General features: G+C 41.0%; 4 protein-coding genes and 3 non-coding genes across 15 annotated transcripts; 5 read left to right on the top strand and 2 right to left on the bottom strand.

Annotated features, from left to right (window-relative positions):
- The first annotated feature begins 18401 nt into the window (after positions 1–18401).
- DHTKD1 (dehydrogenase E1 and transketolase domain containing 1) lies at positions 18402–69249 on the top strand. Its single transcript, XM_077897232.1, has 17 exons — positions 18402–18645; positions 32385–32540; positions 37758–37969; positions 38754–38948; positions 40981–41250; positions 44615–44786; positions 45798–45996; positions 48612–48924; positions 50349–50433; positions 50965–51104; positions 54807–54957; positions 56009–56115; positions 57408–57572; positions 64100–64182; positions 64532–64701; positions 66541–66626; positions 67867–69249. Exons 1-17 carry the CDS (start codon positions 18489–18491, stop codon positions 67966–67968), a joined length of 2763 nt encoding a protein of 920 aa, XP_077753358.1. The 5' UTR covers positions 18402–18488; the 3' UTR covers positions 67969–69249.
- LOC144314989 (U6 spliceosomal RNA) lies at positions 33707–33813 on the top strand. Its single transcript, XR_013380813.1, has one exon. It is a non-coding gene; the product is annotated as a U6 spliceosomal RNA (small nuclear RNA).
- A 7170-nt stretch (positions 69250–76419) lies between the features above and the next one.
- Positions 76420–102520, top strand: SEC61A2 (SEC61 translocon subunit alpha 2). 3 transcript variants are annotated; one of them, XM_077897222.1, is made up of 12 exons: positions 76420–76555; positions 78687–78754; positions 79969–80034; positions 84946–85024; positions 89200–89331; positions 89456–89565; positions 94547–94700; positions 95667–95827; positions 96133–96330; positions 98142–98333; positions 99010–99086; positions 101415–102520. In XM_077897222.1, exons 1-12 carry the CDS (start codon positions 76549–76551, stop codon positions 101599–101601), a joined length of 1431 nt encoding a protein of 476 aa, XP_077753348.1. In that variant the 5' UTR covers positions 76420–76548; the 3' UTR covers positions 101602–102520. The 3 variants fall into 3 exon arrangements, with proteins under 3 accessions (XP_077753348.1, XP_077753346.1, XP_077753349.1); XM_077897220.1 differs by lacking the exon at positions 76420–76555 and adding an exon at positions 77141–77192; XM_077897223.1 differs by lacking the exons at positions 76420–76555; positions 96133–96330 and adding an exon at positions 77141–77192.
- Positions 102521–104770: 2250 nt separating this feature from the next.
- NUDT5 (nudix hydrolase 5) lies at positions 104771–129694 on the bottom strand. Of its 5 annotated transcripts, none has more exons than XM_077897229.1 (10): positions 129656–129694; positions 117979–118082; positions 116504–116571; positions 112113–112162; positions 110815–110922; positions 109479–109574; positions 108746–108847; positions 107238–107246; positions 107050–107103; positions 104771–105012 (listed from the first exon to the last, which is right to left on the bottom strand). In XM_077897229.1, the coding sequence occupies exons 2-10, from the start codon at positions 118039–118041 to the stop codon at positions 104903–104905; spliced, it is 660 nt and encodes a 219-aa protein (XP_077753355.1). In that variant the 5' UTR covers positions 118042–118082; positions 129656–129694; the 3' UTR covers positions 104771–104902. The 5 variants fall into 5 exon arrangements, with proteins under 5 accessions (XP_077753355.1, XP_077753353.1, XP_077753354.1 ...); XM_077897227.1 differs by lacking the exon at positions 129656–129694 and adding an exon at positions 129456–129637; XM_077897228.1 differs by lacking the exon at positions 129656–129694 and adding an exon at positions 128989–129157.
- An 84-nt stretch (positions 129695–129778) lies between these two features.
- CDC123 (cell division cycle 123) lies at positions 129779–184985 on the top strand. Of its 3 annotated transcripts, XM_077897224.1 has the most exons (13): positions 129782–130036; positions 134503–134574; positions 147613–147670; positions 147934–147966; positions 154212–154307; positions 156336–156442; positions 168109–168157; positions 171402–171477; positions 173512–173634; positions 174093–174121; positions 180821–180949; positions 184044–184181; positions 184746–184985. In XM_077897224.1, exons 1-13 carry the CDS (start codon positions 129963–129965, stop codon positions 184770–184772), a joined length of 1011 nt encoding a protein of 336 aa, XP_077753350.1. In that variant the 5' UTR covers positions 129782–129962; the 3' UTR covers positions 184773–184985. The 3 variants fall into 3 exon arrangements, with proteins under 3 accessions (XP_077753351.1, XP_077753350.1, XP_077753352.1); XM_077897225.1 differs by lacking the exon at positions 134503–134574 and having other exon boundaries at positions 129779–130036; XM_077897226.1 differs by lacking the exons at positions 129782–130036; positions 134503–134574 and adding an exon at positions 137018–137099.
- LOC144315031 (U6atac minor spliceosomal RNA) lies at positions 138161–138287 on the bottom strand. The gene has a single exon (XR_013380847.1). It is a non-coding gene; the product is annotated as a U6atac minor spliceosomal RNA (small nuclear RNA).
- Positions 142625–142697, top strand: TRNAK-CUU (transfer RNA lysine (anticodon CUU)). Its single transcript has one exon. It is a non-coding gene; the product is annotated as a tRNA-Lys (tRNA).
- Positions 184986–209071: the final 24086 nt, after the last annotated feature.

Here is a 209071-nt window from a genome sequence, read left to right as displayed (position 1 = left end):
GAAAATGCATCCCATTGTTTTCTTTCTAAAGTAAGGTATCAAAAGCCACCAAAGCCTGCTAATGTGGGACTATATTGCAATCTCTAACTGGAAGAAGCACATTTCTCTGAAGAAGCCATTGGTTTTTGCATTCTGATCAAACTTCACTATTTTCTGTAACTACATTATATTTAAGCTTTTAAGTATTTATCTAGATATTTCATTATTTGACAAAATTCTAAAAAAAAATGCCTTTTCCTTTTTGCCTGTTTCAGTTGACAGAATTATACCATATGAAAAGAGGAAAAAACTCACAGACATGTATATTTAGATAATACTGTTTTCTGTTTAAAACCCAGTTACAATGCTGCTTTGCATTAGGAAGCAAAGGCAAGAGAAAGAGATTACAATCTCAGGGCAAGATAAACCCTAATTTAAAAAAAACAGGGCTTATGTGGCATGAACTCCCTGGTGCCCTGCTGAATATGTACTGCACCTTGAACTAGTCCACCTCAGTCTTTTAGAAGCTGACATCTAGTTTAACTAATTTAAGCTAGTTTTGTCTCTTTTAGATTTGTATTTTTTTGTATTTTTAATGAGAGATCTAGAGGAAGTATACTCATGGGAATGATCCAATAGGGAGGGAAATATTAATGATGGAGGAAAGAGGGGAAAAAAGGTAACAAAGGAACAAAATCCTTGTGAAGAAATGGAATCCAAAGTACAAGCAGGAAGAGTGCTTTCGAAGGACAACCTGGTTTCTCAGTCAGTTAAGCATCCAACTCTTGTTTCAGCTCAGGTCCTGATCTCAGGGTTGTGAGATCAAGCCCGTGTGTTGGGTTTTGCGCTGAGTCTGCTTGAGATTATCTCCCTCTCCCCCTACCCCTTCTCTTCCTGTCTCTCTAGTAAATAAATAAATCTGGGGGGCGGGTGGATAAAGAGTGCCTTTGATAGAAGCAGTGGCACTTCCGCAAGATATTTTTTTTAATTTATTTTTTATTGGTGTTCAATTTACCAACATACAGAATAACCCCAGTGCCCGTCACCCATTCACTCCCACCCCCCGCCCTCCTCCCCTTCCAACACCCCTAGTTCGTTTCCCAGAGTTAGCAGTCTTTACGTTCTGTCTCCCTTTCTGATATTTCCCACACATTTCTTCTCCCTTCCCTTATATTCCCTTTCACTATTATTTATATTCCCCAAATGAATGAGAACATATAATGTTTGTCCTTCTCCGACTGACTTACTTCACTCAGCACTTCCGCAAGATATTAAGAGAGAACACAAAAAAGATGAGTACACGGACAGATAGGCTTGTAGACTTGGAGATCCTCCTTGATCATTCCTATTTTCTCAATGAAATTGGCGGCAAGTTCATTAGCTAAGAGTGGGATGAGGGAAAAATTGGGGGGAGGTTTGAGAAGAGAAAGGGAAAATAGGAAAGAGACACTTTGAAGAGCGTGAAAGCAATGGAAATGCATACTAAGGATTGCTGCTGACACACTGGTTGATGTTTCTGATGATGAATTTAAAGCCATGCAGCCCACATATGCCAATTTCTCCAAAAGAGATGAACAGTTTTAGCCAGGGTTGTGGCTTTTCTTTTCCCCCATAAGAGTGATGGCAGAGAAAGTGAACAGTAAAGGTATTGCAAGAGGATGATCATCCTAAAGGATTGTCGAATCTCGGTGGGTATGAGGGAAATGAAGGGGAACAAGGTGTATGTGTGAATGTGGATGGGGTTAACAGACTGACAGGGGCAGAGGTTGCCAAGAAAATGGTGATGAAAGAGCCGTTTAATAACAAAAATTCAATTGAGTAAATTTGAGGATCTAATTGGCTTTATTAAATGATTCATGAATTGGGCAGCATCTCATCTAGCCAATAGAAAAAAAGCTCCATCCAGCTGTAGAAAAGGGACAATTTTTAAAGGCAAACAGGGGAATAAAGGAAATTATTAGCAAAGAATGCACTGGTTTAGGTAAGGTCACCCTCCCCAGGGGAACGGAAGGGGTCTATCAGTGTATTTTCTAGGGCTGACCAGGAAATTCCATGTTGACTGGTTAAAGGTTACCTTCCTGTGGGGATGAAAACTGCAATTACGTTAGGTATTAAGTCTCAGTTTGCTGACGAGGGGCCTGTAACGTATGTAACTCCATTTGGAGCCTGTGCTTTTCTTCTTAACAAAGCTAAAAATTTTAGTGAATTAAAGGGAACAGATGAGGACATCAGAATGTGGTTCTGGAGAGCTGCAATAACTAGGACTATGGACGGAAGGAGTGAGTCCAGAGGAGCTGAGCTTTTCAAAGAGGATAAAAGAGAACTGGCTTAGAAGCCACAATGGAAAGCAAGGTGCATGCATCTCTGAAGTCAGACTACGTGAATTCAAATTCTAGTTCCAAGCAATTGGAGCTTGGGCTAATTCTTTTTTCTTTTTAGATTTTATTTATTTATTTGAGAGAGAGAGAGAGAGAGAGAGAGAGAGGAAGAGGGAGCATAAGTAGGGGGAAGGGCAGAGGGAGAAACAGGCATGCTGCTGAGCAGGAAGCCCAACAGGCTCCATCCCAACATCCTGAGATCATGACCTGGGCAGAAGGCAGGTGCTTCACCCACTGAGCCACCTGGGCGCTCTGGGCTAATTTTGTAAACAGTTTAGATCACAGCTTTTAATTTGTAAAAATCTTGATAATAGGGGCACCTGGGTGGCTCAGTCGGTTAAAATGACCACCTCTTGATTTTGGCTCAGGTTGTGATCTCTGGGTCCCGAGATGGAGCCCCACATTGGCTCCGTACATGGCATAGAGTCAGTTTGGGATTCTCTCTGTCCCTCTGCCCCTCCCCCAACTCGAGTACCCCCCACAAAACAAATAAATAAGATCTTTTAAAAAAATCTTATTAATAACAGCACCTTCCCCTAGGGTTTTGTGAATAGAAAACGAGGTAATCAAAATAAAAGCAACTTAGCACAGTGTTCACAGTGTATGTTCTATAAGTGTTAGCTATTACTAAATCATTTTAGAAATGGGAAACACAATCCTCTAAAAGGCTTTGCAGGTTGAGTAAATAGTGCTTCCACAGCCCTTAACTCTGGTGTAACGTTGCCTTAACTCTGGTGTGACACCAGTGCACCGGGAACTTTTCCCTCCAGGCACTGGAAATCTGTGCTAAGGAAATGAACTTAAAATGAAAATTAAAAAGGAAAAAAATCAAATCACCACGACGTACATGTTAAATATTTTACAATTTTATTTTTAAGTTATACCCCAATAAAACTGAGCAGGGGGCAGGAAAGGGGAAAAAGGATAAGATTTCTCAGCTATTATAACCAAAAAAGGCAGAGGTCTGTAAGCACCATTTTTTTTTTTTTTTTGCAGATTTTATTTATTTATTCATGAGAGACACAGAGAGAGAGGAGGAGACACAGGCAGAGGGAGAAGCAGGCTTCCTACAGGGAGTGCAATATGGGATTCAACCCCAGGACCCCGGGATCACACCCTGAGCCAAAGGCAGCCACTTAACCGCTGAGCCACCGAGGCATCTCTGTAAGCATTATTTCTAATTCTGGTTTCACTTCAGTTTGTCCAACAGAATAATCAATCTTAAAATTTGGGTAGGTGGGGGGAACTAATGATAAGTGGTGAGAAAGCTAACCCTGTATCATCTAATTATTTTAATTCCCTATTTCTAAGTCTTTGCTGTGGGACGGTCTTGGTGAAATATTCCATGTATACTTCAAACTTAAAATGTCCAAAATTGAACTTCATGTTGGTCTCCAACTCTGTCTACTTTTTAAATTTTTATTCTTTCAGTTAATGGTGCTAAAGGAGGTCAGGATATGCCACCCCAAAATGTGACACTTCAGCATAATGATTATTTTGAGCTGAAGGCAATTAAGAATCAACAAATGTAGGAAGAATTCTCTAGATCTCCCCTTATCTGCCTAAAAGCAGTGCATGAATTTCCCTTTGTGAGGGCATCTGCCCCCCACTAACCCCCATGTCAGGAAGAAGAGAGGGACGTATCGCTGGTGATAGAGAGTCAACACCCAGAAGGTTTGCATAAACAGATTGGACTTATCTCTCATCAGTTTCCCACATATTTCCAAGTCACTCCCCCACATTCACTTATCCCTGAAAACCCAAGTCCCTTCTGTGCCTTCTCTCCTGTTAATCTGCCTTGGTTAGTTTAGTGTACACACTTCCAAATGAAGAACGTAAGAGGGTAGAGGAAAAGTTTTTCCTCTCCAGTAGTTAGGTAGTTCTCACTCCTCATCCCTTATCCAAATGCAATTGATATGTTCCGGAAACATCTTGCCTGGGTCTTCATCCATATCCCTACCCGCACAGCCTTAGTTCACACCAACCGAACTCAAACCCATGCTACTGGCAACCATCTCTTAGTTCTCCTTCCTAATTGCTTCTACTCTTGCCCTCTACCAACCTTGGAGAGTATTAGATCATTTAACTTCCCTTAATGGCAATCATCCCCAAAGTTCCTTGATCATATAATCATATCAGTGGAGGAGGAGGTCATCCTCCCAGTCCACGTATATTTGCTTAGATACAAATTTCATATATATATATATATATATATATATATATATATATTTGTGTGTGTATATACATATATATAGTACACTCACCGAGACAGAAAATAATTTTTTAAAAAACCCAGAAGTTTTGGGACGCCTGAGTGGCTCAGTGGTTGAGCGTCTGCCTTTGGCTTGGGGCGTGATCCCGGGATCTGGGATTGAGTCCCACGTCAGGCTCCTTGGGGGAGAGCCTGCTTTTCCTTCTGCCTGTGTCTCTGCCTCTCTCTGTGTCTCTCATGAGGAAATAAAATCTTTAAAAAAAAAAACAGAAGTTTCAATATTTTTGCCTAAGTAAATCATTTTACATACATCTTTGCGCCAACCCACTTTGCAAGCCACTGACTTACAGGGTAAAATTCAGATCTTTAGCGGGAACCCTTAATAATGCATACTTTTCCCTATATGTCTAGTCTCACTTCCTGCTATTTCCCTCACAGGTTTAAGTTCTAGTTAAAATAGATAACCTCCATAGACTGGACTTCATCTTTCCTTAGTGTATATATTATGCTTCTGTCTAGAATGCCCTTTCTCTCATGAATGTTTCCTAACTAGGAGCTCAAGAATTATTTCCCTAGGGAAGCCATTCTTTATCATCACCACCCCACATATATCAAATTAGGTCTCTACCCCTTCCTGGGTCCCCATAGCAGCCTCTGAACATCTCTATTAAAACATTCCTTGAATTATATTGAAATAATATGTTCATATTTCTTTTCTCATTAAAACTATGAGCTCTTTGAAGCTATAATTTATACCTTATTAGTCTTTGTGCCCTGGGGCCATAGAAGACACTTATTAATATTATGATAGAACGGGCAGCCTCGGTGGCTCAGCGGTTTAGCACCACCTTCGGTCCAGGGCGTGATCCTGGAGACCCGGCATTGAGTCCCACATTGGGCTCCCTACATGGAGCCTGCTTCTCCCTCTGCCTGAGTCTCTGCCTCTCTCTCTTGGTGTGTGTGTCTCTCATGAATAAATAAATAAAATCTTTTAAAAAATATTTTGATAGAAGGATCATTAAGTGAATGAATATGAAGGGGATTACAACATTCTACTGCAAAATATGCCACATTGGTAATATGGATTATTTTGGGTTGAAGGCCATTGAGAATTAACATATGCACAAAGAAACCTTAGGTATTCCATTATCTGACTGAAAGTATGAACTTCTAAGAAATGAAGACTTCCATTGATCCTCTCTCTGAGAGATTTGTGACCATAAAGATGGAAAGTTGATACCAAGATGAGTCCGGACAAACAAACCTTACTAAAGCAAGCCTTATGTTCCATTAGTTTACACATACATTTACTTTCCACAACTTATTGCCCTTAGAAGTCCAAACTCCCCTTGTCCAGCCACTTTTCCTTAATTCATCACCCTTTGTATGTAAGCTTCTGAATATACTTCTTTGTGATTTCGTTTCTTTTCTGCATAGCCTCCTTGAATGTAAAGTTAAAAACATGCATTAAAGTTGTATACCATTTCTCCCTTTAATCTGTCCGTTGTCAGTTTAATTCACAGACCTAAGATACAAGACAGAAGAGGGTAGGGGAAATGTTTTTCCTCTTCTACAAATGCTGTCATGGAAGAGGGAGAAAAATCTGGGTACTGACGCAGGAATGTAGGATTAAAATAGAGTGAAAAAAAAACCACAATATTTTAGAGGAAACAATCATAGACTGGAGTTTCATTTTTTGATAACAAGCAATATACCAACAGCAGCCCAAATATAGGCCTCCATACCCCTTTTCATGATTTGCATTAAAGCTAACTCAAATTTTTAACACTGAGTGATTCAGCAGGTAAATGGAAAGAAATAAACAGATGCCTCTTAGTGTGCCTCCACCCAATGATCCTATTTGGTTATTTTCCTTGTTTTTAGAGATGAGGAAGCCAGGGTTTAGTGTAGTTAAATAACGTGGCCAGGATGGCAGAGCTACTAAATAGAATCTCCTTTCTTGTCTGGATTTTCTGATTCCAAAGTTCAAGCTCTTATGCAATATTTCATCCTGTTCTAGGATGTTTTCCTCACTATATATATATGAGTTCCACGCATGTAATAGTATAGATATCCTCTTTTACACAATTACAGAGAATATAGAGTAAGAAATGATATGATTTTATAATCTAGTTCTAACAAGACCAGCCAATAGTTATAATATAACAAGAATGTCTGCCTAGGTCAGACCTGTGTGTTGCTAAATCTATGCCCATGATAGTACAAAGGGAAGGGGAAGGGCTGGAAATCAATCACCCAGTGTCTGGTCTTGGAGCCTGGCTACTGTTCATGTGACACAGTGAAACTAGGGCATGTCACTTGTAACCTGTGACTCAGATGCTTTATTTTAAAAATCAGTAGATCAGACATTTTGATCCCTAACTTCATTATTTTAATTTAATTTTGGCAACACCTCTTGTCACTGCTTCCAAGTGTTTAAGAATCCAAGTGAAAAGTGGTTGCCTTCATAACCCAGGATGATATTGTTATAATGAAAAATATAGCTGGGGAAAAAAGTTATCACCCAAAGAGTCTGACATCACATCACTTCTTGTGTCAGCTGCTAAGGGTACGGTAAAAGAATGGGTTTAATTTCCAATTTATTTTTCTTTGGGAAGATTCTGTACTGAAGACATATTATGTCTGCATTATACTTACTTAAGTTTTCACCATAAACGCTACAGAAGTAGCCATTCTACTGTGTTTTGCCCCCTTTCTTCCATCTTTGTGAAAGATTCATCTAAACAATTTGGAATAAATTTTTCATACCCAACATTCAATATCAGTTTAATAATAATGACAATAAGCTAGGGGCACCTAGTTGGCTCAGTCAGTTAGGGTCCACTTGATCTTGGCTCAGATCATGATCTCAGGATTCTGGGATGGAGCTCACATCCAGCTCCATACTGGGCATGGAGCCTGCTTAAGAATCTCTCTCCCAGGGCACCTGGTGGCTCGGTGGTTGAGCATCTGCCTTTGGCTCAGGTCATGGTCCTGGGGTCCTAGGATTGAGTCCTGCATCAGGCTCCCCACAGGGAGACTGCTTCTCTCTTTCCCTCTCTCTGTGTGTCTCTCATGAATAAGTGCATATGTTCACTCTCTCTCTCTCAAAATAATAGTGATGATGATGATGATGATAGTAAGCTAATAGTTACAATTATCATCTTGTGGTACTTACTGTTTTTCAAGTTCTATACCACTATTCTTTTTTTTTTTTTTTTTTTCATTTTAAAACAGTGCAACCATGATGATACAGCTAACATTACTTAACTGTGTGTCAGGCATTGTTCTAAACATTCTACATGCGCTAATTATTTAATCCTCACAATAATCCAGTGTGATAGGTACTACTAAGATCATTTTATGGGGATCCCTGGGTGGCTCAGCGGGCATTCCTGGGTGGCTCAGAGGTTTAGCGCCTGCCTTTGGCCCAGGGCATGATCCTGGAGTCCCGGGATCAAGTCCCACATCGGGCTCCCTGCATGGAGCCTGCTTCTCTCTCTGCCTGTGTCTCTGCCTCTCTCTCTCTCTCTCTTTGTCTGTTATGAATGAATTAAAAAAATCATTTTATTAATGGGAAAAATGAGGGATAGAGACGTTAGGGAACTTGCCCACATTTCCAGCTGGTCAGTGACAGAGCCAAGATTAGGAGTCAGGCAGTTTAGATGAAGTTACTTAGCCATGAGCCTATGCTAGCTTTCTCTAAAATAGGCATAATTGTCTCCATTTCGCAGATAGAAAGTAAGATGTGTTCCACCATAAGATGTGACCAATATTAGCCATGCAGTCACACAGTTAACAATGGGCAAAGCTAAAATTTGAACCTAGATATGCCCCTTCAAAAGCCCAGTTTCCTCAAAATTCTCTAGCTGTATCTTGTTTCCTTTGCTGGCAACTTCTCAACCAACCTTTAAGCTTTTGAGGTCCTCAAAATTCTAAAGCTAGGCCTTCTCATTCATACCCAGGTTTTCAATAACATTTGTGCATTGAAAACTATCAAATGCATTTTTCCAGTCCCTACTTTTCTTCTGAACTCTGACAGGTGCATCCAAACTGCCTAGTTAACAGTTCTACTTAGTATCACAGATAAAACTCAAATGTTCCAAGTGAACTTTGCCAAGTTTGTTCCCCTTCCACTCTTCTTCATCTCAGTCAATGGCATCAACATCAACTCAGTTGCTCCCGAAGCAAAGCAAAGAAGGGGACAGGGGATGAGTCACTTACCTTGCAGACATTTTCTGAAGGAGCCACATTTATAAATAGCTTTTAAAAACAGCATGTTGACATGATAGTTGTTATGGCTCTGATGAAATGATGTAAGAGGAAGGAAAGTTAAAGTAGGATCATAGTACAAGTAGAGAATATGGTTTTTAAGAAGGGTGCTTTAAAAATACATTCCCTCCAGGGCTTCTGGGTGGCTCAGTTGGTTAAGCAGCTGCCTTCAGCTCAGGTCATGATCTCAGGGTCCTGGGATCAAGCCTGCATCTGGCTCCCTGCTCAGTGAGGATTCTGCTTCTCCCTCTCCCTTTGCTCTTCCCCCCACTCATGCTCTCTCTCTCCAATAAATACATAAAAATCTATATATTATATATAAATCTTAACTAAGCAGTAGAAGAGGATAAGGAGCTTGTTAGAACTTGACATTGCCCTTGAGTTATCCATCCTTGATACCTCTTTTGTTTGCCTAACTCCTGTTTCATTTTCAAGGTTTCACTTTACATAACCCTCCAGCCTAGATAACATTCCCCTCAGTTATGTGGTTTTATAGCATCCTATACCCATCCTTCATGATTCGTTTATAATTACAATTAATTATTTTTATGATTATTTGAGATTGTAAACTCCTGAGTGTAGGCTTTATGTCTGACTTCTTCACTTCTATATTCCAAAGCACCCAGCATAATGCTGACATATAGTAGGTACTCAACAAGTATTACTTCAGTAAGTAAATGCCTATTACTTTCCATCAGATGACTATATGCCAGATTGATCTTCAATAAAGTAAAACGATTTCATGCTTCTACTGTGTTAGGTAGGAGATGGGAGTTATTGAGTTATAGGATGTTAGAATTGGACTTCTCATTCTTAGAGGCCATCAGCTTTTACAGAGCACTGAATATATAAGCAAACAGTTAAAAAAATCATATCCCCACTCAAACATTTTATCTTTTGGGCGATGAGATAAGCAAAGAAAAAAAAAAGTTCAACTGAAGACACCACCTCTAGGTGTTACAGGAATTCAGGAGAGTAACAGGTCAGCTTGGGTCTATCAGCAGTTTCACAGAACACAGTTTGGAGAGCTGAGCTGGAAGTCTCAATGGTGACATATGGACTTTCTGCAAGACTGAGTATAGAAGTGAAAATCAGAAGTTGAAAAAAGGGGGTGCCTGGATTGTACAGTCAGTTAAGCAACCAACTCTTGGCTTCAGCTTAGGTTGTAATCTCAGGGTTGTGAGATTGAGCCTCACATCTGGCTCCATGCTCGGTGTGGAGTCTGCTTGAGAATGTCTCTCCTCTTCCTTCTGCCCCTACCCCCACTAATGCATGCTTGCTCTCTCAAATAAATAAATCTTTAAAAACAAAACAAAGAAGAAATTGTAAAAGGAAAATAACTGAAAAAAAAACATTCATGATAGAAACAGAAGAGATAGAGGACTAATAAGACAGAGGGTCATGGCATCCAGTGGAAGAGTTACATGAGAGAATACATGGGTGACAGGCCAAAATGATGAGCAGAGGGCACCGTTCAATTATACATCTCTAAAAATGATTATATGGTCACAAGGCTGTGGAAGATGGCCTCTAAGATAGCTGTGGAAGATGGCTTCAAGGATGCCAGCATCTTGGTCTTCATACCCTTGTGTAATCCCCTCTTCTTGACAATAGGCTAGGTTTAGTGACTAACTTCTAGTGAGTATAATAAAGCACAAGTGATGGTGTGTTAGTACCAGTGTTAGTTACAAAAATCTTGGAGCTTTCTCTCTCTCCCTCTCTCCCTGAGGACAGCCAGCTGCCATGTTGTGAACTACCCCTTGGAAAGGCCCACACAGCAAAGAATTGAAGGAGGCTTCTGGCCAACAGCCAGTGAGGAACTCAATCCTGCCAACAGCAATGTGGCTGAAATGAAAGTTGATTCTCCCACAGGTGAGCCTTCAGATGAGATCACGATCTCAACCAGCAGTCCAACTGCAACTTTCTGAGAGGCCTTGAGCCCCAGGTACTGAGCTAAGCTTTGCCTGGATTATTGACCTATAAAAACTGTGAGATAATATGCTTGTTGTTTCAAACTACCACATTGTCGAGTAATTTGTCATACAGCAATAGGCAACTAAAATGGTGATAATCAAAATTATCGTTATTATTTTTGAAGATTTTATTTTTAAGGGATCTCTACATTCAACACAGGGCTCAGTCTCACAAACCTAAGACCAAGAGTCACATACTCCACCAACTGAGCCAGCTGGGTGCCCTAATCAAAATTATTTTTAATTTTATATGTTACATATACATTCTTATATAAGTATGTTTTATTTTTTTAAAGATTTTATTTATTTATCCATGAGAGAGAGAGGCAGAGACACAGGCAGAGGGAGAAGCAGGCTCCATGCAGGGAGCCTGACATGGGACTCGATCCAGGGTCTCCAGGATCATGCCCTGGGCTGAAGACCACGCTAAACTGTTGAGCCACCCGGGCTGCCCTATAGGTATGTTTTATAAGTTAGATATATTTCACAATGTAGAGGGGAAAGTCTTGAGAACAAAAAGATGATCTTTGGTATTAGCTAGAGGAAAGAAAAGATATTAAGAAGTAGTTGCTTTTTAAGGAATTTCTATTAATCAGGGAAGAAATGAGATTAAGTAACAGCAATAGAGAAAAGGTGTTATTTTTTAGCGTAAAGGATTCATTTGAATAAATTTTACTTTAAAAAAATTTTTTCACTTTTTGCTCGTCACTTTCTTGGGTCAGAATAGTTAGTCATGTATACCTTACTCTTAACATCTCTAATAAAAGTGGGCAGGGGTAAGGAAAGAAAATGAAATTAGTTACCTTTGGCAATATGAATTTTGAATTATATATGAAAAAGAATAGGGATCCCTGGGTGGCACAGCGGTTTGGCGCCTGCCTTTGGCCCAGGGCGCGATCCTGGAGACCCGGGATCGAATCCCACGTCAAGCTCCCCGTGCATGGAGCCTGCTTCTCCTTCTGCCTGTGTCTCTGCCTCTCTCTCTCTCTCTCTCTCTGTGTGTGTGTGACTATCATAAATAAATAAAAGATAAAACTTTAAAAAAAAAGAAAAAGAATAATGCATGTGTCCCATTATTATGATAATTTGCAAATTCCTTTTAATAAAAAGTTGCTACGGCAAGAAATCAGTCTACCTTCAAAAGTATAAGTTCTAGATTGCTCAATACTTCAAATAATAGGACAAAGAACCCAAGAAAAGACCTTTCTTCAAAAATAAAATAGGTCCAGGGCACCTGGGTGGCTTAGTTGGTTAAGTGTCCGACTCTTAATTTTGGCACAGATCATGATCTCAGGGGTGTGAGATGGAGCCCTTCATTGGGTTCAGCACTGGTCGTGGAACCTGCTTGATATTCTCTCTCTTCCTTGCCTTCTTCTCCTCCCCCATGCATTCTCTCTCTCTCTCTCTCAAGTAAAATAAAATAAAATAAAATAAAATAGGCCTGTTTCTAGCCTGGTGAATTCACCATTCCCATATTTGATTAACATTCTATTGATAAGACAAAATAAGCTGTGTAAAGGAATGAAAACCTTATCCCTCTATCCTCCTAGACTTTTAGCCTGGGGTCCTGCAAATCAGACTGACAAAAGACACATTAACAAGAGAAAAACAAAATTTATCAGCACATGTACTGCCTGCATGCACACATAGGAAAAATTCAGTGATGAGTGGTTAAAGGAGTGGTTGGAACTTGGGCTTATATAGCATCTAAACAAAAGAACAATGAATTTGTAGGGAAAAAATGAGACAGAAGAAACAGGGTTTAGGTTTGCAGGGAGGGCAAACTGTGGGAAGGTAAATATACAGAGGGACTAATGGAAGATAAGGTTGGTTTCAGTGAGTTTGTTATATGGATTCCTCTGGTGCCTTCTCTGGGCTGATTAGAGTCTATAATTGTCTCCAGTGATTAATAATCATCCTTCCCTTCTTGTATTTGTTTCTGTTCAATCGTCCTCAACTTAAAATGATCCTTCTGCCAGAGTGGCATATTTTGGGGTAGCTTTCCCTGAACCCCTACAGTTGATACCTAGAATATTCCTATTATTATAATCAGTCATCGATAACTGTCTTGTACCCTGACACACAGACTTATCAGGACTCATGCAGTCGAGATCATCACATCCCAGGAATCATGCTGAGGGCCACAACCATGATTAAGACCTTCTAATAACAATATAATAATATTAATAATAATATTAAGAAGAATAGCTAATATATATTGAGTATTTACATTATGTCAGGCATTGTTCTAAAGCATTTTATAGGTAGTTACACCAACCTTTTTAGGTAGGTACTATTATAGTTTCCATTTTATGGATAGGAAAACTAAGACTTAGAATTTTTTTAAATTTTTATTTATTTATGATAGGCACACAGTGAGAGAGAGAGAGAAGCAGAGACATAGGCAGAGGGAGAAGCAGGCTCCATGCACTGGGAGCCCGACGTGGGACTCAGTCCCGGGTCTCCAGGATCGTGCCCTGGGCCAAAGGCAGGCACCAAACCCCTGCGCCACCCAGGGATCCCCAGACTTAGAATATTTAAGTATCTTGGCCACAGGTGGAAAGTGGTAGCATCAGAATTCAACATAGGCAGTCAGGTTCTGCATATCCACACATTCACTGAACAAATGTTTCTGGGATATCTGTTTTGTGCCAGGCACTCTCCTAAGCACTTAAGACACATCACTGATCTATAATGATCTTTGTCCTTACAGAGCTTACATATTAGTTAAGGGAGATAGACAAAAAAATGATAAACAGGTATGTTAGGAAATGATATATATAATGATAAAAATAAGAATGGTAGAGTAAGGGGGAGCAGAGGTATGAGGGGTGAGGAGGTTAGTTGCAATTTTAAGAAGGACATCAGGGCAGACCTTTCTAATTTTCAGTTGTAATTTAAAAAATATTTTATAAATGTTTAAAATTTAAAATATTTTATTTAATTTTTTCCCAATGTGGGCAATAGTTACATAAAAATATATATTTTTTTATTTTAAAGATTTTATTTTTAAAATCTCTGCACCCAAGGTGGGGCTCAAACTCACAACCCTGAGATCAAGAGTTGCATGTTCTACCAACTAAATCAGCCAGGTGTCTTTAAAGTTTTAAATATTTTTAAATGAGGGGCACCTGAGTGGCCCAGTGGTTAAGCGTCTGCCTTTGGCTCAGGTTATGATCCTGGGGTCCTAGGATCAAGCCTGGCATTGGGCTCCCTGCTGCTTCTCCCTCTCTCTGCCTGATGCTCCCCTTGCTTGTGCGCTCTCTCTCTCTCTCTGTCTGTCAAATACATAAATAAATTCTTAAAAAACATTTTTAAATGGTGAAAAATACAAAGAATCATAAACCAAATACCCATGTTCGCATCACCCATGATTTATACTAATACTAACATTTTGGCAAATACTAACATTTTGAAATACTAACAGAGAGTAACATTTTGCAATATTTGTATTAGACTTTTCAGAAGAGTTATAGCACTGTAAATCATAAAAGTTCCTTCCCCACCTGTCCTATCCCTTTCCATGCCCTCTCACTTTACTGAAATTGATATGCATCCTACCTAACTATATATTTATACTTTTACCATATACATACAGATTAATTAAAAACACATAGATTAATTTGGTATATTTTATTTTTTAAAGATTTTATTTATTTATTCAAGAGAGACCTGAGGAGACGGAGAGACATAGGCAGAGGGAGAAGCAGGCTCTCTGCGGGGAGCCTGATGCGGGACTGGATCCCAGAACCCCAGGACCATGACCTGAGCTGAAGGCAGATGCTCAACCACTGAGCCACCCAGGTGCCCCTAATTTGGTATATTTTAAAAATTTGTGTGAATACTATTCCTATCATTTTTTTCCTCTCAACTTTATATTCTTGGAACAATTTATGTTCTATGTGCACATCTAGTTCATTCTTTTTTTGATTTCTATATAGCATTCCATTGTATAAATAAGTAAGGCCTTCATTTTCCCCTTCTGCTGGAGTGGCCCAATACATATTCTTTCACTTTTTATATTAGGCTTTAGAATCAAAAACATTTTGAACTTGAATTGACTTTAAAGGACAATGTAGACCATGAGGAAATAGAGGGGCTGTGTCCTCCCAAGGTCACATAGCCAATCAATAGAAAAAATGGAATTGGAACCCCGGGATCACGCCCTGAACTGAAGGCAGATGCTCAACCACTGAGCCACCCAGGTGTCCCTATAAACTGCAGTTTTAAAACAGCATCAGTAATACAGTAATGATTACAAGAGTTCTTTTTCCAGTATGCTAAGTATTTTTTTTAATTGAATGCTCTTATTTTCATTCAGATACTAGCACTGTGAATCAGATGCTAATTTTTGGAAATAAGTCTTACTCGATGTGGAAGAAGTATGGCAAGGCAAGGAAAGACCTGAGGCCAGACGACCATTTAGCAAGCTACTGTGGTCCTCCTGGAGAGAAGTGCTGATGGTTCGGACTAGGCGATAATGATGGAGAGTGGACAGATTTGAGAACTATTTCTGATATACTGTACCCACGGTCCAGAAATGGTATCTGTGTCATCTTTATTCCCAGCTGCTGCCTATATTTTTGCACATCTCCCTGCTGATTTGAATCCATGCATTAGGGATATGTCACACTTCCTTCCCTTCCTCAGCATCATCTGCCAACTTCCTAGTTGTTCCTCTTTATTCACGAGAGTCTTCAACACATGACTAAGAGTCTTCCTCTACTTCAACTCCTGCCATTTCCAAGGTAATATAAATGTTCCTATGGCATCTCATCTAAAAATTTGACCTTCTCACCTCTGATGACATTCTCTGTCGTTCTACTTTAGTCAAGCAACCTTCCTTATCATTATCAACTAAAAAAAAAATTTGCATTACTTCCACAATCATCACATGAAACACACCATTTTCTTTCTTTCTTTCTTTCTTTCTTTCTTTCTTTCTTTCTTTCTTTCTTTTTCTTTCTTTTAGTGCAAAAAGGTGTTTTTTATTAAGGCACAGGGACAGGACCTGTGGTGGAAAGAGCTGCTCCAAACACTGCATTTTCTTACTATGACCACCTGTTCTAGCTCAGATTCTCAGGCACCCCTAGTCTTACCTATTCTCTAATCTCATTGGAACTGCCAACTCATTGGCACTTTCCTTCTTTTATCAGTCCATTCTTATATTTCCAGCCTTTTTTTCCAGCATAAGAGTCCATGTTTGTTGTTGTTGTTGTTGTTGTTCGTTTTTAATTTCAATCATTCTCTAACTAGTATCTTAAATGTCTTTGTCTCTCAGCCTTTCTATCATGTCTGCCTGGTAAATTATAGCCTTAAATGGATCCAATCATCATCCTTCTCATCTTCTCTGTACCAAGCAGCTGAGCACCAATGAAGAAAAACACAAAAAAGTAGAAAATGATATCTCTTTTTATTCACAGTCACCAACCTCAACTGGGTGGTCCCCAAAACTTTAGGACAATCTTTCACATTTACGACTTCCCTCAATGACAGTTTCCTACTGTCCCCACCTTTCTTTCTTTCTTTCTTTCTTTCTTTCTTTCTTTCTTTCTTTAATTACTTCTTAGAACTTTATTTTTCATTTTTTTTGAAAATTTTATTTATTTATTCATGAGAGACACAGAGCACAAGAGAGAGAGGCAGAGACACAGGCAGAGGGAGAAGCAGGCTCCATGCAGGGAGCCAGACATGGGACTCGATCCCCAGTCTCCAGTTTCACACCCTGGACCGAAGGCAGTGCTAAACTGCTGAACCCTCCGGGCTGCCCTGTCTCCACCCTTCTAAGCTCTGACTCACCTCCTCACTCCCCAGCATCTTCTCAGATAATTCTTTGGGGGAAATTATAGCCTCATACATTACATAGAGAAATTCCCTCAGAATTCCACCACTAAATCTATAATTATGATTGCTTTTGGACCAATCTTCTCTTCTTTCCACCTGAATCAATGCAAGACATGTCTCTTCTCCTTTCTAGCAACCTCTGTGCTTGGATCCTGTCCCCTCCCACCTCTGCATGGATCTCTTTCTATTGGATTATCTCTCCCTTCTGTATTTTTGATTTAGTACTTTGTAACTAAAATTGTAACTTTTGTAGTCCATCTTTCAAACATGCTCTGGACTCTTCTGTGTTAAAAGCATAAAGAAAAAAATCATAATCACCATAACCAGCTTCATCCCTAAAGATTCTGTTCTAGTGTCCTTTCCACTTGTAGAAGCTCCCCGGGTATACCTGTTTGTACTAGATACTGATTTTCTTTTCATTTTAAAAAGATTTTATTTATTTATGCATGAGAGACAGAGAGGCAAAGACATAAGCATAGGGAGAAGCAGGCTTCCTTTGGGGAGCCCGATGCAGGACTCCATCCCAGGACCCTGGATCATGACCTGAGCCAAAGCTGGATGCTCAACCACTGAGCCACCCAGGTGCCCCTAGATACTGATTTTCTCTGATTGCAAGGCACCTGCATTTGCCTCTGTCCAAGTATCTCTTATACTGTGTGTTGAGTTCAGTCTGCAACTGGACTGGGAACTGATTAAGGGCAAACACTGTATACCTTACTGATCCTTGGGACGTAGGAAAGTGCACAGTGGGCACAACGGTTCTGTAAGTGAGGTGGAGAGATCTCTTGGGCTCATATGTGTAATGTTCTTAGGAGTATGGGGCAGACTGGCATGATGGATGACAGATAGGGAAGGATTCAGACCCCTTCCATTCCCCACCACATTGGCAAAGTTAAAGGGTGAGTCGTGGAATAAAATAGTCTGGGAAGTTCTGTCGACATTGGCCAACGGAGACTCTCATTATCTCCACACTGCGTGATACCTTCAATGTTCAATTCTTTTCACTTTTATTTTATCCCTTTCTTATGAGCTCCTCCTCTCCTATTTTCTACTTTCTTCCTCAATGTTTCCCCTCTCCCAATGTTTCTTTTTCCTCCTCTCCTCCTCCTCCTCCTCCTCCTTCTTCTTCTTCTTCTAGATTTTATTTATTAATTCATGAGGGACACACAGAGAGAGGCAGAGACACAGGCAGAGGGAGAAGCAGGCTCCATGCAGGGAGCCGGACGCGGAACTCGATTCCAGGACCCCGGGGTCACGACCTGAGCCAAAGGCAGATGCTCAACCGCTGAGTTACCCAGGCCCTCCTCCACCCTCAATTTTTCTTAAGAAAAAAAAAAAAAAAGGAGCAATATTGATTTTTCTGGATCCTTCACACGACCTTTCTTGCGTCCCTTGGTCTCAGTCCCTCTACTTTTTTTTGCACCCTGTCGTTGATTTTCCCCTTCGTGTCTGTGGTGGTGCTCCGGGGCTTGCAGCAGGAGGGTGGAGGGTGAGTACTCCTGGCGGGATTCCCTGAAATAGACGGAGATAACGAGTTTCGTGCGGGAAAGCAGAGCTCGCTCGGCTGCACACTCCCGGCTGGCTCAGCCTCCAGAACCGCAGGAGTCCCGCGGGTCCCGGGACGTGGCTCCGCCCCTCCGGCCGCTGGCCTGGATTGGCTGCCAGGGCCCGGCCCCTGACCAATCAGACGCGGGGGCGTTGTCCCGGGGGCGGGGCCCCGCTTCCCGCCTCCAGCGCTGCGCCTGCGCGGGTTCCAGGCGCCCAGGAGAGCCCCCGCTGGCTCGCGGCGGCTGCTGCCTCTCGTCTTCCCACCGCGGGTGCAGGCGGGACATGGCCGCGGCCACAGTGACAGCTGCAAGACGAGGCTTCTGCCGAGCCCCTCCGCTGCTCCTCCGGCGCGGATACCAGACGGAGAAGGGAGTCTATGGCTACCGGCCGAGGAAGCCCGAGAGCCAGGAGCCCCGGGGCGGCCTGGCGCGCCCTCCAGGTCGGGGATGGAGCGGGGCCGTGGGTGCAGGGGCTGGGGCGGGGGGGGCGGGGTCCTCCCAGCTAGGCCCGAGGTGGGGTGCTCCTGTGGGAGCGGAGAGGTCGGGCCTGGGGGTCTGCAGGGTGCGCTCAGGCGGGTGGGGGCGGGGCTGGGGGGCGAGGGCGGGTCGAGGTCGGGGTCGGGGTCCTGGTCTGACCCGCCTCGGAACTGGGGAGCCCAGGGCTCGAGGCCTCGGCGTTGGTGCCGCGCCTGGGCGATCTTCCCCTCGTTCCTGTGCGGACTGGTTTTGCGAGGTCTCGTCTTTTCTTTCCCCGTTGGATGTGAACTTGTGGGAACTTAGTTTTTTGCGAAGGCGGGGCTGCGGGGGAGGGGGAAGAAAAGAGTTCTCAGATCTCCCAGCTCCTGGGGTTTCCTCAAGGACGCATTTCCAGGGCCGTGTCGAGCAGACTGTAGGGCGACGGTGAAGAGGGCAGTTGGCTGGTGGTCTTGGACCACAGCATGGTGTGAATTATTTGTCTCCCTGACCTAAACTAGCCTCTTAACTTTGATTTCAGAGTTTTAAACTCCTTTCTGCATTTAGGACTGTATTACTGGTGGTCTTAATGGATTAGGAGACATGAACATAAGTGTTTGAGACTTTCTCTTTGCATGCTCATGTGCAAGAGACCTATTTTGAGTATTTGGTTTATGCTGCAAAGTTGTCTAAATTTTCTTTAAAAAAAAAACATTTATTTGAGAAAGTGAGAGACAGAGCACTGCTGGCACGGGGGAGTGAGGGGAGGAGCTGAGGGAAAGAATCTTCCAGCAGACTCCTCCTGATCTTGAGCCCGCCCCTCTGGCTCCCTGATCCTTGAGATGATGACTGAGCCACCCAGGCACCCCAAGTTGTCAATATTTAATCCTTACAGAATAGAAGATGAATACAGATTGATTATTAGAGGAAGACCATTTGGCATCTCCAGTCTAGGTATGAGATTAACAATGAAGATCCTCTTCATCATATAAGTACCCAAACTTTGAATCTTATATTACCCACTGGAACCTCAATATTTTGCTCTTGTCCTCAGGGGACATTTATAGCAGACCCGATTTCTGTCTCTTGGATGTAATGGGCCTTCTTTAGGGAACGCATTTTGGCCAACTGGATTGTTGTTAATCCCTTGAAGGTAGGACTCTTGGTGTCTTATTTCACTTTGCAAATCGAGTGTCAAGAATTTTACATGTCAATTATTCTTAGACTTAAGTGTGTATTCAAATCACTTTGAATTGATTTTTAAAATGTCAGCTTCGGGATCCCTGGGTGGCGCAGCGGTTTGGCGCCTGCCTTTGGCCCAGGGCTTGATCCTGGAGACCCGGGATCGAATCCCACGTCGGCTCCCGGTGCATGGGGCCTGCTTCTCCCTCTGCCTGTGTCTCTGCCTCTCTCTCATTCTCTCTGTGTGTGACTATCATAAATAAAAAAAAAAAAAAATGTCAGCTTCGGGGCACTTGGGTGGCTCAGTTAGTTGAGCACCTGATTCTTGATTTTTGGCTCAGGCCAAGATCTCTGGGTGAAGAGATCCAGCCTGAGGGCCCTGAGCTCAGAGAGGAGTCTACTGGAGATTCTCTCTCTCCTTCTCCCCCTCCCTACTGCTCTCTCAAATAAATAAATAAACAAACAAACAAATAAATAAATTGTTTAAAATGCCAATTCCCAGGCCTCCCCTTATCTTACTATTCTAATTCAGTGGTCTGAGATCAGGTTCAAAAATATAGATTTTTATTTAGGCACCCCAGGTGATTCTCTAGCAGAAAATACATAGCCATCGATGGCCAAATGCTGTTATAAGTCATAAGGGATGTATGTATAGGACATGTTTGACAATCTCTTCTTCATTTAAAATCATATTAGTGTGTGCTCAGTGTACAATTATTGTGATTTTGTTTAAGATTTTCCCTCACAATTGAGTCTCTATTTGATTTTTTTTTTTTAAGATTTTATTTTTAAGTAATCTCTACAGGCAATGTGGGCCTTGTTCCATCAAGTGAGCTGGCTAGACCCCCCCTGATTCATTTTTTTAAAAAAATTTATTGATTGAGAGAGAGCACAAGCAGAGAGGTGGGGAGACAGGCATAGGGAGAGGGAGAAGCAGACTCTCCACTGAGCAGGGAGTCTGACTTGGGGCTCGATTCTAGGACCCCAGGTTCATGACCTGAGCCAAAGGCAGACACTAAACTGAGCCCACCCAGGCATCCCTATTTGATTCTTTTTTTTTTTTTAATTTTTATTTATTTATGATAGTCAGAGAGAGAGAGAGAGAGAGAGAGGCAGAGACACAGGCAGAGGGAGAAGCAGGCTCCGTGCACTGGGAGCCCGACGTGGGATTCGATCCCGGGTCTCCAGGATCGCGCCCTGGGCCAAAGGCAGGCACCAAACCGCTGTGCCACCCAGGGATCCCCCTATTTGATTCTTGATAACAACCTGACAGCTGAAAACTAAGCCTTGCTTTGGAAAAACCTGAGCCAGTGGTTTCTAACTGAAAGACTGTATCCAAATCATCTTGGGAACTTTGAGCTGGTGTGGTGTGAAACATATTTCTGGGGTTGATTTTATATATAATCCCTTCCCTCCCCATCACTAGTAATGAATTTGCTCGATTGTAAGGTGCTTGATGATATTTGAAAGTTCATTACTGAGTCAGAACTGCAGGCCAAGGGTGGCCTCATGTGGTATTTGGAGGCAAGAATGAAATCAATGCCTGAAAACAATTGCTTGTTGCAGTCATAGGGTCTAGCTTAGGGAATTTTGTTGTTAAGGGCAATAATTTTGTTTATATTCTTATTTTTTAACTACTTTGAATAAAACTGAAGGGCAAGTGGGCCACTCTGTAACTTTCTTCAAAATTACCATTGCATGCAAGATCTGTGACAGGTTTTTCTTCTCTTCTGTTTCAGAATTTACTTCATTATTTTGTAGTGACTCTGTTTGTAGATCATGATCTCCTACTAGGCTGGGTAGGAGAAAGGGGGAAGGAGAGTTGGGTCTGTCACTTCCAGTAGCATCTCTCTGGCCAGAACTTGGTCACTATATATCTTCAAAAGAGACTGGCAAGCATAATTATTATTCAGGGTGGCCAGGTACCAGCTAAAAATTATGTGAGGAAAATGCTGGAAAATAATTCATAATCACTGCACTCTACCCCTCCGGCCACTCAAATAACCTAAGCTTCCCATACATAGAATGTATTCATGTCTCTTCTCTTCCATTCATTCTTGAAACCAGCTCAGAGTCTATTATCTCCGGAGAATGTACAGTCCTCTCTGTAGGGCTGTCTGTGTCTTCTCATGATCGGGAATGTTATAAACTGCCATGCGTCCCCTATTGACACATTCAGTATACAAAGAAAACTCACATGTGGAAAAAGAAAGAATGAGAAACTGCAAGCAGTCACTGTTCAAACAAGTTATCAAATCCTGTTGGAGAGGAATGATAAAAGCTTCTTGATGTGGCTCCCTAGTAAGGTCACTACATTCCCTTGGCTCTGCCTTCTGCGTCCTCATCCATTGTCTTCTGGGGCCATTCTGATGTGGGCGTGGGGGAGTATGCCCTCCTTGGGGGCTGCACACCTTCCACAATCTACTTTATTTTGGTATAGTTGGGAGCCTGAGAGTTACTTTAAGGGTACTCAGTTGCAGGGCTTTTTTTTTTGACTGGAACTAGGATTTGTTTGGCAGTACAATTTTATTTTTTCTTCTTTTTAAGGTTTATTTGTTTATTTGAGAGATAGGGGTAGGGGGGAAGGGGCAGAGGAAAAGGGAGAGAGAACCTGAGCAGACTCTTCGCTGAGTGCAGAGCCAGATGTGGCTCGACCCCGGGACCCTGAGACCATGACCTGAGCCAAAATCAAAAGCTGGATGCTTAACCCTACTGAGCCACCCATGCACCCCAGTAGTACAATTTTCTTATGACAATCATAGGTTTGCAGTCTTTTTGCTTGTGGTCATTCTATGAGCAAATTGCCTTTAGTCAAAGATCTCATCTAGACCTACTTTTAAAGCCTTGAAACCTCTGGTCTTTTACTTACTGCTTCTGTGCTCTACCCACTCTAAACTTAATGGTGCTTACCTGAGACCCTCTAGAATAATAGTGGGAAGGCAACACCCTTCATTGGACCTTGAAGGCTCAGCTGGCTCCCATTGTCTAATAGTGAATGCTTTCTAGAAGGTACTGGAAGAAGAGTTTGTGTGTTCTCTTACCTCCTGCAAAGACAGCCTCTTCCAGACCACCTTTTTCTAAGTGCTTCTAGTTTCCCAAATTTGCCAGGACCTGCCTTCTAGGTCCAGAGGCCTCCCATTAGCAGAGCTAAATTTCCCTTTATCTTTTTTTGCTCAGTCTAGCTTGACCTCATCTTTCTCCCAGGGCTTTCCTGAAAGTGACAAGGAACAGTGATCACCCACTACTAAGCCATAGCCCCGTGGACATAAAGTCTGCCTGCAGGATATCACAGGTGATACTTTCACCGCGTGTTTTGTCAGATAGCATCACACAGTGCTCATTAGCTTTCTTGTCTGAAATGTCTGGTTCTTGACACCTGCTGCCTGACTGCTAAGCCAATGTCACAGGCATTTTAGGCTCTGTTAGGTAGCAATCCACTGGGTACCAAATTATGTATTAGATAGGATAAGTTCAGGGACTGTGTCAGAGATCTGGAGTAACAGTGACTTAATTAAGTAAGATGAGTAAAGGTCTGAGCTGGGATGGCAGCTCTGCTCTGCAAAGTCATTAGGGATTCAGGATCCCTCTGTGTTGTTTCTTCACCATCCTGTGGGTGTTGCTCTCTACTCTGGTCCAGGATGGGTCACCACTGCATCCACAGTCTCCATCCACATCCTCCAAAAGGGGGAAGGAAAAGAGAACACCTCTCCCTTTAAGGGCAAGACTCAGAAGTTGCATACATCACTGCTGCTATCTTCTCACTCATCAGAACTTAGTCACATGGCCAACTGGCTGTCTAGAAGGCCGGGACATAGGTCTTTATTCTGGGTGGCCATATATTCAACTATCTATTACTACGAAAAAGAAGGGAAAATGGATATTGGGAGTTGTAGGAGTCTCTGCTACAGACATATTGTAAAAATCTGGGGCAAGCAACCCACCTTCAACTTTTTCATCTTATACTAATTTTCAAATTTGGAGCACTGTGTTACTCAAAGCCTTGCTTTCTTTCTATTTTCACTACTGGGATCCTAGTCTCGGCTTTTAATTCTGGTCTGCTGCTGCTGCAAAAAAAAATAATCATAATAATTCAAATGTTTTAACCAAGATCCACGGATCCCTATGGAAAAGTTTCAGAGGGTCTGTGGACCTTGAGCAACTCTGTGTCTATTTTTAGGAAAAGAGCATGTAACTTTTACTGAATTCTCAAAAAAAGAGATCCATGACTTTGAAAAGATAAAACTGCTAGCCTCACTGGTATTAAGATTTGTAGCCTAGTTCCTGTCTGGCTTAGACCAATCTTTCTGAAACATTGGTTTCATTGAGTCGTTTTCTTAACTCAGATGTCCAAAGGCTCCACTTTGCCTCTCAGAATAAAATGCAGATTCTCTAGCTTGATAGTCAATGCTCTTCATTTTTTGTGACCCATTCTGCTTTCTTTCTTACCTCTCTCCAACATAAATTCCCCCACATTTTAGGCTTTATCCTATATGCCTTTCCACTGCTTACCCATCTCCATACCTGTCTCCTCCATGACATCTTCCCAGACAATGCCTGCCTATCCTAATCTGAGCCACTTCAACTCTTAGTATGGGATGGACTAAGATGGACTTGGACTCTATTGAGGTTGTTTTTTTTTCCAAGATTTTATTTATTTATTCATAGAGAGAGAGAGAGGCAGAGACACAGGCAGAGGAAGAAGCAGGCTCCATGCAGGGAGCCCGATGTGGGACTCCTGGGTCTCCAGGATCATGCCCTGGGCCAAAGGCAGGCACCAAACATCTGAGCCACCCAGGGATCCCTCTATTGAGCTTTTTACGACTGAGTGCGGTTTTGTGTAGGGACCTATCATCTCACCTTGTAAAATTCTGCCTGGTAAAGATCTTGTCTTACATTCCTCCCAGCTCTACATTAAACGGAATACCTATTAAATGACTTATTCCCACCAGGAAATGGAAATATGATTCTGTACATGTAATTTGTTGTAACATTTAGTGCACTTGAACTTTGGGTACACCACCATCATACCAAGTATCAAGAAAGGAAGCACCATACACGTTGGGTAATATAATGTATTACTGTGTTTTAGAAAAAGTAATAATTTCTTTTTTACTGATGAACGCAGTGAAGACTTGCTGGGTTTTTTCTTAAATCCCATTGAAGTGTGTGCTTATGGTCAGTTCTATTAATTAGAACAGGAGTACGTGGTTTAATTAATGTCTGCCAGTTGTCCTGAAAGGTACCCTATTGGTTGAGAAGAACGATTGAGTTGATGTGATGGATCACGTCACCTTTTTGGTATTGGCAAAGTCAATCGAAGGACAAGCCCTACTGAAAATAGTTGCATGGCACCACCCACATCACAAGTGACAGTGCAGTGGGAAGACTTAACGATCAAAGTTATGGTGCCTCCCTCCTCCTCTTTGCCCTTCCTTCATCAGCCTTCTTTCTTCAAATATTTATCATGGCTGAAAATCAATGCTTGCATAGGACAACTGCATCATTTGCTAAGACTTCCATTGCACTTAGGGTTTAAGGAGATATTGAATTTGCTTCTAGTAACCTCTTAGATGGCAGTGGTTTCACTAGTTAAAATTTGACCTATGATGAGTGTTCTTTGTAGCTGGTGATTAGTAACAGCTTGTACTTTAACCTCTGTAAACCTCAATTCAGGTAAACTTGAATTTACTTATGAACAATCCCACTTTAAATGGAGGAGTGCTGATTCATGAGTATAAATTTAATTATGGAGGATTTGGATCACAAAAAAATGGCAGGATTTAGGGATCAGCAGAAGATGGGAGCCATAGGATTCCAAACAGCATTGAGTGGTTACTGACCTTGCACTGAGCTTTAATAGTTGAAGTTGTGGGTATATTGCATATTAGAAATAACAGGAGCCTTTACTGGAGTCATGGGAAAAGTAGTTGAAGAAAATCTTATTGCACAGAGATTTTTAAAAATTTACTTAATTCTGGAGTACAAATGCAGACCAAAAAAGGCTAATGGCATTAGCTTTTGTACTTTTTTTTTTTTGGTTGTCTCCGTGATTTCCAGTTCTCTCATCCCTTTTGCCATTCTGGGCTTCTGTTTTCAATTTTTTTAAAAAAGATTTTATTTATTCATTTGCATGTGAGAGTTAGTGAGAGATAGAGCACACAAGTGGGGGGAGGGGCAGAAGGGGAGGGAGTAGTAGGCTCCCCGCTGAGCAGGAAGCTGGATTTGGGGCCCAATCCCAGCACTCTGGGATCATGGCCTGAGCCAATGTCAGATGCTTAACCGACTGAGCCACCCAGACGCCCCTTCCCTTTTCAATCTTTCTTGTAGTATAATGGATAAATGACTGAGTTGAAGTCAAATATGCTTGAGTTCAAATTCCAACTTCTTCACTATCTGATCACATTTTGGAAGTCACATAACCCTCTTTGAGCCCCAATTAACTCTTCTGCAGATAAAGATACCTATTTCAGAGTTGTTGCAAGGGTTAGGTAAGATGATATGTGTGAGACACTGACTACAGGGTGTAGCAAAGGTTAGTGCTCACTATCATTTCATCTGTGACCCTTATCTATCTTGGCAGTGATTTAGAAAGGATTGGGAGAAAAACAGGATCAGAACAAAGTGGGGGTTTGTTTTGTTTTGCTTTTTAGTTTAGTTTTTAAATTTTTTTCAAGAAAAATATCTGGCGAAATAAATTTATTTTATAAGATAAGAAATTTATTTTATAAGCATATGAGGATATGCTTCTGCCTTTGGCTCAGGTTAGGATCCCAGGGATCAACCCCTGCACTGAGCTTCCTGCTCAGCGGAGAGTCTGCTTTGCCATTTCTCTCTGCTGCTCTCCCTACTTGCTTGCTCTCTCCCTGCCTTTATAAATAAATAAATAAATAAATAAATAAATAAATAAATAAATAAATAAACAAGCAAACAAACAAACAAATAAAATCTTTCTAAAAAACGATATTATTAGTTTGGGGTGGAAAGAGAGGATATGATATAAAATGAACTCAGTTTCACAGCCTACGTCTGTGTTGTACAGAATATGGTACTCTGGTACAGAGTCTTAGTGTTAATGTGGGTATCTACGATGTTCCTAAGCTGAAGCTGGGGTCAGCTGTCACATTTTAATGGGGTTCAGAGGGACTCCAGTTATAACATTCTCATTCTTCGAATTTTCATGACTTCATAGATACCCAACATTCTCATTCCCACTTGCTATAAGGATATGCTGCCTTGAATACAAGAGACTGTGGATACTATCTAGATACTTTTGGGAAGAGGCTATTATGACCAGATGATGAAAAAGAACTATACTGACTTTAAATATTTAGTTTATCTGTCTATGTACTTCATAATGGTTAATATGAACCCCTTCTTCCTGAAAATAAAACATTCCTCATTGCCCCCACTGTGCTTGTTTGAGAATAAAGCAATTGATGTAAATATCCCTACAGTAATTTTTTTTTTTTCATTCTCCCATTAGCTAAGGTTCTTTTGGTCACAAGCATCAGAAACCACTGTGGCTCTCTAAAGCAAAGAGGGAACTTTATTTGAAAGATACGAGGGAATCTCCCAGAACTGAAGGATATGTGCAGCACCCAAGACTGGGGTGGAGTGGAGGGGAAGAAGATCAGAACTAACTCTAGGAATATTGGTAAAAGCTGTGTGTGAGCTCACAGGGCACAGCTGTTAATGTACTTAGCTCCTATGCTACCCATAATGCGTGTCGGGGTCCTCGAGACCCCCCCTACATATAGAGATTCACCAGAAAGACTCATGGCACTCAGCCTATAGTTGTACTCATGGCTCAGGTTTATCACAGTGATGTAATAAGGATCTGGATCATAATGGAGAAAAGCACAGGAAAAGTCACCTCTGGAGGCACCTTTGTGCAGGCTTTTTCATGCTCTCTGTCCCATGAGGGGTGACACAGACTGCACTCCTCTTCTAGCAACACAAACACAGTAGTATATATACCCTGGAAGTCCATTAGCAACTTGGCCCCCAAGGTTTTTATTGGCAGATGTTCATGTAAGCATCCTCTGTGTGTGCCAAAATTCCAGACTTCCAGAAGAAAAGCAGGTGTTCAGTAGAAGCCACGTTGTTGGCACAAACAGGAGGCGTAGCAAACCATCCTTATCTCCCAAAACCAAGTCATAAATTCTGGAAAGATGAAATCGGACCCACCTTGATTCAGGTGTCTTTGGAATCTGTGAATTGGGAAGGAGGCAGAAGGGAATGTGGTAAACATGGTCTCAGGATCCTACTTTCTGGAATGAGAGGATGTGGCTCTCAGAAAGAGGGGCTCAAAGCAAGGAAGGAGCATCCACTGCAGCTCTTGTACTGTGTGTTTGAGGGCTCTGGAGAACTTTCATCAACGATGATTGTGTGACTCTCTTATGATATGCTGAATCTTAGGACTTGATTCAGTTCATAACAGATGTTTCTTGAGCATCTACTATGTGCCAGTCTCTTAAACCAGAAGCATGCTTTCGGTATTTTCCATTTTGTTTTGAAGAAGCATGTGTCTCTCTGCTGCTGTTTTCCCTATTTTCTCTGGCTTCTTAGAGATTGAAACATCAAATTAAATTCTTCTGAACTTCTATAGATAACCTAAGTGCTAAGTTGTTTGGATGGTATTATGCCTAACATAAACATATGCATTTTTCTTTTACAGTAATCCTTTGGTTTATTTTTACAGTGATAAAGTTATTTTTATGAGGAATATATGTATTCAGTTGCTGTGCTCTCATCCTCTTGTCTTTTCACTATTTGCCACAAAAGTAATACAGGTGAAGCACTTTCATCCAAAGCATTTGAAACTAGAACGTGTTAGTTTCATGTTAATTTCAAAAAGGTCATTAAAGCAAGGAGTAAGATAAAGGAATGAGAGATGCTTTAAATATTTTCACAAATATATTTATTTTTGTTTTCATATTTCCAAATCTTTAAAAATAAGAGCACTTATGGAAGCAATCTGAATGCAACATTTCTCCAGATTTTTTTTTTAAAGATTTATTTATTTATTCATTCAGAGAGAGCGAAGAGAGAGGCAGAGACACAGGCAGAGGGAGAAGCAGGCTCCATGCAGGAAGCCCGATGTGGGACTCGATCCTGGGTCTCCAGGATCACACCCCAGGCTGCAGGCGGCGCTAAACTGCTGCACCACCGGGGCTGCCCCCATTTCTCCAGATTTTTATGATTTCTCCTCCAACATTTTATTTTCTCCCATAGCAAAAGCCATAGGTACAAATATACCTGATTCTTACAAGCATGAAGTCCATGGGTGGGGACAGGTGTGCCAGGGGACATGGAGAAAACCTCTGAAATCAAAAGCTTTCAGAGCATAGTAGGTGGCAAGTCAGTTAAATGGATACAATTTAAAGAGTTCTATGCATGTTCACTGTGGAGAATTCAGTAAATATGATTAGCAAAAAACCAAAAATCAGGAATTTTAATATAGGATAATCCCTAAGTTTTAGTCCATTTCCTTTACACATATGAAATATATATACACACATACATATATAGGAATACTATAGATACTAATATTATGCTATATAGACTATGTAATGAAATATGTTTTATGTATTATACACATATACATTTTAACAAAGAGCAGGCTCCTGCTGTATATGCTGCATATAGTCTTTTTTCCTCCTCATACACTTAAGTTTCTCCTACAACATTGTTTTGCAATGGCTATTGGCAAAGGAAGATTAGTTGACAGCACTATGGCTTGTCTCTCGGAGGATTGGCGGTTTGCAGAATTAGAGGACTGATAGTAGGGGAAAGTCTATGAGGAACTTTTGGGGAGGGTGTGGTGATGAGTAGCTTCACCTCCTATTGTTCCCTGGGGGAAAGCAGGTTCCAGTTAGGTCAGGGGTATAAGGAGTGTTTAGGGAAGAGGGAGAGAATGCAGAGAGATTTGTTAATCATGGAGCAGAATTCCATGGAATTCCAATGGAAGGATCTGGGAGGCAGAAAGGGAAGGGATATGGAATTGGATCTTCAAGAAGAAACCAGAGGGGGGCTCCTGGATGGCTCAGTACATTAAGCGTCTGCCTTTGGTTCAGATTATGATCCCAGGGTTCTAGGATCGAGCCCTACATGGGTCAGGTCATGATCCCAGGGTCCTAGGATAGAGCCCCATGTAGGGCTCCCTACTCAGCAGGGAGTCTGCTTCTCCCTCTCCCTCTGCCCGTCTCCCTGCTCATGATCCCTCTCCCTCTCTCTCTCTCTCTAATAAATAAATAAAACCTTAAAAAAAAAAAAAAAAGAGGAGGAAGGAAGAAACCAGAACAATGGAAGGAGGGCCTGAGAGAAAACAGAGGGGCAGGATGGATATAGAGGTGCAAGGGGGGAGAGGCCCCCACTCTCTGGCTCTGCCAGAACAGCAGTGGACATGTATTCTTTGGAGTGAGCAGCATGCTTTTATGCCAACTCCTATGCCTTTGCTCTAAAGTAGCTTGAAAAGCCTGGTGAGCAGTTAAAAATGGGAGCAGTGATCTCTGTGAGCGGACATAGGTTCACTAAGAGAATGTTTTCAACAAGGCTACTAATCTGAGAATGGTGATGATAACCTTACATGTTTACTATTGGACTTGTCCCACTAGAGATGTGGTTTTGTACATGTTACTAGAAGCTGTGGAAAGTGTAGGAGATCACCCAGAGAGAAAATAGATTGAGAAAAAGGCTCTGAGCAGACGTGCAGAGCACTGTTTTAGAGATGAACTCCCCACAAAATTACTAAGGTTGAGTAGCCAGTGAGGTAGGAGGAAGGCCAGGATCTTGCAATGTCACAGAGCCCAGGGAAGAATATGGGATTTTTTGTTTTGTTTTTGGAGGGTGGAGGGAAGGAGAATGTGGTTTAATTGTGTTTTATTTATTTAAATTCAATTAATTTACATATAGTGTATATTTAGTTTCAGAAGTAGAGTTCGGTATTCATCAGTTGCATTAAGACACCCAGTGCCATTCCATCACAGGCCCTCCTTAATGCCCATCATTCAACAACCCCATCCCTCCACCTCCCTCCCCTCCAGCAACTCTGTTTGTTCCCTATAGTTAACAGTCTTTTATGATTTGTCTTCCTCTCTGATTTTGTCTTGTTTTATTTTGATCTCTTCCCCTTTGATCCTCTGTTTTGTTTCTTAAATTCCATGTATGAGTGAGATCATATAATTGTCGTTCCCTGTTGACTTCTTTCCCTTAGTATAATACACTCTAGCTGCATGCACGTCATTGCAATACTACTCAGCCATCGAAGAAAAGAAAAATGTGTTTTTAAGGAGTGGCCAGTGGGGACAATGCTTTAGATGTGGTCTATCTGGATTTTAGCCATACATCCAAAAATTTCCTACTTTGTAGCACAGCAATTGAGAACTTTAATAGGGTTCAGAATAGAACCCCTGTAGCAGTTTATATGATTACCCTCCAGCCTGAAATAAATTCATTTACTGGGATTGTTTGATTAGTTTACTAGACATAATATGGAACCTCCTGTCGTATTAGTGTAAACACATTCTTTACATATTCATTTCATCTCTATTTTTCCTGTGAGCCTGCAGCAAGCCATACATTTGGCAATCCTCTGACTACAAACCCAAGCACATATGTAGCTCACTTCATTGCAATAAATGTTCATGAATGATAATTAAATGTTTCAAAATATGCTAACAATTTTCCCTGGGTTCTAAGAATAAAAACAAACTGAAAAAAATGTTCAGAAAACATTTTTCATTTTCTTGTGTGCACTCAAGAGTGGATCTGCTCATCTTCAGGGATTTGCAGTCAGTCTGTAAGGCTGCCTTGATGAACTGAAGGTGAATTGAATGTAAGCATGAAGGAATTTTTTTTTCTTCAAAGTTTGGAAGACCTTTCATGTGGAAAAGGGGAAAAAAAGCAATTTTGGGCTCAATATAAAATCACCAATTGGATTCACTGAGAGATAATGCCTCTCCTTTAAGCAGAGATGGAGGAACTGCACATTTAGGCTTTATAAAGGAGATCTTTCTTTCTTTCTTTCTTTCTTTCTTTCTTTCTTTCTTTCTTTTTTTTTTATTTGCGCTATGTGTGTGACAAGATCATTTTTAAGATCTTTTTCTGGTCTAAGATTTCATGAGTCTGAAATAACTGTGACCTGGGGCCTTTAAGAAACGGGGAAGGAAATGTAACATTGATTTTGTAGTTCTACTTTTTTATGTAAAATATTTAAAAATCTCAAATAATAAGAGGACTATAATTATCCCTAATCTCAGCATTTTAACAATTCTTTTCGATTTGAGGTGTTTCCTTTTACTATCTATCAATGGACATAGTTGTTTTACAAATGTGCGCTCATAGTTCTGTTCCCTTTTTTTTTTTTTCCAGTGTGTTTTCCTGGATTCCGGTAGTCTTTAATCCTGAGATATGGTGGGTGGAAGCAATGCATTAAAAATGTTTTAGGTTACAAAGGCTTCTTAGAAAAACTGGTTTTGTGTGTGTGTGTGTGTGTGGGCATTTCCTAAATTGTTTGTATTATTTTCTTTTCCATTGGAATTAGTTGATCATGGCCTTGCCAGATTGGTGACAGTATACTGTGAACATGGTCATAAAGCTGCCAAAATCAACCCCCTCTTCAGTGGACAAGCCTTGCAGGAGGATGTGCCTGAAATCCAAGCTCTTCTGTCGACCGTGCAAGGACCCTTTAATACCTCAGGTAAAGCTGGTTGAGGGACGCCTGGCAGGCTCAGCGGTTGGGTGGCTGCCTTCGGCTGCCTTCAGCTCAGGTCGTGATCTTGGGATCTGGGATTGAGTCATGCATCTGGCTCCTGAGAAGAGCCTGCTTCTCCCTCTGCCTGTGTCTCTGCTTCTCTCTCTGTGTGTCTCTCATGAATAAATAAATAAATCTTTAAAAAAAAAAAAAAGCTGGTTGACACTAGACTGTCCATGTGACAGTTAGCTGCCAACATGAGGTAGAGCTCCTGTCTCTGTTCTTGAAGAATCCACATGTCCCCCTCACCACCCCTGGGGCTGAGGCTTCCAAGGGATATGAGCTGACAGTGAGGGGCACTTTCAAGCATTGTCTAAGAGGACCTGTCTTGAGGTTCTAGAATAGTCTTTCAGTAAGACCCATTTCTTCTGAGTTTGAAAACATATTCACCAAATAAGACATACAAGTAGCCAGCAGGTGTATGGAAAGGTATTCAGCATTGTTCATCATCAAGGAAATGTAAATCAAAACCACGGTGAGATATTATCACCTCACACCTGTTAGAATGGCTGTTATAAAAAAGACATGAGATGAGAAGTGTTGATGAAGATGTGGATGTGGAGAAAAGGGAGCCCTCATGCACTGCTGGTGGGAATGCAAGTAGGTATAGCTACTCTGGAAAACAATATAGAGGTTCCTCAAAAAATTAAAAATAGAAATACCGTATGATCCAATAATCCCACTTCTGAGTATTTATCCAAAGGAATTGAAATCAGGGTCTTGAAGAGTTACCTGTACTTTCATGTTTATTGTGGCATTATTACAATAACCAAAATACAGAAACAACCTAAATGTCCATCAGTGGATGAATGAATAAAGAAATGCAGTAAAGGGGCACCTGGCTGGCTCAGTTGGTAGAGCATACAACTCCTAATCTTGGGGTCATGAGTTCAAGCCCCACATTAGGCGTAGAGCCTACTTTAAAAAAAAGAAAGAGAATGCAGTATGTGCACAGAATGGAATATTATTCGGCCTTAGAGAAAAGGAAATCCTGCTATTTGTGACACCATGGATGAACCTTGGGGACATTATGCTAGGTGAAATAAAACCAGTTGCAGAAGGATGGATACTACAGGATCTCACTACATGAGGAATCTCAAGTAGTCCAACTTGTGCTAGCTTCAGCAGCACAGATATTAAAACTGGAATTATACAGAGGGGGTTAGAATGGCCCTTGCACAAGAATAACCTGCAAATTCATGAAGCATTCCATATTTAAGAAAAATAATGAAATAAAATAGTCAATTCTTAGAACCCATAGAATAATGGTGCCCAAGGTCTGGGTATAGGTGGAAAAGAGAAGCTGTGGGTTAAAGGTACAAAGTTTCAATTATGAAAGATAAATAAGTATGGAGATCTTCTATACAATGGGGCCTACAGTTAACAATACTGTATTTTATACTTAAAAATTGGGTAGAAAAGAGTTATTATGTTCAGTGCTCTTTCCACAAAATAAAACAGATTATTTGAAAAATGAATAAAAAATTACAAGCCCTGAAATTAAAAAGAAAAAAACAGTCAGACTCCCATTATGTGCCACTTTACATCTATCATGTCAATTCATTCTCATACCTACTTCCTAAAGAAGTTACTGCCATCTTTATTTTACAGATAGAACAGAAACTCAGAGAATCTAAGTAACTTGTAGCTAGAAAGTGGCAGAGGTACGGTGACAACCCACATCTGCTTCCATTCTGTAGCCTGCACCCTTTCTGCCTGTTTTCTTTCACACCCTGGGAACTTAAACGAAGTTGGTGCTGGATAACCAGTCAGGATCCTGGGTTCCTACCTCATGTCATATTTTATTTTATTTTTTTGTTATTTTATTTTATTATTATTATTTTTTAAGATTTTATTTATTTATTCATGAGAGACATACAGAGAGAGAGAGAGGCAGAGACACAGGTAGAGGGAGAAGCAGGCTCCATGTACCGGGAGCCTGATGTGGGACTCGATCCTAGGTCTCTAGGATCACACCCTGGGCCGAAGGCAGGCGCTAAACCGCTGAGCCACACAGGGATCCCTATTTTATTTTTTAAAATTAGATTATTTTATTTTATTTTATTTATTTATTTTAAGATTTTTATTTATTTATTCATGAGAGACACACACAGAGAGAGAGAGAGAGAGAGGCAGAGACACAGGCTGAAGGAGAAGCAGGCTCCATGTAGTCCCAACATGGAACTCTATCCCGGGACTCCAGGATCATGCCCTGGGCTGAAGGTGGTGCTAAACCGTTGAGCCACCCAGGCTGCCCTATTTTATTTATTTTCATATTTCTTTATGACTTTTAAAGATTTTATTTTTAAGCAATCTTGACACTCAATGTGCGCTTGAACTCACAACCCCGAGATTGAGAGTCACATGCTCTTATGACTGAGCCAGCCAGATGCCCCTTTTGTCGTTTTTTTTTTAAAGTTAATGTTGGCCAATGTCCAATTCTGGTATATGCATCAATTAATGTTCTAGTAATTTATTGCAGTGAAACGAACCACTCCAAAATATAGTGACTTTTAAGGGCACAATTTTATTATCTTGTGGTTCTAGGATTTGACTGGACTCAGCTAGGTAATTCTCAGTTGGGGTCTCTAAGACAAAATCTATGCCTCTATCATAATTTAAATGGCCCTTCAGGAATGGAAACACTTACCATTTTTATGTCATCCCTGTCTCTGTGTTGTGCCTTATTCTTGCTGAATCTGTGTACAGGTCCCTGATATAATTCTGTCAACTGATTCGTTCTTAACTTTGCATGGAATGTCCTTCTATCTCTACTTGATCAACCTATGACATTCCTGTTCATTTTTAGGATTCAATGAGCACTGACTGCTCTGTGAGGCAGAGCTACCCAGGGCTTGCTAAGGTAGAGTTCAGTATTCCCTCACCTATGCTCTCATGGTACTGTGAGTAATGCTCAACAACAGCACATCCACCAAAACAGATACAAAACTTAATATGATGTCAGAATAAGGACATCCTAAAAATATTCTCAAGTGTTCCATTCAGCATTAACCAGAAATATGAAGTTACTTATCAGAAAGTGCAACCTTGTTACTACTAGGAAAAACTACCTTTCTATATGACATAGTATAATTATTACTTGTTTATAAATTTTGCTCTGTAATGCTTAAATTTCATTTAGGAAAAAGACTTTATTTTCTTTTCTAAGTAAGGTCTAGGCACAACGTGGGGCTTGAACCCACAACCCTGAGATCAAGAGTTGCATAAAGCAGCATGCTCTACCAACTGAGCCAGCCAGGAGCCCTGGAAAAGACCATTTCTTTTCTTTTCTTTTCTTTTTTTTTTTGGAAAAGACCATTTCTTAGCCATGTTTATTCCCTCAGTGTCAATACAGCTTATGGTATATAGTAGATTCTCCAAACTTGCTTATTGGACAGACAAATCTATGTTTATCTCTAACCACGTATTTGTATATCTCTTCTTTTAGAAGCATAGGTCTGCATATTTGAAATACATGTAGTTTATAAGAATACCAGAAAATGTGAGAAACAAAGCTGCATGCTTCTCTGCATTATCACATTTAATGATTTTAATTTGTTGAAAATATTAATTGGGGTAAAGTACACATAACCTTTGCCACTTTAACCATTTTTTAAATTTTATTTTAAGTAATTTCTGTACCCAATATGGGGCTTGAACTCGCAACCCTGAGGTCAGGGGTCACATGCTTGACTGATGAGCAGCCAGGCACCCCACCACTTTAACCATTTTATTTATTTTTTGGCTTTGTTTTTTTTTTTTTTTTTTTTTTTTATTGGTGTTCAATTTACCAACATACAGAATAACCCCCAGTGCCTGTCACCCAATCACTCCCACCCCCCGCCCTCCTCCCCTTCTACCACCCCTAGTTCGTTTCCCAGAGTTAGCAGTCTTTACGTTATGTCTCCCTTTCTGATATTTCCCACACATTTCTTCTCCCTTCCCTTATATTCCCTTTCACTATTATTTATATTCCCCACATGAATGAGAACATATAATGTTTGTCCTTCTCTGACTGACTTACTTCACTCAGCATAATACCCTCCAGTAACCATTTTAAAGTATGTAATTCAGTGACACTTAGTACATCAACAATGTTGTGCAACCATCAAGTTAGTTCCAGAACATTTTTATCACCCCAAAAGGAAATCTTGTGCCTAGTAAGCAGTTACTCCCCATTTTGTCCTCTCTCCAGCCTCTGGCAACCACTAATGGTATTTTCCATTTCTATAGATTTGCCTATTCTTGACAATCTGTGTAAATAAAGTCACCATATGTGGCCTTTGGGGTCAGCTTTTTTCACCTAGCATAACGTTTCCAAGTTTCATCCAAATAGTAACATGAATTTGTACTTTATTCTTCCATGTGGCTGAATAATATTCCATTGTATGACTATTACATCAGGGGACATTGGGTTATTACCTATCTTATTTAATCTTAACAACCACCCCGTAAGTTGCTTTGACTGCCCTCATTTTATAGATTAAAATGCAAGGCAGAGAAGCTAAGCAACACACAAAGCAATTTCTATAACTTGAATGGTCAATCAGTATCAAAGAGCTAAAGTTTATTGTGAGAAACCATAAACAATAATAAGGTAAATGTTGGTTTGTTAAACCCAGGTTGTAGGTTGATGCAAATGACTGATAATTGATTTTGTGCTAAACTATTGATATATTAAAAACCTTCCCCTTTTTTGACCAGGGGTTGGGTAGATTTCCTTTTACCTTAAAATGTTGCTTTGCTATCAATATTAAGTCACATTAAGACTGTTCAACAGTAGACACTAATTTATTGGTATTAATACGACTTGAACATTTGGGAAGGTATTTCAGATAAAGGTAGAACATCTGATTTGTAGCTATAAAGCAGATAAATGTCAGGTTTCAATTTTTAGTTTGAAATTACAATAGAATCAAAATTTAGCATAAAGCAGCTTGGCTCTGTCCTTGTGGAGAAAGATTTATATTCCTTCTGCTATTCTGACTACTTCTAGGCCTCTGACTCTATTTTGAGTTTTGCCTTTATAAAAACCTAGCTAGCCATTGATAGTGACCTGAGTTATACAGAACTAAATGCTCTGACTTGAAATAATTATTTTGGTATGTTCTGTAATAAATTACATGGTTGTTTTTAAAAATGATCCTTTGACTCCATTTTTAGGATTGTTAAACATGGGGAAGGAGGAGGCCTCTCTTGAGGAAGTCTTAGCCTATCTTAACCAAATCTACTGTGGGCAAATTTCTATTGAAACCTCCCAACTTCAGAGCCAGGAGGAGAAAGACTGGTTTGCCAAGAGATTTGAAGAACTGAAAAAAGAGACCTTTACCACAGAAGAGCGAAAACATTTGTCAAAACTAATGCTGGAATCTCAGGTATAAAAGTACCAGCTAATGTCAATGGAATAGGATGACTCAATTTCTGCAAAGATACATAAATTTCAAACAGAGGGAATTAAGTCATTTACCTCCCCCATTTACCTCACTGCCTCAACACACCAGACAATATAACATACACCACGCTGTTCTCAGTAGAAACAAGTAGATCGCCAAACAACAGAGCTATTGGTTCTCTTCAGAGTCAAAATGTTTTTTATATATTCACCTATTGACTCTCTAAAAGATTGCAAAATCCTTAAAATCTTACTTCTCTTTTTATTACCTGGAATGATCAAAGAAAACTATGCATGACAGCACTTGGTACAAATTAATGGAATTGAATCTCTCAGGGCTGTGATCGAGATGACAAGAAAACGATTCCCAGTAGTTTGGATAGTTGGATGGTTTGTAGCCTTGATGAAACAGTACTGTGGAGCCCTCTTCTCAGACTCATGGGCTGGGACGGTCAGAATCTCAGGCCCAGCCCTTGTTCTAGACGAACACATTCTTTTTATTTTTTTTCTTAGAAGAACACATACTAAGAGGCTTCCTCTGCGGCTTAGTTATTCTACAACTCATGTTATTTTCTCTGCTTTCCTGCTGGTGTCCTTGCCAAGCTTTCCTGCCACGCCCTGTCCATCTCTGGAGTGTGTCGTGAAGGGGTACCACTATAACCACTTGGAGTAATGTGGGGTCTTCCTACAACACACATAAACGTTGTGTGTCTGACTTTGGCCGGCTGTCTTCCTGCAACACATGTGTCTGCCGTGCTGTTCCATAGGAGTTTGACCACTTTTTGGCCACCAAGTTTGCCACGGTGAAGCGGTATGGGGGCGAAGGAGCTGAAAGCATGATGGGCTTTTTCCATGAGTTGCTGAAAATGTCTGCCTACAGCGGGATAACGGATGTTATTATTGGCATGCCCCACAGAGGGAGACTTAATTTATTGACAGGCCTTCTGCAGTTCCCTCCAGAGGTAAGATACTTTCTCTGATGCACAGTTGACTGTGACACAATAGAACCGATGATAATAATTCCTTGTAGAAACGCGAGTAAACATCTGTACTGTTGGTCAAGAGGTAGCTTAATTAATGGATGGATAGATTTCGTGTTTGGGTTGCTTTTCTGTGTATTCTTATATGCATCCTTTCTTCTCTCAGGGAAGTCAAAGGTTAGTTTGGTTTCTTGCAGATGATATGAATGGATTACTTCTGCTCTTTGAAGCACACTTTCCTGATTTCATAAAAATTGTTCAAACAAACATTAAGATCTGTGCGATTATTTATAATTTTACCTTCCAAGAAGTCCATTCTACCTTCCATTTATGTGCAGGGTTTATACTTAACATATTGTACTAAAGCTACTAATGCATTTTTATCCTGGGAGACCACCCACGGGAATGGTTTTATAGATAATTGGATTTTGGTGTCCCTGCTCCATCCAACTCAAAAGCCTTGAGAGTCAAGGCTGCAGATTTTATGTCCGGGAACATCAGAGCGACTTGGAATTTAATCAGATCGTGGCTACTGTGTATGACTAAACCTCACTTCTGATCTTGGCCAGGAGATTAAAAGTAATTGTAAATGTTAAAGGGACTGTGAGAGGTAATGGAGTGAATAGAGCCTATGGAAGGAGGTGTTACCCATAAACCATTAGAAAATATAATACGACGTCGTGTCTCAGAGCCAAGCATTACCACTACTACTCGTACCTCAGTTTTTCTGATGCCAAGAAATTGATAATCAACCTTTCAAAGACAAATGCTTTCCAAAAGGCAGACTACGACAGAATAAAGCGATTGACAGGTGGAGGCATGTGCTTAAACACAGGCAGAAATCCCTGAACCACAAATTGCATTCCTAAATTATTGCAGACAAAAACATGACTCAAAGGTGCTGAATTATAAATGCTCATATTTGTGAGCAACGTGGATGTACCCACACTCTAATTATGTGTGCTTCTATAGGTCAGTAAGCAGCTTTTGGGTCATCCAAACCATTTGGATAAATGAGGATAGCATGCTATTTTTGGTAATCACCTTGGCTTAAGACCCGGCTTTGACCTAGCCAAGGACCTTGAACAATTTTGATAATTCCTCTTGCTTATGCATTTTTAAGATGGGTAGTAACATTATGTCTCGAAGTAGAGTATGAAAATGAAATGAAGTCCTTTGAGAATTGAACAGTAGAATTTTTTAGGTGAGACTTGAACTAATAGATGTGTGTCATCTTGTGTCTAAATGGGATTAAGTTCTATTCTATCATTTTCTTTTTAAAAAGATTTTATTGGGACTCCTGGGGGGTCAGTGGTTGAGAGTCTGCCTTTGGCTCGGAACATGGTCCTAGGATCAAGTCCTGCATCAGGCTCCCCTCAAGGAGCCTGCTTCTCCATCTGCTTATGTCTCTGTCTCTCTCTCTCTCTGTCTCTCATGAATAAATACAATCTTTAAAAAAAATGATTTTATGTGTTTAATTGAGAGAGAAAGAGAGCACGAGTGGTGGGGAGGGGCAGAAGAAGAAGAAGAAGTAGACTTCTCATTTAAGCAGGGAGCTTGATGTAGGGCTCAGTCCCAGGACCCTGGGATCATGACCTGAACCAAAGGCAGACACTTAACGAACTGAGACACTCAGGCACCCCTTTCCTGTTTACCTTTAACAAGATTCATAAAAAGTCCTTTTGGAGAATATATTCTAACAGGTATATTTAAGAAAAATTATTTTGCATGTAGCAAGGCAGAGGTAACTATCCTACATCGTACTACCTAGCTTACTATCTACATGTCTAACTAGTCATGTTGAGATCTTTTCAAAGTGTTGGTATTTCATTTGATGGTGAAGATCTCTAAAGTTTGAAGTTTGTACCTTTCTTTTTAAAGAATACATGGTGATAATAGTTATACAAACATAGGTGTCAAAGTTTTTTTAATTGTATGATTTAAATTAACCACCTCTTCTCTGGTCTCCATTGTGATAAAAAGACATTTTTTCTTGTATATTTATTCATAATAGCTGATGTTCCGTAAAATGAGAGGCCTAAGTGAATTTCCGGAAAATGTTTCAGCCACGGGAGATGTCCTATCTCACTTGACCTCCTCGGTTGACCTGGACTTTGGCGCACACCATCCCCTCCACGTGACCATGCTGCCTAACCCCTCACACCTGGAAGCCGTCAACCCTGTGGCTGTCGGGAAGACTCGTGGCAGGCAGCAGTCTAGACAGGATGGAGACTATTCTCCAGACAGTTCGGCTCAGCCTGGGGACAAAGTCATTTGCTTACAGGTACTTGTAGCTTCAGGAAGTAAAGCCAGAGGTTGGGGAGACCAGGAGGAAGGTAAGCCCAGGCTGGTAGTTCTTAAAGAAGGTGGTGGAAACTAGGAAACTACCTGGTATTCATGTATCTAACAAGTCTTGCTTGTTTCTTTTATAATAAAGATCTTGGGGCATCTGGGTGGCTCCATAGATTAAGTATCCAACTCTTGATCTCAGCTCAGGTCTTGACTTCAGGGTTGTGAGTTCAAGCCCCAAATTGGGCTCTATGCTGGGTGTGAGCCTACTTAAAAAAATAAAATAAATAAATAAATAAATAAATAAATAAATAAATAAATAAAAATAATAAAACAAAATAAAGGTCTTTGGCATTAACGCGTCAAGTACAAATTATTAGTGTGGCTCTTGCGTCCTTTACCTGCCCACCCCAGTCTTTTGTAACCCATCAGCCTAGGGGTTTGGGCTGTGGGTCACTTTGGTTTTCTATGAGTATTCATTTAAATATGAACTTTTAACTACTGGGCAGTAGTTAATTCTGAGTATCAGTAACTGAGTTGTTAAACCCCAGAGGAATAGGTAAATCTATAAGGCAGAAAAATATTTGGCTACCTACATGAATAAGAGCTGTATCTTATTCATGTTAATTTTTCATGCACCAGAAATATATAGTAGGTAAATAGCTGGTAGGCAGCATTGCATTTGTCTATAGAATGGTATTTTGAAATAGAAATGTTGTTAGCCAACATTGTCTTTACCTTTCACTTGACTTAATTCATGTTACTCTAAAATATTTCAGTCACTCGCATTTACCCAGTGCATTAAGCAGGTCTTAACATGGACTTCAGGAGTAAGAGGTGGACATGGCATTTTCTTTAAAGTGACGAGAAATTGAGTGCCCTCTTTTGTCTACTTTGTGTTACAAAATTATTTTGCCCTGCTGTGTCTGTACATGTCTTGCCTTGTTCAAGGACACAATTCTGATTTCTTGTGAAAACTCTAAATTTGGAGCCCATAAAAGTGTGGTGGGTGAGATTCTGGATGCTACTTTTTCTGCCTGTCTTCTTCTGTTTATCTGGGTCCTGAACCCTGTGAAAGTAGATTGTCATTTATACCGTGTTTGGCTAAGTAGCTTCCACCTCACCTAGCATTTGTGTGTTTATGGACCCTCACTCCTAAAAAGCTTTATGGGACATGGTGGAGTGGTTTCTCTTCCGATTTAAGAAGAAAGTAAAATTAGCAAATGGCACATGTGTGCTCTAGTGCCAAGAATCTAAAGACCATGATAAAATGATGCAAGTTATGAACAGATGTTATGTTCTTTTTTTGGAAAATTTTTGTTTGAGTATAGTTGACACCAGATGTTATGTTCTTTTTCCTTTTTAGAGAGGGAGTGTGTTGGGGGGGGGGGGGGGGCAAGGAGGGCCCGAGGCGGAAGAAGAGAGAGAAAATCTTAAGCAAGCTCCACACTCAGTGCTGGGCATGGAGCCTGGTACAGGGCTTGATCCCACAACCCTGAGATCATGACGTGAGCCAAAGTCAAGAGTCAGATGCTTAACCAACTGAGCCACCCAGGTGTCCCCCTCCCCAGTGTTATATTCTTATCAATGCCTCTACTGTAACATTTTTGTAAAGGAGCAGAAGAGGCACACATCCCTCCCTCTTCCTTGCTTTATTGAACTACTCTTACATCACTACCGCCTAGAAATCCCATCAGCAAGGAGGAGTGTTCAGATGCCAGGAGTCCCTGGACCCTGTGGCTAAGGGTTGGACTTTACAGTGTAGCATGGTGCAGAAAAGACAAAGACCATGGAACCAAGAAGGCTTGAGTTCAAATCCTGGCTTTGCTGCTTTCTGGCTTAGTGTACTTGGTTCTGTTGCCTAGATTCTCTGTATCTCATAGGTCAATGGGAGTACATTACATTCCTCATAGTGTTCTGAGAATTAAATGAGAGCGTGTACATAAGTTCCTTGATCCAGGAGGAAGACTTGGAGAGGTGGAGAAACAAGTAGGAAAAAACCCCAGAGGTATTATAGAAGCCCCAGCGACTAGTCCAAAGTGAAATATACACTGTTAGTGAGCCTGGGTTTTCTCATCTGTGAAAAGAACAGTTGTGACATCCTTATCTGGTTCCCCAACCTGGCTGTTGAGTGGATTAATGCTGTAGAGATAATGTAGGGGTAGGCTATTACTAGATATAGATACTCCAAAATGGGACTCATACCTATAGACTCCTAGCCAAGGGAAGGTGTGGACTGGAAATGTCACGCAAAGGAGTGCTTCCTTTTTTAGCCAAAACATTCTATTTACATAAAAATAACTATTTTAAAGATATTTTCAATGTCCTTTTAACAAATCTACTCAAAGTATTCCTTCTTCACTCATATTTAGGTCTTCTGTTATTGTTAGAGTCACAATGGTTATCTTGTTAGGGCTTCTCAGATCATTTTCTTCTTTAATCCAGCATTTTGACTGTTTATGATAATAGAGTTTTATCTAATTTACTTTTTACTGCAGTATATTTGACAACATTACATAAATTTAAGGTGTATAAGATTTTGTTGGTTTGACAGGTAATTGCCTTTTAGCCTGAAGTCAGTAGAACTCATACCTTCTTCTAAGATCTTCCAAGATCTACCATTCATTTATTATTTGCTTTTAACTTTCCTAAAAAAGATTTCCTCTTTTCTCTACCACTTTCTGTCTGTCAGGTTTTGTGATAATATTGTGATCTAACAGACTTCAAATGTTCTGGATGTTGTGTGGTAGTATTTTGTTGGTTCCTCAAAGCATCCTCTCACTTACCTGTGATAAATTTTCCTCCCTGCCTCCTCTCTTTGCTGTCACATCATTCTCTTTAATAAAGTTCACAGCGGTGGCCAGCACACCTAGTGGGGACCAGGCGATGCAAGCTGCACACAGACTTTTCAGGGGCAGGATGATTGAGGAAGAGAGAGGGTTCAAAGCTGTGCACTCTTCCTCATGTCTTGCAGGCTGTTTTCATGAAAATTGTACTGGAGCTGATTTTCCTTCTGTACCTCCAATAGCCCTTCCTTCTGCGGTGCTGCTGTGTGTTCTAGAATGTTGATGGGTATATCAGAAGTGATGGGTGTGAGTGACAATGTGGGGATAGGTAGAGTAAATAACCTGGTGGCCACAAGAGGAGAAAGGCTTTGAAACCTGCTTGAGGTCAACCTAATCATTCTAGAAAATCCTATACAGAACCAGCAGAATTTGGGGAGGGCAGGGGAGCAGGGAGAGAGAGCATGGTTGTTTTTTATTCCTGTTACTATTGGAAAACAATTTATTCCAAATTGGGAACATAAATTTCTACACCCCTTATGAGTTCATTTTCTCGTTTTCTCCTCCATGATTTAGGTTCACGGTGATGCTTCTTTCTGTGGTCAGGGGATTGTCCCCGAAACATTTACGCTGTCTAATCTCCCACATTTCAGAATTGGTGGGAGTGTCCATCTGATTGTCAATAACCAGCTGGGTTATACCACTCCTGCAGAAAGAGGAAGGTCTTCCTTATACTGCAGTGATATCGGTATGTAAAATAGGGAGGCAGCCCTAGATCAACATCTAGTTCACTCGGAAGAGTGAATCTTGCTGGTTATCCCATTTTAAATTTTGGATCAGCTATGGTCAGTAGTTACCAACAGTGTTATTAATATTCCTTTAAAAGTGTGAGTGTGATCTTTGAACCCAAGGAAATAAGACAAGAATGGAACTGAGAAGGTGTCATCTCAAATGGCCCAAGTACCCAGTTGAGTGATCTGGTGAAAACCAAAGATCAACACAGTTGGTACTATACCAGGGTACTTGTCTTTAGGAGATTCAGACCTGGGGTACCCAAGACCTTAGTCAAGAAGGATATGTTCAGTAAGTGAATTTGGCTAAGTGGTCTTGGTTAAAAAATCAGATGTGATGAAGCAAAGTTGACTTGTTTTACCTTGGAAATTGGCAGTTTTAAGACAAAGGCAGGGCTTTTTTACCCATTACCCAGTTCACAGAGTTACAAAAACTATTAGTTGGTAGGAATAGTTGTACCCAGACCCTGGCTTGGATGCCTTTTGGGCTCTCTATGTGAATTTTCTTTTAAAGTTCATTTATTTTTAAGCACACTCTATACCTGATGTGAGGCTCAGACTCATGACCCCAAGATCAGGAGTCACATGCTCCTCCAACTGAGCCAGCCAGAGGTCCCTATCTATTTGAAATTTTTGTGATTAGTTTGTTAGAGATACCAGAAGCACATTCTAGGACTTTTTTTGTTAACTCATGTATGCTTTACATCACTAATAGGTAGGAGCTATTATTCCAGTTTTATAGATAAGAAAACTGAGATTCCTAAGTTTACCAAGGTCACAGAGTAAGTCGCAGAGCTGGGACATGACCTCTTTCCTGTCACCTGGACTCCAAATTATGGGTTCTTAACAACCCAGCCAAACCACCTCTGAGTATGTGGGCTGCCTCCCCACACAGGCAATAGGACTTGGAGGTGGGCTAATGTCGCTTGGGGTTAGCTGGCTGGTTTCATCTGTCTTCTCTGCCTCAGGGAAGCTTGTGGGCTGCGCCATCATCCATGTCAATGGAGATAGCCCAGAGGAAGTGGTCCGTGCCACACAACTGGCTTTTGAATACCAGCGCCAGTTCCGGAAGGATGTGATTGTTGATTTGTTATGCTATAGGCAGTGGGGCCACAACGAGCTGGACGAGCCCTTCTTCACCAACCCAGTCATGTATAAAATCATCAGGTACAACTATAGACATTTGTTGAAGGTCCCCTTGCCCCCATAGTGCTCACATTATTTTTACTATTTTTATTAGACACTCTGAGGTAGGGTGACCAACTCCCTGGGTGGCCTAGCACACAGAACTTTCAGTGCTAAAACTGGAAGAGTCTTGACCAAACTGGTATGGTCATACTATGGGTCCTACGAGAGCTCCTCATATTCTTCAAACTCTACACGTTTGCTCAATGAATGAACGAAGGCCATTTACCAACCTCATTTGCAGATGGGAGACTAAGGTAGTAGGAGACTAAGCCCAAAACCCAAAGCTACTTGTTATGCCCTTGACAGGACCGAAAACCGGTCCTCCAGGACTTACTCGGTGCCTTGGCAAGAGGTAACATGATGGATTGTAAGGAATCTTGAGAAACATGCTGTCCAATATGAAAGCCACCACCATACATGGCTACTGAACACTTGAAATGTGGCCAGTCCTCCTGGAGATGGCCTGTAAGTGTAATATACACACCAGATTCCAAAGACTCCCTCTGACAAAAAGAATGTAAACTATCTCAATAGTTATTTTTAATGTTGATAAAGTATTGAAGTGACCATATTTTGCATATATTGAGTTGAATCAATGTTACTAAAATTAATTCCACCTGTTTTTTTTAAACCTTTACTCAGATGACCACTAAGAAAGTTTTTTTTTTTTTATAAATTTTTATTTATTATTTATGATCGTCAGAGAGAGAGAGAGAGAGGCAGAGACATAGGCAGAGGGAGAAGCAGGCTCCATGTACCGGGAGCCCGACGTGGGATTCGATCCCAGGTCTCCAGGATCGCGCCCTGGGCCAAAGGCAGGCGCCAAACCGCTGCGCCACCCAGGGACCCCAAGAAAGTTTTAACTACACATTGGCTCAGGCTACATTTCTATTGGACAGTGCTGGGGCAGAGGGTTAATGTGACAGAGAGGAATATATTACTTGGGAATTTCCTTTCTTGATACTAGAAAGTACAACAGAGCCCCTTCCCCACTTTATTTCCTCATAGATATAAATGGAAGCAGAAAAATAAATTGGGTGACATTTTACAGGTCTTTCTGGATACAGGTAGTGAACTGCTTTTGGAAGAATAAATCTGGGTTCTCTGTTTTTTGTTTTTTAAAGCTTTTACTTATTTATTCATGAGAGACACAGAGAGAGAAGCAGAAACACAGGAAAAAGGAGAAGTAGCCTCCCTGCGAGGAGCCCCGGCCTGTGGTACCCAATTCCCAACCCCGGAATCACAACCTGAGCCACAGGCAGACACTCAACCACTAAGCCACCCAGGCATCCCTGAGTTCTGTTTGAATTCAGCTGCTGAGTGGCCTGATGTGGCTCAGGGCCTCATTAAAAAAATAAATAAATATCTGGCTTACTTCTCACTCTTGTCAGGACTAAATACAATAAAGTATGTGAGCAAACTTTGTAGTTTAAAGTATTCCGTGAACGTAGAGTGGCCTTATTATTGTTATTAAACTGAGGTACTGATTATTATAGTAACTGGATTACTAAAGCCACCTGAAATAGATGTTGGTAACTTTGAGTTCAATACTTTTTGAAATAAAGGGGTGGGTAGACAATGTAGGTTAGTCTTATAAAGAATAACTGTCCAGAATGTGTCAATTTATAGGGAAACTCTACTAATTACTTCTGCCTTGATGTAGATGAAAGCTTAAAAAGATGAATTTGTTTTTTTGTTATTGTTTGCAAGAGGTTATTACTCACTATTGCCTTAAAAAAAAGTGAGGTAGGGGCACCTGGGTGGCTCAGTCAGTTAAATGTCTGCCTTCAGCTCAGGTCATAATCTTAGGGTCCTGGGATTGAGCCCCACATCGGGCCCCCTGCTCAGCGGGGAGTCTGTTTCTCCCTCTGCCTGCCCCATCTGCTTGTGAGGCTCTTGAATGAATGAATGAATGAATGAATAATTAAATAAATAAATAAATTCTTAAAACAAAAAGGTATTGGAGTGAGAATTCCATAACATGAAATGGATTGTGTTGAAGTGAACAATTCAGAGGCTTTTAGTACATTCACAATGTTGTGCAACCACTCCCTCTTTCTAGTTCCTGACATGTCCTGTGTGCCTTTTTTTAAGATTTATTTATTTATTGATTGATTGATTGATTGATTGATTGATTTTTAGAGGTATTATTTATTTATTCATGACAGAGAGAGAGAGAGAGAGAGAGAGGCAGAGACACAGACAGAGGGGAAAGCAGGCTCCATGCAGGGAGCCCGATGTGGGACTCGATTCCTGGTCTCCAGGATCATGCCCTGGGCTGAAGGCGGCGCTAAACCGCTGAGCCACCTGGGCTGCCCAATATTTTATTTATTTATTCATAAGAGACACAGACAGAGACATTGGCAGAGGGAGAAGCAGGCTCCGTGCAGGAACCCTGATGTGGGACTGGATCCCAGGACACCGGGATCATGACCTGAGCCAAGGGCAGATGCTCAACCACTGAGCCACCCGGGCACCCCCCACTTGCCTTGTTTATAGTGATGATGCTCTGTAATACCTTTGACAATGACTGTATCTGTCACTCTTTGATTTTTACAAATCAGATTGACTTTTCTCCCCTGTTTCTTGGCCAGAGCCCGAAAGAGCATCCCAGACACCTATGCAGAGCACCTGATTGCCAATGGACTCATGACCCCAGAAGAGGTGTCAGAAATCAAAGCCTCCTACTATGCAAAGTTAAATGATCATTTAACTCACATAGACCACTACAACCCCCCGGCCACCAACCTGCAGGCGCACTGGCAGGGCCTGGTCCAGCCACAAGCTTGCATCACCACGTGGAACACGGGTGTGCCCCTCGATCTCCTGCGGTTTATTGGCAGGAAGTCTGTGGAGGTGCCAGAGGAACTCCAGATGCACAGTCACCTTTTGAAGATGTACGTTCAGGTAGGGAGCATTAAAATTTCTGGCTATTGTTTGTCTTGCACAGCAAAGAAATTGGCCTTGATCTGTCTTTTCAGTTGGCTAATGATTTTGACAATCACTTATTGTATGTCACTAGGTTCTGGGAACTGATCCTAGGGGTGTTTTGGTACTGATAGTCATCTAACTTGGACTTGTCCACTTTTCCTCCATTCTTTCTTCTTCCCTTCATACACACATACATGTTTTGGTACTGATACTCCATTCAGATTTTGCCTATTTCTCATTTTCCTCCTTTTATTTATTCATACATGTTTAATGCATGACATTCACATGTACTACATGTATATCATCCAAAATACAGCTGTACTGGAATGCCTGTTTTGATTTTTCTGACCAGTGAGCAGAAAATGCTTTTTGGGGGGAGGGGTAGCATAAACAAAAATAAATAAAAATCAACACGCACATCTCCAAAGGCAACCATTTAGACCCTAATACACGTTGCAGTTTTACATATTGTCTCATGTTAAATATAATAGCTTTTTTTTTCTTTAAGATTTTATTTATTTATTTGAGAGAGAGAGACAGAGATAGCATGAGTGGAGAGGAGAGGGAGAAGCAGAGTCCCCACTGAGCAGGGAGCCCGACATGGGGCCTGATCTCAGGACCCTGTGATCATGACCCGAGCCAAAGGCAGATGCTCAACTGACTGAGCCACCCACGCGCCCCTCATATTAAATATATTGAAGTTTTGGTTTGCATGGGCCTCGGAAGTTTCCCAGAACATGGGACTCTCCATGCTGAAGACAGAGGAGCAAGAAGCTAAAGGCCTTTCTTAAGCTTGAACAAGGCACTGTCCTCTGGATGATCTTTACAACACTAGCTTCATTTTTAGGTTTTTATTATATATAAAGAGACTTTTAAAAAAATATTTATTTATTTGAGGTAGGGGGGAAGGGGTTGAGGGAGAGAATGTCCAAGCAAACTCCCGCTGAGCGGGGAGCCCGTTGCAGGGCTCGATCTCACAATGAATGAGATCATGACCTGAGCCAAATCTAAGAGTCAGATGCCTTACCAACTGAGCCACCCAGGCGCTCCAGGTACAGAGATCCTTAAAACAATCTATGCACTTACCATCCAGCTAAGGAACTAAAATATTAGTACAGTTCCCCTCGTGCCCTCCCTGGAGCCATTTCCTCCCCATGCACAGGTTAACCACTAACCGGAGTGCCTGCTTATTGTGCCTGTTTGAAAACCTACAACTGTGACCATCCTCTTACATTTCCTTCTGCACTTTCTCTTTTACTTAACATTACGATTTTGATACTTCCATTGTTGCATTACATTTTTTGTCCTCCGTGTGAAAAAGAGGGTAGACTCTTAAAAATGTCTTTTTTCTTTCTCATTCCATTTTTTTTTTCTTTTTTTTTTCATTCCATTTTTTGCAGTCCAGACTGGAGAAAGTGATGGATGGAACAAAGGTAGACTGGGCCACAGCAGAAGCTCTTGCCTTGGGCTCATTACTTGCTCAGGGTAAGAAGTTTCTGTTTAGCTGCACAGCTGGCAGGGGATGCTCTGTGTGACATTTGTTATATGTGACTCCCGTGGTTTTGAATTAGAACTATCTCCTGTCGTTTTCATTGACTAGAGAGGTTCTAAACTTTTCTTACTCGACAATGTTATTTTTATTTAATCTTAGTATAACTCATGTTGGTAACCTTCATCAGAGAAAGACTACAGAACATTTCTTGCTGGGAAACAAAGGGCTCTGTGAGGGATAAATTGGAAAGATATTTTCCTCTAAAAATTGTAGAGCAAATGATGTCTTTCTGTTCTTGTATAATCTCATCTTCCACAGACTTTTGAGTATAGGACAGGTATATTTTATTTTTTTACTTTAATTTTTATTTTTGGACAGGTATATTTTAATAAGGGAATGTCTTTGCTAAGGAAAATTCTCAGGATGAGCTGATGTATGGGAACTGAGGGTCATCATGCCTTGTTAATGCTTAGGTTATTCATTGGAATCTGGATTTTTCTTTTATCCTTATTTGTTTGCTTAAGGTTTTAATGTCCGTCTGAGTGGGCAGGATGTTGGCCGTGGAACTTTTAGTCAGAGGCATGCGATGGTGGTTTGCCAGAAGACCGATGACACCTTTATTCCCCTGAACCATATGGACCCTAATCAGAAGGGGTTTCTAGAGGTAGGATGTCTTTTTCATCTACTGTAAAACCTAGGTGCTGATAATTATACTTACAGGATTCTTTCTTTCTTTCTTTTTTTCTTTTTTTTAATTCATGAGAGACACACAGAGGGAGGCAGAGACATAGGCAGGGGGAGAAGCAGGCTCCCTGTGGGGAGCACGATGTAGGACTTGATCCCAGGACTCCAGGATCATGACCTGAGCCAAGGGCAGATGCTCAACCACTGAGCTACTCAGGTGCCCTATAGTTACAGGATTTAAAAAAAAACTAGAAACATATGTCAGCAACTTTGGATTCAAACTTATTTTTTTTCCAATTAGTTTTCAATTCCAGTATACTAACATGGTGTTATTAGTTTCAGGTGTACAAAAAAAATAGTGATTCAGCACTTCCATATCTAGATAATCATACTCTTAATCCTTTCACTTATTTCACTCATCCCCCATTCTCCCATCCACCCCTCCCCAACCACTCCTCAACCCCCATCCACTTATCCACCTGTCCCCCTCATCCTCCTATCCCCCCATCCACCTCCTCCCCATCCACCCATCCACCTCCGCTCTTGTAACAACCAGTTTGTTCTCGAAGAGTCTGGTTTTTTTTGTTTCTCTTTCTTTTCATTCGTTTCTTTTGTTTCTTAATTTTACACATGAGTGAAATCATATGGTATTTGTCTTTCTCTGACTGATTTATTTCACTTAGCCTTATACCCTCTAGATTGTACTCAGCCATAAAAAAGAATGAAATCTTGCTATTTGCAACAACATGGGTTCGATCCTTTTTGAAATAAAGGGTGCTGAGTGGGTGGAGAATGTAGGTCTATACACTTGGAATGCAAGCAATGCACTAGTTAGTGAGTAGACTAGAGCTATCTTACTCTAGCTACTTATCTGTAGTCATATAAATGTCAAACAGATGTTCATTTTCTCAATCCAAAATTGACATTATAATCTGTGTGTTGCTGAATTCATTAAAGTAAGCTGAGCAAGTGGACAATAAGCCAATATTTCTTGCCTGTTAAAAAAAAAAAAGCCCTGCTTTTTAAAAAAAAAAAAAAAAAAAAAAAAAAAAAGCCCTGCTTCAGTCAGTAGAGCATGAAGCTCTTGATCTTTGGGTCATGAGTTCAAGTGCCACAGCAGGCATAGAGCTTACTTTAAAAAAATGTCCAGCTTTCTCAAGATTACTTTATTTTTTAAGGTTTGGTGGGCTTGATGAATATATCTATTACCATGTGTTTCTATGTGCTAGTCCCTGAGCTATTCTATAGGGTCAAAGGCTAATGAGACCCTGGGTCTTTCATTTTTATGAAGACTGGGTCTTTTCATTTTTATCTCTCTGACAACTAGCATAATGCCGGGCATATAATGTTTATTAAGATAAATTATCCTTCAAGGTATGCTTAGTGTCATGTCATCTTTTTTCCTACTCTAGTCATTTGTTTGAGTATAATCTTGAGTTTACTGATATTCAATATTTTAAAAAATTCACTTGTCAAAAGCAAGATTCCAGGACAATTACTTAAAAGGACATGAAGCTCATCTTTACTTTAGTCTAAAATCTACCCCTGGATCAAGTCAGGTTGGTGATCTAGATATTGAAATCTTAAGGATCACCCCCTGGCCCCAGTGTCTTTTATTGAATTGTGACTTGTTATGTAGTATCAGTTCATTTTGAATATTACTATTTAGAAAGCCCCAAGTAAATGCCTTGCATCTGTTATGAAGATGCTGTCAAAGATTTCATTAATTTTCTGATGCCATGTCCTTTATATGAAGACCCTCGCAGGAACTCCTGCTTGCTTGTCGTACTGAGAGTGGTTGCAGTTCACTGAGGAGTAGCTTGTCTTTATCGTGTATGCTTCATGATTTCTGCAATTGTGCAGCATTCCCCTATCAGCAATGGCTCTCAGGAAGGGGCGGGGGCCATGGTACCCTTGGTAACTATAGGTCACTAGGTTGTCTTTCCCCTCTGTTGTATGTCTCAATCTTTATCTTTTTTCTCTCTGCTTACATTTACATGATCACATTGTATATCTGGTATGTTGTGAGCCATCTCAAAAGCATTTTGGAATAAATAAAAGCAATAAATTCAAGAAATGAAGGTAGATGTTATACAAGCGTGCAAAGTACATGAATGCACATGTGAAGGTCAGAGAGTCTACTTGGGAAGTCAGGAGAAGCTTGGGGAGGAAGCCAGATTTGAGCTGGGGCTAGAAGGACATGAGGAGTTGCCCAATCTGATGCATGTAGGGAGAACTATTCCAGGTGGGCACAATAGTACATACAAAACCTGTGAAGTAAGAGGATGGGAACTCCAAATAGCTTCATGTGACTGGAGGTTAAGCTGCAAAGTGGGTACAGGAGTAAGGAAGAGGAGACTGGCCAGACTCCTTGCATTATGAAAGACTTAGAATATTATGTAAGCTGGAAACCTTGGAGGAATTTTGAGCAGGTGATCAAGATTTGTATCAGAAAGAGCCCTCCTGACCGAGCTATGGAAGCTGAAGATGGATGAGAACTTTGGATAGTTTTTCTATCCCAGCTTTATTGAGGTAAGGGCAGTTTCTAAGGTTTCTCAATAGTCTAGGCAGGAAATTGTGGGAACCTGAATTAGGGCAATAGTGGTGCAGACAAAAAATGGGGCCAGATTTGAGAAGAACAGCTGTAAGACTTAGTGGTAGATGTAAGGAGTTAGAGAAGAAAGACTAATCTTGCTTATCTCCTGGCTTCCTGACTCAGACAATTGCTACATGATGACAGCATTCACCCAAATGTAAAGAGAAGGAATGGGTTTGGTAAGGAAAGATGATTCAGTTTTGGATGTTTGCCTTTGATGTGGCTGAATAACATAGAGGTTTCTGTCCATTAGAGAAAGGCAATTTAGGTATGTCTGGAGCTAATGAAGGAGTGTAGTCTAGAGGTACAGGTTCAGATATCATCAGGGTGTAGAAATGTTTGAACCACAGAGGTGGGATTATCTCCTTAGGAGAGAGCAGAACAAGAAGAGGGCTGAGGGGTCCTGGGAAAAGGTTTTTAAGGTGCTGGCAGAGGAAATTTCCCCCCCAAAAAAGCATCCAGAAAGGCAGGAGGAGAACTGGGAGTCACTGTGTCATGAACTGAAGGAGGGAGAAGTCAGATGTGAGGAAGAAGAACGTGGCCATTGGATTTAGCCACTGGAAGGTCAAGGGTTGACCTCATATAGAGCTGTTTTAGTGGAGGAGTAAGAACAGAAGCTAGATTGCACTAGCTTGAGGGGTAACAGAAACTGGAGTGGATTAGATAATTCTTCTAGAAGCTTGACCATGAAAGGAAGCTACAGCTGTAGAACACTGGTCAGGGGAAATTTCTTTTTTTAAGATTTTATTTACTTATTTGAGAGAGAGAGAGAGTATGAGAACATGAGCAAGGGGAGGATCAGAGGAAGAGGGAGAAGCAGACTCCCTGCCCAGCAGGGAGCCCAGCGTGGGGCTAGATCCCAGGACCCTGAGATCATGACCTGAGCCCAAGGCAGGTCATAAGGAAGGTCTGTGCTCATCTTCACAGAGAGCAGTAGATCTCCTTTCTCATAGAAATGTGGAGATGAATGGAAAGAACACTCCACTCTATGCCTCTCCTCCTTTTGAGAGGGTTTGTGATGCCTTACTCATTCATGCCCCATCTCTCCTTGCATGACAGTATTTCTGTTCTCTCCCTTTGTATTAGGTCAGCAACAGCCCATTGTCAGAAGAGGCTGTCCTGGGATTTGAATATGGGATGAGCATTGAAAGTCCCAAGTTACTGCCTCTCTGGGAGGCTCAGTTTGGTGATTTCTTCAATGGTGCTCAGATCATTTTTGACACGTTCATCTCTGGAGGTTGGTGTTGGCATATGCATGTGGAGTGGATGGACGGTCTCAGCGTCTTGGGGACAAGTACATAGAAAGGGGCCATAGTTGCTTTTGAGATGCTGGAGCACAGCACAGCCCCCCAGGAGAGTTTGGGGGCTGCCCTGCCATCCCCTGGGGCAGGCATGGCAGCTGGCAGATGGTTACAAAAGCTTCCAGGGGACGGGGGCCACTCAGTGACTGTGGGGGTCAGCACCTTCTCAGGGGACTGTGCTTGGCCGTAGGGAGCAGGGCATGGACCTGCCAGCTCCTGGGCAGTGGGACTTGCGGGAATGCGCCTGGGGCAGGTGAACGGACACCAAGCAGGCAGGGGTGACTCCGTGAGGATTTGTGGTCAGAGCGAGTGGCAGCCTTGAAAGTCCACTTCCCTCAACCCATGGATGTTTAAGTATCTGAAAGCTGGTAGTTGCGCGTCTTTATTGTTTTCAGTCATCATTTACAAGAGCAGAAGCTGCTTATTGTAAAATTTCAAGTATGTAAAGTACACGTGTGAGTCCCTCTCACCCCATTTTTTGGGGGTAAGCACTCTGGGATTTTGCGCCTTTCTGGCCTCCCTGTGGCTGTGTTTCTCTGTAACCTTGTAGTTGTAAGGAGGAGAAGTGCCTTGGGGAGACTGGCCTTTGACCCGTCCGGAGGCTGTCCCAAGTGTCACACCTGCAGTCTGCGGACAGTGGCCTGTTTTAAGTGGTGCTGTGAGGAAGGGCAGGCGCCACCTGTTCTCCGTAGGTGCTGTGTCTGGCATGGAATCAGAGTGGTACCTGCTGTCCTTGAAACCAGGACATTCACCTTATAATTTGTCTTCCGTCTGCTAAAGCCCTTTCAGTGAGCATGTCCTATGGGGTTTCAGCTGGTAGGGTGGATATTTTCCTCTGAAGCGTGTAACGCTGCCTGAAAGGGCATGGGATGGAAATGATGCCAGGGGATCAGACAGCAAACTAAACTTGTGCCACTGCTCAAATCACATCAGACCATTCTGCTCCTGCGTCAGAGGGTTCTTATTTCCCGTCGTGTGTTTTTCCAGGAGAGGCCAAGTGGCTGCTACAGAGCGGCATTGTTATTCTCCTTCCCCACGGGTATGATGGGGCTGGACCCGACCACTCCTCTTGCCGCATCGAGCGTTTCTTGCAGGTATGTCCAACACCTTCTGCATTCCAAGAAATCCTTTCCTGCTTCCTAGGTGCTTTGAAATAGAACTACCTCCTGTAGATACTTAACGCATGCCTTAAGCTCTAAGACCTTGGAGTATTTGAATGAAATAGATTTAATGCAAAGTCATTATTCCTTATCAATCTGATGCCTTGGATATCTTACTATCATGGCTTTATGACGATTAAAGTGGTTCTTGGATGGCAGAGGTCAGTGGTTCCCAAACCAGGCTGATCATCAGAATCACCTATGGAGATTTTTTGCAAAGACACACAGGGACCAATACGAGATCAGATTATTCCAAGTGGGGCCTAGAAATCTGTATTTTTATTTAAAAAATTGTTTTTGATTAATGATAGTATTTTATAAAACAATTAATGATTGAGACGCCTATGGGGCTCAGTGGTAGAGCATCTGGCTTGGGCTCAGGGCGAGATCCTGGGGTCCTGGGATTGAGTCCCACATCAGGCTCCCCAAAGGGGAGCCTATATCTCCACCTCTCTCTGCCTATGTCTCCACCCTCTCTGTCTCTCCCTCTGCCTATGTCTCCGCCTCTCTCTGTCTTTCATGAATAAAATAAATAAAATCTTTAAAATAAAATAAAATGATTCATGATCTTAAAAAAAAATTTGAATAAACACCCAGAAATAACCACTGTTATTGTTTGGTAAGGATCTTTACCTACGTCTTTTTATACCTATGGCTTCCTAATATTTTATTATGAAATATTTCAAACCTATGGAAAAGTCATAAAATTTTACATTGAATATTCATATGCCAACCCCTTAGATGCTACCATTAATATTTTATTATACTGTACTTGTTTTAATCACATCTACTCATCTATCATCCTTCTATCTATAAATCTTTATTATCTTCTGGTGCATTTTGAGTAAATGGAGACATTTATGTACATCACCCTAAGTACATGAATATCATTAGCTATTTTGGCATAAGTGCAGATAAAATATACAGCTAGGTGACAGATTAGTAGAAAGGTAGATAGAACAGTAGATAGATAGTTTATATTGATAGCTAATAATACAGGAAAATGACTTTATAAAAACTAGTTGACAGAAATAAATTGCAGGTAAGTTAAGGACTACACATGAAATACAAAACTACAGTTTGAGGAAGAACTATAAAAACAGGTGTGTGGAAGATAAGTTTGAGAGTCATCAGTATACAGACATGTTTCCCTTAGGACAGGGATTGATTGATTGATTGAATTAGGTGATCTGAACATTTGTTCCTTTCTTTTGTTTCTCTCTTAGATGTGTGACAGCAGAGAAGAAGGAGTAGATGGAGACACAGTAAACATGTTTGTGGTGAACCCAACTACCCCCTCACAATATTTCCACTTGCTCAGGAGACAGATGGTCCGGAACTTCCGAAAACCCCTCATTGTTGCTTCTCCAAAGATGTTACTCAGGTTTCCTGTAAGTAGGAAAAAAACTGGTTAGGAAGCCTTTCTCCTTTTATCATTTTGTAAAGATTTTATTTGAATTCAAGTTAACATATATGTATCATTAGTTTCAGGGTAGAATTTAGTGATTCATCAGTTGCATAGAACACCCAGGGCTCATTACATCAAGTGCCTTCATTAATGCCCATAACCCAGTTAACCCATCCCCCGGCCCACCTCCCCTCCAGTGACCCTCAGTTTGTTTCCTAGAGGTAAGAGTCTCTTATGGTTTGTCTCCCTCTCGGATTTCCTTTTATTTTTCCTTCCCTTCCCTGATGTTCATTGTTTTTCTTTTTCAATTCCACATATGAGTGAAATCATATGGTAATTGTCTTTCTCTGAATTATTTCACTTAGCATTATACTCTTTAATTCCATTCCCTTGCAAATGACAAGATTTCATTGTTTTTGATGGCTGAGTAATATTTTATATACACACACACACACACACACACACACACACTACATCTTTATCCATTTATCTGTCAGTGAACATCTGGGCTCTTTCCTTATTTTGGCTATTGTGGACATTGCTGCTATAAACATTGGGGTGCATGTGCCCCTTTGAATCACTATTTTTGTGTCCTTTTCATGAATACCTAGTAGTGCAATTGCTGGGTCATAGGGTAGCTCTATTTTTAACTTTTTGAGGAACCTCCACATTGTTTTCCACAGTGGCTGCACAAGTTTGCATTCCCACAAACAGTGTAAGAGGGTGCCCCTTTCTCCACATCCTCGCCAGTATCAATTATTTTCTGAGTGGTTAATTTTAGCCATTCTGACCCTTGTGAGGTGGTATCTCATTGTGGTTTTGATTTGTATCTCCCTGATGATGAGTGATGTTGAGCATTTTTTTCATGTGCCTATTAGTCTTCTGGATGACATTTCTTCTTGGAGAAATGTCCTTTTATGTCTTCTGCCCATTTCTTGACTGGATTTTTTGGTTTTCGGGTGTTCAGTTTGATGAGTTCTTTATAGATCTTGGATAATAACCTTTTGTTTGATACATCATTTGCAAATGTCTTCTCCCATTCCATAGGTTGCCTTTTAGTTTTATTGATTATTTCCTTCACTGTGCAGAAGATTTTTATCTTGATGAAGTCCCAATAATTCATTTTTGCTTTCGTTTTCCTTGCCTCTGGAGATAGATCTAAAAATAATTTGCTGTGGCTGAGGTCAGAGAGGTTGCTGCCTATGTTCTCCTCTAGGATTTTGATGAATTTTTGTCTCACATTTAACTCTTTCATCCATTTTGAATTTATTTTTGTGTATAGTATCAGAAACTGGTCCAGTTTCATTCTTTTGCATGTTGCTGTCCAATTTTCCCAACACCATTTGTTGAAGAGACTATCTTTTTTCCATTGGATATTCTTTCCTGCTCTGTTGAAGATTAGTTGACCATATAGTTGACGGTCCATTTCTGGGTTCTCTATTCTGTTCCATTGATCTATGTGTCTGTTTTTGTGCCAAACCATATTAGCTTGATAATTATAGCTTTGTAATAGAACTTGAAGTGTGAAACTGTGATGCCTCCAGCTTTGGTTTTCTTTTTCAACATTACTTTAGCTTTTGGGGATCTTTTCTGGTTCCACATAAATTTTAGAATTGTTTGTTCCAGCTCTGTGAAATTGCTGGTATTATTTTGATTTTGAATGAGTAGATTGCTTTGGGTGGTATAGGCTTTTTTAAAAAGATTTTATTAAAAAAATAAAATAAAAAAGATTTTATTTATTTATTTATTTATTTATTTATTTATTTATTTATGAGAGAGAGAGAGAGAGAATGAGCAGGGGGAGGGGCAGAGGGAGTAGACTTCCTACTGAGCAGGGAACCTGATGTAGGTTGGATCCCAGGACTCTGGCACCATGACCTGAGCTGAAGGCAGATGCTTAACTGACTGAGCCACCCAGCTTAACTGACTGAGCATCATGACCTGAGCTGAAGGCAGATGCAATTGCCTCGGTTAGTATAGACATTTTAATAGTATTTGTTCTTCCAATGTTTTTCCATTTCTTTGTGTCTTCCTTAGTTTCTTTCACAAGTGTTCTATGGTTTTCAGAGTACAAATCTTTTACTTCTTTGGTTAAGTTTATTCCTAGGTATCTTATGAGTTTTAGTGCAGTTTTAAATGGGATTGATTCCTTGATTTCTCTTTTTACTGCTTCATTATTGGTATATAGAAATGCAACAGACTTCTGTGCATTGATTTCATATCCTGAAATTTTGCTGAATTCCTGTATCAGTTCTACCAATTTTTGGTGGAGTCTTCTGGGTTTTCTCATAGATATCATGTCATCTGTGAAGAGATAAATTTGACTTCTTTTTTGCCAATTTGGATGCTTTTTATTTCTTTTTGTTGTCTGATTGCTGAGGCTAGGACTTCTAGTATTATGTTGAACTACAGTGGTGAGAGTGGACATCCCTGTCATGTTCCTGACCTTAGGGGAAATGCTCTCAGGTTTTCCCCATAAGGAGGATATTTGCCGTGGGTCTTTTGCATATAGCCTTTATGATGTTGAGGTATGTTCTCTCTATCCCTACTTTGTTGAGAGTTTTAATCAAGAAAGGATGCTGTATTTTGCCAAATGGTTTTTGGCATACAGCACCTATTGAGAGGATCATATGGTTCTTGTCTTTTCTTTTATTAATGTAGTGTATCACATTGATTCATGGATATTGAAACATCCCTGCAGCCCAGGAATAAATCCCACTTGGTTGTGATAAATAATCTTTTTAATGTGCTGTTAGATCTGATTAGCTAATACCTTGTTGGGAATTTTTGCATTCATGTTCATCAGAGATATTGGTCTGTAATTTCCTTTTGTCATTTTTATACACATTTTCCATAACTAGTTTTATTTATTTATTTAAATTTTTAGCTTTTTAAATTTTCATTTTGATTTGAGTTAGTTAACATACAGTATGTTATATTAGTTTCAGGTGTACAATATGATGATTCAATATTTCCATACATCACTTGCTGCTTCTCTCAAGTGCACTCTTTCATCTCCATCACTTATTTCACCCATCCCTCCACCACCACCCTTGTATCTAATTATATTTAAGCAGAAACATCTTTTTAGTTTTAGCTGGCCTCACTGCTTTCTCTCTTTTAAAAACATCTTTCTGGAATAACTGGGAATATAGGGAGCAGAAATGATTTTTTAGAAAAAGTTTTAAAGTGCAAATAGTATAAGCACCAATATCCTTCCTTCATCTGTGAGGAATACGTTCTAAGACTCTCATTGGATGCCTAAGGCCACAGATAGTACTGAACCCTACATATACTGTCTTCCTATGCATACATCACTATAATAAAGTTTAATTTATAAATTATGCACAGTAAGAGCTTAACAATAACTAATAAAAAATATAACAATCATAACAATATACTATAATAAAAGTTATGCAAATATAGTCTCTCTTTTAAAAATATCTTATTGTGCTCTACTTACCCTTCTTTAATGGAGTGAGATGATAAAATGCCAAGGTGATGAGATGAAGTAGGTGAATGACGTAGGCATTATGACAAAGGGTAAAGTTACTAGTCACCTTCTGACCATAAGTCAGGAGGAAGATCATCTACTTCTGGACGTAGGTTGACCATGCTTAACGCAAAATGTTGAAAGCAAAATCTCAGATAACCAGGTCTATGGTACTATATTGATAGTAGCAAGTTGAAAATTCCAAATATTGTGATGAGAAGCAGCGGTGAAAAAAAAAAAAAAAAAAAAAAAAAAGAAGCAGCGGTGGCATTCATTGGCTTTTAGTGAGTTTTTTTTTCCTGTTAAATGATTTATCACACAGAGATAGACTCCTGTTTCAAACATTATTAATGATATAGCTTATTGCTACACCGATAAAAGGGTACGTTTTTATCTTGGTTTACCTGAACTGAGTGTTAAGCTCGCGTTATGTTTTTTATTATATTTTTAACTTATTTTTACTTTTTTTTAGAGAGAGAGAGAGCATGTGTGTACAAGCGAGAGGGGGAGGGGTAGAGGGAAAGGGAGAGAGAATCCTATGCAGGCTCCACGCTCAGCACAGAGCCAGAAGTGGGGCGCCATCTCATGACCCTGAGATCGTGACCTGAGCCAAAATTAAGAGTCCAACTGAGCCACCCAGGCACCCCACAATATGTTTTTTAAATCACAAGAATATGCAGAGTTCAAGATAATAAATATTACAAAGCATCTATTTATACCATCTGTTAGAATCTTTTTTGCAGTTTTGTATGGGTCTTAAATAGGATTAGCACTCAAAAACCTTTTGCACTTATTTGGATGCTAATAAGGTGAAATAAGTCATTTAGGATGTGGCTCTTCAAGGCTACCTTGTTCTTCTCACAAAGGTTTGAGAGTGTATATTTGGAATTGAGGGATGTTGAGGAAACCAGTGAGTGAATTGCCCCCACTGGTGGCCAACACTTGCATGAGCCTAGCGTGGGTGCCTCCTTAAATTCTGCTGTGTACTTCCACTGTGTCTCCCTGGCCCCAGCCCTGGGAGTCAGTACTCAGGAAATGCACTTCCCATTCATTCACCCACAGCAGGGTTCATGCGTTTGATCTCATTCTCTAACTCAATGTTCCTTGAACAATCATGCATACTTTGAGATGGCTTCGTGAATCTAGCAGCATCACAGGGCATTCAGGAAAAACTAATGCAATCCTTTTAACACAGTCTTTCTGATGGGGCTCTTTTGACACAGATATTTTGAAACAGTAATGGTAAAGAGGCCAAGACATACTGTAAATTACTATAATTTATTTCTAAGAAATATACACATCTGCGATTCATGACCCAACTTTCATTGTACCCCTAAGGGTGTCACCTGCTCCCTCAGTCATTACTATAAAGGAATATAATCCAATAAATATAATATATGTATATTACTAAGTATTGAGTGAACAATTAGACATTTTATTGAGAATTTCTTTTGCTGTTTGTAATGAGAATAAGAGTTCACATTCTGGCCCCAAGAGTCCACTCCTCTCCCCATGTCTAATATATAACTTACCAAATAAGTGAAGCCTTGCTCTGGAACCTTAAAAATATCAACAGCTGGGGCACCTGGGTGGCTCAGTCGGTTAAGTGTCCGACTCTTGATTTTGGCTCAGGTCATGATCTAAGGGTCTTGAGATCAAGCCCTGCCATTTGGCCCCATGTGGACCATAGAGCCTGATTGAGATTCTCTCTCTCCCTCTTCCTCTGCCCCTCTGCTCTCTCTCTCTCTCTCAAAAAAGAAAAATGCAATAGCTAACCTATAGATTTTTCAAGTGAGAAGCTAGTCTTATTAAGTAGACAAATATCTTCATCAACCATAGAAGTCCTTTTATTAATTGAAAATAAGTAACTCCATCATTAAAGTTTGATTTCTTCCCCAATATTAGATTATTGGTACAAGTGATCTAGCTGAACAGAAGTCCACCCTTTCTTTCCACAGCGTATTCAGAGATGACTTGCCATGTGATAAACATGACTCAGGACTTTGCCTGTCAAGTGGTACCTAACCTCTACCCAAATTTCCCACCCAGCTCTGAACTCCAGTTCCTTTTTTTTTTTTTAAATTAGTGAGCTCTATGCCCCAATGTGGACTTGAGCTCATGACCCCAAGATCAAGAGTCACTTGCTCCATTAACTGAGCCAGCTAGGTGCCCCTCCAGCTCCTTTTGATTCCTACCCTAGGAAGTGAGAGCTGACCAAGGGCTCTGGTTCAGGATGGAGAAAGATTGCTTCTATCGTACATTATTTAGCAATAAGAATAAATAAAAAATAAGAATAAATAAATATATATGATATATAATAAAATAATATATATCTATTACACATAAATAGATATATATTTTCTCTAATATAAATTTTTATTTTGTTCTCTTAGTTAATATTAAGTTTTTAGGTTATATCACAGTATCCCACATCAACATGGCTGCCTATCAGTGGACCAGTCAAAATGTCATATTCCCATTCGGGACTAGATTATAGGGAAATGAATTAGAGTTGTCTACTCTAAGTTCTTTGCAACAAGTACTTATTTAAATCAAACTCATTAATAACATTTCTTTTCGTCACGGAAATATTCATGTATTGCTCCTGCTTGTTCTGACTCATTAGATTTTGCTTATAAATTATAGTCAGAATCCTAAAGATAGAAATCTCTGCCCTAGTTTAGTTGTTTTTGTTCACAAATGTCATTTCTTACTCCGACAAATGAAAGCATATTTTTATTGATACTAAAGTATGATCAAACTGAAATTTTGATTCTTAAAATTTTGTTGCAGCATCAGACAAAAAGCAATCTTATGAAATCTTGAAAGAATCATTTTGTTCCAAGATATACACCATTGGTATTTTTTGGAAAGACATTGTGTTTATGAGTACATATGTTTACTTATAGTCCTAGGAGAAAAGTTTGATGTTATTTCTTGGTAAAGATCCCTTATAAGAAAGGCATCTTCAGCTCCTTTCCTTCAGTTGATAGATTTGTGGCTTTTCTCCTCCTTAGGCAGCTGTGTCAACACTTCAAGAAATGGCACCAGGAACAACATTCAAGCCGGTCATTGGTGATTCATCTGTGGATCCCAAAAAGTAATCTGATGTGTATCTTTGTTTTCATACTCTGCAGTAGTATTCTAAATTACTGGCAAGACTAGTTCACATTAAGGAACCCAAAGTGACCCAAATCTCCTCTATCCTGATAGAAGTTCTTTGCATCCATGGGACAGGAGTTAGAGTACACATGGAAGGGTGAACTTTGGAGGGGTGTGTTGCTGAAGGAGGCTTGCCAGGGCGTAGCATGTCACTGATCTCAACTACAGAGCACCCCACCGCCCCGCTTCTGTAATGAAGCATTTTCATCTATGTAGTCTGTGCTTTCTTTTGATACAGTTCTTTCAGATATTTCTCCTTCACCCCTTGTCCCTTTTCTACCCAACAGCGTCAAGAGTCTGGTATTCTGCTGTGGCAAACATTTCTATGCCCTGCAGAAGCAAAGAGAATCCTTGGAGGCCAAGAAGCATGCCTTTGCCATCATCCGATTAGAGGAACTCTGCCCTTTCCCACTGGATTCATTACAGCAAGAGATGAGCAAATACAAACATGTGAAAGGTACAGCGTTGTTCTTGTTGGGGTTCTTTGGGTTTCAGATACCTGAAACCTATTCCAATGTCTCATATGAAAAGAGGTTCCAGGGGCAGTGAGAGTCATTAGGAAATTGAATCTTTTGGAATCTGGAAATATGAAAAAAAAAAATACTGCTAGAACCAATGTCTCTCTGTTTTTTCTGGTGTCTTTTTCAGTCCCCCATCCCCCTTCTCTCACTTAGGACATGTCATTTCTTGAGAAGTCATAGGTAATCAGTGCCATACTGTTGCTTAGGATAAATTGATGTAACTATAAAAGGCAAGCCTTTTCAACAAGTGGGCTGCAATAATTGGACATCTCTATGCCATGGGTACAGAAATTCACTCAAGATCTCAGACCTAAATGTAAAATGTACAGTTCTAAAACTTCAAGGAGAAAATCTTCATGACCTTTGGCTAGGCAAAAAGTTCTTAGATGTAACACTATGGAAGCATGTCCCATAACAGAGAAATTGGACTTCATCAAAATGAGAGTTTTCTGCACTGTTGAAAGGGACCACTGAGAAAATAAGCCACAGACTGGGGGGAAGTATTTGCAAATACATATCTAACAAAGATATGCAAATACATATTTGAACATCCAGAATGTTCAAAGAGTTCCCCGAACTCAGGAATAAAAATAATCAAAGTTTTCAAAATGTGCAAAAGAGGGCAGCCCCGGTGGCACAGTGGGGCAGCCCCGGTGGCACAGTGGTTTAGCGCCGCCTGCAGTCCAGGGTGTGATCCTGGGGACCCGGATCGAGTCCCACATCGGGCTCCTTACATGGAGTCTGCTTCTCCCTCTGCCTGTGTCTCTGCCTCTGTGTGTGTGTGTGTGTCTCTCATGAATAAATAAATAAAATCTTTAAAAAAAAATGTACAAAAGATTTGAGCCAAATAATGGGATGGCAAATAACTGTATGAAAAGATGCTCAACGTAATTAGGGAGCGATAAGGGAAATGCAAATGAAACCAAAATGAGATATGGCTACAGCACCTATTAGAATGGCTAAAATGAAAACAAAACAATAAGTTGGCAATATCAAGAACTGATGAGGAAGCAGAGCAACTGGAAGCCTCAGTCACTGCCGGAAGGAATGGAAAGTGGTACAGGCACTCTGGAAAACAGTCTGTCAGTTCCTTACAAGGTTACATACAGAGTTCCCACACAACCCAACAGTCCACTCCAAGGTATTTACCCAAGAGAAATGACAACGTGGACACAGAAAAATGTCTCCAGCAGCTTCATTCATGATTGCCCCAAACTAGAAACCACCAGGATGTCCCTCAACCTGTGGATGAATAAACAAGGATGTAAGGTATATCCTTACAACATCATGCCACCCAACCATAAAAGAGAGTGAACCATGGCTACCGGCAAAATCCCTTTGTGGATTAGATCAAAGGAGCCAGAACCAAAGGCCACATGTCATAGTTACATTTATCTGATGTTCTGGAAAAGGCAAAATTGTAGAGAGAGAGAAAAGGTCAAGGGTTGCCAGAGGTTGGGGCTGGCAGAGGAGTTGCCTTGAAAGGGCCAGGATGAGGGAATTTTGGGGGTTGATAGAATTATTCTGTATCATGAGTGAGGTGCTGGATATATGACTATACGTTTGTCAAAAAAAAAAAAAAAAAAGATAAGCAATAGCAGACCATATTGGAAAGGCATATATCTACTTGAAGAGAGCTGTAGGTGCATACATTCTATGTATATGCATGTGTATACAAATGGCTATAATCTCTCTCTCTCTCTCTCCGCATGTATATAGTGTGTGTGTATGGTAGATTTACCTGGAGTACTGAAGTGAACTTTCTTCTGTTACAGATTTTATTTGGAGTCAGGAGGAGCCTCAGAACATGGGCTCATGGTGCTTTGTTTCTCCAAGGTTTGAAAAGCAACTGGCCTGCAAGGTAGTAGCTTTCTCTCTTGTAGGGTTTTGCGTATGTGCATTATTTCTCCTGAAGGGCCAGACACTGAGTTTATCCTCTATTAGTAATCCAATTTTTTTTTTAAGATTATTTAATTAATTAATTTTTTTGTTTATTCATGAGAGACAGAGAGAGAGAGAGAGAGAGAGGCAGAGACCCAGGCAGAGGGAGAAGCAGGTTCCTTGAGGGGAGCTTGATGTGGGACTCAATCCCAGGACCCCAGGATCATGACCTGAGCCAAAGGCAGATGCTCAGCCACTGAGCCACCCAGGCATCCTGCAGTCTAATTCTTTTAAAGTTAAAGTAAAATGTAAAATCTAGGAATGCCTGGGTGGCTCAGTGGTTGAGTGCCTGCCTTCAGCCCAGGGCATGATCCTGGAGACCCAGGATCGAGTCCCACATCGGGCTCCCTGCATGGAGCCTGCTTCTCTCTCCGCCTTTGTCTCTGCCTCTCTCTCTCTTTCTCTCTCTGTGTCTCTCATGAATAAATAAAATCCTAAAAAGAAAAATAAAATGTAAAATCTAATTTAGCCTATTTTTTTCAGAATAAAATGCTGAATATTGATCAAGATATATATGTGTACGTGCTAGTGTCATATAAGAAAAAGTGATTGTACTTAAAAAAGTAAAGTCTCTTACCTGCCAGCCACCTTTCCTGCTAGTCTGTTCAGAAGTCTTGTCCTAAAGGTCACTCTCCAAGCCCCGGGGGGGCAGGGTGATGAGCAGGTTAGTCGGATAATATAGAGGAAGAGATGCCCACTGACGCTTGTTCCCAGCTCCACCACATAATTGACATCCATCAAAAGGCAAATTCCTCCTGATGATGCTCTAGGAAGGGAAGAACCATGAGAAAAGCAAATGTGCTTCCATTTATCTTCCTATTCTGGTTTAATTAGAACTCAGTTCACACATGTGTTACGACTTCGCTGGGCCCAGATCATTTTCATTTGTTCTAATTTAGGAAACTACCGCTAAAACCAATGAATAGTTACTGAAGAAAAGGACAAATTCAAGAGTTTATCTCCCCTTACGGTGAATTTAGTTTTTAGCTGTGAAAGATATCTCCAGTATATTCTAGGTAACTCATTATTTTTCCAGGAAAGGTGAGTTATGGTTAAACAAGCTAAGAGCAATGCATGCACTGCCTTGAGAGAATGAAGCAGGGCTCTGATCAGGTCAAAAGGTCATTTTGGTTTTTATTCCTTTTCTGCTCTAATCATAGCTTCGTCTTGTGAGCCGACCCCCTTTGCCAGCACCCGCTGTAGGAATTGGCACCCTTCATCTGCAGCAGCATGAAGATGTCCTCACCAAGACCTTTGCTTGATGGTGTCCTTTGAACCAAAATTACTTCATTTTAAGAAACAACCATGCAAAGAAAAGCCAGCTCCTCTACACCCTTCTTCCATTAGGTGACATGAAAAGTCTCTTCCTCTAAGACGTTGGGATTGATGAGGACAATTTAATCGGAACCTATGAACTAGCCAAGGGAATTATCCATCAACCCAAGAATCTGACAAGTCACCTTTATCCTTAAAGGTACAACAACAGTTAGATCTGAGTGAGTTGTAGAGTTAATGCATTATCCAGATTTTTTCAGACCACTTTTTCTCATTAACTATATATGCCCAGGAAAAATTCTTTAGCTTGAATTTACAGAATTTACATGCAGGTCACTTTGACGTCACTTCTCCATTTGCTTGATGCATGCCACTTTCATCAATTTTGCCATTCTTTATTCAAAGTCCTGTGACTGCCAATATTTTCATTTTATAGGATCTCTGGTGCTGCTTTGCATCCACTGCGAAAAATGTTTCACCAAACACCATAGCAAAGCTGTACTAGTCCTGATGTGTATTCTTCTTCAAGAAGGTTCTATCTTCTTCAAGATAGCTGTTTTTACCCTTGTCCTTAAGTATCAGTCCCATTAATTATGACTCTTCAATTTCACAATGAAATTGATTTGTGGTCTACTTTGTCATAGTATCACTTCCCCCCCCTAAATTGTTTGCAGTGATATCTTAATATTTTTAATTGACTTTCGGTATCTGATATGGGGATTTCAGCTCCTGTTAGTTTTGCCTCTAAAAGGTGTGATGAAATGATGTTCATTTGTGGTTTTTAAGGAACATTTTAATTTCAACATTGGAGACTTCCCAGCACCAGGTACTTGGAGATTTATGGAGATCACTAACCCACTGCATTAATTCTGAAACTTTGGAAGCACAATGAAACAGCAGCAAACTGTGTAGCTTTACATGACTTGGTGCTGCAGTGACTGTGCCATCTACCATTCGGGTGCCATGACGTTTTTTCTCAGAAATGATGGAGGAAGCCCTGGGGCACTGGAAGGGCCTCTCCACTTTTCCTGGCAACTGGTAATGTCTTTCAGAGTCAATGTGTAGGTCATTCTGGCCACAGGAGGAGGTTCATGATTCACATCTTAAATGTATGCATTAGTGTATTGATTTAATATTTCTGTAATATTCACAGCCCTCTTATTCCAATGCACCTTTAATGCTTCCTTCTTAAGTCAAGCTTTATAAATCATGTAACTTAGTACCATGCATGTAAATCCATATAATTACAAAGGTCTATTTAATGCAAATGGTTATTGGTGTTGTATACTGAACTTAGAAAAACAGGATTGGGATCCCTGGGTGGCGCAGCGGTTTGGCGCCTGCCTTTGGCCCAGGGCGCGATCCTGGAGATCCGGGATCGAATCCCACGTCAGGCTCCCGGTGCATGGAGCCTGCTTCTCCCTCTGCCTGTGTCTCTGCCTCTCTCTCTCTCACTGTGTGCCTATCATGAATAAATAAAAATTAAAAAAAAAAAAAAAAAAAAAAGAAAAACAGGAAAGCCCTGCCATTTTTTTTTCAGATGTCTTGGTTTCTTGAGTTAAAAATTTCAAAGTCTAAGCATAAAATGAGATGGAAAAGTAATTTGTTTTTCAAGTTTAAATTTCTCCAAATTTCTCTGGTATCTTATTATATCTTCTCCACCAGGAGCCATGAAATGTATCTTATTAAAAAAAAAGTGTCATCTGTATCTTAACCATCTTACTCTCAATCACTATTGCAACATGGGCCAACATTTTGAATTACCTTGTAGGAAGGAACTATTCGAAGAATTCTGAATCAAATATTCCCATAATAGAGTATGGGATAAAAGTATCATAGCAAAGTAAAATAAAAATATTTTACCATATTCCTCTGGGAAATTTGATAATGTGATATTTGTATCCTGTTCATATCTATTTATGCTAATTTTATATTCAATGAAGAATAGAGTTCGAATCGGTTATTCAGTGAAGAGAAATATTAACAAAAAAATGAAAAAAATGTTGATTTTGTCTAAAGTGACATATTCTTAATAAAATAAAATTATCTTCCTTAAGAGGCATTTTTGGGGGATCCCTGGGTGGCTTGGCGGTTTAGCGCCTGCCTTTGGCCCAGGGCGGGATCCTGGAGATGCGGTATCGAGTCCTGTGTGGGGCTCCTGGCATGGAGCCTGCTTCTCCCTCTGCCTGTGTCTCTGCCTCTCTTTCTCTCTCTATGTCTATCATGAATAAATAAATAAAATCTTTAAAAAAAGCCATTTTGTTCAGTTTTCTATATGTATACTATAAGGAAAATATTCTAAAATATGACTTCTTTTAGTCTGACTATATTACCTCTGAAGTTTTATTGTTTAAAAAAAAAATCCCTCAACTGACAATATAAGTTGTATCTGTTTTACAAACTTGAGGAAATGCAGTTTAAATAAATTAGAGGTTCTATAGGAATGAAGTCACAGGTAAGAATCAAGACTTTTGTCTTAAGCTTCCAAAAGCTTCACCTCCATTTCTCTTGGTTGTACTTGGATATTTGCTTTTCATCTTCAGCTTCTCATGAGTTTCAGGCTAAAACCAACACCTTTGGGGGAAATTTGGACAAAATGTTTTTGAATCCTCAAAACTTATCCTCAAAACTCAATACTTATAACCCACTATTATACAAATAAACCACTCATAAATTACTCAATAGGAGTAGTAACTCACTGTCATGTTTGTATTTAAATCTGACAAAGCGGTGTAAAGCAGACTTATTTCCCCAATGCCATTTGCAAAATCAGTTAATCTTAGAAAACTTTTAATAAAAGTGTGTTACTTTAGTATTGTTTCCTCATGTTTTCTTTGACTCACATGGAAAATCAGCTATAATTGGACAAAAGTAAGAAATGCCCCTATAAGAGTAGAATGGTATTTCCCCAATACTTTATTGGACACTTGCTGCATATATGGCATTGTTCTGGATATTAGAGGTACACGGTAGTGAAACAAATTGTTTGCCATTTGTCCTCAACGGACTAACAATCTATTTGAGATGACAAAGCATCTTACACATAGAGAGAGACATTCTTGTTGGATGTGCTAATTCAGTGAGGGAGGTCAAGGTAGAGTGACATTCCTGATAGATGGAGATGAATTGGCATATTATAGTTACACAGGGACAAGTCCCGGGCAGCCTTTAGTAGGAGAAACACTGAACAATGTTGGAAGGATAATTCACAGAAGTTATCCAAAGTGTCAGAGCTTTTTCCTAGCTTCTTACTTGAAACATGGAGCTGTCCTAGAAATGGAAAGTAAAGAGAAGTGCAGGCAACTCTTCTGTCAGACTTTCAATTTAGTGCATCTTTATTGAAAGGATATCATATCCATGAAAATAGCTCACAATCTAGGGCCAAAACTATATGTAAGTCAACCATTTGCAAGCCACCATAGATGATGCAAAAATTAAGTTTTTGCCATTTAGAAGTTTATAGATAGTAGGGGAGCTTAGACACGTATAAAAATGACTAATACAAAGCAGAGTGAGGTAAGAATGAAGTCAAAGGATGGGGGATTGTAACTATGACAAATTGTGTTTTCCCAAAGCAGCTGGTGCAGTATTTTGTTCCACCTGCATTTCCACAAGAGGCAAGACGTAGAGTCACCAAGAGGTAGAGTCTGTTTTCCCCATTTTTGAGATTGAGCAGGACTTCGTGGCTGCTTCTATAAACATGATGCACTGAATGTGATTCTTTTTTGTTTGTTTTTGTTTTTATTTATTTATTCCTGAGAGAAACAAAAAGAGAGGCAGAGGGAGAAGCGGGCTCCATGCAGGGAGCCTAACATGGGACTCGATCCTGGGTCTCCAGGATCATGCCCTGGGCTGAAGGCAGCACTAAACTGCTGAGCCACCGGGGCTGCCCTGAACATGATTCTTAATCACTAAAAAGGACATCCCTTGGCACCCAGCGGCCATGTTTTGAGGAAGCCCAGACAACATGAAGGAGCCCTCTGGTGGGGTGGGGGTCTTGAAGAAGACTTGTGGAGATGTTGGAGCTGAGAGCCAGCCACAAATGCTGGACTTGTGAGAGAGCCTTCTGATCATTCAAGTCCCCAGTCTTGGAGCTGTCCCAGATGACTCCAAGTGGAGCATGCCCAGCCTAACTTGCTCTATCTCTGTGTGTGTATTCAACAATAAGGCCCCACACCAGTTAAAATGATCAGCGCAGATTTTAATCAGTAGTATAGTACTGCAGTAGGAGAGAGTCCAGCGTGAACTGCACTCAACTTTGATTTGTACGGAGGTCACTGGAGTTTTTAAAGGGCGAATGACAGAACCCCCGTTGGGTGGTTGGGGCTCAGAGTCAGGCAAGCAAAAAATGTCAAAAAGCTGGAAGCAGGAGGGGTTGGTCCATGTGACAGCCATCTGGGTTTGTTAATTGGCAGTTTTGGAAGTTAGGCTCCTACCCTCCACGGAGGCAGGGGGACGGAAACCCTATCCTCAGGCATTGGAACAAATGGTAAATTCTTTGGGCAGTTTTGAGTTTTCGCAAGCAGGGTCATCTTAGGGATGGAGCTGTTAGATATCATGTTTAAGGGGCACCTGGGTGGCTCATTGCTTTTCGTGTCTGCATTTGGCCCAGGGCATGATCCTGGGGTCCTGGGATCTAGTCCTGCATCCGGCGCCCTGCAGAAAGCCTGCTTCTCCCTCTGCCTTTGTCTCTGCCTCTGTCTGTGTCTCTCACGAATAAATAATATCTTCTAAAAAAAAGAAACTATGTTTATAGTCCAAACTATGTTTATAGTCTGGTCTATAGTCCAGTTTATAGTCTTTACACTGTCTTAATAGGCCAATCAAAAGCTTAGTAGAGAAAGGGTCAGAGGAGCCTCGCTCAAGTTTGGTCAAGGAGAAAATCAACCTTTCTCTCCCTCATCATTTGTTTCCTTCTTGGACACAGATGAAAGCATTAGAACAGATTGTTGGATTTGGTGATTATGGATCATCAGTGACCTTTGAAATAGCTTGTTTCATTTTAAGTTAGAGCAGAAGTTACATTGCAGGGCTTGAAAATTGAGTTAGAATACATTTGAGGGCCTGTGTGTGCTAAGCTCGTCCGCTTTCACACCTGTAGGAGGTGGCTAGGATCCTTATTTTACTGATGTAGCTCAGAAAGGTTCATCGCCCAAAGCCACTAGGAAGGAGAGGAGGGATTAAAACGCAGGGCCGGCTGGTTTCTAAGACTGCCTCCCTTAGGGCACCCCATCCATAGACGGGGTAACGGGGGACCAGGTCCTGATGTCCTGTGCCCGGGAGAAGCTGGAAGGAGCTCCCGTGAGAGGTCGCAGGGAGTTCATGCGCTGTTAACTAGAGACAGAGCGTCACGGATTTTTGACAACTTCCAAGAAGGTGGGAGCAAAATAAAGAGGGCTGTTCGGGGCACACCGGGTCTCGGGGCTGCTCAGCCCCGTGTCTCAGGGATGCGATCCCGGCCCACGACCCTCGGGAGGCCCGGGCCCCGGACCAGGCGGTGGAGGAAGCCGCCACTGCTCGACTGGGAGCTCGGAGCTGAGCTCAGGCAGGAAGAGGCCCCGCAGCCACGGTCCAGCCCGGGCAAGCCAGCTCCACTGTGCTGCTGGAGCACGGACCCCCGAGCGGCGGCGGGGTGGAGCACAGGGGCGGGAGCACGGACCCCGAGCGGCGGCGGGGTGGAGCACAGGGGCGGGAGCACGGGCCCCGAGCGGCGGCGGGGTGGAGCACAGGGGCGGGAGCACGGGCCCCGAGCGGCGGCGGGGTGGAGCACAGGGGCGGGAGCACGGGCCCCGAGCCGCGGCGGGGTGGAGCACAGGGGCGGGAGCACGGACCCCGAGCGGCGGGGTGGAGCACAGGGGCGGGAGCACGGGCCCCGAGCCGCGGCGGGGTGGAGCACAGGGGCGGGAGCACGGGCCCCGAGCCGCGGCGGGGTGGAGCACAGGGTTGGGAGCACGGACCCCGAGGGGCGGCGGGGTGGAGCACAGGGGCGGGAGCACGGGCCCCGAGCCGCGGCGGGGTGGAGCACAGGGTTGGGAGCACGGGCCCCGAGCCGCGGCGGGGTGGAGCACAGGGGCGGGAGCACGGACCCCGAGCGGCGGGGTGGAGCACAGGGGCGGGAGCACGGGCCCCGAGCCGCGGCGGGGTGGAGCACAGGGTTGGGAGCACGGACCCCGAGCCGCGGCGGGGTGGAGCACAGGGGCGGGAGCACGGGCCCCGAGCGGCGGGGTGGAGCACAGGGTTGGGAGCACGGACCCCGAGCGGCGGCGGGGTGGAGCACAGGGGCGGGAGCACGGGCCCCGAGCCGCGGCGGGGTGGAGCACAGGGGCGGGAGCACGAACCCCGAGCGGCGGGGTGGAGCACAGGGTTGGGAGCACGGACCCCGAGCGGCGGCGGGGTGGAGCACAGGGGCGGGAGCACGAGCCCCGAGCGGCAGCGGGGTGGAGCACAGGGGCGGGAGCACGGGCCCCGAGCCGCGGCGGGGTGGAGCACAGGGTTGGGAGCACGGACCCCGAGCGGCGGCGGGGTGGAGCACAGGGGCGGGAGCACGGGCCCCGAGCCGCGGCGGGGTGGAGCACAGGGGCGGGAGCACGGACCCCGAGCGGCGGGGTGGAGCACAGGGTTGGGAGCACGGACCCCGAGCGGCGGCGGGGTGGAGCACAGGGGCGGGAGCACGGGCCCCGAGCCGCGGCGGGGTGGAGCACAGGGGCGGGAGCACGGGCCCCGAGGGGCGGCGGGGTGGAGCACAGGGTTGGGAGCACGGACCCCGAGCGGCGGCGGGGTGGAGCACAGGGGCGGGAGCACGGGCCCCGAGCCGCGGCGGGGTGGAGCACAGGGTTGGGAGCACGGGCCCCGAGCCGCGGCGGGGTGGAGCACAGGGGCGGGAGCACGGACCCCGAGCGGCGGGGTGGAGCACAGGGTTGGGAGCACGGACCCCGAGCGGCGGCGGGGTGGAGCACAGGGGCGGGAGCACGGGCCCCGAGCCGCGGCGGGGTGGAGCACAGGGGCGGGAGCACGGACCCCGAGCGGCGGCGGGGTGGAGCACAGGGTTGGGAGCACGGGCCCCGAGCCGCGGCGGGGTGGAGCACAGGGTTGGGAGCACGGGCCCCGAGCCGCGGCGGGGTGGAGCACAGGGTTGGGAGCACGGACCCCGAGCGGCGGGGTGGAGCACAGGGTTGGGAGCACGGACCCCGAGCGGCAGCGGGGTGGAGCACAGGGGCGGGAGCACGGACCCCGAGCGGCGGGGTGGAGCACAGGGTTGGGAGCACGGACCCCGAGCGGCAGCGGGGTGGAGCACAGGGGCGGGAGCACGGGCCCCGAGCGGCGGCGGGGTGGAGCACAGGGGCGGGAGCACAGGGGCGGGAGCACGGGCCCCGAGCCGCGGCGGGGTGGAGCACAGGGGCGGGAGCACGGACCCCGAGCGGCGGCGGGGTGGAGCACAGGGGCGGGAGCACGGGCCCCGAGCCGCGGCGGGGTGGAGCACAGGGGCGGGAGCACGGGCCCCGAGCGGCGGCGGGGTGGAGCACAGGGGCGGGAGCACAGGGGCGGGAGCACGGGCCCCGAGCCGCGGCGGGGTGGAGCACAGGGTTGGGAGCACGGGCCCCGAGCCGCGGCGGGGTGGAGCACAGGGGCGGGAGCACGGACCCCGAGCGGCGGGGTGGAGCACAGGGTTGGGAGCACGGACCCCGAGCGGCAGCGGGGTGGAGCACAGGGGCGGGAGCACGGACCCCGAGCGGCGGGGTGGAGCACAGGGTTGGGAGCACGGACCCCGAGCGGCAGCGGGGTGGAGCACAGGGGCGGGAGCACTGGCCCCGAGCGGCGGCGGGGTGGAGCACAGGGGCGGGAGCACAGGGGCGGGAGCACGGGCCCCGAGCCGCGGCGGGGTGGAGCACAGGGGCGGGAGCACGGACCCCGAGCGGCGGCGGGGTGGAGCACAGGGTTGGGAGCACGGGCCCCGAGCCGCGGCGGGGTGGAGCACAGGGGCGGGAGCACGGACCCCGAGCGGCAGCGGGGTGGAGCACAGGGGCGGGAGCACGGGCCCCGAGCCGCGGCGGGGTGGAGCACAGGGGCGGGAGCACGGGCCCCGAGCGGCGGCGGGGTGGAGCACAGGGTTGGGAGCACGGGCCCCGAGCCGCGGCGGGGTGGAGCACAGGGTTGGGAGCACGGACCCCCGAGCGGCGGCGGGGTGGAGCACAGGGGCGGGAGCACGGACCCCGAGCGGCGGCGGGGTGGAGCACAGGGTTGGGAGCACGGGCCCCGAGCGGCGGGGTGGAGCACAGGGGCGGGAGCACGACCCGGAGCGGCGGGGCTGGAGCGGCGGGGCTGGAGCGCGCCCGCGGGAGCGGCGGCGGTAGCCATGGCAACGCGCCGACGTCCGCCGCGCCGGGGGCCAACGGCCGGGGCCCGCGTCGGCGGGGGGCGGGGCCGGGGGCGGGCGCGCGGTCACGTGGCCCGGGGCGGGGCCTGCGCGGGGCCGGCCCGGAGCGCGTCGGGAGCGGGCGGCGAGACCCGAGCCGCGGGACGGGAGCTAAGGCCGCGCCGAGGCCGCCGAGCCCCTCCGGGCCGCCGCCATGGGCAGTGAGTAGCGGCGGCGCGGTCCCGCCGGGCTGCGGGCGGTGGGGCGGGCGCCGCCGGGTCCCCCGCCGAGGCTCCTCGGGCGCTGCGGCCTGGCCCGGGGCGGCGGCGGCGGGGCCGGGGCCGGGGCCGGGGCCGGGAGGCCGGGAGGCCGGGGGTCCCGGAGGCCGGGGTCGCTCCGCTGGGCGGCGAGGAGCGCGGCCCGGGACGGAAGGCCGCGGCGGTGGGGGCGGGGGCGAGACCGCTTCGCGCTTCCCCAGGAGCTTGTGAGCTCGTGTGTTCGCTCCCGCGTCGCCCTTCCTTGGCGCGTCCGTGGAGATGGTGCCCTCAGCGCTCTGACTTGTTGGATTTTTGTTTTTTTTAAAGTGATGCGCGGCATCATTTAGGGGAGGAAAGAAGTGCGATTGGCAGCGTCGCGTTTTCCCTAAAATGTTCATTTCAGTTCTTCTGTAGCGTTGGCTGAAAACCCACCGTGTGTAAGGTTGTCTGAGCCTCGGGGACGAGGCCTTGCATCCCGGGCGTCTTGGGGGGCCGGCTCCCCCACACCGCAGCATAGGCGTTCACCTGTGCACTGGCCTAGCCGAGGAGCTGTTTGTTGGATGCATGGGTTTGCGTTCATCCAACATCCCTACCTCCAAAAGTAGGTAGGATTTTGCACAACCTAACCTGCAAAACCTGAGCGGTGCAAACCTGAGCGGTGCACCCACTGGCCAACTAGTGGACGTTTAGAAAGGAAGGGGGGGGGGACCCCTGACCTTGAATTTGCAGTATAATCGGTGAAATTCTGCAGCACAAGAATAGACAAGCGGCCGACGAGAAGCACGGCTTGCACGTGAACTCTCCCAACACGGATGATCGCAAAACGCCACGAAATCCGGGAGGGTGGTCTGGATTGAGGTGGGATGCAAAAGGGGACGAGGAGTCCAGGAAGTTTCCTTGATGTGTGATTGACAATTTGTTTTGCATCAGAGAAGAATACTTCCGTGATTCAGGGTTACTTTCCAAATAGTCCAAAATGGTACTTGGACGATGAATATCTCTGCCCGTGGGGATTTCTCAATTCTTCTGTCAAACATCAGTGACTTATCATTTTGAGAAGTTTCTTGAGATTATATAGTCCGCTTTTGGCTAACTGTGCAAGTGTAATTAATTACTCAGGCCTATTTTATTTTATTTTATTTATTTATTTTTTACTCAGGTCAATTTTAAATCCATTTCGTGACGTTAGTATACAGGATCCAGGGTCTGTAGGGGAAGGTAACTCACAGCTGGTTGTGCCGCCTTGTGTGTCTGCACGTTACAGACGCTGGCAAAGGCAGAGGGAATATCATCTTCATTCTCCAGTTCTTTGGCAGGAGTTGACGTAAGCTATGCCAGAAGATAGTGTCTATCCTTAAAGAACCTTGGTTTATCTTACTTTTATGTCGAATGAGTTAATCTGGGAAAGCAGTACTTTCTCATGAAATGTAATGGTCACGTTCTGCTGGGCTGGATATTGTACATACACAAGTACTTTGAGATCATCATGTGGGAGAGCAACCAAGCAGCGAAATGTTGACTTAAATGATGTAGAGATTGTATAGTTAAAAAAAAAAAAAAAAAGCTATCTATGTGGAAGATGATTCTGTGATCTTTCTCAGGCATTTCAGCTATCTTTCAGCCTAAATTAAGCCAGTTCTGCAGTTTCGGCCCATTTCGTGTTGTACTTTCCTCCTGTATTTCTCTGGATATGTTTTATTTTCTTCTAGGGTGCGTTGTCATGTGGGTAATGTAGTAGCCTGCATTTGCTTTTTTTTTTTTTCCTAAGTAGTGATGCTCATTGAATTATTCCTTTTCTGTATATATAAAAGGGCTGGACACACGCATGGGGAAGCAAAATCATGGTAAAAGGATATTTGTATTTGCTTCTACTGACTAAACCCTTAAACCTTTTGGATTCTTTTGTCCCTTAAATTACCTTTTTTCCCTGATACAATATTTGAAATGGAGAGCACTAGGATTACTTTTGGAGGTAGGAACGGGATGAATTACCATTAAAAGTTAGAGAACATTTGTATTTGTTTCTATAAAAAGGTACATCTCTTTTTAAAGACTTTGTAACAGAGAAATTCTTTTATTTATTTATTTTTAACAGTCAAATTTTTAGAAGTTATCAAACCTTTCTGTGCAGTTCTACCAGAAATTCAGAAACCTGAAAGGAAAGTAAGTATAACATTTTGGTAATATAGAGGCTAGCTAAGTGATTTATTCTACTGACCTAGTAAGATTGATTTATTGTCCCCAACTCTTTTCTGGTGTATTTGGAGAAATATTACCTGCTCCTCCTTGCAAGAGGCACAAAGTAAGTAAAACTAGTATAGACCAGTTTAGATAGATTATCTTCTGGTTTTAAGAATGCCTGTTCTTTAAGTTGGGACATTTCCAAACCAAGCGTCTCTTTGGCCTGTGTGTTACATAAGAGACAATATTGCCCTGTCTCTGGTGACCCACCGCACTATGAATGACTCAGTGCGGTGACCCCCAGAGCCAGGTCACTTATGAGAAGTGCAACTGTTTGACAGAAATGAATTACAATTGTGCAAGTATATACCTCCCATTTCTTGATCATTCAATACAAAGAAAAATCACAATGCATTCATAAAAAAATGTGACTGAATCAAATTATTCTTCTGTCATTGTGCACTTTTGGAGCTCAGGTATTTAAATTCAGGAATATTGTTAATCCCAAACTAGCCAGTTCCTAGACAGTCCTCTTTTGTGCTTTTGATATCTCACAAAACTAAAAAAAAAAAAAAAAAAAAAAAAAAAAAAAGATATCTCACAAAACTAACAGGAATAGGTGCGTATAGGAAGAGATAAGTAAAACTTTTGTTAAACTTATTGTTTTATCTAGAAGTGTCTTTCTTCCTTTTTCTTTCTTTCTTTCTTTCTTTCTTTCTTTCTTTCTTTCTTTCTTTCTTTCTTTCTTTCTTTCTTTTTATTGCTTTTAGGTTTCAAAAATAGTTGTTCCAGTTACATGTTAGGCATCCCAAGAAGCTCTCACTTTCCATATCTCATGAAATATTCATATAATATTATTACGGGCAGTCCCAGCTCTGCACAATGTTATGTTAACTGAAATCCGCGCATATTGGATCCGTGTTTTGCTTTTTCATCCTTTTTGGTTTCAGTCAACATAGTATAGTGTGATGAGGCCTGCCTCTGTTTAATTTACTTAATACTTGGAAAAGTAAAGAAGGTTATGTTTGAAAAGTTGAGCTGTTTGCTTTAGCTGTTACTAACGAGGTGAGAATATCTTAGTGGTAAATAATAGAAGCATGTTGTGATGCAGAATGTTAGTTATGCTTTAATGTGGAATTTTGCTTTGTATTTGTTATTTCTTGGTTTTGATTGATCATCTTTATTTTGTTGTACAGATCCAGTTTAGAGAAAAGGTACTATGGACTGCCATAACTCTCTTCATTTTCTTAGTATGTTGTCAGGTATGTAACCAAAATATTAATTCAATGTTTATGCTGTTATGTGAGGGTTTTGATTGGTTACAATTTGAGAAATTTTATCTATTTATTTATTTAGATTTTATTTATTCATTTGAGAGAGAGAGAGTGCCCCTGAGAGAAAATGAGCTCGGTTGGGGGTGTGGGGGTAGAGGAGGGGAAGGGCAGAGCATGAGGGAGAAGCAGGCTCCCTCCTGAGCGGGGAGCCCAATACAGGGCTCAATCCTAGGGTGGGATCAAGACCTGAGCCAGAGGCAGATGCTTAACCGACCGGGCCACCCTCGTGCCCAAGAAATTTATTTTAGTTAAAATAATAAATATCCTGAATTATTTTGAGCATTGTTATTTTTAATCTGAGTTGATAGCAAAAATGATTATCTTGTCCTACTGTGAATTTTTTTTTTATTAGTGGGTTTGAACATTTTTTTCTTTTTTTTCTCTTAGTGTGCGATTAATGATCTTTAGCCACTTTTCTTGAGATACTTTTGGTATTGATTTCAGATAGATTTTTTATATGGAAAAATGTTAAACCTTTGACCTAGACATTGCAAATATATTTTCTGTTTCGTAGGCCTTTAATCATGTTGTAAATAGCATGTGTTAATTTTAAAATCCCAAAAAGTCACATTCTGGAATTCCAGTGATATACTGTATTTATAAATAGATAAAATTCAGTGATGCTTTTTATTAACATTTGCGAGATTAAGTTCACAAAATGAGGATAAAAAGTGACATATCCTTGTTACAGGATTGTTGTGAGGATTAAACTAGATGATTTGGATGCAAGTTTTTTGAGGATTCTGAAAAGCTATTGAAATACATGTAAGGAAGTATAAAAAATAATATTAGGAAGCAGTAGAGCAGATTAAGTCCATAGTCTGGGAAAAGCCAAATACTTTTTTTTTGAAGAGTGAGATGATTTGGTCATTAAGATATATTACTACTGTACTTGGTTTAAAATAGTTTTGGGTGGTCAGGGAGAGAGAATTTTTTTTTTAAGTACAGAAAAGTAGTGAGAAAAAAGAATAATCATCCATATTTTTACCACCTACTTTTGACATCTTAGAAATTCCCCTCCCCTCCATAAAAAACTCCAGCTTTATAAAGGTATAATTTATGTATCGTAAAATACACTTATTTTTTAAGTGTACATTTTGAAGGGTTTTGACAAATGTATACACCCACATACCTACTACCTCAGTGGATACAGAACATCTGTCACTCCAGAAAGTTCTGTGTAATGTCTTAGTCCCCACCTCACCCCCAGTGTCAGGCAAGCACTGATCTGCTTTCTGTTCCTATAATTTGATTTGTTTTTTTTAGAATTTCATCTAAGTGGAATCATACAGTATTATTCTGGCTTCATCATCAGCATTTTGAGATTCATCCATGTGTTTGGTAGAGCAGTAATTCATCCCTTTCTATTTCTGAGGAGTGTTCTATTGGATGACTCTACACAATTTGTTCATTTATTCACTTGTTGGACGTTTGAGTTGTTTGCAAATTTTGGTTTTGATAAAGTTGCTGCAAAAGTTCTTGGGCAAGATTTTCTGTGAATATTTGTTTCAATTTCTCATTGGTGAATACCTAGGCGTAGAATTGCTGGGGTGTATGATAATTACAGGTTCAGCTTTAGAAGATGTCAAACTTCTTTCTAAGTGGTTGTCCATTTTATATTTTCACCAGTCATGTATTGGAGTTCCCGTTACTCCCCATCCTGGCCTGCCCTTTGTATTACTGAGCATTTTAATATTAGTCATTCTAATGGGTGTGGTTTTAATTTGCATCACCTTGATAAATGACATTGACATTTTAATATGCATTTCCCTGGTAAATGATATTCAACAACATTTTCATGTACTTATAGGGCATTTGTTTATTTTCTGTGAAGTTTTTTCAAATCTTTTGCCCATTAAAAAATCATATTGTTACATTGAATCATAAGCTTTTTAAAAAAGGTTTTTATTTATTTATTTGAGAGAGAGAGAGAGCACTCATGGGGGGGGGACAGAGGGAGAGGGAGAAGCAGACTCCCCGCTGAGCAGAGGGCTTAACTTGGGGGCTCCATCCCAGGCCCCTGGGATCATGATCTGAGCTGAAGGCAGATGCCTAACCAACTGAGCCACCCAGGCACCCTGAATTATATGTATTTTAAAATATTTTCTGAATACAGGTCCTTTGTCAGATACATGTACTGTGAATATGTTTTCCTAGTCTGTGGCTTGCCTTTTCATTTCCTTAATGTCTTGTGAAGAGCAAAATTCTTTTCATTTTGAAGAAGTTCAATGTGTCTTTTCTTTGATGATTCATGGTTTTTGTTTCCTATCTAAGAAATTTTTGATTATTTTTTTATTTTTTATTTTTTTGATTATTTTAAAGTTGTGAAGATTTTCTCTCTGTCCTAAATATTTAGTCTCAGCTTGTATGTTTTGGTCTGTGGTCTATTCCAGGTTAATTTTTGTATATGGAGTAAGTAAGCCTGGGTTCATTTTTTTCTGTATGGTTAGCCAGTTGTTGAGAAGGCTCTCCTTTCTCATTGAATTACCTTGGGATCTTTGTTGAAAATCAATTAACCGTGTAAGCGTGGATATATTTTTGTACTCTGTTCTGTTCCATTGATGTATATTCCATGGTTATGGTTACACCGTTTGATTACCATAGGTTTGAATTAAGTCCTGTAATCAGGTCGTAAAAGTCCTCCCACTTTGTTTTTTCTTTTTGAAATGGTTTTTGGTTATTCTAGGTTCTTCATATTTCTGTATAGATTTTAGAATCAGCTTGTCAGTTTCTCTGAGAAGGCTTACCGGGATTATGATTTATATTGCTTTGAATTTATGGATGAATTTAGAGAAAATTAGCTTCTTGACAATATTGAATCTTCTAATCCAAGGATGAGTGAACATTGTTCTGTAAAGGGCTGGGTAGTAAATATGTTAAGCTTGGCTGTTAGAACCCTAGAACCATAGGAACTGTGTTGCTCAAAAAGTGGTATTTCTCATGACTGTTTCATGCAATAAATTAATGTATGCATTTTTGTTACTTTGGTTATTTTTTCCCCTGCAGTATAATTGCATAGTTGCCAAGCTGGTTTTTTTTTTATGTCTTTCTCCTGCTTAGGCAGTTCTCCCCAGTGCTGGTGATTTCTTTCCACTGAATCTCAGGCAGGTTTATTTTCCCCTCCCCACTGCAGGTAAAGGGTTTGGGGGGTCTCCTATCTCACCCAGTTTTCTTTAGCCCCAGGGAATGGTGGGAGGTGAGATAAGCTGTGACAAGTGCAGTAAATGCTCCCTGGGTGGTTCTCACCAGGTGACTGAGGAGGGCTCCATTCCACTCCTGACCTCAGATCCCTCCCTTATCCCCACCGCACCCTGGCCCTCTGTCACCCATCTGTTTCTTCCCAGCTGCCATTTCTACTCCCTTCCAATCAGAGGAGGCTGAAAGATAAGGGTATCTGTACAGCCTGCTCTCCTTCAGGTCGTGGGAATTGTCAGCATTCGACTGCCTTCCTGTGGTGATGGTGGGAGCAGCTCAGTGCTGGGCTCTCTGCTCCTCAGTTGTCTGCAGTTTTCTGGCCTCCGTGACCACCAGTGCTTCAAGTTCATGATCCTTTTTCTTTTTTGGTTGTTTTACTCATTGTTTTCCTTAGCTTTTTAAAATTAAATTTATTTTTTATTTTTTTAAATAGTCTCCATAGGAGCCTGGAACCCAGTGCTGGGCTTGAACTCACGACCCTGAGTTGATCTCAGGACCTGAGCTGAGATTGAGTCGGATGTTCAATCGACTGAGCCACCGTGGTGCCCTGTTTTTCCTTAGCTTTTTTCATTCTTGTTAGTGTCTGCAATTTTATGTGTTTTAAAAAGTGTGGTTTCTTACGCACTGGGGAGTTGTGCCCAACTACTGTTGTACGTAACCTGTAGCTGTGGATATTACTGAGAGGAATAAAACCAGACACTGAGTTTAATAATCCTGTTGACGACAGGAGAGGAAGGAATGCCGTTACTTAGGGTGGTTGGCTGACTTTTTCTTGTTCGTTGTTCCACACATCACTTAATTATGGAGGTAATGGCTATCTCTATCAGCTGCAATTAAGTAACGTAATTTGACTGATTGACCTCTCTCCCAGTTAGGGAATATTGTGATGTGGACTGTCCTGTTGTGTTAATTAGTTTTCATACATAACCTCCTTTCTCCTTGTCTCTCACATTAGCTGAAGAGTGTTAGCAGCGTTAGGGTACACATAAAATACCCATGCATCCTGCCTCACCAGGATTGTTGTAACAACCAAAAATGTCTTCGGGTATTGCCAGGTGGCTGCTGAGGGGTGGAATTGCCCCAGGTTGAGAACCACAGTATCATACTTAGTGTTAAACGTAAGCACTTCTTTATGCTGTTACAAGATTCTTTATAATTTTCAGTGGCTGCGTAATATTCCTCTATCATCCATCTATCTATCTATCTATCTATCTATCTATCTATCTATCTATCCTTCAGACTTATATTTGGAGTGTGGCTGTCATTGGTTGCCCTTAGCTTAGCAAAATTTTTCCTATGACTGGGTAGATATATCCTATTACTTACTGATAGGGGTATTTTTTTTAATTCTAAAAAAAAAAATGAAATCTACCATCTTAGCTATTTTTAAGCATAAATTTCAGTAGTGATATGTGTATTCATGCTATTGTGCAACAAATCATCCTGATAGGTGTGTTTACTAGTAGATTGCTATAGTGATTTCTATTATTTTAATTTTTGTTCAAAAACTTTCCTTTTAGGGTTACAGAACACGAGAAGTAGTGCTCTTTTTTTTTTTTTACAGTGTTGCAAATATTAAGTAATTGAAGTTTGAATTAAGTTAATTCAATGCATTTTAATAAACTGTTTTATGTAATATTATAGATACCACTATTTGGAATCATGTCATCAGATTCTGCAGATCCTTTCTATTGGATGAGAGTTATTCTTGCATCCAACAGAGGTATGTACTTTTTTTTTTTTTTTTTTGCCTCCATACTAGGCATTAGTACTGACATCAAATAGATGTGAAAATGTAGAAATAACTATTTTGATGTCTACAGGGGTGGGGAGCATATGGTAAAAGAAACTCGTTGCCTAGGAGAAGAGACCAACATGTAAATACTTACAAAACTCTGTATATATTGTAATAATAGAAATATGTACAGAGTATAGATGTACAACAGAAAATGGAGTGATAGCGCCGTCTGGAGCTTTGATCCTCCATCCCTTTATGGGTCATATTTTCTTTGAGACTCTATTAAATTTATTTGTACTCTCCCGAGAAAAAATTCAGATACACAGATTTTGCACAATACTTTTGGAGAGTCATGGACCCTTTGAAGTCTGTCCTTGGGTTTCCTGTGGGACTGAAAGACCCCAATCTGCAGTTCTGAGGGGACAGTACCAGAATAGCATTTGCATTGGAGTTCAGGTTGTGGACTGAAGGCAGAAGGCGGCCTGAGCTAAAAGCACTTGTGCGTGAGGCAGTGGCTAAAGAGATAGGAGGGCCTGGATCATGAGGGGTTTTGTTGGTAATTTTTAAAATACTGATTAATCATTAAAAAATGCACCAAAATTTGTATACAGTTTTATATAAACCTGAAAATACAAGTGTTGCATCTCAGGGGTAACTCCTGGGAAGAAGATAATAGTTTGGTGAATAACCAGACCTTTTCTCTGCATATACATTCATGTATATAAATTTATATTTAGAAAAAAAAATAATAAAAAAATAAAATAAAAATAAATTTATGTTTAGTTGACCCTTGAACAACCTGGGTTGAACTGTGTGGGTCCACTTATATGTGGACTTTAAAAAAAAAAAAACAGTGTAGTGCTATAAATGTATTTTCCTTAGGACATTTTTCATAACATTTCATTTTCTAGCTTACTTAATTACAAGAATATAGTATATAAAACTTACATAACATACAACCTGTGGTAATTGTCTATGTCATCGGTAAGGATTCCAGTCAACAGTACGCTATTAGTAAAGTTTTTGGCTTAGGGGAGTCCAAAGTTATACGTGGATTTTTTATTGCATAGGAGGTCAGTGTTTCTAACCTCTACATTGTTCCAGGGTCAACTGTGTGTTTTTTGTTTTTTGTTTTTAAACTAAAAAAATGAGATAAACTACGTGACTATTCTACTACTTAGTATGTTTACTTAATTTTTTGGATGAGTTATTTCATTTAACAGCCATACATGTTCCATTATATGGATATGCCATGCATTATTTAATCATTCACGTATTTTTTGAGTTCTTACTGTGGGGCAAGCGTTGTGCTAAGTGCTGAGATTAGAACAGTGATCAAGACCATGTCCCTGTTGCCTGGAGTTTATGTTATTCTATTTGAGGAAATAGCCTCCACACAAAGTACATTTAGGGCGAGGGGAGGGACATTGGAGCAGAAACCTGTAGGACATGAGAAAGAAGGCCATGTGAAGATCTGAGGGAGGAACATTCTACGGAATAGCCTGTGCCAAGGCCCCAAGATGTTTAATGTGTTCAGGGACTGATGAGGGGTCAGTATGGTTAGAAGGAAATAAGGAAAGGAGTAATGAGGTAGGACATGATGTTACAGATGAGTCCAAGAGCCAGATCATAAAAGGCTTAAAGACAAAGCAAAGAAAAAAAAAAAAAAAAAGACAAAGCAAGGAGTGTACTTCAAGTGTGATTCCAGGCCACTAGGGTCCTCTTATGTCACACATTTAGTTTTTTCCCCAATTTTGTATCATAATCAGTGCTACCCTGAATGCTTTCACTGTAATACTATCTACTATAATTTTTTAATAGAATTAATTTCTAGAAGCTTCACTTTGCAATATAATATTCACCTAAATTTTTGATAGATAATGCTAAATTATCTTTTAAAAGATTATTATTTTATACACTCACCAGCTGTATATGAGAATGACATTTTTCTTCCAACAGTGGATATTATTAGTCCTTTAGTCTTTGAAAATTGAACAGGTAAAAATTGGTATCTTATTTATTTTATAGTTCTTTATATACGGGCGAGCTTGAACATCATTTTATCCCTTTATTGGATATTTGAATTTTTTCTGAGTGGACCTGTTTTAAATAAGAGAAAATTACTGACTAATTTAAACACAAAAATGGAATTTATTAGAAAGATACCTGTTGGGCAGCCCAGGTGGCTCAGCGGTTTAGCGCCGCCTTCAGCCCAGGTGGTGATCCTGGAGTCCCGGGATTGAGTCCCATGTTGGGCTCCCTGCATGGAGCCTGCTTCTCCCTCTGTCTGTGTCTCTGCCTCCCTCTCTCTCTCTCTCTCTCTCTCTCTCTCTCTCTGTGTGTGTCTCTCATGAATGAATAAATAAAATCTTGGAAAAAAAAAAAAAGGAGAAAGAAAGAAGTATACCTGTTATGTTTTGGAATCTATAGAGGAGATAGGACAGCTAAGCCTGGGCTGGGAGAGAGATCCAGGCCAGCTTTAGATCAGCAGCAGGGATTTCCTTTTCTTTGAGATTTAGCTCCCAAAATTCCTGGGTTCTTTGGTTCTTAGCTCAAAATTCCAAATTACAGAATTTACACCAGGTTTGGTTAGAGTTTAAGGTCCCCTCCTGTACGGTCAGTATTTCCTGAGTGTCATTGGGAGCAGCCATACTGTGTTAGCTATTTTTCCTTTTTTTTTTTTTTTAATTTTAAAGATGTTATTTATTCATGAGACACAGATCAAGAGAGAGGCAGAGACACAGGCAGAGGGAGAAGCAGGCTCCATGCAGGGAGCCTGACGTGGGACTCGATCCCAGGACTGCAGGATCACGCCCTGGGTGGAAGGCAGGCGCTAAACCGCTGAGCCACCCCGGGATCCCAGCTCATTTTCCTTTTTAACATTTTTTCCTATTGATTTGTTCATTTTAAATTGAGTTGTAAGAACTCTTTCCAAATTGGAGATATGAACTCTGTCATTTGTGTTCAAGTAATTTTCTTTTAACTTTTATTAAAGCCACCTTAAAAAAAAAAAAAAAAAACTTGTGCAGTATTTTGCCACTTGGAATTCTCATAGTTGTAGCTAACCCTAGCATCTACCTTTTTCATTGTGGGTTCTAGGTTATTGTCATGCTTAGGAAGGCTTTTTCTTTTCCAAGATGATAGGCATGCTCACTCCTAGTATTTTTGTCATTTTGTTTCTTATGGTTAAATTTTCTATACATTGGGCCTTTATTTCTTTCTACTGATTGTTACCTGTTGAAGAAATATTTGAGAAGACATGAATCATCCTAGGATGGAATCTTTTCTCATATCAAGGGCACCTTTTCAACATTTATAAAAGCTGGGACTTAAGGTTGTGTTATGACAGAATGACCTGTGAGAACATTCTTGATTATATAGAATTACTTTGTTATACACGTTGCCTTGCACACTTGGCGTGTTTGGTTTTATTTTTCTCTATAAGTACCATATGTGTTTTCTCTAAAGAAAACCTTGAGAGGCAAAAAGAAGAAAATAGAAATTATCCATAATCTCAATGGGTAAAAATAACCATATTTTGACAGCCACACTAAAATATCAGGAAACTGTTTTTCCATTTAGTATTAAACTAACTGGCATCAAACTGTAATACTGTTTTCGTAATTTTTTATTTTGCTATGTCATGAACATTTTATATGCCACTAAATGTTCTATATTGATTTGGATGACTCTGTGTCATTTTAGATTTTAAATTAGAAGAGTCACAAATATTTTTTTTTTTTTTTTTTTTTTTTTTTGGAGAAGAGTCACAAATATTTTTAAACATCATTTTTTATTAACTTGATATTTAATTTTCAGGCTTGGTATGTAATTTCTTATTTTGCATTAAAATAAAATCCAATGTAAGTTTTAAAAAATCATGATTTGTGTAAAAATTTTGGATTTCTTTAACATTTTAAGTTTAGAGTTTACAGAAATTTACCTTTTTTGGGGATAGTAATTTTGATTCAATGAATTGTTGCAAAGTTGTGTTAATAAAGGAAATAAATGTGTTAATTAATAATGTTTAAAGAATGAAAATCTGCCTTTAAACATTTGAGAATGTGTTTCAGTAGACATTGTTAAGGATTGCAACACTTGTTAACTAATCTGCACTGGGTATAGTAAAGATTATTTACTTTTTTCCTTCTCTTTTACAGGAACTTTAATGGAATTGGGTATCTCCCCAATTGTAACATCTGGTTTGATTATGCAGTTGTTAGCAGGAGCCAAAATCATTGAAGTTGGAGATACACCCAAAGATAGAGCTCTATTCAATGGAGCCCAGAAACGTGAGCTATTAATACAATTAAAGAGTCTTTTCCAAATTTGAGAATTTTGTGGCAAAGATATTTTTCTAGTCTTTTTTTGTCTTTGGTTGTAAGTATGTACTCCTTTTCCCCCAATTTTTGTCAGTATTTGGTATGATCATTACCATTGGGCAAGCCATTGTGTATGTCATGACGGGCATGTATGGGGATCCTGCTGAAATGGGTGCTGGCATCTGTCTCCTTATCATTATTCAGGTAAGAAATCCAATTTTTCATCTGCAGATAAAACAGTTTGATCCCTTTTTTCTAACAATTCTTTAGGTGATATATTAATTTTCTTACTTTTGCATTATTTAATTATAAGATTTTGATTGTTGAAGTGACATGTATAAATTATGTTGATATAAAAGTTAAAATTTATAATAGCTTCATAGCTGCATGGTATAAAGAATTATAGATTAGCTGTACTTCATTGGTTCTGAGATGCACATTTTTTACTTTTTGATGTATCTAAAATCAGGATTTTTTTCTTTTTTTAAGATTTTTTATTTGTGGGTGAGAGAAAGCAGGAGCAGGGGGAGGGGCAAGAGGAGAGGGAGAAGCAGATTCCCTGCTGAGCAGGAGCCTGCCTCGGGGCTTGATCCCAGGACCCTGAGATCATAAGGGACTGACCACCCAGATGGCCCATAAGGGACTAAACCACCCAGATGGCCCCTGGATGTGTTTTCTTATAGCTGGTAGTGCTCTACAGTTGCTGTCAGCCAGGCAGCAATCATGATAGTAGTCTTCGTCTGCATATGTGTGTCAGCTGGTTAGAGCTATTCGGATGTTTGTTGCATCAATTGTTTATGGGAATTGTTAATGTAAAATGTTTTTGAGATTAGCTGCTATTTAAAATGTCTGCAGAAGTCTATGACTTGTTATGGAACAGTCACTCTGTGTACACAAAGGCAGAACAGCCTAGATGATAAAATCTGTGTTTCAGTCTAAAATAACTTTTCTTATAAGTAGAAAACAAAACAACTTTGTGAAAAGCTATTGTCACAGTTTAATTGACAGTATTTTTTTTTTTTTAGCGGTACACAAAATAATGGCATCACAAATAATATCTCACACCTAGTAAAATACATGAACCTATATACATATATATTCCATGGATTTTTAAATAGACCCTTTGGAATTGAACTTTTATTTTTTATTTTTTTTTTGGAATTGAACTTTTAAAGGCCAACATAGTTATCCTTTACTAGTATCTCAAAGTGTGTCAAGTTTAGAAGATACTTTTCTTTTTTTTTTTTCTTTTTTATTTATTTATTTATTTTTATTTTTTATTATTTATGATAGTCACACGGGGGGGGGAGAGAGAGAGAGAGAGAGAGAGAGAGAGGCAGAGACACAGAGACACAGGCAGAGGGAGAAGCAGGCTGAATGCACCGGGAGCCCGACGTGGGATTCGATCCCGGGTCTCCAGGATCGCGCCCTGGGCCAAAGGCAGGCGCCAAACCGCTGCGCCACCCAGGGATCCCCATTCTTTTTTTTTTTTTTTTTTAATTTTTGTTTATTTGTGATAGTCACACAGAGAGAGAGAGAGAGAGAGAGGCAGAGACATAGGCAGGGGGAGAAGCAGGCTCCATGCACCGGGAGCCCGACGTGGGATTCGATCCTGGGTCTCCAGGATTGCGCCCTGGGCCAAAGGCAGGCGCTAAACTGCTGCGCCACCCAGGGATCCCAGAAGATACTTTTCTAATGTACATTCCATAAAAATCATTTAGAGAAGTAATCCAAGAATAGATATATATACACACACACACATATATATACACACACACATATATATACACATATATATATACACATATATATATAAAATAGTCCTGGTTATTTTGGAAATGCCTATTCTTGCTCCCTCTGTGGAATTAGGATTCTTTTAGGAAGGTTTTTTTTTTTTTTTTTTTTTTTTAATGGTCACAGCATTAATTTCAGAAAAAATATTTTTAAGTAAAACTAAAATACCAACTTACTAATATATACATAGAGAGATAGGACCATTTCAGAGTGGTGTGATTGACCCTTCTTTTTTAATGAGAAACCTCATATAGGCAGCAAATCAAATCGTGAACAGAGTTATTATTCAGACCAAGGAGAATTAGGTTGTTCAAGTATTTATTGGTGTCATTAACAACAGGGAGAGCTCTTCTAACTAGATGGAAATATTTTCTTTTGACCACGTGAGAATTTTCATGGTAGGTTTCTGAGCCCTAGTGAGGTCCCAATTTGGGTATAAGGTAGAAGTCTTTAGAGTAACGTCGTTATTTCTCCATTTTAAAAAGCCTGATTGGCAAATTTATAATCTTTGAGAGTTAGAGGAAGAAGTGTTGCAGTGGCTCGGGAGAGAAAATCCTCTGAAAACTGACTTGGATCTTTCTGTGCTTAGGATCTCTCCATGTGCTTCTGGCATTGTTGAGACACTGACATATCGATTGTCTTATTTTGTTTCTTTATAGCCTTTGCTTTATGCAACCTGTAGTTCAGAATAACCCTGATCTTGAAGACACTCAGGATCGGTACCTAACTCTTAGAACATTATGCTCTAGTATGATTTTTCTAGTATTTTAGTAAGGATATTTTTGGATTCTTAAAGAACCTCATCTGATCAGTTCTGGGTTAAAGCATTGACTTCTGTGGAGTCATTACAAATTTGAATTGGAGATAAAATGGAGTTAAGGTATTTTAATTTTTTCCCCCAGGATAAGAAGTCTAAAAATAGTTGTATTCAGAAATGAAATAAGTGGGTGTATACTTTTTTTTTAACATATAAATTCTGTTAGACGAATACTTGTGGTTAATTTTTTCAGTGTTAATGTATAGAGAAATGTGTTTGATCATAGGTGGGTAGCATGTCTTTTAAGGCATTGCTAACATTGAAAATATGTGGATACACTGAAGAGAGATGATTGGATCAGTGTGTTTCGCCTAGAAACATAGATTTTGAAAACTGTTTGCATGCTGTTAGGTAAGGTATTTCTCACATTAATTATTCTTGTTTCATTCACGTGATCATGTCTTTCAACTAGTAAGATTTGAAATCTTAAATGATGGGTCTTGATTAAAATCCCAGAGTAGAAAATATGTGCTTGGCATATAGAAAAGGTAAGTATTGTTTTGTCAAACTGTGCGAATGCAAAGCAGAGTTGAAATGTAAAGAGTAATTTTTATGCCTAATTTAGAGATTTATATGTATGGTATATTCCACAAGAGCATCCAGTTAGCATTCAGTTTCCATCACTGTTGTAGTCAACGAGATGCTGTGACTTCCTGGTTTCTCACCCCCCCCCCCCGCCCCATCCTTAGAGGTGTAGTTCACATGCTTTTTAGTAGCTTTTATCTTATTCTTTTGATTATAGAGAACATTTCTCATTTTGGCTTCTTTGTAATTTCTTTCTCTAGTTAGAAAAAAAATGAGTTTGATTTCCACCAGACATACATGAATCACTCTGTGGTCTGATGGTCATTGGTCTGAACAGGGGGTTTGGAAAATCACAGGTGTTTCAGAATGACTTTATGACTCTAGACAGGTCATTTAATCAGAAGCCCCTGATCATACTTTTTGGCGCGCTAATAGTTTATGGACAGCTCTTATTCCATGCACAGGGTTGGTTTCTGATTGGGAGTATTTATTTACTTATTACATAATTGTGATCAATATAAAATCTCAGTAGTAAGTCCTAACTTCTGTTTTATCTTGTCAAAGTGTTAAACTTGGTTTTCAAACAGTAAAGGATTCATGAGCACTCTTAGAAGTTTGAAGAATTGTACTCTTTTTCCAATCCTTTGAAAATCAAATTAAGACTGTAAATAGACAATTTAGGCTCTGTACAACTACTGAAATGACAGTTAAGGAAAAAAAAAAAAAAACACCGTGGAAGGTAAGCATGCTTGAAATGGTGTACTGTAGTTTGTTTGCTCTCTTTTGTAATGGGGCATGTTGGGTAAACTGAGTAAGCAATGGGGTGGGAGTCTTCAGAGCTGGGAAGAATGGAAGTGGCATTTCCTCACTTTGGTAGGATGGGGTTCTTAAAATGGGGACAGGTGTGAGGTTGAAGGTATAGTAGCATCTTTTCTTTCCCTCTTGATTAGGTTACTGAAGTGACTAGAGGTCACTACTTGCAAGGCCAGGAGTTCTTTTTAATTGATGCATGCTTTTATAGAAATGTCTTCTCCAAGAAGAAAATTAAGAATTTTCAATTTCACATAAATTAAAGTCAGTATGCTTTCATTTTGTAAAAAGGGGTAAGGTTAAGGACCTGGCAAATCCTTGTCTTCAAATTTACATTCAGTCTTTGTCACTTTATGTACGGAGGGCACTTCTTACATTATAATCTCTGCTCCTATTAATTTGTGCTCTTTTTGGCTTATTCTCTATATATTACAGTTGACCCTTGAACAGCACAAGGATTGGGGTGCTGACCCCTCCCACCACAGTTGAAAACTGCATGTAACTTTTGACTCCCTCAAAACGTAACTAAGTCTGCTATTTACCTGAAGCCTTCCAATAATGTAAATAGTCGATTAACGGATATTTTGTATATTATATACTGTGTTTATACACTGTCATAAGCTAGAGAAAAGATGTTAAGAAAATTGTAAGGAAGAGAAAATACACTGATAGTACTGCAGTGTATCTATAAACAAAAAGTCTGGGTAGGTCAAACCTGTGTTGTTCAATGGTAACTGTATATGTAATATATAAAATATTACATATAATATCTTAAAAATAAATTTCACATACTTTTCGTTCAGTGGTAGCATATAATTGTGTCTTGTTATTATACCATACTTCATTTAGTCTTTCACTTATTTGGAACTACTTGGAACATTTTCAGTTTCTTGCTGTCCTAAATTCAACAAGTTTGAACATTTTTGTTTTCAGTGTGCTTTTTTCAATCGGTCTTGTTTAAACATTGTAAGGGAAACTATCCAGGTGGTTTATCAACATGCTGTAAAGGTTGAAATGTCTGCTTCCTAAAGTAACAATGTTTCCACCCCTCTGATCTCCAGAAGTGACTTCTCACTAAGGTGGGGTTAAAGAGGTGCTGAGAGTCATAACGGTGCTATTGCAACAATCAGGTTTTAATATGAAAAATGCCCATGCTTTTTGAAAGTAGTCAATGGTGTTCATCGTCCCCTTCCTTGAGTTTATTCTTGCTTCAGCTTACTTGCATTTCTTTCCCCACAGTTGTTTGTTGCTGGTTTGATTGTGCTGCTGTTAGATGAGCTGCTACAGAAGGGTTACGGCTTGGGGTCTGGTATTTCCCTCTTTATTGCCACCAACATCTGTGAAACCATTGTCTGGAAGGCCTTTAGTCCCACTACTATTAACACTGGCAGAGGTACATTGCACAGTGACTGCAACTGCACGAGTTTTGCTGGATGTGTGCTGGAAAGTAACCCATCACAGAGCAGGACAGGCCTGTAGGCATCCTGCTTGCTGTCCCAGGGGCCAACCGCTGCGGATTGCTCAAGAGTTCAGCAGCAGAGATTTGTGGAGTATGAAATATTACTTCACAAAGAATAACAGCTACATTTTAGCCTCTGCTTGTTGAAAATTTCAGTGGTTGCAAAACAGCTTTTTAAAATACCACTTGCTTAAGCCATTGCCGCAGAAGTCATTGATTTGTCCGATTTCCACATTCCCAGGGGAATAAAAAGGTAGTGGATTAAGATTTTTCGAATGAAAACACTATTATTTACTGTACCATCAGGGAGCATGAATACTTTTGCTGCTATTCTACTTGGCTTGGTAACGGCAACTAAATTTTGAAATACTTCATCTGTCTTTCCCCTTCCCCATCTCCATTTGTCTCAAATGCCATCCAAGATTCATAACGGTTAACGTCTAGAATGACCCCAGCCTTAAGAAAAGAGCAATGATGGTTTATTAGTTTTCTTAAAAACAAGCTCGATAGAGTAACGTGTATCTTTTGATTCTGACATCTTTATTCTGCTTTGCTGCTGCTTTACCCCCCTCCCTAAAAATACTCCTTTCCCTTCCCTACAGTAAAGGGGAGGCAAATCATTACAACCTAAATACTTGCTTAGGTTTATTCTACTTTGGCTGTTTTCATCAAGAATAGTGTCTTGAGAAAACTTGAGATTTGTGCAAAAAAAGATTCATTTGCTTCCATGATGTAAATATTTTTAGAAGCTCCGCACATGGTTGTATCGTAAAGTAAACATTGATGAGTGATTTTGACTCCGATTTTCTGCCATGTACTGGAGTTTCAAGGGTATTTGTTTGAGCTTTGAGACAATTTTGGGTAAAGAGTTTACAGTCAATTTCTCTCTTAATTTATCAGGTACCGAGTTTGAGGGTGCAGTCATAGCGCTCTTTCATTTACTGGCCACCAGGACAGACAAGGTCCGAGCTTTAAGGGAGGCCTTCTATCGTCAGAACTTACCCAATCTCATGAACCTCATTGCTACGGTTTTTGTGTTTGCCGTCGTTATATATTTTCAGGTACGTATACTTGCTTCACTGAAGTCAGAGGGATATGGATTTTTCTTTTGCTTTCAAAGAAAAGAATTCCATTTGAAATGTCCGTATTTAACCAGTGTTACGGAATCTAGTCAAGCAAATGATTCTATTCCTTAGACTCTAAGGTGTGAGATATTAGTGGTGATGGCACAGAACAGGAGTTCTGTGTGGAAGGAGAAATGCCAGTGTTGCTTCTCCCACTCCCCCTGTATTGTTCTGCTTGTCATCTGTGTTCATTACTTGAGATGTGCAGTTACCCTTACTTCCTCTTCATTTTCATTTTCTAGGGATTTCGTGTTGACTTGCCCATCAAGTCGGCCCGGTATCGAGGACAGTACAGTAGCTATCCCATCAAGCTCTTCTATACCTCGAACATTCCCATTATTCTCCAGTCGGCCTTAGTGTCAAACCTGTATGTTATTTCCCAGATGCTGTCTGTTCGATTTAGTGGCAACTTTTTAGTAAATTTACTAGGACAGTGGGCTGTGAGTATTTTGTTATTTATTCTAAGCATTCAAATTTACTGTAATTTGCATTTCGTGGTTGTATTTTTAACTGAAAGAGATGAGCCATAATGGAAGCCGTTGCTGTAACGTTTTCAGATTCACTTACCTGTAGCAGAGTTTATCATTCATTTAGAAAGATTGATAAATGTTGTAAAACTAAGGTGGGCCAGGTACTTTGTATTAATTTACTGTTGAGAGCATTTTCACATCTCATTTGAGGCCCTTAAGGTTAAAATCACAGTGGTTCTCATGAAAGTGGTTCCCTGTTTTGGTATCTTATTCAGCTGTTGTCTAGAATATTTTTTTTAAAGAAGCTCTTTGCTGATTATATGTGGGGTGCTGAGATCTCCTGCTTTGCCCCCATTTTTCATGGCTCGAGTGGCAATAAACTAGTTGTGATTAACTGGGCTAGAGATAGGCATGTGATTACTAGACTGGAGAGAGAAGAGAGTTACTAGAAATAGAATCCAGCACTTTCTGACTTCCCTTTATAGATCCTGTCATCATAGCTTCTTCCAGAGCAGTCCAGCCACGTTGTTACTGAAGTGTGAGTTCTTGTCGGATTGAATTTTACCTGGTTTAAGTTCTGTCATATGACCCAGGAGCTATTTTTCCTCCTTAAAACCATAAAATTAAAAGAGACTATGATCCTTTATTCTTTTATAGAGTACATAATTGTACAATTTGAATTTCACCAGCTATTTTTATAGTCCTTATTTCTGAAGTACAGTGTTTATTCTATGCATTTATCTTAATATGCTGCCTGTTTCATTGTAAGTTACATGACCTAACTTTCTTCTACTAAAGGTCTTTTTTTTTTTTTTAAGTTTAAGAGGATAAGACAGTAACTCTTGAGTGTTAGTTGAAGGAAATAGGATTCCCTTTATCCATAGTACTCTTTTTACAATCATGTAACGGAAACGTGACTACCTGTGATGAGGGAAGATGTGGTCCCTCCCCTTGTAAGCTAATAATCCATTAGTAATTATTACTGTAATAATTTCATAGCAATAAATGCATTTTGTGGTCTTGTATAGGTTGTGTTGTGATCTTAACTAAGTTCCTTTTTAATAAGAATTACTGGAAATTGAATTATCTATAAATAATGCTCTTGATTGGGGATTAGTGATTCTGGGGGCACAGTAAATAAATGATACTGAAATGTATATTCAGGAACCAGACACTTTAATTATTGCAGCCAGAAACTGCTGTTCTATCCCTCCCACCCCAAAACTTACACTGTTCCTAGTTCTGTTACTGTAAAAATTCTTGAATGTTTATCTGGATAAAAATCCTATTTTAAATATTAAAAAATTACTTCTTATACAAACCTATAAAGCTTAGGCAGTGAGTTGTTAGTCATTTGTCAGTATTTCAGTTGATTGTATTCTTCATAGAATTTTTTGAAGTTAAAGAATATGTTGTATACTCTTCTACAGTGCAGTTTGATTCTAAATGTAATCAGAGATTGACTGTAAATGTAATTATATTCCTGTCTTTAAGAAGAGAGGGAAGATTTTTTTGTAGGTGTATTTTAATGTTGGCTTTTAAAAAAATCACTCTTTTGTTAATACATTCACAATGTCCTTTATATAATACATGCTCACTATACAATTTTGGAGGAGTGAAGACATTAGACACAAAAGTCAGTCTTTCTAAGTTACATGGAATCGTTAGCTGTAGGTGCTTTGAGCTTAAAGATTTGTAATTTTTGAGGAGTTTGAAAAGTCATAAAAATGTATCTTGACCTCTTGGATTCACCATCTATCCTTTTTATTCTTGTTCTGTAGGATGTTAGTGGGGGAGGACCTGCTCGTTCTTACCCTGTGGGAGGCCTTTGTTACTATCTTTCTCCTCCTGAGTCCATGGGCGCCATATTTGAGGATCCTGTCCATGTGGTGGTTTATATCATCTTCATGTTGGGATCATGTGCATTCTTTTCTAAGACATGGATAGAGGTGTCTGGTTCCTCTGCTAAAGATGTAAGTATTTGTTATATTTGAAAATAAACGTTTTTAATTTCAAAATGGTAATTGAAACACTCTTACTTTTGTAATTTAAACTTTTAAGTCATACTTTTTTTTTGAAGATTTTATTTATTTATTCATGAGACACACAGAGAGAGAGGGAGAGAGAGAGGCAGAGACACAGGCAGAGGGAGAAGCAGGCTCCCTGCAGGGAGCTGGACATGGGACTCCATCCTGGGTCTCCAGGATCAGGCCCTGGGCTGAAGGCGGCGCTAAACCGCTGAGCCACCCGGGCTGCACTAAGTCATACATTCTTAATAATGATCCCTAGAGGGTTAAAAACTGGTTTCTGGAAGGTGGAAAAATTCTTAAGAGTTTTACAATGGTTTGTCACCCTCCAAGGCTGAACCCTACCCAACAAACTCTTACTCCTTAGTATTTAATTTCTGTTTAGGGAGGTGGTAGATTAAAAAAAAAAAAAGATTGAGAAACAATTGTTTAATGTGTGGGTACTAGGTGGTGTGCAGCCTTGAGCCTCAGGTGTAATGGAGAGGATAGGACAGTGCCTACCTACCTCAGGGCTCTCGTATTTTATTTAGTAGTGTGTGGGAAGTACTTCACACAGAACCTGGTAGGTAGTAAAGTGAAATATTTATAGTTTGATTTTAAAAGTTGCTTTTTCTCTTGGCAGGTAGCTAAGCAGCTTAAAGAACAGCAAATGGTAATGAGGGGCCACAGAGATACCTCCATGGTTCATGAGCTTAATAGGTAAGGTCATGAGATCTAATCTGTGTGAGTATGTGTGTGTATGTGTATAGTACAAATATATTTGGTTTTTCAACCTTTAATTTATTGTCAAATGTTATCCTATTTGAACATGAAGCATTTTTCTTCTGCTTCACATAGAAGAACTAAAATTTAACAAAATACTGAATTGTTCTCTAAAATTGTTCTCCATCAAAATTGACATCTAAATGATTTTTAAAATTGAAATTGTGTTCCCTTCACTGCTCAGCCCAGTATTAAAATATTCTTGAGTGGAGATCCTCGTTGTCTGGCTGCACATAAAATCACCTGGGAGCTTTCAAAAAGTACTGATACTCCACCTCTACAACTTGTGATTTATTTGGTCTTGGGTCAATCCTTCCATTAGTCTGTTTTTTGATAACCTCTCTACTGTGTTATAATTCATACCATGTAACTCACTCATTTGAAGTATATGGTTTAGTGTTCTTTAGTATATTCAGAATGTGTAATCATTACAATGTAATTTTAAAAACATCTTTGTCGCTGGAGCATCTGTTTGGCTCAGTCAAAAGAATGTGCAACTCTTGATCACAAGAGTGGGGTTGTGAGTTTGAGCCCCACGTTGGGTCTATAGATTATTAAAACAATAACAACAACTACAACAAAAAAAAAACCCTTAAAAACCAAAAAAAAAAAAAAAAAAAAAAACCTTAAAAAAGAAACCAAAAACATTTTCATCACCCGGAGAGAAACCTTGTAACTCTTGGTTACTCCCCATTCCTATCGCACCTTCCCATCCCTGAGCCTACTTCTTACTTTTGATCTCTACAGATTTGCCTCTTCTGGACATTTCATATAAACGGACTTGACATCTTTTGTAAATAGCTTTTTTCACTTAGCATGAAGTTTTCAGGGTTCATCCATTACTTATGAATAATACTCCATTAAATGGATGTACGACAGCTCATTTGTTTATCCATTGATCAGTTGGTGGAGATTTTGGTTGTTTCCAGTTTCTATGAGGAATGATGCTGTTAAGGACATACTTGTGCATATTTTGTGTGGACATATGTTTTCAGTCCTGCAGGAATAGTTGGGTGGTACAGTGATGCTGGTTTAATGTGTTGAGGAAGCTACCAGACTCTCCTCCAGAGTGGCTGCACCGGTCTGCGTCCCACGAGCAGTGTGGCTCGTCATTGCTGCGCGTCCTTGCACAGTTCCTGCTTTCTCATTACAGCCACTATGTGGGTATGAAGCGGGAGCTCACTGTGGTTTTGATTTGCTTTTCCCTGCTGAGTAATGACGTTGGGTACTTTTTCATGTGTTTTATTAGCTATTTGTGAATCTTCTTTGGAGAAGAATGCGCAACTCTTGATCTCAGGGTCGTGAGTTTGAGCCCCAGTCTTTTCAGATCTTTTGCTCATTTTTAATTGTGTTGTCTTTTGTAAGGTTCAAAAAACAAATATTTTGGATAGACCCCTTCTCAGGTTTATGATTTATATTTTGTTGCCATTCTATGGGTTGTCTTTTCACTTTCTTGGTCTCTTTTGATGCACAAGTTACTAATTTTGATGAAGTTCAGTTTCTCTTGGTTGCTTTGTGCTGCTTTTAGTGTTTATCTAAGAAACCATTGCCTCACCCGAGGTCATAAAGATTCATTCTTTTTTTCCATTAGGAGTCTCGGCTCTTACATTCAAGTCTGTGATCTGCTCGCAGCAGCATTTTTGTTTAGTGTGAGAGAAGGGTCCAGATATCTTTTTGTGCATGTGGATGTCCTGTTGTTCCAGAACCATTGCTTGAAAAGGCACTTGTATTTTTATGAAACTTTACTTATTTAGAACATAGATAGCAGAGTCGTAGAACGAACCTCCAGGTACCCAGCCTCATTCTGCTCTTCCCGTTCATCCATCATCTCCCCCCGGCTTTTTTTCCCTTCTTTTTTGGAGTATTTTAAATACAACCCCATTATTTTTAGCAGTGCTCCAGGTGATTCTAACATGCAGCCAAGACTGTGAAGAGGATCATCCACATCATATCACATATAAATTTGATACTTAGAAAGCATTTTGGAATTTACTCTTCATCTACAAGACTGAGCTACAGACGACCTATTTAAAATAGTAAATATTTTCATCTTCAACTTGTCGAGGATTCTTTTTTTTTTTTTTTTTTCCTTTTCCTGTCGAGGATTCTAACCTCCTGCTATTTAAAAAAAAAAAAAAAAAAAAAATTCTGTATGGCTTCTCCGGGCTGTTTACTGGCTTCTGGAAACCAGCGGCCTGTCTTGGCCTGGTCAGTCTGCCCCGCAGCCGTGTGCGCGCCCCGCCGACCGACGGCTCTGTGTTGCAGGTACATCCCCACGGCGGCAGCGTTCGGCGGCCTGTGCATCGGCGCCCTGTCCGTGTTGGCCGACTTCCTGGGGGCCATTGGCTCCGGCACTGGCATCCTGCTCGCCGTCACGATTATTTATCAGTATTTTGAAATTTTTGTCAAGGAACAGGCTGAAGTTGGTGGGATGGGTGCTTTGTTTTTCTAAATGTTCCAATATTTCTTCTTGTGTGTGTGAAAGGGAGAAGAATTTTGGCACATTGTTTTTGTCCAATAACGCGATTCCCCTTTTCTTCCCTCAGTTTCTTGTTTCCCAGTGCTCACCGTCCCATTTGTGCAATGGGCCCCGAGCTAAGCCTGTGTGCAGCATTAGTACCAGCTGCCTTAAAACTAAAGTTTACAGTATTCATTCACAAACGTACTTGTAGTGTCGCCCATGATGCTGGAAACCAGTGTTCCCGCCTTGCCCTGTTCAGCCGTGCCGGTGAGATGGTGACGTGGATCAGTTTTGCACACAACATTCAGAACACTCACTATTCCCCCCCACTTGTTTAAAAATAAATGTAGTTCAAATTGCCACTTTCCAGTATTTTTGAGCTTATTTAATGAGTTCTGGAACATTTCTATCTAATCTGTATTTTAGATATAATTAACTTTTTATACTTTTTTAACTCCTCGTATCCACGTTCCCACCCTCCCTCTCCGTCCACTCCCCTGACTGGTCCCCTCAGCTGCCACTCAGCCCACGTGGGCAACATCGAGCTTCAGTTCCAGCTGTTCAGGAACAACTGCTTGTGTGTGGTCCCGGCCCCCCCCCCCCCCCCCCCCCGCCCCATTTTCATTCCTTTCTTCCCAGTGACAGCAGTCCATGCTGTTTTACTGTATTGGCTATGCCTTTGAATTCCAACACATCGACACATCGCTGGAGAACACGCTTTCCAGATCTGATGGCCCAGTTTCTTTTTTTTTTTTAAATCCCTAAAGCAAAGATCTAATTCTCAAGCAATGTCTGTAGTTCAGTGGGGGCGAACAATGAGTAATTCATGCTAGCAATTTGTGTATGTTGTTGTACTTTACAGCAGCAACATGAGTGTCAATAGTAGAAAATAAACTTTTATTTAATAAAACTGTTTCAGTTTGTGTTGGAAAAATAAAATCGGATACTAAATGATTTCTAAGATTATAGGTTCATCTAATCATACAAAACCCATCCTGAGAGGTCTGTGGTCACAGGTCCAATGGAATTACAGTTTTCGGCTTGATCTTGAAATTGCTCAGGAACAGGGACCAACCTAAAAGCTGCTCAGTTATGCGATGGACACTGAAAAGAACAGGAAAACTGTCTCAGATAACATCCAGCCTCCATCTGAAACAGCAGAAAGTTTGTGCCCAGTGTCCACAGAAACCAAACTTAATCTTTGAAGTTCCTTTTCAGAAGTAAAAGTTTCCAGTGTTTCCTTTCTTAGCGCAGGAAGTACATCTTACTCAGGTCAGGATCACAACCCAACGATGACGACAGGTGGGCAGATGCGGTGGCGGCCGGCAGGACAGGACAGTGGTAACCGGCAGGACATCGCAGGGCCTCGGGCCACTGTTACCATAGACACATGGATCCAGTGGCATTAGGATATATGCATACATTTTTTTTACCCCAAGAGAAGGTAGAAACAAAGTTTCTTATAGGAAACCTTTCAACTTTTAAATGCTGATAAGTTAACAGGGCCAGCCCAGGGAAACCTCCAGACTGCCAGCTCTCAAACTGCCCAAGTACAGCCTTTGATGTTGAAAGGTTAATATAAGTGGCATTGGGGGTCCGTTCTACAATTGAGCGGTCACTTCTAATTTGCACTCTTAGGGGGAGAAAAGGGCAGAAAGGACAGGTAGGGGTTATGAAGACCTCCCCTGCACCAACATTTAAGAGTCGGTTCCTCAACTCCTGTGCGGAGCGGCTTTGGAAGAGCTAGTCTGGAGACTGTGCCTGAATCTGTATATTTCCCATCGCCTTCCGTGTGTCGACTGTGAAGGAGGGCAGTAACAAGGGAGATTAGAGAAGTCGGTCTTTGGAGAGCTCAGGGAGGAGGAGTAAGATCTCTGGAGAATCATGATGCCTATGATTAAAAACAGGATTTTTTTTTCTTTTCTAAAGGGTTAGGGGCACAGGGGAAGGCTACTATTAGAGCAAGTGGTTGGGTACCAATATTTGCAATATTTAAAGTAGACCTGATCTAGACAGTTCTCCAGTTCCAAACACAGCTTCCCCCTTTGTCTAGGAAGTCTAATAGATGTTGTATTTTTGCTCACAAAAACACCTGTGGATACAGAGATGAAAACAGTGATACACACTGAATACACAGTGACCCTGTAGACAAATGAACTGTAGTACAGCATTTCTGGCATTAGCATCCTGGTTTTACGTGGTTCGAAGAGCCTAAAGCCAGGGCTGGACAAAGGACTTTGGGCTGGCCACGGAGCATCACCCTGAGACTTCCGCTGAGTGCTCACCTGCAGGGTGATAGTTCTGGAGCTGCTGGAGACCACAGAAGTCAACACGGGCCGAGCTCAGCCAAAAGATGTGAAAATGGCCCAGGACACTGGGAGACCTTCTGGATGACCGGGCTTTAGGCATGGCAGGAAGTGGAAACAGTGCCCTCCTGTCCTCCACTCTAAGGTGGTTGTATTGGGTTTCTGGAACTTGCTGGCTACATTCATGGTTTAAAACCAAGACAGTGATGCCCCCCACCCGCAGCCATGTAAATGGATCTGGTATTAGGAACTTCAAGTACTTTCTCAGGTAAGGATAGGAAATGAAATTCTAAAGCATATACACCTGCTTGAGAGAAGGGCCCTGTATATTCATTGGCTTCTTAACCTCGTTACAGTGAACCGTTTTCCATTGCTGAAGCGTTTGTTAACCTTTAGTATGTAGGTGGGCAGGAGGACGTTGGCCAAATGTAAACATCTGCTTCTCATAGATGTTGTTCTATGTTGACTTTACACTCTGCTATGCAAGGATGTGTATTAATTCCATATAGAAGAGAATTAGGAACAACAGCAAAGTCCCTACATAGGTCTTTGAAAAAAATCTTTGTTTAAACATTAATATAGTAATAAGCAGTTATTTGCATTCCTAGTTGAAGTTTCAGCTGAGGCTGAGAGCAGCTGACCCAATTTGGAATTCAGGTCATTTTTCCTCTAGAAATACTTCTCTATCTGTTGGACTAGATTAGATAGGTAACAGCTGAGCTTTAAAAAAAAAAAAAAAAACTGGATTAAAAACTGGATATCTGCATTTATGTTCTTTCTCAATATTTGCCAGAATTTAGCACTTAAATGAAGACTACAGCCTACCTGTAATCACAATTCCATATCACCACATGTATTCTGCGTTGGCTTTTATTTAATGAAAAAAGCTAATTTCAAATCTACATTAAGCTAAGCTGAATACAAAGTCTTAGTGAAGGAGGCCTGGTGGTCTTGTTTATAAAAAACATGGCTACTGTCCTTTGGCCTTAAAACTTCAGGAAAGGCACTTCAAACGGCTTCGTGTTTGCATGCTTCAGTGCCAGAGCATAGGAGTAGACCCTGGCGTCCACTGTCAGATGTTCTTCAGCTACCAGAGCTGGAGGAAATAAAGAACACAAGTTAGATAATGAAGGGAGTCAGGGATCATACTACCCCCTGATCAGTCGTCAGTCTGGACGCTGGAGACAGAGTGGTGACTGAGACACCTTCTACCTTCAAGGGTCTTAACTCTAATAAGACAGAAGAAGAAAAGATACATAAGCAGGATTACGTTTCCAGCAAAAGAACAAGAAAGCGAGCAAAGATCACACACATCAGAGATGATGCTTGTGTTAAAACAGCACAGCTCTAAGCTCACAGATCAAGGGTTAACTTCATTTATAGCCCCTCTAGGTGATTCTTCAGTCCCTCACTGAGGGAGTTCCTGGGTCTCCTCCACTGCCGGGGAATACGTGCTTTCCATGCACATGTCACGTCGTGTGCCCGTCAGGACTGGAATTCTAGCAGCAGTGGGGTCTCGGAACCTTCCACTGTACAGCGAGCTTTAACAGGAACTGTTTTGCTCAGGGGGAGGTTATCAGACTGGGGCTCCTGTCACTTGTTTTCCTAGCCACTAATTTAGGGACACGCTCAGAGACATGACCCTGGAAGGCAGGGTGAGGTCCTCTGTACATGGCAGGTGCCTGTAAGTGTGGAAAGCTATTCCTCGTAGCAAACTAATCCCAAAATACCTTCTCAAATGGTACTTGCTAAAGAAATGGTTTATTATATTCTGATTCTAAAAGGGTTCAATTCCCCCTTCCTCTTTCTACGGATCTGCCCTTTACACCTTCCTCCTTCCCTCGCTGTCTTCCCCTCTTCTGAGGCTAGACGTTAAGCTCGATGGAAGCGAGAAGGAAGATCTTGGAGAGGATTACTTCTCTAATATAAAAACATAGTCAAGACCTACAGCATCTAACATTTAAGCCCCTTAGTGCTAACATCTCGTTTGACTCCTGCCTCCTCAGGGACAGGACCTCTTGCTCCTGTTTTAGGAGACGAGCTGGGAGAGGCCGTGGACGGTGTTCCAGTTGGTGACGGAAACGCGGCCCGCTGAGCCTCAGACCCAGGCAGACCTGACGCTTGGAGCCGTGCTGTCTGTTCTCGCAGCCACAGCTTTCTCTGGATAAACCACGGCTTGCTTCCGTGCGAGCACTTCTAACTCAGACCCCAAGGTGCTCTTTACCTTACGTGTAGGTTTTAAGACGGCAAAGTAGGAAGGGAACTTTCTGGGAATTCTGAAATCCCAGTCCTTTTTGCAAGCTCATACTTTTAAAGCAACACGGCATCGGAAATAGAACTGTTAAGCCACTGGTTCTTAGGGAAGGGGCGGAAGAGATGGCCCTCAATGCCTCAGGTCAAATAGTGCTTCAAGTTACTTTTCGAAGTAAAAATTGTAAAACATCCAGATTACAAAGATGATCTGTTCTTTTACAAGTGAGTGAATGGGGCCCTACCGGCCCCACCGAGGAGCTCCCTGCAGGGCTTCTCTCCATCCTTTCATTAAAGGACATTTGTCTGCACAATCTTATTTTTTACCAAATCCCTATGAGATGGGCTGGCCAGGAATTACATGACGTAATTACATGACCAGTGATTTACCAGGGGTCACACTGCCAGTTTGGTTCTTTATATCAGCATATTGCTCTTCATCTACCTTAGTCTTCGTAGAAGGAATATTGTTATATTCTCCTCTAATTTCTGCCCTGCGCGAAGCCATCCAGCAGGCTGGCATTGTTGAGCATCAGCTAGGAGATACCAACTTATTAGGTCTCTGCATTGCCACGGATTACAGATTTGAGGTAGAGAGCTTTTGGCAAATCTGCAGGAATGTGATGTTGACTATTCTATAGGGAAAAAACCTAACCTTACTGAACGCTTTCACTTGACATAGAATATTTTGCTCGTATTTTCAAACTCTGCTACCCAGAAAGGAAAATTATTGTTGGTTAACTGCAGTTGTACCACAGTCTCTAGGTGTCTGACATTAATAAGAATATAATGACAGAAATGGAATTCCAGTAAGTGCCCCACCGGATGGGGTTGGGGATGGGGAAAATCAAAGAAGTTGGGGAATAGTCTTAAGAATGCTTACCATCAAGTCTCTTCAGCAGGTCATTCTTTGGTAAGGAAATTACTTCGACAAATTCTAAACAAACAAAGTGCGAGTGAAAACAAAGCTGAAGAAGGAGAGGGCCTACCAGAACACCACAAAATGCCTGCTGCCATTTCCACTGCGCTGAGCCATACACATGGTCAGCCACTGCTAGCTGGGTAACGTACCTCCGTCTCCTGAAAACAAACAGAAGGAGGACACTGGAGCGCACTGCGGTCAAACACCAGGAGGCTTTTGTGCGAGACGTCCCAAAATGGGTATAAAACTTCCACAGAACCCTGGGTCTCCTAATTTAATCCGTGTGCATGGTGGTGAAAAGCATTCCAACAGCACAAAATTATTATTGTTCTCCAAATCAGATGTGTACTGGCAAAATTTAAAGACTGTTCTAGGATATGTACGTATGTATTTTTAAGCTGTTAAAATACACAGAAAATTCACCATTTTAACCACTTTTAAAGGTATAGTTCAGTGGCATTAAATACATTCACACTGCTCTGCAGTCCTGAGCCCTGTCCTTCTCTAGAACTTTTTCACAGAGAAAAGGCACCCAGTGAACAGTCCCCAGACATGCTGACCTCTCGTCTACTTTCTGTCTCTGTGACCATATGAGTTTTAGGTAGCAATATTTATGCTTAAAATTTTTTTCCCTTTTTCAAAAGTGAGCTGTATGCCCAGTGTGGGGCCCAAACTCATGACCCCAAGATCAAGAATCACGTGCTCTACTGACTGAGGCAGCCAGGCGCCCCTATTTATGCTTTTTGGTCTAAACACTTGGCATGACGCTTTCGGAATTCCTGCTGTCACAGCATGTGCCAGCAGGTCTCCTTAATGGCTGGTGTTCCATGTGCACATACACTGTGCTTTGTTTATCCATTCATCTGTGAACTGGGTGGTTCCCCCTTTTGGGTGCCGTGAGTGATGCTTTATAAATGCTGGTGTCAAGTGCCTGTTGGAGCCCTTGCTCTTTGGGTGTAAACCCACGAGTGGAACTGCAGGCTCGTGGTAATTCCGGTCAGCACTGAGGACTGCCAACTCTTGCACTGTGTATCATACACGTATCTGCAACGTGAACGCTGAGCATTTACAATCAGCTGTGAGGTGGCCTGGAATATTCAGGAGCACCCGAGGTGGTGAGAAGTGGCAGCGTGTGGCAGCACTACATGACTGGTGTGTGCGTGAGCACCACCTTCAGCGGGGTGGGAGGCCACCTGGGACGGCCAGAGGCATCAAAGCTCAAGTCCAAACTTGCGGAGAAATGTAATAGCAAGGAATTTCCGAAACGTTTCTCTAAGTACGGAACTCTGTGAAGAATAGTCAGCCGCTGTCCTCTAACAATTATTTCTGCCATTCTTACCATACACACGAAGTCCAAAATAGCGATTTTGAAGATTTTCACTATTTACTGCTCAGACCTGTGGCTCATGTTAAGTGGGAATAAACTCCACATAGCAAATAATGGAAATATTGCAATTTAACATTTTATAAAGAAAGCATAAAGATCAGTAGGTGCTGAAAGAAAAAGGCTAAAGGACCCAAGATTAGGAAAAGAGCCTGGAGTACTGATGAAGTATCTACAAGCCTGTTATTCTTCTGACCAGAGACTGAATCAGTAGCAAGTCGAACAATATTTAACCCAATAGAACCACGTTCCACGGAGCCACTGCACACTCACCTGGCTTTGGTTTAGGTCTCACATTTTCAGCATCATCTCCGTTAATAGTTACTGTCACGATGTGTGTGGTACAGTTTGTCAAGCCTGGATCCATACACACAGCTACGGAGAGAAGCAACAGATCATAGTGACACACACCAGTCACGTACCATTTGTTTCATTACTTCAATGTCTTTGGGAGAAAACTGGGCTCATAATTCATAGCGGACACAGAACCTGTGCAGGATAATGGATGGTTGGCCCGGTTTGCTCAGCACAGCTGTAGGACTGCAGAGCACAGGTGTAGACAGCACTCGTACTTTCCCCCTGAGGTCCTAAGTTTGGTAAGTCTGAGGGGTTAAGTCTCAGGGGTAAAGATAGTACTGCCATGCTGTCAACTCCTTTCACCACATGAAAAAGATTCCAGTGAGGAGCTTGGCATGTGGATGAGCTAAGAAAGCATAGAGCTCAGGATGTGGGAAACTCTGAAAGGTGACGAATTTCACATTTCTTATCCAGCTTTAGGGCCTTCTTGTTCACACTGGCTCTCCTGCAGATGGGAGGCTCACTCGTAGATGGTGACCACATCTACTTAGGATTTCCCTTCAGTCAATTAACCAAGACAAAAGCCATCTCTGCATCCTGAGCATAAAGAACAGCCCAACCCAACAGTCCTTTGCACACACAAGAATCTACCACTTGACCAATGTTCAAGAGCCTATCCCTGAGTGCACACCTGGGTAGCAGTACACACCTGGAGAGCACTCTGCGACATCACCTTTATAGCCAGTTTCTTCCTCAAGCTCCCGAAGAGCAGCTGCTTCTGGGCTCTCATTGTCATCGATGAGACCTAGAAGGCCAAGTCATTTGTGAGGTGGGCTAGGGAAACACTGGTTTTTGGAACCTCTCCTTCTTCTGATATAATTGCTGTTTAGCTACACGGGAAGAATCAGAGGACTGTGAAAAGTGGCTGGATGGGTAAAAGAGACTGAGGAACTTTTATAAGAAACAAAGGCCAAAGAATAAAATGCTACGCAGATTGAGTAGGTTCCATGAGCTGCCACCTGTTCCTCTTGTTTAGACCTCGACTGTTTCCATGAGCTGCTCAGCACTCGTGTTGTTCTGCAGCTCAGACAGTGCGGATTCCCGCAAGGATGAGTGGCTGGGCTGTGTCACTGGCATAGATTACAGACCTAGATATGTGACCTGGCCCACGAAGCCTGGCACACTTCAGTTTCTTCACCCAACAGTGTCACCTAATTTGCTTCCCCCCTCACAGAGCAATCCTGAGGCCTGGAGAGAAACACCAGCATGAGCATCACCTGCGAGGGGAAGGATGGGAGGCTGACAGGCTGCAGGCAGCTGCTGTGCTTGGGGAAGCAGTAACTAGAGAGGCCATGGGGGGGAAGACAGCAGAGCTTGGGTTATTTTACCTAAAAGGAAATAACACAAAGAAAAAGTAAAATAGAGGCTATTCTATTACTTTTTAAGTTATTAATTTCTCCAGTGAAATGTCTGGTAAATGAGAAGTTGGTATGGGTATCATGGGGCTGGACTTTGAAAGTACAAAACCTACACCACTAATGATAAGTAAATGAGATGTGATCTCTTCAGATGCGACCAACCCAGTTAAGTCCTATGATGACACAGAGCTCAAATTCAGGATAGCTCTACTTAATTGTGCAACTCAAGAGAATATTCTAGTGGAAATTAATACAGTTTCCTTGGCCTGTGTACATACAGGACAATCAAACTCATAGTGTTTGGAGTTAAGAGTCTGGCCTAGTTACTACTGTAAATTTCTTATCAGAGGCAGATTGCTAGTGACAGAAAATGAATTCAGCTGACAAATTAGCAAAAAGCAATTACTCAGAAAGAAGCTAGAAAGAATGCTGCTGAGCAGTGGCTTGGAAAGGTGGGCTGGGACAGGGACACCACCCCTGCCTCGCCTCTCAGGCTTAGTGTGTCACTAGAATGTGACCGGTGGTGCCTCACTGCAAATATGCTTTTGTTGTACTTAAAACTGGGGGAGGAGGGGCAGCCAAGGTGCTCAGTGTCCAAGTGCTGCAGTTCTTGGCACGGGAACTCACCTGCGGGGAACTCTAGGCAATAGCCTCCCATCGGTGGTCGGAACTGCTTCACCAGAACGATGCACTCGTAATGAAGTGTCCGCTGCAGCACCGGGATGACCGCCACACCTGTGACCAGGAAATAAAACCAAGGAAATCCCTAATTAAACGTCCGTGAACATTTAGCACAAGGTCAAGGACAAATTCCCGCTTCACGCTAACCACTGCAGACAAACGTCTCACCCTGCAGCAAGCCAGTCTGCTGATGAAGTGACCCTGCTCTACATGCACTCATGTTTCCTTTAAGGAGTGAATCAAGTCAGGACTGCAGTTTGTGGAATATGTAGCTAGACTGGATTTGATTGTCCTAGGATCAAGGACCTTTTCTCCCAAGAAACCTTTTACGTGGCCTTAAAACAGAGACAAAACCCCACTGCGTTCTGGAAAACACAAATTGCCTACGAGGAACTCTTGGCTAACCCCTCGCCCCTGACTTTCTTGGCAGGCAAGACAGCAGCTGTGGCCAGCTGTTTACTTCCAGTAAAAACAGACAACAAAATGAAAAGGAAGCATGAAAGGGAAAAACAAAGACCTACTGCCCAACTTCCCTTCGACCAGAGGTGATTTTCAATCTTTGTAGTCAAGCATTTATGCCTGGGAGGGACAGTGAGATGAATGAATAGAATAATCTTTGCCTAATTCCATGGTCCTCACCAATTTATAAAGCAACTGGTCCATCATAAAGTAGGGCCAAATATTTTTCCAAATTAAAGGCTCTCACCCAGGTCCTTTGAACAGAATACAAAGTATTTCTAGAAGTCATAGTTAGACACAGTATGTGGCTTCAAAATAAACTGACTTGTATTTGGCTATAAATATTAGTATACCTTATCCCCCAAAACACTGTCCTGAGCTGTGATAACAAGCCAGAAGTTATTTATCAAGAAAGCCTGATTGGGATGCCTGGGTGGTGCATGTGGCTAAACATCCAACTCTTGGTTTTGGCTCAGGTCATGATTTCAAGGTTGTGAGATCAAGCCCCAGGTCAGCAAAGAGTTTGCTTAAACTCACTCTCCCTCTGCCCCAGCCACCCTGTGCTCACGCGGGCTCTCTGATAAATCTTTAAATTAAAAAAGAAAAGAAAGCAAGCCTGATTTAGTCACATAGCACTGCAAAAAGGAAAACTAGGTTTAAAGATAAAAGGTCATAGTTGAAGAGAACTGCTCTGAGGTCTTGGTTAAAATAAAAAGAAGCCCGCCTCCTGCAATAATGCATGGTGATTTCCTTCATGAAGAGCTGTAATGAGTTTGCACTCCTACCATCAGCCGACTGTCCTTTCCTGGTTGTACGTTTCACAGTTTCCCAAGTTCTGTTCAGGCAGAGAAGAAAAAACAAAATCGTTAGTATTACAGGGGAGAATGTTCTTGGGTTTTCTGTCCACAGCCAGAACTTCGGATGCAAAGCAAGCAAGTGTACTATTGATAATGGTCAAGACCACAACCATACAAGTCTATAGGAAAAGCCAACCGTGCTTTCCTGTAGCTTCTGAAAATTTTTCCAAATAAAACATGCCATCCTTCATCTAACGCTGAGGAATATCTAAAGAGAAGGCCTGTAGTTTGCTTGAACTGCCTTTCAAATCACTCACTGGAAATATTTCAGTGTGGATCATAAGTCTACAGGTGAGCAGTTAAGCCATGAAGCTACTGAACAGTCAGTGCAGATTATGCCTCTATGAAAAGTCCAGCCTTTTTGTTAAAAACAAAAAATATTCAGCATAGCATGAACTACTGAGATGTTATTGATATGTGACCTAAAACAACAAGAAAGCAGGACCATTCCATTTATTAATTGAGGAATTATTAAATTTAGGCTAAGTGCTCTCTTTTGCATGTGTGAGATCTGTCTTACCTAAGGGGAAGATCATTCACAAAGGAAAAAGTTAGATAAGTAACAGCAAGTTCCTGCTCCCTTTTATATAGCTCCAGCCTGATTAGCTGTTTCTTTCTGGGAACATTGTCCTAAAATCCAGTTCTGAGTACAATTGTGTTTGAAGGGGAAGGGCATGTGAGGGAAATTCCCCTTCACTCTCTTATGCCTTAAACAGAAAGGCGGGGATCCCTGGGTGGCTCAACAGTTTAGCGCCTGCCTTTGGCCCAGGGCACAATTCTGGAGTCCCAGGATCGAGTCCTGTGTTGGGCTCCTGGCATGAAGCCTGCTTCTACCTCCTCCTGTGTCTCTGCCTCTCTCCCTCTCTCTGTCATAAATAAATAAATAAACAAATAAACAAATAAACAAATAAATAAATAAATAAATAAATAAATAAATCTTAAAAAAAAAAAAAAGGATCAGTGATAAGAGATGGGAGTGAAGAAGCAAATCAACTTTGGATCTAAGAGAAGCAGGACATCCAAGTGGTGCTGGGGACTAGCATAGAAAAGCATCAACATTGGTCTCCCCACAGAAGAGTGGGTATGAGGAGATGGGCTGCCCAGAAGCGTCCTCGGACTTTTGACCTCCTTGTCCTTAAGGGTCAGACTATGCCACATTTCTATGGAAAAAATCCAGGTATTTAATCTAGTTAAAAAACAAAACAAAACCTTTCTATAAACTGTAAATCTTTAAGCATTCCACCAAAATTCTAATGGCAAATGTGTCAAAATGAACCTATGAATGACCTCCTTGTCCTTAAGGGTCAGACTATGCTACATTTCTATGGAAAAAATCCAGGTATTTAATCTAGTTAAAAAACAAAACAAAACCTTTCTATAAACTGTAAATCTTTAAGCGTTCCACCAAAATTCTAATGGCAAATGTGTCAAAATGAACCTATGAAAACCAAAGACTATTATGATAACTCACAACTGCCCAACATTCCTGTTAGTAACAAGAAGCCAAACAACAAGCAATTCTGATCAGTAAATAATACAGATTGCAAGAGACAAAACACCTTTTGGCACAGCTCTCTCTGCTGCCTCTTAAGGTTAGTTGTAAAGACTGAAGAAAACAGTGCTGGGAGCAGCACTGAAGATGCCAACCCAAATACACTAGGAAAAGGGAAACAAAAAGAGTAGCATCATTATAGTGGTTAAGATGAAGGAAAATAATCAGTAATGAGCCATAAATCACGAGCAAGGACACATAAATGCATTTATAAGGAATCCTAGACCAGGAATGCCTGAGAGCTCCAATAATCTTCAAGCGACTCTGCAAGATGGACATTTGATTGAGCCAGAAAATCTTAATCTCTATCCGCCTGCCAGCTAACCCCATACCTACAAACTCCTTGAGTGTGTTCCTATTTGTAAAACTAGGTAATTAACAGTATGTTATTTCAAAAGCTTCTTATAGCTTTAAAATTCTGATTCTAGTTAAGCTCCTCCATTTTTTGAGTCCTTGTTCTAGGAAAGCCTGTTTTTCTATAACATACTCTAAGTCTAGTCAACAAACACGAGACACAGGAATGGCAACAAAGGATGACTGTGGCTCTGTCCTGAATGTCCATAAAGGCACATATTGCCGGCAATATTCACACAACTAAAATCAATTCCATATCTTTATCCATGAATAACATGTGGGACAAAGGATTTTCTAGCTGCTATTTCATCTTTACTGACATGCTTACGTACTGGGTAATGGATAAAACTAAGTTTATACATAAGGACCTATGGTAGGGAAGTACAGAGATTCACTCTTCAAAGCCTGACATTCTGGTATGAAATGTCAACATATTATGGAAGAGCGCCTTGAAGTCTCGGGGAAGACCTCCACGTGCAAGAACGGAGGTGAACATGCTATAAACGGTCACGTGAGTGCAGGGTATTTGGTAGGCTTAAGGGTGTACCCTTCAACTATTGAGACAGACACCCTGGAGGTGAGACCTGGTTGAGAGTATTTTGGGGGCAGGTGGGGGGGAAGCCTCCAGAGGATTCTGATGCACATCTCTGATTAAGAAATGCTGAAAGAGGAAGAGGAGTCAGGTAAAGAGATGAGTTGGTGTAAACCAACACCTACTCTTTAGCTCAATTAACGTTAAGAGTCATATCTGTGTTACAAACTTAAACAACTTCATTGGGAAAACAGCCAAACCATCTCACTACAAATTGAGTTCTAATCAGTCTACATTTTCACAAATACAAGTGTATTTGAGCATACTGTGTTCCTAAAGGCTCAGGCTGGCCACATTTCTGTAGCCACTAGTTATTGTCTATTTAGTTCTGTACATCAAACTCATGTCAAGTGTTCTACTGGACACTTTTACTGTTGGACTGTGGTGTGTTCTGCTTTCTTATTTTGAAGTTTTAATTTAATAGTGCAATGGATAGCCCATTGTTTCCCCCAGCTCTCCAACACTGGCCCTTATTAATATCTTTGCTAGTTTAGTAAATGTAATTAAAGTGGTTTCAGGGATACCTTGGTGGCTCAGTGATTGAGCCTTTGGCTCAGGGTGCGATTCCCAAGGTTTTGAGATCGAGTCCCACACTGGGCTCCCCTTAGGGAGCCTGCTTCTCCTTCTCCCTATGTCTCTACCTCTCTCTGTGTGTCTCTCATGAATAAATAAAATCTTAAAAAAAAAAATACAGTGGTTTCAGTTACTCGCAACTCTGTGTACTTTCACAGGGATGATAAGATGTATTTCCTCAAGAAGAAACTCTGTATCCTTTCCTGATTGCTTAGCAAAAGGAAAAGGTTTACCACACAACTGCCATTAATATTTTGCCCGTTTCCCTTCTAGCCTTTTCTTACATATTATTTGGAAAGAATTTAAAAGACATATATACAATATCCAATGATGTCATCAATTTAATCCCTTGTCTCATATTGCTAGATTGTCTTTAGGATCAGCTTTGTAGAGAACTACAGAGATTTTACCAAATGAATACACTAAAAAATGACTTCTCCATTTTTAAGTTGAAGAATACTTGATACACAATATTGTATCTGAGGTGTACAACACAGTGACTCAGTAATTGTACACATTACAAAATGGCCACCATAGTAAGTGTAGTCCCCATACAAAGTTGTTGCAATATCACTGTCTATATTCCCTCATACACTTTTATTATGTTACATTGTAACAACTGTTTCCCAATTTTAAAAATGGTTATGGTGCTTTCAATTTGTTTTTTGTCTTTTTAAATTTTGATGAACATTTTTTCATGCACAAATCTGACTCCAAACAGTCTCTGGAGTGGGATTACTTAGGTTGGAGAGTGTCATATCTTTATGGCAATTGGTTACTGTGAAATGTTTTGCAAAACGTTTTTCCCCCCCAATTCACATTTGCATAAGCAAGGTTTAAAGGATGTAAATTTTACCTCAAACCGGGCACTATTCTCTCCTTAGGACTTCTAATTTACAAATTTAAAACTGGTGTCACCAGAAGGAGGCAGCTGGGACTGTTAATTATTCTACTGCTTTATCAGCTTAAATGAGGCTTGGCCCAAAATTTCTGGTTCATACAAATCTCCTCAGGGAGAATGGTGTTAAGATCAATTCCTGATTTGTTGCTATAACAAATTGACAACGTAATTTTATCCAGAGATTATAAGCAATCCAAACATTCTGACAATGGGAAGACACTGGATTAGAGTTTTCATTTAAGATCAAGTTTACAATGAGGAAGCTATCAGAGTTTATGCCAAATGCTAAACAGTGACCCTGAGAATCCAAATACCAAGCATTTTACAAAATGGAAAAAACAATTTACCTTATTTTACCAGTAGGATCCATGTATGTTGTTTTTTCAAGCTTGACCCATTTTCCTTCTGAAATTAACTAAAAGGAGACATTAAGTTGGGAGACTTTCAAACTGAGGATTTTATTTAGAAGGTTTGTTTTCTTTCAGATTTTCTCTGCCTGGCCCTCCCAGTAATGACGTTTCCCTCCCAATAGTCTGTGTGCAGGTTTTCAGTTCAATGTAAGGAAAGGGTTTTGTTTTTTGTTTTTTTTTTTTTTTCTTGAAGGGTGGTTCTGCTGCTTTCTGCAGTTTTGGACGTGATACTGAGAAGTGAAAAGCGATGATAATTGAAAAACTCTTGAGGTGGTGGGTAGGAGGGTGGAGAGTGAGGAATGAGGATTTTTCTGGGACCTAGTGTTCTACCCTCCGAGCTGGGAGCTTGTCACACAGGTGTGTTTAGCAGGTAGAGACTCATGGAAAGACACCATGTCCAATGACTGCATTTCCAGGGACACATGGGTTTCCCACCCCATCTGAGACAAGTGGCCCAGGATCGTTCTGCCTAGACATTGAGTTTCAGTTACCAGAACTAACTTACCTATGTCACTATACTGAACTGACAGGAGAGTTTCACTGTGGACATAGAGCAGTAGCCTTTTTCTTACTATCCTATCTTTCACTTCTGGCCAGCAGCAACCTAAAAATTACCAGCAGATCTATTCACAGACCACATGGAAAGATTTTTAAATCGTAAATAACTGCAGGAAGGTGTCAAGATCAGAGTTCCAAGATGAAAAATTTAAAATTTATCCACTGCAATGGTTTCTGCAGAAAGAGACTTATTAAAAGCTAAACCAAATAACAATATAACTAACACATACATTAGTTCTGGAATTCTGACAACTAACAACTTAGATTCTTATTGTTCTTAAACATCTATATCAAGACGATAAATAGCTAAGATGTGATACTTAAGTATGTAATGTCTAAAATTCTAAAACTCAAGAATAGGACTTATTCTTCTACCCAGGGAAACTGAATAAAATTTGAGTATTTTTGAATTGCCAAAATCCACTTTAGAAACAGCCTCCATTTCATTAGCACATATAATTAAGAGCAATACTGTTCCTCCCACACAAGAGCAAAATGTCCTAAAAAAGGGAGCAGGAATAATGTTTAAAAATTGTCTTTACAGGACAGCCCAGGTGGCTCAGCGGTTTAGCGCTGCCTTCAGCCCGGGGCCTGATCCTAGAGACCCGGGATTGAGTCCCGCGTCGGGCTCCCTGCATGAAGCCTGCTTCTCCCTCTGCCTGTGTCTCTGCCTCTCTCTCTCTCTCTCTGTCATGAATAAATAAATAAAACCTTTAAAAAAAACCGGTCTTTATGAATTAAATACAAAAAAAAGAAAAGAATTAAACATAAGCATCTGAAACCACAGTTTATACATTTCATTTAAACTCAGCTCTCTGTGGGGAGAGGGAAGGGAACTGAAAAAGAACTTATACCTCCTCTGAGATAATAGACTGTTTGGTATTTTGAGAAGGATCCGCTGGTTCTCGGTTTTCCATTTTCAAACTAGTCTTTATAGTCTTCAAGCACGAAGTTCACGCTGTAAGATAATAAGATTTGTTTAGGCTACGTTTATTTTTCTGAATTAAACATTTGTCCAAAGGCCACTGGTCAAAGTACTTAAATGATGAAAAACTTATCTGTCATCGAAGCTGTTTTGTCACGTGAACCTGGAAAACCTGCCCTAGACGGAACTTAAAAGCCACGGTCCTAGGAAAACATCCAGGAAAGAACCTACAGCCATCGCAGTTAGATTTAGCCCAAGTTAGCTAAGCTCCTACTGGGCAGGGCACTAGGCACTTACGTTAGACACTTTTGGATTTTCTGACTCCAAATTTAAAAACTTTCTAAGGAGAAAACAATAGAAAAATTGTATACCACTCCTCATTCTCACACCTTAACTACTGACCCTTATTTTCTTCTACAGCTAAACTGTAGAAGTGGTTTGAGCTGGCTGTTTCTACCTCCTATATAACTTTTTTTTTTTTTTTTTTTTTTTACCTTGTGATAAATGAATACACCATTTTAATAATTTCAAAATGTGCAATTCAGCAGAATTAAACACATTCATATTGTAGTTGCTCACTCACTTTAAAGTTTGGCTTTTAAAGATTTTATTTATTTTTTCAGGAGAGACCCAGAGAGAGAGGCAGAGACACAGGCAAAGGGAGAAGCAGGCTCCATGAAGGGAGCCTGATGCGGGACTTGATCCCAGGACCCTGGGATCCTGACCTGAGCCAAAGGCAGACACTTAACTGCTGAGCCACCGAGGCATCCTTCACTTTAAAGTTTTACCATGTATTGAAGTCACAGCTGTACATGAGTTGATGAGTACCACTAGGTCTGTTGTGGAAAGAGCATGTCCCATCCCATTTGTTGTATAATACTACATCCTCTATTCTTGGCTTGTTCTCCTGTTTCTGTACCCGGAGTGTCTGAAAATCTTTCTCTGCCCCTCATAGTGGATTGAATTACCTGGTTGCATATAGAAATAAGTGCTGAAAATAATTTTCTGCTGGAAATATGCAGGCTTTGCTCAGTTATCTTGCTTTTGGTGTTGCTGCTGTGAAATCAGAAGCCATTCTGATTCTTGATCCCTTCTCTCTGTGGCCTATTTTCTTTCTCTGGAAACTTGTAGTTACACCTTCATATTGATATTATATTGGGTACTCAAATAGGTCCTTCCTTTTTTTTTTTTTTTACTGCAATGTAGTTGTCATACAATATTATATTAGTTTCAGATGTACAACATTGTGGTTCAACATTTACACATATTATGAAGTCATTCCCAGGAAATCTCACTACCATCTGTCATCATACAAACTTGTTACAATATTATTTTTTTGTTACAATATTATTAACTATATTCCCTATGCCATACATTGCATTCCTGTGTCTTATTTATTTTACAACTGGAAGTTTATGCCTTTTGTTTGTTTCTTTAAAGATTTGAGAGAGATAACACGTGAGTGCACGCAAGTGGGGTGGGGCAGAGGGAGTGAAGAATCTCAAGCAGATTCCCAGCTGAGCTCAGAGTCCGATGCGGGACTCACTCTCACAGCCCTGAGATCAGATGGAATCAAAAGTTGCACGTTTAACAGACTGAGCCACCCAGGTGCCCCTGTAAGTTTGTTCCTTCAATCCCCTACCCTTGTTTTGTCAAATGGGTCCTTTCAATCTGGAATCTATACTGTGCTTCTTTATGGGGAACTTTTCATGAAATATTTCACTGATAATCTCTTGCCCTCTATTTTCTCTGTTTTTTTTTTTTTTTTTTCTTTTAGGAACTGATGTTTAGCTGTTAGACTTCCTGAACTCATCCTCTGTCTTGTCTTTCTCATTCCTATTTTTTGTTTCCTTGTTATTTTACCTACAGTTCTCAGTGGCTACTCTAACCCTTTAACTACTCTTAGGTTGTAAAGTTCCTTAATACCTACCTTCTAATGGTAGCTCCAGGGAAAATACAGATCATCAAACATCATCTCTCCTACCAACTGTCTTTGAGGAAAGAATGTCTTTGTTTCTTTTGAGAGCTACAGTAATAATTAAACCACCCATCACATTTGCAATTTTTTTTTATCCCAGTTAAGTATGCTCCATCCTAAAATACAACCAACAAAACAAACACATTTAACCTTTTCACGACCCTGTTCTCTCCTTCCGCCTTGCTGGACTTCTTGAAAGACCAGATGACACTACTGTGTGTATTTATTCAACCCTGTGCAGTCTACTCCTCTACCATCTGCCCATCGACTTCACCTACCCATCATCCCCAAGCTAGAAACAGAGATAGCTCCAATCCCTTATTCTCTTTCACCGACTTATAATTTATCCATTGCAAGCCCTAAAAATTTTGCCTCTAACATTTCTTAAGAGCGTCCTAACCCTACCATCAGAACTCTGGCTGAAAACCTTGATGTCTCCTACAAAGGATGACATTTCCAAAACCATCTCCTGGACACTAGATTTTTACATAGTCCAGTGTTCAACATTGCTCACAGTTGTGCTGGTATAGAATCTCCCTAAAATCACTGCTGAATAAATGAAGGGAGGAAAAAAATGATCTGACTGGGTTAGTCTAGATGGCCATTCTGTTCCTAAGAATTAGGTTAGTTTGGGGCCTGCTGAGACTTATTTTGAAGAATGATTCCTTGTCTACTTGTCGTTATTTAACTTAAGCTCAATTTCAAAATTATCTTGGCACATAGGTAAGAGATTCACACTTCCTGAATACAAAAGTTACTATAAAAGCCACAGCTATCAAGATGGTGTGGGTACTGGCAAAAGGATAGACAATATAAACTGACATAACAGAGTCCAGAATTAAAATCACAAATTTATGGTCAACGAGTACCACCTTTCAAGGGGGGGGGGGGCGGTAAAGAATATCCTTTTCAAGGGAGTGTTCTGGGCTCAGATGTATACATTTACAAGAATGAAAACGAGCCTCATGGGTGCCTGGTGGTCTGGTCGGTTGAGCGTCCGACTCTTGATTTCAGCTCAGGTTGTGATTTTGGGGCCATGGGATTGGGCTCTGTGTTGGCCTTTGCACTCAGCATGGTCTGCTGGAGATTCTCTCTCCCTCTCCCTCTGTTCCTCCTCCTGCTTGCACATGTGTGAGGTCTCTCTCTCTGTAAATAGGTGGAATATTTAGGAAAAAAAAAAAAAAAGAAGAAGAAGAAAATGAATTTCTACCTAACATTGTATATAAAAATTAACTCAAAATGGATCAAAGACATAAGAGCTAAAAGCTACAAAACTCTTAGAAGAAAGCATAAGTGTAAATCCTCATGATCTTGGGGTAGGCAATAATCTCTTAGATCTAACACATAAAGCAGAAGCAATCAAAGAAAATACAAATGAACTGGACTTCAGGTATGCCTGGGTGGCTCAACAGTTGAGCATCTGCCTTCAGATCAGGCAGGGATCGAGTCCCACATTGAGCTCCCTGCAGGGCGCCTATTTCTCCCTCTACCTAGGTCTCTGCCTCTCTCTCCCTCTGTGTCTCTCGTGAGAGGTCTTTAAAAAAAAACAAAAAGAAAAACTGGACTTCATCACAATTAAAAACTTGTGTTTTACATTCAAATTAGTAAAAAAACAACCCAGAGAATGGGAAAAACAGTTTACAAATCTGATAGAATTGTATCTGAAATATGCAAAAAAAACTCTTAAAACACAATAATTAAAAGACAACCTAATTAAAAATAGGCAAAGGATCTGAATAGACATTTTCTCACAGAAGATACACAAATGGCCAATAAGCACATGAAAATATGTTCAGCACTTTTAGCCATCAGAGGAAGGCAAATCAAAACCACAATGAGATACCACAATGAGATACCACACTTCATCCCTACTATGATGACTACAATAAAAGTTGGATAATAAAGTGCTGGGGATCCCTGGGTGGTTCAGCGGTTTGGCGCCTGCCTTCAGCCCAGGCGTGATCCTGGAGTCCCACGTCGGGCTCCTTGCATTGGAACCTGCTTCTCCCTCTGCCTGTGTCTCTCATGAATAAATGAACAAAATCTTAAAAAAAAGAAAGTGTTGGTGAGGATGTGGAGAAACTGGGACCCTCATACATTGGAAAGAATGCAAACAATGCAGCCATTTTGGAAAACAATCCTCAAAAGGTTAATAACAGAGGTCCCATATGACCCAGCAACTGCACTCCCAGTATGTACCAAAGAGAAGTGAAACACATGCTCTTATGAAAACTTGTACACAAACGCGCATCACAGTATTATTCATAATAGCCTCAGGTGAAAACAACCTCAATGTCTACCAACTGAAGCACAGATAAGAAAATGTGGTATATCCATTCGATGGAGTAACATTCACCCATAAAAAAGAGTGAAGTACTGATACGTGCTACAAGATGGAGGAACCTTGAAAACATTATGCTAAGTGAGAGAAGCCAGATACAAGAGGCCAAATATTGTATGCTTCCATCCAGAAGAGCAAATCCAGAGATACAGAAAGCAGATAGTGGTTGCCAAGGGACTTGGGGGAAGGAGAGACTAGGAAATAACTACATAGGAGTATAGGGTTTCTTTTTGATGAAAAATGTTCTAGAATTAAATAGTGGTGATGGTGGGGCGCCATCTTGCAAATACACTAAAAATCATGGACTATTACAATTTTAAGGTGAATTTTATGGTGAATTACATCTCAATTAACACAGGGATCCCTGGGTGGCGCAGCGGCTTGGTGCCTGCCTTTGGCCCAGGGCATGATCCTGGAGACCCGGGATCGAATCCCACATCGGGCTCCCGGTGCATGGAGCCTGCTTCTCCCTCTGCCTGTGTCTCTGCCTCTCTCTCTCTCTCTCTCTCTGTATCTGTCATAAATAAATAAAATATTAAAAAAAAAAAAAACAACAACAACCTTTGCAGTCTTAAAATCCCCAAGGGACAAAGAGTTGGGTTGTTGAAAGCCACGTTAGGTCCAAAGATTGGCAAAGCCTAGGAGACTAGTTCAAGGAGCTTTCCTTTGAACTCAACAGGATAGTAATGTGCAGCACCACTGTACCCAAGCAATCATTTTACTGTCCTCTGGGTGTTTATTTTGCCTGACACTCAACATCTATTTCTGTTGTAAAATTAAATGTATTTCTGTTGTATTATGAAGATGTAATCAACATTGTTGTTTGCAGAGTATTTTGTGGGCAAACCTAGGAATTCAATTTCCAGTAGGGACTTTGGCAAAGAAGCAAAACTTGAGGACTTAGGTAAGAAAAAGTGATTTTATGCTAAAGAAATAAAAACCACTTAATGAAGATGAGAGAAAGAAATGTGTACACATTTTCACACTCTTTTAAACCATGAAGAAGTATGCACAAACTGTGATAATGTTCATGAAAAACAAACATTGACTGTGTATCTTAGGTAACTTGGCTAACACACCCTGTGGCAGACCCATTGGCAGTGAGGTTGTGTCCTTGGCGCTAGGACAGCAGAAAGACCCTGCCCTCCAGGAGCTTACTTTCTGGTGGGAGAAAAATGAGGAACAATATACAAAATTTATGTTGGAGACTCTAAATTTTACAGAGAAAGATTCGGAAGGATAAGAAGAGTAGAGAAGGTACGGGTGGTGGTGGTGGTGGTGGTGGTGGTGGTGGTGGTGGTATCTTTATGGCGTGATCAGGAAAGTCCCCATTAGTTTGGTGACATCTGAACAGAAGCTTAAAAGTAATCAAGCAGTAACCTACATGGCTATTTAGAGACAGACATTTAGAACAGAGACTATATGCCCAAAGCATAAGAAAAGAGGCAGTTATTCCTGGTAAACTTTTAACCAGCATTGGTTTACATATGACAAATAATCTACATTGTTACAGGCGATCAAAGTAGTATGCTGACCCAGATGAAAACAAACGATAGCTACAGTCAAAGGTTGGCTAGTGATCACTGCCTGTGCGGTCTCTACACCCAGATAAAAGAATTTTCTCCACCTAGATTTTTATCTTCCAGATTTCCACTCCCTGCTATTAGTAACATATACGTCACAGAAGGAATATTTCTTCTGCTTTTAAGTCTATTACGTAAGAGAAAATAGTTTTTAGGCACCCAAGTGACCTGAGTGCACAACGTAATCTGTCTAAAATGGTGCATGATGCCTGGATGAAGTTAGATTTCTACCTCCTTTTGAAAAAGTCCCGGTCGTCCCCAGGTGAGTATCTTTAGGGGCAAAGGAGCCACTATGCCTGGATGAAGTTAGATTTCTACCTCCTTTTGAAAAAGTCCCGGTCGTCCCCAGGTGAGTATCTTTAGGGGCAAAGGAGCCACTAGCTCTTTCAAATTTACATACAACTTTAAAACATTTAAATTATCTGCTACATTCCCTTAAATTTTTATCTTTATTAAGATTTTTTTTTTTTTTATCTTTATTAGTTTCTCTCAGATTGTCAAAGGGACTGTTGATGGCCAAAAGGTGAGCAAGTACTGTTCTGAAGGATGGTCCCTCATCTGGTACTCCTCATTTAACAGGTTAAACTCCATTACAACACAGTTTTAGTAATCAGAAGACGAATTTTTGGTCAACAAATGTTAAGCTATAAACAGCTGTTCTCAACAGATTATATTAAAAAATATTTAAGGTAGCATGTTAGAGAGCTAGAAAGACAAAAAAACTACAGACATAAATTACAAAAAAAGAAAGAAAGTAGCAAAAAAAAAAAAAAAGAAAGAAAGAAAGTAGCAAACGGGGCTGGGCCTCTCCAGGGTAATTACTTGGAATGCAATCAGCCCCCAGAGGCAACGGTATTTTGTAGCAATCTGCTGACAGTGTGTAAATAACCCAAAAATGTGGTTAAAGGGTGATTTCAAAGGTATATTTTTTATTCTGTGATTCGCAAAATGTTCAGGATTATAAAATCATCTAAAAAATACTACTGAGGGATCCCTGGGTGGCTCAGCAGTTTAGGGCCTGCCTTTGGCCCAGGGCGTGATCCTGGAGACCCAGGATCGAGTCCCGCGTCGGGCTCCCTGCATGGAGCCTGCTTCTCCCTCTGCCTGTGTCTCTGCCTCTCTCTCTCTCTCTCTATGCCTATCATAAATAAATAAATAAAAATATTTTTTAAAAAAATAAAAAATACTACTGAAACAGAAAAAGAATATTATTTCTAGCACCATTTCTAAACCAGAAGCTAAGTGGTGCCATTTGGGGACCAGTCCCTACAAGTAAGGCAGTGCAGAAAGAAAGAAACAAGGCTCCATTGCATGCTGCACCCTTGTCTCAGTTACTGTGATAGAGTTCTCCTGAGCTGACTCAACGCTATTTTTAGATTTAAAAGTAAAGTGTAATATAAATTTTATCCACCTCATTAGCTAGAATTTCAAGTCATCTACATTTTGCTGCTAGGCTGCTAAAATGTGTGTTATACTTCAAAGAATACCTGTGTACCTAACGTGTTCTACTGTTTTAACTCACATAATCTGTTTTATGTGGTTTTAGTTTGGTCTGAACACTGAAGGTCTATGATGTGTTAACTGTACGATTTTTCCAGGGCACCAAAACCTTTTGTGAGGGAAAACATCACAGGATTCTTAGAATTGACATACAGTGGTAGGCAGGAGGCTAACTGGCTCTATGAACATGGGCAGTTCACGTTTGAGTACACATACATACACACATACATACGTACACACACTAAATGCAAACTGACAGTGTAACCCTGCCCTTGGGGACCTCATAGTTCAACTCACAAAGAACCAGAAGGGTAAATGCCTATTATAGAAATAACGCAATACCAGAGTGTAAGTGAGCAACAAATCACATCCACTTGGGAGGCAGGGAAAGTAGCAGACTGTGAAAAGGCTACTACCAAGAAACCATTTCATATTAAGATATTATTTAGATACCAAGAAGTCAGGGAAAGCATTTCACGTAGAACCACATGAAAAACAGACACTAATAGGGGAAGGGTTAAGAAATTACAATAGAGTTTGGCAAGCTCTCTGGTCGTCAACCTTTCCCTCCCACCCTCTCAAAAACAACAACAACAACAAAACCCTGCAAACAAACTACCATATAATGGACGACGTTAACGTCTGTAGAGCAGCCCGGGTGGCTCAGCGGTTTAGTGCTCCCTTCGGCCCGGGGCCTGATCCTGGAGACCCAGGATCGAGTCCTACATCAGGATCCCTGAATGGGGCCTGCTTCCCCCTCTGCCTGTGTCTCTGCCTCTCTCTCTGTCTCTCATGAATAAATAAAATCTTAAAAAAAAAAAAATTAACGTCTGCAAACACATTTTCAAGGGCTAACGCAGATTTAGCTGGACATCTGCTCCTTCCTCCAAATTTCAGGGCAAATAAAGCACCCAACAACTCCAAGTGGCATGCCACAAGCTCTTGTTACTATGTGAGCTCCTCTTGGGGATAGCACTTACAATTCTCCACTGAAGGGAGGAAGAGAAACAGTTACATTTTCACAATCCTGGGTATTTCAGTATTAGTAACAACCCCTGGATTCAGGTTAAGTGGGAGGGGGAGCTTGCACTCAGCCTTCTCATTAAGTTATTACCATACTGGAATCCCTGCAGTTTACTGAGTTGCAAAGTATAGCAAAAATCACAAGATATAACATGTTGGTAACTCTCTCCCAAGTAAAAGTTGAGTATTGTAAACATCATTCATGTTCGACCGAATAAAAGGTGTAGAGGCTCAAATCATAAGCGAAGCTTCTGATTGACCAAGGTCAGGCACTTGGAACAGTTAATAATTGGATTGAGAACTTTCCAATAAGGCATTTTGAAAGAAATTAAGCGGGAAAGGATTAATATTTGCAAAAATAACTTTATGACTGTGTAAAGTCAAGCATCAAATGCCGAGGCCTGCCTATGATGCCATTCCATATTCTTTCAGAATAATTACACAGAAAAGCCTTATAATGACTTATAATGAACAAGTAATCAATTAGTATAGTTACATTTAATAGCCTTGGTTATAATCATAAAACTTTTAAAAAATTCGTTTTTTTAAAAAGGTATTTTGAAAAAAGTAAAAATAAAAAATAAAAAGGTATTTTGATCATTCCTTCTTTTGTTATGGTGCAAGTTTGGTATCCACATCAGATGGATCCACTTTAAGTGAATTTTCCTTTACTGACAATTATCCTCAGATAATCAAGACTTCCTGTAATTTGTTAATTATGGAAAGCCACGGAGTTTCTTTTCTTTTCCGGCAGATGAGGGGGTTGGGGGAGCAGAGAGGGAACTAATGTTTTACTGAAATTACACTACTTGGTGATTTATGATCATTACATTTAGTTTGGGCTGTGAACTAATTACCCTTGGGAAGGCTAATTGGTTACAGTCCTATAGTAATGACACAGTAAAGAACCTCCTGCAATAGCCCAGGCAAGAGATACCATAGGTTTGGTCCAGGGTGGTAGCAGTAGCAAGGAAACAGACTTAACTCCTTGCACATGAAACTTTATTACTTGTCTCAAACCAGTGTCTAGGGAAGGGGTTTTCAAAGCTAATTCCAAGGAGATGTTCTTAAAGGACATTGGGACATCAGGAGAAAGGGGTAGTACACTGTTCAAATATGGACACACTGAGTTAGAGATGTTGGTAAGACATCCAGGTGGATAAAACCAGCAGGCAGACGGAATTATTAATTTAGACACATTAGTCACGTTCTGGGATTCAGAGACCGAAAGGTTTCTTCATTATTTAATTTGGAATCGTACAATAAAGCCCTTCCCCCACAGTCACTTAGCTACTGGTATCTTTAGGCCTGCGTGAAAAAAAGCAACTATTTCCACTGTTGTAAAAGGTTTTATTGAAGAAACGAGTATAAACACTTCATTGGCTAAGTGAAAAGACAAACACGGCGGCTAGAAGAATAATCGAAGGGAATTTAGCTGCGTCCATTCAAAATACTGGAGCGTGTTTGTAATGTTGATTTATTTGGGACTACTAAACTGTGTAAACTGTGTAGCTAGTCAACTTAAAAATCAACCGTAATACTAAAAAAAAAGCCACGAACTCACCACTTCCAAAGTGTACGTAGAGCCCGAGGAACAGACATCTGTAACAAATTCCCTCCCTGTAGTGTTTTAAGTCTACAAACTTGGCTGCTTCTCTACAAATTACCAGTTCTGTATTAATGCTTCACAGCTGCCTCAACCTCTGCAACTCGTTTCCTGGGCTGTTAAACAGAGGACTCCTCCCAAAAGGACTATAGTCCCAGTTGCTACTTAATCTTCTATGCACCCATCAATTCTTATCTTCAACAGGAGAAAAAAAAAAAAAAAAAAAAAGCCTTGCTTCAATGCACCCCATCCGTGCTAGCATTTTCCTCCAGCAGCAACCTGTTTATTTCTAGGTCAAATCAAAACGGACAGTTAGGGACGCCCGGGGTGGGGGGCTCAGTGGTTGAGCATCTGCCTTTCACCCAGGACATGATCCCAGGATCCAGGATCCAGGCCCACATCAGGCTCCCTGCATGGAGCCTGCTTCTCCCTCTGCCTGTGTCTCTGCCTCTCTCTCTCTCTCTCTCTGTGTATCGTAAATAAATAGAATAAATAAATCTTAAAAAAAAAAAATAGGCAGAGGAGCCTGCAATTATCCTCACCAATCCTTTTTTTTTTTTTTTTTGAAGAGGCCTGTTGTCCGTGCAGGTTCCCACCTCCACCTAACCTACAACCGCCGGCACGGACCCTGCCAGTGTGCAGGTTTTTCAACGAGGTCCCTAAAAATAACGAGCGCCCTCGGCGGACACAGCCCCGACTGGGACAAGCGACCCGGGTGGCAGAGGCGTCCTTCTCGGCAGCCAGCATCCCGCTCTTGGAAGACGCGCACGCACTGAAGTGAACTTTTCAACGCTTCTACGATTCTACGGGTCTGCTCGCCCTCTGATACGTCACGACGGAGTGATGGAGAAAAGATGGAGAAAAGAGCCTTTTTTTTTTTAAGTGATCGTGCAAATTTGCAAACCTGCCTGGAGTAGGATTCGGGAAGGCAGCCTCGCGGCCCGGCGACACGGGCGGGCAGTCCGGCCGCAGGCTTCCAGGCTGCTGGTCCGGCAGGGCTGGGACACAGGGTTCCTACGCTCAACGGAGGCGCCTCTCCTCCCGCGTCGGTTTCCCCCCAATTTCAGGAGCGTGCGGCCACGATTCCGTCTCTCCCTCCCTCCACGAACCCAGAGGCGTCCCCCCGCCCCCCACCCCCCGTTAGCAGATGCTCCCAGCACCGCGCTGCACCAACAGGTCACCGCGGCGCTCCCCGCTCTCTCCGCTCCGAGCAGCCCCGCCCTCCCCCCGCGCCCCTCCCGGGCTCGGGTTTCCCCGGAGCCCCCCGCCCCTCCCCCCGGGTCCCCGGAGCCCGCTCCGCAGACGGGGACACGCGCGCGGCGCTCCGCCCTCGCCCCCCTCCCCTCAAGCCGGGGGCCCGCGCCCACGTGCCTACCCCGAGGCGCGGCGTGAAGCGCAGGGCACTCCTCCGGGGACCGGGACGAAAGAAGAAAGCGCGACCCCGGGGCAGCAGCCTCCGAAGACCCGATGCTGCCGCTTCAGGCACAGCCGCACCTCGCGGTGGCGAGAGGAGCGCCCTCGGCCCCTCCCGGCTCCCGTAGAGGCCCCGCCCTCAACCCCGCCTGGGGAAATCACCTTCCGGGGCGGTGCGCGGCTCAGCATCGCCCCCTCCCGTCCCTCCTCCTCGCCACTTCCGGAATTCCTTTCCCGAGCCGCGGGCGCGTTGTGCGTGTGCGCATGCGCGCGCGCGTGTGTGTGCGCGTCCGACGCGCTCGTGAAAGGACGCCCCGCGAGCCTCCTCGCTCGCGTTCCCGCTACCACCGCCTTCCTTGACGGACCGGAAGAGTGCTTGAGCCAAAACAGCTCGGCGGCGACTTCCGGGACGGGAGACCTGGGTTCCGGGAGGGGGCTTGGAAGGAGAGGGAGCGGCGGCGGCTGGAGGATGAAGAAGGAGCATGTGCTGCGCTGTCAGTTCTCCGCGTGGTACCCCCTGTTCCGAAGCCTTACTATCAAGAGGTGAGCGCGGAGGGGCTGCGCCGGGGCGATCGGCGATGGGGAACTGCGACATTTTGGGGCGAGTCTTAGCTCCATTCCGCGCCCCCCCCCCCCCCCCCAAAGAAAAAGCAGGCCTGAGAGCGATTGGATGGGAGCGCGCGCGGGTGCGGAGATTCCGAGTTGCTGGTGGGATTTCAGGGGCGGAGGCGGAGCAGGCTGGCCCCGGCGTTCCGGGGGCTGCGCCGCGGGAGGCAGCGGGGCGTTCGCGGGGCGTTCGCGGGGCGCTGAAGGTCAGAGGCGGGGGACGCGGGGACGGAGCGGGCTGAGGCCCGGGGTCCGCGTCGCCGCCCCTAGACGTGGCTTCGCAGGGGACTTCCTGGCGCCCGGCCTCCGGGGTGCGGGGTGCGCGGGGACAAGCAAGCACCGTGAGCGGGAGCCATGCCTGGAGCCATGCCTGGGCAAGGAGCGGAGCAGACTCGGTTTTCTGGTCCCCTGGCCTCCAGCGGGGAAGCCGGCCTGGGTCTGCAGGCGGGCCGAGGAGTAACTGTGTCATCCTGCCCCGGGACGTTCAAGGTAAAGAGAGGCAAGGCGGCTGGAACAGCCCGAAGTGTTCCAGGGCGATCGTTACATCCGGAGGATGATGAAGGAGCAGGCTTCCACGCAGGGGGAGGCAGACATCAAAGAAGTGCATGTTCACGGACAGGATTTTTCTGTAACTTGCCCGCTTCCCCTTTAGGCCACCCAGAGGAGCAGGTATTTATAGACCAACTGTCCTTTACCCGTTTAGGCCTCTTGGTGCAGAGTGTGAATAGGGAGAGGGAAACGGTTTTGTTTTCTTTTTTTAAGATTTTTGTTTATTCATGAGAGACACAGAGAGAGAGAGAGACAGAGACACAAGCAGAGGGAGAAGCAGCCTCCATGCAGGGAGCCCGACGTGGGACTGGATCCAGGGACCCCGGGGTCATGACCTGGGCCAAAGGCAGATGCTCAACAGCTGAGCCACCCAGGCGTCCCCCCGAGGGAAACGGTTTTGAAATCCTGAGGGCATAAGGAGATTACTCAAAGGACGGCGGTTCTTCTCCGTCCTGTTATTCGTACATAGAGTCTGCTCCCAGGTGGAGGTTAGAGCAGCTCAGCTCAAAGGAAGATAATCTTTGCATTTGAAGGCGGTTGGAGTGCAGCCAAAAGGAAAGGAGGGGCTTCAGCAGCAGCAGTGGACATTACAGGCGAATGGAGAAGTGATCTGCCCTCATGATAATCCAGTCCTTTGTTACCTCGTATAATTGAAAAAGGCTTTGGGTTTGACATGATGAGTTATTTGCTTTGGTGTGACTGAAGGGGTGTTTGTGAACCTGTCAGATGTTTCACACTGAGCTCACGTGAACTGACCTGCAACTCTCTGCAGGTGCCTTGTGTGACCCCTGGCATAGTTGGCCTTCCCCTCCAGCAGAGGATAGCGGTTCAAGAATTGGATCCTGGAATCAGGGCCCTCTGTCTGGCTTTGAATTTTGGTTCCCCCTGCTTCTTGAGCAAATTGCTTAATCTCTCTAAGCCCCATCTGGAAATTTGAGAAAATAATAGGATTGTCATGGGAATTAGATGGGACATTTAAAATGCTTGCTACAGTTTCTGGCGTGTAGTAAACGCTGCCTGTTGTTACTTTCTTTTTTTTTTTCTATTTATTCATGAGAGACAGAGAGAGAGAGAGAGAGAGGCAGAGACACAGGCAGAGGGAGAAGCAGGCTCCTTGCAGGGAGTCCAACGTGGGACTCAATCCTGGGTCTCCAGGATCACACCCTGGGCCGAAGGCAGGCGCTCAACTGCTGAGCCACTCCGGGGAGCCTCTCATTGTTACATTTTGGATTTAATCAAAGCTCTTTGGAAGCAAAATAATTTTAGTTCATTTAGAATCTGTACCATTCATATGAAGCTCAGAATGACAGATAAAGCAAGAGGTGGGATTTTCTGTAGAGCCCACAACTAAGCCATGCTTCCTGACTCTGTTCGTGACTCTGTCTTTAAACTATTTCTTTAGTCTGTTTAGTTGTGCGGTCATGTCACTGGATCCAAATACGTGCCAGGATATCCCTGCACAACCTGGGCCAATGCGGTGGGAGCTGTATTAGCTTTGTCATTGTCATTGTCAGCTTTAATGCTGAGATCATTTTCTTGTTACTGACTCAGCATTATTTTTCAGTGCTTATTAATCATGGTTCAAAAAATGATTAGGTGGATAAGAATACAAGTTTATTTTTTTGACAAGTTCTGGAATTTTGACTCAGGCGTAAGAATCATGAGCTAGATGACTTTGGGCCCCTTTACCTTTCTAAACCTGTTACTTTTCTCAAACATAAAGGCTATATTAAATAATCCTTTAAAGCCTCTTTTTACCTCAAAAATTGTATCAGAATAACTTGTCCATATGTATGTAATTATATTCACTTGAATGGGATATGGAATAGGGTGTTGGATATATAAGGTATTGAATAGGTTATAGAATGAGATAAGTACTTTGTCACTTAATTCATTTACATCAGTCAGGCCTCCATTGTATTCTCACCTGTACTTGTGTTTCAAGACCGATCTAAATTCTTCTCTGACAGCCTCACTAGCTTTGTGTAGAGCTTGCCTGGCAATGACTTGTTTATGGCCCCCAGTCTTTCAGGCACAGTTCCTCTTCTTCCGAATTTGGTAGCCCTTGGTACATACCTCCTCACCTGGGACAACACCTAACATGCTGCTGTACTGTGATTTTTTTTTTTTTTTCTTTTGTATTTTTCCCCCTCATAGGCTTTGCATTCTTAATGGAACCACTTGGGTATTCTCCTTGACTTGCATAACTTAATGCACGATACCCTCATTAGGATGACTTCAGAACTGGGACTGTAGAACTCAGTGATCCATGAGAAGTAAGCAGAATCTAACTCCACGCCAGCCACTATCTTTAAGAGTTGAAGACCCTCCAGCAGAAAGAATGTGCAAAGAATTCAGCATAGAATCCAACAGTAAACAGTTGTTTTGAATCCAGTCAGGGTTGATGCCACCCGGAGGGAAAGTCCAGGTTCAAATCAGACCTGAGAATTAGTGTAACTCAAAACAAGGGATGTGGACTCTGAAATGATCAATTTGGGGACTTAGAGACATGACTAGCAGAAAAGAGGGCTTGTGTGCTCTCATTGTGGTTGGGAATACCAGCCTAGATGTCTAGGAACTGGCATCTCTGCCAGCATTTCTCAGGCTCAGGCTCCTGAGAAGGTAAACCTCAAAAATTCTCTTGGAAAATGAGTAAGAAAACTTTTCAAGTTTTAAGATACTATTGGAATGTGCGCAAGAGCCTTAGATCGCACTTAGGCTTTAGTTTGCTGGCTTGGTTATAAGTTAAGTATTTGGGAAGGCTTATTCGTGATTAGACAACTGAAATATTTAAAAATAAAATTGAATAGGTTCTTTTCATAACAGAATTAAAAATTCTAGAGCAACTTTTAAGTTTCAAAGGCTCACTTGAAATTTTTTAAAACTTAGCAGATTTACAAATAGAATAGGAAGATCTGATAGTTGACCTCGAAAGCCTGAAGAACTAGACTTTTGAATGTGAAATTGTAAATTTGATAAATCAGATATTAGTCTTTAAAACTGAAATAGCCCACAAATAATGTTTTCTATGCACAGAAGCCATTTTTAATTTGCCAGAAAATAAATAAATGATGCGTAAGTCGATGGTGTTCTCGTACCTCTATCTAAGCAGGCCATCATTTCTTTTTATTGTTTAAAGAATATGTGCCTCAAAGTCATAGCATTACAATAGCAGAATTGCTTGATGATTTATGATCACAGAGCAAAAAACAAATGATCCCATGAGATTTTGAAGTGACTTCCAGGTACGGCTTTACCGTCCCTTAATTATCTGAAATGAATTAAACTAAAGCAGCTTTATGGCTCTGGCAGTCACTTGAACAAAAGGCCACCCCAACTCATCCAGACACATCATGAATTCTTAGCCTCTTGTGCGCATTGCCAACCAAAGAATGGTTTCCAAATCTTAAGTCTGCCTCTGCCCTCTGTCTTAAGAAGATGGTCAGATGCTCTTTCTCCTTTCTTTGCTGCATTTCCTGTGTTGCTGCAAATATATCTGCTGGTGTCTGATTTCTTAAAAACATGGGTACTCACTCAAAGTTCTCTTGAGCTTTTGCCTTTTGTGCTGTAATTTTATGGTTCTTGGGATTTGACTGGTTTTGTTTCTTGACCCTGATTGTGGTAATACATGAGTTGCAGTTAGTTTACCACAAGATTTATTCATATTATTCTAATTTTTAGTGTGCTGTTACCAAATGTGTATCATTAACATTTCGCACTTTATAGTAAACATAAAGGGAACAAGTAATAAATTAATTGGGTTTGGAATTTTTTTCTCTCTGCTTATGGTTGGTCTTTTTAAAATGATGCCTTTTTGGTAAATGCTTTTTTTTTTTTTTAATTTTTGTTTTTAGTGTCATTCTTCCACTTCCTCAGAATGTGAAGGATTATTTACTTGATGATGGAACTCTGGTGGTTTCAGGAAGGTAATGTATACGAGAAAAAATTCTTGAAACTTTATCATGAAGAAATGTTGTGATGATTAAATCCAGTAATTTACCACGTTAAATATATACATTAGCTTTGGCACCATTCTCTCCCTTTCTTTTTTCCTAGTTAAAATTATGTCCTGATCTTTGTCCTGTATTTCTCGTCAATGCTCAATTAATAAGATTCAGAATTGAGTAGTCGCCAGGTATGAAATTGGGCAGTCCTTTCACCTTTTTCTTGAGAAAATCGGTGTGATAATAACTCTTCTTTATGGAGGTAGGGAAAGGGTGGCAGGGGGAAGAGGTCATGCTATGACATACCTCTGGGATCCTTCCTCTTTTTTTTTAAGTTTATTAAGTAATCTCTACTGCCAACACGGGGCTTGGACTCAAGGCCCTGAGATCCAGAGTTGCATGCCCTCCTTCCTCCTCCCACTAGCCGCTGGCCACCACCATTCTACTACTTTCTGTGCCTATGATTTTGAGTACTCTAAAGACCTCACATGAGTGGAATCATGTAGTCTTTGTACTTTTGTGACCAGCTTTACTTAACCAGCATGATGTCTTTGGGGTTTGCCCATATTACGGTGTGTGTCAGTTTCCTTCCCATTAAGGCCGCATACTGCTCAATGGTACGAGTGGGCACGTTTTGGTGCCTTACTCTTGACCCCCTTGCCTGACTTCATTTTTCTGCATAATACTTCTTTGCATCTGACATAGTTCCCATAACTGTCCTGGTATTAGAATGCCGGCTTCATCAGAACTGGGACTTGGACAGTTTTGTTCCTGGTTCTTGGAGCAGTGCCTGACACATAGAGGTGCTTGATAGACGTTTGTCGGGTGAAGGAACTTAAAAATATAAGTAGAATATTGTATATGTTTTCAATACATTAATTTTTTTAAAAGATTTTATTTATTTATTCATGAGAGGCACAGAGAGAGAGAGAGAGAGTGAGAGAGAGAGAGACACAGGCAGAGGGAGAAGCAGGCTCCATGCAGGGAGCCCGATATGGGACTCGATCCCGGGTCTCCAGGGTCAGGCCCTGGGCTGAAGGCAGCGCTAAACCGCTGGGCCACCGGGACTGCCCAATACATTAATTTTTTTAAAGATTTATTTATTTTAGAGAGAGCAAGAGCATGAGTGAATTGGGTGGGAGTGGGAGGAACAGAGGGAGAGAGAGTGTCTTAGACTCCATGCTGAGCATGGAGCCTGGTGCGGGGCTCAATCTCATGACCTTGAAATCACAACCTGACCTGAAAACAAGAGCATAACCAACCAACTGAGCTACCCAGGTACCCCACAGTAATACTAATTTTACACCCCCCTCTTTGATGAATTTTCTGTGTAGCTTTCTGGATTTTATTTATGTTTTTTGTATCCTCAGCCTCATAATAACTTGAAAATTATTAATTGGGAGCCTCATTAATTTGAAATAATTGCAGGATAAGGAGACAGTAGAGTAGTTAGGCAAAACTTGACTTTGTGATACCAATGACATAGTTTTTATTATTCTCAAATCTGGAACAATAATGAAGTCATATATATGGGACTAAAAAAAATGATTTCTTACCTTAGCAAATACTGGATAGATTTCCCTACTCTAAGCATATTGAAGAGCCCCCATGTTTTCCATTGGCCAGACGTGTGCGGGAGCGTGTGGCAGACCCTGTTAAATACCTTGGAACGGCTCCAGGCAGCACCCTGCTTCACAGCAAGGTGAAGGATTCTGCCCTTTTTGGAGTTGACGGTTCATTCGTGTTTTGTGGGAGTTGATACAGTGTGGTGGCACTGGTCCTTCTGTCCCACTGCCTACTGTCAAATCATATCTTTGTGATTTCTAGCACTCTGTGCCTCGTTTTCCCTGACTGTATGTAAATGGGGTGACTGATATCCCAGGACTCCCCTTGGGTCGTTACACAGATGAAAGGAGGTAATGTGTAAAGTGTTTCACTCAATACTGGCGTATCATATGCCCTTAAAAAACATTAACTGCTCTCACCGTCATCACGGATCTTAGTCCGAACATTATACAGGCACACCAGTAAAGATGTAAGTGAAAATTGTGATGAGACAAGAAATCACTGGGGGTGGGCTGGCTAGGGATTGCAGGGAATACCCTGAAGAAGTAACTTAGGAGCCTCTGAAATGGGAAGTTTGAGTGGAAGGTAGTCAGTTGATGGGTGGAGGGAAGAATCTTCCAGGCTGAGAGAATAGCATTAAGGAGACCTCTGAGGCATGGAAGGTCTTGACCTGCAGGACACTACAAGTGGGTCATGTGGCAGGAGCGTGGAGGGCCAAATGGTGCAAGGGTGGGTTGCTGCCATTAGGGGAGGTTGTAAGAGGGTGTGTGGGAGTCCTGTTAAAGATTCTAGAATTTATTCTGAGGTCAGTGAGAATGCATTAAAGAACTCTGAGGTCCAGTTACCACGTGGAAATTGGAAACCAGTTAGGAGGATACTACATTGGATCAAGAGCAAACTGGCAGTGGCTGAACTATGGTGGTGACTCTGGAGGGGGAGAAGTGAGTGGAGTTGAGACGTCTTAGAGCTGTACCTTCAGAACTTGGTGATAGAGAAGGAGGGGGCAAGAATCACCCTCTAATTTCTGACTGAACAGCGAGATGCATGAAGATGTCACTTGCTCAGGCTGAGGAAAGCCTTTGATTTGAAAAGGGTAGTAATTTTATAGCTTAGATTCCTTTTGTAGTAAAAACTTGACAATTATAGGTATAATTTAAATGAAGGACATTTATAATAAAATGCAGAGGTCCTGAGTATAACATAAATACATACACCTGTTTCATCACCTTTTCCATGAAAAATAGCAAACATTCCCACTCCCCTAGAAAGCCCCTGCCCCCCTTTCAGGTCGATCCTGCCTACCGTCCCCAACCTAAGCCAGGCAAACACTGGTCTGACTTACATCTTCATGTCTTAGTTCTGTCAGTTTTAGGACTTCCTGTAAGTGAAATAAGATACTGTTTATTCTTTTGTGTCTGTCTGCTTTACCTCTACATAATGCTTTTGGGATTCATCTGTGTTGCTGCATTTCATTGCTAAGTAGCTTTCTTCAAATGTCTTTTTTTTCCTTTAAAGATTTAATTTTTAAGTAATCTGTATGTCCAATGTGGGGCTTCAACTTACAACCCTGAGATCAAGAGTCCTATGCTTCACTGACTGAGCCAGCCAGGTGCCCCTAAATGTGTCTTTAAAAAAAAAAAAAAAAAAAAAAAAAACTCAGTTTTTATACTTTGTGTGTGGGCTTGGTTGTGTATCCCTCTTAGTATATTCCTTACTATCCTAATCTTTTCTTTTTTCATTAGAGTCAATGGTGTTTTATATATATATATTTTTAATCTATAAGTGTTAATTTTTTAAAAAGTTTTTATTCAAATTCTAGTTAGTTAGCATACAGTGTAATATTGGTTTTAGGTGTACAGTATAGCAATTGACCACTTCCATACATCACTCAGTGCCCATCATGACAAGTGCACTCCTTAATCCCCATCACCTATTTCACCTATTCCCCCATCCACCTCCCCTCTGTGACCATCAATTTGTTCTCTACTGTTATCTGTTACTTGAAAAACAAGGGTTAGATGCCTCGAAATGGGTGGCAGTGCCTTAACCATATGTGTGTTGTTAGGCCTGAGAGTCTCTTCCATCCTTGTCAAGAGGAATGCTAACTTTCCTCTCAGTTAATACAATACTTGCTATCCTAATCTTTTTAACCTTCCCATGAAGATTGAGGGAATAAAAAGGTAAGATGAGAAGACCCTGTAGAGCTTTAATTAACTGAAAATAACATAATTTAAACTAAAGAGATAATAAAATTTTAGATGAGTTAACAGTTTTGGTTAGGATGACCTTGGAGAAAAAACAACCTCTGAGTGATTAAAATCTAGAGTCACTAGTCACAATATCAACCATTAGTTATTGATATAAGATATCAGTCAACAGAATAAATTACCCTAGGGATAACAGCACAATCCTAGAGTTTATGTCAACAACAGGATTCATGGCCTGGGATCAGGACATCCTAATAGTTTTCGTTTGTTCAACAGTTAAAGTCCTACATGATCTGAGCTCAGGCCAGAGTAATCCAGGTTGGTTTCTATCAGTAACTTCTCCCTGAGTTCAGATAGTAACCATTAGGTGAATGAGTGTGTATATAAAATATTATCTATAGAGTACTGTAACTGCATCTATTAACATATGAACATTTTAGCTCCTTTGTATGGAATGTTTCTCTGCATCAAAGAATACAATGTTATAGTGACAGATAAAGAGGAGTTAATGAACTAGACTTACTGAATATTCTTTTATTGTGAGTAGGCCAGTAGTGAACTAGTACTGGTTATTTGTAGATACCGAGATAGATCAGTTAGGCATCTTTCCTTAGCATGGGACTATGGGAATATATATGACTTAGTTTTTTATTGTTGTTAATTTATTCATGAGAGACACACAGAGAGAGAGAGAGAGAGAGAGAGAGGCAGAGACACAGGCTGAAGGAGAAGCAGGCTCCATGCAGGGAGCCCGACGTGGGACTTGATCCTGGGTCTCCAGGATCAGGTCCCCGGCTGAAGGCGGCACTAAACCAGTGAGCCACCCGGGCTGCCCTGTATGACTTAGTTTTGTTGGGTAAAATAAATTCTGAAATGGTAGGGAGTGGGAGCAATATGAATGCTTAGAAATCCCATCATGTATAAAGATGCCCCCATCTCATTTTTAATTATCAAAGTAATACTTGCTCATTATCATAAACTCGAAAAGTACAGAAAATATAGAGAAGCAGGAAAAAAAATCACTTATAATTGCACCACCTAGAAGCAGAAGCAAATGCTGTTCAAATATTGGCATATCTTCTCTAGCCTTTTTAAATGTGTATTTTAGCCTAAATTATGAGCATACCACATTCATAATTTTATATATTTTTTCATTGAACACCATAGCATGATTTTTCCATGTTTTTAAAATGGCATAAAATTATTTTTAGTAATTGCATAATATCCATGTATATGCATTTGGTATAACTGATCTAATTTCATAGTTGTTGGACATTTAGGTATTTACAACTTTACTAAAAAAAATTTTTTTTACAGTGAATGTATTTTTGCTTGGAACCCTGTTTGCATTTAGGATTGTTTCTGTGCAATAAGAATTCCAGACTCTAGTTACAGGGCAAAGGTTATAAAAATTTTTAAGACTCAGGGCACCTGGGTGGCTCAGTGATTGAGTGCCTGCCTTCCTTTGGCTTAGGTCATGATCCCGGAGTCCTGGGATCGAGTCCCACATTGTGCTCCCCTCAGGCTTCTCCCTCTGCCTATGTCTCTGCCTCTCCCTCTGTGGCTTTCATGAATAAATAAATAAAATCTTAAAAAAAAATTTTTTTAAGGCTCTTGACCAGTATTGCCAAATAGCTTTCACTAACCATTGTACTAGTTATGCTCTTAACACTAGTCCTTTAGGGTACCTATCTCAGAAAGCAAAATTTCCTAATTATGTGCTTTCCTCTAGGTTTCCAAGTTAGTTGTTACAAATAAATTAAAAGGCATACCAGCTTCTGAATGGAATTTCTTCAGTTTCATCTCCCGTGAAATGAACCTGACTTTTTGTCTGTTCAGGCTCTTAATCTTCCCAACCTGCCATCCAGTGCTCCCTGTGTTTGTTCCCTGGGTCAGTTGGGGTGATTTTGGTTGCAAGTAACAGAATGTCTTCTGTGGTCCAGGTGTTTGTGTGGTCCCCAAATTCATATGTTGAAGTTCTGATGCCCAGAGATAATCAGTCTGAGGAGGTAGGACTTTTGGGAGGTGATTGGGCGAGGGTGGAGGCTTCATGAATGGCACTTGTGCCCTAATAAAAGGTGCCCCACTCCCTAACTCCCTAACCCCTTCTGCCGTGTGAGGATGCAGCAAGAAGGTAGCCATCTGCAGCTTGGAACAGAGCTGGCCCCCTGATCCTGGGTTTCCAGCCTCCAGAACTATGAGAAGTACATCCCTGTTTATAAGCCACCCAGTGTATGGTATTTTGTGATAGTAACCCATACGGACTAAAACAATATCCAGTTTTAAACTTGACTTAACCGAGGAGGCAAATAGCTTATTTCATAAGAAGCCCTAAGGCATGGCAACTATGGGAAAGTATAGTAGTTCAGTGATGCTAGGACTCAAAATCAGCTTCTCTGTGAACTTCCTGGTTTTCCTCCCGAGTCCCAAGTTCACCATAGTTGTTTCAAGGATCATGCCCTCACGCTATCATATCCAGAGTCCAGGATATATGAGATCCTGTCTCACCTCCTTCTTGAAGAGCAGGACAAACTTTCTCAGGAGTTCCCTGGCCCTTGTGGATCAGAGTCAGGTCCCTCACTGGCAAATGGGATAGAATAGCCATGTGTGGTAGATGAGTCTATGTTGTGGTTGGGCAAAGTCCATTAGGTATGGAGGCACTTTGTTTCTGAAAAAATTGGAGGTTTTATTGACAGAGAAATGGGAAATGGCCAAAGGGGTCCGCCATAGCTCTTGATTCTTCATGCCTAATCTCCCATTACCTTTACATTGAGGACATTGTTTCACTCCAGGCTTTCAGTTCTGGAAGGTGTGTTCTTTACATTTATAACTCAGTACAGAGTCTGGGCTCACTAAGTATTTGTTGGATGAGTGAATAAATGACCATGATTACTCTTTTCCATGGTGGCCTAAATGAAGTCAAATGAATAGTACAGACCAAGGGATGATTACTGGGTTTATCTTGTTTGCCAGCTCAGATCTACTGGTAATGGTTTCCTGGAGTGATGTGTTGAGAAGGGTTCTGAGGCTATATCTGGGGTTCAATGAGAAGGAATGCTTGATTCAATTATTAATGCCTACAGTGGGTAGGGGAAAGGAGGCTAGTGGCATGCATTTCTGGTATAGAGTGATTCATTTTATTGCACATTATTGGGTGGGTCCCACCCTCCTAAGATGGGTGCGGAGCATGCTACAGAAATAAGATGGGTGGGATATCCCTGTTTAGTAGCTAAATTAAAGATGTAAGTAAATAGAAGCCCGTTTTTTAGGGGGGGAATAAAAGCATCCAGTATTCTTCTAAGAATGTTTTTGAAGTATAAATAATCACTGGGATGATTGTGGAAGTTTTTATGATAGAGGTGATCCTGGATCTGGGCTCACAAGTTGGATCTGACTCAGGTGGTCTGACTCACTGCTTCCAGGAACTAATCTTTACTTACCCCTTTCTGATCCCAAGTTTGTTCTTTCCTGATCTGTCTCCCTCAAGGCAGAATAATGATAGATGCCAATCATAAAACACAAAATCATAAAACGACTCTTAGGTGTGATCATGGTTTGAATCTTCACAACTCTGTAGAGTAGCTGTTACTATGCTGGTTTTACAGACAGGATAATGGTGCAGGGTCTCGGCTTACAGTAGTAGAACTGACACACTCAAGCTATGTCTGCCTCCAAAGCCAGTGCTCTTTAAGGTTCCCCATGGCTCTTATGTTCCAGCTCTGTGCTAGATGTGATATTGGAAATATGGAATATTTTATAAATATTAGCATCATACTTTAGCCAATTCAGTCCTCAGTAATTTGAGACATACCTTAGAAAGCAAGTCTAATAAATTGGAAGTTTATATTCTCCATCATCTTCTACAGTGACCAGGTTTTGTGACATAATGTCACAGTGGGCACTGTAATAAATTCCTCTGAAGAACTATATGGATATACTGGTTATAAATATGATTTTTAAAATGTATATCATTTAAAAAGTGATATTTTAGAGTGGTAAAGTGCATTTTCAAGTTCATTCACTGTCTTTTGTGTTGTAAGATTAAGTAAGTCTTATTAAAGATAATAATGTACTTAAAAATATGTGGTATTTAAAGAGAGATGCAAGAGAAAGAACAATTAGCTCCTTGGGCAGGGATTCACAAGTGACAGTGTGTTAGTATTATCACTGTACTACAATGTCTGGTTCTTAGCTTCATGGATCTGGGAACTCAATTCTTTAGGATTACAAAGGGTTGATAAAAATTTAGGAATTGGGGTGCCTGGCTGGCTCAGTCGGTAGAGCATGTGACTCTTAATCTCAGGGTTGTGAGTTCAAGCCCCATGTTGGGCGTAGAGCTTACTTTTAAAAAAGAAAATTTAGGGGATCCCTGGGTGGCGCAGCGGTTTAGCGCCTGCCTTTGGCCCGGGGCGCGATCCTGGAGACCCGGGATCGAATCCCACGTCAGGCTCCCTGTATGGAGCCTGCTTCTCCCTCTGCCTGTGTCTTTGCCTCTCTCTCCCTCTCTCTGTGTGACTATCATAAATAAAAAAGAAAAAAGAAAAAAAAAAGAAAAAAAAAATTTAGGGAACTGATTGATATACATTAACCAGTATTACAACCGATTGATTGAATGATTGACGAGCCAGTGTGTCAATTTCTTGGTTTTTAAGGGAGGATATGCCTTTCTAGTGATTGCTCCTGTAACACTTAATATATGATACACCCTCAACAAATTTGAATGGAACCACTGTCGGTAGCTTTGTATTTCATAACAATATACTTAGACTGATTATTTCTTTTTTTTTTTTTTAATTTTTTTTTTATTTATTTATGATAGTCACAGAGAGAGAGAGAGAGGCAGAGACACAGGCAGAGGGAGAAGCAGGCTCCATGCACCGGGAGCCTGATGTGGGATTCGATCCCGGGTCTCCAGGATCGCGCCCTGGGCCAAAGGCAGGCGCCAAACCGCTGCGCCACCCAGGGATCCCCTGATTATTTCTTAATATTATCTCCTCCTTAGATATTATTTCTTGAATTTGTGTTATGGTATTTGAATATTTTGTTTTCTTGCACTTTCTCTATCTTCATTACAGTTTTTGGTTAAATCAGTAGCCAGTGGTCACAATATTACTACATTATTGGCTGATTACCACTGTGGCTGATTACTCTTTCTTTACTAATGACCATGTTCTTTAAATTTGCTTTATTTTTCATGTGTCTGTCCTAATACTTAGTAACCGTTCCAATAGACAGGTCATAAGCCTGTTAACTATTTCTCTAAATACTCATGGGCACTTCCAAATTTTCCATTTTCCATTTTCCTTTCCTGAAGATTTCACTTTAGCAATCCCTCTTCTTCCTATTCCAATCCAGTAGCTCTTCAGGTTGGTATACAGTTGTCACCTGGAACTTTACTATTTTGTGTTGGATTTTCTGTCCTTTGGATACCATATTTTTGGGTCTCTTGATTTACTTGTTTTATTGAATCTCATGTTCTACAAAGCAGAGGAGGAAAAACTTTTGAGTGTTTTTATACCTGAAAAAATTTTTTATCTATAGATTTTTGGCAGGGGGATAAGGGTGGATTGGTTTAGTATGGATTCTAGGCAGAAAATTTCCCTTGTGATTTTGAAGGTATGGTCTACTGTCTTCTAGAATGCTATGAAATCCCTTATCATTTTGATTTGTGTTCCTTTATTGTGACCTGGTTTTCTTTATGATTGTTTTTTAGAATTCTTTTCCTTTATATATATATATTCCTTTATATTTTATGATAGTTCCTCTGTATTGACCAAACATAGACTTAGAACAATAAACATTTTGTCAGTGATTGCTCAGCTGAGTGTTGAGAGACAATTTTTGGTTCTCTCAGTTACTACTTATCTTGCAAGCAGAGGTACTGATAGTTTTTGTTCTTGATTATCTTTTCAAGGATGTTTATATAGCAAACAACCTTGGAAGGTAGAGATAATGGCTCCTTCCCTAGCAGAAAGCAGGTTTATTTACTGTCTAGTACAGGTAAAGACAGCCTCTCTGCCTTTAGGTCAGAGACTGAGCAGGTTTAGTAAAGATGAGGTTTCTTAAATTCAGGGTTCCTCAGTTGTGATGCAAACCTGGCTACTCCTTGACCTCCCATGGGCCAGAGGGGACTGATGGACAGATGGATCTCATACTTCATGCTGTGTTGTGAGTCTGAGTCCTTTGTTTCTGACCTAAGAGTCATATGTCTTCTGCCAGAGTCTGGACACTCTGGCCAGCTAGCCTGTTAGCTTGCAAGTGGGGTAAACTCTCAGAGCCTCTATACTTCTTGACACTGGATGAGTCTTCTGTTTGTCTTGCTAAGGTCATGTTGCTATAGTCATTTGGTGGTTCTGTTGAACACCTGGATGCTTTTAAGGTGGCCTCATATGTCTGGCAGTTGATGCTGGGCCTCTCTTTCTTTGTAGTCTCTCATCTCAGAAGACGACTCTTAGCTTCTTTACATAGTGTTGGCAGCATTCCAAACCTGAGAGTGGAGGCTGTAAAGGCTTCTGATACCTAAAATTACATGATGTCACTTCTACATTTTGTTGGTCACGATGAGTCTTGAAGCTAGTTTAAATTAAAGGAATGGGGATATAAATGCCATTTTTTGATAGGAAGAGTGGCAAAGGTTCCTCACAGAGAAGATGGGAAGAATTATTGTGGCCACCTTTGCACATCGCCTAAGCACCCTTTCATCCCAACCATTCACTGTGCTGTGTACTTGGTGAGCCCTTCCATTCTAGAGACATATTTTTCAGTTTGGGAACATTTAAAAATACTCTATCTTTGATAATTTTCTCTTATTTTCTGGTTTCTCTTTCTTGAACTTCCATTATTTCGATGCTGGATCTTGCTGGATTCTCTGAATTTTATCATTCCCTCTCTGTTGTCTATCTCTTTGTCTTCTTAGTTCTTTCTGGGAAATTTCCTTCATTTTGCCATTCATTCTATTGAATTTTTAACTAGCAGCTATCATGTTTTCATTTCTTCAAGTTCAATTCTATCCTCTGTTCCTTTCTTTCTTAATTAAAAAAAATTTTTTTTTTTTTTTCCAGAATAGGTTTCATGCCCAGCATGGAGCTCAAGGTGGGGCTTGAACTCACAACCCTGAGATCAAGACCTAAGCTGGTATCAGAAGTTGGATGCTTAACTGACTAGGCTACCCAGGTGCCCCTTCTCTGTTCCTTTCTTATAGCTTCCTGTTCTTCACTCATGGATGCAGTATCTTCTTTTCTCTTTTTCTCTTTTATCCTCTTTATCTTTTATCTTTATATTAATGATTTTATTTATTTATTTTTTAAAGAATTATTTATTTATTCATGAGAAACACAGCGGGGGCGGGGGGCAGAGACACAGGCAGAGGGAGAAGCAGGCTCCATGCAAGGAGCCTGATGTGGGACTCGATCCCGGGTCTCCAGGATCACACCCTGGGCTGCAGGCGGCACTAAACCGCTGCGCCACCGGGGCTGCCCTATATTAATGATTTTAAAAAATATTTTTAATCTGGTCCCTTTATTGTCTCTTTCCTATATATACTTTTCTTCTTTTAAAAAACATTTTTTTTTCATCCTAGAGCCTTTGTTTAGTTTTCTAATGATTCTAGGCCTTTCTTCATATTTAAGAGTGAGGACACACACACTTGTACTCACACTCACTCTGTACCCAGTTGGGACTCACTTACTAAGAGTGCCCACAATCAGCAGGTATTGATGAAAGTTTTCCGGAGGACAGTTATCTGTAGGTTTGTCCTCAGGGGGTTTCAGTTTCTACAGAGAAGAATCTTGTAGTCTGTGTGTGTTCTGGGAGCAGGATGGGAGAAAGGGACCAGAGGCTTCACTGTTAGTGTGATTTTCACATGGCTTTTCATCATACTCTACCATTTCACCCTAATATTCCTCTGGGACGTTACAGACCTGAGTCCTTTGGTTCATGGAAGGATTAGTTGTTAGGGTGTGCAGGGTGAGGAAGGCTGCTTGTGTCTTACTGCCTCTTCTGTGGACTTCACACAAGTCACCTGTTGGTAGCCCATAGCCCAGAGCTTTGGTCTCATCATCTAGTGGAGTTCTAGGTTCTACCTGTTGCTCACTGGGTTATCCTTTTTTTTTTTGTTTTTTTTTTTAAAGATTTTATTTATTTATGAGCAACACAGCAGAGAGGAGAGAGAGAAAGAGGCAGAGACACAGGCAGAGGGAGAAGCAGGCTCCATGCAGGGAGCCTGATGTGGGACTCGATCCCAGGTCCCCAGGATCAGGCCCTGGGCTGAACGCAGCATTAAACCCCTGAGCCACCCGGGCTGCCCTGGGTTATCCTTCTTATTGGCTTTCTGTTTTCCAAATTTCTGTTGCTGTCTCTTTTCTGCGGTTGTCTCCTTTGGGGGGGTGGGGATTTTTCCCACCATTTTAATGGAGCTTCAAGAGGGAACATAGGGATAGATAAATGCCCATGGTCAACCAGTAGCCTCCCTTTCCCTTCTTGTAGTTTCTTGGTACAGATCCTATGCTGGTTCTTATTCTGATTATTATTGCTTTCATTGATGTGGTGAGTTCTTCATAGCCCAGTTATTTGTGGTTTTAGTGTTAATGAGAGGGAATACTCTGTGTTTTCACCTTTGCTTCCTCCCTAGGCAATGAAGATTGGCTGCTAGCTGGTCCTTTTCTACACGTGCTTTCCTCACTGGCTTCTTCAAAGATAGCATGTCTGAGTCTTTCTTTCCCTCTCTCCCCACACCTTTCTGTTGTGCCCGTCCAAATCCAGGGACATTCTTAACACTAGCTCACACACTCTGTTTTCACTACATACGCAAAAGATTCTTGATTTTGCCATTTTGGGGTATTCCAGCTCTTCAGTAGAACAGCTCTTTGGGTGATTCCTTTTGGCCTCTTCATCTCACTTGATCTTCCTTGTCTATGGCAGCATTTCTCATGTATTGGGATTCAGAGCTGTAGATGACTGCTCATGCCTTCAGAGCTGGAGTTTGAGTTTTTCCTTTCCTTGGTTCTAGTGATTTTCTGAGAAAAGGGCAGAAAGTGCTTCTTTTGCCATCTCTTACTGGAAGTGTACTAATTAATTTTATATCAGCTTTATATTAGTTTCTGTCTCAAGAAATGAACTTTTCCTAACATCCTCCAATTCTGAGACCTTTTTTTTTTTTTTAATTTATAGTCCGTACACTTGAAATTATGACTACATACATGGTATTAAAGTGTTTTCCTTGCTTAATTTTTGTTTTATGTTCTTCTAGGGAAGATCCACCAACACATTCTCAACCAAACAGTGATAATGAAGCAGAAGAAATACAGGTTGGTTAAAAAACAAAACAAAACAAAAAAGAACCTTTATTAAACTGTTGTAATTTAAGTGATCTCTGAAATGATTCTGATATTTACATCTCTGCATACATTTGGTAAAGTGAGAAATTACACAAAAATCTCACTTTGACATGTAGTTTGTGTTCAGAAAGTGATATCTCATACTTATGTGTCATTTTTAGACGGAGCATTGCTTTTTGGAAGCCCAGTGCACTATCCACATTTAATACTCTGTTTCTGTCCTCTTTGTGCAGTGGTCAGACGACGAGAACACGGCTACGCTTACGGTAAGAGCAAAGCCACACAAGTGTAGGGACAGCTTTGCACTGTGACACAGGGTGCTTCAGTGTTTCAATAATACCTCTCTAAATTCCCTTTTACTGACTACTTCATATGTAGTATGAACATTGAGAAAACATTGTATGACAAAAACAGAGGAAACTATTAGCTTTGATTTATTACTTAGAAAAATAACTTGAATCATTGTTTATAGGCAAACATGGCCTGCCATTCTTTTCTCTTTGATTTCAAAGAAATATTTTAAGTGCATAGTCGGTGCTTCGACTTATTTCTGTTGAACCCTGAAAGAAGCAGTCATGCCTAATATTAAACTTGGAGACTCCCAGATCTGTGGAAGCTAGATTGAGGTGAAATCTATATTCACTTACTCAGATATATTTACATGGTGTAAAAATTAATTTTCAAGTAAGAGTAGAAAACTGTATGGCTTTAACCAGTATCTTCTATAAAGATGTAGAAGTTGATTGAGTATATTATAGTCTCAGATAAGAGATAAGAATGCTATTGTCCTATTCAATTTGAAATATATTTTTAATAAAAATATTTTTAAAAGAATGAAGTAAAACATATTTCTAAAAATATAGATAAATTAAACTTCTCATACCTTGAGACAAAAGAGAAAGGTTTTTATAAAATTTCCTGCAAATATATATAAAGGCACAAGGGACACTAGTTTTAGGGAAGTTTATATTCTATATATTAATTCTAAATAAGAAGATACTTCTGTTTATTTTAATGGAAGAGACCTGTAATTCACAGTACAAGAGAAGTGGAAAGGCCTAAACCAGCCTATTTCCTTAGGTATAAAAAGCATGCCAACATACACAGAAAGGGAAAGTTTCCATGGTCTATTTTACTCTAGGTAACATGCAGGTTAGTTACTCTCTTGTTTCTGAAAATCCTGTTCTGTTAAACATGCATGTTAGTTATCTCATATATTTAGGATATTATAGTGGGTTCTGAACAAAGATGAATTTGGTTTGATCCCAGCCATTAGGGAGTTTATAAACCAGCAGGGAAAGATGCCTCAGTTTGGGAGTAGATGACAAAGTGCTGTCCCAACAGAGAGAATGGTTAGAACTGAGATCATCTAGAAATGGGCAAAAGGGAAGACATGATATTTGACTTGGACCCTAAAAGTGGTGAGGATTATCAATGCCAACTGATGCTTTTTAATAGATGGCTAGATAGGGAAATTAATAATTTATGTATGTGTATCTACCAAACTCTATTCACTAAGGACTGGAAGCAGTGATACAGTGACATCATGGTAGCCATGAGCATATCTAGTGCCCTGATCTTGGTTTCTAGATATCTTCTCCACTAAAAGGAATTGAAGCTCCTTGGAGAAAGTCAAGACTGGGGTAAGAAAGTGAAGAGGAACCTGTGACAGCTTGTGTCAGAAAGTAAGAATGAGGCAAACATGAGAGAAAGGGTACAGAGGCCAGCTTGAATGGGTTCCGAACCACTGACCAAATAGCTGAGTGTCAAAACAGAGATATTAGTGGAGTATAACCATTTGCTAAGATCTGTGGTCTGTGATACTGACAAATAAATGGTTATATTAAAAAAAAATGGGAACAGAAGCCCTTTATAGTAGAAAAGGCACCAGCTCACAAACATAGAAGGAATTACAGAATTGGAAATCACTATTTTGCAACCGTCACAGTAATCACTGATGGAATAGATGTTAAAACTAGAGTGTAGATATTTGATGAGAATGAGGATTCTTGGATATTCTCAAAGTTTTTCCACCAAAAGTACTTACTAATTATGAAGAGGAATTAGTAACTTTACAATGGAAAGACCTGGTAGCTGAATGATCAGAGGTAACCTTGTCAGTGATGGGACAGACGTAAATTGTGTACCTTCTGATATAGTTCACTCAGAAGGACACATCACCTGCCAAACATGCATAACCTAAGTCTAATCAGGAGTAAACATCCAGCAAATACAACTTTTTGGAAACTCTATAGAATAACTGCCAGTACTTTTCACAAATGCCAAGGTCATGAAAGATGAAGGATAACAGAAAGAAGGACTGCTACAGATTAAAGATTAAGCAGACAAGACAGCTAAATGCAAAATGGTGTGATTCTAGACTGGATCCTCAGAAAGAAGTGTTTTTCTTTTACCATAAAAGACATAATGGGGAAAATGGGCAATTTTGAGTGAGTTTTGTAGATGAGAAAATGGTATTCTATCAACATTAGCTCCCTGATTTTGATAATTTGCTAAGTTCTATTAAAGAATGTTGCTGCTTTTTTAGGAAACATACTGAAGTATTTGGGGTTACTTCTACTTATTTTAAGAATGGAAGAAAAACGGTTTGTTTTATATGTGCATATGTATAAACAAATGCACACATCTGCAAAGATCTGTAAGAGAGAGAGGTTTGGGGTCGGGGAGGATAAAATAAACATGGTAAATGCCTGGCTGGAGCATATGGAAATTCTTGTTACTCTTCTTTTAATGCCTCTGAAAATCTGAAATTATTTCTTTTTTTTTTTTTTTTTTTTTTTTTTGAAATTATTTCAAAATAAAAAGTTACTAAAGTAACTAAAGTGGCTTGGGTTTTGCTGGGTGGAACTAGATGTTGTTGAGCAGGGGAACATTAATGCAGAACACTTGTAGAGGAATGTGGGCCAAGACCCAAGGAGGGAAATAGAAGGTATTGGTGAATGGTAATAGTCTATTAATCTGAGATACAAAAACACTGAATTAAAAATGGGAAAACTCAATTGAGGTAGGTGAATCTCAGAAATGAGAGCAGCTCGCTAAAGGTATGCATATCAATGGTAGGAGTTATGTTAAATTTTTTAAATGCTCTAATTTATGGACAGGCATGCATATCATTGAGTATAAATCATGACTAGAAGAATACACCCAAATCTGTAATGCTGGTTGCCTAGGGGCAGGGGAAAAGTTAGGATTAGGGAGGGGAGAGGAGAGGTCAGAATCTCCGTTTGTATTATAGCCTTGATCCCTTAAGAAATTTAAAGGTCTGGGTTAAGTGTACCAAATTGTTGAATGTATGGATCCAGGAGCACGGATATATATATATTTTTGTATATTTTAAACATTTCATGATTTAAAAAAGAAAAGAAATACATTTCTGAATGGTATGGTAGGTGTAGTTGGAAAGACAGGAGAGCTTGGATCACAGAAAGTCCCCAGATACGATTAAAAAAAAAAAAAAATATATATATATATATATATATATATGGATTTTATCAATCACAACAGGAACCTTTTCCTGGAAAACTGAGGTGTTGCATGTTTAAAATCAACTTGTTAAACTATGAGCTTAAAAGAATCCTATTAAATCTGAAGAAAGGTAATTTTCAAAATAAAAAGGTAGAATTATGACTCCCATATTGATATAAAACTCTTTAACACATCTTGAAGGTTTTATTAACTCACGAGGGATCTAGGCAGATGTTTTAACCGGTTCCAAAGAGAATCCAAAGGACAGACACATTTATAGATTAGATTAGATTATAGATTTATAGATTAGAAATAATGAAATGAATATGTAAATGAGGCAGAATTGGCTTTGCCTCCCTCAAGGGTAGGGGAGAAGATAGCTGGCTCCCTATTAGGCAGGATAGAATTTTTATGTCCATATAAATACTTTTCATTATTATCACTTACTTAGCATTTGCCAAGTTCTAAAGCAGTTGGTAGACCTAGCTAGAATCAGATAATCCAGAGGGTGTGCTGTAGGTAGATAATACATAGTCTCCTACTGAATCACACATTTTTCTCCACAATATGTAAACTTTTTATAATTTAAGTTTGTTTGAAGATTCTTATAGCATGATTTCCTAACATTGAATAACTTGAGGATTGTTACCTCTCGAAATATAATACATAAAAAAATCAAGGTGAAGTTTTATGGGTTAGGAAAATAAAATTGTTTTTTCTTTGAAGATCGAATCCCTTCATATTGTAAAATATGTAAGTACACCATTGTAACTACAATGTATTTAAACACTGCTATTTCCAGACAAGTTTTAATATAAACAGAACTCAAAAATAGGACCATGGTGAAGTTCAAATGTTCTTTCCTTTTTGGTTGATTTTTAATGCAGTTTACATAAGCAAGTAACCAAAACGTCCTAAGTGTCATTTCAACCAGGAAATAAAGAGAAATAGTGTGAACAAACAGTCTATTCATAACTACACTCTGTACTAAATTGTAACTACACCGTTCATTGAAAATATTGCTAATATTGATTTTAGATAAGTGTTTTAATGGATAGAACCCTAGGCAGGCCACATCAGCAACTTTAGCAGATCATAAGGAATTTATTGGCTTAACATAGATCATAACTCCTTCTCATGGGGAGGGGCAAATAGTAAATAAAGGACTCAGGCTGTTAATCATTTTGAAAGCCTCTCTGGCTGCTGTTTGATTTCCTGTGTTGAAGCTGAAGATGTCCTTTGGAAGATGGACATGATGGCAGATACTAAGGATGCTGCCAACCTGTCTAGAGATCACAGAAAGGAAGGGGATCCAGCCTGCCCTGATCTCTTCCTTCTTTACTCACTAGGCTACTGCTAAAAGCTGGCTTCTAGTTTGGGGATAGGTCACCTTTTTTTTTTTTTTTTTTTAAACTGACATTTTTTTGGTCTCTTTCTCAGACTGTTTTTTAAAGATTTTATTTATTTATTTGAGAGAGAACACCAAGCGGGAGGAGAGGCAGAGGGAGGCTCCCCACAAACAGGGAGCCCAATGCAGGACTCGATCCCAGAAACAAAGGGTCATGGCCTGAGCTGAAGGCAGACACCTAGGCACCTCTGTTTCCCAGACTCTGAGCACAGTTTTCTCTTTGTCATGACTGAATTAGACTGTAGGGGATCAACAGAAGCCATTTGATTTATTTTTGCAAGGTGTAGTTTAGCTTATTCTAGACCTAGTCTTAACTTTTTTGACCCCACGGAAGAACTGGTCATTACTAGACCTTTTCAGAATTTACAGTTGCCCAGTAGGGGGCGGCAAATATAAAGGGATAACGTGACTGTAGCGCCCTGGTAGTATTTTTCTATTCTGTCCCCTGCCGCTCCACTTCTGGTCTCTCAGTCCTCTTTTCTCTGTTAATTTCATGTGCTTCTTAGCTAGTGACATAAGGCTCACGGAAGAGTGTTTGTTCACACTATTTCTCTTTATTTCCTGGTTGAAATGACACTTAGGACGTTTTGGTTACTTGCTTATGTAAACTGCATTAAAAATCAACCAAAAAGGAAAGAACATTTGAACTTCACCATGGTCCTATTTTTGAGTTCTGTTTATATTAAAACTTGTCTGGAAATAGCAGTGTTTAAATACAGTTAAGCACATCATTTATTTCTCATTCTCATGAAGGCTTTTGGGGTTATGTCCAAAAGTCTTTTCCTCTAGATGGAAAGCCTTCTGGCCCTTTAAATATGAGGTGTTCTTTCGGCGCATTGGAGTATGTGTACAGGTGACATTCCATCTGTCTCTTCACTTAATAACTGTACATGTTAAGAGAATCATCCAGTCCTTTCTCACATCTCCAGATGCCTCGTGATATCTGTCTTTTTAGCTTTTTGTTTTTTTTTTTTTTCTTTAAGATTTTATTTATTTATTCATGAGAGACAGAGAGAGAGAGAGAGAGAGGTAGAGACACAGGCAGAGGGAGAAGCAGTCTTCATGCAGGGAGCCGGACGTGGGACTTGATCCTGGGTCTCCAGGATCATGCCCTGGGCCGAAGGCGTCGCTAAACTGCTGAGCCACCTGGGCTGCCCCCAGCTTTGTGGGTTGTTTTTTTTTTTTTAAATTTTTTTATTTATTTATGATAGTCACACAGAGAGAGAGAGAGAGAGAGAGAGAGAGGGGCAGAGACACAGGCAGAGGGAGAAGCAGGCTCCATGCACCGGGAGCCCGATGTGGGATTTGATCCTGGGTCTCCGGGATTGCGCCCTGGGCCAAAGGCAGGGGCCAAACCGCTGCGCCACCCAGGGATCCCGCTTTGTGGGTTTTGATTGTTTTGTAAAGTATCATTTGGGCACTTTTTTTTTTCTTTTCCTTTCTGGTAAATATTTGATCATTGATTTTATTTAGCTCAGTTCAGAAATTCTGATAGTAATTTGTATCTAACTTATTTTTAACATGTTTAATTGTTTAACCTTGAGATTTTGATCTTGTTTTCTATATATATTGTGATGTTATCAACCTGCCCAAATGATTTCTTTTTTCTCTCTGTAGGCACCAGAATTTCCTGAGTTCACCACGAAAGTCCAAGAAGCTATCAATTCCCTGGGGGGCAGTGTATTTCCTAAGCTTAACTGGAGCGCCCCAAGGGTAGGAACACATCAGTAAATCTCTCACTGTTTGAATATTCTTTGTTTTGCTACTCATTTCTTTTTATATCCTCACAGAGGGTCTAATTTTATTCCTAATTCTAGGGAAAATACTGTGGAACTTATTTTTATTTCCCCCCTCCTACATTCCTGATTTTGCACTTTCCCGGGTCTATAAAATACTATATATTTTGTCAGAAGACAGTTGCAACCTCTTGTATTGCTGATCATGCTAGAATCTGAGGAAGGCCATTCTCTGCCCTTTCTAAACTTTACCTGTTCAGTGTAACAGAGAAATTTTTCTCTGTTGAAAAATAATGAAAATTTAAATGTCATAGGACCTAGAAATAGAGCCATTTGGGAAATCAACTGACGTTTTCTTAAATTGTGTTTTATTATTAAAAGTTTTTTTTTGTTTTTACGTCAAGGTCTATAGAAAAATTCACTTTTTTTTCTAATCCGATAGAAAACAACTATGGCAGCAAAGCTCATTTAAGGAATCAAAGATTTATTTGCATTTTCAAAAATTAGCCCATGTGCCTTTCTTTTCTTATTCTAAAATGAATGACAAATTGTACCTAACCTACCCTTTATTTTTACTGATTATAATTAGTTACACGTGTACATAATTTAAATTTTTAAAAGATCTGGACGCTTGCTCCCCATACCAGCAGGTCCAGACATTTGCTTTGCTTCACCATTTCTCACTCCTCAGAGACAACTGCATTCCCTATTTCAGTGCATTCTTTTATTATTTTACTTTACTACTTTATTCATTAGCTATAGATATTCATTATGGCTTCCCACTCAGGAATGACAACGTTGCTCACTCTCCTCTCCCATTCCCGCTGCTTTATGTTCTACTCTCCTCATTGGAGTACTGTTGTGTCTTGATTAGGTCAGGATGCAGTGTTTCTGATATTATGGTAATGCGGACACTGTGTGCACATCTGATAGATACTGTACAGGGTGACTTCGTGTTCCTGTTCAACCTTCTGTTTTCCCCGGAATTCATGGTTTTCTCTGTATATACTTTTGTTTCAGTGAAGGTAAATCTCTGGTCATCGTGCCATTCTCAGCCAGAAGTTCATTGTCTTTTTCATTGGGAGAAATTATAAAAAAGCTATTATTAAAAAGTTATTGAAACTCATTTTTAGTTTGTGTATGAGCAGTAATTTGAATCATTCGTTATTGCTGAACAGGGCTGAGGCTTTCCACTTAAGATGGGTCAATTATTTGTGATTTGAACTTATTCACTTGTTCATTCATATTTTATTTTTTGTGTGCCTACCTGTGCCACTGCTTTCTTTCACGTGTAGATAATTAGTTTTTTGCAATCATTAGTTTTCTCAAAATTAGATTATTGCCGAAAAATTAGATTATTGCCCTGTGTCTGATATATGGGAGAAGTATGTTTAGTAAATGACTTATTCTATCATTTTTAGGCATGTTTTGCTAAGCTTTGTGCCTAACATGCCTGCTGTGCTTACCTTTTCTTGATTCGTATGTATGAGATATCCACCATTTAAAACTGTGAAGGTGCAGAGTATCTCCTCTCCTCTCTCAGATTTGATAGGCATGGGTCTAAACTGCTCCAGCCCTTACACTTGAGGTGTTCCCACTGTCACTGCCCAGAAGCAAGAAGAGAGAAATGATCTCCTTTTTTCTTAGCTGGTCAGGCTCGCTCTTTACACCTTGATCTTTTAGCTGAAGTGTCAGCACTTCTGATACTCCTTCACCCCTTTTTCATCATCAGTAAAACAAACACAGAAAAGTGCTTGGCCTAAGCAGGAAGGTGAGGACCTTAACAGCTCAATGTTTGGAACCCAGCATACAACACGCAGTGGCCCTGCTCTTGGTCATTCAGAAGTGTAGTTTGACATTGGACAGTATAGCTAAAAGGTCCTCCCTGAACTTTTCCTTTAAATGTGATGTGCATTATCAACTTTGTGTGTAGGGCTGAGCCTCATTCATAGCAACTGACTTGGAGTATATACTAAGTAGCATATGCTTTATTATTATTATTTAGGATGCATACTGGATAGCAATGAACAGTTCTTTGAAATGTAAAACCCTCAGCGACATCTTTCTGTTGTTCAAGAGTTCTGACTTCATCACTCGTGACTTCACTCAGCCGTAAGTATATGCCTCTTGATCTCCCATCAGTAGCTTTTGTACTTAGGAGAGTTTTGCTGAAGACGAAATCCCATTACTTCCAGTACTGTTAAAAACAGCAGTTTCTGGGTACCTGGGTGGCTCAGTCGGTGAAGCATCTGCCTTTGGCTCAAGTCATGATCTCAGGGTCCTGGGATCGGGTTCCCTGTCAGGCTCTTTGCTCAGTGATGAGTCTGCTTCTCCCTCTCCCGCTGCCCCTCCCCCTGCTGGTGCTCTCTGTCTCTCTCTCAAATAAATAAATCTTTAAAAAAAAAAAAACAGGGATCCCTGGGTGGCGCAGCGGTTTGGCGCCTGCCTTTGGCCCAGGGCGCGATCCTGGAGACCCGGGATCGAATCCCACATCGGGCTCCCGGTGCATGGAGCCTGGTTCTCCCTCTGCCTGTGTCTCTGCCTCTCTCTCTCTCTCTCTCTCTGTGAGACTATCATAAATAAATAAAAATTTAAAAAAAATAAAAATAAAAATAAAAAAAATAAAAATAAAAAAAAAAACAGTTCCATATAACAAAATCTAATAAAGCCAACCTTTCTTTTCCTTTGATAGTCATTGCTCTACGGTGAATATTTATAGATATCAAGGGCTTTCTTTGTATCTGCCCATTAAATATTTTGGTAATTTTTTTCTCATAAAATCAACATAGGCTTATCATAGAAAAATAAAATTAAGGATTCGAGCTAAACAAGAACAGGAAATGTAGAAGCACCCATGATCTTGCCAAAGTTGGTTTTATGCCAGAATTCTTTCTGTGTGTACGTATAATATAGATATACCTGTCTATAACCATATTCTTTTTTTTTCTAACCATATTCTGATCTTTTAAGAGAAAAATGGCATCATTTAGTTCATATTGCTTAGTAGCCTGCAGTATATAGCCAACATCTTTATGTGTCATTAAATACTTGCATGCATCATTTTTTAAAATTACCTTAATGGTGTTCCACTGGATAGCTCCAACATGATTTGTTTGATCAGCCTTCTGTTTTCGTATAGTCCCGCAGTGAATATCCCTAAGCTAAATTTTTGTACATGTTCCTAATTTTTTTCTAGAATAAATTTCTAGAAGGGGAATTGCTATTTTCCTTTCTTCGCCAGTTTCTCTTTGGCTAAAGAACTTGACTCTGTGCTGTCTTTGTCGTAGGCAGGAAACATACCTGCACTGTTGACCTGCTGCTGAGCTCTTTGTACTCTCTTGTTCTGTCATTGAACAGATATTCTTCCAGATTTCTCATCCTACCCATTGTAAACAAACCAGTACTGAATTTAAACTAATACTTAAACTGACCTCTAACAGAATAAAGCATATCACAAAACCCAGCAACCAAGCAGGTGATTGGGGTACAAACGCTGTGTACACATGCCACTTCTTTCCCACTGGTCCGTATAGTCTGCCCTGCCCATTCACCCCATTTCAGCCTCAAATTTTTTCTTGAGGAGGAACCTGGCACCAAACCATAAACTCACTGCATGTCAGCTGTGTGCTTTGTCTTTTTGCCTTTGAGTGCGGCTGGGGTGCTAATTTCATTATGATGGTGATGAAGGGAATAAAGTTGAGTGATCAGAAAGGAGAGGCTGGTTGTATCGTAAGTTTATTATAGAAGGAGTTTACCTGTACTGCTCTTTCTAGTTCATTTACTGAGAAAAGCTTTATATGGTTTCGTTATTTCATTGTCCACCCTTTATGGTCACGTTGGCACAGATGTTACGGTGTTTAGTGGCCCTTGCCAGTAGCCCTGGCATTTCCATTCTCAGAGAGGCCCTCTGGCTTGAGGAAGTCGTAGCTATCATCTTTGTCCATTATAAAGCTTTTAGACATCTCGCGCTTTTGAGTAAAGAGTCCTTAAAATACATTACATTAAAAATGCTCTGTACCTGTTCCTTCATCAGATAGGGGTTCTCATGTATGTTTCATAATAGTTGCATTGAGGGTAGGAGGACATCTTTTCCTTTCCAAAGATAATGGTAAGTTGCTTTTAATTCTCTATGGCTGATGGTTTTTTAAATCACCTTTGTGGCTTGGTGAATCACAGCTGCTCCTTAGCCTGCCTCCCCCTCTTTGTCATGAGTGAATCTAACGAGACTCCAGTAGAAAGTAAAAATACCAGTCAGTTGTTTGGCTTTCTGTGCTCTTTGACCTTTTAATGGAAGGGAAGGTAAGTTGGCAAGTGAATTTGAGGCCTTGGATTAAGAGTGTTTACCCACAGAATACCATCCTTCTCCTAGTCTAAATAATTGGGAGTTGGCAGGAACAAACTCCAAGCACCAAGCTTGCAGCCTTTCAGCTGGGTGGTTCTAATTAGTTACCCTCTTCTGGAGTATTTGTCAGTAGGAGGCTGCATAGCAATAAGTCTTGTCACCATAAAAATCTGTATTGCTAGAATCTATAGCAGAAGATGAACTTTTGTCACATAGGCTGTTCAGAACTCCCTAAAGAACAAATTCAGAGTGTAATTCTTTAAATTAGACAGGATTGTGTCGGTGACTTAATCTCTTTTCTTCTGTCAGCTAGAAAATTGAGGCCTAATCTATTTAGTCATTTGTTCCCACAAGCTAGTTAGTATTAGTAGAACCAAAACCAGAATATAATTTCAGTAACACCATTTTAAATGGTTTCTGTATTTCCACTTAGTAAATTCATAAATTCTTCCTTTAAAAATGCTTCAAATTAAAATACAACAGAATATTATAATAAATTTAATTTTATAAGAATTTATTGTATAATAAAAATATAAATAAACCTATAAATATAAATATAGGCTCTAATAAGATATTATGGAGTATTATATAATTATCTTGATATGTATAAGATTATATAATATTATGAAAGTGACATTATGTTGTTTATACTATTTTGGGGCTTGTCTCAAAAAAAGAAAGATATTCCAGTCAGGATTGCAAGCTAACAGAAGGCCAACTAAAAGTAGTTTACACATGCAGAGTTTTTAAAAATATACTATTTAACAAGGACTCTGGAGCATGGGTCTTTCTAGAGTTAATGGAGCTGTACATCAAGGTCTCTGGGGAGCCAGGTTCTTCCAGTCTTTCCCCCCACTCTCATGCTTGGCATACTGGCATGGTATTTGGGATTATCACCTACTGGTTACAAGATTGGTGCTACAGTTCTGGGCATCACAGGAAGACATGACAGTATCTGAACCAAAAATAGAAGGGGTGGTGTGTTTCCTCTCACTCCTCTCTGTATGTGAGCAAGTAAGGCATTTTGGAGGCTTCCCAAGAAATTTCCTGTCAGGCTCATTGGTCACACAGTGACCCAGCCTAATCCAGCAGCTGGCAAAGGGGACAGAAATGCTGTGACTGGTTTAGACCGGAGCTGTCAGACATTAGCACACATCAAGACCATCTGATGGGTTTGATGAAACACAGATTGCTGGTCCTCTCCCTGAGCTTTTGGTTCAGTAGGCTGGGAGTGGGGCCCAAGAATATAATTTCTAAGAAGTTCCTGGGTTATCCTGATGATGCTCGTATAGGCCCACACCTCGGGTACGGCAGTATGGCAGTAGATTAAGCAACACATGCATCCCTGGGATTCTGGAAGGTACTGCAGAACACAAGTGCTTCCTGCTCCAACAGTCACAGTTCTATTAGCAAGGATGAAGGTTGGGACTAGCTGGAGAGAGACAAGCAGTACTGTCTGCCACATTTGTAATCTGATACAAAATATTAAGTACTCTTATTTTTCCTGTTCCTCAACTGGTTATTGTACACAGGAAGCTTTAAAAAGGAGAAGTGTGACAAACTTTACACAACCTGTGTGCACAGTACTCACTGAGCAAACTATTTGCCCAGATATAAACATTTTATGTGGTTAGACTTGTTGAGTCTCAAGGCTGCTTTCAATAATTATTTTATTGATTAAGTGTCACTTTGGTGGGCCATGGCCAGAAAATAATATCCAGTATTCAGTTGGCATTTAGAAGAAAGGGCTGAGCGAGTGAAAAAATGAATCCATTAAATGTTTCTCTGAGAGATTTGTCACCCACAAGATAGCTTTGACCAAAGCTCAGGAGATTTCACTTGGCTTAGTAATTTAACGTAGCTATGCCTGATGGATTGTATGCATTCTTAAGATTATCACAAAACTGGTTATTAATCTTAAAACTCAGCAAGTAGTATGAGGAGTAAAATTTTGCATGTAACTTGGACCTATAGAACCTGTACTTTGCAATTTTTTTTTTTTTTTAAGATTTTACTTATTTATTCATGAGAGACACAGAGAGGCAAAGACATAGGGCGAGGGAGATGCAGGCTCCTCTCAAGGAGCTCAATGGAGGGACTCAATCCCAGACTCTGGGATCATGCCCTGAGCCAAAGGCAGGTGCTCAACTGCTGAGTCACCCAGGGGCCCCTACCTTGTGATTTTTAAGGCCTGTTTAATGAGATGACACTTTTTTCTGCTGTAGATTGTTTTAATTTTAAATAGCATATTTTTGAAAAAGAATTCTATGAAAATTCAAATGAACATACCCAATGATCCTTAGTTCAGTATCATATTACTTTTATCTTTTGTTTTCCACCACCAGTGAAATCTGGAATGGAATCTGTACACCAATACTCTTAACTTTTCTCTTGTTGTTTTCATGAGCAACAATCTACACCACCAGGACTTTGATGCTTAATGTTCCATGGTCTGCATTTTTTTTCCTGCCCATGATTCACACTTTTTCTTGCACTTAGCAAGTGTTTACTGTGAGGTATAATGTAGCCTTCCAACTTTTAAAAAAAGCTTACCAATGAGAATTGTGCCTTAGTAAATATCTAGGGTGGTGTGCCACTTTAAAGCATTAGTGATTGTGTTTACTGCCACTTCAGAAAGCTTTAATGAAGGTGTTTTCTCCCTACTTGTGAGAAAAAGTACATTGTGACCTCAGCCAATGGACTTAGGTCATACCTAAGTTGCCTAGAGTAAATAAATCCACGTAGACACTATCCTCAAAGTATACTGATAGTGTGATTCTCCTTTCCCCACTCCTGTCATGTGACTGGCCCACATTAGAAACCCAACTCCTACCACTTGAATAGGTAATATTGCAAATCTGTACCTCCAGTGCCAGAATCTCACCCCTTACCCCCAACACATATGATTCATCTTCAACTCAAATGTTTTCCACTAACATGGTTCTCTGTTTTCATCTCCATCTAGCTCTTTCTTGTACAGTATATTTCCTAATCGTAGCACAGCCCAGCACAGTGCAGGCACACGTATCCTTTCCTGGTCGTCTCCTGTTTTCCCCGTAACAAAGCATGGGACGCATTCTGTTTCATTTGTCTGTTGGAGTACATCCATCTTTTTCTGAGTCCCCTCGGCTCCACACACCCGCATCCTTCTCATTGAATGCATTACATTTGTTCTCTTTTGATGTGTGAAATATTTGGAACAGCATGATAAAAACTTGTTGAGCACAGCTATGAAGTTCACAGAAAAAAGTATGTCAATCTTAAGACGTGTTTAGGGCATAATGAATAGGTCTATTTATGCTAAGACCTCGTGGCTGACAGGAAATGCAGTCTTGTTGAAGTTGAGGTAATGATTTGGGCAGTAGCTTGAGTAGAAATGAAAGAAAAAAGATGGCTCTCCTGCCTGCCCATCATCAGGGCTGGTGGAGCACACAGTCCTTGCCATTTTGGGCTAGAACCTCCCCCCCTTTCTTTTCTTTTTTAAAATTTGGATCTAGAACTTTATTCTCAAAAATTCCTATTAACTGGCTAGTTTCAAAATATTTTAGAAATACACTGGCATAATTTCATAGTAGCTTTCATCAGAATAGACTTTTGGGTTTTGTTGGTTTTTTTCCAAAATAAAATCTTTACTGTTGTATCTGAGAATTTTTTTTAGTTTGTAATTCTCATTGTAGATAACATAACATTCATCGTTTAATAACATTTGTGTTTATTTTGGAGTTTTAGTGGCTAGCTAGAGGAACTATAGTTAAAATTCAATATAGGAGCCTCCTTTCTATCCAGATTGTAGAGTGACTGATTTAATACTACTTTTTTTTTACCTTGTTGAAAATTTCAAGGAAATCTTCTGAGTTATAATAAAATACTTATCTAGGAAAAAAAATTTAGGAGTGGGATTTATTTATTTATTTATTTATTTATTTTTAAATTTTTATTTATTTATGATAGGCACACAGTGAGAGAGAGAGAGGCAGAGACACAGGCAGAGGGAGAAGCAGGCTCCATGCACCGGGAGCCCGACGTGGGATCCGATCCCGGGTCTCCAGGATCGCGCCCTGGGCCAAAGGCAGGCGCCAAACCGTTGCACCACCCAGGGATCCCCGGATTTATTTATTTTAAAAAATTTTTAAATATTTTATTTATTTATTTATTCATGAAAGAGAGAGAGAGAGAGGAACAGACACAGGCAGAGGGAGAAGCAGGCTCCACAGAGGGAGCTCGACGTGGGACTCGATCCCAGGTCTCCAGGATCACACCCTGGGCTGAAGGCGGCGCTAAACCGCTGAGCCACCTGGGCTGCCCAGGAGTGGGATTTAAACACACATACACCCACACAATATGCTCATAAGTGTACATGAAAATGGTAAGTACTAATTATAGCTAGACTGTTCAGGTTGGCAGAGATCTTCGAGTGAGATTCAAAACGTTCTTATTTGTAATTATAAAAGAACTGTAAGAAACTGATCATTAATTTCTGGTTTTAGCTAAGTAGCAGGCTAAGATAACTTGAAAAATCTTTTGTTACAACTTATCTAGAGATGCTGGGCAAAAAATAAACTAGAACACAAAAATTCATGAGAAACAAAAGGCAAATTCCAGATGCAAGAAATGTAAAGAGGACAGAAAATCAGAGAGTTAGGTAGATAAGCCTTTTAGGGGTTCTTATCAGAGCTGTTAAGGGACATAACTTAATCCCCTTATGGAACTGGAGGCCAAGCATTAAGCCAAAATAAAGTGAGGATTTGGAAGAGACTGTTTTGCACCTTCAGTTAAGGATGAACAAGAAAAAAAATTCATCCATTGGCACAGAGATAAGGAAGCAGGACTGAAACCTCTTGGGCACTAGGTTTTTCATTTTAAAAAGTTGAAATGTCACGTCTAGATGTCATAATGAACTTTGGAAAACAGAATTTAAATCACCTGCCTGATTAGAGATCTCCCAAACTATTAATGTAAAAGTCAGTCCTCTAGTCATTTTTACCCTTGAGGCACCTAGGAGATGCAAATACGAAGTGTTCTGGGAAGATGCCACAACCTAGCCCTCCTGTGGGGCCCCCAGCAAGATGAGCCACACCAAATAGGCTCTCATGCTAGAAATAAGAAAATCTGTGAGAAAACAGTACATTGTGCCTCAAGATGAGACAACAGACAAGACGAGGAAGTAGAGCTGTATGAATTAAAAATAACAGAAGTCTCAAAGATAACATAAAGGAAGTGTTGTAATTAATTAAACTCATAAAAAGAATTGGGACTCTTTGAACAAGTTTTAGGTCCATTAATTTAGATATAAGGATCGTAAAAATTCCCGTGTTGTTGGTACCCTAATTATCTTACTCATTTTTGCTTTTTAAACCTACCTCCTCCAGAATGCAAATGAAATCTAAATATTCACACACACTGTTCTTTGCAGTATTTCAGCTGAGCTCTTGAAAATGCTGTTACTGACCTTTACATTCAGGCTTAACTAGCTGGCTCTGCACTGTTCTTTCGTAGGAACCGTACTGGACCATCTGGTTAATCATCTTAATAAGAAAAAGCCTTATACAATAATCTCACATACCACAGACATTCTCACTTCTACTTTCTGAAACTAACCAAGTTTTTAAAATAACATTAAAATGTTAAACCAATCAACCCTTAAAAAATAATATTATAGATTGGGAGAATGCAAATATGTATTAAAAGGTAAAGCTGTTTTAAAGTAGCTATATGAGGATTAACCAGGGCTGAAATCAGTATTTGTAGGAATATTGAAGCATTAAAAACATTAAACAATGAAGATCTTTGTTTTAGAATTGTGCCTTTTGGGTTTCCTGTAGTATTTTAAAAATGGTAGGTATAGAACCTTAATCCACCTTGTTCTTTATAGAATAATAATAATAACCTCTGTTACCAGATTTATAAAAACTGTGGCACCCACATGATTAAAATCACATTTCAAAAATGAGAATGAAAAAAATTTGTTATGTGGAACTATTAAAAAAGATGATCAATGACTTTTTTAGATGCATCTGGTATTTATGGCGTTTTGTTTTGTTTTTTAGCTAAAGTCTGAGAGCTTTAATAGCAGCTTTTTTTTTTTTTTTTTCTTTTTGAGAGAGAGAGAGCATGTGGGCAGGGCAGGGAGGGACAGAAAGAGAGAGAAAGAAAAGCTGACTCCATACTGAGCTCAGGGCTGGATCTCACAAACCTGAACCGAAATCAAGAGTCGGACACAACCGACTGAGCCCCCAGGCGCCCCTGACAGCCACTCTTGAACGTCCATCCTTGCAGGTTTAGTGCCCTTCCTACCACTTATTTGATTTCGCACCTTTCAGAACCTTGATGTCCTCATGTGATAAACATTGATATTAATAGACTTTCTCATAGGATTATTGGTGCCTGTTCATTAATACAAGAGAGAACCCATTGCTTTTCAACAAAGCATGTTGGGTGTACTTTTCTTGGTAATTCAGATTATATCTGCCCATCCATGCCTAATTGTTAGTAGGAATAAAAGTTTTTTTCTGAGAAGCTCAGCCAACCAAATAAATTGGAATTGTTATTGTTTGTAGTACAAATTACAAAAGATTACAGAGAATTCCAACCTAATCAAATATTCAGGGGAATTGAAAAGCTTTTCAAACTCAGTTTTACTTGTAAGTTGCATAAAAGATCTTTAAAAGTATTTTTTGTTTTGTTTGCGTGGGGTTTTTCTTTTTAATAAAAATGTCTCTCCCCTGCAAGTTTTGCTCACTCTTTAATTGTTAGTCTTCTCCAAGTTTCTGTCATCTGCCTAAGGTGATTGCTTCTATTTACTTCCTCGACTTTAGCTCTAGTACCTATGTGATTACCTCCAGATGATTGTCTTCACCTCCTCCTTCTCTTTGAGTTTCCTTATTTCCAGTTGCTTCTTAGACATCTCTGTGCAGTTCTCCTAGGATGTCTCTAACTCTCCACATACAAACATATTTCTCTACTTCACCCCTGTCACTTGCTTTTCTCTCAGTCTGAGTGAATGGCATTCCCATCACTATCCAGCCAGGCATCAAAAGAGACCTTGGTCATCCCTACTCCATTTTCCCTAACCCCTCACTTTCAACAAGGCACCAGGCAATATTGGCTTTGCCTTCTGAATATCTTTATAAATATAGTCCTTTCTTCCTCCTCCTCCCACTCGCACTGCAGCAGCTAGACCCTCATCTCCCCCCAGGGCTGTTGGAACAAGCCTTCTAACTGGTCTCTCCACCTTCCTGCTTGCTACTCCTCCCCCCAAGCTATCCAGTACCGTTGCCACAGTGGTATCCTAAAGCCCTCACATCTTTAGAAACTTTTAGCTCCCCATTGTCTATATAATAAAGTATAGCCTCCCTAGAGAGACAAATAAGACCCTTCACAATCTGGATACTCCTCCTCAGCTAAGATTTCTCTCCCAACATCATCTTTTTTTTTTTTTTTTTTTTTTAAAGATTTATTTAATTTATTTATTTATGATAGTCACACACACAGAGAGAGAGAGAGAGAGGCAGAGACATATGCAGAGGGAGAAGCAGGCCCCATGCACCAGGAGCCCGACGTGGGATTTGATCCCGGGTCTCCAGGATCGCGCCCTGGGCCAAAGGCAGGCGCTAAACCGCTGCGCCACCCAGGGATCCCTCTTTTTTTTTTTTTTTAAACTGGAATATAGTTGACACAATGTTACATTAATTTTGGGTGTAAAACATAGTGATTTAACAAGTCTATATTTTATGGTGTGCTCACCGCAGGTGTAGCTGCCATCTCTCCCCGTACAACACTCTTCCAGTGCTACTGATTGGATTGCTCATGCTGTGTCTCTTATCCCCATGACTTACTCATTCTATAACTGGAAACCTGAATCTGCCACCACGCCTCACCCTTTTTGCCCATTCCCCCCTCTCCCCTCCCCTCTGACAGCCAACAGTTTGTTCTCTGTATTTCTGAGTCTATTTCTTATAAACATGAATCTGTTTCTGCTTTTTGTTTAACATGTTTAACATGCCCCATATCTTCTTTATCCATTCATCTATTGATGGACACTTAGGCTGCTTTCTTCTCTTGGCAATTGTAAATAATGCAACAGGGAATGTAGGGGTGCATAAATCTTTTTGAATTAGTGTTTTTGTTTTCCTTTGGTAAATACCCAGTAGTGGAATTACTGGATCATATATATGGTAGTTCTACTTTGACTGTTTTGAGGAACCTCCATACATACTGTTTTCCACGGCAGCTGCACCAGTTTACATCCCCTCCAACCATGCGCAAGGTCTAACCTTGTCTTTTGGTGGTTCTCCTTGAGCTCTACACTCCATCAGCGCGAATCTGTGGTAGTTCTTTGCATACTGTGTGACAGTTCCCATTTCTCTTCCTGCTTTAGTTCATGCTTCTCTTTGCCTTAAATGTGGACCCTTCCCTTCCTGTTGAATGAAGCTTTCTTGACTACCACTTGCCCTTCCCCCACACAACAGAGAGCTTATCAGTTTTTTCCTTGTGCTATCAGAGTATTTTTATGTTTGCTTTCAGTGTTTTGAAATTCTTTGTTAACTTGTTAGGCTTTCCCCACCAGATTAACTTCCTAAAGAACAGGGGACTCGGTTCATTTTAGCATTCCTGGTGCCTAGCTAGTCCTTGGCATAGGAAGGCATTTACTAAAAGCATTTAGAAAATATATGAAAAATTGTTCATGAAATGGAGGATTTTTAGAGGGGGAAGCTGTATACTTAATGAAGGAATGACTAGTTCTGTGAAATGTTTTTTTAAATGGCATGCAGGGGAAGGATTGGATTAAGTTTGTGTAGCTTTATTTTTTTTTTAATTTTATTTATTTATTAATGAGAGACACACAGAGAGAGAGAGAGAGAGAGTGGCAGAGATACGGGCAGAGGGAGAAGCAGGCTCCATGCAGGGAGCCTGACGCAGGACTCAATCCTGGGTCTCCAGGATCAGGCCCTGGGCTGAAGGCAGTGCAACTGCTGAGCCACCCGGGCTGCCCAAGTTTGTGTGGCTTTAGATGGTAGAGGTAATGTCAACAGAGAAAGTATACTTCTGGTTTAGCCATAAAGAAGGCAATGAGAATTATAGAACAGCATCGCCATCCTGCCTTCATTGGGAATCTATAATTTGACAGTCTGAGTTTTAGTTCTGGCTCGCTCACTAAATTTGTCGTTTCTGGGCCTAAGTGTCTTTGTTTTTTGACAGAAAAATGGAGATAATAGTAGTTTGTATGGTTATTTTGAGGACTAGTGAAATACTATTTTGGGGTGCCTCAGCTAATGTCTGAGATTGAATAGTGCTTAATAAATGGTCATCAGATTTGAATTAGTCTCCTGTTCCTGGATTCTTCTAGTAAAACCTTACGCTCACATTGGATGTAAGTAAGGTGTATACATAAACTGGCACCAAAAAAATTACTCAATTGCCTTTTTTTCTCTTAAAGATTTATTCATTGTACTGATGATTCTCCAGATCCTTGTATAGAATATGAGGTAAGTATTTATTTTTTAAATCTCGAAATTGATAATCCTAAATGAAGATGTGTTGGAAATTGCTATTTATTTTTAAGCAAAATGAATAAAATTTTTTGGATCAATTTCTCTGGGAACCTAGAGCCACTGAATTTTTAAATTTAGGAAAAATTTATGTATAAGTATATACACAGGTATATACACTATATACATACTATGGAATGTACGTATTTTGTAATAAAACAAATACCTTTATGCTCATCATCTGGCTTAAGCTGAGTAAGGTCTTTAACCTAGTATATGAAGAAAACATATAATCATCACCATTTTACCATTTAGGTCTGGTGGACCTTTTTATTTTTTTTACATTGTTCACTCATTTTACAGATTACATAAAATTAAAATGAAAGGATTGTGGAAAACATTTTTAGAAATAACTAAGAATTCAAACATAGCAAACCCAAATTTGTATTCCATATTTTCCTAGTTTGAAGGTATATAATCCTCCCCTGCCACATAACCCTCCCTGAAATGGGCAGTGTTCTTGGATGCAACTCCGTACTTGTTAACAGTTATGAGTGAATTTGGAACATACTTTTCTTTTAAATCTTGATTCCAGGTATCAACTACATCTCTGATAGGCTCTTGCTTATCATTATTCCTGGTTCTTCTTGCACTTGGATTGTCAAAATATAATACTTTTTAAAAACTTTGACCGCTCATAGTTTGTTGAAGAGTTGTGGTCATCCTGCTCCATAATTGCAAACCAATTGCATTTTTGGATTTGTAACATCCGTTAGAATTAGTCCAATGGTCTTTTTAAAAAAATTCTTCATTAAAAAAGAAAAATTCATTGTTTGCTTCCAGTCCCCTTTGCATAGACATGCTTTTAAAACTTGTCCACTGACTCACTGTACCAAGAAATTTTTAGTGTGTTGAGTGTATATTGGTAGATCTTCTGTGATTATACAACATTTGTAGAACAGTTAATTTACTATTTACTAGGCAACCAAACTGGATCTTTGAGCATGTATTATAATTGAAGCTTTTTACGTACCAGTTGTGAAGGTTTTTTTGACTTAATAGCATAGTATGAACATTTTCCCAATCATTAAACATCTTTTATAACATTTTTTATGTATATATTATATTCACATCTATTGTCTCACTGAACAAACATCTATTAAACACCTGCTGTGTCTTACCACTTGGTGCTAGAAAACACAAAATGACAAAGATGATTTCCCAGGTCTTGCCCTGAGGCATAATCTTTGTTTGAGATGTCATCTTCTAGCCTTGAGATTCATTTCACCTGCAGTTTACTCTTTATTGCTTTTTGGGGAATATGCCATCATCATGTTAGTGCATAGGGTTTAAAACTCAGTTTTAAAAGCTCAGGGAAGAGATATTCTTAGAATAATTAAAATGAAAAAAGTTGCAAGCAGAATGCTATATATGGTGTATTCCTTCTGTGTATTTAAAAAGATATATACATATATTCCATGCTCATATATTTGTAGATTACTTCTGGAAGGCTATATGAGAAATTGACAGTTTACCTCTGAGGAGGAGGACAGAGGGACTGGATGGGGTGGTGGGGACAATTCACATTTTTACCCTTATGTATTTTTTCAATCAACTACACAATGTATGTGTTACCTGTTCAAAACATTATTTTAATAAAGATTATGTGAATTTTCCCAAAAAATTAGTGTTAGTTTACAACAATTGCTTATGTCTTTGTTGCTTAAATAAAAATTACTGTAACCCTAAAAAACTATACTTGCCAGTATCAGCTTTTAATAGATGACAACTGTGTAAATTTTTAGTTTTTTACTTCTTTGTTTAATAATTAGTTTCTTTTTAAAAAATACAGCATGTATAAAACTTGAGTAAGAGCACACAATAATGAAAATTGAAATCAGTGCATTAAAAAAAAGGAAATCAGTGCATTTTAAAATCTTAGGCATATTTTAACAGTATTTTTTTTAAGAAGAGCAACTTACTATCAAAAATTTAAAAGTATGAGAAAATATGAGGAACTTACCACCTGGATATATCCTTAATATTAGCATTTGACATTTAGCTTCCCTTTCCTGAGATAAGTGTGTGTGTGTGTGTGTGCATATATACACTCTCTTCATAAAATACTTTGCATACCATTTTTTTTCACTTACAGTGTGTATTTTGCTAATTCATGGACTATTTTTTTATATCAGGATTTTTAGTGGCTGTTTATCTTATATTTTGACTGTTTTGCTTTGTAACATATTTTAAGCACCTGCTAGGTGTTACATACTTGTGCTGGGAACATAAAGATGAATAAGGCCCAGTTCCTTGCCCTTGCCCAGTTGCCAGTTAGGAGGGAAGAGAGACTTGCATCAGATTATCATAGTACAACTGGGTATATGCATACTACAGAATATTAGGTGCAAGAAACTGGGAGCACAGGAATATGAGAAGGGAGGATACTGAGACCACTGGAGAGAATTCTAAGAATGGGGCTTTATGTAATTCCAGCTCCGTCTCTGAGGTCCTAAAGGGCAGAGTTGTATGCCAGCATAAGGAAGGCTGGAGGCATTGACCAATTATTACAGTTATACTTCAGAAGAGTATGACTAGTTTTCTCCACAGAACATTTTAAAACAAACTCAAAAGCATACATTTTTCAACTACATAGTATTTATAAAATTATAGCAATTCAATAGCATAGAGTATTTATACATGATAAATAATTAATTATAATAGTAGAACCCACTTATGACTTGGGCCAGTGATGGAATTTGCTTTATTTTAAAGTACTGGCAAAATCACAGGAGGGTCATAGTGATTTTTAGTGATGAATCATAATAATTTTATCAGAGTAATCCTTACCCAGTGGTGCTAAGGTAGATAACTTGGATATCCTTTTATTTTTTTTATATACTTGAGGGGTGAAGAATGTAACAAATTACAGGGCAGCTATACACAATGATGACAGGATTTGCCTTTATTGTCCTTGGATTTGTATATTATGTCAGAACTCAATGTGATAAATAAGTGACAAAGATGCATTTTGTCGTAAAGAATTTTAACAGCGTTTCCCCCACTGACTGGACTAATAAATCTGTCCCCCACATCTCATGAGAAAAATGGTTTATGTTGCCTTTTCCAAACTATTTGATAATGGCAATTATTAAGATATATGCTTGGCATAAAATTGTCTGTTAGATCAGTGAATATTCCCTTGTTACATGGTTGTGTTACATTATTCCTCTCTTTACAGCTTGTTCTTCGAAAATGGTGTGAATTAATTCCTGGGGCTGAGTTCCGATGTTTTGTCAAGGAAAACAAGCTTATTGGTAAGTTTTTCTTACCCTTAAAAGAAGAAAAGCTTTTTTTTTTTTTTTTTTTTTAAGTAAACTCTACCCTACACATGGGGCTTGAATTCAAAACCCCAAGATCAAGAGTCACATGCTCCACCACCTGAGCCAGCCAAGCATCCCTAAAGTTTATTTATTTTTAGTAATCTCTGCACCCAACATGGGGCTCAAACTCAGGACTCTGAGATCAAGAATCACATGCTCCTTCAACTGAGCCAGCCAGGCACCCCAAGACAACAAGCTTTTGATGGAAGTGAATTTCTAGTAATTAGGAGAGGGTGGTAATCACTCTTTATCTCAGATGCTACCTCTAACCAGTTGGTAGTGACTCTGGAATTCTATGTTGACAATGCTTCTGAAGCCATATTCAGTTTCCATAGAAAAGAATCTTGTCCATTAATCATGTCTGTCTGGATTCTGGAGATGAAAGTGATGGTCTTGACCATTCCCAGTTTAGGATATGTATCATGTTACCTGCTTTCTCTTTGGAACTTTCCTGAGTACTAGCAACATACTATTTACTTTAAGCATCATAAAAAGCCAAGTTTTGGGATCTTTATTTCTATTATTGGAGCAGTGTTTATTATTCTAGCAAGAGGAAATATGTGGAAAAAATAAGTGCATTACTTTAAAAGCCACCCATTTTCTTCCTCAGATTACTGTTTAGTTAGCTGTGATGTATTCAAGTATTGAAGGTAATCTTTTTTTTAATCTTTGCATGTTTTCCATGCAGTAAAACTAACCTTCAACCAAGAAAAGTGTGATTTGAATAGAATCACATCAGTACTATTTAAAAAAATTTTTTAATTTATTGTTTACATTTTTAAATTTTTATTTATTTATTTATTATTTTCTTTTTTAGAGAGGGAGAGAGAGAGAATCTTTTTTTTTTTTTTTTAAGATTTTATTTATTTATTTATGAGAAACAGAGAGAGAGAGAGAGAGGCAGAGACACAGGCAGAGGGAGAAGCAGGCTCCAGGCAGGCAGCCCAGCGTGGGACTCAGTCCCGGGACTCCAGGATCACGCCCTGGGCTGAAGGCAGAGGCTCAATCATTGAGCCACGCACACGTCCCGAGAGAGAGTATCTTAAGCAGGCTTCTTGCTCAGAGTGGAGTCCCATACACAGCTCAGTGTTGCAGCCCTGAGATTATGACCTGAGCTGAAACCAAGAGTTGGACGCTTAACCGACTGTGAGCCACCCAGGTTCCCCAAATCAGCACTACTTAGTGATTGTGATGTTGACACCTGTTAACTTACCTAAAAGAAACTTGGGGTGTTTGAGTTTATCATATTATTAGATATTCTTGGAGAAACTGCAATACAAGTACAGCAAAAGAAGGGAATCATACTGGCATTGATTAAGAAATTGAGTGGAAGCCCTTCTTTCAGAATAGAAAACTTTTCCGAGGCCTAGAACAAATTGAGGGAGTTTTTACAATAATCCCTTTAGTATATTTGGAATAAAATCAGCAAGTTACTCTAAAGAAAGGAATGTTTACTTTTCTGTGGCTTGAAATATCAGGCTTGTGAAGGCAGAGTAACATGTGTGAATAGGAAAAATAGCCTGTTTCTATGAAATACGATATGAATTGGAAGACATATAGAATACTTTAAGTTTCCCAAAGAAATCTACCAATTTGTAGAAACTTTGTTGGAAAAAATCAAAGAAGAAGCAATTGACTATGTGTATGGGTTCAAAATTGCTTTTTTCATTTTTTACATTATAAACATATTTATGACAATTCTTTCCATTACACTAAATAAAAATAGAAACTATTTTCTAAAGATGCATGACAACATGGAACTTAGGATATACCTAGCCATATGAATGGATAACTTTTTACAACTGGTAAGTTTTATATTATGTATATAAAAATGCTGAATCATGTATTTGTAATATTCATCTGATTGGTCTTCTGATCTACTTTAAGGGTTCACTCAAAACGACATTTAAATTACATTTTGGTGTTTTTGAAAAGAAAGTAATGTAATCTAAAATATTTTCTTGTCAGGTATTTCTCAGAGGGACTATACACAGTACTATGATCATATTTCTAAACAAAAGGAAGAGATTTGCAGATGCATACAAGACTTTTTCAAGAAACACATACAGTACAAATTCTTAGATGAAGACTGTGAGTATTTTTTATTGATCTAGTGAAATGAAGTACATGAATTTTCCAAATGAAATACATGATGAATCTTATTTCATGATGGTGCAGATTTTTTTTAAGGATTTTATTTATTTGAGAGAGAGAGCACAAATCAGAGGAGGGGCAAAGAGAAATAGACTCCCTGCTGAGCAGGGAACCTGGTATGGGGCTGGAGATCATGACCTGGGCTAAAGGCAGTTGCTTAGCTGACTGAGACACCCAGGCACCCTAGTGGTGCAAGTTTTAAAACTGGATTTGACCACTGTATTTTAAGCATTTTTCTGTATTACTATTTGGTATTACTGATATTTTGCATGTTAATTTTACCTTATTTTAATCAGTCACTTTTTATTACCATGGCAGTTATTTTCTTACCATTTTAGATATATAATATATATATGATAGTTCACTTTTAACTTTGAATTTTTTCTCCTTTACAGTTGTGTTCGATATATATAGAGACAGTAGGGTAAGTAACAATTATCTGATATGCTTTAAAATCAGGGCTGGTCTTACGGAGTGTGTAGCTGTTATGTATGTAAGGGGCCACTGCTCAAAAAATACTTTCTCAAACCAGCTAAGATGTTTGAAATTCATCATGGTCAGGAATCTCCCTTAACATATACTTAATAGGAGACACAGTATCGTCAATAGACGTGGGTCTGGCGTGTGTTTTTCTGTTTTACATTTTAAATGCTAAATGTCTCAAGTGTCCACCATCCAACCTAAGAAGTAGAGTTTGTTTTTTTTTTTAAAAATATATATTTATTTAAATGTGGCTGGGAGTTTGTCATATGATATTTAGATAATTATTTTTAGTCAACTAAAAGAACCTTAGCATGGTTGGAATTGCTTTTATCTTTAAGATGAAGATGAAGGTTCACTTATTTTTAAATCTTACTTGTACAATGAAAAAGAGAACAAAACCCTGACTTCATAAATCCTACAGCAGAGGTTTAATTATCAAGACATGCAAATTTTCAAAGAAATTTGGGTCACTAAATGTCCTGTGATTAGAGCTCATTGACTTAGCTGCTGAGAGGACAGCAGGTGTGTTTTCCGAATATGTGACCATATGTTTTCCAAATGTTACCCACATATTTCTCATTCCCTCTCCAAGCTCATATCAGCTTCACTGTTGTGATGCTTGCAATACCTTTGAATCTTTTTTTTTTTTTGTTGAATCATTTTTTTGACAAAAAGGATATGGCCCATATGGTAATGTCCCAAAGTAACAGTTAACTGTTGACTTGCCTCTATTTAGACAAAAGATATCACATACTCTGTTTTCATCTCTATGTCTTCAAGGGTGAGAATATCTATTAAGAGTTAGAAAGAGGAATGATAAATTGTTTAAGGAAGAGGGATGTTACTTTACACTTTCAATCTAGTGAAAAAAACCTTAGAGAAAGGATGGGAAGCTGGTGTGATAGAATGGATGAAAACTGGAGCTGATCGACAGGAGCTCAGGCTCTAGTCCCGGCTCTGCTTCTAACCAATATACGGACATCAGTCTCTCACACAGCCAGCATCCATAGAGAGCTTGTACTGTCAGGTGCCATGCTTCTAACAGGAGGCTTCCAACAAGAGGATTTCCTGACCTACAAAGAGCATACCTTTGAGACAAATATTCCAGGGACTTGGCCTGGTCATAAGTGGGATCAAATCAATTAGTGAGTGAGTAAACCTAGCTTATTACCCTAATGTGTAGCTCAGAAGAACTTTATTTGTATTTAACTTAGGTTATCCATATAATCCTGTGAGGTATGTATTATTCTTACTTTATAGATATTTTCACTTATAGATATTAAAACCGAAGCAGTTATATTTTAATGCAGTCATGTTTAATGGCATTTAAAAATTCGGAATTCGCCAAGGTCTCTCAGTATTTGATTCAGTATTGCTGGCAGGTCAGTGCAAATGTGTAATTTGGTGAAAGAGTTATATAAATGTCTTAAGTGAAGTTGGACTGTACAGAAGCAATTACTGCTATGATCTAACAGAACTGAAAGTAGTTGCATATTTTTAAAGTGAGAAACATACCAGTATAAACATTCTGAGAAGAGATTTAAACCATGATGTAAAACACATTTGCATTTGCTCAGTGGCACTTGTATCACTTTTTGTTAGGCACTTTGTTGAATATATGGTTTTATGACTATTGTGGAAAACTAACTCTTTATGGTAGTCTCTCATATGCAGTGGAACTTGTATAAGTTCCAAATGGAGTATATTTGAGTCTGGTAATATTTTGATGTGTCTACTTTCTTACTGCAGTGGGCAAGTTGACTCAGTATTGATAGATTCACTATTGCTATCAGTGTTGGTAGTCACATGACTATCCTATGTCAGAGATGGCCACACATTCACTAGGTCTGGGATGAGGCCTTCGTATATGTGTGGTAAGGAGCTGCTTAAGTGACACATAACTAGAATTTAGAATAACTACTTTAGAGACTTGAAAAATTATTGTGGTTTTCCTTATGTATTCTTTTAATGATGGCTATTGTTTTATTACTAATTACATTGCTTTAAGGACTGAACATGTCTGGTCTTGAGTCTATGATATTGTTGAGGTAGGCTTTACAACTTGGTCACTTTTATTTTACTGTTATTTGTGTGATTGAAAAATTACAACTAATGTGTGAAGTATTCTGTAGATGTTTGTTAGATTAAGCTTGGTAATAATTGTGAAAATATTTTTGTATCTTATGAATGAAATGATGTCTGTAGAGACCTTCAAAATAATACAGATTTGGGGGAATGGATGGGATATAGATGTAATAAGATTGGCCATGGGGTTCAACAAGATAATTGTTGAAACCGAGTGGTGGGTTTGTGGGGTTCTTTATATTTTGTCTACTTTCTATATGTTTAAACTTTTCCATATAAAGTTAATTCTAAAAACCATGAAAAAAATCTGTATCTTCCCTAATTTTTCATCTACTTAATTTATCAATTACTGAAAGAGTATGTTAAAATCTCCTGCTTTCTAATTCTGTCAGTTTTTGTGTTACATATCTTGAGGTTATGTTTTTAGACAAGAACATATGTTATGTTCATAATGGTTTTGTTTTCCCAGTGAATTCTCATCATTAGGCACTGACCATCTCTATTCCTAAGAATGTTTTTCGTGGTTTTTGCATTAAAGTATGTTTTGACTGATATTGATAGTGTTACTACAGTGTTTTTTTTTTGGTCTGAGAATTTACCTTTTTCCCTTTTTTTTAGCTGTTAGGTTTTAGGTTTGTGCATGTATCTTGTAAGTGGCATATTGCTGGGTTTTGTTTTTTAATCATGGACAATTTCTGGTTTTTAACAAGTGGGTGTATGCATATATTGTATTTGATATCTGAATGTTTTACAGCATCTTATCTTGAGTTTGCAATTTACTTTTCTATTTTTGTTTTCTCCTTTGATTTGTATTACTGTTTTTTCTTTATTCTTACCACCCTACTCTTCCTCTGCAAAATTTTGAAGTTTTATTTTGTATTTCTTACTTTGGTAGTGATCATGAAATCTTAGTATGATTATTTAATAAGTTCAAAAGTTAATCTCACTTCCTGTTGCCCTCATGGTACAAGGACGTTGGAACTAATTCCCAGTGCCTGCTTACATCTTACATGTGATTTCTGATTTTTGGTTCTATTTTTATATTTAATATCCCTAAATCAGTTATGACTATCACTGTTCACTTTCTTTGCTTACCAATGCTTCTTACTACTGCTTTTTGAATGCAGTTTCTCTTTAGTAGTATATCCTTTAGTAGAAAAATCTCTTACCATTGGCTGGAGAAGTTGTTTAGCTTTCATGCATGGCAGGCTTAGCTGGGTATAGAATTTTTGGCTGACCAGTTCTGTTGTTTCAGCATGTTGAAAACACTGCTGCATTGTTGTTGGCATTTTTTTTTCCTTTTCTTTTTGTCTTTTTTGAGTACTTCCTAGGTCTAAGAATTCATTTCCTTTGTCAGTTGTGAGGAACTCTCAGCTATCTTTTCAAATGTTACCTCTTTTTGTCTTTTGTCCTTGGGAAATCTGTTTTGAGGAGTGTTAGCACATCTCATTTTATCCTCATGTGTCTCAACTCAATATCCTTGTTTTCCACCTCCATTCTTTACTGTGTTGTGTAATTTTCTCAGATATATCCTCTGATTCACTAATTCTCTCAGCTGTATCCGATTGGATACATTTAACCTTTCACTAAGTTTAAATCATATTAGCTATATTTTTTCATACCTGTAGGTTCCATTTGGTAAATTCAGTTCTGTGTATTCTTTTTTTCATAGTATCTTGTGTCTTAGGGTTTTGATATCTTTTCTATTTTCAATCACTTTTTAAAAAGATTTATTTACTTTAATTTTAGAGAGTGCACACAGTTGCGGGGTGGGAGTGGCTGAAGGAGAAGGAAAGAGAGACAACCCCATGGCCAGAGCACAGAGCAGGGCACAGGGCCCAATCTCATGTCCCTGAGATCACGGACCTTAGCCGAAATTAAGAGCCAGATACCAAACTGACTGAGCCACCCAGGCATCCCTGTATTTTAAATCATTTAAGACTATTTTATTGGTCAGAGTTTTTGAGAAATAATTTACATAAAGTAAAATTCATCCCTTTTTAGGGTATAGTTCTATGAGTTTTGACAAATACATCCATTTGTATAACCACTACTGCAGTCAACATGTAGAACTCTTATCACTTCCCCAAACTTTCTCATGACCTTCGTTGCACCCTAGTCTCTGGCAAACACTGCTCCATAAAACCTATTGAGTTTTAAACTTTTTGGTTGAGAATATATTCACATTTCTTAAAAATTAAATCAATGTGAAAATACATGTAGAAAGTCTTTCTCTTACCATGTTCCTGTGTAATCCCAGAGGTATACTTTTATTAGTATCTTATGTATTTCTTGATGTAAAAACAAGCAATATACTTAAGTTTTTCCATCTTTCATACACAAGAATTAGCACATGATATACTCTGCACCTTGCTTTATATGCGTTTGTTTAAAAAATTGTGTTTTGGAGAGCTTTCTAGTTTCTTACAATGGTGTATTTCCTTTTGTGGATATATTATATAGTTTAGCCATTTTCCTGTTGATGAACACATAGCTTATTTCTAGTCTTTTACAAACTGTGCTGTGAATAATTCTGTGTACATGGAATGTGCATGTGTGTTGGACTGAGCTCTTTGAAGGAATAGATTTTGTGTTATTGATCTTTATGCTCCAGTGCTTAGTAGTGTTTGGTGTGTAGAGATTTATTTGGGCAGGTAGTGGGATGGTTAGTTGGTAGATATCAGGAAGGTCAGTGTGACCACTCTTATCTGATGGGTTGCCTAAAAACAGAATTTCTCAGGATGTCTTGTGCCTGAGATGTCACGTAAAAAACACATTATAGCTATAAAATCCTCATCTTGATAGTTTCATGCCTGATGACAGCTGGTTTCTTTTTTCCTTTGTGAACTAGAGGATGCCTTCTAACTACAGAACAAACTCCTCCAGCTATCCCAACAGTGGTGATTTGTTTTTTTTTTTTTTATTTGTTTCGCTTGCTTTTATAGTATGGCATATTTTTAGCATGTAGAGCTCAATATTCCTATACTAACAAGTGTGATAGGGTTTTTCTCCCCCCCCCTTTAATAAAGAGGTGGTTTTATTGGTTATAAAAACTCAAGTAGAAAGAGTTTAGAGGTTAGAAAATACCCATTTTGTTAAAGTAACATACAGTATGTTAAAGGCATCTTAGTAATTACCCCAAAGCAAAGCTAAGGTCACACAAAGAAGTTGATTAATGGCTGACTTTTTTTTCACACAAACAATGTCCAAGTGGTTGTGGAATCTGTTTGAGGAAACAGCTCAGGTGGCAAGAAAGAGTTGCAGGTTTTCTCCTGGGGGAATTGTATATAATTGGAAACTTACCAAAAAGTATGTGGTTCAAACTTCCTATAATGGTTCTTGGCTACTTACTAGATATTTCTGACATTTGAAGCTCGTCCTAATAAGATGTTTCTCATCTTTCTTAAATGATGAGAAACAGTACTAGAGATTAATAATGCCGGCTCAGCAGTCTAGTTCCTTAGGTTGATATAATTTTATACACATACATCTGTTCAAGACATGATTACATATTTACTGGAAAAATAATTCTCAACAGCAAAACGATACAATTGAATGTTTCAGTGAGAAAAGTCAAGAGTAGCAAAGATAAAAATTTTGAGGAAACATTTACTAAACGTCACATGTATCTCTGTGATCAGATGTGGCTTTAATATCTTGGCAGGATTTCACAGATTTCCCCAGGTCTGTTATGTCAGTGCTATGCCACTTTATATCCTAGGATGCACCTGATTCTAACCAAACTTAGTATAACTAGGTCAGAAGTATTTCCCTGAGTCTGGAACCTATAAGATTGCCCACCGGTACTCAGAACAAAAGATAGAAATTTCTTTTTAAAGGTTGATATTTTTCTTGTCCCCTTCATGTGTCACACGCTCTATCATACAAAGCAAATATTACATTAAGATTAAAGAGAACTCAGAATTTTCCTACGTTTTTTAAGGATTTTTTTTTAAGTTCCCCCCCCCCCCCCCCCCCGCCCCTTGCAGCAGCCTGTCAAGGGTAAGGAAGGTGCTTTGCCTCTGCCTTGCTTGCTCAGGCAAGATAACTGCAGGCAGCTTGAAAGCATTCTAGTCATGCTATTTTGGTGGAACCATTCTGTGAGATTGTCCTTTCTCCTGCTTGGATTTTTGACTTAGAATTCCTGTGTGATTTAGGCAGGAGTTGGCATATCCACCTTTGTCAGGGCTTTCACTGGCAGCCTTCCCTCTGGATCCGGCACCGCTTTCTTTAGACGAGTGGCCCTTTCTCAGCTGGGACCTGGAGAAACTCTTTTGAAATAAATTACAAGAACTTCAAGATTATCACTTAGGTAAAACAATACGAAGATGATCTTTTGGATAAGACAGGTGACAGACTTGAAGTGTTTTTTTTTTTAATTTTTATTTATTTATGATAGTCACAGAGAGAGAGAGAGAGAGAGGCAAAGACACAGGCAGAGGGAGAAGCAGGCTCCATGCACCGGGAGCCCGACGTGGGACTCGATCCAGGTCTCCAGGATCACGAAGTGTTTGTTTTTATCCTGTGCTTACTAGTTTTTCTGTCTGTACTCTAGGGGAAGGTGTGGCTGATTGATTTTAATCCGTTTGGGGAAGTAACCGATTCACTGCTGTTTACTTGGGAAGAGCTGATATCTGGAAGAAACTTAAAAGGTGATTTTAGTGAAGGAGATGCCCTGGAGCAGGTAAGAGGATCAAGCAGGATACACAGGAAACCTTCCAATCCACTAAGTAATTGCTCGCTTGTTCTTTAAGCACTAACACAGATTTACTAATAGATACATGCTCATGGAGGTGACCAAAAAGGGTGTGTGCATTGTGATTCACCTGGAAGAATCTTGACCCCGGGTCAGTTCCTTAGTTGACTCTGATCCTAGCCCTAGGCTCCTGACCCCTGACAGAGGAAAACTGTGCAGGTGCCCAGACGGGGGTCTTGTCATAGTCCTAACCCCATCAAGGGGGCCCTACTGCAGTGTCTCCCTCACCAGCTTTCTCTTCCACCCATGGTGGCCTTCCACACCCCTGTGGAACCCCTCAGACCTCCTTGCCCATCCTCTCTTCATCCTCTCAGCAGATGATTCCACATCCCTCCTCACAGGAAGAGAATCCGCTGGTGATATTGTGTGATTGTCCTCAAACCTATGAGCATCCCTCCTCCTCAGTCTCATAGTTCCACTTGCTCAGCATGCTGTTCCTTACTCCCTCCTGATACCCGGTGCTGCCTCTCACTCCTTCCTGTCCCACCCTGTCTGTGTTCAGGTATCTTCTGTCCAAAACCTCCTTCAACCTCATGTCTTCAGCCAGCAGCTCTGTCTCCTCACCTTCACAGCCAGTCTTTCTTTGAACAACACTTTTGTGTTGCCCTTCTCTGCTTATAAAAGTAATACATGCCCATTTTTAAATAAAGACCATTCTGATATTACCACAGTCCTTCCACCTTAAGAACCACGCTATACGTTTTTTCTATCGTATTTCGTATACTTTGGTATATAGAACATGCCTGTATACATACACATAAACTTTTAAAAATAAATGAGATTGTGCTACATATGTGTTATCCTGAGTGTTTTTTATATCTTTAAAGAAATAGTTTTATCTTTACATGGTCATTTAAAAAAACAGAGAATGAGAAAGAGGCAAAACTGGAAATCCAACCACCTGGAACTTACCATCCTTACCCCTTCAGTTAATATTGTCCAAGTGTGGTTTTATATGCAAACGCACACATCTGTTCACACTAGTGGGATCAAACTAGCTTCACTCACGCTATGTGACCCATGTTTTTGTAACTTCTCAGTACTTGTCCAGCCTCCCAGTGGCTTCCTCATGTGGCCACCTCCCCTGCCTGCTGCCTCTCACCTGTGTGCCCCTCCATCCCTGCTGTTCCACAGAAACTGCTTTTGGTGAGGGCTCTGCAGGCTCGCTGCGAGTGCCAGTGGATGAGCACAGTAGCATTTGAATATATCACCCTCTTCTGTGTCTTCACTGCATATCTTCCCTTGGTTTCCATGACACATGCTCTCCTCCTGGGTTTCTTCCTGCCTTTCTGGCTGCTGCCTTGCTTCCAGTGTGAGCATCTTTTCTTTGGTCTTATCTCTGAAATACTTCTTTTCATCATTACTGTGTCAGGGCCCTCTTTGGCCCTGTTCCTCTAGATCTGGCTCAAATGGGTATTTTCCTTTTCATGGTACTTGCTCTATTGTGTTGTCTTTGCTATGTCCTGCCCAGACTGTAAGTTTCTGAGCACAGTGGTATCTCTCATGTTCTCCACAGATCTGTGTTGGCCTAGCACAATTCAGCACAGTTGATTTTTGTTAAATTAATGACTGAAAGAATTTTCTTTGTGCTGGCATCTTAGAGTTGGGGGCCATTAAATCTGAATGTCAAGGAAAGAAATGTAAATTATTCAGCAGAGGGTTATTTTTAAATATGAGGGACACAGTGGATAGAAACAGTTTGTACAAAATACACTCTATGATCCAAATCCTTTTTTTTTTTTTTTTTAATTTAAACAGTGTTGTATTGGAGGTCGGGGGGTAACAGGGAAACAGGAACTGGCTACTGTCTTTTCCACAGAATTATGTCCTGCATGTCTCCCTGTTCTTATTCCTCTTCACAGAGACCTGGCTTTCCTTCTGGTCCTCACAACTACAAAGCTCTGCTACAGGATTTTTGCCATGGTTATGCCCACTGCCTTCCAAGCCATGCCTAGTCCCTGTCTGAGTTCCCAGACCTCATAGGGCTGCTTTGATCATACTTCAGTCCCCATGTTCCCTCCCTGGCAAAGGGTTCCCTGACCACCCCTGTGAAGTGGCCTGTGTTTTTCTTTTATTATAACACCCTGTTATAGTGTTCTTAAAACAACTCTTACTAGCTGAAGTGACCTTGCCATTATATTTATTTGCTTATTTATTGACTGTCTGCCTATTTGGTTTACCAGTTGATCTCCTATACCTAGGACAAGGTCAGCACAAAGTGGGTGTTTCCTAAGTGTTTGTCAGATGATTGGTCTGTCATAAGATATGGCCTGCTTTCTAGGGCTCTACGGTCCTGTTCCACTCAAGTTCCCGGCCTGTCTCCATCTGCTGGACACCATCCATCCCTCACCTAGATACCTGCCACCCATGAAGTCCAAACCCAAGGCCTTCTGTCTCTGAAATCCTTTTTGGCACAAGGCAACATGTAAATATTAAATGCAAGACTCTAAGCAAGTACATTGAAGAATGTGAAGACTTGTTAAAAATGACACTCAGATTTGCAGTTTTCCATAGGTGCTGAGAGAGATACACAAATGCGTACGTTAAATGACTAAGAGAAGCACAGAGTGTTAGGAATTCATAGTACTTGCTTGCCCTCCCTATTAACTATGTTCTCCAGGGCAATACTTCCCAACTGTGCACCTATAGAAAATGATAGTATTGATAAAGCCCTCTGGCCAGCATGAGATTGCTCAAGGCCAGAGAGAACTAGCCATAGGCCTTGGGCCCATTCAAGGACTAAGGAACCCATATTTGCTGTGCATAGTGGCTGGTAGCATTTAGGGATTGACCACAGCTCTCCATGAGGACACTGTTTTCAGATACTGTGTATTTATTTTCTAGTGAACATGTGGAAATATCCTCAAAATCTTGGTGTTTCTTTTACTTCAGAATCTTATTTTCTTTACCTAGTACAGAAGGGAACATGAAGTTGAAAATGTTAAACTAGCACCTTTTTTGCTTCGAAGAATAGACTTAAAAAGGTAATTTCTCATGGACTTCCCTTTTTTTCTTTATAAAGGATTCTCCAGCTTTCCGTTGCACAAACAGTGAAGTGACAGTTCAACCCAGTCCCTATCTGAGTTACCGACTTCCCAAGGACTTTGTAGACCTGTCTACTGGGGAGGATGCTCACAAACTCATAGATTTTCTTAAACTGGTAAAGTATATGTGTACTTAGTACACATATGTGTATATCTTTGTTTTTAAGTTGACTTTGTAATGTTTCATTATACTTCTATACTATCTAGATTATATTTGGTTAGGACATTTTATAATGAAATATATAAAGTAAGCTGAAGGAATAATTTATTGCTTAGAATGATAGAAAATGTATCTTAGGATGTTTATGTTTTTTGAATAATTTTCACAAGACTTCTGCTTTTGAAGAAATTCTGTATGTTCTTATAGGGCTAAGATCTAGCTCTCTGCTGTATTATTCAGGGGGAATGTGTGTATTTGTACTTGTGTTTCTTTGTGGGAATGTTTGCACAAATGGAAAAAAGAGAAGTATTCAAATACCTGAAGATAACATGCCTAGGAGCCAAAGTGATAAACTTGTCTGATGAATTAATCTAGGCATGTTTTTCCATGATGATTTTCAACCTTATCTGTTGCCAAGGCCTCTAGAAAATTATACTTGCTGACAGAAAAAGTGATCTTGGCTGAACACATATCCCAACTAAAATGTGCTATTTTAATGTATCTTGGTTTCCTTTGACAGAAAAGAAATCAGCAAGAGGATGACTGATTAGAGCGCAGAGTTAAGTCCGAGGTAAAGAGGAAACCACCTTGGCGTCAGGAGGCTGCTCTGAGCTCACAACTTCCTGTACCCCACTCGGGTTGGGGTGGGAGGCAGCGTGAAATCAATAGCTTTTTATATCCATGTATATTAAGCTGGAAAAAAATGGAGGACTTTGCAACTTGTAAAAATAAATAATAAATAGATCTTAAGTATAGGAAACCATACTGTTCGATGATAAAATACCTTCTCTGAAATACGTCACTCTTTTGGCTCAGTCTGTTGAGATTTATCTGTTTCCTTGTGCTATTTATTCTACCTATCGGGTAGATGGGCAAATTTATATTTGTTATACAGAAATGGGTGCTTTTTGAATCATTACTTTTTCATGGAAAAAAATAGAACCTTATATTACTATAGAAAATGTTTTCCTACTTTGAGAGCATTTTCATATAATTTTTCCGTTGGTTTATCTTTGGTTTGCATATAGCTAAAATAACAGACTTCTCAAGCTATCAGATAACCATGAAAATGTCAGTATATTACAACTAGCTTAATATGTATTAGTAAAACTATCACAGATTTAGTTAGAATTTGGCCTTTTTTAAAAAAACTAGAATTTGGGGGAGGTTTATTGACTTTTCTTAGGCTACTATTTGAGTAATTATTCTTCAGTGCTTTAATTGATGAGGATATGAGTAATTTCTAATTTACTCAGTACTTAATATATGCTGAGACACTCTGCTATGTATGCTATGCCCTTTGGAACAGTTTGAAGGAAATCAACGTTACAGTTTCCCAAGGCATCTATCTAATGTGGTATCAAAGAATATTTTACTAGTTGGAGGTGTGGTTTTCAACTTAGGAGAGCACCTATAAATGCTCCCATAGGAAGACAGAAAAATGGAGTAGAATTTCCCCTTTCTGTGTGTTTAAGGCAGAATACACATAATGATGAAAGATACTTCTTTTTGTTATCTCAAACTCCGCAGCTTTTTGTGTGGTTTCTCAGTTATAATCACTTGGATATTTGTATTTTAAATACACAGTGTCGAGTTGTGGTCTTTGTACTCAGCATATCAGATGCCATTTCCAAGGCCAGTTTGAAGTTGCGGTGCTTCAGATATTTTTATTTTTTAAACTGCTCTTGAGGGATTTGACTGCTAACTCATAATGGAAGGATTTATTATCATGAGTTGACTTAGCCTCAGCTCTGGAACTGACTTCATCAAGGTGGTACTTCACCATTCCAAAAAAAAAAAAAAAAAAAAAAAAAGAAAACAAAAAGTTAATGTATTTAATACCAATTGAAAAAATTGGACTGTAAATAATAATAAAAAGACTCAAGCAAAATTGGCAAATATTTTATAAAAAGTACAGTTCTTGGTATCATCAAATTTTTGCATTAATTTTCCTGAGGTATTACTGAGTTCAACTCTCACTTTTAAAAATGTGATTTTTATACATTATTTCCCTAGTATATTTAATTTTTGTTGATTATCCTGATGTTAATAGTAAATACAGGATAACATGCAGGAAATCTTCTCCTACATTCAAATATCATTTATGGCTGCCTAAAGATTAGTTTTGAATTATCCTTTTATTTGTTGGCCTTATATGTTCTTTTTTTGAGATACTTCAGGTTTATACTTGAATTTAGAACGTTAATTCTTTAGCTTGGTCCTGAAATCGTACCTTCTGAAGAGAAGACATTGTAGCTGTTGGCTTATTAGTCAGGTTGGGACAAACATGTTTACTTTGTCCTGCAGAACTAGTAGCACGCAGTATGGGCCTCCAATACAGCAGACTTTGCCAAAAAGTTCTGTTTTTAAGTCTCATTTTGATGTGTATTTTCTGAGTCCATAAATTTTTCCCATCTACTCAGCCATTTCTATGATAATTGAGGATCATGTCTGTTAAAAAACAAACAAATGTTACATGACTGAGGTTTTTGGGTTAAGTTTGTGTTCTTACCTATAAATTAGGAGAATAATAATCATAAGTTCATGCATCTATTAAATGAGAGCCCATGTAACGGCTTTCATACAGTGTGTCATAACACACTAATTCCCCAACACGTGGTAGTTACCATTATTGTTCTGCTTTGCAGACTCTATGTATTAAAGCAAGTTCTTTTTTTAGTAGAATCAAGAAAATTTTGAGTAGCAAAGGACTTCAGAGATAATTCAGCCCAGTTTCTTTTCCATTTTTCCTCCTTCTGCCCTTCCTGTCCTTTCTTCCCTTATTTCCTTTTTAATGCAACAGAAAACTGCTACCCAGGGGAGTTAAGATTCTGCAGCAGAGGGATCCCTGGGTGGCGCAGCGGTTTGGCGCCTGCCTTCGGCCCAGGGCGCGATCCTGGAGACCTGGGATCGGGTCCCACGTCGGGCCCCCGGTGCATGGAGCCTGCTTCTCCCTCTGTCTGTGTCTCTGCCCCTCTCTCTCTCTCTCTGTGGCTATCTTAAATAAATAAAAATTAAAAAAAAAAAAAAAAAAGATTCTGCAGCAGAATCAGGACCACAAAAGAACTTCTATTCTGATGCTCTTCTCTAAGGGCTTTTAGTCTAATATTTTTAATAGATAAGTTTCAACCAGGACAAATTATTATTTTAATTATACAGTTTTCAAAAGAAAACTTTTTTTAGTATAATTGACTAGTTGACACACATCACATTAGTTTCAGGTGTACAACATAGTGATTCCACAGGTTTATACATGATGCTATGTTTACTGCAAGTGTAGCTAGGAATTTTTACAAATTCACATTTGTGTGGAAAATTAAAAAGAAAAATTAAATACAGAAATGAGGAAATACCTGTCTTTAAAGATTAATTCAACTTCATGTTTATATAACCAGGCTCATCTTGACAGGTGACTTTATCATTTTTAGACATTTTAAAGATAAAATTCCTATTTAATTCAGTATTGTTTTATTCAGCTGTACTGGCTCACAGGAAACAGGCTCAGTAAATAAGAAAATCTACAATGATAAGCCCGGGACTCGCACAGGCACAGGTGTGTGGCGTATACACGTGAGAGGCTCGAGGAAAAGGCCGTGTAAGACCTAATGGGAGAGCAGCTGGGAGCAGCTGGGCCCGAGGCCGGCGTTAATGACCTGGGAGGGGACGCGCTCAAGGGCGCCGTTTCTCACCCGGGAAAGCAGCCCAGGCCCCGCTTGTAGGACGGATAGGCCGGCCCAGGCCTCTGCAGGGTCAGCCCGGCTCCCGCCCAGGCCCGCAAGGAGGACCCCCGAGGTGGGGCCAGGGCGGGGCGGGGGGGGGGAGAGGGGGATGCCCCCGCCAGTGGGAAGCCGGTGCGGTGCGGGCGCTCAAGCAGGGGTGACACGTGCCCCGGGGCCGCTCTCGGAGCGGTTCTCCCCGCCGCGTGTGGAAAGGAAAGCAGGTCAGTGGGGAGAAGGAAGCCCCGGGGAGCCGCTTGCGGAGCTCCGGGCCAGGTGACTGGTGGGAAGGGCGGGCGGGGGCCGGGAGCTCACCCCCGAGAGGGCGAGGGGGAGCGCGTGGGAGGGGGAGGAGGTGGAGGAGGGGTGCCAAGGAGTGGGGCGGGGGGGGGGGTGGTGGAGGAGGGGGGTACCGAGGAGGGGGGCGAGAGGGGTGGAGGAGGGGGTGCAGAGGGGGACGGAGGAGGGGTGCCAAGGAGTGGGGCGGGGGGGGGGGGTGGAGGAGGGGGGTACCGAGGAGGGGGGCGAGAGGGGTGGAGGAGGGGGTGCAGAGGGGGACGGAGGAGGGGTGCCAAGGAGTGGGGCGGGGGGGGTGGTGGAGGAGGGGGGTACCGAGGAGGGGAGCGGGGGTATGGAGGAGGGGGGCGAAGGGGGTGGAGGAGGGGGTCTAGAGGGGAATGGAGGAGGGGGTGCAGAGGGGGACGGAGGAGGGGTGCCAAGGAGTGGGGCGGGGGGGTGGAGGAGGGGGGTACCGAGGAGGGGAGCGGGGGGATGGAGGAGGAGGTGCCGAGGAGGGGGGCGAGAGGGGGGTGGAGGAGGGGGTCTACAGGGGGATGGAGGAGGGGTGCCAAGGAGTGGGGCGGGGGGTGGGGTGGAGGAGGGGGTCTAGAGGGGGGTGTAGGAGGGGTGCCGAGTGGGGGGGCATGCCCGCACACCCGCAAGAGGTCTGGGACGGGCTCTGGCCCGATGCGGGGCGCGGCGCAGTGGCACGAAGCCACGGTTGTCCCGTGTCATGACGATCCTCTTTAAGAGGGTCTGGCGGGGGCGCCGGGGGCCCCGGTGGTTACCCCCCCTTTCCGCCTGGGGTCCGAGCTCGCGTGGGCTCCGCGTGGGCCCCGCGGCGTCTGCTGCAGATTCCCTCCCTCTGCTCTCCCGCCGCGCGCTCGCTCTTTCAAATAAATAAATATAATCTTCAAAAAAAAAAGACAATGTGAGTATTTAATGTGAATTTAGAATCATTTTTTTTTTCTTACTATAAGGCACGAATCTTTCTTTACGCAATAGAAGACAATATATGGCAGTATAATTCTGAGACTCTTTTATTGATCATTAATTTTTTTAAAGCCTCCGTGTGAACCAAATATGGCTTAAATTGCATCTCCTGCGGCACTGATTTTCTTGACTCTCTGAGGCACACCTTTAACATGTAGAGTTCTGCGGTGGGTCCTCGGGTGAAGACTTAAACTGAATTTCTCCTGCAAATTAGAAGCGGCCGCTCCTGCCCTGTTCTTGGGGAAGAAAATCTGTCAAATGCCAGCACTAATTTCGGAACAAGGCAAGCAGCGGGGAGTCAACTACCCATTCATAGTTGTATATAAACACAATCATTGGGAAATTGATTATAGATAACTTTATAAGCTTACTTCAAAGTGAACTACAACAATTCTTAGTAATTTGAGGAGACATAAATTTCTCTGAGAATCTGGTGGCAGCAATGGGCCCTCCTGAAAGGGTCATAGATCCCAGATTAAGAATCCCTGGTTGGAAGCCGGGTATAATCAGATCAGAAGCCAAAGGCTTCTGTAGTTCTAAGAATGGAGCCATTTCATAATGCGTGTAGTGTACTCCACTTGGAATTGTTTTCAGACTTTGAGAGTTTCAAACAATGGTGTTTTTGTAATTCATTTATAGTGGATCCCTTTCAGGCTGTCAGCTCTCATAAAGTGTTAGAATTCAACCAGAGAAGCCGAACCAATAGGAGATACATAGGTACATGCATATAAATGTAAACATAAAATCTACTACATGAGTTTATATGTACACATTAAATACACACATATGTTAGTCCATACATGTATCTATAAATAAGGGTTTTATTACAAGGGATTGATTTATGCAGTTGAGGTGATCTGGCCAGGCTGGAACTCCATGAGCATGGGCCAAAGCTCTTGTCCACAGGTTGACTTTCATCTTTTCCTCTGGGGAAAACATCAACCCTGCTTTTAATGTTCTTCCACTAGTTAAGTCAGGCCCACCATGATATTCTTATTTAAAATTCACAGACTTGACTTACATATGCAAAAATACCTTGGCCATAGAACCTAGTTAGTGTTTGTATAACTGCAGGAAGCCATCACAGGCTGGATAAGAAGGTCACATTGTAGGTTCAAAGCTAATTCTTGTGGTGGATTATAATCTACTTAAAAAGTATACTGCATGAACAACAAAAAAGTATACTGTGTGACTTAAATAATTCTGATTGTATTTAAAGGAGCAACTGATTATTCACTGGGATAAGTGTTATCCCTGAAAGCATGTGCTTTAGAGAGGACTACATACTTATTTTTGTGGTGCTGCCACCACTCCAAGACCTGAAAAAAAAAAAAAAAAACCTAACTAGGTTTTTGGTTTTTGGGTTTTTTTGAAAGTTCCATCAGATCCACTTACAAGCCACAGAAGAAAATCTATCTTCCTGTTTTATTCAATACCTGGTTTTTTGACCGAAAATGGTATACAGTTCCATATCACTTTTCTTTCTTATTCATCAAACTTGGTTGAGAATTTTTCCAAAATTCAGATGTCAGCCTCAAGAAACCTTAATCCATTTTATGTACCACTAGGACATTAATCTTCCTGAAGCACAATTCCAGTCATTCTAACGCTTAGAGCCCCTCAGCTTCCCATTGCTTGCAAGCTAGAGTACAGACTTCAGTGGGCATCCAAAGTCCTGTTCAGTGTCGCTTCAATCTGTCTTTATGGGCTAATTTCATCCTGAGCAGCACATACTGTTCTCCAGCCAGCCTAGATTACTTGATATAGCTGAGGATGTCCTCAGAGCTTTTTCATCTGCTCCCTTTGCTGTGCCTCCTCCCCTCACCCCCACTCACCCCCTGCCCAGTCTTCTGGTTATTAAAAGCCAGTTTTCACAGCCTGGCTCAAGTATGTTCCTCATGAAGTTATCCAAAGATTTTCTGTGCTGGAATTTTCATAGCACCCTGATACTACTGTTCCTCTTATATTTAGAATCCTGTGCAGTATTTGTAAGATATAGCTGTCATGATCTTTCTACTAATTGTAAACTTAGGACAAAAAATGGTGTATCTGCGGGGTGCCTGGGTGGCTCAGTCAGGTCTGACTCTTAGTTTGGGCTCATGTCATGGTCTCAGTCCTGGGATCGAGTACCGTGTTGGCTCCCTGCTCAGTACAGAGTCGGCTTGTCCTTTTTCCCCCTCTGCTCCTCCCCTCACTCGTGCTCTCTCTTTAAAATCTTTAAAAACTTACAATCTGGGTAGCCTGGGTGACTCAGTGGTTTAGCGCCACCTTCAGCCCAGGGTGTGATCCTGAAAACCCGGGATCGAGTCCCACGTAGGGCTCCCTGTCTGGAGCCTGCTTCTCCTTCTGCCTGTCTCTCTGCCCCTCTCTCTCTCTCTCTGTCTGTCTCATGAATCAATAAATAAAATCTTTTTAAAAATTTACAATCTTAATCTTAAAAAAAGAATGGTATACTTGTTTTCTCATAGTGGTGTGGTGCTTTAGCCTTGGCCAAATGAAATGTGATTTAGCATCATTGAACGTATTCTGACTTAGAAGCAATTCAAAATGAGTTCCCCAAAACACTTGCCACAACAGGAACATCATCCAAGCTAATGCATCACTCTTAAGGTCAACAATTTGAAAAATGCAACACTCAATTATACATGTTAATCTTTTCCATTCATGTTACAGTGTCGCTATTCCCACAGGTTGTTAGAGTTCTTGTCTTCCCTTACCTAAACTAGATCATCAAAGCCTATTGCTGGCATCTCAACCCACAGCATTCATGATAGAGCCTGTGCTGGCCCTTAAACTGAATAAACCCCAACTGAGTAATTATTTCTGCATATCTTTTAAAAACAGCTGTAGAACTTCAGTATGTTCTACGTTTGCTTTCCTTTCCTCTTTCAGACATTTACGCCCCTTCCCGGGCCCCATCCCCAGCACTAACAAGCATGTCTTGGTATGAAGCAGACACAGAGCTGCAGCCACTGGCTAAGGAGTCATGCCTTCTATATGTCTAAGAGTTATTCAGAATGATAACCTCTTAGGACGTGGTTTTTGTTTTGTTTCTTTTACATCTATGTGAAAAATTACACTTGTGGGTCGTTGAATGTCAGTACAGTCCTGGGAACCAGACGGCCTGGATTAGAATTGGTTTGTCAACTACTGATCCAGGGCAAGGTATTGGGTCTGTCTGGCCCACTGTTTGCCAATCTATAAAACAGAAATGGCAATAGCACCTACCTCTCTGGGTTGTTGGCTAGAGTCAATGTAGGACAGTTCCTGGCATCATAGTCAATGCTCAGTATATATAAGCTCTTACTGTACAATACCACTGTCATCACGTGATTTCAGTGAGCTGTAAACCTCTATATTATAACCATCCAATAATATTTTCTGCTTTCTGTGTTTGGGGCAAGGGAACCAACATGCACGCAGCTTCCCAAGACTCTGACTTCCTGAGTGTCAGTGTGTGCATTTCCAGAGCCACTCCACTTGGCCCTGGACAAGAGCAGCACGGTGGGTAGACATTTAGTTGAGAATAGAACAGATGTATCAGGAATGCTTCAAATGCAATTATATTAAAGCAACACAGTAGAGACTGAAACAAATGCATCCATTCAAGAGACAGACATAAGAAATGACCAGCCTGGTAATAAAAAATTGTGGGATAAGGGAATGCCATGTGCTTGGTGGACATTACCTAATTTTTAACTCTATAGCTATATGAGTTAATAATTTTTCCCATTTTACAGAAAATCTGTTGCTTAATTTGCTCCAGATAACAAGCAGCAAGTTACAGACCTATGATTCAAACCCAGATTCACCCTATGATCTACTACTTCAAAAATCACAGGAGAGGAGCGCCTGGGTGACTTGATTAAGTGTCTGCCTTTGGGGCAGGTCATGATCCCAGGGTCCTGGGATAGAGCCCCGCATCAGGCTCCCTGCTCTGCAGGGTGCCTGCTTTCCCCCTTTCCTTCCCTGTTCATGCTCTTTCTTGCTACCTTTGTTTCCCTCAAATAAAATCTCTAAAAAAAAAAAAAAAAAATCACAGGAGAATAACCTAAGGTCTGTTTATCCAGACTTTCTTTAATTAATCTGTGACTTTTAATTTTTCCCTACAAGTAAAATATTATACAGAATTCTCAAAAAACCCTTGTGGAGGCCACTGATACAAGAGGCTCTTACTTTCATGAACTAGATATCGAGTAAAGGAACAAACTTGGAAATACACAAATTGGAATCTCCCTAGTACTTCTAGGATAGCCTCCTTTCATTGTTCCGTTTCAAGAGTCAATGGTTCTCTCACCACACCAGTCACTGCCCACTTAAATCAGTCAAGTTGGCTTATTGTAGTTCCACAATGAAATTCCCTGAGGCCAGCCATTCTTGCCAGCATCCAGGGAGACAGGCCTGCCAGAGAGCTTGTGCACTGTGCTCTGGACTTGATGAGCAGCCTCTGCTTTGTCTGGGTTCTGTAGTTCGGTGGCAGTATTCATGGCTCCATGGGTATATCTTTATGTGTGCCCTCCATTAAGCTTTTGGCTTAACGAGATTCCCTCCTACTAAAGCAGTAGTGAAGCTGCAGAGCTGGGCGTTGTGCTCTTGTCTTCTTGTTCTAGGTAGTTCGTGATTGAACAGACTGCTTAACTTTCATTACATTTTAAGGAAACACCAAAACTGAAAGCGTATGTGTTCATACTGGGCACTTTTTTCTTGCCTTTCTCCAGAGTATAAGCATAATGCATCTGTGTGGCTGCTGGGAATACGCATCAGGACCGATGCAATATTTTAGAATTTTCACTTGTTTCTGGGTCTTAGGTTATTATATTTCTTTTCTCCGATTTCCCTTTTTTTTTTTTTTTTCTGATTCCCCTGGACTGATAGGAGGCGATAGTTCCTGACCTTGAGGATGTTTACAGTCCAGTGATGAAATAGGGACACACACACACACATATAGAGAATGTCCAAGAAAAGATATATGGATACCCATATGTGTTAACAACCAAATAGTAGTAAAGGAAGATGTGGCTTGATTTATAGTTGGTTTTATAAGGTGTGGAAGGTGAAATTCCATAATTGAAAGTTGGTTTAATATAATTGATTGAGTTTATGAGAACAGGACTCCGTAGTTTAAAAAATCCTCCCATTATGTTCCATTATGCAAATACCCATTCATCAAATGATCAGTCCTAAATATGGTTTGTTGCATATCTGTTTTCTTTAATGCCACAGTTAGGACATCCTATCACACATGATAGGATGACATGTGAGAAGGGAGATGTGGCTTGTTGAAGGAATTGTACTTTCCTGGCTGTGATTGGAAAATCAGGACATAAGAGGGTACTACGTGGGTGCCTAAACTGTGCTATACAGTGGTCTTTATGGAAGACTTGTGTGGAAAGCATTGAAAGGCTTTGGTTCCTGCCTTCACGCCCTGCATTCATTTACAGTTCACAGGGTGTCTAACTGCTCAGAAGTTCAGCCAACAATTTCTCTGAGCAGGTGGAGGCTCGTCTTTCTTTTGATGGAATGATTTCTTAAGAAGTAAACCCATCCTTAATCTCATTGAGTTCTTTCCAGTCACATCATTGCAAAACATTGGGCTAAAAGGCATGGTTCATTATTTATTTTCCTCCCCAGATCCCAGCCCCAAATAAGCAGGGAGGCAGGTGGGTAACGAGGCAAGAAGGAGCACAGAGGTTGTGTATATATATGTATGTGGGCACATGCGCCCACAAATGTTAAAGTTGATTTGCTTTGGTGTGCCAGGTGCTAGGACTTGAATTGGGAATAAGGATGTGTGCCAGGGACACGAAGGAAGAATCATCAAAATATAAAATATTACAGCTTGAGACATGACTGGGAATGATCTAATCTCTGTTGAAACTTCCCAGCGGGTCATGGAGGAGGTTAAACAGCAGCGGAGCCAGGCCAGAACACTGGAAGGAAGGTTCTTCTCCAAACCATCGTGCCAGACTCACAACATTCACTAGATAAATTGTATGTCTTCTTTTCTTTCTTTCTCTTTGTGTTCCCCCACCTTTGCCCCTCTTTTTTGTCTCAAGAAGTCATCTTGTGCAGCCACAGTTTATATGTGGGGCCCATTGTTGGGGCCAGAGGAATTGGATAGGACTATACCCAGCATCGTGCATTTATTCTTATGGAAAGAACTTACCCTTTAATGTCTACAAATTGCTTTGTGATGAAAAGTGTTGCATTGATGCCGAGTAACATCGTTGCTTCTAGAAGTGTTCTCTGTCAGAGTGGTAAAAGGCGTTTATCTCTAGGCCCACTGGAAGCCCAAACTTCCACAGCCAGAATTCATATCTGTTTTTCTCATATACAAGAGAAGGAGAGCCTCCTGCACATACATTGGTGACGCTGAGACCATCACTGTTCTAAGTTTTTAAAATAAAGTGGTCACCCAAAGAAAGAGGACCTTGGGTAGAGATGTGAGAGAAAGAAAGGATGAAGAAGCATATTCTCACATACTCTTCAATGGCATCTGACCTTGACTGCAAGGGAATTTTGGGTTGGAAGAGACATTTTAAACAGATGACTTTTTAAATTTTATTTATTCATGAGAGACACACACAGGGAGAGACAGAGACATAGGCAGGGAGAGAAGCAGGCTCCATGCAGAGACCCTGATGTGGGACTCGATCCTGCCCTGGGCCAAAGTCAGGCACTCAACTGTTGAGCCACCCAGGCATCCCCAGATGACTTTATAATAGAGTCTTGGGCAAATGACCATGGGGACCTCTTCCCATAAATTAGTAGGTATGAGAAATGCAAAGGTGCGAGGCTGTCAGATGGCTGCTGCCCATCTCGATTTGTGTTTGAAATGGAAATGAGAATCCCTGGGGTACGCAACTTTAGAAAAGGAGGGGTGGTGCCTGGGTGGCACCATTGTTAGAGCATATGACTCTTGATCTCGGGTTATGAGATCAAGCCCCACATTGGGCATAGCGCTTACCAAAAAAAAAAGAAAAAAATGGAGATAGAGATCCCAGGATCCCAGTGATGCTACGCTCACTTCCGGATTTTGAATGTAAAATAAAGCTGTGACACAATTTGAATAATGGGAAGGAATGTGGTCAGTCAGTAAAGAAGCTTCAGTCGCAAGGAACAGAAACTAGTTCTGATTAACTGTAGGAAAAAGGACGTACTGGAAGGATTTGAGGGACCTCAGAGACTTAACAGCAAAGCGGAATAAATGGGGACCCAGGCAATTTCAGAGACCCCGAGGAGAGTGTCACCAGGACTCGGTTGCCCAAGAGATTGTGGATTCTCTACTTCTGTTAGTCTGCTCAAGCCCCAGCATCCCAGGAGAGAGGGTCTGATGGGCCCAGCTGAGGTCAGGGGGAGATTACTGCTAGTTTGAACAACGTGAGCCATCGTTCTCTAGCAATTCAACAGAGGCAGGCACAGTGGCCCGGGAAGCTCTGGGGGACGAGGAGAGGTGTAATGTAAGGCACAAGGCCTAACATGTAGGTCGTGGCTGGAACCCCAGGCAGGGAGGGCAGAGGACTTTGACAGGCCCTGAGGAAGGGGAAGTTCCCCAAGAGAAAAATGGGAACTCGCACAGGGAGGGGGTGCTGGGTGACAAAACGGCAGAGGCCCGTTCACTCCACGTGGGCAGGAGATGGGGAAGGGGCAGGGGGCTGCGTGGAGACATCACTCAAGATTCTACTCTTTTTTTTTTTTTTTAAGATTTTATTTATTTGTTCATGAGACATACAGAGGCAGAGACACAGGCAGAGGGAGAAGCAGGCTCCATGCAGGGAGCCTGATGCAGGACTTGATCCCGGAACTTCAGGATCAGGCCCTGGACTCAAGGCAGCGCTAAACCACTGAGCCACTGGGGGATCCCCTCGCTCAAGATTCTTACCAATCCTTATCAGAGATCGGGGACAGCGCTCCCAGGCCTCTGCTGTATCAAAGCTTGAGTTCTTATCTCTTCTCTGTCACGTGCGGTCTCATACCTGATGTCTACTTATGTTCCAATTTTATCTCGTTTAACTCTGGTCAACCACAGCGTGTGGAGCAGCTGGTACATACAGGTCATCACGCTAACTGTGAATAATGAGATATTATCTCTGACTTAACATCTCCTAGAGGAAGCTCACGACTTAGCCAAATGTATGCTCTTTACTCCACAACAGTTTCTCTTGTGCACCACTTATCAGCTTATCCACTTGGCCAGTCCTACCGATCCATCCTTCCCAGCCTTTCACCCACGTCTGCATTTCTGGGCTGGTGCCACCGCTCGTCAAAGCCCTCATTTCTCACACCCATTTTTCTGTAATAACTGAATAGCTGAGCTTGCTAACTTGGTGTCTGCATTCCTCCTGCCTTTCTGGCCTGTACACGGGTTCCATAGTGTCTCCAGGAATTTCACTCTGACCAATGCAAACTTATTTTTTTCCAACACATCCACCCCTCCAGGCAGGTGGGTCTTCTGATCCTTCAGATATCCCAGGTTTTTGTTTTCATGCTCTGGCTCACATCCTCCTCCTCATCCTCACCTGCAATGCCCTTCTCATCTCATCCATCCATCCAAACCAGCAGTTTGAAGACTGGCTATGCATTTGAATCACCCGGAGAGAGTTGTTTTTGCCCTTAAAAAATATATATATTTATTTTAGAGAAAGGGCACAAGTAGGGGGTGGGGAGAGGGGCAAAAGGGAAAGGGAAACAGAATCTCAAGCAGACTTCCAGCTGAGCAGGGAGCCTGACATGGGGCTCTATCTCACAACCCTGACATCATGACCTGACCTAAAATCAAGAGTCAGACCCTTAACCGACTGAGCCACCCAGGCACCCCATTGTTTTGTTTTCTAATACCAATGCAAAGGACCTAGTTTGATCCCCCAGATAATTCTAAGGTACTGCTAGAGTTTAGCACAACTAGTTAAACCTCAGGCTTGCTGCCAGTGTCCACAAACCAGTCCTGCTCCTGAGGCCCTCTGGACCGGCTGCAGCCACTGTGCCCCTGCCTTTCTTTGAATTCTAGAAAACTATAGTCTACTTTGTCCAAACCAGTAACTAATTACCTACTTTATTGTATTTTTCCTATTTGTCTCTGGTGTTCGTTTATATCACAAGTTCCTCGAGAGCACAAATAAAAGACTCAGACAATTAGTAAGCTCTTCCAGATAATGACGCATCAAGTAGATGGCAATCGATCCAAGAATGTTTCAGATGACCTTTCATGGGCAGTGAAGTGTTATGGGCTGAATTGTGTCTTGTTTCAAATTCATATGTTGAGCCCCAGTACATCAAAATGGGACTAAATTTGGAGATGGGGCTTTTTAAAGAAGTCATTAAGTTAAAATGAGGTGGTTAGGGTGGGCCCTGATTTAATCTAACTGGTGTCCTTATAAGAAGAGGGAATGTGGACAGAGAGACACACACAGAAGAAAGACCAACTGAGAATACAGTGAGAAGAAAGAGTATCTACAAATCAGAGAGGCCTCCGAAGAAACCAAACCTGCCAACACTTTGACTTTGGATTTCCAGCCTCTGGAACTGGAGAAAGATATATTCTTCTATTGTTTATGTCCCCCGAATCTGTGGTATTTTGTTACGGCAGCCCTAGCAAACTCACACAGGAAATAAGGGGGTGGGGAAATTAAAATAATGAATTTGAGGAAGATACTCTATACTTTTAAGCTCTGAGCTATCAGATACCACTCATTAACAGAATCAGACACCATTATAGGCTGCCCTCCTAGGCAATAGTCCGATGCATTCATTACTAAATGCAAGGATGTCTTCACCAAAGAATGTTAGAAACCCCTCCCCCCCACACACACAGAAAGAAACCCACAAACACACTCACACATGAAGCAGAGAAATGTCTACACCTGGGAGGCTGTGGGTGCAGTGGAGGTAAGCTCTTTCCTCAAGTACTCTTACTCAAAGCAGGGTTTGGATTTGTGCTGCTGGTTTGAAGATAGAAGCTGCCTGCATTCTAGAGCCACAGCAACCACCTGGAAGATCCTTCTTCAATTAATTTAAGCTTCCATTTGTGAACATAGACCCACCAACACCTGAATTTCAGTCTTGTGAGTCCCTGAGCAGAGAAACCAGATAAGCATATGTTTCTGACCTCCAGAAACTGTGAGATGAAACAACTGTGTGTTGTTTTAAGCCATTAGTTTGTGGGGACACCTGGGTGGCTCAGTGGTTGAGTATCTGCCTTTGACTCAGGGCATGATCCTGGGATCCGGGATCAAGTCCTACATCGGGCTCCTTGTGGGGAGTCTGCTTCTCTCTCTGCCTCTCTCTCTGTGTGTGTCTCTCATGAATAAATAAATAAAATCTTTTTAAAAAAATAAACCATTAATTTGTGGATATTTTTTACACAGCAATAGAAAACTTACTAAGTCCTGGAAGATTGGAACTAGGGCCCATCACTGAGAGCTCAAAGGAAATTTTTGAACACCCAAAAGTTAGCATGATTTTGCACACCAGAGACTAAATTTATGGAACCAATTATCTATCCAAAGAACCCGTAGCATCAAAAAACCAAATAGGTTTTAGAAGGATTTCCATGGATGACCTTTCTAAAAAAATGAGATCTTATTCTCTATTTGCTTCCAAAAATGATTTGAGGTGACTTTTATAAGGCATGTTTAATGATAATTAAAAAGACAAATAGAGGGCAGCCCCAGTGGCGCAGCGGTTTAGTGCCACCTGCAGCCTAAGGCGTGATCCTGGAGACCCTGGATCGAGTCCTGCGTCGGGCTCCCTGCATGGAGCCTGCTTCTCCCTCTGCCTGTGTCTCTGCCTCTCTCTCTCTCTCTCTCTGCATCTCTATGAATTTTTTTTTTTTAAAAAAGACAAAAGGATAAACCATGGAGGATGAGGAATGAACAATATGAAAAATCTTGGCCAAGTATTATAAGGAATTTTTAAGAATATATTTTATTTATTTATTCATGAGAGACACAGGCAGAGGGAGAAGCAGGCTTCATGCAGGAGCCCGACGTGGGACTCGATCCCAGGTCTCCAGGATCATGCCCTGGACTGAAGGTGGTGCTTAGCCGCTGAGCCACCCGGGCTGCCCTATTATAAGAAATTTAACTTTGAATTTCTTAGAAGTCAAGATATTTTAAAACATGTGAAATGATAAACTACGGGAGGGATTGTCAGTCCTAGGTGTACACAAGAATGTCTTGGAGAACTTTCTAAAAACCATCAATGCCTGAGCCCCATGCACCGAGATTCTGACTTAATTGGTAAATGACAGAGCGCCAAGAGCTGTTCAGGCTGCCAGGTGATATCAGGTGATTCTGATATGTAGCCTTGATGGTGAACCACCAAAGTGTTATTTTTACTCTCAAAGAAAACTGCCCATACTGATTTATTGGGAGATATATATTATGTTTTGGGATTTTATATTGTGAAGTTCGTGTAATAGAGAATGTCTTTATGCCTTTACACTCAAAGAGTTTTGCAGAAAATGCAAAGATATTTATATGGCCATTTCTTTAAAAATTGTTTATTTAAGTATAGTTGGTACACAATGTTACATTAGTTTCAAGTATACAAAATAGTGATTCAATATATCTATACATTATGCTGTGCTCACCTGCAAGTGTAGCTACCACCTGACACCATCTGTTACAGCATCATTGAGTATATTCCTCAGGCTGTACTTTTTGTCTCCATGACTTATTCCATCACTGGAAGTCTGTACACTCCCCTTTATACATTCTGCCCATCCCCTCCCACCCCCCTTTTCTTTGGCATCCATCAGCTCTCTGTATTCATGAGTCTGATTCTGCTTTTTGTTTATTCATTTGTTTTATTTTTGATTTTTACCTTTTTTAGATTCGACTTATGAGGAAATAATATGGTATTTGTCTTTCTCTGACTTATTTTACTTAAAATAATATCCTCTAGGTACATCCATATCACAAATGGCAAGATCTCATCCCTTTTCATGGCTGGGTGATATTCCATTTTATAAATATAAAATAAAAATATATATCTATACCACATCTCCATTCATTTATTGATGAACTCTTAGGTTACTTCTATATCTTGGTTATTGTAAATAATGTTGCAGTCAACATAGGGGTCCATGTATCTTTTTGAATTAATGTTTTCATTTTCTTTGGGTAAACACCCAATAGTAGAATTATTGGATTATAAGGTATTTCTATTTTTTTAATTTAATTTTATTTTATTTTTATTTTATTTTTTTGTATTTCTATTTTTAATTTTTGAGGAACCTCATTACTGTTTTCCAGAGTGGCTGCTCCATTTTACATTCCCACCGACAGTGCACCAGGGTTCCTTTTTCTCCGTATCCTCACCAACACTTGTTATTTCATGTCTTTCTGACTTTAGCCATTCTGACAGGTATGAGGTGATATCTCCTTGTGGTTTTGATTTGCATTTCCCTGATGATTTGTGATGTTCAGCATCTTTTCATGTGTCTCTAGGGCATCTGTCTTTTTTTTGAGAAATGTCTATTCAGGTTTTCTAGGAACATTTCTTGCATCCCTTCCTCTTCTTTCTCTCCCTCTCCCTCTCTTTCTCTTTCTTTTGCAGTTTTATATTTTTATCTGACAATCAGCAGGTAGTTCTCATCCACATTGTCTGTAGGTTTTTGAAAGTGGTGGCAGGTATATAGGTACCTAATGTATAAAGCTTGTTTGGTGAATCTTTATTCTTGTTACATTTTCTGGACAACTGCACACAGATACGGTATGGAACATTCCTTATTCCTTCAGCTCAGACAGTTTTGTGGAGTCTGGTGTCGATATGCTCATCTGGAGTTCCCATCTCCTTCATAGCAAATTCCCGAATCTCTCTGAGTCCCCAAGGGGCAAGCTTCTTGAAACCCACTACATGGGCACGCTTATAAATGTTGATGGTGTGTTCTCTGGTCATTACCTTGTTGGTGGCAGAAGGGCCCTTCTCACGGCTCTTCTTTGAGGGAGCCATTCTGCTAAGCCCAGGTTGGAAAGTAATGACCATTTCTTATATCAACCTCTGACTACACACCAAAGACATCATCAAAGTAAAATTTTTGAAGGGATTTCTAGGGAGGGATTTAAAGGACTATGTTTCTGATGATATAACTTGACAGAGGAATTGGAATTTATTTTTTTTTAAGATTTTATTTATTTATTCATGAGAAACACAGGCAGAGGGAGAAGCAGGCTCCATGCAGGGAGCCCGATGTGGGACTCAATCCTGGGTCTCCAGGATCATGCCCTGGGCTGAAGGCAGCTAAACCACTGGGCCCCCGGGGCTGCCCGAGAAAGTTTATGATAAGGACTGGTAATAAGAAGTTCACACTGAGGTATCCAGTGAGAACCTGTGACAAAATCGTTCTATTTGCTGAATAAAGAGACACAATTAAGCTTTATCAGGTGGCAGGTGGTACCTTGATATTGCTGTGCAAAAACATGTCACTTGTGTTCTGTTTCACACCATTTACAATTGAGATTTAATTTTTTTTCAAGAGAACATTCTTGATCACTCTGATTTGAATAATGCTTTAATATGGATTCTATTAAAACACAAGTTGCATAGTATTTATTTTGAGATTAGCTTAATCCTTAGATAATTGTTAGATATGCAATTCAAGGTTGATGATACATCAGTAGTGCTATGGAAAATTAGCAATCTTTGAGCACTTGCAATAGTGGTTAACAAACATAAGACTTACTATGTGCCCAGCCTTGTTCTAATCACTTTCCATGTTAACTAATTTAATCTTCATGGCAACATGTCGGGTAAATGCATTATCATCCCAGTTTATGGATAAGAACACTGAGGTACAAAGGGATTAAGTGATTGGCTCAAGAACATTCTATTAGTAAGTGGCAGTTGCAGGATTTGAATCCAGGCATTGCACCTCCTGAGCCTTCGAACTCATCCACTATGTCAGTCACACAGCACAGTGGCAGGCACTGTAGGTGAATACTAGAATAATCATAAAGCATTTGCTGACCTTGGAGAAATGCATTCTGGTGGGAAAGTAGACATGCATACCCACAATCCTACCTAGGAGAAAGGGGAAGTCTTGTATGGATTGCATAGGGAACTCGCCAACCTGAGTTACATGAACCCAGATACTAGCCAGGCCTGCAGCTTTTCCTTCTTCTTTCTTCTTTCTTCTTCCTTCAGATTTTATTTATTTATTTATTCATGAGAGACAGACAGAGAGAGAGAGAGAGAGAGAGGCACAGACACAGGCAGAGAGAGAAGCAGGCTCCATGCAGGGAGCCCGACATGGGACTCGATCCCGGGTCTCCAGGATCATGCCCTAGGCCAAAGACAGGCACTAAACCGCTGAGCCACCCAGGGATCCCCTCCTTCTTCTTTTTGAAGGTCCATGTTTCTGGCTATAATCTCCCTTCAACCTAAAGAATACCCTTTAGTTCTTCTTTTAGAGCATGTCTGCTGGTAGTGAAATTTGAGAATTTTTTTTTTTTTTTTTGCTTCAATTCCCCCAGAATATTTTCATGGGATACACAATTCTGGGTTGACAATTTGCTCCTTACATAATATTAAAGATACTGTTCCACTGTCTTCTGGCTCCAGTTGTTCCTGAGGTGGACTCTGCATTAATTCCAAACACTTGTTCTCTGATAGGTGAGGCAGTTTTTCACCAGCTGCCTTGGAGAGTTTCTTTTCCTTCTTCGCTTTCTGCGGTTTGCTTTTCATGCATCCGTGCATGTTTTTCTCTTTGGATTTATTCTGTTTGGGGTTTGCTGAGCTTCTTGAATCTGCAAGTTTATATCTTTCACCACATTTGGGGAGTTTGGTCATTATTTTTTCAAGTATATTTTCTGTTTCAATCTTTCCTCTTCCTCTGGAACTCCAGAAAATGAATGCCAAAAACTTCTGATACTATTCTATGGCTCATGTGGTTCTATTCATTTTTAAAAAAAAAAAATACTTTCTCTCTGTATTCTTCAGATTGGAGATACACACACACACGCACATATATTTTTTCAGATTGGATATTTCTATCTTCAAGTTCACTGATTTTTGTCATTTCTCTAATCTTGCCCTCTGTTGTTGTAGACAAACCGCTTTTATTACCTATTCCCATCTACAACAGGAGATGTGTGTTTCTTTCAGGGTGGAGTTGGAGAGTTGGGTGGAGAAAGCCTGGAAGCCACAAAGAGGTAACTTCCCAAAGGATGGTTATACCTAGTGGCCTTGACCTGAAGAGACCAAAGAGAGCCAGCCCTCCACCCCAAGTGGCTTCCCTGCCACCAGACCATCAGGCAATGTGTTGTGCACAATAGTCTGTGAACAGCAGAGAATGGAGTGGCTATTGCCTCATGGAAAATTCTGCCCTTAGTAAAACTTTTACATTGCTTCTCTTTTTCCCTTTTTCTTCCCTTGGAGTTTGTTATTCAAGATGGCCCCAGGATAATGAACATTCTCTTTGGGAGATGGAAGTGGGAGAGTAGGGAACAGCGTTCTAACGTGTCTTCCCTTATAGCACATCATGTGTTTTAGCTGTAGGTACCCCCGCCTGAAACGGAGTTTGTGACTTAATAATTGGCCTGATGAGGACAGAGCCATGGGCCTTTGGGGTGGGGAGCAGCTGGAGTTGGTTTCCTTAGAAAAGCAGGATTTTCTCAAAGCTGTGATGATGCCCTCCTACCATAAGGTCCCTCCCACTCTCCCCAAGCCCCCTCTACCCACCCCTCCCCAACCCCTAGCCCCCCCTAACCTGTTCTGGGCATGGCTCTCCCCTGCCTCCCCCACAATGACTTCTTAAGTGCTACCTTCAACTCTTCTCTGGGGCCTTGCAACTATTTCCATTGCTTCTCCCAAGACTGTTTTCTCTTCTTCAAACTGCCTCCCACTGTCTAATTATGCCCTAGGCGGTTCCCCTTCCATCTGTACCCTACCTTCTGGGGCCTCTTCCCTTCCTTCCAAGTTGGTGCATCACACACATGTCCTTGGAGTACTCTAGTAACGGAACAAGAAGGAAATGGACACCCCCAATTCCACACTTTGTCGCCACCATACCCTCACTCCCCTTAGTCATCTGTGTTGATTTTCTTTCCCTTCTAACATTTTCTGTGGGCTGTGAAGACCAACAAAAATGAATGTTTCTCATTTTAGATCCTTGCTTTCTCCCCTCCATGAAATGTCAGTGAACAGTGAAATTGGGGAGATAACAAAATTCTCCAACTCGTTCATCTAGTTGATCTCCTGTCAACATGCTTTGATCCATTGTTCCACTCGAAGATTCTCTCCAGGACAATTTCTGCCATTGGGCCTCCTTTGATGATCCTCCTTTCCTCAGAATCTGATGGCAGACTTCCAACCACATCGCTTTTCATCTTTCCCTTTTTCTCTGACCACATCTCCCTTCTGTCTCTTTCTGACTGATGACATTCTCTGTGGCTCTCTCTGTTTTACCTTTAGGCTGTGCCTGCACCTGGTTCTCTGAGAACTGAACTCGGATGCCCTCCTGACCTGAAAAAATAATTTTCAGTCACGCCTTCCTTGCTCCATTCCCTGAAAGCTAATTGTGAAACCTTTTGTCCATCACTGCTTATTTCTTCTGGTGGAGTGACTTCCCAGCACAGAGATGAATGTTTACTGAAGGATGGTCTCAGTCAGCTGGGCTGGCTGTATACATCTAGCCACAAGTGAAGATATACGTAACTCTGCCTGGAAAATACCAGCGGGCAGTAAATGTTTGCTTAATCTGCAGCTAAACAAAAGAACTCGGAGTTTGAGCAAGAGAGAATCTGATTTACATATTTTGAAAGTACCATCAGGTATTTAGTGGCCATTAGGTTCCAGGCATCAGGTTTTTATGATGTTCACTGTGATGAGATGTCTTACCAGTCAATGGGGCAAGAGCATCCACTGAATACTTTCTGTGAACTTGGCACAGTGGTATCACCATGAAGAGAAGGACTTGGGAAGCTTTTAGGGGCTGGGATGTTTGACAGTTTTGGTGAATTTGGGGGGGTCTGTTTGCTATAAGGCTGGGCAGGCCACAAAAAAGTCCTAAATGTGGCCTGGGCCATCTCCAGTCCCCAGCTTGGCAAGTCTGGGCATATTGTTCAGGCGTCTCCCCATGACTACCCAGCCACGGGCCTGCCATTCTGATTTCATAACCACCCAAAATGTACAACTTCACACCACTCCTAGCCAGTGTGGGTTCATTATCTACACTGAGCACTCAGATCTATAGTGAAGGCCACAGGACTAGAAATGAGGAAAGCTTTGTTTCAGTTCCAGTTCTGCAAGTACACATTCGATTGTGTGAGGTTTTCATGAGTGCACAGGATGCCCTGTATCCTTGGTATGTGAGTTTCAGGGAGACACTGCTGTTTAACCTTTTCCTCAAGATTAAAAAAAGTGAAAAGAAAAATCCAGAGTCCATGTGCAGAGACCTTAAGTGCCTTTTGGGTTGTTTGAAACCAATCTATCAAGGACCATCTGGAAAAATTCCCTTACCTTTTAAAACATGTGGACATGAGATAGTGCAAGATTGAACCTCTGCATGACATTTTTTTCCTCAAAGGAATTATGATTTTAAAATATTTTTTTCCATGAAGCAAATTCCTTCCTGAATTTTATGATTGTTGATGCTGGGGTAGAGAAATCTCAATCAATATTAATTAACTTTTAGATCTAATGGGTAATGTATCAAGGACTCCTTTTTTTTTTAATTAGGAAGTGGAAGCTCAAGCTGTTCTTAAACTAGTCAAAAATAGTCTAAATACTCTACTTCATAAAGTTTATGATTTTATACATTTTACTTTTATGTATTACTTCAAAATGTGATAATTCTATAAAATTGGCCTTGTTTCTTTCAAGTTGTTAAACGGATTCACCACAAGATGGCACCATGCAAGTGGTAGTTAATAAAAAGATTTAACCCTGTGCCTAATGTTTATCTCACATTAGGTCCTTAGGAGCCTGGGCATATGGTAATCTGATAGTGCTGTGCATATAGAGACAAATGTCTGTCTTGCTATGTGGGTTCTTAGTGACTAAAGTCTTCCTCTTGTGTTCTTTATATGTGCTCCACCCTCCAACTAAGCCTTTCTGGTAACATGCTATTATCTTGACAGCACGGAGTCAATAGTTAGTTACGTATTTTAGCAGAAGGTGGCTTAGTTAGTTTGGCTTCTGAAGGCATTTGTTAAATTTTTCCCTTAGCAAGTGATGGAAAGTATGGGAAAGTTATGTTCTGGGTCCTCTCTCTGTTGTGTTTGTTGTGGATTTCCTTAAGCACCAAACACTTGGTTTCCTTAATTTATCTGTGGAAAACAGCAGCAGAACTAGAAAAGTCCACAGGGCTTGTGATTCTCATTTCTGAGAGTACAAGACTGAATCTGAAATCCAAGGCTCAGTGACAGCCATTTACTTCGCACGTGAAAGCAAACCTAATATTTTCTCCGTTGGGTGTTCAAATCCTGGATAACTGGATGATTTGGGAATTAAAGGGGTCCAACATTCACATGCCATTCACATGGCTTTTAACACTTGGAAAGATAGCCATAGGAAAGGATGTCGCCTTTTTTTTATGTGTGTGGAGAGAATGGTGTGCAGGGCGTGTGTCCTTGATGTTAAATGGAACTCTTAACTAGTACTGCCCTGTTGCCATGTAGCTAGGTAAATATTTGCAAAACGCCTACTGCTTCTCTGGATTTGGGGCACGTGTCTACTGGGTATGAAACAATCTCTGTGGGAAGTGAGCCTACCTAGCCCTTATCTCTCTCTTGTGACAGAGTTCACAGAATGACACAAGCTCCAAAGGGAAAGGGGGCCTGCCAGGTCTTATCTTTCCCTCTCAGCGGGCCTGGGACATTCTGGTGGCCAAGACCAATAGCTCATTTGCAGAAGCCTTGGAGATAAGAGTAGGCCCTAATGTTCACCTACTGAGGATACATTCCCAAAGTAGTAGTATTTCCTAAGGCCTCTGGTCAAAATGCACTGAGGAATAGACCATTTAGCTCTATGGTTGTTAGGGGCATTGATCTATAAGAAACACTAAAATACTGTGGAAATAGAATGAGGATAGAAAATCCTATCTTTCAGAGTACTTCTGAGATAGAATATTCTAAGGGGTAGGGGTAGGGAGACGTAATTTAATGAGTAGTTTAAGGTGAAAGTAAGATTGCACCCCTACCCTGCCATACTCCTGAGGGCGTGCTGGAGTAAAGACAACAAGCTGCCCAGCAGCCTTCCAGCTGGTGAACTTGTCTGCTAAGTGAGTTACCCGGTGTCAGGCCTGAGCTAAATTTTTAGGGACAAAAAGAAGAGGCTAGGTTATCAGACACTTTCATTTTCTCTGTCTCTCCATCTCTTAACCCCACAGACTCCCATAATCATCAAACAGCTCCCTAAAGACTATAGATTTAAAGGACTGCCCAGTTGTAAGCCTGTTAGAGCACTGAGTGTTGAGCGTCTTTACCCTGCCCAGGAGAGGAAGAGAGAGAGAGAGAGAGAGAGAGAGAGAGTCACTGGGAGGACTCCTTGAAGAGAAGCACAAGAAGAGGTTCATTCAGGTGAAAAGCCTATTATCAGAGTACTCTCTGTAAGGACCTCAGCTTTTCGGGCCTTCCTTATTGTCCGTCTCCCGCGTGAATCCCAGGACAATGATAGCCATAGATCCTGCATTTTTAAGAAGAATCTCGATTGAATATTCTGTCCATTTTGTTCAGCTAAGTATATTTTAACTTGACAGAAAGCTCTGACATCCTGATTTTTGGCTCAGAAAATTAGTTACCGCAGACACCAAAACTTTGCACTCAGCAGTTCTTTCTTGCAGTAGGAAATCCCCTACCTGGACCACTTGGGAAACTGGCAGGCGGTAGGCCTGGGGCTGGGCATTGCTTGTGTCGAT

Source organism: Canis aureus, chromosome 5 (genome assembly GCF_053574225.1).
Source record: "Canis aureus isolate CA01 chromosome 5, VMU_Caureus_v.1.0, whole genome shotgun sequence".
Lineage (NCBI taxonomy): Eukaryota > Metazoa > Chordata > Mammalia > Carnivora > Canidae > Canis > Canis aureus.
This window is presented reverse-complemented; position numbering and strand designations above follow the sequence as displayed.

Excerpts from the sequence above, each read along its gene's own strand:
- DHTKD1 (XM_077897232.1), top strand. The coding sequence starts at position 18,489 with ATGGCCGCGGCCACAGTGACAGCTGCAAGACGAGGCTTCTGCCGAGCC. Across the intron at positions 50,434-50,964 it reads GGGCTCATTACTTGCTCAGG|GTTTTAATGTCCGTCTGAGT; the intron begins GTAAGAAGTTTC and ends TGTTTGCTTAAG. Across the intron at positions 57,573-64,099 it reads AGATGTTACTCAGGTTTCCT|GCAGCTGTGTCAACACTTCA; the intron begins GTAAGTAGGAAA and ends TCTCCTCCTTAG.
- SEC61A2 (XM_077897220.1), top strand. The coding sequence starts at position 77,156 with ATGGGTTTGCGTTCATCCAACATCCCTACCTCCAAAA. Across the intron at positions 85,025-89,199 it reads TATTCTTGCATCCAACAGAG|GAACTTTAATGGAATTGGGT; the intron begins GTATGTACTTTT and ends TCTCTTTTACAG. Across the intron at positions 95,828-96,132 it reads CCGTCGTTATATATTTTCAG|GGATTTCGTGTTGACTTGCC; the intron begins GTACGTATACTT and ends TTCATTTTCTAG.
- NUDT5 (XM_077897229.1), bottom strand. The coding sequence starts at position 118,041 with ATGGAAAACCGAGAACCAGCGGATCCTTCTCAAAATACCAAACAGTCT. Across the intron at positions 116,572-117,978 it reads AGTCTATTATCTCAGAGGAG|TTAATTTCAGAAGGAAAATG; the intron begins GTATAAGTTCTT and ends GTCTCCTTTTAG. Across the intron at positions 105,013-107,049 it reads CCTGCTGAAGAGACTTGATG|CTCTGGTAGCTGAAGAACAT; the intron begins GTAAGCATTCTT and ends TATTTCCTCCAG.
- CDC123 (XM_077897224.1), top strand. The coding sequence starts at position 129,963 with ATGAAGAAGGAGCATGTGCTGCGCTGTCAGTTCTCCGCGTGGTACCCC. Across the intron at positions 134,575-147,612 it reads ACTCTGGTGGTTTCAGGAAG|GGAAGATCCACCAACACATT; the intron begins GTAATGTATACG and ends ATGTTCTTCTAG. Across the intron at positions 180,950-184,043 it reads AAGGAGATGCCCTGGAGCAG|GATTCTCCAGCTTTCCGTTG; the intron begins GTAAGAGGATCA and ends TTCTTTATAAAG.